General features: G+C 35.7%; 14 protein-coding genes, 3 long non-coding RNA genes and 2 pseudogenes across 54 annotated transcripts; 13 read left to right on the top strand and 6 right to left on the bottom strand.

The window, feature by feature from the left end:
• Positions 1 to 17,094: 17,094 nt before the first annotated feature.
• LOC122295474 (ethylene-responsive transcription factor ERF003-like) lies at positions 17,095 to 18,281 on the top strand. Its single transcript, XM_043104512.1, has 2 exons — positions 17,095 to 17,267; positions 17,544 to 18,281. The coding sequence occupies exons 1-2, from the start codon at positions 17,185 to 17,187 to the stop codon at positions 17,965 to 17,967; spliced, it is 507 nt and encodes a 168-aa protein (XP_042960446.1). The 5' UTR covers positions 17,095 to 17,184; the 3' UTR covers positions 17,968 to 18,281.
• A 15,848-nt stretch (positions 18,282 to 34,129) lies between these two features.
• LOC122301911 lies at positions 34,130 to 35,656 on the top strand. Its single transcript, XM_043113265.1, has 2 exons — positions 34,130 to 34,829; positions 35,226 to 35,656. The coding sequence occupies exons 1-2, from the start codon at positions 34,130 to 34,132 to the stop codon at positions 35,654 to 35,656; spliced, it is 1,131 nt and encodes a 376-aa protein (XP_042969199.1).
• Positions 35,657 to 50,353: 14,697 nt separating this feature from the next.
• On the top strand, positions 50,354 to 51,663 carry LOC122301166 (leucine-rich repeat extensin-like protein 3). Its single transcript, XM_043112322.1, has one exon. It carries the CDS (start codon positions 50,417 to 50,419, stop codon positions 51,461 to 51,463), a length of 1,047 nt encoding a protein of 348 aa, XP_042968256.1. The 5' UTR covers positions 50,354 to 50,416; the 3' UTR covers positions 51,464 to 51,663.
• Positions 51,664 to 52,947: 1,284 nt separating this feature from the next.
• Positions 52,948 to 54,403, bottom strand: LOC122301168. Its single transcript, XR_006240145.1, has 2 exons — positions 53,385 to 54,403; positions 52,948 to 53,292 (listed from the first exon to the last, which is right to left on the bottom strand). It is a non-coding gene; the product is annotated as an uncharacterized LOC122301168 (long non-coding RNA).
• A 384-nt stretch (positions 54,404 to 54,787) lies between these two features.
• Positions 54,788 to 64,544, bottom strand: LOC122301167. The gene is made up of 2 exons (XM_043112323.1): positions 63,411 to 64,544; positions 54,788 to 55,002 (listed from the first exon to the last, which is right to left on the bottom strand). The coding sequence occupies exons 1-2, from the start codon at positions 64,390 to 64,392 to the stop codon at positions 54,971 to 54,973; spliced, it is 1,014 nt and encodes a 337-aa protein (XP_042968257.1). The 5' UTR covers positions 64,393 to 64,544; the 3' UTR covers positions 54,788 to 54,970.
• Positions 64,545 to 66,595: 2,051 nt separating this feature from the next.
• LOC122301165 lies at positions 66,596 to 72,926 on the top strand. Of its 2 annotated transcripts, XM_043112321.1 has the most exons (6): positions 66,596 to 67,171; positions 68,890 to 68,940; positions 69,254 to 69,316; positions 70,054 to 70,122; positions 71,174 to 71,300; positions 71,956 to 72,926. In XM_043112321.1, exons 1-6 carry the CDS (start codon positions 66,845 to 66,847, stop codon positions 72,081 to 72,083), a joined length of 765 nt encoding a protein of 254 aa, XP_042968255.1. In that variant the 5' UTR covers positions 66,596 to 66,844; the 3' UTR covers positions 72,084 to 72,926. The 2 variants fall into 2 exon arrangements, with proteins under 2 accessions (XP_042968255.1, XP_042968253.1); XM_043112319.1 differs by lacking the exon at positions 71,956 to 72,926 and having other exon boundaries at positions 66,603 to 67,171; positions 71,174 to 71,816.
• LOC122301164 (acetylornithine aminotransferase, mitochondrial-like) lies at positions 72,446 to 75,012 on the bottom strand. The gene is made up of 3 exons (XM_043112318.1): positions 74,548 to 75,012; positions 74,019 to 74,453; positions 72,446 to 73,178 (listed from the first exon to the last, which is right to left on the bottom strand). The coding sequence occupies exons 1-3, from the start codon at positions 74,935 to 74,937 to the stop codon at positions 72,645 to 72,647; spliced, it is 1,359 nt and encodes a 452-aa protein (XP_042968252.1). The 5' UTR covers positions 74,938 to 75,012; the 3' UTR covers positions 72,446 to 72,644.
• A 2,933-nt stretch (positions 75,013 to 77,945) lies between these two features.
• On the top strand, positions 77,946 to 80,636 carry LOC122301163 (acetylornithine aminotransferase, mitochondrial-like). The gene is made up of 3 exons (XM_043112317.1): positions 77,946 to 78,535; positions 78,630 to 79,064; positions 79,908 to 80,636. Exons 1-3 carry the CDS (start codon positions 78,146 to 78,148, stop codon positions 80,439 to 80,441), a joined length of 1,359 nt encoding a protein of 452 aa, XP_042968251.1. The 5' UTR covers positions 77,946 to 78,145; the 3' UTR covers positions 80,442 to 80,636.
• Positions 80,637 to 87,020: 6,384 nt separating this feature from the next.
• On the top strand, positions 87,021 to 88,987 carry LOC122301161 (annotated as a pseudogene).
• A 2,061-nt stretch (positions 88,988 to 91,048) lies between these two features.
• Positions 91,049 to 179,834, top strand: LOC122301154 (mediator of RNA polymerase II transcription subunit 15a-like). Of its 37 annotated transcripts, XM_043112280.1 has the most exons (21): positions 91,053 to 91,627; positions 93,101 to 93,212; positions 93,360 to 93,480; positions 128,724 to 128,841; positions 130,379 to 130,490; positions 130,621 to 130,741; positions 131,958 to 132,075; positions 133,528 to 133,639; positions 133,781 to 133,901; positions 166,977 to 167,094; positions 168,295 to 168,406; positions 168,561 to 168,681; positions 169,207 to 169,646; positions 169,764 to 170,523; positions 171,995 to 172,062; positions 175,355 to 175,429; positions 175,734 to 177,179; positions 177,557 to 177,901; positions 178,385 to 178,585; positions 178,670 to 178,758; positions 179,267 to 179,834. In XM_043112280.1, the coding sequence occupies exons 1-21, from the start codon at positions 91,476 to 91,478 to the stop codon at positions 179,472 to 179,474; spliced, it is 5,070 nt and encodes a 1,689-aa protein (XP_042968214.1). In that variant the 5' UTR covers positions 91,053 to 91,475; the 3' UTR covers positions 179,475 to 179,834. The 37 variants fall into 37 exon arrangements, with proteins under 37 accessions (XP_042968212.1, XP_042968219.1, XP_042968218.1 ...); XM_043112278.1 differs by lacking the exons at positions 93,101 to 93,212; positions 93,360 to 93,480 and adding exons at positions 116,210 to 116,321; positions 116,469 to 116,589 and having other exon boundaries at positions 91,049 to 91,627; positions 169,207 to 170,523; XM_043112277.1 differs by having other exon boundaries at positions 169,207 to 170,523.
• LOC122301159 lies at positions 96,936 to 98,851 on the top strand. The gene is made up of 2 exons (XR_006240143.1): positions 96,936 to 97,082; positions 98,553 to 98,851. It is a non-coding gene; the product is annotated as an uncharacterized LOC122301159 (long non-coding RNA).
• Positions 99,025 to 100,867, bottom strand: LOC122301160. Its single transcript, XR_006240144.1, has 2 exons — positions 100,357 to 100,867; positions 99,025 to 99,370 (listed from the first exon to the last, which is right to left on the bottom strand). It is a non-coding gene; the product is annotated as an uncharacterized LOC122301160 (long non-coding RNA).
• On the top strand, positions 110,638 to 112,555 carry LOC122301158 (annotated as a pseudogene).
• Positions 140,196 to 142,147, top strand: LOC122301157 (putative UPF0481 protein At3g02645). Its single transcript, XM_043112316.1, has one exon. The coding sequence runs from the start codon at positions 140,205 to 140,207 to the stop codon at positions 141,978 to 141,980; it is 1,776 nt and encodes a 591-aa protein (XP_042968250.1). The 5' UTR covers positions 140,196 to 140,204; the 3' UTR covers positions 141,981 to 142,147.
• A 991-nt stretch (positions 179,835 to 180,825) lies between the features above and the next one.
• LOC122295465 lies at positions 180,826 to 181,796 on the top strand. The gene has a single exon (XM_043104502.1). It carries the CDS (start codon positions 181,018 to 181,020, stop codon positions 181,621 to 181,623), a length of 606 nt encoding a protein of 201 aa, XP_042960436.1. The 5' UTR covers positions 180,826 to 181,017; the 3' UTR covers positions 181,624 to 181,796.
• Positions 181,797 to 186,000: 4,204 nt separating this feature from the next.
• LOC122301150 (protein NUCLEAR FUSION DEFECTIVE 4-like) lies at positions 186,001 to 190,336 on the top strand. The gene is made up of 3 exons (XM_043112275.1): positions 186,001 to 186,578; positions 188,373 to 189,256; positions 189,506 to 190,336. The coding sequence occupies exons 1-3, from the start codon at positions 186,249 to 186,251 to the stop codon at positions 189,972 to 189,974; spliced, it is 1,683 nt and encodes a 560-aa protein (XP_042968209.1). The 5' UTR covers positions 186,001 to 186,248; the 3' UTR covers positions 189,975 to 190,336.
• A 268-nt stretch (positions 190,337 to 190,604) lies between these two features.
• On the bottom strand, positions 190,605 to 191,733 carry LOC122301153. Its single transcript, XM_043112276.1, has one exon. The coding sequence runs from the start codon at positions 191,533 to 191,535 to the stop codon at positions 190,954 to 190,956; it is 582 nt and encodes a 193-aa protein (XP_042968210.1). The 5' UTR covers positions 191,536 to 191,733; the 3' UTR covers positions 190,605 to 190,953.
• Positions 191,734 to 194,374: 2,641 nt separating this feature from the next.
• LOC122301148 (pentatricopeptide repeat-containing protein At4g02750-like) lies at positions 194,375 to 197,743 on the top strand. The gene has a single exon (XM_043112273.1). It carries the CDS (start codon positions 194,661 to 194,663, stop codon positions 197,391 to 197,393), a length of 2,733 nt encoding a protein of 910 aa, XP_042968207.1. The 5' UTR covers positions 194,375 to 194,660; the 3' UTR covers positions 197,394 to 197,743.
• A 1,838-nt stretch (positions 197,744 to 199,581) lies between these two features.
• Positions 199,582 to 201,769, bottom strand: LOC122301149 (amino acid transporter AVT6E-like). The gene has a single exon (XM_043112274.1). The coding sequence runs from the start codon at positions 201,572 to 201,574 to the stop codon at positions 200,090 to 200,092; it is 1,485 nt and encodes a 494-aa protein (XP_042968208.1). The 5' UTR covers positions 201,575 to 201,769; the 3' UTR covers positions 199,582 to 200,089.
• Between the last annotated feature and the right edge of the window lie 18,495 nt (positions 201,770 to 220,264).

Below are 220,264 nucleotides of genomic sequence, written 5' to 3'. Positions count from 1 at the left end.
ATTATACCCAATGGAATCAAACCAAAGATATGGTTCTTACCTGGCTTCTAAATTCCATTAGTCCCTCAATTGCTAATTCTCTTGAATTCCATACTGACCCCCGAGAAGTATGGCTTGATCTCCAGTCACGTTTTTGCCATGGCAACAACGCCCGTATTTATCATCTCAAACGAGAATTAGCTTCCCTGCAACAACAAACCCACTCTATCCATAACTATTACAACCAAATAAAACAACTTTGGGATGAACTCAGTCATCTACAGAAAAGCAACGATCTCAAAGAGTTGCAAAAACAAGCTGAAGATGAAAGAGTTTACCAATTTTTGCTTAGCCTCAATGATTCTTTTTCCCAACTCAGAACCCAAATCCTAGCCATGGAAACTCTACCCCCCATCACCAAAATTTTTTCTATTCTTTTTCAGGAAAAGCAACAACGCCTTCTCCATGCTCGGCCACCACCATCGGAAGCTCCAATCCTTGCTGCCCAGTCCGCTGGATCCACCAAAAATCCTTTGAGATGCACCGAGTGTGGCAAAAATGGACATTCCCGCAACCGATGTTGGCGCATCATCGGCTACCCTGTAGGCCGTGATCCTCGCAATCGCCCACAGCCCTCTCTTCTTGGCAAACCTCCCACTGGGTTGCCACCGATGGCTCACCAAGCCTCCTCATCCGATCTCTCGTCCCCTGTCCTTAGCCTCTCACCCGATCTCTATCAAAAGTTGCTTGATCTGCTCAATCCGAAAACCCCTTCAGCTAACTTTGTGGGTAATGTTTCTTCACCTTTTTCCTCTGCAAGTTGCCGAGTATGGGTAGTTGACAGTGGGGCCAGTCATCACATGTGTTATAATCAGACTTTGTTTACCCAGCTCATCTCACCCTCTCATCCACAGCATGTTACTTTACCCACCGATCAGACCCTCCAAATAGAAGGAATCGACACTTGTCATTTGACCGAATCCTTAATTTTACACAATGTCTATTTTGTCCCTGAATTTACTTTTAATCTCATTTCTGTCCCTCAACTTACCACTAACAATTCTTGTCTTGTTTCTTTTTCCTCTACTAAATGTATTTTTCAGGACCCACACTCGAAGAGGATGATTGGAGCGGGTGAGCTTTGCAATGGACTTTATGTGTACCAGACCGACCCCATTACAGCTCTTTCTACACAAACCACTGCCAATAAGATCCTATGGCACCAACGCCTAGGTCATCCTTCCCGTCTAAATATTCCTATTATTTTTAATAATAATTCTTGTATTATTTCTAATTGTGATGTCTGTGCTCGTTCTAAACACACTCGACTTCCTTTTCCTTCACATGCTAATAAAAGTACTTTTGTTTTTAATCGCATTTTTTGTGATATATGGGGTGGTTATCATATTGCATCAATTTGTGGTGCTCATTATTTTCTTACCATCATTGATGATTTTTCTCCTATCACTTGGATCTATCTCATGCGACATAAATCTGAAACTTATACTCATCTCATGCATTTTTTTGCACTTATCCAAAATCAGTTCAACACCATGATTAAAATAATCAGAACTGATAATAGACAAGAATTTCTTTCTCATAAATTTCAAAATTATCTTCATGATCACGGTATCATTTATGAACGTACTTGTGTTGAAACTCCACAACAAAATGGTGTTGCGGAGCGTAAACATCGGCACCTCTTGAATGTCACTAGTAGCCTCTGATTTCAACCACACTTACCTCTAAAATTTTGGGGTGATTGTATTCTCACTGTTGCTTATCTCATTAATCGTACCCCGAGTTGCATTCTCCAAAATAAATCTCCTTTTGAATTTTTTTTTAACACTCCACCACACTACGCTCACTTACGTGTATTTGGGTGTCTTTGTTATACTCAAACTCTCCATGCTTACCGCGACAAATTTTCTCCATGTGCCTCTAAATGTGTCTTTCTTAATTATCCCGCTACTCGTAAGGCATACAAGCTCTACAATCTTGACACCCAAGTCGTCTTCTATTCTCGTGATGTCACATTTCATGAACACATATTTTCTTTCCAGGATACCCTTGATCTCACCGATACCTCTCTTCCTATTATTCCTCTTCCCGTCCCTGAACCCATATTTCCATCATCTCCTCCTCCTATCTCCACCACAATTGCCAACCCCACCCCTCCACCATCTCCTCCCTCTATTCGTCCTCGTCGCACCACTACTCGCCCTGCATATATTTAGGATTATGTTTGCTCGACCATGCACATGGAGCCCAATGCATCCTCACCAGCTGCTTCAACCTCAGGTACTGCTCACCCTTTATCTGATTTTCTCTCTTATTCTTGTTTTTCACCCTCTCATCTTGCTTTTTTAACTGCCCTCACCACTTCTATTGAACCCTCATGTTATTTCACTGATGTTCGCCATCCTCATTGGCGTGAAGCTATGTCTGCTGAACTTCGTGCCCTTGAAGAAAATTCTACTTGGACACTTGAGTCTCTTCCTCCTGGTAAGACACCTATCGGTTGTAAATGGATTTTCAAAACTAAATTCCAAGCCGATGGTTCTATCGCGAGGTACAAAGCTCGGCTAGTTGCCAAGGGCTACACTCAGGTTGAAGGCTTGGATTATCATGAGACTTTTTCTCCTGTTGCCAAAATAACCACAGTCCGCTGCTTATTGGCTGTTGCTGCTACCAAAAATTGGTTTATTCACCAACTCGACTTCAACAATGCTTTCTTGCATGGTGACCTTGACGAAGAAGTCTACATGACTCCACCACTCGGATACTGTCCTAAAGGGGAGACTCGTGTCTGTCGGCTCCGAAAATCCCTCTATGGCCTTAAACAAGCCTCCCGCAACTGGTTTTTCAAACTAACCACTGTACTTCTTGATGCAGGTTTCTATCAATCTTAGGCAGATCATTCTTTATTTACTCTTGTTACCCAGACCAGCATTACCATTGTTCTTGTTTATGTTGATGACATCTTAGTTGCTGGCAATGATATCTCTCAGATTGACATTTTCAAAAGCATTCTATCCACCCATTTCAAAACAAAAGATCTCGATCCTCTCAAATATTTCCTTGGCCTCGAAGTTGCTCGTTCCCAGACAGGCATCTTTCTCAATCACCACAAAATATACCCTTGATATTCTCTCTAATAGTGGCCAACTTGGTGCTCAGATTGCTCGTTTTCCGATGGAACAAAATTTGAAGCTCACTGATCGTGACGGCACTTTTCTCACTGATCCTTGCGCCTATCGTTGACTCGTTGGGCGCCTCATTTATCTGACTATCACTCGTCTTGATATCGTCTTCGCAGTGAATATTCTCAGTCAGTTCATGCATGCTCCTCGTGTTCCTCACAGGCAAGCCACCACCCGTGTTCTTCGCTACATCAAAGGCAGCCTAGGACAAGGCATCTTTTTCTCTTCATCTAGCAATTTGCATGTTACTACTTACACGGATTCAGATTGGGCCAGTTGCCCCACCACTCGTCGATCCACTACAGGCTACTTCATTCAGCTCGGTACCAGTCCTATCTCTTGGCGCACAAATAAATAAACCACAGTGACTCGTTCTTCTGCTGAAGCTGAATATTGCGCCATGGCTGTCACCACTTGTGAACTCACATGGTTAAAACAACTCCTCACTGATCTTCAGGTTCCCCATTCTGAGCCCATTAGCCTATATTGTGACAATCAATCTGCACTCCACATCACTCACAATCCTGTATTTCATGAGCGTACCAAACACATTGAGATTGACTGTCACATTGTTCATGATAAAATTCGTTCAGGGCTCCTTACAGCCGTGCACACTCCGTCACATGAGCAAATTGCCGACATTTTCACTAAAGCATTAGGACATGAGCTCTTTCATCATTTTCTGCACAAGTTGGGCATTACAGATCTCCACACACCAACTTGAGGGGGAGTATTGACAGAATCACCATTGCACAAAATCAGAACAATCATCAATTACTTCCAAATCAGCATTATCTTGATTTTAGGAAATTAGTCAATTAGTCATAAAATTGTATTTGTAATTTATTTCCATATTTGATTAGTTTCCATAGATAGCCCAAACTTTGTATCTATTTATTTGATTATTCTTCCATTGTAAAATCTAAATTCGGAGAAATACAAACAGATTGATTTCTTAACATAGATCAAGTAGGCATTAATCTGTGATAATTTTCTAGCATCTACTGCAGATTAAGACCTAAATTAAGGCCCAAATAACCGAGCGCTAGTGCTCTCACATATCACCTGCAAATTCGAAATCCATTAAAATAAGCTATATCAGTCATTTGTCTGTCTGTATGGAGAACAAAATTAAGTTTAGGGTGCTTGCATATAACATTATGTTTTTTTGGTCTTGTTTTACCACTTCTAATACTTTGGTCAACTGTTTTTATTATAGTTTCCAGGTCACTCCATGTTTTTTATTTTTGACATTAATGGATTGTTTTGATTGTTGATATTTTTTTTTTTTTCTAATTTTAGTCCAAGTTGGCTCGATGGAGGTAGGGTTGGTATACACCACCATAATGATTCAGACAAAGTAAAAGCTCTACTTTTAAATGCCACAGGGACGACAATGAGATATACTCTTATCAATTCTCTAAATTTTCATTCTGCAAGATTCTGTATTGTCATTAGATTTCTCTGTAAGTAATTTAATTGATAGCTTATTCTTTTACTGAAAACTCGCATCTTCACAAGTGGAACTCATTTTGAACCAATTGGTAGTTTCTATCAATAAATCTCTTGCTGCTTAGGATCTTAGAGCATTCACATTCCATTCCCCATCCTCATCCCTATAATTTAACTTAAAATCACATTTCCTCAAATTTTTCCCTAAATTTTATTCATCTTCTAAAAACCTCCCACATCTCATTCCCCATCCATATCTCTATTCTATTAAATAATATTTCTCTATTCTTTTTTTTATCACTTTTTTTTCTCTCTTCCATTTACAATCTTAACTACTAACTCTTTTGTCTTATTATTATTATTTTTTTCAAATATCAATTTCTATTAAATTTTTTTACGGTTTTGACTATCAAGTATAATATTTTTTTAACCGAAATTCGTATTATAAAAATAGTAATTTTTTTATTTAATTAGTGCATTTTCTAACGTGATGTCCATATTTTATTATTTAGTATTCTTTATCCGTTTTTTTTCTCGGTAACAGTGACCTCGTATTTCTTTCATGTAATATGGATTAAATTTGGCATAATTTATAATTGTTTCTGAAATTATGGCATCCAATTTACTTGCACAAAAGTATAACAGGAAACTATCATCAAAAGTACAATAAAAAAATTACATTACAATCAATCCAAATCTCGGGCATTACTGCCTCTCATCATGATTTCCATCTGGAGTTGCTGGAAATATAGCCGCTGCATTTCTGGCATGACACTTACATCCATCATCATAATGCGCTGATCTGATTCTTTCTTCGCAAGCTCCACTTTCTCAGTTTCCAACCTCAGTCTTTCGTCCTCTTGACGGATTTTACTTTGCTCTTTTTCAACTTCAATCCTCATCTTCTCTGCCTCCAACCTCAGTCTTTCATCTTCAAGATGTAATTCTTTTTCCACTTTCTCCTTGTCATACTCCATCTTTTCGGCCTTAAGGTGATAAAACTCTTTCTCCTGAGCACGTGACTCCTCTAAAAGAGTATACTTCATCTTTCTAAGTTGGAAATTTTCCTCTGCTTGCTTGCCTTGGGCCTTTCGTTTCCCTTTTTCAGCTTTCCTACCCATTGGTCGGTCCAATTCAGCAACTTCATTTTCTATCACATTCTCCGACTCGAGATCAAAAACCGAATCCTCCATAGCGGCGGAACATCGAGTTGAGGTCGGGGTCAAGGACGGGGACATCGTCTTCCTTCGCGGCGGAACATCCTTTGTGGCGCACCAAATCCACTTAGCTTAGTCCTTCAATAGGTGCCAACAATGCTCAAACTAGAAATTGCATTTTTCTAGCGATTGATACACAATCTTCGCCTTCTCAAACTTGTATTTAAACAAATAAAATCCATGTTAAACCACTGAAAATGAAAAAATATTTTACTTGTAAAATAAGTAAGCGTATGGTATTTTTACCTTATCTTGCTCGGTCATGCCACTTTGATTTAACCCTTCAACTTGAACTAGTTTCGCACAAAATTTATTTGTGGCCTTTTGAATAACCGACCACCGATGTATTAAAGACTTTATTGTCCGCTCATTTGTGGTTTCTTTATATTGCTGAAAGTACTCAAATTTTTTTTTCCAAAGTTAGGAGTGTTTCTGATCTGTTCCCTGAACGGCATCAAGGCTACAATTTAGTCATGCAGAGACAAGTAACTTGTCTTTTTCGGGGGTGAAGTTTGCACCCCTCACTGATTTTCTAACACCGTTAGGCTCGTTAGGGGGTAAGGGTGGAGAGGCATCGATGATCATAGGAGAGTTCCCACTTTGCCCACCGTAAGTGGGATCGAGTTGAGGATCTTGGTTAAGAAGATTGGTGAAGTACATATGTCCAGAGTGTTGAGAATCCATCTCTAAAAAAATATAGAAAAGGTGGATCAAATTCATCTTACTTTGAAGTTTGGGTTTCAGTCGGGGCTCAAGAACCAAATGGTGACATTATGGAAATTTGGCCACCCACTCATGGCTGCAACGACCGGTTGCCAGGACTTGTTGGCCGTCTGGGTTACCTAACCATTGAGGAGATGGCCATAAATCTTCCTAATCCTAACATGCGGTTGTCATCATCACAACTGAGGGGGTTTAATTTACACATTACACATCTATCGCAACAGAATACAAATAACAACAAACAGCATGCAAATCACAAAACACAAAATAAGAGCATTCTCATCCGGTTCCCCATATTGAATAAGACAATAAATGTGGCTCAGAATGGTGTAAATATGGACAACATGCGTAATCAAGGAGTCCAACATCAAATGGCTGCAAAATCTCACCCGAATCCCGATTGCAGTTTATGGAGAGTACCACAAACTGCAACTTGGCCTATTCGAGTAATGATTATCCCGCCATATCGATGGGGCCCCAATTACACTTCTGAATTAACCCCATCATCACAGCCTAATTATATTCCCCCTCCCCCGAATGACACGAAACACTGCAAATGACCAAACAATAACGAAGAAATTACTCAATGACCAACAAAAAAATATATTCATAGTCTGTGTTCCACATGAAAGAGATAAAAACAAAAAAAAAATATACATATAAAAATAAAATAAAAAATAAAATAACAACCACTAATAAACGAATGTAAAAAATTTTAGATAGAACTATTTGTTAATATTTGAGGAAAAAAGAGAAAAATGAAGAACCAGAACATATTTAGAAAAGAACATATAGATATATATATATATATAATATCATCTAAATTAACAGCATAAAAGAGATGTGTGTAAGACCTGATTCATACCATTTTCCCCCCTCCATACCTCATAAATGTAATTCATTAATGTTAAGGCCAATGTATTTTCTATATGTGTGTGTACATATTTATATATATGTCCGTGTGCATGTGTATAAAGATATAGATGAACTCAAATATATTCATCCACAAAAATATAAAATGGTATCTGGCCAGTACAGCCACGGTCAAAGGTCTATCCACTCATATTCACATAATATTATGTACTGAGGCATATAAAAATGTAACAACCTATCAAGATCAATATGACATGATAATTAGCAGTATTTCATCCCTTATGACAAATGCCAAGCTGAGATATCATTAGACAGCCATATTCATACCAAAACCTCATCACAGAGCTACCATGATTGTAAACTTGAATAAAAATAAACTGCTGCCATATAGGAACGTATCACCAGTGATAAAACAACATGTTATAGCATCACTATAACTCATAACACATGCATGAAATCTAGAAAAAAATATATTACTTGAGAAATACAAATTGTTCAACTGCAAACCAAAATGGGTTGCATAAAAACTTAAAATAGAAAATAGAGAGAGAGAGAGAGAGAGAGAGAGAGAGAGAGAGAGAGAGAGAGAGAGAGAGAGAGAGAGAGAGAGAGAGAGAGAGAGAGAGAGAGAGAGAGAGAGTCATGCTGACAATAGAGAAGTGATAGTCACAAGTACCTTAAAGATGAAACTAAAAAAAAAAGAAACAAATTCAATAGCATAAGCATAGTTTGTAGTAGCATAAGCATAGTTTGCATTATCTCCTCAAAGCCACAAAGTGGCAGATTGATACCACTGTTGAAAATTGTCTACAATGGAGAAATCCCCAAATCCCCAAATCGGCAGTTACCCAAAATGACAGTTTATAGCATCCTCAAATCCACACATCCCAACATCAGCACAGACCCAAAATCACAGCAATAATATGATAAATTTATAGCAATAAAACTCACAGCAAAATCACAGCATTTTGCCCCCAAAATGCTCGGTTACAAAGACAAGAAACACTCACATGGTATGCCGATAGAAACATTCCCATCAGAAAACCACAACATTCCCTCACCGATAGAAACACAGGAGGCACAAAACCATAACCAACGTTGAAATCAACACAAGAACCAGCCGAGAGGCAAGAAAAAATTTCCTTCACATGCAACAATGGGAAACCAAAGATCCAAATGCAAAAACCATGCCGACCCAAAATTACAGCAATAATATGATAAATTCACAGCAAAATCACAGCATTTTGCCCCCAAAATGCTCGGTTACAGAGACAGGAAACACTCACATGGTATGCCGATAGAAACATTCCCATCAGAAAACCACAACATTCCCTCGCCGATAGAAACATAGGAGGCACAAAACCATAACCAATGCCGAAATCAACACAGGAACAAACCGAGAGGCAAGAAAAAATTTCCTTCACATGCAACAATGGGAAACCAAAGATCCAAATGCAAAAACCACAAATCGGGGCAATATAATCGAAGATTCACCTTCGATTGGACCAAGGAGGGGTGCAGGTGCTGCGTTCCGGGGACGGGAGGGAGAAGAAGTCGCGGGTCGAGCTCTAAAACCGTTGGGGCGAATATGGGATGCGGATGTACAGTGAATCCCCATATATGGGGATTTACTGTAGTGCCCCTTAAATTGGACGCCATTTTGGGGATCCGGATGGAGATGGGTTTTATGTAAAAACCCTAAAAATTATCTCAAAATATAGAGATGCGGGAGGGATGCGGGGCCGGATGGGGATGCTCTTACCTGCCTATGCTTTGTTTTAGGTGCATCACACTTTTCCAATTGTGGGGTAAGATGGTGCTTTTAATTTCTAGGACAAAGACAGTAAACAGAGACTCCAGGTGTGTACAGATCTCTCATAAAAGTTCAAAACATATTTCAACCATTTTTGTTACTTTTACTGCATATCAATGAAGTATAGGTTTTATTTAAGTGACTAATTCAATACAAGCTTGTTTTGTTGATGCTCGGCAATAAAATGTCATGGTTTGGAACAGATGCACCTACCCATTCTTGCCAACCTATAATATAATCCTCCTGCATCTATTGTGCAATTTCAGGCCAAAAAATGGAACTCTAATGCACGGGATATCTTTTCTATAGTTGTTAGCGATCTTTTCTAGCTGAAGTATTTATGTAACAAAAGCTTTTAGTCAGGCCATGGTTGGGTGCGGTCAGCCCATACCCTGCAGTACCTTCAACAACGATCGTACAATATTTGCATACTCGGTATGACTTGCTCCATTTTTCTTACCACCGTTGATTATTCATTTCTTATATCCAATATTTGTTCAACAAAAGGATGTAACATTTTCATTGTCGTAAAACCTGTTTCATTTGGAATTGGATTGCACCCACATGATATTTTTGTTCCTTTTATTGTTTTTTCACGAGAGCACTGAAATCTGTACTTTTAACTGGCTGTACGTAGCCCGTAGGTGTGCCATGACTGGAGTAATCAAGCGACTGCAAAGACATATATTTTCCTGCATTCGCCACGGGTACATTCATGTGTATGGTTTAGAGTACAGGAAAATTATGAAATATATTACCCTTTGGAACACCTGGTGAAAAGTGATACATTTTTTTTAATCCTGGATTCAGAAGTCTGAGGTCAAAAGCAAGCTGCGAGTCGGAACTGGTAGAAAGTGAATTGAAGGTGCTCGTTACTTGAATTACTACAGATAACAAGAGATTTGGTCTTCATCTTTTTCTGGGTTAGTACAATTGACCGGATCTTTTTGTTGGCCACAATTAATTATTGCTGTATCAAGGCACCTTGGAGCACTTGTTCTTTGAGTCGCATAGGTTGGAAATGAGGTTCCCCAGCTGGTGCTTTTCTGTATCATGAAATGAGCGGATGCAATGCTTTCCGCACAGTTTTTCTGTTTCCTTGCTGGTCGTGTGAGTAGAGAATCCTTTCCTAAATGTTATTTAAATAGTAGTTCAGCGATTCAGAATCTTCTTCCTGTTGATCCGAGTAGTATTTTGTTGACTAACCTTAGCGTTCCAGATCCTCGTGAGATCGCTTTTGGATGGTAATGATTATCTGAGTCTAACCACAAGATCAGTGTGATACTGATTCAATACTTCAGATGATATTTGCTAGCATTCCGTGAACTGATCTTGGTCAGCAGTTTGCTATGAATTAAGACCTTGGACCCATTCATTATTTTTGGGAATTTAGATCACTTGCAACTCTGACGGTATTATCTTGTCTAAAGCTAAATAAGGCAATGGGATTTTGGATCGAGCTCAACTGCAAGATTGTAAACCTATGGATACCTGCGTGATGGCCAAAACCAAAGATCTCACTAGTGATGTCCCACTAGTCCCTTTTTTTTATCCGGCCCACTATTGCAGTATTGTTGGTGCACTTCAATATATCTCACCTTTACTTATCCTGATTTAATCTAAAATGTTGATTTTGTGTCTCAATTTATGCATTGCACTACTCTGGCTCAATACAAAATGGTGAAACATATTTTTCATTATTTATGTGATACAATTGATACTAATATATATATATTTTTTAATTCTCGCTCTACACTTGATTTTTATTTGCGTTTTTTTTTATTTTTATGTAAATTGATGTTCTACCCCGGATACTGCATTTTCTTGGAAAGCAATGGCATTTTGTGGTCCGCGAAGAAGCAAAATAATATTTCTCAATCTAGCTCTGAAGCAAATTAAATATCATGCCATGGCACGTACTATTGCAAAAAACACCTGGATTTCGTTTCTTTTATGTGAACTTGGTGTTATCCTTCCCTTGGTTCAAATTCCCTTTTGTGACAATCTCGCAAAATAATATATCTCAATCTAGCTCTGAAGCAAATTAAATATCATGCCATGGCACGTACTATTGCAGAAAACACCTGGATTTCGTTTCTTTTATGTGAACTTGGTGTTATCCTTCCCTTGGTTCAAATTCCCTTTTGTGACAATCTCGCAAAATAATATATCTCAATCTAGCTCTGAAGCAAATTAAATATCATGCCATGGCACGTACTATTGCAGAAAACACCTGGATTTCGTTTCTTTTATGTGAACTTGGTGTTATCCTTCCCTTGGTTCAAATTCCCTTTTGTGACAATCTCAGTGCTTTGCATATGACTGCCAATCCGGTTTTTTATGTGTTGAAAAATAAATCTTACATTATCTGTGGACATATTTATTAGTAATGAATAATCATCTCTTGTTGAATCAGTTTTATGAAATAAGTTGGCCCATGAATAGCCCATAAATCTTACATTATCTATGGATATATTTTTTGTGTATGTTTATCAGGAGGAAAATTCTTCTTGTCATCCTCACACTTCACACACCACACTTATTTTAATTTTTTTTCATTTTTTCTATAATAAATATGTAGTGTGTAGATGATAAATAGAATAATTCAATTAGTTTAATAAGAATAAAATGAAACAAAAAAAATAAAAAATAATATTTTAATATATAAAGTGTGTGATGTGGGATGATGTGTAGCATTTCTCTTATCAGGAATGAACAATCCTATTTTATTGAACCGATTTTATGAGATGAGTTAAACCCATAAATTTCTTCTTCATGCACGTAACAACAAGCACATTAAAATTGATTAACACAACTTGCGTGAATGTGTTGATATCGGCCTACTCCATACCCTGCAAATTCTTGCATCTTTCCAACTTCTAACATTTTCACAAGACTTCTTGGACTTTCCACACATCAATAATCATTACACACCGAAACTGGACCTTCGATGTCGGCACAGCTTGTGGGAGACCATTGAAAATACCCATACACTCAACAAAGAGCCAAACCCAATGGCTACAAGCACAAAAATGGAAACTACATAATCAAGCACAAATATGACCAGCACACAAATCAAGCACCGAATCCTCTTCCTATTACCAAAAAAAAGGGCGCAGAATCCTCTTAATATATTTCTCAATAATTTGTAACGTTATTCTGCAATCTGTACAATACACATCCTCTGTAAACATTTATAGAATACAAGGCTATATATATATATATATGCTCTTGTGGTGTGTGAGATTTTTTCGCAAACACGTGCTTTACAATTCTCTTTAGCAATGACTAGAATAAACTTCACGTAAAAAGGAAAAAGAAGACACATAATAAGATCATTAAATCATGATTTTTTAGGTTTTTAAAATGCCCAAGACGTTATGATTATTGGGGTTTTCTGTTCTTCACCATCGTGATATATATTTTAATATAACGAAAAAATGGTGTTGATTTTACTCTCTCTTTTTCAGAAGGCTAAGGTTTTTAATTCCGCAACATAAAAACAAATTAGTGGCTGCGAAACGTAGAAAACCAACTCTGCTGGTTCGAGTCATGATCTGCATGAGTAAACACGTAAGAAATTAAGAGATCATTATCACGAAGAAGATCAAGCAGTGCCGGCGCCGCGAATGCATGCAAGAACAATTTGCCAGTCATATTGCAGTAAGCAAGCTTAGACATGATGTGATTTGAAAATGGATCTTCCCCAGTACTTCAATTGACATATTTTGGACTCTAACGAGATTTTCAGCTTTGTAGGTGTCTTGTCAAATTACCATGCTCATCATGGTACTACTATTATTCCTACTCATATTTCACCCTAAGAGTGTTAGGAGTTTAGTCGCAGACATGAGATGTATCAAGTTTTTATCTTCTTCTTCTTCTTCCTTTTTTTTTTTTTTCCTCATATCGAAATATTTAAAAAGTCTCTAGTATTAGCGACAAAGAGAGCTAAAAACAAGAAATGAGGTAGAACCGAGACTAATCCAATAAGGATTACAACTCAAGAAGATCAAAACCAATCTCATGTAGAGGACCACGCGTGGCCTTTGACTAATTCACAGAATTAACAAATCAAGAAATTATGAAATATTTGAAGCCCAAACTAAAGTTTTCCATGATTTATAGATCGTGATCAGGATCTACTACTTATCTCACATTGAAGTCAAGCATCATGCATGCCTGCATGGCTGATCTCTGATGGAAAATGTAGAAGCTAAAGTTAGTACTAGACATGATATATATAAAATAAATAAGTCTGTGATTCTTGAGTAAATGTCAAAAAAACGAACGTGTAATCGACACAAGATTAACTTGGGAATTCGATGAAGAAATAAAGAGACAAATAGCCTTTTTGTTTTGTTGACTTGAATGGGGTTCGGCAAAGCACGCGTAATCTTGGCTAGCTAGCTTTATTTATTTTCCAAGTCGCTGAAGTGTGAATCCCTAGCTATCTTTTTCCAGTCTGGCTTATAGCGGCCTTCATGTAAATATATATTGTACGTTGTCTTTGTCTAATATATATCATGTCCATATCCACTTTCGGAACGAACGATCGAGTTGAACAAAAATGTTTGGGACCATCGATGTTTTTGGCAATTCAGCCGTCCATATGGAATCTCCTTCCCTTTTTTTAATTTTTCCAAGTACAGGAAGTCATGCAGAAATTTACCTTGTGGGCCAGCCAATGGACAAGTGACAAGTCGTCGATTGTCAACAGTACTTTTCTTAACTGGCAACATGAATTATTCCCGTGTGGTCTTAAATAAGACAATTGTTTTACTTAGAAAAAAACAAAGACAAAAACTCGTAAAAGAAAATTTATAAATTAGTATGATTTAATATAGTAGGTAAAATTATTTTTATTATAAAATAAATTTAAGGTGAAATTATATTAATTTATAAATTTACTTGATAAACTTCATTAAAACTACAACAAAAATTAATTTTTTTTATCAATTTATTGTAATAAAAAGACTATTCGTAATTAAAATTAGTTGTAAATAATATTTTCGTTGTAATAAATTAATCACAATAACTCATTTTTCTTGTAGTATATATTGAAATTACGATATATATGAATTGAATTACAATTACAAACTTTGTTTCAATCCGTAAATAGGATACCTACGATTAAATTAGTTATATTTGCATGTCTTTATTCTTTTGGCTTATCTGCCACGTCCCAGCTTCACTCTTCTAAAAAACCACTCGTACGTCTTTTGTCTAAAGAGGCTGATCTACCGATTACGATAATTTGAACCGTCCCTTCGCAACAATTTCTTTAAAATTCTTTTGGAAAACGATTGATGATCTCATGGCCTCCACGCTGCCTTGAAGAGACATATGTACTTAGTCCTAAAAAGTATAATGAGTGAATGCTGCTCCAGGATATAGCTAGCGAAGGGGCGCCTATATATATGACTAATATTTGTCAGGATTCCAATCGAGTTTGCAAAACCTGATCATGATCGGCACTGAGATTCACATATGAATTACATGATGTATGCATTCTTAGATAAGCATATATATATATGCATTAGATTCATGACTTGAAGCGCTAGTTACAGTACTATGTACCAAAATGCAGGAAAAGCAATGTTAGGTGACCTAAACGTAGGCTGAATGGAGGAAACAAACATGCCGTGGTGTGGATGTCACTACAAGAAAAATGATCTTTTGCGACCAATTAATAGCAACGAAAAGACTATTAGCAACTAAAAATTTTTGGTTGCTAATAGTCTTTTTGTTGCTATTAATTGATCGCAAAATGTCATATTTCTTATAGTGTGTATAGTCATGATCTATTTATTTTGCACGTATCATGTATAAACGAATTCCCCGATCGATATTGCAACAAAGACATATGTGCACGGTCAAATATGGCAGCTCCTACCATAATACAAACCCACGAGAGATAGGGCTAGCGTGAAGATTACATGATGAAAGTTGAAACGTGGCCCACGTGGGTGTGTCCTCAGATTGCGCGCAGTGTGGCATATGTTTAGAGAGTTTTTCTACGTACGAGCACAGTCGCATATTAATCTGTACATCAATATTAATTTATTCATACTTAAAATTTAAATTAACATTATTTTTAATAAAATCTACTTTTTAACCAATCACATCACATTAATGCATAAATTAATGCATAATTATACTTGTAACTATATTTTTTCATGTTTAAAAACAGTATGATGTGACCCACGACGTACCGTTGTCAGCTAATTACTTATACGAACTATACCTACAACAAATTAATACCAACGTCACTTATTTCTGTCGACGTGCACGATCATACATAGAATAATAATAATAAAAAACCTACCACTTCAAAATTTTCTTTATCCACATGATATAAAATATATAATTAATTAATATAGATCGAAGAAGTAGTTTGTCATATTCCATACCATATAAAAAGAATTCATTAGTATTTTGAAACTGCTTTTATTACTACGTATTTTTTATCACAAAGTAATTAGTAATGTGATTGCAATATATATATATATATGTTCCAATCGATCCGACCCAATCCACGTATATAGAAAAATAAAAATAAATACTAGCACATTTTGATCATATGATAGAATCTTTGTGCTTATAAATAAATTCTTGCACTTGACATGCATGTCTTTTAATTAACAATTAATACTTGTGGTATTAGATCAAGATCAATCTATTAGATATAACTCACCTCACTAGCTATGCATGCATCAACAGAGCCATACGTACGTGAGTGAGTATTTTTGGCCGCAGCTGATGACTCAAACCGCCACCCGCCACTAATAGTCTAGATCATCAATAAATGTTTTTCGATCCTCACATGTAAGATCAGAAACGAGTATCTCATTTGACGCTTTTCAACTTGCAGTTGCATGCGAGGTGCAACGATTTTCATTAATCGTGACACCAGCCCACATGGAGTCCAGTCTAGACTTTGGACTTTACCAAAATGATCGACGGAATTAGTGGTTCTTAGCATAACCAGACTGCCACACTCATTTTTATAAAATTTTTCATCTTATCTCATTTTATTTCATCTAATTATTTCAAATTTTTTTAATTTTTACTTAAAATAAACACTTTAACCTTTTCAAATCTCAAAATAAAAATAATATTAAAAAAATATATTCTAATTCTAATATTTTATTTAATTTTTTACTTTTATTTTAACTTATCTCATTTCATCTACAAATACAAACGAGGCATTTATTAGTTTTGGATCCTATTTTTTTATTTATATATATTGCGTATTTTTAAATTAATTAAGGTCTCACTTGAAATGACCTAATTTTAAATTGAATCTAACGTCCAAACATTCAATTATCAAATCACTAAATTCATTTCAACTCAAAATCTCTTTACACCTGAGACTCATATTATTTTTAAATTTTCTATAAATATATCTAAACTCATCTTAACATTCAAATACATCTAAACTCATTTTAGATAGCCCTATAAAATTCATTCTATCATCTTAATTCATTACTATTCTCAACTTTTTGGCAACTTTCAATTTAGTTTGTGAGAAAAAAAGGAAAAAAGAAAAATATTTACAATTATAAATTATGCAATTGTCTCTTAATTATTTTGAAAAAAATAAATAAAATATGAAACCTATATATAAAAGATTAATTTTTTAATAATAAATTTCATTTTTTTGTCAAAACCATTACATTGAGTTTATATAATTTACAGCTATATGTAAAATTATTTCAAAAAAATAAAAAGGGGCTAGAATTCTTTGTGGACCCCCCTGTCCAATTTATTGATAGAAGGCCGCAAAAGAGGCGTGTATATAAGCCCGCTTTGCTCCACTACTTCACTCGACTCTTTCTTGTGGCCTCTAGCATCGCTTTTAAGAAGAAACAAAACCGATTCAGCTCTCGCAGCCTTTTGAAACGTTTTTCTACTAATCGCCATGGCTAGGCCTCAAAAACGATATCGAGGTGTCCGCCAGAGGCATTGGGGTTCTTGGGTCTCGGAAATTCGCCACCCTCTACTGTAATTCCCTTTCCTAAGCATCTCTCATACATGCACATTTCTATCTTTTTCTTAGACCTCAAATGAAACGTTTCTATGCTTTCAGCTTTCCTCTGTACTAAAATAGACGTCCTGATTTTTCTAGAAAAGACTTTTTTTGGGGTGTCGTTTGTACGAGATACATTTGCAACCATTCCCACTGTTGAATCTTGTGGAGTTACTCTGTCAGTGTTTTTCTTTTTCTTTTCTTTTTTTTCACTGAAGAAACGTTCTGATGTATGTAATTGTAAAGCGCAGGAAGACCAGAATATGGCTAGGCACATTTGAAACTGCAGAGGATGCAGCTCGAGCATATGATGAAGCAGCAAGACTCATGTGCGGGCCAAAAGCACGAACCAATTTCTCTTACAATCCCAATGAGTCTCAATCCAATTCCTCCAAGCTTCTATCTGAAACTTTGACAGCCAAGCTAAACAAATGTCACCTGGCATCCCTCCAAATGGCCAAGAATTCTGCAGAAAAAGAGCCCCAAGCTCCACAGCACACCCATTTCTCCCCAAGTAATGGCATTGCAGGAAAAAGTGGCGAGAAGGGCCAAGCGGAGAGTGCTGATCATCATCAACAGTTTAAACCTCTTGAAGATGACCATATAGAGCAAATGATTGAGGAGTTGCTGTATTATGGATCCATTGAGCTCTGCAACATTGTTGTTCCACCGTAGGATATAAAATGTAGCATCATCTTCGATTCGCCAAGGCAATTTTTGCTTTTAGATACGATATCATAACTATGTAATAATGCTATATGATTTTCTCTAACAAGTATTTGATCGAGCACGCCAACCAAGCAGCAATGAAATCTAAGATGCACATGTATCTCATGAAACATGATTTTGTTAGAATGTCATATTAAGCAGCCGACATTTAAAGCATTGTATCATTAAAGACACATTTCCATATTTTCTTTTGCTTTTGTTTTTTTCTTTCCTTTCTTTTTGTTAGCAAGCGAAATGAAATTGGCCAGACTTTGAAGGTACGGACATGGGGGAATCAGAAGGTTCAATACTTAGGACCCAGATGTACAGTGACCCCCCCCCCCCCCCCTTTTTTTGGTGTGTGAAATAAGATATACAGAAACTTGGATGTGGATCTTTTTGTCGAAATGAAATGACAACTGCTGCTTTTACCAACTGTTAATCCTCACTGGTGCAAAATAACTCTGCACTACTCCTTCCGATTCGAGTAAGTACTACTCGTTATTTGGAAGTTACAAAAAAAGAAAAACACAGGACCTCCAATTTTGGAGTATACCGAGATAAAGGTGAAAGAGTGGGAGAAGAAAAGAGATCGGAAAATGATTATGTCGGTGGTTTTCTACAGTAAATCTTGTTCAAAACTGTTAACGTGCATGCATCCAGATCCAGCCCCCCGGCCCTGTGATGTCGCTGTTTTTAGACAAGGATCACATTGAGGTAGATTGATACAAAAGAAACATCTGGTACGAATTAAGCCTACAACTCGAGCAATTATAGCACCCATTTTGGCAATGTTTCGAAGTCACTTTAATGGTTCAAAAGTCCTCTGTATTTTTATGACCCCATTATTAATTGTAGCAGAGGCAATTTGGCTATGAACGCAATATTGGTGCTTTTGTTTGAATGGAATTTCTTGGACAATTGAATGGGAGCACACGAATTCTTGGTTTAGCTGGATAATTGGGCTGTTGATGCCACTCCCTTTCAGTTTGCGGTATATGGAATGTTCGGAATTTGTGTTATTAACTCACCGAGCCTTTTGTCATTCCTTCGTTAGAGCAGCACTTGATCATAATTTTAAGTATGAGAGAGATAGACACGCGACATGAACCCGACAATATTTATTGTTACCCAAATAACAATAAGAGGCGCGTTAATTTGGACTTGGAATACAAGGAGCTAGTCAAATATTGCATTCAGATGCAGATGCTGCCAAATACGTGGTTAACGTTTGCACAGTATGGAGCTCATGATGGTCCATTTTCTTCTCTAAATAGACATTTCTTATTGTTTTCCCACTTGCTTTTTCCGGCTGATAATAGACTAGACACCTTTGTTATCCTTCCAGCTTAGATCCGTTGATTTCTTGAACAGCATCAGAACTTTTGACCCACACACTCTTTTTAATCCCCTTTCTTTTAACAACCTAATCTCTTAGTAATCTAATTAATGAGTCTCAAATCCACCCTAAGTGAGTGTTCTTAGCTCTCTAAGGTGGTTAAGATTCTTAAAAAATTATATATATCATCCAACTCCATATAAAACACGGTCCTCAAGTCTAAAGATCTTCAGTGTGCATAGTCCAAACTCAAAAGAAACGCTATTAATTAATTCTTAGGTAGATTTCAAGAACTAAAAAGCAATTTCTCATTTACTAATCCCAAACTTACTAAAAGACATGTTCTGAGTATATATCAGCAACTTATCTTATTGTTTTCTTGTCCCCTTCTTTTTTGAACACAGAGTAGAGCCAAATATGACTAAAATCCTGTTTATATTTTTATATAAAATATAAAAATGTATATAATTTAATGTGAAACTTATTGATACCACGCCATTAGCCAGAGCAATTGTTTAACATTTATTTATAGCCGAAATTTTCACTCCGATTACAAACTTCAACACTTGTCCTCGAGTTCATGACAAGTAATTTGAAAAAGATTTTTTTTTGATACATGGGAAGGGAGATTTGGATTCTTGGTTCTCTTGGTGAGAAAGCAAGGTGTTATCAATTGATCTAAAGGATCTTTACACCACACACGGAATTGTTGCTATCCTAAGAATTCTTCTGATATATTGGGAGTATAATTCTTTCGTAAGTAAAGCATTTTGCTTTCTGGAGGCTACACTACTATTCATATGATATAGAAATGCACTTTCGTTGTCACTTTTGTTGAAGTGTGAAGGCTGATCTGCTACTTTAGTTTTTTGTATGGTAGATATGTTCCCATGCTTACATAAAGCCCTAGTAGGACCCAACACTTTGGACCCACATGTTTATGTGTTGGAACTTTTATCTTGTCAAAGTCACACAAATTAAATAGATCCGCTTACTGCATCAACGTACGTGAATAAGGTTTTTTTATTACAAAGATCCATTCTCTCAAACCTTGGAACTGCTGAGTATATATCATTATCAATCAAGCTGATCTAATTGGGGGGAAAAAAGAGAGAGAAAAAACAGCACATACCATTAAATTTTGATGGTCTCCATCTAACACATAAACATGATCGTGTTGATAAAAGATGTCAAGTGGGTGATGCAATACTACTTGGCTAGAAGAGTGATACAGCTTATTGCTTTCTTTTCTCACTTCTTATTGATCAGAAAAAAACTGCTGCTGCATATTATATATGCCCTTTTGGTGTTGTGGCCTAGCTTTTGGGCATGCCTGCCAAGTATTTGGATATATGCGGGGAAAAGAATGATTACTCCTGAGAGACCAGAAGTTCTACCTCTTGTTTTTCTTGTACCCCTTGAATTATTTAAGTACTATATATTAGTAATACTTGAAAAGATGGTGGGGGTACATTCCTCTATTCTAAAACCATGCCTCATGATTATTTATCTGAATGGGAATTGATTGATATTGTCCCCCATGACCGTTCAAGATTAAAATTCATAAGCTTATGACATGTATTGCTGTTAAACATAATTCAAATGTGCATAGATGGGAAAAAGTTATTGCTGTTGAATGAGGGATTTAGCCTTAAATGATCATAATACAAGGAATGTTATATATGTCCAAATCATGGAGAGGGGGGCCGTCATATATATGGCATTTAGCATTATGTTGGCCTTTAATGAAAATTAAGCATTTCAATCTAATATATACAAATCAATGGATATTTCAGATGCAAGCTAGTCAAGAATTCTGGTTTTGAAACACTCGTGACATATATACTTGTGGGCATGTGGCTGGCATTTCTGTCCGTAGAATGAGCTTCTAGAAAAGACTTGAATCTCTCTCTCTCTCTCTCTCTCTCTCTCTCTCTCTCTCTCTCTCTCTCTCTCACACACACACATACTTATAGAGAGACATATTACATGTACGTACGCACGCACACATGCACAGACATGTACGCGCAAGACATGGGTTTGTAACCTAATTATGTTTTCCTTTTTGTTCTTCTCCTTGCCCATCCCTTCGTGACATGGACAACGATGTTACCCCCAAATAGAGTAGCCGAGGCCCCACATATGTGTGTGTGTTCGCCGCATGCATGCACATGGTTAGCTAGCTATTGCTATATACCTTCTAGCACGTACCTGATCATCATGTATATAATGAAAACAAGAGGGGGTTCCTGCTCTTTTGGCTACACCTTTTCGCTCCTTCATATGCGCTCTTGTTCTATTCCCCTCCTCCATTAATATTCCTTCACGTGGACATCCACCATTACCATGTGACTCCTACCTAGCATGCACAATTCAGCAAGACAGTATCGGCCCCTTATGAGAATAATTATTAGAAGATGAGACAATCATCTCTTGATATCTTCTGTATTTGTGGCATTAACAGTAAAAAGTTCTATTCAAGTCGATGTAGAGAACACACCTACATTGCTAACATATCAAATTGAAAAACAAAAGAAAAAACGAAAATTTATAGTTTTAAACTCCTCTTACAAATCAACGAATACTTTCCTTGCTTATATAGATTCTAATCCATACAAATACAATTATGAGTTTGAGTTTCATCAGCACTGCTACTATGTTTACAAGGCTCCTGCTTAATTTATAATGTCGAGCATAAATTACAATGCATCTTGTTTGTCTTTTAAGTTCTCTAATTGTACTCTCTCTCTCTCTCTTCCTTCTTGGGTAGTTGGGTCGAAGAACACGCCCGCCCAAGAAAGGAAAAGGTGTAGTTCATGACTTGGATCTTGGATGTGTAGGGACGAACTGCGTACACGGCCCGACCCACAGAAGAACGATTGAATTCAGTGAAGAGGGACTAGATATCAGCCCATCATCTCAACGTTTTAAGCACAAACTTGAAGAGATCCTGTTGGACTCGATCGGCCTAGGTTTTGTTTGGCAGAAATTAGGAAAGTGATAAACTTTTTTACTTTAAAAATGATCAATAGAGCAAGATTATAACTTGTTGGATAGGTTGATATCCAATTACTATTTTCACTACAAGAGTTTAGTCCTGACTATAGTTTGTGTTTCAACTAATTACGACCCATTATGATTATCAAATCCAGCCATCGAAAATTGTTTTTAAATGAATAATAATTTATGAGAAATGATATTAGTTACAGTCTTGAGTGTTTAAGTGTCGCGTAATCATTTTTAAAAAAATAAATAAATATGAAATCTACATAATTTTTTTTTAAATGGACTTCACTCACTACAACAAATATGGCTTTTAGTGACAGATTATAAATAGTGACGGTTTCTAAACTGTGACTAAAAGGTATTTATTGTGACGGTTTGTGAGAACTGTCACTAAATGTTGGGCAAGAATTTCAAAACGTTCGGACGTTTTACATAATACGTTCGCACGTCACAGTAACGTTCGAATGTTATGTATATTTACGTGCGAACGTAAAAAAATTTAGCGCGAACGTTCGAACGTTTTAACTTATTACGTGCGAACGTGAATATATTAGCGCTAATGTTCGAACGTTAATGTGATAAAGTTCGAACGTTATATGTTAAATTACATAAATTAACCATAATATATATTTTTTTAATAGTAAGGTTGAGTAACGTTATATTAAAAAAAATTAAGAGTAGAAATTAAGCTACACAATACATACATTAAATATTTGTGTCCATTACATATGTCGAAAATAAAAAACGTTCGAATGATAAATTTTTACAAATCACTTTCAGAACTGCTGGTTTACAAAAGATCGAAACTCCTCAGTCAATGTCTCAACCTTATTGTTTAGCACATCTACATGATGTGCAAGATGTGCGACAGCCTGATCTATATGTGCAATCTGTCTATCGATCTGTCGGTCTATATGCGCCTTCATATCTGTCATCATTGTATCAACCCAAGCAGGTCGCACATCCCCAGCAGATGTAACTCCCGGCTGCTGACTAGTACTCGCCGACGGGCGAGCAACATCGGCCCCAGACTCAGTCGGGGGAACAAGATCTGGCGTAGGACCAGACTGACGCCGAGCTGAGCCTCTCCCCTGTGCAATGCTCCGGCGGTGTGTGGTTATGTCGATAGGGCTCATCTGGTTTATCACCATCTCCTCCGCCTGGAGTGGCACTCCCCGGGCTAGTAATAAGCGGCTGATGATGACTCCGTACGGGAGATTATCCGTGGTAACGATGCTGGCCTCGTAACGGATCCGCTCAAATATAACAAGGGGCAAGTCAATGGGCTCACCACGTGCCAAGCCAATCAGGAACTGTGCACGAGCCCGACTGAATGTGCTCTTATGTGCCACCGGGTCTACATTTGTTGCAACAAAAATGTGCAACATGCGAAAGAAAGGCAGCAGCTGATTCTGGCTGAAGGAGTTCGGCCTATCGAGCTTTGTGCGGTCCGTGCCAGTGAGGATGTAGAAATCCTGGTCCCGCTCATCGTCACCAACCTCAGCAGCAATAGGATCGCCCTCGGGTCGATCTTCTTCATGACTGGGCATAAACTCAACAGGGCCCGAAGATGAAGCAGAAGCGGCTGGATCTGCCTCGAATATGCCCGGGGAAAATGCAGCTGCTATGTCATCAGCCTGAGCAGCTGTCGACTCAGGTAGTATACGCGGAATCTGGAGTAAGTCAGCGAGAACATCTGCCGAGAACTGAAACTGTACACCGCGTACACTGAGAGTATGGGATGATGCATCGTTAGGCATGGTGGCCATCCCAATGTAAAACTCTCGAACCATTGTGGGGTAAATCTTTCCCCTCAATGTGCATATGGGGCCCCAGCCTCTGGTGACGAAGACGTCTCTCAGCGTCTTCTGCTCCCAGCTGAGCTCATCAAACTCATTAATGAGAATTTCTCGTTCCCCCATAACAGTTCGTGCCCCCAGTCGAGCAATGTCCGGATTGCCTCCATCCCTCCCTCGCTTCCTTGTCGTCATATACTGAGCCATATCCTGAAAATTAAAAAAAATATATAAATTGTAACATTTAAAAAAAATGATTATAATCACAGATACATACGTATTATGACATATATGGATTATACAGAAAATTAAAATATCATCTATTATAAATTTATATAATTTCGCCAGTAAAACTTTGAAATAATTTCACTTTTTCAATATATAAAATAATAATACTTAAAAGGAACAATATAAAAATATTTTAACAGGAAACGTTCGAACGTTATTGAAGGAACGTTCGCACGTTAGTCAGGATACGTTCGACAAAAAGATGATACGTACAGGACGTTTTTATCGAACGTTTCATTCAAACGTTCGATAAAAACGTGCGAATGAGTTCATTACGTCCGGACGTATTATCTAAACGTTCGGACGTAATGAATTTGAACCGTCATACGTTCGGACATTCTTACTAGCCGAAGAATACCAACGGTTTACGTTCGAACGTTTTTATCCAACGTTCTGTTAAAGCGTTGGATAAAAACGTTCGCACGTGAAACTAATACGTTCGCACGTTACAATATAACGTGCGAACGTAAAGAATACCAAAGGTCGCACGTTCGGACGTTGTGTCGTGACGTCCGAACGTTACGACACGTAATCGCTGAGTCGACTCAGCCATTACCGAAAGCTTCGAAACGCATGTTTCGAAGCCACAAACAACCAAAATAAGCATTTATATACAGTGGGGAATGTTTCTACGGTCCTATTTTATCAATTTACTGCGAATGGTGGCCGAAAATGCAAGTTTTATAACCGGGTACGGTGGGTTTCGAATTTTTGAAACCCACCGATTAAAAGCAAGGAAATAGAAGAGGGAGAGGGCACATTACCTTTTAGTGACGGTTGCGGTGGAGGATGGCGACGGTTGCGGCGGCTTGCGTGGCGGAGAGGAAGAGAGAGTTTGAGTTCGGTGGCCGGTTTCGTACAAGTTACGGCCTGGAAACCGTCGTGCCTGGCCTTATATACAGTTAACGTTCGAACGTTAATTAATTAACGTTCGAACGTTAAATGTACATGCGAACGTTATGTAGATTACGTTCGGACGTTGAATCAAACGTGCGAACGTATAACTTTTACGTTCGGACGTTGTGTTAACATGCGAACGTATAACGTATATGTTCGGACGTCAATCGAAACGTCCGAACGTTTTAGTTATAACATTCGAACGTTTTTATACTATATATTATATTATATATATTATATAATATATTATTATAATATATATTATATTACCTATATATTACTATATAATATGATAGGTAATATTATATATCATATAATGTATAATATTATATACGTATAATATACGTATATTATATAGTATATAGTGTTAATAGTGTATATAGCGTATACTATATACTGTTGTACGTGTATATAGTGTATACTATATAGTATATAGTATATTACACTATATACTATATAGTGTATACTATATACTGTTATATAGTATGTAGTTTTAATACGTATATAGTGTTATATACGTATTATTGAAACCTATATTATATAGTATATAGTAATATAGTATACTATATTATATACGTATATAGATATAGTATATATACGTATGTTATGATATATTATATTATATATACTAATATATTATATTATATATACTAATATATTATATTATATCTAGTGTATACTTATATAATATTATTGTATATATTATTGTAATAATATTAATATATATATATTTAATACTATTTAATATGTTTATATATATAGTATATATTATATAGTAGTATATAATGTTAATATTATATAGTATATATTATATAGTAGTATTATATAGTTATTTATTTATCCAATACTATAGTTAATATACTATAGTATCTATATAATAACTATAGTATGTACTATATATATTAACATTATATACTACTATATAATATATAGTAATATATTAACTATAGTAATATATAGTATATAATATATATAGTATATATATATGTATAGTAATGTATAGTATACTATATATTACGATATTTGTAGTATATATACTATATTATATACAAGTAGTATATATAACATAGTACTAGTACTATATTATATCTATTATATATTTACTATATATAATATTATACGATATTATATAGTTATTACGTATGTTTAACATACTATATACTACTTATACTATATTATAGACTACAATATAGATAATATATTATATAAATAATAATACTATATTATAGACTATAATATAGATAATATATTATATAATATTTATACTATATTATCTAATAACTATATTACTTTAATATAGTTATTAGATATACTATATTAAAGTATACTATACTAATTACTAGGATAATATACAATTTTTGTACTATATAATATATTATAATATACTTGTTATAACTATAATATATAATATACTTATTATATTATAGTTATAATATAATATATATTTTATATTATTAGTTAATATAAGGTTATAATATATATGTAGTACGTTCTTATATTATACTTATGTTATATATATTATAATTGGTACAAATTATTTATTAATTAATATTTTATAATTTATAATTTAATATATAAATATATTATGAGGAATATACTAAATTTTAATATGTAAATAATAATTTTTACGTTCGAACGTTCATGTGAAACGTTCGGACGTTATAATAAATTCGGAGGGAAATTTCCCGCTTAAACCAAATTTCCACAGTACGTTCGAACGTACTATATAAACGTTCGAATGTTACTGACGAATACGTAGGAATGACAATAATACGTGCGAACGTATTATATATTTTGTGGGCGGGACTATTGTACGTTCGGACGTTTATGCTTAAACGTTCGCACGTAAAATGAAACGTTCGAACGTACTTTAATGAACGTCCGAACGTTAATTGCATAACAAGCAGAAAATAAAACTTTCACGCACGGGAAAGCAGATTCATTTCTGCTTTCCTCCGTGCGTGTTAGAGTGAGAGACTGAGAGAGTTTTAGAGAGAGGGAGCTGGGAAGAGAAGAGAAGAAGTGAAGAAGAAGTGGAGGGTTATAGTGAGAGAGAGTTTTCTAGAAATATTGTTTTAAGCATTAAGGTAAATAATATTTCTCATTTTTTATTTGTAATATACATGATAATTTCAATGTTTTATTTCATATATATTTAACTAACTAGTATTGTGTATTTTTTGAAGGATCATTTGTTGTGAATTGTTGAGAAGTTGTGATTTTTGAAGAAGAATTTATTTAAAGCACAAGGTATATATACTAAACTATATTGTTACATTTTATTGTGGATTTAATTTGTGATATAGATTGTGTTGTTTGGATGAATTAAAAAGAAAAATTATTGTTATTGAATATGTTTATTCTTAATGTGATAATGTTTTAGTATAGTGTATGTTTTTGAATAATAATTATTTGTTAGTTTATGTGTCTATTTTAGTAATTTGTTGTGATAAAAGAATATATATAACAATTTATTTGTTAGATAAATAGTGTGATTATTTGTGTAAGAATAAAAATTATGGAGATGAATTATTAATAACCATAATTATAAATTATAATATTACAATTAAAACTATTATATATATAATTAGTTAAATAACTAATATAATAAATTATCATATATTACTAAGTGTCAATTATAAGGCATAACTATATAGTATATAGCAGAAAAATCGAATTACTAAAATTATAATATAAATAAGTATTATAAAATAATAATTCCTAAAAATCTAATAGCTTGATGATCCTAAATATTTTATCTAATAATATATAGTATAGGGTATATTAGTATTAATCCATAATAATAATTATCATGTAATGTATAGTATTAAAAAATGATTACTAAGAAATAGATAAGTAATTATAATAATAATTACTTATTTAATTATAAAAATTATTATAAAAATTATAATAATTTTGGCAATAATTGGTACATATTATATAATAACTTATAACAATTAAGTGTTATCAATATATAGTATAACTAGTAATTATAATCTAATTTGCTATATATTATATTAAATATGAAATAAATAAGTAAAATTTGTTATTTTATGCTATATAATAACAAATAAAATATAAGTGTTATCAGTAACTTATAATAGTAATTATAAGATATTTTATAGTAGTGTTATATATTATATAGCTGATAAATGACATATAATATAATAACTTAGGAATTACATAAGTTTATAAATAATTTCTAAGTGTTATCAATCAAATCTATTACTTGATTGATCCAATGAAAAGTGCTGATGAAGATAGTGGAGAGATAACTTGGCGAGTTGTACAAAAATTTGTCCCTCGAAATATATATGAAGTAGGAACGAGTGCAGATTACGATAATAGTGGAGATGAAGATGACACTCTAAATGTAGAGGCCTACCAGGAAGATGGAGGAGGGGGTATTAACTTATTTGTTGACCTCGGTGCACTCGAGTTGCTCCCCTTATGTAGAGATGACGTCCCACTCATCCATCTCGACCCGTCTTCATTAAATTATCACTCAATTGAAGAAAGTGAGAAAAGTACAGAAGAAGAGTCAGAAGAAGAAGACGAACAAGAATCCGGGGGGGAAGTGGATAAGGATGACGAACAAGAGCTTGATGATGATGACGAAGATGTTATACAAAGAGATTCTGAAACAAACATGGAAAATACATCCGAAGATGAAGACTAAAAGTACTAAAAAGTTTATTCATATACAGCCATTATAGAATTTTATAATAAATATAAATTTATTCTAATAATATTTTTTTGTTATATATAATCATTTCCAAGTATGCCGCCAAAAAGACAAAGGAGAAATGTGCCTCCTCCACCGAGTCCAAGTCCTGAACCCATTGAGGACTCCCCACCTGAGGAGTCCGTTCCCGAAGATGAAGTTAACATTACAGAGAACGATGCACAATCGACACCTACCGGTAAGGAATGTTTACGTTAATACTATATATAATCAAGATGTTTGTTTCAATAAATAATATATATAACCTTCAAAATTATACTATTATCTATTAGTTGATGAACAATTGGCTCGTCGTGGTCGTGGCTATACACGCGGCATCTCACTTGAGAAAAATCGAAGGCATGGTAAACTGAAAATCACAATTCCTGATAATTCCACTGGAGGAGTGAATGATAGTGCAGCAGCGCTTTCCTCCTATATTGGCACAGTAATTCGAGCTTACGCTCCATTTTATGTGCGCTCCTGGAGAGATGTGCCGAATGAGATTAAGGAACACATTCGAAGTCGTGTGCTGGTGAGTTTACTTATTATATCATTTTTTTCACCTACATTAGTTTATTTTATTTTTAACGTAATTAATTTATAATTAGGATGAATTTGACCTCGACTTTGGTCGTAGCGAGGATTTGAGAACTGTGAATGAGTTAATGGCTACACTATTCCGACGTCACAAGGGACGATGTCACGACCATTTCAAGAAATTTGAGACGTTTGAAGAGGCTGCACAGTCCCCTTTCCAGCAGATGAAATTAGACGACTGGATAAAGTGTTGTGATCTTTTTGCCTCTCCAGAATATCAGGTATTCTAGATTTATTTTCTATAATTATTTACATTTATATTTGTTGTTTATATTATATGTATGTACATATATTACAATTAACGGTGAGAATTATTTTTGTAGCACTTAAGTTCTACAAATGCAAATAATAGATCTGCTCTGACTATTCACCATCGTGCTGGTTCAAGATCATTCCATCGTCTTGCTGAAAAAATGGTAATTAATAAACACAATAATTCATATTTTTTCTTATTATTCTTTTATATAAGTACTAATACTGTCTTTTTCAAATTGCTAATGATGTCGTTTTCTTAGAAACGTGATGATCCTGAAAACTTTTCCCTCATTCATGTCTATGCTGCTGCTCACACTAATGAGCATAGTGAGTGGATGGATCCTGCAGCTGCAATTAATTATGTAAGCGGTATTCCTTTTGTTGAATTATATTATGTAACATGTGATTAAATTATTTTTTATTTGTATTTCTTTTAATATGTTACTTATTGTGTGTTTTGATCTTTCAAACTGCAGGGGAAAATGATGGAGATGCAGTCAGTTTCTGGGGATTCCTCTCCTAGTGATTTGGACATTTTTTCACAGGTGCTTGGGCCCAACTCTAGTATGGCAAGAGGTTTGGGACGATCTTTCAAGCATTCCGGTTCATCTTCCTCAACCTCATCGACATCACAAATTAATAATCTTACCAAAGATTTAGAAGCTGCACGACGCGAGAATGAGTATATGAGGTCTAGACAGCAAGAGTTGGAGTCCCTCTTAGAGCGACAGTCTCATTTAGAGACGCGTTTGCAGGACCAACAAAGAGACCAGGAGGAAAGAATCCGTAGTGAGGTCCAACAGCAAGTGCAGCGGGAGATGATGCTGCAAATGGAGCGTGTTATGTCATTGCAACAGAATCGTGCTGGGCGAGGAAAGAAAAAGAAATGAATTTTATTTCTGTATTACGTTTTTAACATCTAATTTGAAAACAGTTTCAAACAATATTGGTTGTGAAATATGTACTGTAATATGAAACAATTGGTTTGTTTATTAAGTGGATGAGTTTAGCATTTCTGATATGTACGTTCGAATGTAAATAAAATACGTTTCAACAGTATTAAACGTTCGAAAATACGTTCGAACGTAACCATACAAAATAGTAACAAAACGTTCGAACGTTTAAAAAAAACGTTCGAATGTAAAAAAAGTTTAACGTTCCAAACATCCGAACGTACATTTTACGTTCGAACACTACTCTCTTAACATTCGAATTAACGTCCGAACGTCATGATACAAACGTTCGGACATTATTTCATTTTCGTTGGAATCGAGATTCGAACGTAACGTTCGCACGTATAAACGTTCGAACGTTTACATTATACGTCCGAACTATAATCAACAAACGTTACCTTTTCTCGTTCGGATGTCAGCTCGTCTTTTTTACGTTCGAACGTGTAATTTTAAGTTCGAACGTTATATTCTGTGACAGATTCTAACCGTCACAGAAAATAATACGTTCGAACGTTACTTCAAACGGCACATCCCCAACCGTCACTAAAAATATTTTTAGTGACGCTTGTACAGTAAACTGTCACCAAATGTAATCCGTGACGCACATTACGTGACAGTGGTGGTGACGGTCTAAAACCGTCACCAAATATATTTCGTGACGTTTTTTCCATTTCTTGTGACAGTTTCATCTGTCACTAAAACCTATTTTTGTTGTAGTGACTATTTTTTAAAGCGACTGTACGGCGTTTGCAAATTTCACGGCCATATATAGTATTACTCATAATAAATTATAAGAGTTTTGTTCTTCATTATCCTCACACAACACACACCATATTTTTTTTTTTATTTTTTTTTTGTTTTATTCTTCTTAGACTAATTAAATTATTCTATTTATCATCCATACACTACATATTTAATAAGAAAAAAAATAAAAAATAAAAATAAGTAATGTGTGAAAATGATAAATATAATTTTTCTTTATATAAATTCCAACTACACAAGTAGTCTAGTAAGCTTTTTATAAAAAGAATAAAAATAGATCTCATTCTAAAAAAATAATAATAATAATAATATTTTTTTTTTTGTGGGATTCGCTATTTTTTTACGAACCTACCTAAAACTTGTACCTCGCATTAAATTTTCCATTAAAATTAAATATACACGCTTACTTAATTATATTTTGCTTGCTTCCCATATTCGTAAGTGCAGGAACGTCGTCGTTCCTTTTTTTAAAAAAAATACATTTTGCATTTCAAATTATCATCACTTCACATATTCATACTCTCAAGTTGCGTACGTACTAACAATTTATATATTTTATTAACACGTGGCCATCGAGATCGATCCAAAGTGCAAAATTATTATATATAAATTGTATTTTTCTTCCTTTTTTTTCAATATTTTTTTTTCTGCTCTAAGAATTATCTTATAGGAAAATTTTTTATGTTCCGACAAAGCATCTTGGTCTCCGGTACATCTTTTTTTTTTTTTTTTTTTTTTTTTTTTTTTTATAACTTAATGATTAAGTAAATATATTTTTAATAAATGATAGTGTGAATTTTCTTTTAATTAATATTTAAGGGGACTAAAAAAATGTGCGCATCAAAACAAAAAATAAATGACGGCCTTCTCAGTGATTTCTCTCGGGCTACACCCTCTCACGTGGTTGTAGCAATGTCTATCTTATATGAAAAATTTTAGTTGTAAATATAATTATGTATTAATATGTGTACTAATTTAATATGATTATTTAAAAAGTAAATTTTATTAAAAATAATATTAATTTAAATTTTAAATATGAAGGAATCAGTATTAGTATGTAGATTAGTACATAATTTTATTTATATATAGCAAAAGTCATATTTGATGTATTAAATTATTAATGGGTATTATATATTAACTATTAATGACAAGTAACACGCAGTTAATCGAAAACAATTTTCGATTTGTACAACCTCGAGTAGAAGTACTTACATCACAAATGAAAATTTGCACTAATAATTAACATACAAGTTGTAATATTTGTTTGCCCAATCATACATATATATATATATATATATATATATATATCCTACTTATCATGGAAGTAATACCCTGACATCCTGTCATCTCTGATTCTCAAAGTGCATTTGTTCTTGGTAGACAGATTTTAGATAATGTGCTTATTGCTTATGAGTTGCTACATTTTCTTCGTACTAAGCGAAATGGTCGGAAGGGGTTTATGTCCCTCAAACTTGATATGAGTAAAACATATGATAGGGTAGAATGGATGTTTTTAGAAAAAATTATGGAGTCCCTTGGCGTTGATAAGAAACTGATTTCTTTAGTTACGCACTGTGTTAGAACAGTTTCTTTTTCTATTTTAGTCAATGGAAATCCTAAAGGCTCTATTATTCCTTCTCGGGGTCTTAGGCAAGGGGATCCGTTATCACCATATTTGTTTCTCTTGTGCACGAAAGGTCTTGTTTCATTGCTGAAAAGGAATGTGGGTAGGGAAAGGGTGGATGGGATAAGGATTTGTAGAGGTGCTCCTAGAATTAATCACTTGTTGTTTGCGGATGATAGTGTCATTTTTTTTAAAGCCGATGTGAGTACAAATATGAAGATCCAATGTTTGTTGAATAAGTACGAGAGAGCTTCGAGTCAATGTATCAATAAGGAAAAAACTTCTATGGTCTTCAGCAAAAATGTGAAAGATGATCTGAAAAGAGATATTATGCAGTTGTGGGGAGGTAGTTTTACATAGCAATATGAGAAGTACTTAGGGCTGCCACCAATGGTTAGGAGGTCAAAAAAACAAGCTTTTTCCGATATAAAAAAGAGAGTGTGGCAGAAGTTACAGGTATGGAAGGGGAATTTGTTATCTCAAGGGGGTAGGGAGGTGCTTATAAAAGCTGTAGCTATGTCTATCCCTACTTATGCCATGAGTTGCTTTTTGTTTCCTAAAACGTTGTGTCATGAGTTAGAGATGATGATGGCAAAATTTTGGTGGAGTAATCAATCTCTTTTTTCCGATATAAAAAAGAGAGTGTGGCAGAAGTTACAGGTATGGAAGGGGAATTTGTTATCTCAAGGGGGTAGGGAGGTGCTTATAAAAGCTGTAGCTATGTCTATCCCTACTTATGCCATGAGTTGCTTTTTGTTTCCTAAAACGTTGTGTCATGAGTTAGAGATGATGATGGCAAAATTTTGGTGGAGTAATCAATCTCAGGAAAACAAAATACATTGGTGTAGTTGGGAGAAGTTGTGTGTTTCAAAATTCCAATGAGGGATGGGTTTTCAAGACCTTCATCTTTTTAATTTAGCCCTTTTGGCAAAGCAAGGGTGGAGGCTTTTAAGAAATGATGATTCTCTTCTTTACAAAGTTTATAAAGCCAAGTATTTTCCGAATTCAAGCTTGTTTGAAGCCAAAGCTGGAGCTAGTTCATCTTATGTTTGGAACGGAATTTGGGAAGCTCTTGATTGTTTGAGAAAAGTGTGTAGGTGGCGTGTGGGGAATGGGCAAACTATTCGTATCTTTAAGGATCCATGGTTACCGGATGGTGTAAGTGTTTCATCTTTGATTGAGGTTGATGAGAACCTAAAAGTTCATTCTTTGATAGATGCAAGTACAGGTTGGTGGAATGTTCATATGATGAGAGCTCTATTCAATCCAAATCTAATTCAACAGATTTTAAAACTACAAATTTCTGTAAATTCTGAAGACTCTTTGTATTGGAGTCATGAGAAGACTGGTAGTTTTTCTGTCAAGAGTGCTTATTGTTTTCTTCAACAGAATCAACATCTTTCATATTGGCAGTCTTCTAGTGGCAATTCTGAAGCTGTGTTTTGGAAATCTTTATGGCATCTGAAACTTCCTAAAAAGATGAAGATTTTTGCATGGAAGGCGTGTCAGGAGAAGCTTCCAACCTATCTGAATCTGAAAAAGAAATATGTATTGGATGATGCAGCCTGTGTATTATGCAATCAAGGTATGGAAGATGCTGCTCATGCTTTGTATTTTTGTTCGGAAGTAAGAAATGTGTGGGGGGTTTTTTGTACTCAAATGGATAACTTGCAATCTGAGTTGTCTTTTTGGGATCTGGCACATTTGGCCCAAGTTAGAGGTTCCGATTCTTTGCTGGCCAGATTTGTGGCTATAACGTGGGGCCTTTGGTATAGAAGGAACAAAAGGTTTTATGAGAATATTTCTATGCATTTTAATGTGACTGTCAATAATGCACTTGCTTTACAACAAGAATATGAACAGGTGCACCTGTTTGATGTTTCAAATCCGAAGATTAGCAAGGTGGTAAGATGGCATCCTCCTCCGTCTGATTTTCTGAAATTGAACATTGATGGGGCCACTTTTCCTTAACATTTTGTAGCTGGGGTTGGAGTGGTCTTGAGGAATCATAATGGGGAGGTTGTCGTGGCTTGTTCTAAGGTAGAGAAAGAGGTCTCCTTTGCTGAGTTCATTGAGGCAATTGCGCTTCTTAGAGGTTTACAGTTGTGTGTTCAATGGGGTGTACCAAAGCTTATGCTTAAAACCGACTGTTTGATTTTGGTTAATGCTTTGAATGAAAATTCTGAATGTTTAACAGATTTTGCTTTTATTCTTCAAGACATAAGAAGACTAATGGCGGCCTTCCAAGAAGTTAAAGTGGTGCATGTCAACCGTTTAGGCAATTTGGTGGCTCATCTGCTAGCAAGACATGTTTGGTTGATTAATGATATTTGTATGTGGTGGGATTTTTGTCCTTCTTTTATTAGTCAAGCTATATGGCTTGATCAACTTGCTATTTGTAAGGATCTTTGAGTTTATGAAAGGAAAGTCTGATTATCAAAAAAACAAAAAAAATACCCTGACATCCTCCATAAAAATGATCGTTGTTCCTGTACTATTTCCAAAAATATCTTAAGAGCGGGGTAGCATCCCTCCATTTGACAGTTAATATATTTTAAGATTTTTATTTTTTGAGTTTTTAAATATTTTTTTAATATATTTAAATATTTTTAAAAAATAAAAAAATATATCAATGCACTAAAAATCATTTCTTTAATGATTAAGGAAAAAAAAAAATATGATCAGCAGTTGCATGAAACGGTCACAGCGGCACGGTAGGTTTATTTATATCTTATTCATCATGATATATATTATGAAAAATGCTATGGACAACCGAGGCGAGTCCCCGTTGTGGCCTCGCGTCCGATGTGGCAAAAATTAAAAATGGCATCGTTTCTAACATTGCATTTCTCTTCAGGTTCTCTCCTCTCCCCATTTTGCCTTACATTTTCTCTCTCTTTCTTCCATCTTCTTCTTCTTCTCCCTTCTGTCACGAGAAAGCCGCAGATCCAACCCCAACCCAAAGCAGTCCATCTTCATCTTCGAGAAAGCCGCAGTGATACCCACAATGACTTGGCATCTTCTTCTTCTCCCTTCGTCTTCAAAAGCCATAGATCCACCCACGAACTCGACCTTCGTCTTCGAGAAAGCCACAAATCCACCCAAGAACACATGACACTTTCATCGCTTTGTCTTCGAGAATGTTGCAGACCCAGTGCTTTGAATGGAAGCAAATGTGTATTTGGTTTGGTTTCATAGATATCAAAGAGTAAGCAGCCCAGATGGCGTTGCTTTGAGCAATGGAAAGATGCCCAACATCAATGGCTGAATTCTCAACCAGACTACCAATACCACCAGAACAAATGTGAATGGCACTAGCTGTTCTACTTTGGAAGCCAAAGGCTTCAGGTTCAAATCCCCATCTAGAACAACCCAAGACCCATATCAACACTTTTGAAGCTACACCCACTTCTCCGCAGTCTGATAACCACCACCCCCATCAGCAACTCCATGATCCCTCATCAGCAGCGAAGAACCACTAGACCTAGAACCCGAAGTGTGACAGGAGTCCAAGTCCCTGCCTGGGCTTGTGCGCGTCCTTGCCTAAACCAGATTCACCCATGAACTTTGCAGTGCTTGTGTCAAAGTACCCACCAACCTGTTCAATACAAAAGCCACTCATTGACAAAAATTTTAAAATGAAATTTGATCAATGTCTGAAGAAATTTTTGCTGAAGAAATTCAACTCTCAGTTTTGATCTCGCTCTCCGGTTTTCCTCTCTAGTTTCGCTTTACAACATCCAACCCAAAATAGCTCTTGATTTGATTTCCATCCAACGCACGACGGCGACGAGAGATGCATCCAACTTCTCCCTCTCTGGTTTCGAACTAAGATGAATTTTTCATTTTTCATTTTTTGTTGATCTCCAACAACCTGCATACAGTTTTCATTTTTCATTGATCTCGAACAACCTACATTCGATTACCCAACAACCTGCATATAGCTTTTATTTTTCATTGATCTCCCTCTCTACTCTCTGCTATTGGCACAAACGAAAAATGCTATGTAATTTCCCTCCTTTCTCTCTCTCTCTCTCTCTCTCTCTCTCTCTCTCTCTCTCTCTCTCTCTCTCTCTCTCTCTCTCTCTCTCTCTCTCTCTCTCTCTCTCTCTCTCTCTCTCTCTCTCTCTAAATATTAACAGCTGACATGGCAGCTGCGAGGCCGCAACGGGGATCTGGGATGGTTGTCCCTAGCAGCTCTGATATATTACTGCATGCGCGTACTGTACTTTCGACCCATTATTTGCAAATTTTCATGTCACGCGCTAGCTGAATAATGATGTGGTTAGATCAGAAATAGCCTCATCTTAACAAGTTTCCGAAGCCTTTTAATTGCATGCAGAATTGAAATATTGTGGAGATGATCTATGAATAATTGTGCCACTTTGACCATCTTTACATCATGTTAAAATTAAAAATGGTTGCTAATTATAATGATTCTTCCATGATGCTTTCCAGACTTGGTTGCCAAGGATCAAGAGATGCCCTTAGCAAGCAGATAAAGCAATTACCATCAGAAAAGCAACCCCGCTTGGCTGTATTAGGTTTCATATTGCTAGCAGCAGCATGTGTTGGTTTTGGACGAGTAGAACCCACACTGCTATTATCTTGATCTTCCTCTCCTTTGCTAGATTGAGTGCTTGGGGTTTGCAGACCTAAAGAGGAGGAATTTTTCAAAGCGTTCAGCTGCTGAAGCTTCCGTATGGTTTTAAGGGGTACGACGTAGAAATTCTTCCTAGGCATTAGAGTTGTCTCTGTTGAGGATTCTCCATAATCACCTCCAGATTCTTAGCCATCCTCCCTTACTTGTAGTAGTTGACCCTTAATCATAGCAATGTAATCTTTTACATTTATGTTGTGATTCTTTCCTTTTTATATGTACAGCTATACTAGTATACGATTTCTATATAAATGAAATATGGTATCCACCTCAAATGTGGTGGTTTTGCATAACGTTCACATGGTATCAGTAGACCAATAGGTTGAATTCTGAATTTTTTTCTTCTATCTTTCTCATGGCCGAGCCTCTTTCCTTCAATACCATGGTTCACATGGTCACCATTAAGCTCTCAGCCACAAACTTCTTGCTATGGAAAAGCCAGCTCGTGCCTCTTTTTGAATGCCAAGGCTGTCTTGGTTTCGTTGATGGTTCCCTTTAAAAGCCATCTGAAACTTTACCCAACCCGAGCAACGGCACTTCCACTCCCAACCCAAAATTCCTTGAATGGAAACTCAAAGATCAAAAGATCCTGAGCCTGTTATTGTCGTCCCTTTCGGAAAAAGCTATGGTTGCTGCTGTTGGCCATTTAACATCTCGGGCTGTCTGGGTTGCACTTGAACGTGCGTTCAGCCACAGTTCAAAAACTCAGGAGCTACATCTAAAGGACGAACTGCAACTCATGAAGAAAGGCAACCGTTCAATTGCTGGCTTTGCCCGTGCATTCAAAGGCCTCTGTGATCAGTTAATGGCCATCGGACGACCCGTTGATGAAGTTGACAAATCTCACTGGTTTCTCCGTGCACTCGGCATTGAGTTTGCTGGGTTCTCCTCAACGCAGATGGCTCTTACACCCCTGCCATCCTTTCACGATCTGGTCCCTCTGGCCGAAAGTTTTGATTTGTTTCAGAAATCACTTGAAACTCACACTCTCTCTTATGCAGCTTTTACAGCAACTAGAGCTCCTGGTCGTGGTGGACAATCACGTTTTGCAAGAAATCGTCGCTCCAGGGGAGGTTCCAATGGCAGCACAGATGGCTCTTCTTCTAGCCACTCAGGTGGTCATTCCTCTGGGAATAATTGCTCTCGTCGTCCATACAACCCCCGCTGTCAAATCTATAAAACAAAGGGACACACTACCGATCGATGCAGGAGCCGATATGATCGTGCGGAGCCATCGGTGCAACTCGCTGAAGCCTTTGAGATTTTACATGGTAAAGCTCCTCTTTATACCAATTTTCATCCCTTTGGCTGTAGAGTTTATCCATGTTTACGTGATTATGCCGCTAACAAATTTTCTCCACACAACATTCCTTGCATATTCTTGGGCTACAATCCTTCTTATAAAGGCTTTCGCTGTCTGGACCCTCTCACCTCCAAGATCTATATCACGCACCATGCCAAATTTGATGAACACAATTTTCCCTTAATACCCACCTCTACCGCACAGCCTCCCGCATCCTTAGATTTCTCCCGTTTCACTGAATCCATGCCCACCCATGACCCACCATTGCCTAAAGTTCCACTGCCTTCAATTCCACTATCTAAGACTCATTCTCGGTCTGGGTCGCATGCATGTCGTCTTTGTCCTGACTCTTTACTTGAGCCTATGCAAGTCACTCCCGAGCATCTTCCTGCCTCTCTTGTACCGACTCAGTTACCTTCCGAAGCTCTAGCTCCTCCTGCTCAGCCTATTGTTTCATCCTCTCACCCAATGGTTACTCGGGCTAAAGCGGGCATTTTTCAGCCAGTACCCTGCTTATCTCAGCCATCATGTCTCGAGTCTCTTATATGCTCTTATCACTACATTTGAGCCTCGCGGTTTCAAGTCCACTGCCAAAAATCATGCATGGCTCGCTGCTATGGATGATGAAATTAAAGCTCTTCATGACAACTGCACCTGGGATCTTGTTCCTCGGCCTCCCAACACAAACATGTGGGTTCCAAATGGATTTTTCGCACAAAGTATCTATCCGACGGATCCATTGACTGACTCAAAACCCGTCTTGTTGCCAAGGGATACACTAACTACACTACCACTTTCAGTCCAGTCGTCAAAGCCTCCACTGTTCGTGTGGTGCTCTTTCTGGCAGTCACTCATGGTTGGCCTCTTCGCCAACTTGATGTTAAAAATGCTTTTCTTAATTGCATTTTGTAGGAACAAGTCTATATGGAGCAACCTCCTGGTTAGATCGATCCTCGCTTTCCTCATCATGTCTGCAAACTCAAAAAGGCTCTTTATGGTCTAAAGTAGGCCCTGCGTGCTTGGTTCCAGCGGTTCAGCTCATTTCTTTTCAAACTTGGTTTTACTTGCAATCGTGCTGACACCTCCTTATTTGTTCTTCATCGCCAGCAGCACATCATTTATCTCTTACTCTATGTTGATGATATTATACTCACCGGCAACAATACCTCTCTTCTCAACAGCTTCATTCGACAGCTTAACTCAGAATTTGCCACCAATGATTTAGGCTCTCTCAGCTACTTTCTTGGTCTTGAAGTCACCTCTACCCCGATAGGTCTCTTTCTCAGTCAAACCAAGTATGCTCGTGACATTCTTGCGTGCGCCCAGCTTCTTGATTGCAAACCAGTATCCACTCCTATGGTTGTTGCCCAATGCCTTTCCTCTGATGGTTCCTCATTTGCGGATGTCACCCTTTACCGCTCTCTTGTTGGTGCCTTGCAATATTTGACTATCACTCGTCTTGACCTTGCTCATTCAATCAACTCTGTCAGTCAATATTTGCATGCTCCCATTGATGCCCATTTTCAAGCTGTGAAGCGCATTCTTTGGTATGTTAAGGGTACTCTTCACTTTGGCTTATCCTTCACTGCCTTCTCTTCCGTTGGCATTACTGCCTACTCTGATGCTGATTGGGCCAGTTGCCCTGATACTCGACGTTTCACTTTAGGCTATTTCATCTATCTCGGTGACAATCTTGTCTCCTGGAGTGCCAAAAAGCAACCCACAATCTCATGTTCTAGCAGTGAATCTGAGTATCGCGCTCTTGCTTCCACTACTGCTGAGGTTTTATGGTTAGAACATCTCTTGCGTGATCTGTACATTCCTACTACTGTTCGACCTCTACTTCTATGTGACAACAAGAGTGCTATCTTTTTAAGCTCTAATCCTGTCTCTCATAAGCGCTCCAAGCACATTGACCTTGATTATCATTTTCTTCGCAAACTTGTGGTCGCTGGTCGTATTCGCATTCAGCATGTTGATTATGCGCTTCAAGTTGCTGATGTCTTTACCAAGAGTGTTTCCAGGCCCCTCTTCACATTCTTTCGATCCAAGCTACGCGTGTGCTCTAATCCCACGCTTAGCTTGCAGGGGGTTGTTGAGGATTCTCCAAAATCACCTCCAGATTCTTAGCCATCCTCCCTTACTTGTAGTAGTTGACCCTTAATCGTAGTAATGTAATCTTTTACATTTATGTTGTGATTCTTTTCTTTTTATATGTATAGCTATACGTGTATACGATTTCTATATAAATGAAATACGATATCCACCTCAAGTGTGGTGGTTTTGCATAACGTTCACAGTCTCAGGTTCGACAATTACCCATGGCTGCCAGAAGACATTTGGATGGGTGACGCAACATCTTGGGTTCCGATGCATGACCTCTGTTGCAAGGATGGGCCTATCATGGAGCTCAACATGGCCACCAGGATGAACAATCTTAACTAGCATGTTCCACTACAAGAATCTGGACTTTTCATAGCAATTTTAGTGCTGCTGCAAAAAAATTCGCCGTAATATAGATCATATAGCGGCGACTTATTAATCGCTGGGTAAAATCCACTGAATAGTGGCGATAAGTGTCATTCTGCTTATCCCAGCAATTATAATTCTTTTCGCGGCGACAATTTTCGCTGCAATACCATGAATAAAATCCAGGCGCCAAAACACCAATTTTATTTTCTATTTCCCTCCCCGCGGCCTCGAGTTAGTCACAGTGCCTCTCCTCCCTCCGTTTGTGTTTCAGTCGATTTCTTACTAAATCCCTTCCGGCGAATCGATACGACGGCGGTGACGATAATCCCCCTTTCCCAATCGCTCCCAAAGCTCCCTCTCTGGCCTCCACTACATTTTCGCTGTCAAATAGAAGCTTGGTCATCGTTTCCAACCAAAACCAAAGCTGTGCCGGGGACTCTCGGCTTACCCATTAGGTTGTATGTTACCCCCTTCAAATCTTAAACTTTCTAAACCTTGCACTGCGTCTACCAAAAATTAAATCCCCCTTCTATTGAATGCATATGTACAAACGGCGATCAAAGCCAAAATCGACCTCTGTCCTGATCTAGAGCGGGGTAATTTCTTCCATTTTGCTGTTAGCCAGAAACAAAGGCCGAGAGAGTCTCAGTTCTTACTGTGTGCGAGGCTTGCCAGTCCATGGAAAGGGGTAATTTCTTCCATATGTTAATTTTTTTTTTCCAAACATGCATGAACATAGCGCCATGGAAATGGGTGACTTGGATTGTTGGATTACATGCACAAATTGGATTTTTTTGGCTTTGTGCATGTTTTTTAATTTTTAATTTTATTTTTTTGATATATGTCGATGCTTTGCATGTTCAATTCATTGGTTGATTATCATATAATGGTAGTTGGTATTTTCTTATGTTCAACCTCAAATATATTTAAGTCTGATCTCTAGTACTTGTTGCTGCAAACCCCATTCATAGAATCTGTGCATTTGAGGTTAGTTTTAGGGCTAGATTCGAAGGAAATAATTTTGGGAAAAACAAACCTGCGATTCCAACATTGTCCATGCAAGCTTTAAACAATGGCATATCCTACCAACACTTTGTTTTTGTTCTTTCCAAAAATCTGGATGCTTGTTAATATCTGTGTTAGTATGGTTGGTTGCTTGAAACTAGGTGTTCTTTTCAATGACATCATGCTTATGTTTATTTATTCAAAAGGCTGTCTTTCTAAGCTTGCTTATATTCATTCAGTTTTGATAAATATGCTAATATGTATCAACACCCACTATTAGTTTTGCATCTACAACTTGATCCCATGTTGTTACTTAGCATGACAAAACCGGGACAAATCAATGCTATGTAATTTATTATGTTATAAATAGAACAGGTTAAGATGTAAATTTTTCCATTAATTAATCTAAACAATAAAATTTAGGCTGAGTTGAAAATTAAACTGTAGGCAATAAGTTAAACACTGTGAATAGACCAATAGGAGCAAATAAGAGAGTAATGAAATGAGGTTTCTGCAAAGTTCTAGCAGACTAGCACTAAATCATATGGAGGGTGCTCATAAATAATATCATCAGATGTCACTAATAAAATCTTCATGATAGTCAAGAGCTGTTCCTTTCTAGTTTCTTCAAAGTGTGTTGGATGTGAAGTGTTCAAGAGGTTCACAGTACAGCTAGAGAAGTCAAACATGATTCTATAGGCCGATTCTTACTTGTTTTCTAATAACAAGTAAGACTGGAATGTGGATTTCTCTAGAGACTTACAGGACTGGGAAGTGAGTGAAGCTGCTGATTTCAATACTATCATTTATGCTTCTAAGATTGATCAGACCAGGGATGATATGTTGCATTGGACTCATGATTCTAAAAGCAGATTTTCTTTGGAGTTTTCTTACAAGATCTTAACTAGTCTTGGTAATATAACATTTCCCTAGAAATGTATTTGGAAAGCTAAAGTGCCCAGTAAAGTTACTTTTTTTGGCTGGTTGGTGTCGCTTGAGAAAGTTTTAACTACCGATAATGGAAGGAAAATGGGCTTTTATGTGATGGACTGGTGCACCATGTGTAAAAATGATGGTGAATCTGTCAACCATTTGTTTCTTCATTGTGAAATGGCAACGGCTTTGTGGAAAGAGTTATTCGACAAGGTAGGTATCGTTTGGGTCATGCCTTTTCAAGTGGTGGATTTTTTGGTTTGCTGGCAAGGAGCAGCTGGAAGTAGGCAAAGTATAGAGGAGTGGAGAATGATCCCCCTATGCTTATTCTGGTGTCAATGGCTTGAGAGAAATGGGAGGTATTTTGAAGATCGTGAACGCACAAGGATGGAACTTAGGGACTTTTCCCTCAACACTTTAAACTTTTGGGTGAATTATCTTTTAAGGGATATCAACATTTGTAATGTTTTTCTTTAGTTCTGTTTCTGCTTTAGATTGTACTTAGGTTTATTCTCTTGTATACTACCCGTGTACTTGGGCTATGCCTATTTACTATAAATAAACATCCATATTATCTATCAAAAAAAAAAAAAGAAATTAGTTAGTTAGCTGGAAAATGTTCAATAGAGTTTTTTCCAGCTTGTTGAACATTTTCCAGCTAGACATTTTTGGATGCCATATGAGTTTTGGAAAAGGGATGACAAATTACCCTTTTGATTGCTCTATGTTCATGATCACTAATATGATGTAGAAGAGTCTTTGAATCATTTATAAGAACTTAGATCAGCAAAAGAGTATTCACTTTTGCATCATGCATTTAGAAGCCGACAGTTTAGTTTTTATCAAATAGGCGAATATAGCATAGCATTTTTTGAGTTTTTTTTTTTAAGAGTAGGTTACACATTTATTACTTGCAAATATTGCATGCTTTAAGTACTCTATGGCAGTTTCTAATACTGTAAATAGTTACATTGGCAACATTTCACGAGTTTTGAGTAAAAAACTACCTGGCTAAAGTAAATCTCTTTGCTAAAATTTAATGCACATGTATTAAATATGTATTAACTATAAATAAAAAAAAGTAAATTTTTATTCTCTTATATAATTATTATAAACTAAAGTAAAGTGCAAAACTGACAACTCCATTTTTGGATCAAGATGTATGGGGGTTCTTCCTTTAACTTGTTTAATTGAGCATCCGACTGATTGTTAAATCTATTCTTCCCAAACATTTTTAACCCACACCAAAAGAATAGATCATACATCAAAGCTATTTATGTCGAGCAACTTTGTCTCAAACTTTATATAGCAAAGATGTGATGCATATCGCTAACATATGATTTGGCCCTAATAAAGGAACTTCCTTGATTTGCAGTTCCACTAAGATAGGTCTCCACAAGCAACCATTGCCTGCAAAGTCAAGAAAACTAGTTCTGTTGCATTAGGAAGGATGATATTGATTGAAGATCACAAAAAGATTCTTTCAGATCAATAATATGTTTCCTCCTATCAAAATTAAAAAAAAAAAAAAAAAAGATTTGTCAAAAAGATTGCTAATTTACAAACAGTGAGTACAAGCATGTTATTTTTATGGTTTCTTTTTTTTTTTTGCTGGGGGGGGGGGGGGGTGTGATGACCATATAAATGATATTGCTATCTATGCTATTATAAAAAATTCTGGCCATAAATTATGTCCTGATTTTTTTTGTACTTATATAATCATTAGTTTGATATGTTCGAGATCAACATTTCTCACCTCTAATATGGCATGATATATGCAGATCAGAGCCATAAGGGCATGCCCCTTGGGTAGCAATATACCAAGCATGCATGCTACTCATGTCAGCCTTTGAGCCTAAAAAACATCCTGTCCTGAATCGCATCGATCCTACTAGAAATTATTATGGCATGAACTTAAAAAATAATTGGCTAAGGTACATAACTAATTTTAATTTTTTGCTTTCTGTTAATGTGATCCAAAACAAAAACTAGAGAAACTTGTAGGGGTACATGCAGAATTACGACCAATACAGCCGAGTAAATATATATATTAGCATTCAATAGAAACCCCCATATCAATTAGTAATTGCATGCTACAGCTAGCTATCGGAAAGAACAACATGAAAATAGGGTTTTTTTTGGTCATCCAAATGCTAGGATCATTTACTTTTTTGGCCGAGATTCTTCCTCAAACCGCTTATTATAGGATGAGATGAAGGGCACTCACTGGCTTCTGACTTTTTAGCCACTTTCTGTCCAAGTCTTGAATCACCCAAAGTATCATTTATATGTACAAATGTTAGTAAGTTATTAGTCTCACCATTAACAACAAATAAATCTCATCTCTGCAAGACTTAATATACTTTCAACAGCATGCCATAATTGAGAATATTTACCTTGTGCCTCTATGATTAATACTGGAACACTGCTCGTTACAAATCCACTGCATTTATATTTTCTTAAACTAAGTGGGGTGAAGTTTTGAAAAAAAAAAAAAAAAACAACTGTGGACTCAATTTCTGAACCCTTGTGGATATCTCATGTTATTTTCAGGTGATATGGCCAACCACCGATTGGGCTGACAGTTGTGGGAGCGGCGTTATCTTTGTGTTCACCACCTTTCTTTGTAAAAGTCATATGTAGAACTATTGGATGGGACTGTTGGTGAAAAGTCCTAAACTAATATGAGATGTTTTACTAGTAGTTGTTGGTTTTAGTGAGAGTAGAGTCATCTAGAAATAACTTATACTAGTGATATTTATCTTTTATATAATTAGTAGCTCAGTTTGTAATGGAAAATGATTCGTATAATGCACCACCCAATGTAAAAAGATATTATATGATTGTTGGTCAATTCATTTGATGCATACAAGAAAATTTTGAATTGAATAGAAATGGTTAGCGATATTTTTGTTGAAGTATGGAAAATTAAATGATCATGTCTATCAGGTGCATTTGGATGAATGGAGAAAGTATAAATGAGACCTAGTAACCCATTAAGAATATTGGGTTACTAGGTTATATAAAATTCGATTTTCAGGTTTCTCCAGTGATTTTTTAATCACCGTCAATAATTTTAAAAAACCATTTACAATACAAGAAAATCCTATTGCATCGATTAGTTACTCGCTGCCATATCATTTTTTAACAGTAAATTATTTGGCAGCGATTTTTAGTCGCTGCCAAATCATATAGCAGCGAGTTTTATATCGCTGCCATATGATTTTGATACAGAAAATGATATCTCGGCGATTATAAAGTCACTGCTAATTCCTATGGCAGCGATCTTAGTATCGCTGCCATATGCTTTTGAAATAGCTATATCATATGGCAGCGATACTAAAATCGCTGCCATATAATTTTGTAAAATAAAAACTATATGGCAGCGATTAAGAAACCGCTGCCAAATAATATCGCAGCGACTTTTGTATCGCTGCCATATAGTTTCGCAACAGGAAAACTATATGACAGCAATTAAGAAACCGCTGCCAAATCATATGGCAGCGAGTTTAGTATCGCTGCCATATAGTTTCCATATTACAAAATCATATGGTAGCGATTTTTGTATCGCTGCCATATGATATTCCTATTTCAAAAGCATAGGGCAGCGATAGAAAAACCGTTGCCAAATAATATGGCAGCGATTAGAAAAGCGCTGCAAAATCATTTGCCAGCGATTTCTGCATTGCTGCCATATGTTTTGGAACCATTGACAGTATATCGCAACGACTTTTGTATCGCTGCCATATAGTTTCGCAACAGGAAAACTATATGACAGCGATTAAGAAACCGCTGCCAAATCATATGGCAGCGAGTTTAGTATCGCTGCCATATAGTTTCCGTATTACAAAATCATATGGTAGCGATTTTTGTATCGCTACCATATGATATTCCTATTTCAAAAGCATATGTCAGCAATAGAAAAACCGCTGCCAAATAATATGACAGCGATTAGAAAAGCGCTGCAAAATCATTTGTCAGCGATTTCTGCATCGCTGCCATATGTTTTGGAACCATTGACAGTATATGGCAGTGACTACTGAATCGCTGGCAAATCATTTTGCAGCGATTTTGTAATCGCTGCTATATCATTTGGACATCAGGCCTTGATATTCCAGTGATTACAAAACCGATTTTTTAATCGCTGGAATAGAACGTTACGGTTTTTAAACTATATGGCAGCGATACAAAAATCACTACAAAATATTGACTTTTTCACAGCGATTTTTTTGTTTCGCCGTGATATATCTAAAGTGGAAGAATAGTACCGGCAAAGCTCCGGTGATTAGATAATCGCTAGCATAGGTATATAGCGGGGATTTATATGGTTTTTGCAGCGATTTTACGTTGCGGGAAAAAGCTCAATCTGTTGTAGTGTTCTGCGTGCTGCTAGTCATGCATAGCCAGCTGCTTGAAATGGCCATCGATTCTTTGTCATAGATAAAGAGAGAGATCGAATAATTGGCATTTGTAGTTGTGGTGATCGTTATTATAAGTAGTATTTCTTTTATTGGAATGATCGACAGAATATCCTTAATTAAAAAAGTGTAGCACTGCCGCTAATGATCAGGAATTTGGAGTTGTAGCCTCCTTCATGGCTTCTTTATTAATTTGTTTGATGCATTGATGTTATCGATCGTCTCGACAAGGTCACCTGAAATTATTATATATGTAACTCAGTTAGCCGAACATCTAACATCAAGTTTTCGTGTCGTGTTCCATTTTCAAAGTGGGAAACATTTTGTACGTATTACCTTGCACGTTTCGTGATTAATATACTTCTATGGCTATGATTCGGCAGTACTGGGTCCTAGAATCAGCCACAACCGAAGATCAAACATTGGTCCAAGCTGAACTGGCCTAAGCTGATATCCTATATATATATATATATATTTACTATTATATATGTTGATTATATATAGGGTTGTGACACGCAAAGAAGGATGTAGGACCTAGGGCTATTGCATGCATGCATTCAAGGGCGCTCTACTTTGTCCAAAGCGGCACGTAGAACAAGGCTAAACCATAAATACCCATTCTAGCTTGCACAAAGCATGAGGACCGTTGCAGAAAAAAGCTGTGAGTGAGGGAGAAAGCCAGGCTGCAGGGTAAAGTTCCCCATTCCACGTACCAATCCATATATTGGAAGGCGTAAACATTAGCTGGCCGAAGTTAATTAAGTCTTATCGTTTTAGTATTTACTGCATGCATTTATTAACATCAACTGTACGTGCATTTAAGCATTATTATACATGTGGGAAGTGTATTCTTTCTGCGTCAGGGTATTCCTTGCACGTTATTCTGAACCTTTTTTTTTTGGTTCTTTTCTATCAATGGAGGTCAATAACTTCTCCTTCCATTATGAACGTTTAGTCTTTCATCGGAGGTTAGGTACGGTCAAAGGTCCACGATCAGGTCCGGCACCGTGAAATTAAGCACCTCTGATCAACATATTAAAGCCTAATTGATAAGATATTTTCCATTTTTTTTTTTTACTTCCTATTTTTATAATTAAGTATTATTTTAGTTTAAAGTCCATGATACTCATTAGAAGAGCTAGAAATAGGAGAACCATGTGTAAATAACATGTTCTATAATTAAAAAGTTCTAATATTGCTAATTTATTTCAAGAAACAGCTATAAAATGATACGTGAAAAGTGCATGGGATTCCCATGATGGGAAGGATGAAACTCTTGTTCAAAATTTTCTTGGTAAGAACTAAATCTTTATGGTTCAAGTAGGAAAAAATAAAATTAGATATATATTTTTAAAGTAATATTTAAGAAATTACAATTTATCTTAAAAACTTAAGTTAGTAAGAAGAGATATATTTTATTATTTATTTTATAACTTAAACTCTCGTCTAAATGAGATAAAGTTATGATATTATATTAATATAAGATATCGTTATAATTTTTATCACTTAATTTCTAAGAATCTTAATAAAAAAAAAAATTTATATGCAGTTATTTTTACGTATTTCTTACTTATTTCATTAATGTGATTGACTACATTCAATTTATTTTAATATAAAATAACTATTTTAATCAATTACATCAATAGAATGTATAAAAAGTATACAAAAATATTGATTGTATGTAACAAAACTAAAAAAAAAAAAAACAATATTAAATTAGAGAAATGATATGTAACAAAACTAAATTAGAGATAAAGTTATGATATTATATTAATATAAGATATCGTTATAATTTTTATCACTTAATTTCTAAGAATCTTAATAAAAAAAAAAATTTATATGCAGTTATTTTTACGTATTTCTTACGCATTCCATTAATGTAATTGGCTACATTTAATTTATTTTAATATAAAATAATTATTTTAATCAATTACATCAATAGAATGTATAAAAAGTATACAAAAATATTGATTGTATGTAACAAAACTAAAAAAAAAAAACAATATTAAATTAGAGAAATGATACTTACAGTCGTAAATGTATAAAAACCGTACAGTTATTTTAAAAAAAGTGAATAAATACAAGACCTACATAAAAAAAATTAATTTTTTAATAATAAATCATATCTTTTTTTTAATATTTTATTTTTTTTAAGTGATTATATAACATTTTCATATTTTATAATTATACGTAACATTTTTTATTAAATTAATACCACAAGCTATTTTACGTACTAATTATACAGTCACATATATATATATAACTGTGCACACCTGTCAGGGGCTTCCTTTACTCACATATATAATCCATTCAATCTGTCCGCGTTGTGAGTGCAGATGCATATGTTATAACCAAGAGAAAGGTAATTCCGTGCAGTCGAGATGAAAGCAAACCTGGTAGGCCTGACTCTAGTGGCTCTTCTTCTGCTAAACCACTCCATCGCAGAAGACAGATCACATCCCAAACACAAGCACCAAATTAGCAAAGAAGAAGAAGAAAAGAGAACCAGAAATAAAAGCAGAACACGAAGAAGTAGCCGAAGCAGAAGCAGCAGTAGTACTGGAAGGAGAACAAGATCAGGAAGCTGTGATCCTTTATACGAATATCTCTTTGGAACTTGTGGCCAATGGCCTTTTCCAACCTCTCCTTCCCCAGACAACCCCTTCCGACCGACTCCCCGTCGTAATCCGCCGCCACTTCCGCCATTTGTGTCTTCTCCTCCCCCAATTCCCCTCCCACCTCCGCCACCAATAGCGCAACCGCCTCCTTTCCTACCTTCCCCACCACCCTTACAATCTTCTCCACCACCACCAATTATAATTCCTTCTCCTTCACCTCCACCACCGCCAATTATAATTCCTTCTCCTTCACCTCCACCGCCTTCTCCGCCACCGCGACCACCGCTGCTCCTGCCCCCACCCATACCTATTATGTTTCCACCACCACTTGTTCCTTCCCCTCCACCTCCTGATTCAGATATACAACCACCAGCATTTCCATGGCTATCACCTCCAGATATAGTAACTGAAAATCCTCCCCTTCCAATACTTTCCCCACCATCACCAGCGTTACTTCTTCCACCTCCCTTTCCGGATTTGCCACCAGACGAATTCACACCAGCTCCACCACTTGGCCCGCTTTTTTCCTCACCGCCTGAGTTTCCACTGTTCCCACCACAGGAGCCAATTTCGTTTTATCCACCTTTCATATCGGCCCCAACTGCACCAGACGCCGATGTGATTCAGCCACCAGCTTTTCCTATTCCACAGACGCCGGACACCTTACTATTGCCGCCTCCATTTCCTGAAGTTCCCGATATTCCGCAAGACCCACTTCTGTTTTCGTCAACACCATCAGCACCAGATACGGTTTTTGATGAGCCAGTGCAGCCATTGTCACCACCACTTCCTTTGTTGCCCCCTTTTTAGTTTCCACGACCATCTGATTCGCCGTGATCGAAGAACTAAATTCCGGTCTGTGTGTCATTGAGCTTAAGCCTACTTGATCAATGGTGTTAGCATATATGCCGAAAGCTATGTTTTGTGGGTTGTGTTTGTTCTGTGAAGTGTTGTTACTGTCTGTTTTCGTCGTTGAGGATGACATCAGAACAAAGTTTTTTTTGGTTCAATAGTGATATCATCTCCGCCATATAATATGCCCAAACGAGTTCGTATGGAATGTAAGTCCCCAAACTAGTATCTAACCTAAACACTCGTGATCTGTTGTTTTATCTGTTTGGACGTCTACTTGGAATTCGGTTACTGTAAGGTAGCATAATGCTCTTTTTTTTGTTTTTTTTTTTAGGAAGAACTCCCACCGCCGAGCCCATCGTGGCGGGAGATTAGCACAGCAATCCACCCCCATACCTCTTTAAATTGCAGTATATAAGGTAGCATAATGTAAGGGTGCTGGACTAAAAGACACGAGAATAGCTGGTTAATGACTCGATCTAGGAATCCAATATCTTTGAATGGGACTTTAGCAAGGATTTGATAATAAAGAGTTAGAGAGTTCTATTGAGCTGAAGCAGTCTCTCTTTATTATTACTAGGAAATTCACCTGTTGGAATTTGACCTGTGAATTTTACTAAAAATGATTTCTTTTTTTGGAGTATCAAATTTTAGAAAACCGTGGCTTTTAAGCTATAAACAAAAGTTACTGACACATTGATCTTCTTGTAGATTCTGATGAAGAAGATATCGCAAAAGAGGCATCATGCATGAAATCATTTTGAGAGAGTTTATTCTAACTATATATGAACAGAACTACATCAATGTATGCTTGAGTGTTCTCAACACTTCTCACTACCCAAACTCAACTACCTAATGACAAGCCTAGGATTGTACCGGAGACCAAGTTTAGAGAGAACAAAGCAGTAGGAATCCCATTCGGTTCTTCGGAGATACTTCAATAATCTCTTCCTTCTTTGCACCATTCCTAAAAGACCATTTCGAGAATGTTTATTCTACAGGCTACATCCTTACGATAAAACAAACATAATTAGGAATAAATATCGTAGTAATAACACCTCTTCAACTAGTAAGCAGACTTGTTCCCACTTCAGTCTTTACATTAAAGTAGCGGGCACCAGAAGAAAGCTAACCCAACGATCAGATTACAATTTGATATCGAGAGGTGCTACTAGCCGGACGGGTGAGAGATCTTGTTTTACACCAGCAAATAAGGAGCTGACACATATGATTTGTAGCAAATTAAACAATAGACTAAATGCAGGGAATCATTTTTTTTCTTGAAAATACGTCCCAGCCCCCCCCCCCCCCCCCCCCCTCTCTCTCTCTCTCTCTCTCTCTCTCTCCTCACACCCCCCGTCGGCCTACTCCCCCCACCCCTCTCTCCGCAAAATCTATCATTCACAACGCAATATCACACCTCCAAAAATTTACAACAGAGATCGGAAATTAATAACTGAAAATTTACAACCGAAAATCCAATATTGCAACTCTAAAATTCATCCTCTGCAGCATCCTTATGAGATTAAAACAATGTTTAAATGAACTCAGATTTCATAACTTTTCTAGACAAATACATTTCAATTTCCAGTCCAATAATATTCAACTTGGTTAATCTGAATGACTCTTTGTACTTGTTTCCAATTTCTTCATTTTTAAGTGAAAGGATATGCGCCCATCTCTTCATATAGATCTCTTGCTGGTGACCAATTACTTTTTCACTCCTATTTGCAAATCACTCTTCATTCGCTCCCATTTCAAGCATCAGAGTTATTGTCCTATTTCAACTTCACGTTCATTGGGACAGATTTCAGTGCCACTCAAAATAACAACCACAACCCAGTTTAATATATATAATAAATGAATATAAAAAACTTACAGTTGTTTTGTTAAAATTGAGCGGAATCGATCGAGTTGAGGGAGGGAAATCAGTTCATTCTAAATCACCCTCCACAGAATCTCTGAGATGGGACGAAAGGAGAAAGGGAAAAGGGAATGGGAAATAGAAGAGAGGGAGAAGAGGAGAAAGAGGAGAAAAAAGCTAGGTTGTGGAGAGGAAAGGAGAGGAGACAAAGGGAAGAGGAGATGGTACAAAGGGAGAAATAAAAAATCCACTGAACTCGCACGCACTGTAACACACATAAGTCCTATATATGTTAAAGTTCTATTGGCCGGTGTAAAAGGAAAACAAACACCCGTCCTGTTTGAAGTATTTCTCTTTGATGTTAACAAAGGTATTTGACGTGCATGGTGGCCAGGCACTGTTCAGACATCATGTCACAAGTGAAAATTCCACTTGAAGATGCCTAGATGTACATTTCATGGAGCTTCCGAACACAGGTGACAAACACTGACATGTTGAAACAACAATGGCCTTCATTAAGTGACAAATGCTATGAACCGGTTTTAAGAGAAGTGACAATTGCTATCTATATTGTGTATCGGTATAGATTTAACAACATAACGAACACTTAAAACAGAGTGCAACTGTCAAAAGTCCCGTAGCCTGATGGGCATAACCCCCAAGCTTTCAAAATGGAGGTCTTGGGTTTGAAAACAGCCTCCCCAAATGTATCCCAAATAAATAAATAAAATAATTTAAAAAAAAAAAAAAAAAGAAGAAGAAGAAGAAGAGTAAAAACAGAGTGCAACTAGACGTGCCCAGAATTTCTAGGCCTCAATGTTAAAAAATACGGCTAGAATCAAGAACGAAACCAGGATTATAACTTTGGAGGGGTCAAATATTTTAGATTGGAATAAATAGTTCAATTAGAATTTCTTAGAAACACCACTAAAAAAATGATAATAAACAAACAAAAGTGATTAAAATGTAAAAAATAAAAAATATATTCAAAACCTAAAGAAAATAGGCATTTCACAAAAATCATAACAGCAAAAAAGTTTATCTAATGTTTTAATTAAAAAGTGTATACATAAAGTTTAAGCAAAATTAAAAATTAAAATTATGATTTAAAATCTTCACAAAGTTTTTAGAGAATATTAATGACTACAAATAAAAATACTTTATTTATCTTCTCCTATGTTTTAAATGTGTTATTTTCTAATAAATCTCCCTAAGAATTTAAATTTTCTCTATCAAAATATTATATGAAATAAAATTAAATTGGAAATAATATACTTAAAATTACAATTGATATTAAAGTAACTTGTAGAGATTGACCTCTTTATAAGGAGAAGTCAATCTCTCGTTCAAGTAACAGGATTAGTATTTTTTTTTTTTTTTCCTGTTACATCACTTATTAAAAGAACCACTCCTGCGAATTGATCAAGGAATTGACATATTGGTAATTGGTATAACTCCAAGTAAAACCATAAAATTCACAACTGTATTCTAAACTTAAAAGTGGAGAATTGAGCAGTAACACAACAAACACCATGTGACATAATAGATTAAATTAAAGAGATTATTGGTTTGATCGTCACCATCTTGTGTAACACTGAAGATCAATGCTTGAACATGGTTTTGAGTTGTGCCACTGCAGAGAAATCAGAGAAAAGACGTGAGCAATCCATGGCCGGGAAAAGACAAAAAAAAAATCCACCACCGGTTGCAAACATGACTTATGGAAAGAGTTTAAAGTGTAACCATCATACGATCAAAAAGATTAGTACCACACACACAAACAAAGGTATAGAACAACAACTTTTTTTTATCAGAAAAATATATATATATATATATATCATTTTCTAATAATCTAAAAACCTCTCCTTCCCTTTCTCAACTCAGCCATTAACACCATGCAAGGGCAAACCCTGAAAAGATCTAATTAGATTAAGTTTTTATTCACAAGATATGAGATATCCTTGCATGTATCTAAATAATAAAGAAAAAACACAAAAAGGGGAACTAGCAGCTAGCCAATATTCCACACCATAGGGATTTTGATAAAATTAAAAATTGTGAGGAGCCTCCAACAATTGTACAAAAATAACACATTTGGCCCACCACATACCAATTAGATATATAATATAAATAAAAGAAAAGAAGGAAAAGTCTTCAAAAGTAGCCTTCTCGCTTTATGAGACGACCCAAGGAAAAGGCCAAGTCACATTTAGGCTTCTAATTTAAAAGAAATACTCAATGTAACAATTGGAACTCTTTAGAATATATATATAGATCTTTTACAAGTAAGAAAGCCAATTTTATTAAAATAAGTGAAATAGGAGAAGCCCGTCTACACAGGACGTATCCAAAATAAAACACCTAAATACATTCTAGGAGGTAGAAAACGACAACAAAAAGTCATAGCTGAAGCTCCATTAATCACTAAAACAAAAAACCATTGCAATAAATAAAGAGTACACATAAAAATTCCGAATTTCCTCCAAGGTGCGCTCCTTTCCAACCAAATGCACCACATTAGACACAAAGGAACCATCTTCCACACCGCAGCCACTTGAGAGCAACCATATAACCCGTTCCAACACACAAGAAGATCCACCACTCTCAGAGGTATCACCCAAGCCAACTCATTTCTATTAAAAACTCCATCCCACAAAGTCTGCCACCTCACAATGCAAAAGTGAATGATCCACAGATTCCCCATGCTTCTTGCACATGAAACACCATTCCATAACAAATTATTCGTCAAAGGCAATGTGAGATCTCATTTACCACTATTCCTATAATCAGTCCAAGGAATTACAATCTCACCCACTCAAACTCCAGACATCCTCGTTAGGTCATTCCTATCTCGTCTCTACACTCTTCAGATTTAATACCTTTTTTTTTTTATAAGTAAAAGGGTAGTATTAATTATAATAGGCATAGTCCAAGTACACAAGATGGTATACAAGAGATAAGACCTATCTAGGTCGCTATAGAAGATGCAAGGAACTCATGTACATTTAGTCCATTAAAGTCTATAGCTAGAGTCCACAGGAACAAAGTACTGAAAAAAATAGAACGAAGCTCCTCGTTTGTCCGCTCCTTATCTTCGAATGTTCTCTCATTGCACTCTTGCCAAATACACCACATAATACAAATATGGATCATCTTCCACACCGCTTTGATTCATGAATTTCCACCCGGCATCGCCCAACTGGCCAATAATTCTACCACTGACTCCGGCATTACCCAACTTAACCCTACTCGACTGAAAACCTCACACCACAAAGCTCTAGCTATCTCACAATGTAGCAAGAGATGGTTCACTGTCTCGCCAGTTTTCTTACACATACAACACCAATCTGTGATGATGATCCGACGCTTTCGCAAATTATTGGTAGTCAAGATCTTTCCCAACATTGTTGTCCAGTTGAAGAAAAGTGACTTGGAAGGTGCCTTATTCCTCCACAAGCTTTTCCATGGGAAAGGAGGATTTGGAAAAGTTGTAAGGGCCTTATAAAAAGAGCGGACCGAGAAAATACCCTTACCCACCGGTTTCCACCACAGCTTATCTTCATGTCTTCCATTCATCTTCATAGAGTACACTAGGCTGAAAAACTCCGTGAAGCTATTTCCTTCCCAATCCTGTGTTGTTCTACAAAAAGTGATGTTCCAATGGACTTGGTCCCTTGAACGAACCAGAAGATCCGCCACCGAAGCTTCTGGATCACAAGCCACTCGAAAAACCGACGGGAAGGAATCCTTCAAAGCCTCCTCCCCACACCAGATATCTCCCCAAAATTTTATGCGTGTGCCCTCCCCCACCAAAAGTTTCGTATGGTTGGCAAACACCCCCCACCCTCTTCTTATATGCTTCCAAATCCCCATCCCATAAGGCTCAGGCCCCTCTCTAGTACATCATCCCCCCCCCATAAGCTGCCATGTTTGCTCTCAACTACTATTTTCCATATTGCTTCCGGTTCCCTATTGTATCTCCATAACCACTTCCCGAGCAGTGCCCGATTGAATTTTCTTAAGTTCTTTATCCCCAACCCACCTGAAGAAATTGGTCTGCATACTTTATCCCAACTGATTAAGTGAAACTTGAATTCATATCCCATCCCGCTCCAAAGGAAATCACGGTACAATCTTTCTATCCGTGCTGCCACTGAAACTGGAATAGGGAATAGAGATAGAAAGTAAGTAGGTAAGTTCAAAAGAGTACTCTTTATCAGGGTCACATGGCCTCCTTTCGACAAATACAATCTCTTCCACCCAACCAATCTTCGCTTTATCTGCTCAATCACTGGATCCCAGATAGAAACAGCTCGTGAAGCAGCCCCCAACGGTAGTCCCAGATAGGTCATAGGGAGAGCAACGACCTTACAACCCAAAATACTAGCCAACTGACTCGTGCTACTGACATTCCCAACAAGAACTAACTCTGATTTATCAAAGTACACTCTCAAACCTGATGCTTCGAAGCATAACAGAAGTGCTTTCAGTGTCCTAAGTTGTTCTTGTTCAGCCTCACAGAAGATTAAAGTGTCATCTGCAAAAAGTAAGTGGGATATCGAGATTTGGCCCCTGTTCAGATCACCCACTGAAAATCCAGCCCGCAGCCAATTGGTAACTAACGCCATTAGCATCCTACTCAAAGCCTCCTTGATGATGACAAAGAGAAATGAGGATAGTGAATCTCCCTGTCTTAAACCCCTCGAACTGTTAAAGAAACCTTCTGGACTGCCATTGATCAATACTGAAAATCTTGCCGTTGAGATACACCATCTAATCCACCTACACCAACGTTCCCCAAAGCCACACCTCTTCATTAAATAAATGAGGAAGTCCCAATTTACGTGGTCATATGCCTTTTCCATATATAGTTTACAAATGATCCCTGCAATACCAAACTTTAATCTACTATCTAGGCATTCATTGGCTATTAAGACCGAATCTAGAATTTGACGACCCCTAACAAAGGCATTTTGTGGCTTTGAAATTATCTTGCCGATGGCTACACCCAACCTGTTTGCTAGCACCTTTGAGATAATTTTATAAATCCCATTAGTGAGACTAACAGGCCTAAAGTCCTTCACTTCCGAAGCCTCGGTCTTCTTCAGAATTAAGGCGATAAAAGTCACATTCAGGCTTTTCTTAAATTTTCCAAACAAGAATAGTTCCTGAAAGACATTCAAAATATCCCTTTTTACCACCTCCCAACAAGTTTGGAAGAAACCCATCGAAAATCCGTCTGGTCCTAGTGTTTTATCTTTCCCCATTCGTCTGATCACTTCATACACCTCTTCCTCAAAAGCTCTTTCCAACCATGATGCAATCTGTGGCTCAATCGAATCAAATTTAAGTCCATCCACTTTTGGCCTCCATCCCTCTCTTTCTGTAAAAAGCTGTTCAAAAAAATTTAGCACGTGTTCCCGGATCACAGGAAGCTCCATACATTCACTACCATTGATTTTCAGCATTTCAATGGTATTAATCCTCCTATGAGAATTTGCCACTCTATGGAAGAATTTTGTATTTCGGTCCCCTTCTTTCAGCCACAAATCTCTTGATTTCTGTCTCCAAGAGATCTGATGGGCCCCAAGGTGGACCAAGTTGTACAGATCCTTTACAAGTTTTAGAATGGGCAATTACAAGATCAAGAGCTAGGAAGATGAAGAAAGCTATGCAAGGATGGGTGAAATCCACTTGAGACGTGTTTAGCAAGAGCCCAACATTCAAGATGGGCTTGAAAGGAGGAGATCTAGTTTTCATCCACGTGATACACTACAAAAGACACAACTTGGGCTTATTGTTATTGAAGGCTTTGGACTTATTTATTTCATTAAAAGAGTCTATTTTATTAGTTTAGAATAAGTGGGCTTGAGGATGTCAGCCCACACATGTCTTATTTCTAATGAACTATGGCTTTTGGGAAGGCCTTGTATTTTAGCCAAGGGCATATTTGGAAAGTTATTATTTAAAGTAAACTAGGATTTTAGAAGTATTGTAGCCCGGGTACTGTTCACGCTACAGTACCCGCGGCTCACTTAGGGTTTTGGGGATTGTTATTTAAACCACTTGTAACCTCATTTGAGAGGGTAAGACATTTTTTATTGAATATTCATTGTGAGTGAGTTTTCTCCTCTTGTTCTTAATTGAACTCTTGAACTTATCAAAGGTAAATCACAACCTTTGTGGCGTTCCTCCTTGTAATTTGGGTTCTTGAGACGGGATTTCATTAGGTCTAGATTTTAATATAATCTAGGTTCTTGAAACAAGATCTCAACGGGTTTAAATTCTCCATCCATAGACTTGAGTTTGGCGTTCTTGGGTTTGTTTTTCCAATATTGTTGTTAGGTCTCAAAGCAAATCGATTAGGGTTCACATCAACATCTCTTCAAGTGATAATACCCTTTCCAGTTCGGCAATCAACATTGCCTTTCTAGAAACTTCCTCTGCGGTAAGCAATCTATCTTCATTAAGCCTTTCTAGAACCTGTAACTCCTCCATCTTATTTTTCTTTTGTTCCCCTACATCTCCAAAACTTTGTGTTACAAAGTTTTAAATCCTCCTTAAGCGCCTTAAGTTTGCCTGCAAGAATATGAGAGGGAGTACCGTTAAACTGATAAGAAGACCACCAATTCCTTACCCTGTCCACAAAGCCCCCACTTTTCAGCCACATGCTTTCAAACTTGAAATAACTACGCCCACTATGAATGCCTCCTCCATCCAACAAAATTGGAAAATGATCTGAGCATAGGCGCGGTAATATCCTCTGACATACCTCCTGATAATGGCATTCCCAATACGGCGATATTAAAAATCTATCTAGCCTGGACCACATCTGACTATTAGACCAAGTAAAACGACCCCCCATGAGTGGGAGATCCACCATATTCAAGTCAAAAATGCAGTCGGAAAACTTTGTCATGGCTGGTCGTAGGAGACTATACCCAGATCTTTCACTAGGGAACCTTATAATGTTAAAATCCCCTCCTATGCACATAGGAAGGTCCCACCAGCTATGTACACCAGCAAGTTCTTCCCATAAAAGATGTCTGCTGTTGTCTACATTCGGTCCATAAATTCCTGCAAAAGCCTACAAAAAATTATCTTCTACCATCTTAAGAGAACATGCCACCGTGTAATCCCCAACGAACTCCTCCATCTTCACCACTACCCTTTTGTCCCACATCACAAGAATACCACCCGAAGCCCCATTCGAGGCCAGATACACCCAATCTACATAAGGACAATGCCAAACACTTCTCACTATTTTTCTAGTCACCAATTTCAACTTGGTTTCTTGTAAACAAACAATATCCGCCCGCCAATCTCAAAGCAAGTTTTTTATTCTCACTCGCTTATTACTCTCGTTCAGCCCCCCGAACATTCCAAGACACAATTTTTGGCTTCATAAAGAAATACACGTACCCTTCCCTTTGGCCCTTTCACGGCTTGAACTTCCCTCTTTCAATGACCAATCCAGTCTCTTGAGCTCCCTGCATTTCTTAGCACCCTTATTCTTAGAATGCGAGTGACCCACCTCAATGGCTGTGAGGAGAGCCATAAACTGTTCTTCATACCCACAATATGTTGAATATCCTTAACCTTTTTAAACACCCAGTCCGACATCTCACATTCATTGGGTAACAAACAGTCTAGAGGAAACGGATTCCTTTCACCATACCCCTCCAACTGATTTGTACCTTCCCATTCCAGCACTGTCTCCATTATCTCCATCCCATTCGAGAGGTGATTTTCTTCTTGAGAGTCAGGGACCATCACCAGATCAATGCTACCAGACCCCAATACCTCTACTTGTCTGGTTGATGGGTTCTGTGTGTATACAACAGGTAAGGATGCTCCCGAAACAATGTTTTCTTCATTAAGCATCACGGGCTCCTGAAACCTTTCCGTCCCAAACTCTGAAAATGAATCCAAATGTTCATTAACTACACCAGGGACCTCGACTTGGGATGATAACATCTCCCCATATATTTTCGGTTGGTTCTGTGCGACAAAATCTGGAAAAAAAAGCCATCGGAGGCTGTAACTCGATGTTTTCCTCCATCCGCGACGGCAAAATCTGCTCCTCTGCCGTCGCCGGCGTAGTCTGTGCCACCGGGGAAGGCTTCGCCATCGATATCTGCTCAACCTGGACCTGGGTCATCGTCAGCTTCTTGGGTTCCGACGTCGCAGGGTCAACATGCTTACTTCGGATCCTCCAAGCCTTTGGATTCGGCCCATGGGAAGGCCCCGGTTCCTTCTCTTTGTTGGATAAGGCCTCAACAACAGGCCTCTCTTTGCAAGCCCCCTCTTTCCCCCCTTCCAGGCCCACTCCCGATCCATTATAGGCCCGCCCCCATTCCTTCCTTATTAAATGCTCTATTTTCAATTGCAGTTCACTTATCTGCGTCTTAGCTTCCCAAAGGAGTTTCAGCGTCTCCCCGTCAGTCACGTCTCCTACTTGTCTGTTGCCCAACTGCCCCTAAACAGGGCATGCTTCTCTGACAGGGACCTGTCCCGTAGCCTCACCAACTTGTATGAGCCTACCCTCACCTTCAGACCGAGCCACCTGCGGCTGTACCACCATCAAAGCCTCCCTGTAAGACTGTGGGTTTGCATTGGATAACTTCCCCATCAGCCTACCATCCTTCCTCTTTTCATCGCAGAGTTCCCACAGTGCCTCCCCCATCTTACTCCAACCATAACCCACTTCCTCAGGGACGAAGATGAACTTCCTCTTCCCTCCAGCTCCATATTCCACCACTGCCAGATATCGGCCTCTCGCATTTGAACACCGTTGAGCAATAAAGCTATTGTTGCCTTCCCTTATGGTGGTGTAAAAATTGTTTTTATCTTTTTTTGTGCACCCATCCATGGCCTTAGCCAGCCATTTTACTGCTGAAGGTCCCAGGACTACCTTATCCATCATCTTCCATGTCCTTTCTGTGATCACCACTCTGCCCCCCTCCTTAACTAGAGTGAAACATTTAGAATCTATAACTAACTCCTTACACGAATACATAATGTTCACAGAAAACCAATACAACCGTCGTGAGGACCGTCGCTAACCACCCAAACTAACGCAAGCAAACTGACTACAAACTAACCATCATCAAGAGAAAAGTGTACGGAGAGAAAAGAGTACGAGAGAGAGAAAAAAACGAGCAAGGGTTCCTCAACTGAAATAATATATAGGAAGCAACTAATTAATGTTAATCTACAGAATAAGCATTTCATAGAGAAGCCAAATATAGATTTAATACCTAATGCATCTCAATCTCATACTTTTCGGCCCCACATTCTATAATATACCATGGCTAACCCAATAGCTTGTATTTACTTCATCATTTGCAGTGTATTTATATCAACAATTCTCTCAAGTCAAAGCCATTTATGGATATGCCAGAACTAAGGTGTCTCTTGTTGGAAGAAAGAGGGAAAGAAAGGAAATGACACAACAAATAACAGAGGGAGAAGCACCATTATGTTTGACTTCTATTCATTATGGACTCACCGTTACATAATGATAGAAGTGGGAAAAACCTAGTCTACATTTTAGTGGAATTAGTTCTTCAATAGGTAAAATAGGTTTTATCAAAAAGAATGAGGGTGTTAACCCAGTACACAGGAAGTAGTTATGCGTGTGCATCTAAGGTTAAACATGTATCATAAACCAGAAAATCAGAAGCAAGAAATCTTAGTGTATGACTACTTTGTACATGTATCATAAACATGTATCACCATGGAACAAAAATCTTGACTTAATCAAGCAAAGTCCCAAATTGTCACCTAAGTAAGGCTGTGACTACTTTGGAAAAACAGAACAGCACGATAGTGTAAACTCAAAGTATCTAAAGATCCGTTGTAGTTCTTTTATCAGTATATATCCGTTGTACTTTCTAGGAACTTACAGCAATCAGAGTTCATTTTTTCCAGCAACCGGGGCAACAGATTGTACATTGTTGTCATAAAGCCAAAAATGGAGCCTAATGTACCATCTATCAATTAAATTCAACAAATATCACACGGAACCACATTACTTACTCGCGCTTTTCTCAGCCTTCATATTGTCTGACGCCCTCAAACTCAACCTCAACCACAACATCAACAAGCTCTCCCTCAAATTCTTAAACGAGACCCTGCCAATCCTCGACTCAGTCTCCTTCTCCTCCATCTCTCTCAGTGTCACCAACCTCTCTTTCAACTCCGCGAATGAAAACAACGCCTTCCCTTCCTTATTTCCCTCCGGCCTCAGCCTCTCCCTTAACTCCCCAAAGTTATACATCTTCGCAAACTCCGTCTTCATTGTCAGTGTCTCCCTCTCCGTTTCCTTCCGCTCCATCTCCTTCCCAAACACCGAAACCGGCAGGATACCACTCCCGCCAATCACTGGACCTGAATCCGTCGATGGCTTCAATTTCAAGCTATTCTTAAAATCCGATAACGACACAGGGTCCGCACCCCTCCTCTCATTCTGTACCATCCCGGACGAGGATCGTAGCTGCCGCAAACGCTCGCGAATTACTTCGAAAGTAGGCTTGCCACTACCGCCGATTTTTCCAGGTCCTGATGCCGTATTGGTGCCGTTCTCATGGGCCTTGTCAATCACATACCGTTTGTAAAGCTCTTGAAAAGGGATGTGCTGTGATGATGATGAGAGATGAGGTGAGGTTGAGTTGGGTCCAGTGGGGGTCGGCACAGAGGATCGAAGGCGGAACTCGGAGTCGTTCTTGCGGATTTCTTTGAGGGAAGCAACTTGGGAAGGCTTAGAGAAAGATGGGTTGAAAGGTTTTGATGGGCTTGTGGGGTTCCTAGGTGAAAATGGGGAGGTGGGTCTTTGATGCGGCTGTTGTTTGAGGCTGCCTTTGACATCAGAGAAACAGGATGATTGGGATTGGGATGAGGTGGAGGACGGGGACTTGTCGGCAGTGGTGGGATCCGGACGGGTTGAAAAGGTGGAGAAGAGGTTGACGAGGGCGGTATTGTGGAGGGTCCTGTGTTTGGGTCTGAGTTGGAGAGTAGCCATGGGAGCTGAGAAGGAAGAGGAATGAGATGGCTTGGTCCAGTCGAAGAAGACGACGAGGAGCAGGGATGGTTGGGGTCAGGCTTGGGTCTGGGGCTAGGTTAGGGTTGGACCACCCCACCAACCATCGGCATCAGAAAATTTCTCCCACATTTTTTTCGTGTCACAAGTAGGTTATACCATGGTGGTGAATTTCGGAAATTATTTTTTATTTTTATTATTTTTTATTTTATTTTATTTTTATTAAACTAATTAAATTATTTTATTTATAATCCTTACATTACATATTTATTATATTTATTATAAAATAAATAAATATGAGATACCACATACTTGTTATATAAAAAATAAATAATATAAATATGATATATAGTGTTACTTGCGTGTGTGATGGTGATAAATATAATTATTTATTTGATAATATGTGTTGAATATGTGAAATAAGTTTAAGGTTCAGTACGGCATTTCAAATTTTTATTTTAAATTTAAAATTTTCATCTTATCATTATAACTTTTTCAAATTTTTATATAAAATATAATAAATAATTCAACTTTTTCTTAACTTTTTTAAATTTTAAAATAATAATAATAATATTAAAATATAATATAATATTTTAATATTTCATCTTAAAACTCAAAATTCTCATCTTACTACCAAACCGAACCAAGGAAAAGGAAAATTCTTTTTGTAAGCACACTTTGTGTACCAATTGGCGCACCGATATTGATATGTAAGGCATATGTTTAACAAAATAATGTGAATTAAAAACGAAAATAATTTTCATAAGGTAAAAGATTTTATTCTTCTTTCAAAAAAATTTTTATATATTTTTTTAAATAAAAAAGGTCATCAATACACGAATTGGTACACTAAATATTTTTGTACCTAAAATTGAATGAGTTAAGATAAACATTAAAAATTAAATAAAATATTATTTATTAATAATCTTATTATTTTAGAAATTAAAATGAATAAATTATTTATTATATTTATATAATAAAATTTAAAAAATTATGATAATGAGTTAAAATAAAATAAAATGAGATTAAACCTTTACCTAAACAAGAAAATCAATAGGGGATGTTTGGAGCATGGGGATGTGACATAAAATTCTTATCTCATTATTTCAATTTTTTCAAACTCTCATGCAAAATATCATAAACAATTTAATTTTTTTAAATTCTAATTCATTTTTTTAAAATCTCAAAACAGTAAAAATATTAAAAAATAATATTTTAAACTTTTATTTAAAATTAAAAATTCTCATTATAGCAAGCCATAAAAGACGGCCTATGTCATGCGCGTTTAATATGCGTAGCAGCATTTTGGAGTGGCTTTTGAGGCCACACGCGGTCTCTATGACTTCACCAACCATAGATCCATCGGATCAGCTCATCCGCTCTCCTCTTAAGGTGGCGTGTGTTCTACACGGGCCGCCGCAGACAATGTTGTTCCGTCGGCAACTCAGCCTTGACTTAGGTTGCTATCCTATGTTAGCGTTTTTCCTAACTCGTGATCAGGACAATGTGATCGTGATAGTCTTTTACGATTGGATTAGATCAATAAAATGCAGCGCATCATTCTCAACTGCGACTTTTAGTTATAGGTTTATAGTTTGTTTATCAGACTATGTAAAAATCGTTTTAAAGCGACATCCCCACGTGGGATTGGATTGGAGCCAATCTTTTGGCGAGATAACCCGTTTTTATTCTTATTTTAGTGCTACTTTTATTTGTTTTGAGAAGAATGTTGGAGACTTCCACCTAAAAAATTTTGTAACATTGTAACCCTTAAGTTTCTCCGCGAAATTTTTGCTTGTTGAGGAAAAAAAAAGCCATAAAAGAGAGAGAACTGCCAACTTTCGAGTGTGATAAGAAGCATCAAAATGGCGAAGATTGCAGCTGCACAGAATTTTTGTACACCGCACCGTACATAACCACAGCTTCTACCCTACTTCCTCAACCCACAGCTTGGCACTGTCTCAGTCAAACTAATAACCGCATCATGATCCATCACAATACGTGTATACATACATGCATGCATATGCCTCCAACTTCACATCCCGAACGTTTCCACTCAATCCCTATCAAGGCGAACAAGACGGAGAGCACAGCACAGGGATATGGGAGGATCATCGCCACGTGTACTAATGGTGGACCCGGACACGATCAACAAAAGATAAAGAGAGTCAGAGAGAGACCGAAGAAAAAGGAAACAGAGGTTGAAAACAACAAAACTACGACCACAACAAGTAGAAAAGGGTTTGTCCACAAAGCTAAACTCTCCTACAAAAAACTAAAAGCCTCCATAGTCCATAGTCTTTTTCAAAGTTCAACCTCTGTTATTAACGCGTACACACTGATAACCAGAAAACACCGAGAAGATTTTCCTCCACGACCGCCTGCTCGACATCCTTTTTTCTTTCTTTAAGAGGAACCACGCAGTGACGGGAATATGAGCGACGACGAAGACGAGTGGGTTGAGAACGCCATGACCAACGACTCGTTGGTGGCACACTTGTTGCTACGGCTGAAGCTTCCGCGACGTCCGCCGCGGGTTCCAGACAGGCCACCTCTCAATATTGACTGGATGGTACGCCAGCGGCGTTCGAAATCGGTACCGACTCAAGAAGAAGACTGCAATAACAAGACCGCGACGGAGAGGGCTAGTCCGACCACTCCACTCTCCTGGAGCGGCGCCACCTGCGCCAGTGGCGGCGCACCCGATGGCTTCGAGGAGTCCAGCCGGCCCGCCAAAACGACGAACGGTTCGAGATCTAAGGTTTGTTGCTCTTCACTTTTCTCTTTTCCATCTTCCGAGTCTGACTGGGGGTGGGCTGGTGTCAGTTCGGTGCGGCGAAGAATGACTAGATTTAAAGTCTGGCATGATATAAAAGCTTTATTGAATTGACGGTAATATTCATTATCAAAGCCGGATGTTAACTCGGATTGGTTTAGCACAATAGCGTATGGAATTTAGCATCATCAATATCATCTGTCAGATTTTCCTTCATATTCAGCTCTTTAGGAGCTTCCATTATTCCTTTTATACCCGGTGTTTTTGCCGGTCCGTGGTCGGACCGGTCACTTTTCAAATTCCCTTGACCAAACTGCCCTCCTTATTTAAGAGTAAGGACTTTCTATTTCTATATTTGCACCTGGTGACTTTCATTCAACGCATTGGAGTCTGATAGACATTTGACTCTCCTTATCATATTTTTTTGCCTTTCCGTCGAATGGACCGAAAACCCCCTTTCCCTGCCACGGCCCCAAAAATTCCATGTCGGAGTCAATACTCCATTGGCTTTTTCCCAACATGACGAAATTCTCCTCACTCAGCCAAAGAGTGAAAAACGCACCTCCCTTGTCAACTTGCAAGGGGATTTTGGTAAATACGCGGCAGTGTGTTCATGATTTTGTATTGAATTTGAAATCGGGGTGGCGTGTTATCGTGGCGAAATAGGTCCGCGGATAGTTTGGCGCAGCTAGTGTTGGGACTTTATGTTTGTTGCGAGGGGCAATGATTCCCTGCGGTCGCCACAGTTTGATCAAACTAGAATCTTGATCCATGACCCTATCACATCCATCTTTTTATTCCCCGCTCTAGTCTTTTTACGGGACAAAACCTCTCAAGGCAATCTGCGTGACAGCTGGGTCCAAAAAGTTGGTTCTGATCGCTACAGTGAAAAAGCAGGCGGGAAGGTTTTTCGGTTGGGTAGTTCTGGTGGGGTCCGCAAAGAATATAGTTCGAATAGTTGTTACATAACTTCTGTGGGTAATAAAATAAGATTTTCCGTAATTATCAAAAAAAATAGTTTTGCTGTAATTATAATTTCTTTAATAGATTTTATAATTAAAATATTAATTAATATATAGTGTGGGGTCTACACATTCTGAACAGGTCAGCGTGTTATTAATATGCGCGCGTTCATTCACGAGCAAGTTATGTGACCCTCCTCCTCCTTCTTCTTTGTTAAGTAATGAAATATACAGTTGTATATTATAATTGAGTGTAAATATCGTATAATTAATTTTAAAAAGAAGAAAACATTATTATTAAAAATTAAATTTTAATATAAACATTATATATATATCTGATTATAATTTTTTTAATTTTATTTTTTATATCCTTTGGGTCTTTTGAATAGTAAAATGATGAGTTTAAAAATGGCCTTTGCTTCTGGCCAACTGAAAAATAGTAAGATAAAAGATAAAAAATGACGGACCATGCAGATTATATTTTGTCATTCTGGATGACATATACTACGAATAATGACAATTCTGACCAAAATGTGTGAGAAATTTGATGATAATTAGATGGGTATTTCGCTATTAGCAGAAAAGGTTACTAAAAGCGGTCTAGCATTTTTGTACGCACAAGAAAATTTTCAACTATATCAAAATCATGTAAATTCATAACCCTTGTTTTTTCTCTTAGTTATTGGAGTGTGATGTATATTTTCTGATTAAATGATTGTGTTTAATGTTGGGCGTGTACAGGTAGCTGCTGGGGGTGAAACTACCAACACCAAGAGGCCAAGGAAGAAAAAGGTTACCCTAACTTTTATCATCCCATCATTGAAGATTTTCCTGGAACAATTTTAGGTGCCAATGTTAAAATCATTATGGCATCGCGAATGAATCGTTGATAAAAGAAAAATCTTTGAGATATTTAAATCATTGGGTATTAATTACTCTTCCAATGGATCATTCGCATGACCATGTGTCGCAAGTATATATAGTTGACTTTATTTTAGCAATCGTATTGCTGCCTCCTTGATTTAGCCCTTTATTTATTAAGCTTTTGGTGATTGGTAGAATAATAGTTGCCCTCAAATCTCAAATATTTCCTCTTTTTTGGCAGTCGATAGCTGAACTTAGAGAGGAGGAAAGTTCTCTCATGAAGGAAAGGATAAATTTGAAAAATGTAGGTTTCATTGATTTCTTTTGTTGCTTTGTTCACGCATCATTTTCTCTAAGGGGATGTTTAGGGAATTAATGAGATGAGATGAGAAATTTATAAATAGTAGTTAAATGATTTGTGAATTGTAGTAGTGAAATGGTTTGAATTAAAATATTTTATTAGATTTTGAAAAATGAGAGATAGAAAATTAAACAAAAGTATTATAAAGTTAAAATATTGTTATAAAATAATTTTTTAATATTATTTTTGTTTTGAAATTTTAAAAAAGTTGTATTGTTTTTATGTTTTGTCTGAAAGTTTAGAAAAATTGTAATGATTAGGTAGATTAGATAAAAAAAGTTAAAAATCTCAAAGTGAAAAGTATTTGTATTTGAGTGATGTTTGAAAAAGATATTATAAGAAATTTTGAGATAAAATGAGATAGCTTGTGTTCTCAAACAATTCTTAAATCAAAATGTCTTATTGGTGATATCTAAATTGAGAAATATCAAACCCACCAAATGTGTGTGCCGATTCTCTCTCTTTTTTTTTATTATTTTTTTTAATTTAGTGATTAAGGAAGTGTTTTTTTTTTTAGTGATGTTGTGAATTTTTTTTATTTTAAAAAAAATATTTAAGAATATAAAAAAATAAAAATAAAAAATATTCTTCTCGGGACCGAGCTCGAGCTACATCCTCAGTGGATGTAGCACTGCTCATCTAAATTTGAAAATTAATGTATTAGCTGATTGATTTTGCAGCAACTGGCAGCCATGCGCCTCACTTTTGAGAAACAAAGAGCTGCAAACAAAAGCTTGAAGAAAATAAAGGTTAGTTTGCTTTTCTATTTTGTCTCATTATTTTCTTTTGCGCCTAAATCTTTTATCAAATCTCGAGTACTTGAGTTAAATCATGGCAGTTAACAATTGAATCATTTTACTAATGCTAAATTATAATATGTGGCTATGTATATATAGGCATGCACATATTTACTGCATAAAATGGGTTTTTACCTATGCTGATCTCTGTCTTTTTCCATTAGCCTGCTGATTCTAGGACAACAATCTTTGATTTTCTGGATATTTGTAGACACTAATTATGGAAGATTAAGGCCTGGTTTGGTTAGCCTTTTATCTCATCTGGAGCTGTACGGTACAGAGGTTTTGCCTATCCAAATGGTGTATTTCATCTTTAAGTTTTGAAAACATTCACTGAAATAAACAGTAAGTAAAACAGTGCTAAACAGTGCAAAATTGACAGTGAACAGTGTAAAACATATAATGAACAGTGCAAAATCTCAATTGAACGGGTACTCTCCAAACCGTGGGATCCACACATTTTTCAAATTCTAAAAAGTAAAATCCATTTCATCTCATTTCACTATCTAAACATACTTTTTTTACAAATTATTTCATCTCATCTTAGCTAAAAAATCTCATTACTATTCAAAATATATCATCTCATCTCATCTGAACTACGTAACCAAACCTCACTATCCAAACACATACTTTTTTTACAAACTATTTCATCTCATCTTAACTCAAAAATCTTATTATTATTCAAAATATTCCATATCATCTTATCTGAACTGCATAACCAAACGAGGTCTAAAGTATTGTACTAAGTTTATATCTGGTTTGAAATTCTAAAAACTATGTTAAACATCATTAAGCTCATAACAGTTTGCATGAAAATATGTCTTTGATGCAATCTAGCATACAACTATTTTTTTTCCTATCGGTTTACTGAATTGTTGACCTGATAATTAAGCAACGAGTAGTCAATGATGTCTCGAGCTTTGCAAGTTTCAGCACCATCATGAGTTAAATATATCTGCCTCGCAAGATGGCAACCTAAATATATCTGTACTTTTTGTTTCAGGGTGATTTGCAGTCGTCGCCCGAGACAATAAAAGCTATAACCACTATGGCATCCTCGGAAGCTGTCACTGACCGACCCCAGAAAATGGAAGAAGATTGTGGTGAGCCTGCTGCAATTTCTCCATCAGGTTTGGCACTCACTGATCTTGATGCTTTACGACACCCAAGTCAACCAAATAGTGCTTCAACAATACAGGAGGGCAGAGAGCGTGATACTTCATTCGTGTTGCCTGATCTAAATTTGACATTTGAGGAGGCTTCCGGCTCTTAGGTTTTATGTGGAATGAGCTAAGGAGAACCATTATATTTCTGCTGATTCACGTTTCCTAATTAGGCGGGATGAAGATGCAGCAACTACAGAAGTCTAACCATAATGTAGGGTACAAAACCAATTATCTTCACTGAAGGGTGCGGATTCGGCATGTTCATCACGAGATAGGGAGAGTAGTTTAGAGATCCTAACTCATTAGTTAAGATTACATTCTTTCATGGCAGTTTTTTATATATAATGGTACAAAATCATTTGGGGCCAAGCCTCATTCCTTCTAGTTTCTTTTTTAGGAGACAAGGTGTAATTACTCTTCAGACATTAAATGTTTGTGTTCCCTTGGTAGAACGATCAATGTGGCTCTGTTTTGATAGTATTTGTCCTTGCATTTTTCTTCTAACCTGCAAATTTTGGAGCTTGGTGCGTACCACCGCCTCTATCTTGAGGTCTAGTTCCCTGAAAAAGGCGTTATGATTCTTGCGTCCTGGTCTTGACTCTTGTTTACATTTGTGCAGGTTTCGATCACTCGCTGGCTCGTTGCAAGTTCCATTGCTTTGTGGGACACGTGAAATTGCCCAAATACTCGAAGAACAGGAAAGAAAACTCTCATATGTGTCCATGCGTGTCAAAGTCAGGCTTTTAGTTTGGAGTTGTCGTCGGTGCATGATAGAATTAAAATTTTCCAATATATTATGGCATCACTTAAACTCAACATGAATTACTAGCAGAATTTCTAACGTGGATGAACTCAAATACCTTAGCTTGAGCAACAGTCGACTTGGTGCTGTAAGGCTCATCAAATAGTTTAGGCCGGCATGCAGGCTGCAACTGTAACAGATTTTTTGAAGAAAACTGAAGCAAAAGGGGAATTCATAGGCCAGGCTTGCCCAAAGTTGTTTGAACATACATAATTAATCCACTAAGCTTAGTTCATTCCTCAAGATATATTTGTGATACCCCATATAATAAGGATAATGATAGGTGGTATATAAAATCCCACATCACTTAGAAAAGAGAAGTTCCTATCGCTTTATAAGGTTCCAATGAAGCTTCAATTGTATCATTGACTAGTCTTTTTTAGAGTATAGGTCACATAGTTTGGATCTTTCATTGGAGCGTTATAACATTATTCAAAGGATTGATAATATATGTTCATATTACAAATCTCACTTCCAACTAGACAACTGATATTAATTTTCTAATTTCAGTTATCCTTATCAAGTGCTGGCAAACATCCAAGTAGAATCTCAGCAGCATGCTCCAATTCCTGCTCTGAGATGATCAATGGTGGCAGAAGCCTAATAACATTTCCTTTTCCCGCAGTTAGTATTAGAAGGCCTGAGTTTCGAGAAGCATCTACAATCGGTGAAGCAGATACATCCAGTTCTATCCCAATGATAAGACCTAGACCTCGTACATCTCTCACATGAGAGTTCCCTCCTAGCTTTTTAATCAGCAGTTCTTTAAAATGGTGACCTTTCTTTGAGACGCTTGCCAAAAAATCAGGTCTTGATATTTTCTCCAAAACAGTAAGGGCAGCTTTGCAGACAAGTGGTCCACCTGCAAAAGTACTTCCATGATCTCCAAAACTTATGGCAGAGGCAACTCTTTCAGTCATTAGAGCAGCTCCTATCGGAAGGCCGCCAGCAAGAGGCTTGGCAAGTGTCATTATATCTGGGACTATACCATATGCTTCATGTGCCCAAAGATAACCAGTACGACCCAAGCCACATTGGACCTGTGATATAAACATTTAATAAAATTCAGAAGAACAGTGGCCTAGCTAAAAACGAACCCCAAGGAAAAAATTGGTCAGAGAAAAATCTATCAACATCTATGTCCCAATATGCATATAGGATTGATCGATTAAACAAAGCTATACTACTGTTTCTCCAATCGACAAGATGTATGGATCACAGGGATGAGGAAAACAAAGCAAAACTCTCCATCCCCTCAGAAAAATCTGTCGCTCATAGTCGCATAAGAATCTGCTTTCATCTATCTTTGGGTTTCTGGCCCTTCATAAGAAAAATCTTTTATTTGAAAACAACAGAAAGTAACTTCAGTGATGATGATAACCCAAGAACATAAGTTTCACACACGTGGACACTGACAACAGATCACCCAAACAGCCGACTATGCAAGAGTTTTACACAGAATATATTCTCTCTTCACAGCTAGCCCATCAACATCAAATTTACTTTCTAAGGAATGCTATTGAAGTTTGAATTTCACAAAAAGGTAAACATTTAATCTCAAATAAAAAGACAGACATGCAAAGAAATGCATCCACATAAAGCTTATTTTACAGTCTGGTGGCTGTCCGATGTTTCATAAATTCAAATAAAGGATATCAGCTAATTGTACTTCACAAAAATGAAAGGAAGATAAAATCGATGACAAAGCACATATCCAATATTTTCTCTTTAATAAGATTTTTTCTTCAAGACACTATGCTAAACAGAAGAATTAACTAATTTCAATACGAGCATGATAGTAACATCCAGGCTACAGATTTTGACCACATAAACGAGAACTCTGTAGAGTATCCATCCGAAATGAACAGCTGCCTACATACCTCGTCAAAAATCAGTAGAGAACCGGAATCATCACAAGCTCTACGCAAGGAATACAAAAATTCCTTTGTCGCACTATATATGCCACCTTCACCCTGGATAGGTTCCACAAAAACAGCAGCAATGTTTCTGCCCTGAATCAGTTGTGTTGCAGATTCTATATTCCCGTACTCCAAGAAAGTAACTCCGGGCATGACGGGCTCAAAGGGTGATCGGTAATTCTCTTTGCTTGTCAATGCAAGGGCCCCCATAGTTCTCCCATGGAAGCAGTTACTGAAAGAAATGAACTCTGCTGCCGGCTGATTCTCATCTGGGTGCGTAAATCTTTGAAACTTTCTCGCGAATTTTATAGCAGCTTCGTTAGCTTCGGTTCCAGAGTTGGTGAAGAAGACACGATCGGCAAACGAAGAAGCCACGAGGCTTTTCGCAAGCTCCACCTTCAGCAACAGCAACAATATTTGCCTATAAAGTTAGCAAATTTTTGCAAATCAGGAAAGAAGAAAGACCAAACATTAGCCATATAGCTTTTACCTGAGGGATTGAGTAGTAGACATTGCTGACATGGGTGAGCATATTAGCCTGCTCTGTGACGGCGCGCACCCAATCGGGGTCGCCGTGCCCTAGCGCGTTGACGGCGATCCCAGACGACAAGTCCAGATACTCTCTCCCATCGGGATCGTACAGTTTACAACCTTTGCCTCTGGAGAACACCACGGGCGCTCTGGCATAGGTGCCCACCAGAAACCTCCCCTCGGCCTCCATCACCTCCTTGCTCACCCCTGTCTGCAGAGTACCCGGCGCTTGGACCTGCACGTTTGCGCATGCGGTCACTCGCAGGCGTCGGATATCGGTACCGAAAGAGCGGCGGAGGTTAATCGCCGGGGGAGTGGGGCGATTGATAGAAAACTGAAGGGAACTCATTGTAGTGCGCGGTAGGTGGGTGTTGAAAATGAAGCGAAAGTGTTGGGTCGAATATCAATTTTTGATTGATAATAGTGTTTATAATACAAACTAACTGTATTTAATAAAGGAGGAATGGACTGATCCAACGATTTGGGTTGAAAGTTGCAAAATGATCGAATGGATTTGCACATCAGTTAAATAATATTGAATATCATGTTAGGATCAATTAAATCTGTTATATTGAAGGAAATAATTTGTGTAGTATTTTCGTATTCTATTTAAAATATGATTTTTTTAATAATAGACTTTAACTGAAGTGAGTATGTAAAACTTTAACATGAAAAAACCTTACTTGGCCTTACTTTTAAATTTATTTATTTTTAAATTATAAAAAAATAGCTAAGGCTCGTTTTAATATTAAATTGAGTTGAAATGAGTTGAATTTTTTATGAATAATAATGAGTTGAAATGGTTAAGTGAGTTTTGCAAAAAATACTTAAGATGAGTTTAGATATATTTATAAAAAATTAAAAAAAGTTGTGAGTCTCGTATATAAAGAGATGTTAAGTTACAAAAAGATTGTGGGTCTCCCGTGTAAAGAGATTTTCATTTTTTTTTTCTATAGATAAGATGAGATGAGATAAGGTGAGATTAAAGTTAAAAGTTAAATAAAATTTTGTTAAAATATATATTTTTTAATATTATTTTTATTTTAATATTTTAAAAAGTTGAATTATTTAATTTATTTTGTGAATAAATTTTAAAAAATTGTAATGATTAAATAAGATAAGTTGAGATGAGTTATAAAAATAAACGAGATTAATTAAGATAAATTTAATAAAAATAAATTCATGATCTGAATTTAGTCTAAGTTGTAACCTAAATCACAAAACTGTTGAATATTGAGTCCTTAATTTAATCACTCATGAGCGAAATATTTTGTTAAATAAATTAACGGATAACGTACCCTATCATGGGATCTGACACGGTAACTTTACACAACACAATTCCTTGTCTTTTTTTTGTTCTTTATGTTATGTTACGGGGCAATATGTCAGAAATCCCACTAAGCTTTCTGCAGTTCGTTTTGTTTGTGTTATTTCAATTCTTCGAAAAAACAAATGATGTGGCCTTTCCGGTCGATTGGTTCAATGTAATGCCGTCAAGCTTCCTTTCCTTTTATTTTATTTTATTAAAAAATAATATTTATAATCGTAATTGTGCAAGACATGCAGTCACTTTGAAAAAAATAAATTAATATGAGATCCACATAAAAAAAATTAACTTTTTAATTATAGACCATACTCTTTTCTAAAATAATTATACAGCGTTTATAATTTTACGACTGTATGTATCATTACTTATTATTTATTATTTTTATTTATCAATCAATCACTTAATGTCATGTTCGTAAATGACAAAAATATTATAATCGTAAAAACTTATTTGTAAATCTTTTAATCATTATCAGCACTATACAAACGAAAAATTATCGGAATGGTAAAAAGATTAGGAGAATGCTTCTTGAACCGAAAAAATGGATCACAATTTTGTTTGATTGTATTATTTATTTATTTTTATTTAATAATTAAAAAATGATTATTAGTGAATTAATATTTTTCTTAATTTTTAAAAATATTTAAAAATGAATAAAAAATGATTGAAAATAAAATTAAAAAAAAAAAGATTTACATGATTCGGTCTACTCTACCGTCCATTTCTTCGGTCCCAGTAGCACTACTCAAAAAATTATCGTTGAGATGTTTACAAATATCAAATTTGAATAAAGACCCCCCCAAATAAAATTGCCTTCCACGATATATTTCAAAAAATTATGATTGAGATGTTTACAAATATCATATTTGAATAAAGACCCCCCCAAATAAAATTGTCTTCCACGATATATTTCTTTAACAACATGTCTCGAATACCTAATCGTTCTAGCAAAGAACAATTGACATAATTCTTTGGCTATAGAGAGCTGTAGACTGTAGTGAATGGCCAGGCCATACTAGTGTCCGTTTCTATCTACAATAGGATTGAAGAGGATAAAATATCTTAAATCTAAAGTGGCTTTACAAGTCATCCTAAAGTTAGGATCTCATCAAGAGGAAAGAAAAATATAAGAAATTAGGGTACAAAAGGCCTTTCAGCATGCCAGGAGGGAAAAAAAATAATAAGATATAAAGAAGAGAAGATATGACATAAATAAAGGATGGACAGAGGATAAAAGAAAGGGACCGGATGACTTCTTAGGACTTCCAGGATTCGACTTCTCTTCCAGCTTCTTTATCTAACAAAGAAAGCTTTAGAGAGAAGATCTCCACTAAAAAATATATCTTTGATCTTGATTATACATAGAAGATGAGAGATTATGAGAAATTATAAAACAATTATTTTATGGTAAATTTTTTTCTAATGACTATTAGACGTAGGCATTATGTTGAACCACGTAAATTTATGTGTCTCAATCTTTTATTTTTCTTGCATTTATTTCATATTTACTATCACAAATATACTTACAAACGCCATATAGCCGCATTAGACCACCATCAGGAATCCCAAACCACACTAATTGAAACTCGAATCGTCACACAGGTTGAAATTAATTTTTTTTCTCCTTCCGATTTGTTATGCGATCTTTTGACATTAACAAGAATATTGATATATATTTTTTTTAATAAGAAAAAAGAATATACAATTAATTTGTACAGCAGATATGAGAAAACGTAACACTCCATGTAAACTCATCCATTCATCTTTGTGATCGGATCAACCCAAACCACGCTTCCTCTTTTTTCTGACCAAAATTTAAGCAAAGATACGTAATCCTAGTGGTTAACAAAAGGAAAAAATTTAGTTGTAAGTATAACTGTATATTATTATGTATATTAATTTAATATAATTGATTAAAAAGTAGATTTTATTAAAAATAATATTAATTTAAATTTTAAATATAAATAAATTAATATTAATATACAAATGAGTAGGCTAGTTTATTTATACGTACCAACTTGCCAACACAATAAATCATACGGCAAACATAAGCTGATTGGCACCAACCTGAAACGGAACGATCAGAACACAGCCTGCATGTAGTTTCCATACAAGAGGAACCATCCTCAGCTCTGTCCACTGTTAGTAACCTTGTTTCCCTCGTATCCGCTGCTGGAAGGAGAGACTATTGTTATTGGCAAAACCGTTCCATCCTTTATTTCATTTGGCAATGAGTTTCCTTCAGTTTTCTAGCAGCCTCCACAGTCCTCCGGCGATTCACCTCCGCCGCTCTTTCGGTACGGATATCCGACACCTTCGAGTGACCGCGTGCGCAAACTTGGGGGTTCAAGCGCCGGGTAATCTGCAGACAGGGGTGAGCAAGGAGGTGATGGAGGCCGAGGGGAGGGTTCTGGTGGGCACCTATGCCAGAGCGCCCGTGGTGTTCTCCAGAGGCAAAGGTTGTAAACTGTACGATCCCGATGGGAGAGAGTATCTGGACTTGTCGTCTGGGATCGGCGTCAACGCCCTAGGGCACGGAGACCCCGATTGGGTGCGCGCCGTCACAGAGCAGGCTGGTACGCTCACCCATGTCAGCCATTTCTACTACTCAATCCCTGAGGTAAAAGCTATGTGGCAAATGTATGGTCTTTCTTCTTTCCTGATTTGCGAAAATTTTCTAGCTTTATAGGCAAATATTGTTGCTGTTGCTGAAGGTGGAGCTTGCGAAAAGACTCGTGGCTTCTTCGTTTGCCGATCGTGTCTTCTTCACCAACTCTGGAACCGAAGCTAACGAAGCTGCTATAAAATTCGCGAGAAAGTTTCAAAGATTTACGCACCCAGATGAGAATCAGCCGGCAGCAGAGTTCATTTCATTCAGTAACTGCTTCCATGGGAGAACTATGGGGGCCCTTGCATTGACAAGCAAAGAGAATTACCGATCACCCTTTGAGCCCGTCATGCCCGGAGTTACTTTCTTGGAGTACGGAAATATAGAATCTGCAACACAACTGATTCAGGGCAGAAACATTGCTGCTGTTTTTGTGGAACCTATCCAGGGTGAAGGTGGCATATATAGTGCGACAAAGGAATTTTTGTATTCCTTGCGTAGAGCTTGTGATGATTCCGGTTCTCTACTGATTTTTGACGAGGTATGTAGGCAGCTGTTCATTTCGGATGGATACTCGACAGAGTTCTTGTTTATGTGGTCAAAATCTGTAGCCTGGATGTTACTATCATGCTCGTATTGAAATTAGTTAATTCTTCTGTTTAGCATAGTGCCTTGAAGAAAAAATCTTATTAACGAGAAAATATTGGATACGTGCTTTAGACGTCATCGATTTTATCTTCCTTTCATTTTTGTGAAGTACAATTAGCTGATATCCTTTATTTGAATTTATGAAACATCGGACAGCCACCAGACTGTAAAATAAGCTTTATGTGGATGCATTTCTTTGCATGTCTGTCTCTTTATTTGAGATTAAATGTTTACCTTTCTGTGAAATTCAAACTTCAATAGCATTCCTTAGAAAGTAAATTTGATGTTGATGGGCTAGCCGTGAAGAGAGAATATATTCTGTGTAAAACTCTTGCATAGTCGGCTGTTTGGGTGATCTGTTGTCAGTGTCCACGTGTGTGAAACTTATGTTCTTGGGTTATCATCATCACTGAAGTTACTTTCTGTTGTTTTCAAATAAAAGATTTTTCTTATGAAGGGCCAGAAACCCAAAGATAGATGAAAGCAGATTCTTATGCGACTATGAGCGACAGATTTTTCTGAGGGGATGGAGAGTTTTGCTTTGTTTTCCTCATCCCTGTGATCCATACATCTTGTCGATTGGAGAAACAGTAGTATAGCTTTGTTTAATCGATCAATCCTATATGCATATTGGGACATAGATGTTGATAGATTTTTATCTGACCAATTTTTTCCTTGGGTTCGTTTTTAGCTAGGCCACAGTTCTTCTGAATTTTATTAAATGTTTATATCACAGGTCCAATGTGGCTTGGGTCGTACTGGTTATCTTTGGGCACATGAAGCATATGGTATAGTCCCGGATATAATGACACTTGCCAAGCCTCTTGCTGGCGGCCTTCCGATAGGAGCTGCTCTAATGACTGAAAGAGTTGCCTCTGCCATAAGTTATGGAGATCATGGAAGCACTTTTGCAGGTGGACTACTTGTCTGCAAAGCTGCCCTTACTGTTTTGGAGAAAATATCAAGACCTGATTTTTTGGCAAGCGTCTCAAAGAAAGGTCAGCATTTTAAAGAACTGCTGATTAAAAAGCTAGGAGGGAACTCTCATGTGCGAGATGTACGAGGTCTAGGTCTTATCATTGGGATAGAACTGGATGTATCTGCTTCACCGATTGTAGATGCTTCTCGAAACTCAGGCCTTCTAGTATTAACTGCGGGAAAAGGAAATGTTATTAGGCTTCTCCCACCATTGATCATCTCAGAGGAGGAATTGGAGCATGCAGCTGAGATTCTGCTTGGATGTTTGCCAGCACTTGATAAGGATAACTGAAATTAGAAAATGAATATCAGTTGCCTAGTTGGAAGTGAGATTTGTAATATGAACATATATTATCGATCCTTTGAATAATGTTATAACGCTCCAATGGAAGACCCAAACCATGTGACCTATATTTCAAAAAAGACTAGTCAATAATATAATTGAAGCTTCATTGGAACCTTATAAAGCGATAAGAACTTCTCTTTTCCAAGTGATGTGGAATTCCATATACCACCTATCATTATCCTTATTATATGGGGTATCACAAATATATTTTGAGGAATGAAGCTTAGTTGATTAATTATGTATGTTCAAACAACTTTGGGCAAGCCTGGCCTATGAATTCCCCTTTTGCTTCAGTTTTCTTCAAAAATTTGTTACAGCTGCAGCCTGCATGCCGGCCTAAACTATTTGATGAGCCTTACAGCCCCAAGTCGGCTGCTGCTCAAGCTAAGGTATTTGAGTTCATCCACATCAGAAGTTCTGCCAGTAATTCTGGTTGAATTTAAGTGATGCCATGATATATGGGAAAATTTTATTCTGTTATGCACCGACGACAACTTCAAAGTAAAAGCCTGACTTTGACACGCATAGATACATATGAGAGTTTTCTTTCTTGTTCTTCGAGTATTTGGGCAATTTCACGTTTCCCACAAAGCAATGGAACTTGGAACGAGCCAACGAGTGATAGAAACCTGCACAAATGTAAACAAGAGTCAAGAACAAGAGTCAAGACCAGGACTCAAGAATCATAACGCCTTTTTCAGGGAACTATACCTCAGGATAGAGGCGGAGGTACGGACCAAGCTCCAAAATTTTCAGGTTAGAAGAAAAATGCAAGAACAAATACTATCAAAACAGAGCCCATTGATAGTTCTACCAAGGGAATGCAAACATTTAATGTCTGAAGAGTAATTACACCTTGTCTCCTAAAAAAGTAACTAGAAGGAATGAGGCTTGGCCCCAAAGAATTTTTTACCATTATATATAAAAACCTGCCATGAAAGAATGTAATCTTAACTAATGAGTTAGGATCTCTAAACTACTCTCCCTATGTCGTGATGAACATGCGGATTCTTCAGTGAAGATAATTGGTTTTGTACCCTACATTATGGTTAGACTTCTGTAGTTGCTGCATCTTCATCCCGCTTAATTAGGAAACGTGAATTAACAGAAATATAATGGTTCTCCTTTGCTCATTCCACATAAAACTTAAGAGCCGGAAGCCTCCTCAAATGTCAAATTTAGATCAGGCAACATGAATGAAGTATCACGCTCTTCGACCTCTTGTATCGTTGGAGGCTTGAAGCACCATTTGGTTGACTTGGGTGTTGTGAAGCATCAAGATCAGTGAGTGCCAAATCTGATGGAGAAATTGCAGCCGAGGAAGATAAAAGTAGTCCTTATTTTACCGTGCTATGTAATGGATAAAATGACCCTCATCATTTTAACATAACGACAACTTTTCTCATTAATATTTTTAATTCTTCTCGAATCATCTTCTCTTCAGTACTGTGAGAAGTCCTTTTCTTTTCACTTGTGTGTTATTGAAGAGATTTTCTTTTTTATTATAATTATTGAAAAATTTATTAGACTATTATCGTTATTATTTTATTATAATATTTGATTTCTATTAAGAATATATCTTTTTATGTTATTTTTATCTCAAAAAGTATTTTTTTAATTTATTTTTAAATAAATCTAATATATTTAAAAGAATTTTAGATATACATATTCTAAATAATAAATAACTTTTTTTTTTTTTTTAACAGTGGAACCTATTCCTTTAAGCTCTACTATTCGAGGATTGTTTGGCAGGGACCACTCACACCCACTACACCTAAAACTCTTGGAGGATTGCCCATGTCGTATCACTTTGATACTTCACAATCTTGGCCCTAGCTCCATCTTCCAATAATGGCTATTATCTTCACATTATCGTGGCTATTAGTGTGGATTTTATTTATTGCAAAAGAGAAAGGGATCACCTTGTTTATAGACTTTGTTGATATAAAATTGATTTATGATATTTTAACAATATTATATAAAAGCTGTCACAACAACTTTTATCTTCCTCGACTTTACGTGTTTTAGCTCATGATGATGCTGAAACTTGCAGAGCTCGAGACCTCATTGACTAGTCGTTGCTTAATTATCAGGTCAACAATTCAGTAAACCGATAGGGAAATAAAAAGGTTGTACGCTAGATTGCATCAAAGACATATATTTGCATGCAAACTGTCATGAGCTTAATGATGTTTAACAATTAACAGTAAATTTCATTTACTGTGAGGACTTGTTTAAGTATGGGAAGTTCCCATTTCTTATCCATTTCATTAATATCTTTCATTTCATCTATAATGAAATGGGAATTGCTAGCTCAGGATAGTGGCCTATTTTTTTTTGTTTACATCTGCATTTGTGAGTGGATTCCTCTTGTTTGTGTATCATTTTGCAGAGAGATTAGACCCAGGCAAAAGCGGCATTCTCACAACTCTCTGCAATCATTCTTTTCATTGCTCTTGTATCTCACTGTGGACAGATTCTTCTTGTCCAGTAAATTTCTCATTTGTTGTTGCACATTCTCAGGGTGTGGGTGTTGTATATATATATCCTAGCACAATCTCTGGAATTACAAGAACAGGAAGGTTATTTCGCTCTTAATTTATTGAAGTTTAGGGCTTATATGTTGATCTTGCTAGTGAAATTCAGATTAGGGAAGGTTAATTTCCTCCCTCTCAGCAAGTAATTAGTTTAGTTTCAAGGGAAAATGTTTAGGCTTCTTCTATAATTTTGCAACTGGAGAAAGGAGCCCTGCAAGCTTTCCATTGGCACAATCATCATCTAACTTTGTCCAAACTAGTGGCGGCGGCGTTGAGGAGAAGATGGGTTTCGTGCGATATATCATTCAGGCTAAATTGTTTTGAAACGTCTCTTTTCTATAAAAATGGCATCTAAGGGGGGCCATGGCTCCCCCAAATTTAAAAAAAAAAAAAAATTATTAATATAAAAATGGCACCCCTAAAAAAATTTATAATTTCTATATATTTTATAAAATTTTAATATGCTGAGAAATGTCTTTTCAATTTTTTTCTATAGTTTTAAAATTTTGTTTAATTCCTATATATTATTTATTTTCAAGAGTGTAATCTCACCAAAATTAAATCAAAACTGAGTTTAGGAGAAATAATAAACTTATTAATATAGATTCCAAAATTTTTTGTTATATAATATTAGGCTTCTTAATTTACAATCTAAAGTAAAAATATAAGAAAAATTATTTAAATTGATAATCTATATGAAAAATAGTTGAGAGATTTTATCATTTAGACTTCATTGTGCAAGAAAAATCTTATTTAAGGTCTCTATTATAGTATTATATACTTAATGTGACATGAAAATATCTAAAATTTATATAAAACTTAATAAACTAGCTTACATATATACAAGAATGAAAAATGACATTCGAAAAATCACTTGATAATTTATACGAAATAAATAAATTCTAAATATTTTATTATAAAAATAATAATAGATGAATATTATTTCATAAAACATTATCGTCAAAACTCTAAAACATATATTAAAATATTTTATGTTTAGAATCTTATTTTTACGTATATATTGTAAATTATCAAGATCTAATTTTATATATATTTATATTTTTATAATTTTTAAATTTCAATATGTCATACTATAAAATTTGGCTCTTTAAAAAAATTCCTGATTGTGGTGGTCCCAACAACGCGTGTTCGACCACGCCACCTTGGTTACGTAAATGTCACAAAACGAAGTCCATTCTATTGACTCATAGTATATAATCGAAATGCATTGCACGTTTATTCCATTAATAAATCCATCCCCATCCTTGGTTTTAGAGATAGAGATCAACCCGAGAAAAACGAAAAAAGGAATAAGATATCTATTCGGGAATGTAAAGGTAATATAAAAGTGTTAATGATACAAATAAATTTATTAAAAATAAATTTACAAATTAACATAATTTCATATGATAATTTAAATATATATTATAATAAAAATATCTTTATAATATAATATATTATATCAAATTATGTTGATTTATAAATTTATTTTTATAAAATTTATTTATAGTTCAAATATTTTTCAAAATAATATAAAGCGTATTTATATAAAAATAATAATACAAAGCGTTAGAAACTCAGTTGATTTGTTTATAGCAAAGCATTTTCATTAAAAACTCATTAAAATATATTAATGCATGTGGATTTATGCGACTAAAAAATATGCATCCTTCTTCCGACTCCTATCATCTTCACTAAATGCATCAAAAACTGCCTCCACACCAAACCAAAACCTTCGTCGATCTCTTCGAGAAATACAAACATGTCTTTTCCCAAATCCAACATGCCATCACAATTGATTCAAATTCATTAGTCTGTTTATTTGACTAGCTTAATTCGGAACTCAGATAATAAGGTTTTAGTTATAGATTTTGATCCAAAATAAATCTAAGCCGATAACTATATGATAAAACCCGGTTGTACCAAGTCTCAAGTTTAAAACTCGATACCCGAATTTTTTAAAAAAAATTCTTTAGTATCAAAATGATGCCATTTTAATAATTGCATCATTTTTACAATGAGACTCAAAACCATGGAAACCCTTCCTTTCTTGAATCACTATTCACTCATATAGATCATGAGCTCTCTCGTTGCACTAAAGTGTTCTCTCTCTGTTGCGTTTTTATAACTCTCGATAAATCATTAAAATGGTATGCATCTTCGTATTTTTGTCTGTGTTATGAGTTTTTAAATGGGGTTATGAGGGTTATTTGACTTCTTTCACTTCCTAACTTTACTGATATGTATGTGAAATAAATGTAGATATAGAAAAATAATTAGTAACACAATCAGTTCTTGTTATTATCCAATTATTTTAAAATGATTCTTAGGTTTTTAATTTGTGAAAATCTACAAATAGATTTTGCAATTAACCCAATTAAAAAAAAATGATAAATAGCATCACATTTAACAACCAATGGATAAATATTAAAAACTTGGTTTATAACTTAATTAACTTGGAACACAAAGTTCTGAAATTAACTTGTTCCCCTTTTTACATTTTCACAATTTACCAAAAGCAGAAGCTTCTGTTCCCCTTTTTACAGTGTAGAGTAAAAAAAAAAAAAACAAATTAAATCAAGGAAAGGTTAGAAATTAGAACCACCACTCCCTTAAGAAAAGTTTTAACTTTTATAAGCATAATGCGTTTTAAAAAATAATACGACCATAGAAAAGGATATGTAGTGGAGTTCAGGTTTGTAAAGATACTTAAAAAAAAAAACTTAGCCAATCAGATTTTTTTTATACATTTTTTTTTTTACTTTTAAATATTTTTTAAAAAATAGAAATTTATTTAAAAACATTTATTTTAAAAATTAAGTAAAAAAATATAATAAAAATAAATAAAACATCAATAGGTAACTTTTGTAATACCTCAGCATTTTCCCCAATATAAAAGTTTCTCTCTTTGTATTTTTTTAATGTATGCCCAAAACCACTTAAACTCTTTATCCACAGCAACAAAATCAACAACAGAACAATAATAGTAATACAAACAAAAATCATATCTTCATGAATTACAAATAAATTAAGCAGTTTTGCCGCCAATAATACATGTCGAACCAAACCTCCAAAAAGTCAAAACTGTAGATATTAATACTCGATTTCTTAAATTAATTACATTCTCTGAGTCCAAATTAATGAACCGTTGGAAAGAATTATTTAAATTTAAGAAATTATGAAATTTTCTGATAATCATATTTTATAAGAATAATATTACTTATCATTTTAATTATCATCATTTTATCATCTTTTTATTATGTGTTATTAGCTAATTATAGACTATTTATTATATTTATTTATAAATATATTATCTAATGTCACGTTATAAAATAATGAAAAGATTACGAAAATTGAGATGATGAATAGATTTTTTGATTTTATAAAAATTCCTGACTTGTTGCAAAACGCGTCTTTGGACCACGCCATTTTGGTTAGATAAATGTCACAAAACGATGTCCATTCTTTTGACTCCTCAGTATATGATCGAAATGCAATGCACGTTTATTCCGTTAATAAATCTATCCCCATCCTTGGTTTTAGAGATAGTGATCATCAACCCGAGAAAAAGGTAAAAAATGAAAAAGATATATATTCGGAAACGTAAAAGTATATATAAGTAGTGTTTGGATATAAAGAAATTTATTAAATTTATGAACTAACATAATTTTATATAATAATTTTAGATGTATTTTATTATAAAAATAACTCTACATTATAACTTATTAAATAAATAAAAAATATATATAACTTATAACTTATTAAATAAATAAAAATATATGTATAACTTATTAAATTGAACTATGTAAATTTATAAATTTAAAATATATATATATATATATGTATACACACACGTGAGAAACGCATTTCATTTGTTTCTACCCAAAGATGCACTTTCATTAAAAACTCATTAAAATATAATATATTAATGCGTGTGGATTTATGCAACTTTAAAAGCTGCCTCCTTCTCCCAACCCCCCATATTCACTAAATGCATGATCAAAAACTGCCCTCGCACCAAACCAAAACCTTCTTCGATCTCTCCGAGAAAAACAAACATGTATTCTCCCAAATCCAACATTCCATCACAATCTGATTCCAAATTCGATGAGCTTCGATGGGTTATTCAGATCCGTCGAAGCCTCGAAGAAGAGCTTGATCAGGATGATGCTGAAGTTCCCGTATGCATTTTCAATGTCCCCAAAGCTCTTCTGGTTAGCTCTCCAGATTCTTTTTTTCCACAGCAAGTTGCTCTCGGTCCTTACCATTATTGGCGTCCGGAGCTCTATGAAATGCAGAGATATAAGCTAGCGGCAGCTAGAAGAATTCAAAAGCAGCTCCAAAGTCGCAAGTACCAAAATCTTGTCGACCAACTTACACAGCTTGATCAGACGATCCGAGCATGCTATCACCAGTACTTGGATTTCAATGGAGAGACTTTGGCGTGGATGATGGCCGTTGACGCTTCATTCCTGCTTGAGTTCCTTCAAACTTACGCCATCCAAGAAGGAAAGGTGCTGACAAGAGTTTCCTCTAGCATGTCACACTTGGTGGACTATGCAGGAAGGAAATCAGCGCATAACGTAATTCTTAGAGATGTTGTAATGCTTGAGAATCAGATTCCTTTGTTAGTGCTGAGGAAGATGTTGGAATTCCAGTTATTATCCCTCGATTCTTCTGATGATATGTTGTTTTCAATGCTAATGGGGTTCTGCAAAGAACTTTCACCTTTTAAACGGATGGAAGATTTGCCAAAGATTCAGGTCTCACAGGCCTCACACCTGTTAGACTTTTTGTACCAAATGATCGTGCCCAAAGTGGAAGAACCATCCGAAATCACCGAAGCTGGGGATCGTGATGAAGGCATCGAAGGGAAGGAAAACTCTCCTGCAGATTCAAGTTACGTGAAACAAGCCCTCAATGAGATTTGGAAGCTGCTATCGAAAATAATTGGCGGCCCAATACGCCATATCAAGAAGTTGCTGCTGTCTAGAGCCGTAAAGGTCATCATAAAATTGCCTTTGACAATCCTCTCTAACTTTCCTGTATTCAAGATCATAAAACAACCTGTGGAGTCCTTCTTTTCGAAAGGAGTCAAGCCAGAAGACGAAACTTTAAGCTCAAACAACAACATTAGCAAACCACCATCGGTAGAGGAAATCTCAATCCCATCTGTGACTGAACTTTCAGCATCCGGGATCCGTTTCTTATCCACAAAAGGTAACATCTCAACCATTGCTTTTTGACGCAAAGGCGAGCACGTTTTACCTCCCCACCATTAGTTTAGATGTCAACACGGAGGTGGTTTTGAGGAACTTAGTAGCATATGAAGCTTCGAATGCATCAGGGCCATTGGTATTTACGCGATACACTGAATTAATGAATGGAATTATTGACACTGAGGAGGATGTGAAAGCACTCAGAGAAAGAGGGATCCTCCTGAACTGTTTGAAGAGCGATGTAGAGGCGGCAAACCTATGGAATGGAATGAGCAAGTCTATCAGGTTGACAAAAGTACCATTTTTAGACAAGGTGATTGAAGATGTGAACAAGCATTACAGTGGCAGATGGAGTGTTAGAGTTGGCAATGCCTTCAAGCGTTACGTTGTTGGTTCTTGGCAGTTTCTCGCATTGCTGGCTGCAATTTTCCTCTTGGTCTTGATGATATTGCAAGCGTTTTGCTCGGTTTATGGCTGCAATCGCATTAAACTTCCAGTCAATACCAATACAATATAGTGGCTTACCTCAATCTGCGCCTCTGTATACTCCATCATAAGAATCGATATGGATTACTGTTTTTTTCCAATTTTGTTCTTTCTTCTTTTCTGGGTTTAGATATCTAAGTCTCATACGAAAGATCAGTTTCTATGATCTGATCTCTAGGACCAAAAGAATAGAATTTTTTTAAAAGCAAAGTTGGCTTTAATTTTTTTTGGGTACGAGAATGTCATGATGATCATGACAAGATTGTATTGGTAGCAAAGTTTTAAAATCCATTCTGGAGATCATTCCGGTTAAGATACTGGAATAGAATATTTTGATACCGGTACATTTTGGTGTACCGTTTCAGGATTAATTATATATTATATATAAATATTTATATATATAAACTAACAATTAATAAAATAAATATATATATATATATGTAAGTGTATATTATGTATATATATATCGAATAATTAAAGATTTATAAAATGAATATATATTAAAAAAAATCACAAATTTGAGTTAAAACACAAAAATAAAGAAAAAAATTAAAGAATAGACAAATTATTAAAAGTAACAATATTTCTAGTGTACGGAAGTGGGTATTTGAATTCTAAAAGTATAATTTTATCAATTATTTTTCAACTTATTTATAAGAAAGTTATTTTTTATTTTTTTAATTTGAATTTTAATTTAGGACTGGAATTACTATTCCGGCCGAAATTGATCGGAACGGTCGGAATTTAACCTGAAACGGAATAGATACCTATCCCATTCAGGTCACTGTTCCAACACGAAAAATTCCGATCATTACGTTCAGAACGGAACGATTTTTAAAATATTGATTGGTAGTTTGTAGTTTACACTTCATTTATTAGTATTTTACTATCTAATTATTTTTTTCTTTTTTGTTATTTAAATCTGAATTAAAAATTTGAAAATATGAATTTTTTTATATAATTTTAGAAAAAATAAATTTAATCAATTAACATAATCATATCAATTTAAATAATGAAAAAAAGTTAAAACCTCTTAACTTAGTGAATATCTGATAGGGCTGTACACCGATGGGTTCGGCGTCAGTTTCAGCGCCGAACCGAGACACCACCGAACTCTTCAATGTCCCTATTAAATCGGCCGAAACTGAGTGTTTGGGGAGGGAGAACCGATCATATCGGTCTCGATTAGCATCAGCGCGGTGATCGGTCTACTGTCGACGTCTTATGTGAAGGAGGAGGAGCTGAGGAAGAAGAATAAACACTGGTGCCATCGTCTGCCATGGGTGATGAACGAGTTGCAGACTCGCAGAGAGGAAAAATAGGTGCGGGGAAGAAGAAGAGGGGTTGGGGGGGTTATGAAATCATTTTGAAACGGCGCCATTTGGATTAAAAGCCAAACGGTGCCGTTCTATTATATTTTTTTTTAAAACATATATACTCTAAACGACGTCGTTTCATTACTTAAGTGAAACGGTGCCGTTTTATATCCATATATTTGACAAAAAAAATAAATAGACTGGATTGGTCGGCTCAACAGTTTTCCAGGGGGCCAAACCAGTGCCAAACCGTCGATGTCAGTTTTTCTTCAATTTATCTCGCCCGCCAACCGGTTCTTTGCCGGTTCCGTACTCCAGCCGTCGGTCTGATCGGTTCATGGCCGGTTTAGTCGGTTCCTGTACAACCCTACTAGCTTATATGTGAGCTGAGAACTTCTTTCTCTTTTTTAAAGGGAAAAATATAGTTGCAAGCATAGTTGTGCATTAATCTGTGCACCAATGTGATGTGATTGGTCAAAAAGTAAATTTTATTGAAAACAATGTTAATTTAAATTTTAAGTATGAATAAATCAGTATTAATACACAGATTAGTACATAACTATACTTGTATGTAGTAAAAGTAACGAGACCCTCCCCTTATTTTTTGTCTTTGTCGGTTCATACCCTTTATTTCCAGATTCCCCCGAAAGCCTATGACATAGTTGGTCGGATTTTCCAATGCCTCTTTACTTTTAAGAGAAGCCATTGAAATGTTCAATCTTATTAATGACTGTCGTTGCTATAATATATTATTATTATTATTGCAAGAGTGACGAGAGGAATAAAAGAAGGGTCGTTCGATTATCTTCAAAATGTTTTTTTTCCTTAAATAATAAGAAAAATATTTCTTAACAGTTAAGAAAAAAATAAAAATAAAAAAAATCATTTAATATATATCTTAACAATTAAGGAAAAAAAAAAAAAAAATATATATATATATAAAATAAAAAAGAACCCCTCGGTGCAAATGCCTAGTCTACCTAGCATTTCTCGTAAAAAAAGCATCGCCCTGTCACTTTCTCCCAAGCCAAACAGGCTCTTAGACTCTTAAGAGCATAATTTGTAGAAACAAAAAACCAACCATTAAGAAAACCTCTTTTTAAGCAATCCAATAGATAATTGATAGGTTATAGATACATAAGTATTCGGTCAAGCCAAATATATTCCTGTTCCAATTTACCACAGCCCTAGTCCGTCTTCCTCTCATCCTTCCTCCCTCGTGTACCTTTACCTCCTCCTCAGCTGCAATCAGCCGCTTCTCCCACAAAGCTACATCGTCGCATCTCTCTCTCTCGCTCTCTCTCTCAGCAAATCGGTGTTCATTTTCTATAACATCTTTCTAATTGAGCGATTTGAATATGAACAATTAAATCGTTGAAAAAGTTGGTGTTCGATTTGGTTGTAAACTATTAGAGAAGTTTGATGGATACCAATAATTGGAGGCCCACCACAGGCCAAGGCCCTGTAGGAGGAGGGATAGGAGGTGGAAGAGGAGCAGGAGAACCCACCATGGACACCGGCGATTGGAGGACCGGATTGCCGCCCGATTCTCGGCAAAGAATTGTCAGCAAAATGTATATCTCTATATCCTTTTTCTTTTTAAAAAAAATAGATGAATAAATTGCTGATCTTTTCTATTCTCTCTCTCTTTTTTTTTTCTTCATTTTTTTGACGGGTGTGTTTCATTTGAAAGTTCCATTTTTTTTCTTCGATCCATTTTCGGTTTTAAATATTACTGCAAATTAAAAGAAAAAGTGAAGGGTATCACTGAAAACAAATAAACAATGATAGGGTCAAAAGACGCGTGGGGAGGTTGAGATTAATAATTACAACCCAAAATGCAGAACCAAGGTTGTTTGATTTACAAATATTGGAACGTGCTTAAAATACAAAAGTGTAGATTTCACTATTGTCCTGCAAATAAAGGAAAATTCTACTGATAACACCTAAGGCTCCGTTTGGCAACACGATTGTTCTCAAGTATTTTAAGATATTTTCTTTTAAAATATCACTCAAATGCAAAATAATTTCAGTTTCAAATCTTCAATCTTCTTATCTAATAATTATCTAATTATTACAATTTTTCTAAACTCTCAAGGAAGACATAACAAACAATACTAATTTTTCAAATATTTTTTAAAAAATTATATTCAAATAATTTTTAATTTTATAATATTTTTATTCAAATTTTTATATAATGTTCTAAAACCCAATAAAGCATTTTAAGTCAAATCATTTTATTACTATTTACAGATAGAGTAAGATATTCTAAATAGAAAAATACTTCTCATCAGTCACTATTCACTATTCCACATCACACATCTTATAAAAAATACCTTTAGTCACTATTTATCACTCTACACCACACACCCTAAGCTATATGTGTGTGGTGTGAAAATGAACAGTAGCTGATGCATAGTAAATCCCTTCTAAATATCCAAATGGGCCTAAGTGTAACCCTGTTTATGGGGTAGATAGCCAGGGCAATCAATTTTTTATGATTGATGTGATGGCATCAATGGTGTAAGCAGGGTTACAATTGAAGTCTATAAATAGCAGGGCTCAAATAAATGCACAAATACACATGCTTCACAATGCGTGTGCATATGTAAAGCTTGATTTATGTATCACCATTACAACTGTGAAATGTATTTATGACTGACCTTACGTGTGTTCTTTTACATGGGTATATATTTTCTTAGCTTTGGTTTATAGGAGTTGGATTACCATGGCAAATACTATATTATAAGTTAGAAATGAAGACTTTTAACACGACTTCCTAATAAGCTATTGGGAATAGAATCTGCTCAGGAACACTTGGTGGTCTATCATGTGAAAGAAAGGTGTGCTATCATGTGTCTAATGAGTGGTTCACTGTACTCTTCGTAATATTGGTTGGAACATTATGTGTATTATCTCTTGGACATTTTTCTGGCTTTTGTTCTGCCTTATCAGCATGGTATACTAAATTGGAATTCTGTTCTGTTAATAGCTTCCTTGTGCCTGTATGGCTGGTTACTTATTAAGGATATCTCTTATGTTGGTAGACTGGATGCATTGAAGAGGCATCTACCAGTTTCTGGTCAAGAAGGTTTACATGAACTCAGGAAGATAGCTGTCAGGTTTGAGGAAAAGATTTTTACTGCTGCCACAAGTCAGGTATATCCATCATGCTGGGTCGCTTCATTTCATGATTAATGTACATGTAGAGTATCTATACATGTAGAATACAAAATACCTCCAAAGATAGTTTTCTATTTGCATTATGCAGTGCCGTGCTATTTATCTTTTTAGTAATTTCTTCAGGGAGACTACCTACGAAAAATATCTCTAAGGATGCCTACAATGGAAACGAAGTCTCAGAATCCTCTAGCCAATTCTTTGCCGTCCAACTCTGCTGGCAATGGCAATAGGCCCCCAGATCTGGGTAAAACCATTAAAGATGATTTCCATGATTTTAGTTACACACACACACACATATATATATATATATATAAGTCCATCCAATTGGTCTCTAGTTTGATATGCATACATACCTTTCTTCTATGTGTTCACGTGTGTTTTGTATTTAGGTATACTTGCCTTTCTAATTGTGGACATAATGTTTGATATACATACATACCTTACTTCTATGTGTACGTGTGTGTTTTGTATTTAGGTTTGTTGACTTGCCTTTCTCATTGTGGACATGGATGTGTAGTCCTGTTGAATGGTCTACGGATGGTCCCTTTTAATATCCTCAAATGTAGCGTTGCCAACATTTTATTTGTGGTGGTTTGGGAGAAGTTGGATACCATATGGAATTGTCGCATCTTTCAGAATACTTTACCTTTTAAACAGCTCACAAAAAATAAATGAGTTGTTGAATATGAAGGATATAAATGATATCTCTTTCTGTTCATTTTAAACAGTTCATCAACAAGAAATGATTTGTTGAATGCCTTTGTCCATTAGGTTAGAAATTGCTGGTGTGCATTCTCTGCTACTTGTTTTCTTTCTTCTTTCATTTTTCTTCCACACTTCCTATAACTTTGTGTTTTTGTTCTTTCACAAATTGGGATTGTCTACATCTTCTTCTCACCGTTAACATTCACATGAAGAAGGGCATCATCCCAGTGATGAAGACAATGACTCTGAGGATGACCAGTTTTATTACCACTCACAAGATGAAGTTTCAGAAGCAGATGGTCCTCCACCAACATCATCACCTGACAACTCAACCGGAAACTATGGACAATAGTCCTTTGGGTAAGTTTAAGAATTGAAATTGTTTAATCCATTATTATTATTATTATTATTTTATAAGTAAGGGATAAATTATATTAATGGAAATGAAATAGGCAAAGCCTATGTACACGGGAAGTATACAGAAGAAAAGCCTAAATATATTCTAGAGGCACTGAATAAAAGAAAAGAAGTCATGGACATTGGTTCCATTAAGCACAATGGCTGAAAACCATATCAATAACGTGTGTAAAAAGAGATTCTGAAACTCCGCCACAGTGCACGCCCTATCTTCAAAGCACTGTACATTCCTTTCCGACCAAGTACACCACATAATGCATAAGGGTATGCACCATTATTAAAGGGGAGGCCGATGTGATACCCAAAAGAATATTTAGATCAAAATGATTCTTAATAATCTTGGACCATTGATCTAATAAGAAACATAAGAATGTTATGGATTAAACTAGTCAAAATTTTCCAGGGAACCAGGAGGCACCATAAGCAAGACCAAAAGATTATGCATGATGTTTTATAAAAGAAAGTATGTCACGATGATTTATGAAAGATGATGAGGAATCTAGATAGGAGAAAAATACAATTTTGTAAAGTGAACTAATGTTTATACATGCATATGCATGTTGATGATTAGACATGTTTATATTATTTATGTGTATGTTTGTGGCATAACTTATTGAGATTTCAATAAATCTTACCATGGAATGATAGATGCGTAGCAGGTTGTGTTGAAGCAAGTTCCGAGAGTGGTGAAGAGATTGGACTTGACGAAGTGGACTGATGCTACCATATTGATGAAGATGTTATGGTTATGCTTTGTTATATGATTATTCTGTTTAGGTTTGAAGTATGGAGACTATTTGAAGGACAAGTTTGTAATTTCAGGACTATGATACTCCAATACAATATGTTATGTTTTTGGTTTTGTTTTTATTTATAGACCACGAACGATAATGTTATGCTTGAAGATTATGATGAAATTGGGATATTAGTTTATTTTGGTACAAATTATTAATTTAATTGTTTTACGTTATGATTTATTCATACTGTTAGAATCATGCAACGTGCATTGCACGTTATTTCTCATGTACTGAGATATGTAAGTCAGTGTTGAATGTCCCATGATTCGATTTCTGTCAAAATCCCAAACGGGTTTGGGTTTGGGTTTGTGGGCCGTCAAGGTTCACGAAATAGGGATGCCTGGTATGTAATGCCAACTACTTCCTATCCCACTGTCAGCCAATCCGTCACGATCACGGCAACTGTTGTCCCTGAACATTCAGAATAATGTTTCATTTGCTGGAGTTCAAGCCACTCCAACTTTACCATCTGCATTGCTTCCAATAACAGTGCAGTTGGCTCAATTTTTTCGTTTGATTTCTAGCCTCCTTGAATTACTTTATAAAATCAATTTAACAGATTATATAAATATATATAACTTTATAAATTCATTTTTATATAATATTTTTCACGACTCTGTCACTAGAGTTCACTGGAATTGTTGACAATTGCATAACAAGGAGGTTGTACCTCTAATTTTCCATTTGGTTAGCGAGCATCTTTTCGTACCACGATTTCGGATAATAATGATAAACACAAAATGATAATTGAAAAACAACACAAATTCAAAATCGAAGCCCGAATATAACTACAAAAATAATCAAACCAAACATGACAGGAGTACTGTATTAGAATTTATTCAGGCCACGCCCAGTTATGATTTGAAGACTGTAATATAAGTATAGATAATTTTATTTTTTAAAATTATTAAAATATTTATTTTTAAATAATTTTTTTCTCTTTTAATAAAAAGTCTATACATACAATCTTTACTTGATATTGTAAATAGAATTCCTTATTAAAATTTGAAGGCCGCTGTTACGTAATTCAATGGGAACATATCCATGGATGAGCTGTGCCAGTTTGGTCACTTCTCTTTCATTTAGGAAACTTGCATTTCAAAAGAGCCAATCATGATCAATATAATAGGCTAGAAAAGAAAAGATATTTATAACAATAAATTATGCAACTATCATATAATTATTTTAAAAAGTAAATAAAACATAAAATTTACATTAAAAAATTATTTTTTTTATAATAGATCTTGTTTTTTTTATAAGCGATTACACGATATTTACGTACTTCACAATTATAGATAAAATTACTCAAGCCAAAAACTCTCTCTGTTTTTTTTTTTTTTAAATGCATGCCCAAAACCAATTAAACTCTTTATCCACAACAACACAATAATAATAATAATACAAATAAAAATCATATCTTCATGAATCATAAATAAATTAAGCAGTTTTGTCACCAAAATTACAAGTTGAACCAAAACCTCCCAAAAGTCAAAAACTGTAGACATTAATACTCACGTAGGATTTCTTAAATTAATTACATTCTCTGAGACCAAATTAATGAACCGTTGGAAATAATTATTTAAATTTAAGACTTTATGTAATTTTCTAATAATCATATTTTATAAAAGTCATTTTTTAAATGAGTTATACTACACAATCACTTACTGTTTACTCAACTTCCGCACTCCAGCATACGTGGCTTTTTTTTTTTTTTTTTTGGTTTTTAAACCGCTCGTTTCATTTCGTTAGCCCAGGACCCATTTTTGAAATCAAACCCCCCCCCCCCCCCCCCCCCCGCGTTGTTCTCCCCCCTATTTTCTCTTCAGCATTTTCTCCCCTCACCGCCCAACTCATTGTCTCTTTTGTCCAGCTGGTTGATCTTGCTGCCGATACCCACCATCTGTCGCCTGGTGCTCTGCCGACAAGGGTAAAAAATGAAAGAAAGGATTTTTATTTTTCTATTTGAAATGAGATCTCTCCATTTCTTGTATATTGAGTGTTTATGTATTTAATGGATCTATGAGTTTGTTTTTGTTTTTTGATTTGTGTTTTGTGTGGTACTAAAGTGTGTTGTGGGATTTTTGGTTGATCTGTGAGTTAGCATAAATAACCGAAAAGCTTGCAGATTTTTCCGCACTTTTTGTGAGGTTTTTTGTTGATCTGTGATTTGTGTTTATTATATATTTGTCTATAACGTTAAAGATTGCAACTAGACATAGCATTGTTGTGCCAGTCTAGAAATCATGGCATTGGTTGATCTGTGAATTTGTGGGGTTTTGTGTTCTGTTTTGTGGAGGCTTTTGTGAGTTTGTGGAGTTTTGGTGGCCTCAGTGTTGCTTCAAAACCTTAACAATTCACTTCAAACTTGGCCCATTTATTTTTATTTTTGTCAATTTAATTAGCAGAAGCAGCCCCCCCTCCCCCCCACACACACACAAGGAAAAGAGAGAAGGGACTGTGGTAAATGATATGCTGGATGCCACTATATTAGCCTTTGCTTAGGCACAAAAGGAAGTCTCTATTATTTCTGTCTTGTGGGGTTTGGTTTCCCGAGCTTGCTGCTACATCAATATGCAAACTCTAAATTATAGGTTTGTCTTTTGTAATGAAAAAGACTTTTTCGTCTTATTTGTAGTATACTTTGCAATTGATCTAACAATGTTTCTAGTAACTAAATTCAAGATGTATCAAAAACTTTAGAATGTGGGTGACTTTTGAATTGTAAAATCTGCATGAAAATTCTTTGGACTGTTTGATGGGCAATTGGCAAATTTTGGACAAGTTCAGATGCGAGGGATCCATGCCATGGGAAAAAATAAATAAAAATAAAAAAACAATGTTTATGGTAACTAAGTTCAGATGTAATGAATCCATATCGTCATGATGAAAAATTATCAAAACAGGACTGGACCTACTTTGGAATCAAAGCTAATCATCTTTGAATATTTATCGTTGGACTGTTTAAGAAGAGTGTAGTTGAAGTGAAGTCTTCAACTCCAAATGAGCTGAATGATATACTAGTTAATTTCTAAATCATCAGTTGGACTAGTTGCTGATTTTGTTTTCATTCATTTTTTTTATACACTGTGATTGAGATCTAATTTGAGCCTTTTGTTGAATGCGACATTAACTATATACTCCTGCATGTATGAGTTGGTTTGGTTGTTGATATTAATTGTTGTTCTCAAAGAAATGGTTAGTTAGTTTTATGTATTAAATGATTCAAATATTAAAGCAACATGCATTTACATAGCTGTTAGTTAGTTAGACTTATGTTCAGTTAGCATTTTATTTTTAATTTGTTTGTACAGTTATAAATACCAACATTTTATTTGATTTTTTCAAGCTGTTAGTTAGTGCTATGTTTAGTTATTTGAAGTTTGAATTGTTGGTGCAGGTATAAACCACATAATGGGCATGCATTATGCGTATGCTTCTGTTAAATTAGATATTGGCGTGCTGAAGATTGGTGCTTTCAGCATACAGAAAGGAAGATTGAGCATGCTTTATGTGTATATGTGTTTGTGAAATCAGCTGACTTGGTGTTCCTGTGACTTATGTTTGTTTTTTAATGTAATTTCAGCATTGAGTTTGTAAAGGGGAGATAAACCAGATAATAGAATGGATGTGTAATATTTTCTTCAAGTGTAATACATTCAAGAAGTGTAAGATGATATGTAAAGGGGTTAATATTTTCTTGATGTGTAAAAGGGGTAATATTTTCTTAAAGGTGGTCTGTTTCTGTACAGCCAACTCGCATGTATAGCCCCAAACAAATAATTGATATTGTCACGCGGGGTTGAAATTGTATTTGTGTAAAGAGGTTTGGATTGAAAATTTTAAAAAACCAACGCATTCAGAATTTAGACTTGTGGGTTTTATCACATGAGGACTTTATCATTTTATTAACATAGATGAATAATCCATCTAATTACAACATGCACCATAATTGCATTAAACACAGAGTGATAAAATCTGTTTGGAGTTTAAAAAACATGAAGGGATACAAAACAACGGATCTTTTGCAGTCCATAAAATCTCAAGTTTGTGTCACGCTCAATGCTTCTTCCTTCCGGTCACTCCTCATTTTTCCATTTAACAACCCGCAGTTGTAACTTCAAGATTTGCAGAAGTAGCATGAAGTTGGGGTAGTTGTTTAGACTGTTCAATCACCGGATACACTTTGCCCCCTACTTCTAACTCATCCAGCATCATCTGTAAAAGCAAAAGTAATTAACAGAAGCATAACACTGCTGCACATGTTCAAGTAGAATCCATTAAAAACTGACCTTCATTCCAGAATAATAAACCTTTAAAATCTGAGACACGTATATATCGAAATACTTGAAAAAAAATAAACACAAAAACATATATATCAAGTATTTTACTATTATTCCCTCAACAACTACAATTTAAGTCCAATACAAAATACCTTCTTGTTTGTATTCGTGGCTTTCTCATGTTTCAAAATAAACAATCACTCTTAAACAAAAAACTACTACAGGTCAGAGAAATGATATTACAGAGAATAGCAGGTTGTTTACAACAAGAAATACAATTACCTGCAAGAAAAATCACCAATCCAACAATTTACTAGTGAGGAGTTCCTGCAAGTGCAAGTCACTGTAATCTGATGCTCACGATCCAAACAGAGAGGATGTAACAATTTAACACATCCATTACCATTCTCACAAACACGAAATTTAACATCCATAATAGGTTGTTTGGTTCAGTCTTTCGGCAAGAACAAAGATCAAAAATAAATAAAAAACTACGGAAAACAACCTCCAAACAGTGTTCAAATTGAAGCTATTTCTGGACACAAGGGGATTTGAAATCAAAAACTTATTTCTCTTCTGTTTTCACCGTTATTCTTCTTCCACTCTCTTTTTCTGCTTTTTAAACACTACAATAAGAAAGCACAAGAACTTCATTGTAGCTGTATTTTTCGTAGTATTGCTTCTGAATAGTGGAGCTAAAGTAGAGAGACGCATTGTATATGAGATATGAAGAGTGCTTCGTCAAATCCAGCACCACGAAATCGAAGCTCAACCCCACCACAGTAGGTTCACACCCACCAAAAGAAAAAAGAAAGAAAGCAACAAGAAGATTGAAAAACCATGGAAATGATATCCGTACTGATTGAGGAAAAAAAAAAAAGAGGGGTTCATGTTATATATTTTTTACAGTACTACTACTACCTCTTCCGATGGAAATTGGAGATGACTTGAGGATAGGCAGCCGTAGTCCATGATAGGCAAGCGGTCCATCCTAGAACCTGGTACATCACTTCGGAATCGAATTCCACGAAGCCATTTCTCTCTCTATCTGTGACCATCCAAGAACCTCGTACATAATTTTCAACGGCATTCAATTCCACGTTTATTTTTCTAGGGTTCGGGATTGAAGGGGGTGAGGGCGTCGGGGTGAGAAAGAAGACGTCAGAGAGATAGGTCTAAGGCTTATAGTCATATCAGAAGCTTTGAGTGAGAGGTTCAAGAGGGAGGAGGGAGAGTCGAGAGGTCTGAGGGGGAGAATGAAGATTGGCGTCGAGTTTGAGGGAGAGAATAGGTCTGAGGGAGAAGAGGGAGAATGAAGCAGTAGCTCGGGATGAATGACTCAATCGTGATGTGACGACTAACCGGGTTCTCCACGTCAGGAGTGTGGCATGCGGTTAGAGAACCGGGGGCTGAGTAGATTTATTCTTTTCAAATTTATCTTACTACTGACTCGTCGCAACAATGCGTGTTCGGACCACGCCACCTTGGTTAGGTAAATGTCACAAAACGATGTCCATTCTATTGACTCATAGTATATAATCGAAATGCATTGTAAGTTTTTACCGTTAATAAATCCATCCCCATCCTTGGTTTTAGAGACACAGATCAACCCGAGAAAATTGAAAAAATGAATAAAATATCAATTCGGGAAATGTAAAGATAATATAGAACTATTACGGAGACAGAAATTTATTAAAAGTAAATTTAAGAATAGATATGATTTCATATAATAATTTAGATATATTTTACGAGAAAAATATTTTTATAATCTAACGTATTATATTAAATTACGTTAATCTATAAATTTATTTTTATAGAATCTATTTATAGTTTAAGTATTTTTCAAAATAATATAAAGTGTATTTATATAAAAATAATAATATAAAGCGTTAGAAACTCATTTCAATTGTTTATAGCAAAGCACTTTCATTAAAAACTCATTAAAGTATATTAATGCATGTGGATTTGTGCGACTTAAAAATATGCCTCCTTCTTCCAACTTCCATCTTCACTAAATGCATCAAAAACTGCCTCCACACCAAACCAAAATCTTCTTCGATCACTCCGAAAAAAAGAAACATATATTTTCCCAAATCCAACATGCCATCACAATCTGATTCCAAATTTGTAGGTCTATTTATCTAACCGACCCAATTGGAAATCCAGATAATCGAATTCTAGTTACAGGTTCTGACATGGAATAAATCTAAGCTGGTAACTGTATGACAAAGCCCGATTATACCCAATCTCAAGTTTATAACCCGATACCTGAGTAAAAATTCTTCAGTATCAAAACGATACCGTTTTAATAATTACATTGTCTTTATGTTGAGACTCATAAATCCTTCTTTTCTTGAATCACTATTCACTCATTTAGATCATGAGCTCTTTTGTTGCGCTAAAGTATTCTCTCTTTGTTGAGCTTTTATAACTCTCGATGAATCATTAAAGCGGTATGCATCCTCATGTTTTTGTTTGTGTTATGAATTTTTAGATTGGGCTAAGAGGGTCACTTGACTTCTTTCACTAGTTAACTTTACTGATAAGTATGTGAAATATACGTAGATATAGGAATGAAAAAATCTAGTTACAAGCACAATTGTTCACTAATATGTGTACCAATCTATTGTGATTGGTCAAAAAGTAGATTTTATTGAAAACAATACTAATTTAAATTTTAAGTACGAAAGAATCAGTATTGGTACACAGATTAGTACGCGACTTTATTTGTATGTAGCAAAATTCTAGAAAAATAATTAGTAACACAATCAGTTTGTATTATTATCCGATTATTTTAAAAAGACTTTTAGGTTTTTAATTTGTGAAAATCTACAAATAGATTTTACAAAATGATAAATGTTGAAACTTTGAAGGAAAATAAAATGAGATTCACAACAGTTTGCTGAAGTAAGTGAAAACTGCTTTTCATTCAAATTGTGATACGGATTAGTGTCTTTACATGAGCTCCTTCTATATACAACTTAACAAAGTACAAAAGCTAGAGAGTAAGGAAAAGACAAGTGCTTTTTTGTTATTGCTATACAAGGTTGCTTTTACACTTTACACTAATGCACTGAAACACATAATCATCTTCACACTAAGGAGAAGTTAAAGGTGCCTGCTGCCTTGCTATGCTTTCTGCTATGCAAACATTGCAGTGTGCATGCTACAGTATCTTTTGCTTTGATGCTGCAACTGTGCTTCATCAAAGTTGTAACAGCCCGCTAGAAATTCAATTGTGGAATTTCTATTGACTTTAGGAACCTCGTGAATAGTCTATAAGTTTTCACGAATCCATTAATCATATAGGTTTTAGGCTAACTACATAGTTAGTGTTATTACTCATTATGATATCAGAAGTGTTTTTGATTATTTGAGATAGTTAGAAGTGTCAAAATGTATTATGGTTTGTGCCATTAGACTCGGAGGGTTATTTAAGGTCTTATGGCGCAATAACATTTTTTCATAATTTCGGGCGAAACGTCTGTTCAAAATTGTAGATATTAATGGATAAAAATATCTTAAGATAATTTTGTAGATATTATTGGATAAAAATATTTTAAGCTAATTTCGTGGATATTATTGGGTAAAAATATCTTGAGTTGATTTTTGTAGATATTATTAGGTAAGAGAGTCCTACACTTAACTCTCACTTCGGGTAAGAGAGTCCTACACTTAACTCTCACTCCAGCCTCATCTCTTCCATATCTTATCCACAAGTATCTCCAGCCACCCCTCCCCACGAAATTATCTTCATTTATGCTTTCCATTGAAAGAATACCAAACACTCTCTCTCGGACAGCTTTTAGGAGGTATTTTGCACGCCAATTTCGAAGCTGTTGTAAGTGTTTTATCATAAAGTTTCCTTCATATAAGTTGTTCCTTTTTGAGTCTAGTTTACATGGATATCTTATTTGCCCCATTTGAAGATCATTTGGTCAGTAAAATATTGTATAAACTATAGAAAGGTCATTCTGGGAGGTAAACTGGAGAATATGTTATAGTTTGGAGTTTTTGACCAAGCTAATGGATAGATATTGGTCCGAAATTTTTATGGAGTATTGTTAACATGTATATATGACTATTGGTTGAGGATTTTTGCATGATTAAAGGTTTTGATGAAAGATTTTCTTAGATTTAGAAACTTAGAAACTGGAAGAGGAAAAACAGTTTCTGTTTTGAGAAAGTTTAACTCTTTGGTGGTCTAAACCTATTCTAATGACTTTAATAATTTTATTGGAGGATCCTAAACATCTTATATACATGTTATATTATTATTTTGAAGATATTTGATGTTAGTTTCAAAGATATGAAATTTTATGCAAAGAGATATTCAGATAAGCCAAAGTGTGGATATTCTTGGCTAAATTTATGTTTTGGTTAATTTCTAACCATGTGATCTTGAATTAGAAGCTTGTATATGTTTTAGGACATCTTTTTAAACCATGTAATGGTTTGGTTTGAAGATCATATATTTATAAGTCATAGATCAAGAGATTTATCAAAACTAGTTGAGGAAAAAGTTTCTGTTTTTGGACTAAGTGTAAAACCAAAAACTCCAAATTTTATTTTGTGATTTTGGTGACTTTAGTTTGATGATTTAAAGCATGGTTGATGTTAGGATGATATTATGAATATGTTAGAAGTAAGATTTGATTTTTGAAATTCTTGGAGATGTTTTGATTTAAGGTCAAAACTTGTGATTCAAGTGCTTGGATCTTTTTACAAAAAAGTTTGGTGTTGATTATTAGCTTTTTCTAAATGGATGTTTTAAATATGGTTTTGAACTTAGGATTGGAAGATGTTTGTTGCAAAATTTTGGTTTAAGCATGAGTTTTGAAGTTGGAAGGAATTGCAACAAAAATAAAGGGAAATGGCCTATGGATGTTTCGACCATAGTGTGTTCTTCATAGTTGTGTTTTGTTTTAAATTTTTCTGAGTTGATATTTAAATTTAGGACAAAATTTACATGAGAAATGTAAATTTTGGAAACTTTTGGAGTTAGTATGCAAAATCCTTAAGTTATGGGTAAAACGGTCATTTTCCCACATGTAGAGAGTAAAATAAAAATTTTACTCTTTAAGTTAGTATTTTTCATATTTCAAATTTTTAGTGATTTAGTTCTAACTTTTAGAATCACTAATTACAGTTCCTCGTGATCGCACTTGAAGTTTTATAAGAAACGCGGAGATCGAGGTAAGTTAGCTTTTAACTTACTAGCAGTCTACTGTGTATGTGTGCTAAGTAAAAGAACTACAGTGTATGTATGTATGTTATCATATGTGTCATGCCATGTCAAGTTATCATGTAATTGTCTATTATACAGAATTTATTCTGTCATCAATTTTTATCTGTTACATAATATATTCTGTTATATATTACTGTACATTACAAGTACGTCATGCTAAGTATGTCATCCATTACATGTAAGTCAAGTCATGTAATATTCACTGTTGCAAGTATGTCATGTTAAATATGTTGTCTATTATATGTTATGCCATGTTACGAAATGTTTCTATCTCAAGTTGGTCATGTATTCTAAGTTATGTTCAAGTCACGTTATGTTACGTCAGGACTTCAGTCCTTTCGTATTCCAGTCACATTTCATCTTGAGTACATTATGATGTGTAGAATACATGGGGCCACAACAACTGTGGAGTATGTATTTTTAATGTTAAGTCAAGTTTGTGTAGAATACATGGGGCCACAACAACTGTGGAGTATGTATTTTTAATGTTAAGTAAAGTTTGTGTAGAATACATGGGGCCACAACAACTGTGGAGTATGTATTTAACTACAATTGTGATGCGTAAAATACATAGGGCCACAACAACTGTGGAGTATGTATTTTTCATGTTAAGTCAAGTTTGTGTAGAATACATGGGGCCACAACAACTGTGGAGTATGTATTTTTAATGTTAAGTCAAGTTTGTGTAGAATACATGGGGCCACAACAACTGTGGAGTATGTATTTACACGTAGAATACATAGGGCCAGAACAACTGTGGAGTATGTATTTTTCATGTTAATTCAAGTTTCAGAGCAAGTTCATGCTAAGTCAAGTTCAGTTCATGTTTCAATTTAAGTTATGTCAATTATGCTATGTTGTACGCTAAGTTATTCTTTAATTACTTATGAATTTGATTATGCATTTATGCTTTTACTGTCATCCATGCATCATTAGTTTGTGTGGAAGTTTTTTTGTTAACTTGCTGAGATTTGTAATCAAATCTCACTGTGGTAGTCCCAACTACCATTCCTCCCGAATGGTAGATCTTGTTACAGGACCTGAAGGAGGACCAGGAGCTGACCAACTAGACACAGTCGACTGAACGACGGTGTGTCGTTAATGTTAATATAGTAGTTAAATTACTACTTGTACGATGGAGTTGCATCTCTAGTACTTTTGGATCATAACTATTTTGGAATAGTGCTGTGATCTTAGTTATTCAATGGATCTTTATGTATGAAGTATGTTTTAAGTATTGGGATATTTTCAGTTTGGTGCATAGTATTGCTAAAGAAAAAAATTATCCGCTGCGAATATTGCATAATGTTAGATGCATGTTAGGATTATTGTATCTTATATGTCATGAACAGGGGCAGGTAACCTTGTGTTGCATGTCTCGACGCTTCAAATGTCCGTCCGATCCCAAACGGAATTTGGTGGCGTCACAAAAGTGGTTGCAGGATCTTCAGTGTGCTTTCTTAACTTTGAGACACCCCCTCAAGATGGGCATAGATGTTTAAAATGCTTATCTTAGACAGTAAAAATTTGAATGGTGCACTTCCTAATATCTTAGCTTTATGTCTCTCTATGGATCCATCAGATTTAAGCTTGATTTTATACACATATTTGCACCCCACTGCCTTCTTTCCTTCAGGCAGCCTAGTCAAAGTCCAAGTTCCATTGTCCTCTAAGGCTTTCTACTCAGCATTCATGGCATCTTGCCAATACTTTGACTTGACAGCTTCTTGATAGGATTGAGGTTCTTGAAGAAGAGAGATTGAGAAAGCAAAGGATTTGTATTTGGGAGATAGATTGGAATAGGTGAGATATTTGTATAAAGGGTGTGAGATGGACTTGGTATGAGCTAATTGGCAGTGATAGTCATGAAGGTAAGCAGGTGGGTTTCGTGATCTGTTAGATCTTCTAAGGTGTACAGGTAAGGTGCTTGGAGAGGAAGGTGAGGAAGGTATATCTAGGTGCTATTCAATGTTTGGTAAATTGGGATCAGTGTTGAGAGTTAGAGTTGAGGGATCAAGGCTTTGGTGTGTGAAGGTTGAGTGTGTTGGTTCTGGTATGGGAACTGAGAGGACCAGATTTTGGGTTGGAGCTATGGGTTCAGCAACTTGTTTTTGAAATGGAAAAACTGATTCATAGAAGACTACATCCCTTGAGACAAGGCATGTATGATCCTGAAGGTCATAGACTTTATAGCCTTTAATTCCAGGAGGGTAGCCTATGAATATACATTTTCTGGCTCAAAGGTCTAGTTTTCCTCTGTTGTTCTTCACAGTAGAGACAAAGCATAGGCATCCAAGGACTTTTAGGTGGGAATATGATGGAATGGATGAGAAAAAGGTCTCACATGGGGATTTGTTGTTAAGTACAGGGGTTGGGATTCTATTAATGACATGTGCTGCTGTTAATACAGCATCTCCCCAAAACTTTAATGGAAGGGATGATTGAAAAAGAAGGGATCTAGCAGTAGAGAGAAGGTGTTGATGCTTTCTTTCTACCACCCCATTCTGTTAAGGGGTGTATATGCAAGTCTTTTGGTGTATGATGCCATGTGAGTTATAAAAATCTATCATTTGAAATTCAAACCCGTTATCAGATCTCACTTGTTTGATTTTAACATTAAATTGAGTTTCACACATGTGAATGAAGTTTTGTAGAATGGTTCTGGTTTCTGATTTGAACTTCATTAGGTAGATCCAAGTTACTCGAGTTTTGTCATCCACTATGGTTAGAAAATATTGATGACCTTGAATGGATGGTTGGGAATAGGGTCCCCGTATGTCACAATGAATTAACTCAAGAGGAAAAAAATGTAGAAATGGTGCTCAATGGGAATGACTTTCTTTTCTGTTTTGCTAAATAACAGATTGTGCATTGTATGTTGCCATTGCATTTTACATTTGAGTCATGAGAGTGAATGATATTCATCCTCTGGTGAGATACATGTCCTAATCTAAAATGCCACAAATCAAATTCTGGTAATTGGCTACAGCTCAAGTTTTCATTGTGAGGGGGTTGGATGTCTTATCTGGAATTGCTTTGGTTTGTTGAGGTGCTTTGAACAACATGGCATGAAGGGGTTTGAGGCTTGAGAAAATAGAGGTCGTTTGAGACTTCAGCAAGACCAATCGTCATCCATGAAGATAGGCCCTGCATGAAGCAAAATTTTTGAAGAAAAATGAGACATATATGGGAATCCTAGGTCAGCTTGCTAGCAGATATGAGGCTAAATCTAAAACTAGGCACATACAGAACATCATTCAAAATGAGTTTGTTTAAGACTTTGCAGGTACCAATGTGTGTGACTTCAGCATAGGTTTTGTTTGGGAGGTGAACTCGAGTTGGTTTTTTAGAGGTGATATTAGTGAGTAATGAAATGGAGCAAACCATGTGGTCTGTAGCCCCAGTGTCCAGGATCCAATGTGTGTGTGAATTTTGATTGTGATTTGTAGAAGAATCAAGACATGTTTGTGTAGAAATTTCATTACTAGTTTGAGGGATTGTACCTGCCATGTTGGAAGAGTGGTGAGTGTGAGTCTAGTCATTTGTGGAGGTTGAAAAGTCATTGCTGGGTGGATTGATTGGTGAGTTCCTTTCCTTCAAGTTGAGCTGAGAAGTTTGAGCATTGGCAAGAGTTGCAATTTGCTAAATCTGTGCTTCAGTCAGGGGAAGCTGTGGAGTCATTGAGGTGCTGCTCTCATGTTCCTGAGCAGTAACTTGATTTACTGAGTGACTTCCAGGTGTATATCCTTGCTGAGACTTGGTGAACTTGAAGTTAGGTGGGAATCCAACTAGTCGATAACATTTCTCCTTTGTGTGGCCCATCTTTCCACAATCGTAACAAGTGACTTCTAACCTTTCTTTCTTCTTGTTCTGGCCATGATAAATAGCCAATATAGAGGACTCATTTAGAGGTAATACAAAAGTCCTAACTTGCCTTTGCCTTTCTTCCTGCAAAACCAACGAAAAAACTCTGTCTAGTGAGGGTATAGGACTCATGAGGATGATTTGTCCTCGGATGGCATCATAGGTATCATTGAGTCCCATTAGGAACTTGAAAACTGAGTCTGTTTGTTGAATTTCACCAACGGTATCCAATGTTTTGCAGGTGCACAGACCACATGAGCAGTGTGGCAAGGGCCTGTAGTTGTGTAGTTCTTCCCACATTGCATTGAGTTGTGTGAAATAGTCACTTACAGGCTGTGTTACTTGAGTAATGGATCCCAGTTGCTGCTGTAGCTGTTATATGCACACATTATCAGGTTGTGTAAATCTAGCCTTAAGTTTTTCCCAAACTTCTTTGGCTGAGCTGACATAAAGTACATTTGATACAATCTCTTTTGAGATGGAATTCAAAATCCATGAAAGGATCAAGTTATTACATCGAAGCCATGGCACATAAAGGGTGCTGTTGAGTTAAGGGGTCTCAATGGTCCCATCTAGAAAATCGAGTTTATTTTTGATTGAAATAGTTAGGGTGAAAGATCGGTTCTAAGAAAGATAATTCAGTCCTGTGAGATGAGGTGTGACCACCACAGTGTTTGCATTGTCACTGTGGTGTAAGAAAAATGGGCTATTGGGATCTTCTGATGGAGAATTGTGATGTGGTGTTGCCTCATCCATAGAAGTAATGAATTACAGATGAAGTGAACAAAAAAAAAGAAAGGGAAGATGCGTGAATGATAGGATGATGAGGGTAGTAGGTTTAGACCTGCTCTGATACCATGTTGAAACTTTGAAGGAAAAGAAAATGAGATTCACAACAATTTGCTTAAGCAAGTGAAAACTGCTTTCATTCAAATTGTGATACGGATTAGTGTGTTTACATGAGCTCCTTTTATATATAACTTAACAAATTACAAAAGCTAGAAAGTAAGGAAAAGATAAGTGCTTTTCTGTTACTACTATACAAGGTTGCTTTTACACTTTACACTAATGCACTGAAACACATAATCATCTTCACACTAAGGAGAAGTTAAAGGTGCCTACTGCCTTGGTGTGCTTTCTGCTATGCAGACATTGCAGTGTGCATGCTGCAGTATCTTTTGCCGCCAAAATTACAAGTCGAACCAAAACCTCCAAAAAGTCAAAACTGTAGATATTAATACTCGATTTCTTATATTAATTACATTCTGAGTCCAAATTAATGAACTGTTGGAAAGAATTATTTAAATTTAAGAAATTATGAAAATTTTCTAATAGTCATATTTTATAAGAGTAATATTATTTATTATCTCAATTTTTATTATTTTTTTATCATCTTATGATATATTATTAAATGATTATAGATTATTTATTATATTTTATTTAAAAATATATTATTTGATATAGAAATTATGAAAATTAAGATGATGAATAGATTTTTTAATTTTATAAAAACCACTTTTCAAATTTCCAAGTCAGCAAAACGCGTGTTTGGACCACGCCATTTTAGCTAGGTAAATGTCACGGAACGATGTCCATTCTATTGACTCCTCGGTATAAAATCGAAATGCAATGCACGTTTATTCCGTTAATAAATCTATCCCTATCCTTGGTTTTAGAGATAGTGATCATCAACCCGAGAAAAATGTAAAAAATGAAAAAGATATATATTCGGAAACGTAAAAGTATATATAAGTACTGTTTGGATATAAAGAAATTTATTAAATTTACGAACTAACATAATTTTATATAATAATTTTAGATGTATTTTACTATAAAAATAACTCTACACTATAACTTATTAAATGAATAAAAATATATATAACTTATTAAATTGAACTATGTAAATTTATAAATTTAAAAAATATATATATATATGTATACACACGTGAGAAACGCATTTCATTTGTTTCTACCCAAAGACGCACTTTCATTAAAAACTCATTAAAATATAATATATTAATGCCTGTGGATTTATGCAACTTTAAAAGCTGCCTCCTTCTCCCAACCCCCCCATATTCACTCAATGCATGATCAAAAACTGCCCTCGCACCAAACCAAAACCTTCTTCGATCTCTCCGAGAAAAACAAACATGTATTCTCCCAAATCCAACATTCCATCACAATCTGATTCCAAATTCGATGAGCTTCGATGGGTTATTCAGATCCGTCGAAGCCTCGAAGAAGAGCTTGATCAGGATGATGCTGAAGTTCCCGTATGCATTTTCAATGTCCCCAAAGCTCTTCTGGTTAGCTCTCCAGATTCTTTTTTTCCACAGCAAGTTGCTCTCGGTCCTTACCATTATTGGCGTCCGGAGCTCTATGAAATGCAGAGATATAAGCTAGCGGCAGCTAGAAGAATTCAAAAGCAGCTCCAAAGTCGCAAGTACCAAAATCTTGTCGACCAACTTACACAGCTTGATCAGACGATCCGAGCATGCTATCACCAGTACTTGGATTTCAATGGAGAGACTTTGGCGTGGATGATGGCCGTTGACGCTTCATTCCTGCTTGAGTTCCTTCAAACTTACGCCATCCAAGAAGGAAAGGTGCTGACAAGAGTTTCCTCTAGCATGTCACACTTGGTGGACTATGCAGGAAGGAAATCAGCGCATAACGTAATTCTTAGAGATGTTGTAATGCTTGAGAATCAGATTCCTTTGTTAGTGCTGAGGAAGATGTTGGAATTCCAGTTATTATCCCTCGATTCTTCCGATGATATGTTGTTTTCAATGCTAATGGGGTTCTGCAAAGAACTTTCACCTTTTAAACGGATGGAAGATCTGCCAAAGATTCAGGTCTCACAGGCCTCACACCTGTTAGACTTTTTGTACCAAATGATCGTGCCCAAAGTGGAAGAACCATCCTAAATCACCGAAGCTGGGGATCGTGATGAAGGCATCGAAGGGAAGGAAAACTCTCCTGCAGATTCAAGTTACGTGAAACAAGCCCTCAATGAGATTTGGAAGCTGCTATCGAAACTAATTGGTGGCCCAATACGCCATATCAAGAAGTTGCTGCTGTCTAGAGCCGTAAAAGTCATCATAAAATTGCCTTTGACAATCCTCTCTAACTTTCCTGTATTCAAGATCATAAAACAACCTGTGGAGTCCTTCTTTTCGAAAGGAGTCAAGCCAGAAGACGAGACTTTAAGCTCAAACAACAACATTAGCAAGCCACCATCGTTAGAGGAAATCTCAATCCCATCTGTGACTGAGCTTTCAGCATCCGGGATCCGTTTCTTATCCACAAATGGTAACATCTCAACCATTGCTTTTGACGCAAAGACGAGCACGTTTTACCTCCCCACCATTAGTTTAGATGTCAACACGGAGGTGGTTTTGAGGAACTTAGTAGCATATGAAGCTTCGAATGCATCAAGGCCATTGGTATTTACGCGATACACTGAATTAATGAATGAAATTCTTGACACTGAGGAGGATGTGAAAGCACTCAGAGAAAGAGGGATCCTCCTGAACTGTTTGAAGAGCGATGCAGAGGTGGCAAACTTATGGAATGGAATGAGCAAGTCTATCAGGTTGACAAAAGTACCATTTTTAGACACGGTGATTGAAGATGTGAACAAGCATTACAGTGGCAGATGGAGTGTTAAAGTTGGCAATGCTTCAAGCTTTACGTTATTGGTTCATGGCAGTTTCTTGCATTGCTGGCTGCAATTTTCTTCTTGGTCTTGATGATATTGCAAGCGTTTTGCTCGGTTTATGGCTGCAATCGCATTAAACTTCCAGTCAATACCAATACAATATAGTGGCTTACAACCTCGATCTGCGCCTCTGTATACTCCATCATAAGAATCGATATGGATTACTGTTTTTTTCTAATTTTGTTATTTCTTCTTTTCTGGGTTTAGATATATAATTCTCATACGAAAGATCAGTTTCTATGATCTGATCTCTCGGACCAAAAAAATAGAATTTTTTTAAAAGCAAAGTTGGCTTTAATTTTTTTTGGGTACGAGAATATATGCCATGATGATCATGACAAGATTGTATTTGGAGTTTGTAGTTTACACTGCATTTATTAGTATTTTACTATCTAATTATTTTTTCCTTTTTTGTTATTTAAATCTGAATTAAAAATTTTAAAATATAAATTTTTTATATAATTTTAAAAAAAAACTTAATCAATTAACACAATCATATCAATTTAAATAATGAAGAAAGTTAGAACCTCGTAACTCAGCTGATCTGTGAGCTGCGAACTTTAGAGTACTAGCATTGAACTTATTAAATTTATCTTCAAATTTGATAAAAAGTATATATTTTTTATAAATCCAAATCCTTCATATCTATAATTTCACATTGGATTAGTCATTAGATTCATTAAAATAATAATATAATATTAGTTTTTTAATAAGAATATTTTTAATTTTTTTTTTCATATTTTGTAATTATACTAACCATATACACATTAATAATTTAATTTAGTACTTAAATAATTGATTCTCATCTAATTTAGAATAAAATAAAATAAAATTATTGTTGATTAAAATTAAAATAAAATATTAATTTGAATGTAAAATAAGAGATCTTTAAATTTGAAAAAAGAATAATAATTACTATAACTCAAAATTTTATAAATATTTTTTTAATAAATTTAATATAAATTTATTTTAAATAAATTTATTAAAATTTAAAAATATATTAATTTTTGATGAAACTAATACAAGTGCTCTGAAAAATAACTAAGTAAGAGAATGCGATTGCATACGGCCCACCCCCTTTCTTTTGCTTTTTTTAAAGTAATGGGACCCTAATTTTTTGTCTTTGTTGGTTCATATCCTTTATTCCCAGATTCCCCCCGAAAGCCTATGACATAGCTGGTCGGATTTTCCAATGTCTCTTTTTTTTTTGAAAAGAAGAATTTGTATTTATACTCATCTCAAAGCATTGAAACTTGGATACAAGAAGGGATTCCTTCCATCACAAATTTACAATGCTCTCTTAAGAGAGTTTGAGTGCATCCTTAACTAGTAAATGAACTATTGTGTTAATGTTCTTTGGTATATACTGCACAGACCACTCCTCCATCAAGTTGAGCTTGTGCTTGATGTCTTGGATGATCATACCACCCGAGTTCCACTTGACTACATCACAGTTTACATCATCTACCACTACTTTAGCATTCCCTCTAGAATGACTTTATCTAGAAGTAATTGTTGGCACAAAGAAACTGCTTTTAAAGCCCCTAACGCCTCTGCCATAACCGGGTTTGGTTGTTCAATCTTATTAATTAATGTCGTTGCTATAATATATTATTATTATTATTATTATTGCAAGAGTGAAAAGAGGTATAAAAGAAGGGTCGTTCGATTGTCTTCAAAATGTTTTTTTTTTCCTTAAAAATATTAAGAAATGTTCGATTGTCTTCAAAATGTTTTTTTTTTCCTTAAAAATATTAAGAAAAATATTTCTTAACAGTTAAGAAAAAAAAATCATTTAATATATATCTTAACAATTAAGGAAAAAAAAAACAAAAAATATAAAAAATAAAAAAGAACCCCTCGGTGCAAATAGATAATTGATAGATTATAGATATGCAAGTATTTGATCAAGCCAAATATATTCCTTTTCCAATTTACCACAGCCCTAGTCCGTCTTCCCCTCATCCTTCCTCCCTCGTGTACCTTTACCTCCTCCTGAGCTGGAATCAGCCGCTTCTCCCACAAAGCTACATCGTCGCATCTCTCTCTCTCTCTCTCTCTCTCTCTCTCTCTCTCTCTCTCTCTCTCAGCAAATCGGTGTTCATTTTCTATAACATCTTTCTAGTTGAGCGATTTGAATATGAACGATTAAATCGTTGTAAAAGTTGGTGTTCGATTTGGTTGTTAACTATTAGAGAAGTTTGGTGGATACCAATAATTGGAGGCCCACCACAGGCCAAGGCCTTGTAGGAGGAGGGATAGGAGGTGGAAGAAGAGCAGGAGAACCCACCATGGACGCCGGCGATTGGAGGACCGAATTGCAGCCCGATTCTCGGCAAAGAATTGTCAGCAAAATGTATATCTCTATATCCTTTTTTTGTTTTTTAAATAGATGAATAAATTGCTGATCTTTTCTATTCTTTCTTTTCTTTTTCGTTTTTTAATTTTTTTTGACGGGTGTGTTTGATTTGAAAGTTCCATTTTTTTTTTCATTTTTTTTTCAAGTTGGCATTTTTTTCCCTAATAGAGTCTAATGGTTGGTTTCTCATTTTCTTTCTTTTGACTTATTCTACATGCATCGATTTCAATACTGTGTGACCGAATAAGATCCATTTTCGGTTTTAAATATGACTGCAAATTAAAAGAAAAAGTGAAGGGTATCACTGAAAACAAATAAACAACGATAGGGTCAAAAGACGTGCGGGGAGGTTGAGATTAATAATTACAACCCAAAATGCAGAACCAAGGTTGTTTGATTTACAAATATTGGAAGATGCTTAAAATACAAAAGTGTAGATTTCACTATTGTCCTTCAAAAAAAGGAAAATTCTACTGATAACACCCTAAGGCTCCGTTTGGCAACACGATTGTTCTCAAGTATTTTAAGATATTTTCTTTCAAAATATCACTCAAATACAAAATAGTTTCAGTTTCAAATCTTCAATTTTTTTATTTAATAATTACTTAATTATTACAACTTTTCTAAACTCTCAAGGAAGACAAAAAACAACACTAATTTTTCAAATTTTTTTAAAAAATTATATTCAAATAATTTTTAATTTTATAATATTTTTATTCAAATTTTTCTATAATATTCTAAAACCCAATAAAACATTTTAAGTCAAACTATTTTATTACTATTTACAGATAGACTGAGAAATTCTAAATTGAAAAATTCTTCTAATCAGTCACTATTCATCACTTCACACCACACATTCTATAAAAAATATCTATAGCCACTATTCACCACCCTACACCACACACCCTAAGCTATATGTGTGTGGTGTGAAAATGAACAGTGGCTGATACATAGTAAATCCCTTCTAAATATCCAAATGGGCGCAAGTGTAACCCTGTTTATGCGGTAGATAGCCAAGGCAATCAATTTTTTATGATTGATGTGATGGCATCAATGGTGTAAGCCGGGTTACAATTGAAGTCTATAAATAGCAGGGCTCAAATAAATGCACAAATACACATGCTTCACAATGCATGTGCATATGTGAAGCTTGATTTATGTATCACCATTACAACTGTGAAATGTATTTATGACTGACCTTACGTGTGTTCTTTAACATGGGTATATATTTTCTTAGCTTTGGTTTATAGGAGTTGGATTACCATGGCAAATACTATATTATAAATTAGAAATGAAGACTTTTAACACATCTTCCTAATAAGCTATTGGGAATAGAATCTGCTCAGGAACACTTGGTGGTCTATCATGTGAAAGAAAGGTGTGCTATCATGTGTCTAATGAGTGGTTCACTGTACTCTTCGTAATATTGGTTGGAACATTATGTGTATTATCTCTTGGACATTTTTCTGGCTTTAGTTCTGCCTTATCAGCATGGTATACTAAATTGGAATTCTGTTCTGTTAATAGCTTCCTTGTGCCTGTATGGCTGGTTACTTATTAAGGATATCTCTTATGTTGGTAGAATGGATACATTGAAGAGGCATATACCCGTTTCTAGTCAAGAAGGTTTACAGGAACTCAGGGAAATGACTATCAGGTTTGAGGAAAAGATTTTTACTGCTGCCACAAGTCAGGTATATCCATCATGCTGGGTCCCTTCATTTCATGATTAATGTATATGTAGAGTATCTATACATGTAGAATACAAAATACCTCCAAAGATAGTTTTCTATTTGCATTATGCAGTGCCGTGCTATTTATCTTTTTAGTAATTTCTTCAGGGAGACTACGTACGAAAAATATCTCTAAAGATGCTTTCAATGGAAACGAAGTCTTGGAATCCTCCAGCCAATTCTTTGCCATCCAACACTGCTGTCAATGGCAATAGGCCCCCAGATCTGGGTAAAACCATTAAAGATTGATTTGCATGATGTTAGTTACATATATATATAAGTCCATCCAATTGGTCTCTCTAGTTTGATATGCATACATACCTTTCTTCTATGTGTTCGCGTGTGTTTTGTATTTAGGTATACTTGCCTTTCTCATTGTGGACATGATGTTTGATATACATACATACCTTACTTCTATGTGTACGTGTGTGTTTTGTATTTAGGTTTTGTTGACTTGCCTTTCTCATTGTGGACATGGATGTGTAGTCCTGTTGAATGGTCTACAGATAATCCCTTTTAATATCCTCAAATGTAGCGTCGCCAACATTTTATTGGTGGTGGTTTGGGAGAAGGTGGATACCATATGGAATTGTTGCATCTTTCAGAATACTTTACCTTTTAAACAGTTTACAAAAAATAAATGAGTTGTTGAATATGAAGGATATAAATGATATCTCTTTCTGTTCATTTTAAACAGTTCTTCAACAAGAAATGATTTGTTGAATGCCTTTGTCCATTAGGTTAGAAATTGCTTGTGTGCATTCTCTGCTACTTGTTTTCTTTCTTCTTTCATTTTTCTTCCGCACTTCCTATAACTTTGTGTTTTTGTTCTTTCACAAATTGGGATTGTCTACATCTTCTTCTCAACGTTAACATTCAGATGAAGAAGGGCATCATGCCAGTGATGAAGACAATGACTCTGAGGATGACGAGTTTTATTACCACTCACAAGACGAAGTTTCAGAAGAAGCAGATGGTCCTCCACCAACTTCATCACCTGACAACTCAACCGGAAACTATGGACAATAGTCCTTATGGTAAGTTTAAGAATTGAAATTGTTTAATCCATTATTATTATTATTATTATTATTTTATAAGTAAGAGATAAATTATATTAATGGGTATGAAATAGGCAAAGTCTATGTACACGGGAAGTGTACAAAAGAAAAGCCTAAATATATTTTAAAGGCACTGGATAAAAGAAAAGAAGTCATGGACATTGGTTCCATTAAGCACAATGGCTGAAAACCATATCAATAACTTGTGTAAAAAGAGATTCTGCAACTCCGCCAGAGTGCGCTCACTATCTTCAAAGTACTGTGCATTCCTTTCTGTCCAAGTACACCACATAATGCACAAGGGTATGCACCATTATTAAAGGGAGGAGGCCGATGTGATATCCCAAAAGAATATTTAGATCAAAATGATTCTTAATAATCTTGGACCAGTGATCTAATAAGAAACATAAGAATGTTACGGATTAAACTAGTCAAAATTTTTTAGGGAACCGTGAGGCACCATAAGCAAGACCAAAAGATGATGCATGATGTTTTATAAAAGAAAGCATGTCACGATGATTTATGTAAGATGATGAGGAATCTAGATAGGAGAAAAATACAATTTTGTAAAGTGAACTAATGTTTATACATGCATATGCATGTTGATGATTAGTCATGTTTATATTATTTATGTGTATGTTTGTGGCATAACTTATTGAGATTTCAATAAATCTTACCATGGAATGATAGATGCGCAGCAGGTTTGTTGAAGCAAGTTCCGAGAGTGGTGAAGAGACTGGACTTGACGAAGTGGACTGATGCTACCATATTGATGAAGATGTTAAGGTTGTGCTTTGTTATATGATTATTCTGTTTAGGTTTGAAGTATGGAGACTATTTGAAGGACAAGTTTGTAATTTCAGGACTATGATACTCCAATACAATATGTTATGTTTTTGGTTTTGTTTTTATTTATAGACCACGAACGATAATGTTATGCTTGAAGATTATGATGAAATTGGGATATTAGTTTATTTTGGTACAAATTATTAATTTAATTGTTTTACGTTGGGATTTATTCATACTGTCAGAATCATGCAATGTGCATTGCACGTTATTTCTCATGTACTGAGATATGTAACCCAGTGTTGTGTTATGAGAGGAGACAAAACGGTGAACAGTGAGTCATGCACCGTTTCTTTCATTGGCATGTTAGGCGTCACTTACAGACACGCACAGTGTTTGCAACAAGTGACACCTCAGTTTCTTCCGTAAATCACTGCACCGAAAAAAATTGTAGGCTGCTCTCTTCTATAAATAGGAGAGAGTTTAGTTGAGGTGTGTGCAGACCAATGTAGAGAGAAAAAGATAGTGTGTGCTGCGTGTAGCACTGTGCAGAGAAGATAGAAAGAGAGTGGGTGAGCAGAGAGAGTTTACAAGAGAGTTTTTTTGTAAAAATTATTTCATAATAAAATTACAGCAGCTGTGGACATAGACAATTGTTGAACTACGTTAAATTTTGTCTCTCCTTTATTTAGAATCATTTCTGTCTCTGACCAGCTCACAACAACTGGTATCAGAGCTCTGGTTCGAGTTTCCTGAAAATTCAAGTTGGTCAAAATTAATTTTTGATAACTCCAGAGTGTTCCTCGCGTCGAGGCGAATCCATTGCCGCAAATGGAATCGAAAACGAAGGTTGGATGAGCCCACATGCGCCCCGAGAAGATCAGCGCGTGCATCTACTGCAACTCACGTGCCCCACACGCACCCGAGGTTGAAGACGACTAAACCTCACACGCTCACACGCTCCCACGCGCCCTAGAGGAGGAAGACGTGTGAAATCCACGCTCCCACACGCCCTAGAGGAACCCGCGCGTGTACTGCACTCTCTGAGCCGAGCCGCGTTCTTGAGCCGAGCCGTGTTCCTGAGCTGAGTCGTGCTTCTGAGCCGAGTCGAGTCGTGTTCCTGGGCCGAGCCGTGACTGAGCCGTGCCGACGTCATCCTGCCATTTGTCGCACTCTGGTTGGCCGAAACTATTTTGGCCTGTTTAAACTCAATTTTGATCCAATTTTGACGATTCTGGACTTGTTTCCAGCTAATTTGAGTGTTTCGGACGCAACGGTGATCTTTGTTTGTTCAAATTTGAACTCATTTGTAAAGTTATGGCTGGAGAAGAAGCTAAAGGTGCTGGTATCGAGAAATTTGACGATACAGACTTTGCCTACTGGAGAATGCAGATAGAGGATTATCTCTATGGGAAGAAACTACATCTTCCACTCCTAAGAAAAAAGTCAGATGACATGAACAATGAAGATTGGAGTTTCCTTGATAGACAAGTGTTGGGAGTCATTCGACTAACACTGTCAAGATCAGTTGCACACAATGTGGGAAATGAGAAGACCACAGCAGATTTGATGAAGGCTCTATCAGACATGTACGAGCAACCATCAGCCAATAACAAAGTGCATTTGATGTACAAGCTATTCTACTTGAAAATGGCAGAAGGAACTCCAGTTATTCAGCATCTAAATGAGTTCAACACCATCATCAATCAATTAGCTTCAGTAGGGATTGAATTTGATGATGAAGTACGTGCACTAATTGCTCTGGCTCAATTGCCAAAAAGCTGGGAGGCCATGAGAACAGCTGTTAACAATTCTTATGGAAAAACAAAGATAAAATATCAAGATATCCGAGACCATATTCTCATCAAGGAAGTTCGTAGAAGAGATACAGACCATTAACTTCCAGTTCTGCCTTAAACCTCGAGACGAGAGGTAGAGGAGCTAGTAAAAGTTCAAATCGAGGCAGGTCAAAGTCCCGAAAAGGCATAAGTAAATCTAGGTCTGGAAAACAAGTACAGTACTGAAATTTGTGGCAAGATTAGCCACTTCAGAAATAATTGCAAGTAAGCAAAGAAGAAAAATGAGCATGACTCTGCTAATGCCACAACAGAAGATCTCCAAGATGCCTTACTCCTTTCAGTCGACAACCAAATTGAATCTTAGGTGTTAGATTCAGGATCTTCATTCCACACTACAGCACACCAAGAAATCATGCAGAATTATGTCACTGGTGATTTCGGGAAGGTGTACTTAGCAAATGGTGAAGCGTTAGAAATCGAAGACATGGGAGATGTACGAATCAATCTGCCCAATGGAAGTGCATGTTTGCTACAGAAAGTACAACATGTTCCCAAACTCATGAGGAACCTGATTTTTGTAGGACAACTTGATGCTGATGGGCATTCGGTACTATTTACCGGTGGCACATGGAAGATAACAAGAGGAGCTATGGTAGTAGCTCGAGGCACAAAAATAGGTACTTTATACATGACTTCAAGCATTAGAGATACTGTTGCAATTGCTGACACAAATGCCAACCTATGGCATCAAAGGCTTGGTCACATGAGTGAGAAAGGAATGAAAGTACTATTATCCAATGAGAAGTTACCAAAGTTGGAATCAACTGATTTCGACATGTGTGAAGGTTGCATTTTTGGGAAGCAGAAAAATGTTAGTTTCTTAAAAAATGTCAGAACTTCAAAGTCTACAAAGTTGGAGTTGGTACACACAGATTTGTGGGGGCCATCCCCAGTCGCTTCTCTTGGAGGATCGTTGTACTATGTTTCCTTTATTGATGACTCAAGCAGGAAAGTATGAGTTTATTTTTTGAAAAATAAATCTAACACATTTGACACTTTCAAGAAGTGGAGAGCCATAGTTGAAAATGAAACAGATTTGAAGTTGAAATGTCTGAGATCAAACAATGCCGGAGAGTACAATGACGGAGGGTTCAAAGAATTCTATGCTGCAAATGAGATTAGATTTCAGAAGACTATTCCCAGGACACCACAGCAGAATGGCGTAGCTGAACGCATGAACAGAACTCTCAACGAACGTGCCAGAAGCATGAGGCTGAATTCAGGATTGCTTGAATGTTTTTGGACTGATGCAGTTAACACTGCAGCCTATTTGATTAATCGGGGACCTTCAGTTCCCTTAAAGTTTGATCTACCAGAGGAAGTCTGGAGCGGAAAGAAGGTAAATATTTCCCATTTGAAAGTTTTTTGCTGTGTATTATATGTTCACATAGATTCTACTGATCGTAACAAGTTAGAAGCCAAATCTAGAAAATGTTTTTTCATTAGTTATGGTGATGAAGAATTTGGCTATCGATTTTGGGATGATAAAAATCACAAAATCATCAGAAGTATAAATGTGATATTCAATGAGCAAATTTTGTACAAAGCTAAGTCATAATCTGAATCTGAAAAGCAGCCAAAGAAACCTGAGGTCGTTGACTTTGATGTTACTCGAGTCAACACTAATCAGAACGAGGATCAAGAGAATGTTAATACACAGATCGAACAAAGTACACCATTCACTGTTATTCGAAGATCTTCAAGGACGATCAGGCCATCACAGCGGTTCTCACCATCTCTACACTACATTCTGCTAACAGATAGTGGTGAACCAGAAAGTTATGATGAACCTCTACGAATTGAAGATTCGATCAAGTGGGAGAAAATCATGCAAGATGAGATAGAGTCATTGATGTCAAATCATACATGGGAGCTAACTAAGCTTCCAAAAGGTAAGAAGGCTTTGCATAACAAATGGATGTACAGAATTAAGGAAGAGCACAATGGTAGCAAGCGCTACAAAGCCAGAATGGTCGTGAAAGGGTTTCAACAAAAGGAAGGTGTCGACTACACAGACATTTTCTCCCCAGTTGTAAAGTTGACCACGATCAGGCCAGTGTTGGCAATTGTGGCTACAAAGAATCTACATCTTGAGCAGTTAGATGTGAAGACTGCATTCCTTCATGGTGATTTGGAGGAAAACATCTATATGCACCAACCACAAGGATTCTCAGTGATGGGAAAAGAAAATCTAGTTTGCAAACTGAAGAAGAGCTTGTATGGCCTAAAATAAGCTCCACAACAATGGTACCGAAAGTTTGACAACTTCATATGCAGTAATAGATTTACAAGATTACAGGCTGACATTGTTGCTATATGAAGAACTTTGACAACTTTTATATTATCCTACTGTTGTATGTGGATGATATGCTCGTTGCAGGGTCAAGTATCGAGGAGATCAATAAATTGAAAAAGCAGTTGTCAAAGCGGTTTGAGATGAAGGATTTGGGTGCTGCAAAACAAATCCTTGGTATGAGAATTATTAGAGACAGGACTAATGATTCTTTTAAGCTCTCGCAGGAGGAGTATGTAAGGAAAGTGCTCAGAAGGTTTAACATGGACAAGACAAAACCAGTGAGCACACCCTTAGCTAGTCACTTTCGACTAACTAAGGATCAGTCGCCAAAGACAGAGGAAGAGCAAGAATGCATGAACAGAATACCCTATTCATCTGCTATTGATAGTCTTATGTACGCCATAGTCTGTACAAGGCCAGATATTGCACAAGCAGTGGGAGCTGTGAGCAAGTACATGAGTAATATAGGAAAGCAGCATTGGGAAGCAATCAAGTGGATTTTAAGATATCTACAAGGCTCTTTAGATACGTCACTATGCTTTACAAAAGCAAGTTTAAAGCTACAGGGATATGTAGATGCTGATTTAGCAAGTGATGTTGACAGCAGAAAAAGTACTACTAGATTTGTGTATACGTTGGGTGGTACATCTGTGTCGTGGGCTTCTAAGTTACAGAAGATTGTTGCTCTCTCAACTACAGAAGCGGAATACGTTGCTATAACTGAAGCGGGGAAGGAAATTGTTTGGTTGCAGTCATTTTTGGAAGAATTGGGAAAGAAAAATGAAAAATGTATTCTGCACAATGATAGTCAGAGTGCTATTTTTCTTGTAAAGAATCCAGCCTTTCATTCCAAAACAAAACATATACAGTTGCGATACTATTTTATCCGATCTCTTCTCTATAGTGGACAACTGATACTTGAGAAGATTCGAGAAACAGAGAACTCAGCAGACATGTTCACAAAAGTAGTTACTGCTGACAAATTGAAGCTGTGTATAGCTTCAGTTGGCCTCCGTACTTAAAGGCATGACTTGAAGTTGCTGTAATGGTCGCTATGAAGATATGTAAACTCATTTGTCTCCAAGTAAGAGATTGTTATGAGTGGAGATAAAACCGTGAACAGTGAGTCATGCACCGTTTCTTTCCTTGGCATGGTAGGCGCTACTCACAGACATGCACAGTGTCTGCAACAAGTGACGCCTCAGTTTCTTCTGTAAATCACTGCACCGGAAAAAATTGTAGGCAGCTCTAGGAGAGAGCTTAGTTGAGGTGTGTGCAGACAAGTGTAGAGAGAAAACGGATAGTATGTGCTGCGTGTAGCACTGTGCAGAAAAGATAGAAAGAGAGTGGGTGAGCAGAGAGAGTTTACAAGAGAGGTTTTTTGTAAAAATTATTTCATAGTGAAATTACAGCAGCTGTGGACGTAAGCAATTGTCGAACTACGTTAAATTTTGTCTCTCCTTTATTTAGAATCATCTCTGTCTCCGACCAGCTCACAACATGTTGAATGTCCCATGATTCGATTTCTGTCAAAATCCTAAACAAGTTTGGGTTTGGGGGCTGTCCAGGGGTGGCATCATCAAATAGGGATGCCTGGTATGTAATGCCAACTAGTGCCTAACTTCCTATCCCACTGTCTGCCAATCTATCACGATCACGGCGACTGTTGTTCCTGAACATTCAGAATGATGTTTCATTTGTTGGAGTTCAAGCCACTCCAACTTTTCCATCTGCATTGCCTCCTGCCTCTAGTTTAAACCAGACTTCTATCTCAAGTGTTGTCGGCCAGAATACCAATGTGCAGTTGAGTGATTTGAGTTTCATATTTAACTACAAAAATAATATGTGTACAGAACCATACGAGACATGATCGAGTAGATTAGAATTATCTGAATAACAAGTTCCTGGAAGCTACGTAATTCAATGGGAACATATTCTTAGGATGAGCTGTATGTGCCAATTTGGTCTACTTCTCTTCTATTTAGGAAACTTGCATTTCTAAAGAGAGATATTCAACATCTATTAATACAAAGCTGGACCCATTTTACTTTGAATGGTTAATCTGTGAGCTGAGAACGTAAAAGAAGAGAATGGGATTGCCCATGATAGGACCCTCCCCTTATATGTTTTTTGTGTTTGTTGGTTTCTGATCCTTTATTCTCATATAGATTCTCCCGAAAACTTATGACATAGGTGGTCGGATTTTCGAATGCCTCTTTACTTTTCTGAGAAGCCATGTTGACCCTCCCCTTATTTTTTTGTTTTTGTTGGTTTCTAATCCTTTCTTCTCAAATAGATTCCCCCGAAAACCTATGACATAGGTGGCCGGATTTTCGAATGCCTCTTTACTTTTCTGAGAGGCCATGTTCAATCTTATTAATTAATGTCGTTGATATATTTTAATAAAAAAAATTTAGTTATAAGTATAATTAATATTAATCTAATATGATTAGTTAAAAATTAAATTTTATAAAAAATAATATTAATTTAAATTTTAAATATAAAAAAATTAATATTAATACATAAATTAATACAATTTTATTTATATATAATTAGTATTAATTATAATTGATTAAAAAATAAATTTTATAAAAAATAATATTAATTTAAATTTTAAATATAAAAAAATTAATATTAATATATAAATTAATATACGATTTTATTTATATATAAAAAGACTCATTTTATTATTATTATTATTATTATTGCAAGAGTCACACGAGGAATGCCACTTTGGAAAAGTAAGCATCTGCCTTTCACTTTCTCCCAAGCCAAACAGGCCCTTAAGAGCATAATTTAAAGAAAATGTTGGTGGTAACGGAGGTCTAAAATTACTAGCCAACGGCATCTCAAGTCATTTTAGAGTGAACCTGACGAGTAGAATTTCTCTCTCCACCTGTCTGTGTGTGTACTCAGAAGACAGAAACCTCAATTGATCGATCAGATCCGTCATGGATTTTTCAAATCTGTATTCGCTGAAGACCCACCAAATCTCAAGGTCCCTTGCAGAATGTCGGGCAAGTCATTGACGAGGTCGGCAGCACTGTACTGAAAGGAACCGCCCAGATCATCTCCCAAGTTAAGAACGCGATCCTTTCCGTTGATCTCTAATCCGATTCTGATAACAACAGTGGTAGCAATCCTAATTATTATAGTACCCTACAGAGCTTAAATTCTAAGCCGTACAGTAGGTTTGGGACTCTTTCCTAAGGCTGAGCAGAAATCCAAAAATCTGACTTCGACTTCGACTCCGCTCCGGCTCCGCTCCGACTCCGCTCCGACTCCGACAGTCGGAGTCGGAGTCGGAGGTAGAGGTGTCCCGACTCCGATCCGATCCGACTCCGACACACCAACTCCGACTCCGACTCCGACTCCGACTTACAATCCGACTCCGACTCCGACTTCCAATCCGACTCCGACTCCGACTCCGACTTCTACTCCAACTCCGACTCCGATATTGTGCATATTTTATAAAAATATTTGTTATCAATATATTAACATCTAATAAATAATAATCTATAAACATTATAATGAATAATATAAGTTAATATAGTTACTATAAGTTAATTTACATTACTAATTTACTATAAGTTAATAAGTTACTATAAGTTAATATAGTTATTAGTTACACTATAAGTTACTAATTACTATACCTTATATAGTTAATTTACATTACTAATTTACTATAAGTTACTATAAGTTAATATAGTTATTATATAAGTTACCATACCTTATATAGTTAATTTACATTACTAATTTACTATAAGTTACTATATAAGTTACTATACCTTAACTATACTTATATAATATATATAGTTATACTTATATAATATAATATATATAGTTATATATTAACTTACTAATTAACTATATTTATATAATATATATAGTTATACTTATATACTATAATATATATAGTTATATATTAACTTACTAATTAACTATACTTATATAATATATATAGTTATACTTATATAATATAATATATATAGTTATATATTAACTTAGTAATTAACTATACTTATATAATATATTGGAGGAGTACTTATATACTATAATATATATAGTTATATATTAACTTAGTAATTAACTATATTTATATAATATATTGGAGGAGTACTTATATAATATAATATATATAGTTATATATTAACTTACTAATTAACTATATTTATATAATATATATAGTTATACTTATATACTATAATATATATAGTTATATATTAACTTACTAATTAACTATACTTATATAATATATATAGTTATACTTATATACTATAATATATATAGTTATATATTAACTTACTAATTAACTATATTTATATAATATATAATAGTATACTATTAGTTAATATATATTAAATTAATATCACAATATAATTACATAATTATTAAATATATTCCCTTGGATATAACAACAATAAAAAAAAATTTGTCAAATTTCTAATATATAACTCTCTAAGTTAGTAATAATTAATAAAGTAATAATTAACTAGTGATTTTTTTAGTGAGTTAATTAAATAATACACATTAAATTGTTACTTAATTTTATTTTTACTAACTTAAAATATATTTTTACTCACTTATTATTTATTAATTTATTTTTATTGTTTAGAAGTAGAATTTAAAAGTAGAAAGTCTTAAACGGCGCCGTTATTGGAAACTGGGTTGCGTGAAACGGCGCCGTTTCACGCAACCCTTTATTTTTTTCAGATTTCTGTCACTGAAACGGCGCCGTTTGGGGTGAAAATAGCCCCAAACGGAGCCGTTTCAGTGTTTGTTATTAGGTCTTTTTGCCCCCCCTTTCTCTTCTTCCCCCCTGATTCCCTCCCGAAGGCTTCGAGTCCCCCTGCGCCGAATGCGAATCCCTCTCTGCCTCTCTCACCTCTCATCTCAGATTCTCTCTCCCCCCCGATTCCCTCCCCTCCCCGATTCTCTGCCTCTCTCACCACTCACCTCTCATCCCGATCTCTCTCACCTCTCATCTCAAAACCTTATTATTAGGTTTCCCGGCCCCCCCCCTCTTCCCCCCCCCCCCCCGATTCCCTCCCCTCCCCCTGCGCCGAATCACTCTCTCTCATTCTTTGATTTCTCTTTTCTGTTATGGATTTGGTTTTGGTTTTGATTTGTTTTTTCATTTTTTGGTTTTGATTCCCTCCCCTCCCCCTGCGCCGAATCCGTCGTTTGGGGTTTTTTGAGGATTTCTCACCGACTCCGTCCCGACTCCGCTCCGACAAGTCGGAGCCGGAGCCGGAGCGGAGCATATACCCTTCAGAGCCGGAGTCGGAGGTCGGACTCGGCCTCCGACAAAGTCGGAGTCGGAGTCGGACGACCCAGATACCGACTCCGGTTGTGTCGGTGCTCAGCCAGTCTTTCCTGTGAAATCTCTCTCTTTTCTCGCCCTTTCTCATCTGCATTCTTTGACTTGTTTGGGGCTTTTTCCTTCATCAAATCAAGACCACATCTTCCAATTTCCACCATTTTTGGCGTCTCTCAATCTCATCGGGAGGAACTTTCATGTGCTGCTATTTTCCAGGTTTCCACCATTTTCTCTTCGGATTGAGTTTCTTTCTAAAGTTTTTGGGCTCGGATTTTTTTAGAATTTTCTTTCTGGAACAAGCCTTTCCGAGGGTTTTGTGGCTACGATGATTGTGAAAAGTGTAATATTATATTCATTTACGTTTACGTATTTTTTATACATTTTATTAATATAATTTGTTGAATTAATTATTTTTAACGCATAATTTTTTATTACTGAAATGTACAGAGAAATCTATAAAAATAACTGGATAAAGGATTTTTGTTGGGGAAAAGCAGAACCATAATATGTTTTTCGTTTTCATTAAAATGACTTGAGATGCCCTTGACTACATTTTTGACATCCGTAACCACCACCATTAAATGGCGTCTTTCTGCAGGTAAAGAAAAATAAAAAAGAATAAAAGAAACACATGTAGGCTGACGAGTAGAATTTCTCCACAAAAACAAAATACCAGCCACGGGAAATTTGAGTCAAGAAAACCTCTTTCGAAGCAATCCAATAGATTATAGATACATAAGTATTTGATCAAGTCAAATATATTTCTGTTCCAATTTACCACAGCCATAGTCCGTCTTCCTCTCAGCCTTCCTCCCTCGTGTACCTTTACCTCCTCCTGAGCTGCAATCAGCCGCTCCTCCCACAAAGCTTCATCGTTGCCTCTCTTTCTCTCTCAACAAATCGGTGTACATTTTTTATAACCTCTTTCTAGTTGAGCGATTTGAATATGAACATGATTAAATCGTTGTAAAAGTTGGTGTTAGATTTGGTTGTAAACTATTAAAAGAATTTTGATGGATACCAATAATTGGAGGCCCACCTCAGGCCAAGGCCCTGTAGGAGGGATAGGAGGTGGAGGAGGAGTAGGAGAACCCACCATGGACGCCGGCGATTGGAGGACCGAATTGCAGCCCGATGCTCGGCAAAGAATTGTCAGCAAAATGTATATATCTGTCCTTTTTTTTTTTTTAATAGATGAATAAATTGGTGATCTTTTCTATTTTCTCTTTTTTTTTTCTTCATTTTTTTTGACGGGTGTGTTTGATTTGAAGGTTCCGTTTTTTTTTTTCAATTTATCGTTAAAGTTGGCATTTTTTTCTTATCAAATCAAATAAAGAACGAGAAAAAAAAAAGAAAAAAAAAAAACTGGCAATGGTTAATAATTATTCTCAGGTGTCGTAAATGACGACAAAAATCAGCTTAAGGAACAGAGTATCCTAAATTCATGGTTACCACTCTTGGGAATGTGATAACCTCATTAGCCTAACCCACGAATTACTCTGTCCCCTTGAGGTAATACCGACTCCTAGACACGACTAATGGGTCGTACCACCCTTGCTTTATGTGAAAATAGGGAATGTTACTTCCATGATCGGAATTGTTGTTAAATTGACTATATGTCTTCTTTAGTTTGTGGTATCAGAAGTGAAGGGTGTGGTGCACACACCAGTGGCCATTAGACCGTGCACGTGTTGTTACAAATACAGAACTTCAGCTCCCGAAACTAATTGGAGGTGGTTCTAATGGTTGGTTTCTCATTTTCTTTCTTTTGACTTACTCTTCATGCATCGATTTCAATACTGTGTGACTTAGTAAGATCCATTTTTGGTTTTAAATATTACTGCAAATTAAAAGAAAAGTGAAGGGCATCACTGAAAACAAATAAACAATGCTGGAAAGAAATGTGGGGAGCTTGAGATTAATAGTTTACAACCCAAAGTGCAGAACCAAGGTTCTTTGATTTACAAATATTGGAAGATGTTTAAAATGAAAAAAAAAAAAAGTGTAGATTTCACTATTGTAGTTCAAATAAAAGGAAAATTCTTCCCATACCACCCTAACTGCAACCCTGTTGATGTGGTAGACAGCCAAGGCAATCAATTTTTTATGGTTGATATGATGGCATCAATGGATGGTGTAAGTGAGGTTACACTTGAAGTGTCATAAATCGCAGGGCTCAAATAAATGCACAAATACACATGCTTCACAGTGCGTGTGCATATTTAAAGCTTGATTTATGTATCACCATTTTACAACTGTGAAATGAATTTATGGCAGACATTACGTGTGTTCTTTTACATGGGTATATATTTTCTTAGCTTTGGTTTATAGGAGTTGGATTACAATGGCAAATACTACTTATAAAAAAAAAAAAAAAACAATGGCAAATACTATATTATAAGTTAGAAATGAAGACTTTTAACACATCTTCCTAATAAGCTATTGGGAATAGAATCTGCTCAGGAACACTTGGTGGTCTATCATGTGAAAGAAAGGTGTGCCATAATGTGTCTAATGAGTGCTTCACTGTACTCTTCGTAATATTGGTTGGAACATTATGTGTATTATCTATTGGACATTTTTCTGGCTTTAGTTCTGCATTACCAGCATGGTATACTAAATTGGAATTCTGTTCTGTTAATAGCTTCCTTGTGCCTGTATGCCTGGTTACTTATTAAGGATATCTCTTATGTTGGTAGAATGGAGACATTGAAGAGGAATCTACCCGTTTCTAGTCAAGAAGGTTTACAGGAACTCAGGAAAATGGCTATCAGGTTTGAGGAAAAGACTTTTACTGCTGCCACAAGTCAGGTATATCCATCATGCTGGGTCCCTTCATTTCATGATTAATGTACATGTAGAATACAAAATACCTCCAAAGATAGTTTTCTATTTGCATTATGCAGTGCCGTGCTATTTATCTTTTTAGTAATTTCTTCAGGGAGACTACCTACGAAAAATATCTCTAAAGCTGCTTCCAATGGAAACGAAGTCTCAGAATCCTCCAGCCAATTCTTTGCCGTCCAACTCTGCTGGCAATGGCAATAGGCCCCCAGATCTGGGTAAAACCATTAAAGATTGATTTGCATGATATTAGTTACACATATATATATAAGTCCATCCAATTGCCTCTCTAGATCAATGCATACATACCTTTCTTCTGTGTTTGGGTGTGTTTTGCATTTAGGTATAGTTGCCTTTCTCATTGTGGACATTATGTTTGATATACATACATACCTTACTTCCGTCGTGGATTTTCTCAAATCTGTATTCACTGAAGACCCACCAAATCTCAAGGCTCCTTGCAGAATGTCGGGCAAGTCATTGATGAGTTCGGCAGCACATGTACTGAAAGGAACCACCCAGATCATCTCCCTAGTTAAGAATGCGATCCTTTCCGTTGATCTCTAATCCGATTCTGATAAAAACAGTGGCAGCAGTCCTAATTATTATAGTACCCTACAGAGCTTAAATTCTAAGCCGTAGATTAGGTTTGGGACCCTTTCCTGTGAAATCTCTCTCTTTTCTCGCCCTTTCTCATCTGCATTCTTTGACTTGTTTGGGGCTTTTTCCTTCATCAAATCAAGACCACAGCTTCCAATTTCCACCATTTTTGGCATCTCTCAATCTTGTCGGGAGGAACTTTCATGTGCTGCTATTTTCCAGGTTTCCACCATTTTCTCTTTGGATTGAGTTTCTTTCTAAAGTTTTTGGGCGCTCGGATTTTTTTAGAATTTTCTTTCTGGTACAAGTCTTTCCGAGGGGTTTGTGGCCATGATGATTGCGCAAAAGCAGAGCCATACTATGTTTTTCGTTTTCATTAAAATGACTTGAGATGCCCTTGACTACTTAATTTTTGACATCCGTAACCACCACCATTAAATGGCGTCTTTCTGCAGGTAAATAAAAAGAATAAAAGAATAAAAGAAAGACATGTAAGGTGTGCAGTGTCAGCATGAACAGTAGGCTGACGAGTAGAATTTCTCATATATTTCTGTTCCAATTTAGCACAGCCCTAGTCCGTCTTCCTCTCATCCTTCCTCCCTTGTGTACCTTTACCTCCTCCTGAGCTTCAATCAGCCGCTTCTCCCACAAAGCTTCATCGTCACCCCTCTCTCTCTCTCTCTCAACAAATCGGTGTTCATTTTCTATAACCTCTTTCTAGTTGAGCGATTTGAATATGAACATGATTAAATCGTTGTAAAAGTTGGTGTTCGATTTGCTTGTAAACTATTAAGAGAATTTTGATGGATTCCAATAATTGGAGGCCCACCTCAGGCCAAGGCCCTGTAGGAGCGATAGGAGGTGGAGGAGGAGTAGGAGAACCCACCATGGACGCCCGCGATTGGAGGACCGAATTGCAGCCCGATGCTCGGCAAAGAATTGTCAGCAAAATGTATATCTCTATCCTTTTTTTTTTTTTTTTAAATAGATGAATAAATTGCTGATCTTTTCTATTCTCTCTTTTTTTTTCTTCATTTTTTTTGACGGGTGTGTTTGATTTGAAGGTTCCTTTTTTTTTTTTTTTTTTTTTTTGTTTATTGTTAAAGTTAGCATTTTTTTTCTTATCAAATCAAATAAAGAACGTGAAAAAAAAAAAAAAAATCAGCTTAAGGAACAGAGTATCCTAAATTCATGGTTACCACTCTTGGGAATGTGATAGCCTCATTAGCCTAACCCACGAATTACTCTATCCCCTGGAGGTAATATCCACTCCTAGAAACATGACTAATGGGTCGTACCACCCTTGCTTTATGTGAAAATAGGGAACGTTACTTCCATGATCGGAATTGTTGTTAGATTGACTATATGTCTTCTTTAGTTTGTGGTATCAGAAGTGAAGAGTGTGGTGCACACACCAGTGGCTATAAGACTGTGCATGTGTTGTTACAAATACAGAACTTCAGCTCCCGAAACTAATTGGAGGTGGTTCTAATGGTTGGTTTCTCATTTTCTTTCTTTTGACTTACTCTTCATGCATCGATTTCAATACTGTGTGACTTAGTAAGATCCATTTTTGGTTTTTAATATTACTGCAAATTAAAAGAAAAGTGAAGGGCATCACTGAAAACAAATAAACAATGCTGGAAAGACGTGGGGAGCTTGAGATTAATAATTTACAACCCAAAATGCAGAACCAAGGTTGTTTGATTTGCAAATATTGGAAGATGTTTAAGATGAAAAAAAAGTGTAGATTTCACTATTGTAGTTCAAATAAAGGAAAATTCTACCCATAACACCCTAACTGCAACCCTGTTGATGTGGTAGACAGCCAAGGCAATCAATTTTTTATGGTTGATATGAGGGCATCAATGGATGGTGTAAGTGAGGTTACACTTGAAGTGTCATAAATCGCAGGGCTCAAATAAATGCACAAATACACATGCTTCACAGTGCGTGTGCATAGTGGAAGCTTGATTTATTTATCACCATTTTACAACTGTGAAATGAATTTATGGCTGACATTACGTGTGTTCTTTTACATGGGTATATATTTTCTTAGCTTTGGTTTATAGGAGTTGGATTACAATGGCAAACACTATATTATAAGTTAGAAATGAAGACTTTTAACACATCTTCGTAATAAGCTATTGGGAATAGAATCTGCTTAGGAACACTTGGTGGTCTATCATGTGAAAGAAAGGTTTGCTATCATGTGTCTAATGAGTGGTTCACTGTACTCTTCGAAATATTGGTTGGAACATTATGTGTATTATCTCTTGTACATTTTTCTGGCTTTAGTTCTGCCTTATCAGCATGGTATACTAAATTGGAATTCTGTTCTGTTAATAGTTTCCTTGTGCCTGTATGGCTGGTTACTTATTAAGGATATCTCTTATGTTGGTAGAATGGATACACTGAAGAGGCATCTACCCTTTTCTACTCAAGAAGGTTTACAGGAACTCAGGGAAATGGCTATCAGTTTTGAGGAAAAGACTTTTACTGCTGCCACAAGTCAGGTATATCCATCATGCTGGTCCCTTCATTTCATGATTAATGTACATGTAGAGTATCATGTAGAATACAAAATACCTCCAAAGATAGTTTTCTATTTGCATTATGCAGTCCCGTGCTATTTATCTTTTTAGTAATTTCTTCAGGGAGACTACCTACGAAAAATATCTCTAAAGATGCTTCCAATGGAAACGAAGTCTCAGAATCCTCCAGCCAATTCTTTGCCGTCCAACTCTGCTGGCAATGGCAATAGGCCCCCAGATCTGGGTAAAACCATTAAAGATTGATTTGCATGATGTTAGTTACATATATATATAAGTCCATCCACTTGGTCTCTCTAGATCAATGCACACATACGTTTCTTCTATGTGTTCGCGTGTGTTTTGTATTTACGTATACTTGCCTTTCTCATTGTGGACATGATTTTTGATATACATACATACCTTACTTCCGTCATGGATTTTTTCAAATCTGTATTCGCTGAAGACCCACCAAATCTCGAGGCTCCTTGCAGAATGTCGGGCAAGTCATTGAGGAGTTCGGCAGCGCATGGACTGAGATATGTAACCCAGTGGTGAATGTCCCATGATTCGATTTCTGTCAAAATCCCAAACGGGTTTGGGTTTGGGGGCCGTCGAGGGTCATGAAATAGGGATGCCTGGTATGTAATGCCAACTACTTCCTGTCCCACTGTCAGCCAATCCGTCACGATCACGGCAACTGTTGTCTCTGAACATTCAGAATAATGTTTCATTTGCTGGAGTTCAAGCCACTCCAACTTTACCATCTGCATTGCCTCCTGCCTCTAGTTTAAACCAGACTTCTATCTAAGTGTTGTCGGCCAGAATACCAATGTGCAGTCGAGTGATTTGAGTTTCATATTTAACTACAAAAATAATATGTGTGCAGAACCATACGAGACATGATCGAGTAGATTAGAATTATCTGAATAACAAGTTCCCGGAAGCTACGTAATTCAATGGGAACATATTCTTAGGATGAGCTGTATGTGCCAATTTGGTCTACTTCTCTTCTATTTAGGAAACTTGCATTTCTAAAGAGAGATATTCAACATCTATTAATACAGCTTGCAAGTATCAATATGATACAAAGAAAAAATCATCTCTTCATGAATTATATATGAATGAAAAAGTATACTTGTAGTTGCGAGGTATGTAAGTACTATGTAATCATTTAGAAAAAAGTGAATAAATATGAGATTCATATGAAAAAAATATATTAATTTTTTAATAATAGACTCTATATTTTTTTTAAAAATTTATGCGGTGATTACAACTCCACAACAATAAATGGCATTACTCTATATAAATTAAGCATGTTTGTGAACAAAATCACAAGTTGAACCAAAAGTACCTCCCAAAGTCAAAACTGTAAACTTATACAGTTATACTCGTCAGGTAGGATTTCTTAAATTAATTACATTGTCTGAGACCAAATTAATGAACTGTTGGAAAGAATTATTTAAGTTTAAAACTTGTTCAACCTTTATGTGATTTTCCAAGCATCATATTTTCATAAAAATAAATATTTTAATCATAAAAGATTTTATAAAAATAAATTTATAAATTAACATAATTTGATGTAATAAGTTATATTGTAAATCTATTTTTATTATAAAATAAATTAATATATCATATTAAATCACGTCAATTTATAAATTTATATTTATAAAATTTTTTTACGACGATAGCACTTCTTTATTATAAAAGCTATTTTTCAAAATTATCTTAGTTTTGTTGAGCCTCTAACCTGTCCGAAAATCACACAAAACAATTTTAAAGTGGTTCAGCAAATTGCTTACGTCCACTGGAGCCTCTTTTATAGAATTTGTACAAGATTTTCAGAAAATCTACAAAATTCTATTTCTCTCTCTCACGTCCCTCTTCCTTTCCTCACCCACTGCCCTTGATCTCTCACCGCAGTGAGGATAGGTTTCTCTTCAGAATTCATCTCCTTTTATAGGAGAAATTATGGGGGACAAAGCTCCCACGTTTCTTGACCAAGAGGGAGGTGTATTTCGGTGCAGCTTGATCAAGAGCTCTCTTGGTCCACATTTGCTGCAGAATTACGGTGCCTAATACAACAAAGGAAGAAACGGTGCACATGTGCAGCCCTTCATACTTGGGTTGATTCAACAATCACCCCCTCCACCCAAGTATGCCATACCAGGCTGCTTGTAAACTGATTCATTCTTCAAATGAATTCACCTCTTTCTTTGAATGCTTGTCAGCCATGAGAGATCCGCTATCACATGCATCTTCAGGTACGTCTTCAAATGGATATCCAGATGCCTCTCCAAATGCATCTTCAAATGCATCAGCATAGTCTACATCCACGGAGCTTACAAGAGATTTTCTTCAGAGGAGATTTACCAGTGCTCAATTGCACAATCTCAACTTTCTAGGATTCTTCTTTTGCTTGAGTCCATGAGTCCGCACTCATGTACACCTTGAGCAAACTGAGCTTCGCTCTAGGCTCATCCGAGCGAACAATCTGCTTCGCTCTAGCCACATCCGAGCAAATAATCTGCTTGGTGCCTTTACAGCTTTCAAACCAGGCTCCATAATCCTACAATCACACCAATCTCCAACTTGGAGACTGGTTCTCAACATGCCGAGTTCTATCTCCAGCATGATCCCTTATACAATTTTACAGCTCATGTCTTCAACTTAGAAGACTAACTAAAGTGATGCATAACTTTAGTTCATCACGTACAATGCCCTTAATCAACACATCTACATAGGGCAACACATCTCCCACTGCACTGGGAATCAATGGTCTCGCACAGACCTTGACACATATCAGAGAACCTGTTGCTGAGGTCTCATCTCTGATCTGGGTGACTGACCCTTCATCCTGCTGCTATCTTTAGTCGCATGTGTCCATCTTGTGTGCAGTCTCCGACTTACATAATCTCCCTTCTTGCAAGATTTTTCTTCATACCGTAGTTCACTACCTTCATTCAGCAGGATACATTTTAAGGTAGTAACCATCATGGAGGTCTGATCGTCTTGGCAATTCTTTAGGTGTAGATATCCCTGGAACATCTGACGTTTTGTTCCCATCTCTCACACCTGTACTTCATGTCGTGGTCTAGGGAGATTTCTTTAGAAAAGTAAAACTGGGTTCCTTTTACTTTCTCTAATTCACACGACAATTAACCCGAGCCAAGACCAATTAATCCTTCGTGACCTTCCAACACCAAATGCTATTGGCAACAAGAGCAACAATCTCCACCTTGTGACTTTGACTGGTCCCACAGCCAAGCTCCACCTCAATGAAGATCTTCATAGCTCCCGCTATCATGCTTCACCATAAAAGCATATCCACTCAGAATAAACTAATTCCAAGCATTTCACTTCGGCCCATGTCGAAAATAATCTTGCTGAAAACTATGGTGTAACTTTCACGTTTGGCTCTCCTGGAAGTTCATCAGCTATCGACATGAATTTCCACCACACACCCTGCATTAATGCCAAACCAATGCCTGTGTGTAAACTTGTGGATCTGCTAACATTAACACATCCTCTATCATGGCAACTCATGCCATGAGGATATACATGTCTCTTTTTTCATGGAGAGAGACACAACATTAGCATCAATACCAGTATCTCCATTTACTGACTTGGAGCCACTTGCCGAAACTGCTCCTTGTACTAGCCGTTTCACCAGTCGCTAGTATCACTGTTGACTTCAGGGATTGATTTGCCCTTCAACGCCTTTGAGAAAACACTACTGAATGACTGCTGCCTTCAGGCTGTCTTTAACAGCATTGTGCACTGCAAGAAATGCAACGCCATGTATTTCTTCAGTCACCATATTCACAGCATCATTCTCAATTTTCTCCTGATTTTAGCAGTCTCTTGTGGCCTGACTTGCCACAATTTCTAGCGAGTCATCTGTTGTCAGATCTTGACTTGCCTCTGTCCTTACAATCAACATTCAGGACCAACAACTCGAAATCTTGCCAGAATCTCTTCTGCGCACTTCCTCATCCAGGATAAGATCTCTTACATTGAGAAACTTCAATTTTGACTTCTTTGCAGAATTACTCATAGCCATTCTCATGACCTCCCAACCTTTTGACCACAACACCAAATGCTATTGGGCAACAATAGTACCTTCTGCCTTATCTGAAATTGAACCGTTTCTCCACCTCAAATCTGACAAGATTTGAAACCTTACTTCCTGACATTGCTTTAATGAATTTACCGTAGAAATGAATAGTACCTCACTAAGTCAGTTCCCAGGAAAGATTGGAGGGTCACAATGGACACACTTAAAATTTCCAATCTCCTAGACAGAACCTCCTTAGACTGTACGTATCCACACTACCACATCAAAGCTTCATCTGCACTTTGTTATTTGTAACTGACTTTTCAAAGAAAGCCACAACAAGATCCGATGCGGTTCTCCTCTTAATAACAATATGCTCCATGAGTTGTATGACTGCCAAAACCTGCTGATATAACAAGTTAATCAGCATTATCCAATGATCTGAAATTTGCTCCATCAAATTTCACGATCCCAACTGGCTTAAATTAAGCCCAAAACCAATGAGTCCATCATGACTCCAACTGGCTACGATCAAGCCCACAACTGATCTGCAACACGTGGACGGTTCAGATCAAATGTACCGATGGCGAATCTCAACATTTCCACCGTACCGATGAGTCCGGAATGATCCAAATAGTTTGCCACCACTATTTGATCATCGCGATGGAATTCCAACTGGCTACGATCAAGCCCACAAATGATCTGCAACACCTCGACAGTTCAGATCGACAGTACCGATGGCGAATCTCCACATTCCCACCGTACGGATGAGTCCGGAATGATCCAAATAGTTTGCCACCACTATTTGATCATCGCGATGGAACTCCAACTGGCTATGATCAAGCCCAAAATGATCTGCAACACCTCGACAGTTCAGATCGACTGTACCGATGGCGAATCTCAACATTCCCACCGTACAGATGAGTCCGGAATGATCCAAATTGTTTGCCACCACTATTTGATCATCGCAATTGAACTCCAACCGGCGTAGATCTAGCCCAAAATGATCTGCAACACATCGACAGTTCAGATCGACAGTACCGATGGCGAATCTCCACATTCCCACCGTACAAATGAGTTCGGAATGATCCAAATAGTTTGTCAACACTATTTGATCATCACAATTGAACTCCAACCGGCGTAGATCTAGCCCAAAATGATCTGCAACACATCGACAGTTCAGATCAACATTACTGATGGCGAATCTCGACATTCCTACCGTACGGATGAGTCCGGAATGATCCAAATAGTTGGAAAGCACTATTTGATCGTTGAAATCGGACTCCGGATGGCTTAGATCTAGCCCAACAAAGATCTGAAAATCGGACGGTCCAGATCTCTCTGGCGCGTGTACACACGCGCCGCAGTAGGGCGTCTGAGGTGCGTCTTAATCATCTGCCGCGCGTGGGGGCGCGTGAGGCAGTGTCTTCCACGCGTCTTCTTCCTCCAGCCGCGCGTGGGGGCGCGTGGCGCGTGTATCCCACTTCGTCTTCTTCCTCCAGTGCGACTGAGGCGCGTGCATCGCACTCTCCGACTTCCAGGGGCGCGTACGGGCACCTCCGACATCCGTTTTCGACGCCGTTTGCGGCTACGGATTCGTCTTGATGAGAGGAACATTGTGGTATGATCAAAAATTGATTTTGAGCAACTTGAATTTTCGGACAGATCGAACCAGAGCTCTGATACCACTTGTTGAGCCTCTAACCTGTCCGAAAATCACACAAAACAATTTTAAAGTGGTTCAGCAAATTGCTTACGTCCACTGGAGCCTCTTTTATAGAATTTGTACAAGATTTTCAGAAAATCTACAAAATTCTATTTCTCTCTCTCACGTCCCTCTTCCTTTCCTCACCCACTGCCCTTGATCTCTCACCGCAGTGAGGATAGGTTTCTCTTCAGAATTCATCTCCTTTTATAGGAGAAATTATGGGGGACAAAGCTCCCACGTTTCTTGACCAAGAGGGAGGTGTATTTCGGTGCAGCTTGATCAAGAGCTCTCTTGGTCCACATTTGCTGCAGAATTACGGTGCCTAATACAACAAAGGAAGAAACGGTGCACATGTGCAGCCCTTCATACTTGGGTTGATTCAACAAGTTTGACTTGCAACAACGCGTGTTCAGATCACACCATCTTGATTAGGTACAATGTCACAAAATGATGCCCAATTCTATTGATTCATAGTTGTATTTATGTAATAAGGTGGTATCAGATATTCTATCAATAATAATGAAAAAATAATAATAAAAAATAGTAACAAAATAATGTTAAAATAATAAATAATGACGAAGGTTCTCACAACACCCTACTGTCCAAACGAGTATGTACTCGAAATGCATTAATGCACGTTGATTCCATTAATAAATCTATCCCCATCGATAAAGTTGAGAAAAAGTAAAAATAATATAAAGCGTGAGAAACGCATTTCATTTGTTTATAACAAAGCAGTTTCATTAAAATATATTAATGCATGTGGATTTATGCGACTTAAAAATATGCATCCTTCCTCCAACTCCCCCATCTTCACTAAATGCATCAAAAACTGCTCCCACACCGTACCAAAACCTTCGTCGATCTCTCCGAGAAAAACAAACATGTTTTTTCCCAAACCCAACATGCCTTCACAATCTGATTCCAAATTCGATGAGCTTCGATGGGTTATTCAGATCCGTCGAACCCTCGAAGAAGAGCTTGATCAGGATGATGCTGAAGTTCCCGTATGCATTTTCAATGTCCCCAAAGCTCTTTTGGCTAGCGCTCCAGATTCTTATATTCCACAGCAAGTTGCTCTCGGTCCTTACCATTATTGGCGTCCGGAGCTCTATGAAATGCAGAGATATAAGCTAGCGGCAGCCAGAAGAATTCAAAAGCAGCTCCTAAGCCGCAAGTACCAAAATCTTGTCGACCAACTTACACAACTTGATCAGAGGATCCGAGCATGCTATCACAAGTACTTGGATTTCAATGGAGAGACTTTGGCGTGGATGATGGCCATTGACGCTTCATTCCTGCTTGAGTTCCTTCAAACTTACGCCATCCAAGAAGGAAAGGTGCTGACAAGAGTCTCCTCTAGCATGTCACACTTGGTGGACTATGCAGGAAGGAAATCAGCGCATAACGTTATTCTTAGAGATGTGGTAATGCTTGAGAATCAGATTCCTTTGTTAGTGCTGAGGAAGATTTTGGAATTCCAGTTATCATCCGTGGATTCTTCCAATGATATGTTGTTTTCAATGCTAATGGGGTTCTGCAAAGAAATTTCACCTTTTAAGCGGATGGAAGATCTGCCAAAGATTCAGGTCTCCCAGGGCTCACACCTGCTAGACTTTCTGTACCAAATGATCGTGCCCAAAGTGAAGGAACCATCCGAAATCACCGAAGCTGGGGATCGTGATAAAGGCATCGAAGGGAAGGAAAACTCTCATACAGATTCAAGTTACGTGAAACAAGCCCTCGATGGGATTTGGAAGCTACTATCGAAAATAAATGGCGGCCCAATACGTCTTATCAAGATGGTGCTGCAGTCTAGAGCCGTAAAAGTCATCCTAAGATTGCCTTGGACAATCCTCTCTAACCTTCCTGTATTCAAGATTATAAAACAACCTGTGGAGTACTTCTTTTCGAATAAAGAAGTCAAGCCAAAAGACGAGGCTTCAAGCTCAAACGACAGCATTAGCAAACCACCATCAGTAGAGGAAATCTCAATCCCATCTGTGATTGAGCTTTCAACATCTGGGATCCGTTTCTTGCCCACAAATGGCAGCATCTCTACCATTGCTTTTGACGCAAAGACAGGCACGTTTTACCTCCCCACCATTAGTTTAGATGTCAACACGGAGGTGGTTTTGAGGAACTTAGTAGCATATGAAGCTTCGAATGCATCTGGGCCATTGGTTTTTACGCGATACACTGAATTAATGAATGGAATTATTGACACTGAGGAGGATGTGAAAGCACTTAGAGAAAGCGGGATCCTCCTTAATTGTTTGAAGAGCGATGCAGAGGTGACAAACCTATGGAATGGAATGAGCAAGTCTATCAGGTTAACAAAAGTACCATTTTTAGACAAGGTGATTGAAGATGTGAACAAGCATCACAGTGGCAGATGGAGTGTTAAAGTCGGCGATGCCTTCAAGCTTTACGTTGTTGGTTCTTGGCAGTTTCTCGCATTGCTAGCTGTAATTTTCCTCTTGCTCTTGATGATATTGCAAGCGTTTTGCTCGGTTTATAGCTGCACTCGCAATAATCTTCCAATCAATACCACTACATAGTGGCTAATTACCTCGATCTATGCCTCTCATGTATACTCCAAGCATCATCATAAGAATCGATATTGATTACTGTTTTTTCAATTTTTTTCTTTTTTCTTTTCTGGGTTTAGATTTCTCACATGAAAGATCAGTTTCTGTGACCTTTCTAGGATAAGAAAATACAATTTTTTAAAAGCAAAGTTGGCTTTATTTTTATTTTTTCTGGAGTATGAAATTGCCATGGCGACAAGATTGTATTGGTAGTTTGTAGTTCCCGATTGTAATGATGCGGGCCCCCAAATTCTTTTGCACCCTCTCTCTCTCTCTCTCTCTCTCTCTCTCTCTTAAATGATGTATTTTTGGCTATTAATTTTTTTAATTATGAATATGTAACGCTCTTTTTCTTTATACATACACCTGATCAATTAAGAGAATGTTTCATAGCTTTAGAGCACTAGTAGTACCGGGCTAAGTAAAGTTTAGTAAAAGTTTAATTAGAAAATTTATTTCTATAAATTTAGCTAGTCAATTCTTAATAACAGACTTAACAAATTTATTATCATTATATTAAAATATTGATTTTGATATTTTTATTTATTTTAATTCTAATTATAATTCAGATATTTATTTATTATTAAATAAATTACACATTAATTTTTTAACGTTCATATTATTCTAACTGATAAAATCTTCTAACGTCTCTTTTTATAACGATCATATTTTTTCTACTGATATATTTTTTTAACAGTCATTTTTTTCAAATATAATATAGATGCAAATTAAAGTAAAAAGCTGCGTAAATGATTAAATATGTTTAATAAACAAAAAATAGGAAATACAGTAGGTAAGAATCAAAAAGTAAGAGGGAGAGAGAATTTTTTATGCACAAATAATATTTGGCAAGCAGATAGGACTCAACAGATTTGGCTAATAAAATTGATGAAAGCTAAAATTACTGTAACTTTATTGAGTCCACTGCAGTTCTTCTTTTTGCTTTCTAGTTAAATATTGACCAAATTTTAATTTTGTTGAGCCCATTACCAATGTTCTAACATTGTGTAACTTCTTCATGATGGCTGGCTATTGCGCGCTTGCAAGATCAATAACCTAAGATATACTGTTATATGGCAAAGCAACTAAGAATAATGGTAGGGAGAGCATGCAGTGACTTAAAAAGGAAAATGGGTAAATGGCATAGAGAGGCCAGGGAAGGGAGGCAAAACTCGAAATTAAGCGTTAATTCTCCTGAATGTTAAAGAGAGTAAAATATTCCAAATGACTAGATAGATTTAGATAGTGAGATAAGAATTTTTTATTTTTGATAAAAATATTATTTTTTAATATTATTATTATTTTGAGATTTAAAAAAGTTAAATTGTTTATTATATTTTATGTAAAAATTTTAAAAAATTATAATGATAAGATAAGATGAGATGTAAATTTTATATCTCATTCCACTTGTCTAACCTGCCCTAAGCTCGGTCATAGCTGAGGTTGTATGCATGCCAGTGCTCCAGCTTCCTTTGCCAAACTCTTAATACATGAACATTGTTTTAAAAAACCTTGATCAGCATGATGATTATGAAAAAACAAGAACTAATTAAAGGTGCTAGTATTCGGCTATTCGCCGTAAAAAGCATATAAAAAACTTCTAATATACGTACTATCATTAATGCATTCTAAATTATTTATTTTGATGATCACTGGCATTTTTTTATGGTAAATGGGATGGTTGAATATGGGCTAGTTAGCTAGCATGTTCATCATGTTGAATCTAACACAATTTTATCTCCTTCTTCTTTGTTTTTTGAAAAAAAAAAAAAAAAAAGAAATTTCTATTATATTTTTTTTAGAAATGTTTTAGCCATAAAAAAGATTTTATAAAAATAAACTTACAAATCAATATGACTTGATTGTATGATACATTAGATTGTAAAATTATTTTTATTGTAAAATAGATCTAATGTATCATATAAAATTATATCAATTTATATATTTACTTTTATAAAATTTCTTTATATATAACGGTAACAGTTGTCTTTTATTTTTTTAACGTTGGGCAATACAAAGAAGAGTATAAGATGAAGAGAACTTAACGTTGGCTTGTGAGACCAATAGGACTATGATATCGTTGAGGAGGAAGAAAATGTAGAGAATGGGCATCAAAGTTGGTCATGTTTTGAAGGATCTTCTTTGCCGACCAACGTACCCTGAATTTTTGCAAAGAGATTGCTGGCATTGGTCGGGATTTTGAAGTGCATTAGATATAAAATTGTGGAAGATTCTCCGGCCATGCATCCACAAAGGGCTTTCTTTCTTGAATCCTCAGAGAGAGAGAGAGAGAGAGAGAGAGAGAGAGAGAGAGTGGGGGGGGGGGGGGGGGGGGGGGGGGGGGAGCATATGTAATACATCGTTTGTGACTGACCGCGAGGTTGAGGTCGTAACATTTGAATAATGATAGTCTTATTATTCTATTACTATACTATTTTATTACTTTTTTTAATTTTTTAAATTTTAAATTTTTACTTAATAATTAAGGAAGTGACTATTAATGAACTTGTATATTTTTTTAATTTTTTCTTAAAAATTAAGAATGTTAAAAAAATATTTAAAATAAAATGATAAAAAAATAAAAATTTCAAATAGACTAAAGAGTAGTAAAAATGTAGTAAGAGAATAGTAAGTCTTTCACCATCCATAACATTTATGGATATCTTTGACTTTGTTTAAGAATTTTTATTCGAAAGCTGGAATTTTTTTAACAGTTTTGCTACAAGTACACGCAATTAGGTACCTTTGGAAAAATTGAGTGCCTTTGCAATATATTAAATAAATAAATAAAAATAAAATGAGAGGGAAACGAAATGAAACCCATCAATTTCCCATCACTCTCTCAAATAGTACTCAGCTAGCAACCTATAAACTTCTCCTCCACCCCATACGATTTCTCACCAACACTTTCATTTTGATTTTTAGTTTTGCCTACACCCAAGAACCTCTCTTCCACGATCCAGTGGTTTTTCTCTCTACATTGCAATTTATTTATTTTTTCTCTTACTATCTTTCAAACTCACAGTAGACGCCACTTACCCTCTCTCTTGTTCTTCCTACGATTTTTGGCCAAACCCGTGAGTCCTCACTGGTGCTGTCTTCAAGCTCGACGATGAGCACTACCCCATGCCGTCCCATTCTCCCTGCCCAGCAACCACAACCACATGCTCCTCCCTTATTCACCAACCCAACGATGAAGCCATTGCACCCCCCCACGACCCAGCTCCTTTGTGTCCTCAAACGATGAGTATCCCCACGTACACGTCAACCTTCGTTGGAGGAGAACCAGACAAGACCACCCAGTACTGCCCAAGCTCCTCCTTGCTGTTACCACCCTCCACCAAGAACCACCAATTAACGCCTAAGGCCTCCCCTTCACGCCATTACTCTACACCGCAGTCAAGTGAAACATACTTTGTTTTTCTACTTTGAAACAGAGCACTCCACCAACCACCACGGAAGCCCAGTACTCCACCACCCTCTCAGCTGCTCCATGTCGTGTTGTGCCACCGCGTATCCTCCATCCTGCAATCTCTATCCCTGACGACTTCTACTCTAACCATTGGCTCTTTGCCTAGAGAAAGACTCCCGAATTGCCACCTATCCTCATTTTCTCTCCACCGTTAGTCAATATCACGAAACCTAACCTTTCCCCCCACTATACAAAATTCGTGCCTATGTGAGACACCATCACAGGGTATCTCCATCCTTCTAAGCAGTTCTTTTGGTAAAACTCTCCCTCTCTTTCTCTAAGTCTCGATCCTTCCCTTAAGTTAGCTTTCTCTCACCGTTTTGGGGCTGTTTCGTCTCTGGGGGTATTTGTTTCGTATTTCGTCTATAAGGTGTTTCAACGCACCATTTTATTATTGTACATGTTGAGGGATGGGTACACGGGGGTTCCCAACCCAGGGTGCAAGTAGAGTTTTTCTTTTTTTAATACGGGATAGACCCTACGTACATGCACTCACTCATGTCTCTTCAAGTGAAAGAGGTTTGCCGCAAAAGTAACAGTTTTTTGTCATTGCAAATTTTATTCGAAGTGCATATATAGGTATAGAATAAGAGTAATGATATACATCATATTTTTATCTTACTTTTATCCCACTATATAAGATGTAACACATTTGTTATCATTTGAGAGTAATACTATACACCACACCATCATTCTACTTGCATCATACTATATATGATGTAGTGCATTTATCACTATTTAATGATAAATAAACATGAAATAAATTATCATTCAATGGTTGTAAATGTACCACATCTTCTTTAGTGGGATGCATGTAGGATGGTAGTATGGTTAATAAAAGTTTTCTATTGATAAAAAATCATCTAATAAATAATCATCTAATGGTGATAAATATGTCACATATTACATAATATGATGAAAATAAGATAATAATAAGGTGTGTAGAATTTTTCATAGAATAATAATAGGCTTACTACCCTTCTACCACTATTTTACTACTTTTTATTTATTTATTTTTTAATGATTAAGGATGTTAAAATTTAAACTTAAAAGAAAATAAAAATAAAAATAAAAATTTTAAATATACTAGAGTAATAAATGAGTGATAAGTGTATAATAAGTATATCATCGTCCATAATAACCATATCTCACAAAGGGTCGAGTGCCGTTTTCTCATTATGGAATGATTTAAATTTTTTTCTTTTCTAGTTCATCAATTCGAGGGTGCATTTTGAAAATCAATGCGTTAAGTAAGAAAAATGCTTTAGTTATTAAAAAAAAAATTATATATAAATAAACTTACAAATAACTTAAGGTAATATTTTAAATTATAAAATTATTTTTATTATAAATTAAAATTAAAATATAAAATTACGTCAATCTATAAATTGATTATTGTAAAATTTATTTGTATATATAACACTTATAGTAAAAAAATAGAAACGTGTTTTTTTTAGAACGTCGAAAATCCAACGACATAAGGGTGGGATTCTCCGAAATCCAACACTCGAGTAATAACTGATTCTTCCAAGAATAGATATCGTTATTAATCATGGATTCTAATTAATATCATATTAATATGCTTTCCATGGAAAAAATCATTGAAGAAATCCCAAGATAGACTCTACAACCGCACCGATAAGTTCAATTCCCTTAATTAGTTGTTTTCATGGTTCTAGAGAACATGGACTTCTATTAAAATATGAGAAAATAATATTTACAGTTCTAAAAAATTATGTAAATTCTACGGATTTTCTTTAAAAATAAAAAATAAATATAAAATTTATATGAAAAAATTAATTTTATAATAATAAATCTTATTTTAAAAAAAATATATATAAAACTTACATAAAATAAGACTATATATAATATTACCATAGAAAAATTTCCAAACTTATATTTTGAATATCTATAAATCATGGAAAAAGTTAAATCCTTTTGAGTTTTGATTTATCGAAATCCTGTTTGGTTACATAAATGAGATGAGATGTTTTAAATAATAATTAATAAAATATTATTATAATATAATTTTTTAATATTAATTTTATATTAAGAATTGAAAAAATTAAATTATTATTATATTTTGTATAAAGATTTTAAAATATAATAATAATAAATTAAAATAAAATAAAATTTTTGACTTTATATAACCTACCCAAGCCTCAATGGCTGATCTGTGAGCTGAGAACATGGCTCACATAAAATAAGAGGATGGGATTGCTCATGATAGGACCTCCCCTTATTTTTTTGTTTTTGTTGGTTTCTGATCCTTTATTCTCAGATAGATGCCCCCGAAAAACAATGACATGGGTGGTCGGATTTTTCATAAAAAAAAAAGTGGTCGGATTTTCGAATGCCTCTTTACTTTTCTGAGAAGCCATGTTCAATCTTATTCATTAATGTCGTCGATATATTTCATTATTATTATTGTTATCATTGCAAGAGTCACACGAGGAATGCCACTAGGTAGAAGAAAGCATCGGCCTTTCACTTTCTCCCAAGCCAAGCAGGCTCTTAAGAGCATAATTTAAAGAAAATGGTGGTGGTTACGGATGTCTAAAATTAATAGCCAAGGGCATCTCAAGTCATTTTAGAGTGAACCTGACGTGTAGAATTTCTCTCTCCACCTCTGTGTGTGTGTACTCAGAAGACAGAAACCTCAATTGATCGATCAGATCCGTCATGCATTTTTTCAAATCTGTATTCGCTGACAACCCACCAAATCTCAAGGCTCCTTGCAGAAGGTCGGGCAAGTCATTGACGAGTTCGGCAGCACTGTACTGAAAGGAACCGCCCAGATCATCTCCCAAGGTAAGAACGCGATCCTTTCCGTTGATCTCGAATCCGATTCCGATAACAACAGTGGTAGCAATCCTAATTGTTATAGTACCCAACAGAGCTTAAATTCTAAGCCGTACAGTAGGTTTGGGACTCTTCCCTGTGAAATCTCTCTTTTCTCGCCTTTTCCCATCTGCTTTCTTTGACTTGTTTGGGGCTTTTTCCTTCATTAAATCAAGACCACAGCTTCCAATTTCCACCATTTTTGGCGTCTCTCAATCTCGTCGGGAGGAAATTTCATCTGCTGCTATTTTCCAGGTTTCCACCATTTTCTCTTCGGATTGGGTTTCTTTCTAAAGTTTTTGGGCGCTCGGATTTTTTCAGAATTTTCTTTCTGGTACAAGACTTTCCGAGGGGTTTGTGGCCATGATGATGGTGCAAAAGCAGAGCCATACTTTGTTTTTCGTTTTCATAAAAATGACTACTTAATTTTAGACATCCGTAACCACCACCATTAAATGGCGTCTTTCTGCAGGTAAAGAAAAAAAGAAACACACGTAAGGTGTGCGGTGTCAGCATGAACAGTAGGCTGACGAGTAGAATTTCTCCAAAAGAAAATACCAACCACGGGAAATTTGAGTCAAGAAAACCTCTTTCGAAGCAATCCAATAGATTATAGATACATAAGTGTAACATAACTATTTGATCAAGTCGAATATATTTCTGTTCCAATTTACCACAGCCCTAGTCCGTCTTCCTCTCATCCTACCTCCCTCGTGTACCTTTACCTCCTCCTGACCTGCAATCAGCCGCTTCTCCCACAAAGCTTCATCGTCGCATCTCTCTCTCTCTCCAATTCGGTGTTCAATTTCTATAACTTCTTCTAGTTGAGCGATTTGAATATGAACATGATTAAATCGTTGTAAAAGTTGGTGTTCGATTTGCTTGTAAACTATTAAGAGAATTTTGATGGATACCAATAATTGAAGGCCCACCTCAGGCCAAGGCCCTGTAGGTGGGATAGGAGGTGGAGGAGGAGTAGGAGAACCCACCATGGACGCCGGCGATTGGAGGACCGAATTGCAGCCCGAAGCTCGGCAAAGAATTGTCAGCAAAATGTATATCTCTATCCTTTTTTTTTTTTTTAATAGATGAATAAATTGCTGATCTTTTCTATTCTCTCTCTTTTTTTTTTCCTTCTTTTTTTTTCGACGGGTGTGTTTGATTTGAAAGTTCCGTTTTTTTTTTTTTCATTTATTGTTAAAGTTGGCATTTTTTTCTTACGAATCAAATGAAGAACGCGCAAAAAAAAAAAAAAACTGGCAATGGTTAATAATTATTCTCAGGTGTCGTAAATGACGACAAAAATCAGCTTAAGGAACAGAGTATCCTAAGTTCATGGTTACCACTCTTGGGAATGTTACTTCCATGATCGGAATTGTTGTTAGATTGACTATATGTCTTCCTTAGTTTGTGGTATCAGAAGAGAAGGGTGTGGTGCACACACCAGTGGCTATAAGACCGTGCATGTGTTGTTACATATACAGAACTTCAGCTCCCGAACTAATTGGAGGTGGTTCTAATGCTTGGTTTCTCATTTTCTTTTTTACTTACTCTTCATGCATCGATCTCAATACTGTGTGACTTAGTAAGATCCATTTTTGGTTTTAAAGATTACTGCAAATTAAAAGAAAAGTGAAGGACATCACTGGAAACAAATAAACAACCCAAAATGCAGAACCAAGGTTGTTTGATTTACAAATATTGGAAGATGTTTAAAATGAAAAAAAAAGTGTAGATTTCACTATTGTAGTTCAAATAAAGGAAAATTCTACCCATAACACCCTAACTGCAACCCTGTTGATGTGGTAGACAGCCAAGGCAATCAATTTTTTATGGATGATATGATGGCATCAATGGATGGCGTAAGTGAGGTTACACTTGAAGTGTCATAAATCGCAGGGCTCAAATAAATGCACAAATATACATGCTTCACAGTGCGTGTGCATATGTGAAGCTTGATTTATGTATCACCATTTTACAACTGTGAAATGAATTTATGGCTGACATTACGTGTGTTCTTTTACATGGGTATATATTTTCTTAGCTTTGGTTTATAGGAGTTGGATTACAATGGCAAATACAATATTATAAGTTAGAAACGAAGACTTCTAACACACCTTTCAAATAAGCTATTGGGAATAGAATCTTCTCAGGAACACTTGGTAGTCTATCCCACTATCATGTGACTATTGAGTGGGACACTCTGCTCTTCGTAATATTGGTTGGAACATTATGTATATCATCTCTTGGACATTTTTGTGCTATCATGGTTTACCAATTTGGAATTCTGTTCTGTTAATAGCTTCTTTGTGCCTGTATGGCTGGTAACTTATTAAGGATATCCTTATGTTGGTAGAAGGGATACATTGAAGAGGCATCTACCCGTTTCTGGTCAAGAAGGTTTACAGGAACTCAGGAAAATAGCTATCAGGTTTGAGGAAAAGATTTTTACTGCTGCCACAAGTCAGGTACATCCATCAAGCTGGGTCCCTTCATTTCATGACTAATGTACATGTAGAGAGTATCTACACATGCAGAATACAAAATACCTCGGAAGATATTTTTCTATTTGCATTAAGCAGTGCCGTGCGATTTTTTTTTTTTTTTTTTTTTTTTGTAATTGCTTTTTTCAGGGAGACTACCTACGGAAAATATCTCTAAAGATGCTTACAATGGAAACAAAGTCTCAGAATCCTCCAGTCAATTCTTTGCCGCCCAACTCTACTGGCAATGGCAATAAGCCCCCAGATCCGGGTAAAACCATTAAAGATTCATTTGCATGATTTAGTTACATATAAGTCCATCAAGTTGGTCTCTCTAGTTTGATATACATATATACCTTCCTTCTCTGCGTATATGTGTATTTTGTATTTAGGTATGTTGACTTGCCTTTCTCATTGTGGACATGGATGTATAGTCCTGTTGAATGGTCTGAAGATGGTCCCTTTTAATATCTCAAATGTAGCATTGCCAACATTTTATTGATGGTGGTATTGGAGAAGTTGGATACTATATGGAATTGTTTCATCTTTCAATATTTTACCCTTTAAATAGGTTACAAGAAATAAATGAGTTGTTGAATATGATGGATATAAATGATATCTCCTTCTGTTCATTTTAAACAGTTCATAAAAAAGAAATGAGTTATTGAATGCCTTTGTCCATTAGGTTAGAAATTGCTTGTGTGTATTCTCTACTACTTGTTTTCTTTCTCCTTTCATTTTTCTTCCACACTTGTTCCTATAACTTTGTGTTTTTGTCCTTTCACATCGAATAGGGATGTCTGGTATGCAATCCCAACTTCACAATCAAGGGCAACCACTTCCTATCCCACTTTCAGCTAATCCGTCACAATCACAGCAACTGCTATCGCAGAACATTCAGAATAGTGTTTCGTCTGCTGGAGTTCAAGCCACTCCAACTTTACCATCTGCGCTGACTCCTGCCTCTAGTATAAACCAGACTTCTATCCCAAATGCTGTCGGCCAGAATACCAATGTGCAGAATATATCTGGAACTTCACAGAACTCAGTGGGAAATTCAATGGGTCAGGGGATTCCCTCCAACATGTTTGCAAATAATCCGCGGCAAATGCAAGGAAGACAACAAGTTGTTTCCCAGCAGCAGCAGCAGCAACAGCAACAGTCACAGAATCCGCAGCAGTATATGTACCAGCAGCAGTTACAACAACATTTCTTGAAGCAGAAGTTCCAGCAGGTAAACATCCCACATTCACTTGTGCAATCTCACATTCAGCAACAGCAAAATCTATTGCAAACCAATCAGATGCAATCTCCTCAGCAATCGGTCATGCAAACATCATCTGTCATGCAGCCTTCTCTCTCTGGTCTTCAGCAGAATCAGCAGCCATCTATTCAACAGGCGACACATTCCATGCTTCAGCAACATCCGCCTTCAGTTCTTAGGCAGCAGCCGCAACAGGCAGCTGTTATTCATCCACAGCAAGCACCAATGCAGCATCGGTCAATATTGCCTCCACAGCAGCCAAATGCTGCAATTATGCAACAGAACCAATTAATTGCACAACAGAGTGTGGTTGGGGACATGCAACAGCAACAGAGGCTGCTTGGCCAGGAGAATAATCTTCAGACTATGCAGCAGCAACAGCACCAACAACAATTAATGGCTCAGAAAAACAACTTCTCTAGTATGAATCAGCAACAGTTGGGCTCTCAAAGTAATGTTTCTGGATTACAACAGCAGTTGCTTGGAGCTCAGTCTGTTAACTCAAGTATGCAAACTACTCAGCACGCAGTACACATGCTACAACAGTCCAAAATTCCAGTGCAGCAACCACCGCATCAAAGCACATCTAGTTTGTTAGCAACTCAAGTACAGCCATCGCAATCACAACCACAGCCTCCACAGCAACAATTGATGTCTCAGATTCAGTCACAACCTTCACAGTTGCAACAACAGTTGGGTATGCAACAGCAGTCAAATTCATTACAAAGGGATATGCAGCAAAGGCTTCAAGCATCAGGTCAACCATCGAGTACCTTACTTCAACCACAGAATGCACTTGATCAGCAGAAGCAGTTATATGAAAGAGCTGTTCCAGATACATCGTCGAGTAAGCCATTGAATTTCTTCATTTTTTTTTGTTGTTCTTTAATCCCTTTTGATGGTGCTTTCATTTTATTAGATTGTCTTCATTCATCTTTCTAGTCTATCAGCCTCGATTTTGCAAGTCTTTCTTCCTCTCTCTGTTCTCTTTTGTTTCTGTACAAGTTCGAACCATGGGTACATTCTCAAGATGCATTGTGGTCGATAATGCCTTTCTATTTGTTTTATTTTTTCATATGTAAATCTGTTTTACTTGTAAAAAAAAAAACGGTTTTACTTATCAAAAAAAATTTCTTGTTTTCTAGTACATTTGAAGATTATTAATATTAGCCGAGGATTCTTTTCCCATGAAAAACGTATGTGTAACAGACATTGTCTTTTTCCCTACATTCATTCCAATATTGAGCAATTGATTAACATTGGCACATATATATTTGATCCTCATCAGGCCATCAATTTTATGATTCTAGTGTATACACTGGCTCCATATATGACCATCTTGTTTTGAAATTTTATCTGGGCCTAATGGCTCCATAGATTCTGGAAGCCAAATTAGATTATTAGAGTGTGTTCCCCCCTTTTTGGAGGTTTTGGTATAACTGATGTTTATTGAAAAACAAAAAAAAAATGGAACTACTCTGGAAAATAAACTTTGCCCACACTTATTAAGGGTGCCTCAGTTCTCTGACAGCACAACCCTCCAACTACCTTGATGCTTGCTTGTTTTGGTCCATCTAGGTTGTGTTGGGAAATGCCGATTATGCATATCCATGCTTGTTCCAACCTGGTTTCCTCACTTTAGTTTGGTATATAGGTGAAATTGAGAGGTCAAATCTCTAGTTTTGTAAATTGTACTGTGGCCAAAACTGGTTCTGGCACCATGCCTAATACTGTTGAATCTCATTTTTTTTAAAGGATTTACTGGTATCCCACGAACTCTGAAATATTTAGCAATCTCATATGGAATCCTCAAAGAAATTTTATGGTGGATGAGGGATGCACAGTCAATCAATGCAGAGGGGTTGAAAATAATTCACTTTTAGTGTGAGGATGTCCTATATGTTTATGCTAGAGTTAGTTGTATGGGAAACAAGTGGCTGGAGTTTGGTGTATTTTGGGTAGTTTTCAAGGGCTTTTGGGTCATTCGGAGCTCTCTAGTATGTGCTAGGTGTTTTCTTGTATATGTGCAGTGTACTTGGTTACTCCTATTGATATATATATATATAATATTTTCACTTATAAATATATATATGTTTATGCTAGATTTCTTTACGTAGACATTTTATGTCATTTGGAATGAAGACTCTTTGACATCAATGATATTTCTTGTCACGGATAATTTCTGTGCCATTGATATTATCTTGATTATTTCCCTATAAACAGATATTTATTTGACTTCCATGTGCTCACATTTAGATATGTTTATATTTTTGTAGCATCTCTTGATTCGACGTCTCAGACAGGGAATGCAAATGGGGGTGATTGGCAAGAGGTCTATCAAAAGGTAACTTGCCATGACCTATAATTGCTCACTGGATAGAGTACACTTATGATATATGTTTTAAGGAAAAATTCCCTGTAGGGGTCTTTGAATTTGGTTGGAGCCTTGGAGGTGAAATTGTGGCTTAATTGCAATAACCATAGTTGCTGAAACAACGGGAAATAACAATTGTAGGCTACATACATATTGGAAAGAGAACAAAGCATTATCCTTGCACTGGAGAATATGGTCTTCATTTTTTCCCCTGGAAAGAAAGATTGGTTCCCCCATATGGAGCCACTGTTGCAGCATAGTGTGGCGTGCTGTTCTGAGCTTAGTGTTGCTGTCAGACCTACACAACAGTCTCTTTCCTGCAGGAACTTCATTATGATGTTTGGATGGGATATTTGAGTTGTTGCAACAAATTTATTTTGTAGATATGGAACCTGAAGAAATTAGGTAGAAATGTCTGGCATGCTGTACTTGAGTCGAAATGAAGAGTTTGTTGCAACAAATGTTTTTTATCCGCTTCACAAAAAAGTATAGTATCATCTGCAAATAAAAGATGAGAGATTATAGTTGAGCCACCAGTGCCATTACCTACCTGGAAACCAGATAAGAAACCTCCACCAATAGCGGCCTACACCATCCGGCTAAGAGCCTCCATAACTATAACAAACAATAGGGGAGATAGAGGATCTCCTTGCCGCAAACCCCGAGAACTATTGAAAAAAAACAGCAGGTGTACCATTAACTAGAACTGAAAACCGGGCGGTAGAAATACACTGACGTATCCAGGCAATCCACCTACCACCAAAACCACACCTCCTAAGCAGGTATAAGAGGAATTCCCAATTCACGTGATCATAGGCCTTCTCCATATCAAGCTTACACAGAATACATGATCCTCCCTCCCTCAGTCTATGGTCCAAGCAGTCATTTGCAATGAGCACCGAGTCAAGAATTTGTCTCCCACGAATAAATGCATTCTAAGGCTTGGAAATAATATGTTCCAACACCGGGCTTAACCGGTTAGCAAGTACCTTCAAAATGATCTTATATACACCACTAACCAGGCTTATAGGACGAAAATCCTCAATAATCGAAGCCCCATGTTTCTTTGGAATGAGAGCAATGAACGTCGCATTGAAAGATTTTTCAAACTTTTGAAAAGAATGAAATTCACTAAAGACCTGCAAAACATCACATTTTACAATGTCCCAACAAGTTTAAAAGAAACCCATTGAAAAACCATCCGGCCCCGGTGCTTTATCCTTAGCCATACTAGTGATAACCTTGTAGATCTCATCTTCATCAAAAGGTCTCTCCAAAAAACTCACGCTCTGAGAGTCAATTGCCTCATAGGATAAGGCATCAAGCTTCAGCCTCCAATAAGCTGGTTCTGATAGAAGGGTCTCATAATAATCCATAATATGGTTTTCTAGATCGAGAGGGGAAGATAGCACCTGAATACCTGAATGTAGCGACTCAATAGTGTTACTGCACCGATGTGAATTAGCCACTTTGTCAAAGTACTTTGTACACTTATCACATTCTTTCAACCAAAGGGCCCTAAATTTTTTACGCCAAGAAATCTCCACAACAAAACCCTTTCTAGATTTGCAAAAACCGTGCTCTTCCTCAAAAGCAACTCCTCTGAGGTATCTCCCAATAATTCATTTTCCTCTAACTCCTGCAATTCCTCCAAAAGGGTAGTCTTCTGATTGTCAATGTAGTCAAAAACTTCCAAATTCCACTTATTCAAGTCTTGTTTCAAAGCCTTCAGTTTGCCTGCAAGAATAAAACTTGGGGTGCTAGTAAATTGATACGAAAACCACCAAGCACGCACCATCTCTACAAACCCATCCACTGAAAGCCACATGTTTTCAAACTTAAAATACCGGCGCCCACTGTGAATGCCCCTACAATCTAGTAGAATAGGATAATGATTTGAGCTAACTCGAGCTAGCCGTTTCTGGCATACCTCTAGATAGTGGGCTTCCCACAAAGGAGATACGGGGAATCTATCCAATTTCGACCAAACCCTACCATAGACCAAGTGTACTCGCCCCCTACCAGGGGGAGATCCATGAGGTCTAGATAAAAAAAGAACTCGAAGAACTCCTCCATGGCCACATAATTCTGATAATGCCTTGAACGCTCACTAGGAAAACGAGTAATGCCCTGGAGCTGGTTGGGGTGGTTGGTGCTCCAATGAAGTGAGAGGGGGGTATGGTGTGGGTTTATGGAAGTTTATAAGGAGGGGGTGCTCATGTTTTGAAAACCATATTCGATTTGTAGTTGGAGAAGGCAATCAAATTAGTTTCTGGCGGGACGTGGTGTGGAGATCATGCATTAGAAAGAGCTTTTCCGGCTCTTTATCGTATTGCTGTTAATAGGGAGGCTTCAGTGACGGATATGCGGTTATTCTTTCATGGTTCTTATCAATGGAATATTCTTTTTAATAGGGATTTTCAAGATTGGGAATGATCTATTGTATCAGATTTTCTCAACCTCCTATACTCCATGGGAACTCCTATGGCACAATGTGATCGTTTGAAGTGGAGGGCTAATAATCACAAGAAATGTATTGTTAAGGCATACTATAAAATTTTGTCAACACAAGATCATCCTCCGTTTCCTTGGAAGAACATTTGAAGGTCTCGTGTGCCTTCCAAAGTAGCCTTCTTTGTATGGAACGCCGCCCTTGGGAAGATCTTGACCACGGATAATCTGAGAAAGATGGGGTGTATAGTGATGTATTGGTGTTATATGTGTAAAAAGAATGGAAAATCTATGGATCACCTCCTACTACACTGTGAGGTTACAAGGGAGTTGTGAGATGAGATTTTTCAAAGGGTTGATGTTGCTTGGGTTATGCCTTCGAGAGTGGTGGAATTGTTTGGTTGTTGGAGGAAGATGCAAGGCTGTCATCAAGTGGCAGCAGTGTGGAAGATGATCCTGCTGTGTATAATGTGGTGTATTTGGTCGGAAAGGAATGCGCGCTGCTTTGAAGACCAGGAATGTACTTTGACGGAGTTGAATAACTTTTTTCTTCACACTTTACTGCTTTGGTTTTCCGCTATTGTACTAAACGGGGACAATGTTCATGATTTCCTGTCTTTAATCTATCGCTCCTAGAATGTGTTTAGGTCTTCTTATGTATACTTCATGTGTACACGGGTTATGTCTATTGCATTCAAATCAATAATATTTATCTCTTACTTATCAATAAATAAATAAAAGTGTTTTTTATAACATGGAACCTGAAGTACTGGAGTTTGATAATCTGTCTTGTTATTATTATGTTGCAGATCAAAGCTTTGAAGGAGACGTACCTGCCTGAATTAAATGAAATGTACCAGAAAATCGCTACAAAATTGCAGCAGGTATGTTTATCTTCAAAATGTTCCTTGTGCAATTCATTGACTGAGCTTACTCATGATTCAGCCTTGCCAATTATACTTAAAGGTCGAAATGGTACCCAACAAGTATGTTAATATTAATAACCAGTTTGGAGTGGACGAGTGCTTAAATTAAAAAGCAGTTGGTTAATCAGCTCAGAACCTCCCCCTCCCCCTAAAGCAAAGAAGAAAAAGGAAATCGGAAATCACTTTGTTATGATTCTAACTTGATCTGTGTACATTGCTAGTGTTTGTCTTTATTGTGTTTAGTATTCTTTTGTTCTCCAGCATGATTCTCTCCCACAACAACCAAAGTCAGAGCAGCTTGAGCGGTTTAAAATGTTTAAGGCTATGTTGGAGCGTATTATTGCATTCTTACAGGTTTCCCAAAGCAATACATTACCCAATTGTAAGGAGAAGTTGGCATTCTATGAGAAGCAGATATTAAATGTTGTAAACACAAACAGGCCCAGGAAGCCTGTTTCCTCACTGCAGCAAGGACAGCTTCCCCCGTCTCACATGCACTCCATGCAGCAATCACAACCTCAAATTACTCAAATTCAGCCCCATGAAAGTCAAATGAACCCTCAGTTGCAATCAATGAGCTTACAAGGTTCTGTGGCGACAATGCAGCAGAACAATATGACAAGCTTGCAGCATAATTCTCTGTCTTCTTTATCTGGGGTTTCGACCACACAGCAAAACATGATGAACTCATTGCAGCCTGGTACCAATTTGGACTCAGGACAGGGCAATACAATGAGCCAAGTACAGCCGGTGGCTATGGGGTCTCTACAACAAAACCCTGTGACTTCTTCCCAACAGGCAAACGTCAGCACCTTGTCCTCGCAGAGTGGATTAAAAGGGCTACAACCAAACATCAATCCTCTTCAGTCAAATTCCAATATCCTTCAACAACAGCATCTGAAACAACAGCAGGAACAGCAAATGCTGCAGACACAACAATTCAAACAACAAATTCATCAGCGTCAGATGCAGCATCAATTGATGCAGAAGCAGCAAATAATGCAACACCAACAACAGCAACAGCAGCAGCAGCATCAGCAGCAGCATCAGCAGCAGCAGCAGCAGCAGCAACAGTTACACCAACAACCAAAGCAGCAGCTGTCAGCACAGTTGCATACACACCAGATTTCCCAGATTCATCAAATCAATGATGTAAGTGACCTTAAAATGAGACAGGGGTTGGGTGTTAAGCCAGGGGTCTTTCAGCAACATCTATCTGCAGGCCAGCGTGCTGCTTATTCCCACCAACAGTTAAAATTAGGAGGTTCATTTCCTATATCTTCACCTCAACTCCAGGTTGCGTCCCCACAGATTCTGCAACACTCTTCTCCACAGATTGATCAGCAAAATGTCTTATCATCCCTCACTAAAGTTGGAACACCTCTGCAATCAGCAAGCTCACCTTTTGTTGTCCCATCTCCTTCTACTCCTTTGGCTCCTTCTCCTATGCCTGGGGATGCTGAGAAACCTATTTCAAGTGTTTCTTCACACTCAAATGCTGGAAATATTGGGCATCAACAGACAAGTGGTGTGGGAGCACCAGTTCCATCCCTTGCCATTGGCACCCCTGGGATATCGGCCTCACCTTTGCTCGCTGAGTTTACTGGTCAAGATGGCACTCTGGGCAATGCTTTGATGAATGTTTCTGGAAAGTCAAGCATTACAGAACAACCTCTTGAACGTTTAATTAAAGCGGTTAGTTAATATTTGTTTCTCCCACCATGATCTTTTATGGCAGTTGATGATATTTCTAGCACAAAACTTGAAAATTTTATCTGCTGTTTTTCTTTGCTCATTAATTACATTTTTCTAACTACCACCTTTTTGCAATACGAAGCATAAACTACAAAAAACTGCATTGCGCACCCTAAACTATCAATATTTTCAAGGTGCTCCATCCATTAGGGATTGTTAAAATTATACCTTGTGATCTATTTATTGTTCATCTTAAGGATCAGATCTTAACTCAAGTGCATGTTGAAGCCTATTTGGTGGTTTGGGGTGCACATCCCTTTCTCTTTTCTTATTCTATTCTCATTGATTATAAACGATATAATTCTATTTGTAATTGTAATTCAGGTAAAATCAATGTCACCTAAAGCATTGAGTGCCTCTGTTAGTGACATTGGTTCAGATGTGAGCATGATTGATAGGATAGCAAGTTCAGCACCAGGTAATGGATCCAGGGCTACTGTTGGTGAGGATTTGGTTGCCATGACAAAGTGCCGCCTCCAAGCAAGAAATTTCATCACACAAGATGGAACCAATGGGCCATTGGTTTTTACGCAATACACTGAATTAATGAATGGAATTATTGACACTGAGGAGGATGTGAAAGCACTTAGAGAAAGCGGGATCCTCCTTAACTGTTTGAAGAGCGATGCAGAGGTGACAAACCTATGGAATGGAATGAGCGAGTCTATCAGGTTGACGAAAGTGCCATTTTTAGACAAGGTGATTGAAGATGTGAACAAGCATCACAGTGGCAGATGGAGTGTTAAAGTTGGCAATGCCTTCAAGCTTTACGTTGTTGGTTCTTGGCAGTTTCTCGCATTGCTAGCTGTAATTTTCCTCTTGCTCTTGATGATATTGCAGGCGTTTTGATCGGTTTATAGCTGCACTCGCATTAATCTTCCAATCAATACCACTACATAGTGGCTAATTTCCTCGATATGTGCCTCTCATGTATGCTCCAAGCATCATTATAAGAATCGATATTGATTACTGTTTTTTCAATTTTGTTCTTTTTCTTTTTTGGGTTTAGATTTCTGACATCAAAGATTAGTTTCTATGATCTTTCTAGGATAAGAAAATACAATTTTTTAAAAGCAAAGTTGGCTTTATTTTTATTTCTTTTTGGAGTATGAGAATGCCATGATGACAAGATCGTATTGGTAGTTTAATTTGTAGTTCACGATTGTAATGATGCGAGCCCCCCAAATTTTTTTGCTCTCTCTCTCTTAAATGATGTATTTTTGGCTATTAATTTTTTTAATTATGAATATGTAACGCTCTTTTTCTTTCTTTTTATACATACACCTGATCAATTAAGAGAATGTTTCATAGCTTTAGAGCACTAGTAGTACTGGACTCAATAAAGTTGAGTCAAAGTTTGATTAGAAAATTCACTTTTATAAATTTAGTTAATTATTTTTTAACAACACCAAACAACAGACTTAACAAATTTATCATCATTCTATTAAAATATTAATTTTGACATTTTTCATTTATTTTAATTCTAATTATAATTTGAATCTTTATTTGTTATTAAAAAAATTACATATTAATTTGTTAACGTTCATATTATTTTAATGAATAAAATTTTTTAACGGTCTTTTTTTATAACAGTCATATTCTACTGATATATTTTTTTAACGGTCATATTATTTCAAGTATAGTTAAATGCAAAATAAAGTTAAAAGCTACGGAACGATAAAATATGTTTAACAAACAAAAATTAGGAAATGCAGCAGGTAATAATTGAAAAGCAAGAGGGAGAGTGAATTTTTTATGTAAAAATAATATTTGGCTAGCAGGTAGGACCCAACAGATTTGGCTAGTAGAACTGTAGTTTTGTTGAATCCACTACAACCATTTTTATGCTTTTCTAGTCAAATGTTGGCTAAATTTTAACTTTATTGAACTCACTACTAATGCTCTTACATTGTGTAACTTCTTCATGATGGCTGACTATTGCGAGCTTGCAAGATCAATAACCTAAGATATATATATACTGTTATATGGCAAACAGTGACAGAGCCAAAAATTTATTTTAGGGAGGCCAAATAAAACTAGAACAATATATGTAAAAAAAAATTTGTTCTACTTTTATACAATTTTTTTTTACGATATATAATAATCTGATATGAAGATTTACAATTAAAAAAATGTTTAATGCAACTTATATATTAAAAAAATATTTAATATGTCAAGAACAATATATTATTGAAAATAAAGACATTGATACAAATATATTAAACAAAAAAATATAGAGTGTCTAAAATTGTAACTTGTATTCTTTTAAACAAACAAAATTAAGTATTGAATTTAAATCAAAATTCTTAACTATTTCTCTTTTAATATAGACAATGAAAAGATATTAGAAATACTACTAGTTATAGTTAGAATTTTTTTTATTTATAATAAAAATTATATATTTTATTTCATATGAGATGTGTTTTATTTATTTCATTTTTATATCAGATTAAATTTTATGGAGGGTTAAAATAATCTTTAGAGGAGTGCCAATACATGATAAATTAATATTATTTTATTAAATCAAAAAAATTAACACTTATATATTTTTTTTTCAAATTTGCAGGCTCTGTCCCAACGTGGCTCCGCCACTGATGGCAAAGCAACTAAGAATAATGGTTGGAAGAGCATACAGTGACTAAAAAACGAAAATGGGTCAATGGCATAGAGCTACCTAGGCCAGCGGAGGGAGGCAAAACTCGAAATTAAGCGTTTCTACTGCATGTTAAAGAAAGTAAAATATTCCAAATGACTAGATAGGTTTAGACAGTGGGATAAGAATTTTTTATTTTTTATAAAAGTTTAAAATATTATTTTTTAATATTATTCTTATTTTGAGATTTAAAAAGGTTAAATTATTTATTATATTTTATGTAAAAATTTAAAATAAGTATAATGATGAGATGAGACGTAAGTTTTGTATCTCATCCCACTTACCAAACTTGCCCTAACGTCGCTCACAGCTGAGGTTGCATGCATGCCAGTGCTCCAGCTTCCTTTGCCAACCTCTTATATTAATATATTAATACATTAACCTTGTTTTAAAAAACCTTGATCAGTATGATGAGTATGAAAAAACAATAATTAATTAAAGGTGCTAGTATTCGGCTATTCGCCATAAAAAGCATATAAAAAACTTCTAATATACGAGCGTACTATCATTAATGCATTCTAAATTATTTATTTTGATCACTGGCATTTTTTGCTGGTAAATGGGATGGTTGAATATGGGCTAGCTAGCTAGCATGTTCATCATGTTGAAACTAACACAATTTTATCTTCTTCTTCTTCTTTAAAAAAAAAAAAAAAAATTCCATTATGTTTTTTTTTATAAATATTTTAGGCATAAAAAGATTTTATAAAAATATACCCTCAAACCAACGTGACTTGATCATGTGATACGTTTGATTATAAAATTAATTTTATTGTAAAAAAGATCTAACGTATCATATAAAATTATATTAATTTATAAATTTAACACTTGTCTTTTATTTTTTTAACGTTGGACAATACAAAGAATAGGGTAAGATGAAGAGAACTTAACGTTGGCTTGTGAGACCAATAGGACTATGATATCGTTGAGAAGGAAGAAAATGAGGAGAATGGGCATCAAAGTTGGTCACATGTTTTGAAGGATCTTATTTGCCGACCAACGTACCCTGAATTTTTGCTAAGAGATTGCTAGCATTGGTCTGGATTTTGAAGTGAATTAGACATAAAACTGTGGAAGATTCTCCGGCCATGCATCCACAAGGGCCTTTCTTTCTTGAATCCTCAGCGGGGTGAGCATATGTCATACACTGTTTGTGACTGACCGCGAGGTCCTAATAATGATAGCCTTATTATTCTATTATTATTATTTTATTATTTTTTTAAAATTTTTAAATTTTATATTTTTACTTAATGATTAAGAAAATAACTATTAGTGAACTTGTTTAATAGTTAAAAATGTTAAAAAAATATTTAAAAGAAAACGATAAAAAAATAAAAATTTCAAATACAGTAAAAAGTAGAAAAATAATAGTAAGAAAATAGTAAACCTTTCACTATCCATAACATTTATGGATATCTTTGACTTTGTTTAAGAGTTTTTTATTCGAATGTTGAAATTTTTTTTGTCTATGAGGTGTTTTAACGCACCGTTTTATTATTGTATACGTGGAGGGACAGGTACGCGGGGGTTCCCAACCTCAGGTGCAAGTAAGGTTTTTCTTTTTTTAATATGGCACAGACCCTACGTGCATGCATTCACTCGTGTCTCTTCAAGTGAAAAAGGTTTGCCACAAAAGTAGCAGCTTTTTCAATGTAAATTTTATTCAAAGTGAGTATATAGGTATGGAATAAGAGTAATGTTATACATCATATTTTTATCTTATTTTTATTCCATTATATAAGATGTGACACATTTATTATCATTTGAGAGTAATACTATACATCACATCATCATTCTACTTGCATTATACTATATATGATGTGGCGTATTTATCACAATTTAATGATAAATAAACACGAAATAAATTATCATTCAATAGTTATAAATATGCCACATTTTTTTTAATAGGATGTAAGTAGGATAGTAGTATGGTTAATAGAATTTTCTTATAATTGGATGATAAACAATCATCTAATAGTGATAAATGTACCATATATTACATAGTATGATGAAAATAAGATAATAATAAGGTGTATAGAGTTTTTCATAGAATAATAATAGGCTTACTACCACCCTCTACCACTATTTTATTATTTTTTAATGATTAAGGATGTTAAAAAAAACTTAAAATAAAATAAAAATAAAAATAAAAATTTTAAATATACTAGAATAATAAATAAGTGATAAGTGTATCATCATTCATAGGCATGACATATCTCACAATGGGTCGACTGCCATTTTCTCATTATGGAATGATTTAAATTTTTTTCTTTTCGAGTTCACCAATTCGAGGGTCCATTTTGAAAATCAATGCGTTTTTGAAAATCAATGCGTTAAGTAAGAAAAATGTTTTAGTTAAAAAAAAAAATTATATAAAAATAAACTTACAAATAACTTGATATAATATTTTAAATTATAAAATTATTTTTGTTATAAAACAGATTTAAAATATAAAATTACGTCAATTTATGAATTGATTATTGTAAAATTTATTTGTTTATGTAATATTACTTCTAATTAAAAAAATAGAAACGTGTTTTTTTAGAACGGCAAAAATCCAACGACATAAGGGTAGGATTCTCCGGAATCCAACACTCGAGTAATAGCTGATTCTTCCAAGAATAGATATCGTTATTAATCATGGATTCTAATTAGTATCATATTAATATGCTTTCTATGGAAAAAATCATTGAAGAAATCCCAAGATAGACTTTACAACCGTACCGATAAGTTTTTTTTTTTTTGATAATAACCGTACCGATAAGTTCAATTCCCTTAATTAGTTGTTTTCATGGTTCTAGAGAACGTGGACTTCCATTAAAATATGAGAAAATAATATTTACATTCTTAAATTATGTAAACTCTACGAATTTTCTTTAATAATAAAAAATAAATATAAAATTTATAAGAAAAAAATTAATTTTTTAATAATAAATCTTATTTTTTTTAAAAAAAATATACAAAATTTATATATCATAAGACTGTGTATAATATTACCATAGAAAAATTTCCAAACTTATATTTTGAACATCTATAAATCATGAAAAAAGTTAGACCCTTTTGAATTTTGACTTACTAAGACTCCGTTTGATTATATAAATGAAATGAGATGTTTTAAATAATAATTAATAAAATATTATTGTAATAAAATTTTTAATATTAATTTCATATTAAAAATTAAAAAATTAAATTATTATTATATTTTATATAAAAATTTAAAAAAATTATAATAATAAAATAAAATAAAATTTTTGATTTTATATAACCAGTGACATAAAAGAAGAGAGTGGGATTGCCTATGATAGGACCCGCCCCTTATTTTTTTGTATTTGTTGGTTTCTGATTTTTGAATGCCTCTTTACTTTTCTGAGAAGCCATCTTCAATCTTATTAATTAATGTCGTCATTACATTTCATTATTATTATTATTATTATTATTATTATTATTGCAAGAGTCACACGAGGAATGCCACTAGGTAGAAGGAAGCATCGGCCTTACTTTCTCCCAAGCCAAACAGGCTCTTAAGAGCATAATTTAAAGAAAGAAAATGGTGGTGGTTACGGGTGTCTAAAATTAATAGCCAAGGGCATCTCAAGTCATTTTGGAGTGAACCTGACGTGTAGAATTTCTCTCTCCACCTCTATGTGTGTGTACTCAGAAGACAGAAAACCTCAATTGATCGATCAGATCCGTCATGGATTTTTTCAAATCTGTATTCGCTGACGGCCCACCAAATCTCGAGGCTCCTTGCAGAATGTCGGGCAAGTCATTGACGAGTTCGGCAGCACTGTACTGAAAGGAACCGCCCAGATCATCTCCCAAGGTAAGAACGCGACCCTTTCCGTTGATCTCGAATCCGATTCCGATAACAACAGTGGTAGCAATCCTAATTATTATAGTACCCAACAGAGCTTAAATTCAAAGCCGTACAGTAGGTTTGGGACTCTTCCCTGTGAAATCTCTTTTCTCTCCTTTTCCCATCTGCTTTCTTTGACTTGTTTGGGGCTTTTTCCTTCATTAAATCAAGACCACAGCTTCCAATTTCCACCATTTTTGGCGTCTCTCAATCTCGTCGGGAGGAAATTTCATGTGCTGCTATTTTCCAGGTTTCCACCATTTTCTCTTCGGATTGGGTTTCTTTCTAAAGTTTTTGGGCGCTCGGATTTTTTTAGAATTTTCTTTCTGGTACAAGTCTTTCCGAGGGGTTTGTGGCCATGATGATGGTGCAAAAGCAGAGCCATACTATGTTTTTCGTTTTCATAAATATGACTAATTTTAGACATCCGTAACCACCACGATTAAATGGCGTCTTTCTGCAGGTAAAGAAAAAAAGAAACACACGTAAGGTGTGCGGTGTCAGCATGAACAGTAGGCTGACGAGTAGAATTTCTCATAAGTATTTGATCAAGTCGAATATATTTCTGTTCCAATTTACCACAGCCCTAGTCCGTCTTCCTCTCATCCTACCTCCCTCGTGTACCTTTACCTCCTCCTGACCTGCAATCAGCCGCTTCTCCCACAAAGCTTTATCGTCGCATCTCTCTCTCTCTCTCTCTCTCTCTCTCTCTCTCTCTCTCTCTCTCTCTCTCTCTCTCTCTCCAAATCGGTGTTCATTTTCTATAACCTCTTTCTAGTTGAGCGATTTGAATATGAACATGATTAAATCGTTGTAAAAGTTGGTGTTCGATTTGGTTGTAAACTATTAACAGAATTTTGATGGATACCAATAATTGGAGGCCCACCTCAGGCCAAGGCCCTGTAGGAGGGATAGGAGGTGGAGGAGGAGTAGGAGAACCCACCATGGACGCCGGCGATTGGAGGACCGAATTGCAGCCCGAAGCTCGGCAAAGAATTGTCAGCAAAATGTATATCTCTATCCTTTTTTTTTTTAATAGATGAATAAATTGCTGATCTTTCCTATTCTCTCTTTTTTTTTTTTCTTCATTTTTTTTCGACGGGTGTGTTTGATTTGAAAGTTCCGTTTTTTTTTTTTTTTTTTTTTCATTTATTGTTAAAGTTGGCATTTTTTTCTTATCGAATCAAATGAAGAACGCGCAAAAAAAAAAAAAAAACTGGCAATGGTTAATAATTATTCTCAGGTGTCGTAAATGACGACAAAAATCAGCTTAAGGAACAGAGTATCCTAAGTTCATGGTTACCACTCTTGTGAATGTTACTTCCATGATCGGAATTGTTGTTAGATTGACTATATGTCTTCCTTAGTTTGTGGTATCAGAAGAGAAGGGTGTGGTGCACACACCAGTGGCTATAAGACCGTGCATGTGTTGTTACATATACAGAACTTCAGCTCCCGAACTAATTGGAGGTGGTTCTAATGCTTGGTATCTCATTTTCTTTTTGACTTACTCTTCATGCATCGATCTCAATACTGTGTGACTTAGTAAGATCCATTTTTGGTTTTAAATATTACTGCAAATTAAAAGAAAAGTGGAGGGCATCACTGGAAACAAATAAATCTACCCATAACACCCTAACTGCAACCCTGTTGATGTGGTGGACAGCCAAGGCAATCAATTTTTTATGGATGATATGATGGCATCAATGGATGGTGTAAGTGAGGTTACACTTGAAGTGTCATAAATCGCAGGGCTCAAATAAATGCACAAATATACATGCTTCACAGTGCGTGTGCATATGTGAAGCTTGATTTATGATCACCATTTTACAACTGTGAAATGAATTTATGGCTGACATTACGTGTGTTCTTTTACATGGGTATATATTTTCTTAGCTTTGGTTTATAGGAGTTGGATTACAATGGCAAATACAATATTATAAGTTAGAAACGAAGACTTCTAACACATCTTCCAAATAAGCTATTGGGAATAGAATCTTCTCAGGAACACTTGGTAGTCTATCCCGCTATCATGTGACTATTGAGTGGGACACTGTGCTCTTCGTAATATTGGTTGGAACATTATGTATATCATCTCTTGGACATTTTTGTGCTATCATGGTTTACCAATTTGGAATTCTGTTCTGTTAATAGCTTCTTTGTGCCTGTGTGGCTGGTAACTTATTAAGGATGTCTCTTATGTTGGTAGAATGGATACATTGAAGAGGCATCTACCCGTTTCTGGTCAAGAAGGTTTACAGGAACTCAGGAAAATAGCTATCAGGTTTGAGGAAAAGATTTTTACTGCTGCCACAAGTCAGGTACATCCATCAAGCTGGGTCCCTTCATTTCATGACTAATGTACATGTAGAGAGTATCTACACATGCAGAATACAAAATACCTCGGAAGATATTTTTCTATTTGCATTAAGCAGTGCCGTGCGATTTATTTTTTTCTGTAATTGCTTTTTTCAGGGAGACTACCTACGGAAAATATCTCTAAAGATGCTTACAATGGAAACAAAGTCTCAGAATCCTCCAGCCAATTCTTTGCCGCCCAACTCTACTGGCAATGGCAATAAGCCCCCAGATCCGGGTAAAACCATTAAAGATTCATTTGCATGATTTAGTTACATATAAGTCCATCAAGTTGGTCTCTCTAGTTTGATATACATATATACCTTACTTCTCCGCGTATATGTGTATTTTGTATTTAGGTATGTTGACTTGCCTTTCTCATTGTGAAGATGGATGTATAGTCCTGTTGAATGGTCTGAAGATGGTCCCTTTTAATATCTCAAATGTAGCATTGCCAACATTTTATTGATGGTGGTATTGGAGAAGTTGGATACTATATGGAATTGTTTCATCTTTCAGAATGTTTTACCCTTTAAGCAGGTTACAAGAAATAAATGAGTTGTTGAATATGATGGATATAAATGATATCTCCTTCTGTTCATTTTAAACAGTTCATCAAAAAGAAATGAGTTATCGAATGCCTTTGTCCATTAGGTTAGAAATTGCTTGTGTGTATTCTCTACGACTTGTTTTCTTTCTCCTTTCATTTTTCTTCCACACTTGTTCCTATAACTTTGTGTTTTTGTCCTTTCACATTGGATAGGGATGTCTGGTATGCAATCCCAACTTCACAATCAAGGGCAACCACTTCCTATCCCACTTTCAGCTAATCCGTCACAATCACGGCAACTGTTATCGCAGAACATTCAGAATAGCGTTTCGTCTGCTGGAGTTCAAGCCACTCCAACTTTACCATCTGCACTGCCTCCTGCCTCTAGCATAAACCAGACTTCTATCCCAAATGCTGTCAGCCAGAATACCAATGTGCAGAATATATCTGGAACTTCACAGAACTCAGTGGGGAATTCAATGGGTCAGGGGATTCCCTCCAACATGTTTGCAAATAATCCGCGGCAAATGCAAGGAAGACAACAAGTTGTTTCCCAGCAGCAGCAGCAGCAACAGCAACAGTCACAGAATCCACAGCAGTATATGTACCAACAGCAGTTACAACAACATTTCTTGAAGCAGAAGTTCCAGCAGGCAAACATCCCACATTCACTTGTGCAATCTCACATTCAGCAACAGCAAAATCTATTGCAAACCAATCAGATGCAATCTCCTCAGCAATCGGTCATGCAAACATCATCTGTCATGCAGCCTTCTCTCTCTGGTCTTCAGCAGAATCAGCAGCCATCTATTCAACAGGCGACACATTCCATGCTTCAGCAACATCCGCCTTCAGTTCTTAGGCAGCAGCCGCAACAGGCAGCTGTTATTCATCCACAGCAAGCACCAATGCAGCATCAGTCAATATTGCCTCCACAGCAGCCAAATGCTGCAAATATGCAACAGAACCAATTAATTGCACAACAGAGTGTGGTTGGGGACATGCAACAGCAACAGAGGTTGCTTGGCCAGCAGAATAATCTTCAGACTATGCAGCAGCAACAGCACCAACAACAATTAATGGCTCAGCAAAACAACTTCTCTAGTATGAATCAGCAACAGTTGGGCTCTCAAAGTACTGTTTCTGGATTACAACAGCAGTTACTTGGAGCTCAGTCTGTTAACTCAAGTATGCAAACTACTCAGCATGCAGTACACATGCTACCGCAGTCCAAAATTCCAGTGCAGCAACCACCACAACAAAGCACATCTAGTTTGTTAGCAACTCAAGTACAGCCATCGCAATCACAACCACAGCCTCCACAGCAGCAATTGATGTCTCAGATTCAGTCACAACCTTCACAATTGCAACAACAGTTGGGTATGCAACAGCAGTCAAATTCATTACAAAGGGATATGCAGCAAAGGCTTCAAGCATCAGGTCAACCATCGAGTACCTTACTTCAACCACAGAATGCACTTGATCAGCAGAAGCAGTTATATCAAAGAGCCGTTCCAGATACATCGTCGAGTAAGCCATTGCATTTCTGCATTTTTTTTTCTTGTTCTTTAATCCCTTTTGATGGTGCTTTCATTTTATTAGATTGTCTTAATTCATCTTTCTAGTCTATCAGCCTCGATTTTGCAAGTCTTTCTTTCTCTCTCTGTTCTCTTTTGTTTCTGTACAAGTTTGAACCATGGGTACATTCTCGAGATGCATTGTGGTTGATAATGCCTTTCTATTTGTTTTATTTTTTCATATGTAAATCTGTTTTACTTATAAAAAAAAAAGGGGGTTTTACTTATAAAAAAAAAAAATTATTGTTTTCTAGTACATTTGAAGATTATTAATATTAGCTGAGGATTCTTTTCCATGAAAAACGTATGTGTAACAGACATTGTCTTTTTCCCAACATTGATTCCAATATTGAGCAATTGATTAACATTGGCACATATATATTTGATCCTCATCAGGCCATCAATTTTATGATTCTAGTGTACACACTGGCTCCATATATGACCATCTTGTTTTGAAATTTTATCTGGGCCTAATGGCTCCAGAGATTCTGGAAGGCAAATTAGATTATTAGAGTGTTTTCCCCCCTTTTTGGAGGTTTTGGTATAACTGATGTTTATTTAAAAACAAAAGGCAGATTGACGGTACAGCAAAAATAAAAAATAAAAAAAAATGGAACTACTCTGGAAAATAAACTTTGCCCACAGTTATTAAGGGTGCCTCAGTTCTCTGACGGCACAACCCTCCAACTACCTTGATACTTGCTTGTTTTGGTCCATCTAGGTTGTGTTGGGAAATGCCAATTATGCATATCCATTCTTGTTCCACCCTGGTTTCCTCACTTTAGTTCGGTATATAGGTGAAAGTGAGAGGTCAAATCTCTAGTTTTGTAAATTGTACTGTGGCCAAAACTGGTTCTGGCACCATGCCTAATACTGTTGAATCTCATTTTTTTTTAAAGGATTTACTGGTATCCCACGAACTCTGAAATATTTAGCAATCTCATATGGAATCCTCAAAGAAATTTTATGGTGGATGAGGGATGCACAGTCAATCAATGCAGAGGGGTTGAAAATAATTCACTTTTAGTGCGAGGATGTCCTATATGTTTATGCTAGAGTTAGTTGTACGGGAAACAAGGGGCTGGGGTTTGGTGTATTTTGGGTAGTTTTCAAGGGGTTTTGGGTCATTCGGAGCTCTCTAGTATGGGCTAGGTGTTTTCTTATATATGTCCAGTGTACTTGGTTACTCCTATTGATATATATATATAATATTTTTACTTATAAAAATATATATATATATGTTTATGCTAGAGTTGTTTACGTAGACATTTTATGTCATTTGGAATGAAGAGTCTTTGACATCAATGATATTTCTTGTCACAGATAATTTCTGTGCCATTGATATTATCTTGATTATTTCCCTATAAGCAGATATTTATTTGACTTCCATGTGCTCATATTTAGATATGTTTATATTTTTGTAGCATCTCTTGATTCGACATCTCAGACAGGGAATGCAAATGGGGGTGATTGGCAAGAGGTCTATCAAAAGGTAACTTGCCATGACCTATAATTGCTTACTGGATAGAGTACACTTATGATTATATGTTTTAAGGAAAAAATCCCTGTAGGGGTCTTTGAATTTGGTTGGAGCCTTGGAGGTGAAATTGTGGCTTAATTGCAATAACCATAGTTGCTGAAACAACAGGAAATAACAATTGTAGGCTACATACATATTGGAAAGAGAACAAAGCATTATCCTTGCACTGGAGAACATGCTCTTTATTTTTTCCCCTGGAAAGAAAGATTGGTTCCCCCATATGGAGCCACTGTTGCAGCATAGTGTGGCGTGCTGTTCTGAGCTTAGTGTTGCTGTCAGACCTACACAACAGTCTCTTTCCTGCAGGAACTTCATTATGATGTTTGGATGGGATATTTGAGTTGTTGCAACAAATTTATTTTGTAGATATGGAACCTGAAGAAATTAGGTAGAAATGTCTGGCATGCTGTACCTGAGTCAAAATGAAGAGTTTGTTGCAACAAATGTTTTTTATCCGCTTCACAAAAAAGTAAAGTATCATCTGCAAATAAAAGATGAGAGATTATAGTTGAGCCACTAGTGCCATTACCCACCTGGAAACCAGATAAGAAACCTCCACCAATAGCGGCCTACACCATCCGGCTAAGAGCCTCCATAACTATAACAAACAATAGGGGAGATAGAGGACCTCCTTGCCGCAAACCCCAAGAACTATTAAAAAAAAAAGTAGGTGTACCATTAACTAGAACTGAAAACCGGGCGGTAGAAATACATTGACGTATCCAGGCAATCCACCTGCCACCAAAACCACACCTCCTAAGCAAGTATAAGAGGAATTCTCAATTCACGTGATCATAGGCCTTCTCCCTATCAAGCTTACACAGAATACATGATCCTCCCTCCCTCAGTCTATAGTCCAAGCAGTCATTTGCAATGAGCACTGAGTCAAGAATTTGTCACCTATGAATAAATGCATTCTAAGGCTTGGAAATAATATGTTCCAAAACCGGGCTTAACCGGTTAGCAAGTACCTTCAAAATGATCTTAAATACACCACTAACTAGGCTTATAGGGCGAAAATCCTCAATAATTGAAGCCCCATGTTTCTTAGGAATGAGAGCAATGAACGTCGCATTGAGAGATTTTTCAAACTTTTGAAAAGAATGAAATTCACTAAAGACCTGCAAAACATCACCTTTTACAATGTCCCAACAAGTTTAAAAGAAACCCATTGAAAAACCATCCGGCCTCGATGCTTTATCCTTAGCCATACCAGTGATGACCTTGTAGATCTCATCTTCATCAAAAGGTCTCTCCAAAACACGCACGCTCTGAGAGTCAATTGCCTCAAAGGCTAAGGCATCAAGCTTCAGCCTCCAATAAGTTCTGATAGAAGGGTCTCATAATAATCCATAATATGGTTTTCTAGATCGAGAGGGAAAGATAGCACCTGAATACCTGAATGTGGCGACTCAATAGCGTTATTGCACCGATGTGAATTAGCCACTTTGTGAAAGTACTTCGTACACTTATCACATTCTTTCAACCAAAGGACCCTAAATTTTTTATGCCAAGAAATCTCCTCCAACAACAAAACTCTTTCTAGATTTGCAAAAACCGTGCTCTTCCTCAAAAGCAACTCCTCTGAGGTATCTCCCAATAATTCATTTCCCTCTAACTCCTGCAATTCCTCCAAAAGGGTAGTCTTTTGATCGTCAATGTAGTAAAAAACTTCCAAGTTTCACTTCTTCAAGTCTTGTTTCAAAACCTTCAGTTTGCCTACAAGAATAAAACTTGGGGTGCCAGTGAACTGATACGAAGACCACCAAGCACGCACCATCTCTACAAACCCATCCATTGAAAGCCACATGTTTTCAAACTTAAAGTACTGGCGACAGCTGTGAATGCCCCTACAATCTAGTAGAATAGGATAATGATTTGAGCTAACTCGAGCTAGCCGTTTCTGGCATACCTCTAGATAGTGGGCTTCCCACAAAGGAGATACGAGGAATCTATCCAATTTCGACCAAACCCTACCATTAGACCAAGTGTACTCACCCCCTACCAGGGGGAGATCCACGAGGTCTAGATAAAAAATGAACTCGAAGAACTCCTCCATGGCCACATAATTATGATAATGCCCTGAACGCTCACTAGGAAAACAGGTAATGCCCTGGGGCTGGTTGGGGTGGTTGGTGCTCCAACGAAGTGAGAGGGGGGTATGGTGTGGGTTTATGGAAGTTTATAAGGAGGGGGTGGTCATGTTTGAAAACCATATTCGATTTGTAGTTGGGGAAGGCAATCGAATCAGTTTTTGGCGGGAGATGTGGTGTGGAGATCATGCATTGGAAAAAGCTTTTCCGGCTCTTTATCGTACTGCTATTAATAGGGAGGCTTCAGTGTCGGATATGCGGTTATTCTTTCATGGTTCTCATCAGTGGAATATTCTTTTTAATAGGGATTTTCAAGATTGGGAATTATCTGTTTTATCAGATTTTCTCAACCTCCTATACTCCATGGGGACTCCTATGGCACAGTGTGATCGTTTGAAGTGGAGGGCTAATAATCACAAGAAATGTACTGTTGAGACATACTATAAAATTTTGCCAATACAAGATCATCCTCTGTTTCCTTGGAAGAACATTTGAAGGTCTCGTATGCCTTCCAAAGTAGCCTTCTTTGTATGGAATGCCGCCCTTGAGAAGATCTTGACCACGGATAATCTGAGAAAGATGGGGTGTGTAGTGATGGATTGGTGTTATATGTGTAAAAAGAATGAAAAATCTGTGGATCACCTCCTACTACATTGTGAGGTTACAAGGGAGTTGTGAGATGAGATTTTTCAAAGGGTTGATGTTGCTTGGGTTATGCCTTCGAGAGTGGTGGAATTGTTTGGTTGTTGGACGAAGATGCAAGGCTGTCATCAAGTGGCAGCAGTGTGGAAGATGATCCTACTATGTATCATGTGGTGTATTTGGTCGGAAAGGAATGCGCGCTGCTTTGAAGACCAGGAACGTACTTTGACGGTGTTGAAGAACTTTTTTCTCCACACTTCACTGCTTTGGTTTTCCGCTATTGTACTAAACGGGGACAGTGTTCATGATTTCCTGTCTTTAATCTATCACTTCTAGAATGTGTTTAGGTGTTCTTATGTATACTTCATGTGTACACGGGATATGTCTATTGCATTCAAATCAATAATATTTATCTCTTACTTATCAATAAATAAATAAAAGTGTTTTTTATAATATGGAACCTGAAGGACTGGAGTTTGATAATCTGTCTTGTTATTATTATGTTGCAGATCAAAGCTTTGAAGGAGACGTACTTGCCTGAATTAAATGAAATGTACCAGAAAATCGCTATAAAATTGCAGCAGGTATGTTTATCTTCAAAATGTTCCTTGTGCAATTCATTGACTGAGCTTACTCATGATTCAGCCTTGCCGATTATACTTAAAGGTCGCAATGGTACCCAACAAGTATGTTAATATTAATAACCACTTTGGAGTGGACGAGTGCTTGAAATTAAAAAGCAGTTGGTTAATCAGCTCAGAACTTCCCCCTCCCCCTAAAGCAAAGAAGAAAAAGGAAATCGGAAATCACTTTGTTATGATTCTAACTTGATCTGTGTACATTGCTAGTGTTTGTCTTTATTATGTTTAGTATTCTTTTGTTCTCCAGCATGATTCTCTCCCACAACAACCAAAGTCAGAGCAGCTTGAGCGGTTTAAAATGTTTAAGGCTATGTTGGAGCGTATTATTGCATTCTTACAGGTTTCCCAAAGCAATACATTACCCAATTGTAAGGAGAAGTTGGTATTCTATGAGAAGCAGATATTAAATGTTGTAAACACAAACAGGCCCAGGAAGCCTGTTTCCTCACTGCAGCAAGGACAGCTTCCCCCGTCTCACATGCACTCCATGCAGCAATCACAATCTCAAATTACTCAAATTCAGCCCCATGAAAGTCAAATGAACCCTCAGTTGCAATCAATGAGCTTACAAGGTTCTGTGGCGACAATGCAGCAGAACAGTATGACAAGCTTGCAGCATAATTCTATGTCTTCTTTATCTGGGGTTTCGACCACACAGCAAAACATGATGAACTCATTGCAGCCTGGTACCAATTTGGACTCAGGACAGGGCAATACAATGAGCCAAGTACAGCCGGTGGCTATGGGGTCTCTACAACAAAACCCTGTGACTTCTTCCCAACAGGCAAACGTCAGCACCTTGTCCTCGCAGAGTGGATTAAAAGGGCTACAGCCAAACATCAATCCTCTTCAGTCAAATTCCAATATCCTTCAACAACAGCATCTGAAACAACAGCAGGAACAGCAAATGCTGCAGGCACAACAAATTCATCAGCGTCAGATGCAGCATCAATTGATGCAGAAGCAGCAAATAATGCAACACCAACAACAGCAGCAGCATCAACAGCAGCAGCAGCAGCAGCAGCATCAACAGCAGCAGCAGCAGCATCAGCAACAGCAGCATCAGCAACAGTTACACCAACAACCAAAGCAGCAGCTGGCAGCACAGTTGCATACACACCAAATTTCCCAGATTCATCAAATCAATGATGTAAGTGACCTTAAAATGAGACAGGGGTTGGGTGTTAAGCCAGGGGTCTTTCAGCAACATCTATCTGCAGGCCAGCGTGCTGCTTATTCCCACCAACAGTTAAAATCAGGAGGTTCATTTCCTATATCTTCACCCCAACTCCAGGTTGCGTCCCCACAGATACTGCAACACTCTTCTCCACAGATTGATCAGCAAAATGTCTTATCATCCCTCACTAAAGTTGGAACACCTCTGCAATCAGCAAGCTCACCTTTTGTTGTCCCATCTCCTTCTACTCCTTTGGCTCCTTCTCCTATGCCTGGGGATGCTGAGAAACCTATTTCTGGTGTTTCTTCACACTCAAATGCTGGAAATATTGGGCACCAACAGACAAGTGGTGTGGGAGCACCAGTTCCATCCCTTGCCATTGGCACCCCTGGGATATCGGCCTCACCTTTGCTCGCTGAGTTTACTGGTCAAGATGGCACTCTGGGCAATGCTTTGATGAATGTTTCTGGAAAGTCAAGCATTACAGAACAACCTCTTGAACGTTTAATTAAAGCGGTTAGTTAATATTTGTTTCTCCCACCATGATCTTTTATGGCAGTTGATGATATTTCTAGCACAAAACTTGAAAATTTTATCTGCTGTTTTTCTTTGCTCATTAATTACAATTTTCTAACTACCGCCTTTTTGCAATGCGAACCATAAACTACAAAAAACTGCATTGCGCACCCTAAACTATCAATATTTTCAAGGTGCTCCATCCATTAGGGATTGTTAAAATTATACCTTGTGATCTATTCATCTTAAGGATCAGATCTTAACTCAAGTGCATATTGAAGCCTATTTGGTAGTTTAGGGTGCACATCCCTTTCTCTTTTCTTATTCTATTCTCATTGATTATAAACGATATAATTCTATTTGTAATTGTAATTCAGGTAAAATCAATGTCACCTAAAGCATTGAGTGCCTCTGTTAGTGACATTGGTTCAGTTGTGAGCATGATTGATAGGATAGCAAGTTCAGCACCAGGTAATGGATCCAGGGCTGCTGTTGGTGAGGATTTGGTTGCCATGACAAAGTGCCGCCTCCAAGCAAGAAATTTCATCACACAAGATGGAACCAATGGGACAAGGAAAATGAGGCGCTACACAAGTGCCATGCCCTTAAGTGTTGTTTCGTCAGCTGGCAGTATGAATGATAATTTCAAGCAGCTGATGGGTTCAGAGACGTCTGACCTGGAGTCAACTGCAACTTCTAGTGTCAAGAGGCCTAGGATCGAGGTATAAAACTCAGCTTGTTTCACACAATTCTAAAAGAATGGTAGAATTTTTTTATTAGAGACTTAAAAAGGCGCACCTTGAATGCCAATGTAGTAATTTCTCAGGCTGTAGAAAAATATGGCATGAGTCTCATGGTCCCTAATTTCCCATGCCTTGAACTCTTAACACAATAAAGGATGACGCACATGCACCTCCTTGGAGCCCTTGTGGGTACATGCAATACAGTTTTGTATTGATGAATGTTGACTAGATGCAGTTGTAGCATAGAATCTACAAACTTATGTTGTTTTGTGGCAATTTTTTTCTGCTTCAAATTTGCTGCTGCAAGTAAGTTCTGTTGTAACCGTCATGTTTCTCTCGGTTAGTTCTTCTCATCATGAGAAAAGAAACCAAGTCCCCCCATCTTGTTAAGTTTTTATTTTATGGTAATCATGCCCATATTGGCTTCTTCAGTATAAATAAATCATGTGGTACCTGTTACAGGCTAATCCCGCCCTTTTAGAAGAAATAAGGGAGATAAACCAGGGACTTATTGACACAGTTGTTGATATCAGTGATGAAGATGTCGATCTTACTGCCACAGCTGCTGCTGCTGACGAGGGTGAAGGAACCATTGTCAAGTGCTCTTTCATTGCCGTGGCTCTCAGTCCAAACTTGAAATCTCAGTACACTTCTGCACAAATGGTGGGCTTTCAGACCTTCAAACATGAAGTAAATTTGTTCATGTAAAGTATCTTCTGTGTTTATATGTACTTCACTGTTTTGCAGTCACCGATTCAGCCATTAAGATTGCTTGTTCCCTCAAATTATCCAAATTGCTCCCCGATTCTCTTGGACAAATTTCCAGTTGAAGTCAGGTAACGGAATTTCTTGCTATGCCTTTCTTTTATACGTTGCTTTTGGCATAAATTCAAGATATGAAGTTTATTTCCCCGGACTTAATGAGGATAACAATTTCTTTTGATCCTTGTAAGAAAATGAACATGATATGAAATAGAGCCTCTATATTTCATTTGTAGGTTCCTAAAAAGTTTTCAGAAAAAGAAAAAGGTCATTCATATTTTGTTGGTTTACCATGAAAGGAATAATTTCATCCATTTATCACCTAGTTTTGGTGGATTGGTTTCCTTGTCTCTTCTGTGGAAACACGGGCCTTGTGTTTCTGTACCTTTCTTTATGGCAGGATATCGTAATGCTGTAAGTGACTTCAAAGTTCAAACCTTTCCTCAATATGATTATTTATGAATTCCTCAACCCCAATTTTTGATCCGTACTTCCCGTCCTTATCCTCAAAGTCAAAGTATTTATCTGAGAAATCCTTCATCTCTAACATGCAAAATTGGGTTTGATATTCTGCTTTGACAGTAAGAAGTATGAAGATCTTTCGGTGAAGGCAAAGTCGAGGTTTAGCATATCTTTACGAACCCTTTCACAACCCATGTCGCTTGGCCAGATAGCAAGGACTTGGGATGTTTGTGCTCGAGCGGTTATTTCCGAGCATGCACAGCAGAGTGGCGGGGGTACTTTCAGCTCAAAATATGGGACTTGGGAGAACTGCTTGAGCGCTGCATGACCATCTTTGTGGGTTGTAGACCCACACAAAGTTACCATTGCTAGAGTTTGCTACAATCAACCTTTGATGCAGAGTTTGCTGCAGCTGCGACTGGCAAACAGTTTTTGAAAATAAGACTTACATTAGCTGCCATGCTTATCAAGGGATATAGACGTAGGTAGTTGTTTGTAGAGAAGTTTGTCAATTGTCAACTTCAATCTTCCTGGATTGAAGACGAGACTTGGTTTAATAATGTATATTGTAGAACACAGAATTAATACCGCATTATAGAAATGTATTCTGGCTTGTTTCGTGTTGTAAGCACGCAGCAGTCTGTAATTTTTGCCAGTTCTAAGGATATTTCAAGTATATTATATATTTTATATTTGTCCTAGCGAACAAATGCAGTTGAAGTGTCATATGAACGCAACTGGGATTATGAAAATTAAAGAAATATAAAAAAGAAATCTTAAGGATACATAAAAGGTTGTAAAGTTATTTTTATTGTAAAGTATATAAGACGTATTATGTGAAATCTTTTGTGGGTTTAATCTCTATATATATTCTTTCTAATTTATAAAGAATATATTCTATAACGTCATTTGTGGGTTTAATCATTTGGCTTGCCATCACGTGAGATTAGGAGAAGACAAAAATCAGGATGAAGAAAACCATTTACTCTTAAAATGATTGAAGACTACTTTTTACATTTTATTTTTAAGCTAATAATTAAATGTCAATATAAATGAGTAAGGATACCGACACAACATATTTCATAATATATATATATAATTTAAAATGAAAATATTTTCATAAAATAATATTAAAAAATAGAAGTTCTAGAATTCGAAACTCCCTCGTCTCAAAATAAAAATGAAATATCATTTTGAAACATGATTGTATAATGGAAAATGCTAGATCCCCCGCTAGGGGATCTCGCTCCCAGTTTTTTTTTTTTTTTTCTTAGTGATTAAGTAAAAATTGTTTAATATTATTGTGAATTTTTTATATTTTTTTTAATATTTAAAAACATTAAAAAAATGATGTGAAAAAAAAATACAAAAATAGAAAAAAAAAATTTGGCCTAACGGGAGCCCCAATAGCCGTAACACTATCCTTGTATAATATGCTGTAAAAAGCTAACATCTTTTTATTATTGAGAATTTGAGTGATGCGTTCCTAGGTAAAATTCTCTTTTATAATTTTTTTATTTATATTTTTTAATATTTTTAAAAAATAGGAAAATATATTAATAGTTATTTCTTTAATTATTAAATAAAATTAAAATTTTAAAAAATAAATATAGAACTGTCAAAATGAGAGTGCAAAATAGAGCCGCGTAGTACCACTATTCTTTTATCATTTTTCATCTGACTAAACCCCCTAAACCAACGGCATTCAACGAGGGATTCGGCAGCTTCAAATGTTAAAGAAATACCCTTCAATCAGCTCGTAAATTACAATTATACCGATCCCCCGTCCAAGTATTTCATTTGCACTGTCTCTCACCCTCGCTCGCTCGCTCGCTCGCTCGCTGACGCTAAGAGTGGCGTTAGAACTTAGAATGGCTTCATCTTCAAGAAACAAATCGAACGTTCAAGATTCTCATGCGTTTCAGAGATCGTTGCCGTCGAGGTGCCCATCCTCCTCGGCATTCGCTTCCTCGAGCTCGACCTTCGCCTCCCGATCTTCGACCATCTTCACGCGATCCCCCAAGCCCGCCGACATGTACGGACGCCGCTACTCCTTTGCCTCGTCGTCTTGTTCCGTACGTTTTTCCATCGAGCAGCCAACCTCTCCGGGACGTTCTTTGATCTTTATGAGGAAGCAAGCCAACACTGCGGTGTCGTTCAGCAAGAAGAACGCGTGCGCCTGTTCTCCTACGACGCACCCCGGCTCTTTTCGATGCTCTATGCACAAGGCTTCTGCTGCAAATGGCGTCAAGCATGGCCATCAACAGAGAACGGAGTCGCATCGACTGATTCTTCGGAGGTCGGCGATGAAGAATTCACTGGTGAGGTTCGGAGGAGTACTGGAGGGTGGCGACTTGATCATGAGGAGAGCCTTGTCGGCTCTGATTAGGCCCTCATCGCACCAGCAGCGGCGTAGAGCCGTGTTTAAGCCTATGCCGAGTCTTCTCTCGGTAATGTCCAAAGCCGATGACTCTTGAATTCACTCGGGAGCGGTTTAATTTGTTTTTCGGGTTTGGGAAGTGGCGGCTGGGTAGGATATATCGGTGATGAACTTTCTATAAAGAATTGCGAGTAGGTACATACGTAGTTGGTGCCATGAAAATCTTGCCAGAAAAGTTTTTTAAAGAAAGGCAAAAATTAGTCTGGTATTTACGAGAAGAGTAATGTTATACACTACACTATCATCTTACTTGCATCTCACTATATATAATATGACGCATTTATCATTATTTAATTATAAAGAAGCATATAATAAATGATCATTCAATAGTAACAAATGCGTCAGATCTTATTTAATAGAATATAAGTAGGATGTGTAGTATGCTATATAGAATTTTCTTTATGAGAATGTAATTCTTCTGTGAAGTGTAATTCTGAACCTTATAACGTGAATGGATTTGGAATTTTCTCTTGCAAAATTAATATTAAAAAATTATATTATAATAATAATATTTTATTTAATTTTTAATAAAATATCTTTTAATACAAAATATTGTATTATGCATATCGGTAGAAGTGAAACATGTTACCTTATTACTTAATTATATTTCACAACCCAGAATAAGAAAACGGGAAAAAAAAATTTATTCTAATTTTTCTTCTTTTCCTATATATAAATGGAAAATATAGTGATTGGAGTTACTATTCATAATATAATTTTTGCATTATTAAGGTGCATAAGTCTTAGTATATTTTAATTATTCATATAAAAAAAACTCGCTTTCCCTTTATAATAAACTTTAGACTACTATATTTGGATTACAACAATGCTACGGACAGTCGGGTAAAGCAGTTGCCCCGCAGTCGCCAACTCAGCAATCACGTGTTTAGATTGCTCCGAAATTGAAAACCCTATATTGCCCCCGAAATAGAAACAATATCCCGAATTAGACAACACCACCTGAAATAGAAAGAAAAGCTAAAAAAAAAAAGGTTCCGCTTCGCCTTTTCGTTCTGCAACTGAGCTCGTCACGCTCACAGAAATTATGCTACGGACGTGTGTGCTGGAGACGATCTGTGTGAGAAAGATTTCGTGTAGTTTGGTCTGATAGTTGGAAGTGGTCTGAGATCTGAAAAATTCGTGCTCGTGGTCTGAAGCTTGGGTTTCGTGGTGCTCTGGTGTGGGTGTCGTGTGGGTCATCTTTTGAAAAGGTAAGTTTTGGTCTGTGATTGTTATACTCGTTTACTAAATATAAACATGCATTTTTTATAAGTTTGTGATTTTTATTACGGCCTTTTAGACAAAGCATTGTTACTGGTTTCAGTTTTGCTGTGTTGGAAATTAAACAACACAGGTTTCACCATTACAAGGGATACTATTAATGGAGAAAGGATGTGTACCCAACATATTTTTTGTTTTAAAATGTTCTGCCCATCACTGGTCAGTAATTCAGATTAAATACTGCATATTTATTATATTAAAATGTTCTGGCCATCCTATGTAATTATTTCAGATCAAATACATCTCAATCCAATGGGGAATAAGACCTTGTCAAGAGAGCAATAACAACAGACCCAAAATGCATAATATGAAAATTGGATAGGTAATAACAGAAAATTAGTAGCCCCTGCTGCAATCTCTTACATTAACCTCATAGCTTTTACAAGAACAAGATCTTGCATGAAATAAGACCATTTACATGTTTTCTGGAGCTTCCCCAGATTTCAAAATAAAGTTCCACAAGGGGCAGTTTCCCTAGAACTAAAAAAATAAATAAAAAATAAGGGAAGTGCTGAAAGAAACCAAGGCTTCGGGCTGCTGAGGAGATTCAGTCTCCAATGGAGATGGATGGACAGAGGCACAAGAGAATGCGAAGAGATATGGGTGGGAAATCTATAACCTAAGGATATGCGAAGGGATATGGGTGGGAGCTCTGTAACGTTTCTCCTATTAATGAAACGATGCCGTGTTGTTTAAAGGGTACCATGTCAGCGGCTTGACTGAGCCTACTGTGCGCCGTTTGAGATCCCCGACTGCATTTAGACTTATTCTTTGGATTATATATATCGACTAGTATTTTGGGGGATTGGGCTCAAGAGGTCGTGTGACGTGGAGAGGTTGGAAAGCACAAAGTTTTTGTCTGTTTTTATTTTTATTTTTTTTTTGAACTTGAAGAATCAAGACTGCAAGAAATGATGCAAAAAAAAAAAAAGACTGCAAGAAAGTGGTGTTTTGAAGACCGTTTCTTTAGGCATGAATTTACAGCATCCCTATTTTTTTAATCCAAAATTCCTTGTTATATCTTTTCCAAAAAAAATAATTATAATGTCACCAAAAAAATAACAGTATCCCAATAATAATGATATTCTTGTTCCCTGCGCCCCGAAAAAGGTGGGGGAGTGCATGAACAAAAATGATGGCCAATAACTAACATGATTGCATGCATGTTTTTGGGAGAGGAGACATCCATGTCCACATGGATACGTTGAAATTGTCTTGGCTTTCTGGGACTTACTGGTAGTGTCCTGCTTTGCTGTCAGTCGACATGTGATGTAGCTTCCCATGTGTAATTTACTGTACAAATTATTTAAATATAATAACGGAAATTTCTTTTTGAACGTATAACAAAAAACTAAAAAATTGATTACTCCCCATATAGAGCTAGTATTGCCTTTAACAAAACAGTAATAAAACTTGTTTCGGGCTATAATAGCATTGGGCTTGGGCCTAAAGAACAGTGAGAAACCCAACTATGGAACAAAAAACGCCCTTCACAATTGAAATGGGTCTGGGACCCCTTTTTCCATCGTAAATTGCATAGTTGGAATTACCCAAAATAAGAAATAAAAAAAAAAAGAAAAAAGATTGAAATACAAATTATGGTTATAATAATATATAGCATTACGCGATGCAAATATCGATAAAATTAAAGATGCTTTTTTAATCTTTTTGTGCAAATACGGCACGACCAACTGTATGACCCTTTTGTTGGAAGACATGTTTGTTTTTAGGATAATATATCTTTAGCTTATGGCCAAGTACTCAATTATGAGCTTTTTTTTTTTTTTTTTTTTTAAAATTTATTTTAACCGTTGAGTTGGCCTACGTCAAATCTAGTATCAACCTCAGACGACATAAAATCAATCTCATATCTTATTATAAAATAGTTAATTACATTGTCACATAATTTTAAACTTTTATTGTGTGGTGGCGCCAGACGATATTGTGATCAGATCTAACTATGGAAATGGCGGCCCACCCATGAGAATAAGATAGGTGTCTGCGGAGTGGCTGGGCGCCACACCACGACCAAAAACAATATTATAATTTATAACCCAATATTATAGAGAGCAATATGCAAAAACTAATGCATAGTCTAAGGCAATTTTGAAAAGCGTGTAATGTATGTAGATAATGTGTGGTGGAGTTTCAATGAATGAATTCGAATCAAGGTCTGCTTCACACCGTACTGAATGAATCGATGGCGGAAATGTGGGTGGCCTAGAGGACAAAGCTCTTCTTCTGTCTGTCGTTATCATTGTCGGCTTAGCACATCACAGCCCCCATGAAGGCCCTGTCCCTATTTAAATATACTAAACAAAAGCGTTATTAGGCACGACAAATATACTGGACAAAGTCGGAGTGGTTTACGTGTTCCAAGTTGATTGATAGTTCCACTGATTTTCAAATTAGGGTGCTGCTACTTCCAGATTGGGAGCCCACCGAAAGAGTCGTTAGGTAAAAAATGTCTTCTTAATTTTTTTAATATTTTTTAAACTCATTAAATATTTCTTTTAAAATATAAAAATTCCAAATTCATTAAGAAATATTTACATAACTATTAATTAAAAAATAAATATAAAAAACTCAACTGGTACATCGCCTTCTATGGGAGAAGCATTTCCGGCATTTGGCCCTCCCTCCTCTTTCACTTTTGAGTAACATATGCACGTAATATATTTTATGATATAATCATATTTTTATATAAAAATATCTATTCTTTTAAAATATTATTTTGTCAAATATTGTAAAGTGTGACGTATATTTATGGTTTTCTAAACATTGTACTTCCTCTACAGTTTGAGGAAAAACAAAGACTCGCAAGGAATGAATCTTCCGCTATATTTTATTAACATGTATATCACCGTAAAATATATAAATATTGTATAATTATTTTTAAAAAAAGTATAATTTATTATTAAAAAGTTAATTTTTTATATAAATTTTATATTTTATTTATTTTTTAAAAATAATTATGTAGTGATTTCACAATTCAGATATTTTTTTTTTCCATTTTATTATAATTGATGGTATCAAGTAACAGTAATACAGTTAGATGAGATGAAACCAGCGAGTCCAAAAATCCAAGACTACAATCACGAGGCAAATGAGAGGGTATTAAGATTCCCTTAACATTCCAATTTCTCGATGCGTCTATACTTATAATTTTTTTACGATTTTTTTTTAATTTATAATTAATCGATTGTAGCTTGAAGCCTTGACTAAACTTCATAGTTACCACGGTAATAACCTGTTCTCGCCACGTGATCTTTCCGATCCCGACCCTATAAAATTCTCTCCCTTTTCGTTGCGATTCATTTTGATGTGTTTCCTTTTCATAACCCATTAAGGTGTATAATAAATTGTGCTTCCGAATCTCCGATGCCAAAAATAGCTCTGAAAGCAGGAAGCAGACCGCCATGGGTGGGTTTGGCAGCCGCAGTTTGGGTCGAAATTGCTTCCGGCAATTCCTACAACTTCCCGCTCTATTCCGCAACACTCAAATCCGTACTGGGCTACAACCAGCAGCAGGTGACGATTCTTGGAGTGGCTAACGATATTGGAGAGAGCGTGGGTATTCTTCCTGGTATTGCCTGCAATAAGTTCCCTCCTTGGGCTGTGCTTTTGGTTGGCACCGTGCTGTGTTTCTTAGGATATGGTGTTCTCTGGCTTGCTGCTAGCCAGACTGTTCAGAACTTGCCTTACTGGCTGGTAAGCGAGCAATTGATCACCCTTTACCAATCCAGTTTATTCTTATTTTGTTTATAAAAAGAAGCAATTTTTTCTAAAAACTGTCTCGTAAATTATTTTAATTAAAAACCTTTATTAAAATTACTGCAGGAATACTTCAATTATTTACTGTTTAGGATTTGGTTTTTCTGCAATATCTATATTCTGGTTGAAAAAAAAAAAAAAAAACATAAATCTTTAAATGCCCATTTGGAGACTTTATTGTGCAATGGATTATAATTAATTTCTTGAACTGGGTGCGTCTGAGATAGAGTTTTGGTGGTTAATTATGAAATTTGGGTGAAGAATGCCTGCTCGTAGCAGTTCATGTGTCTGTGGCTCTAAGCAACTTTGGAAGCCTACTGTTGAATTTCCGCATGGTCAGATTTTCCCTTGTCGAGAGTATAGAACCAAATCTTAGCACCTTCTGTTTGATTCTTGGATATTACAAAACCTCAAGGTCGAGTTTGTGCATCAACGTTAGTTCTGTGCAGGTTGTGTTCGTGGATACACATATAATAAATGCAAGATGTTGATCCTGTAAGGGAAAGACGGTAGTAGTTTTAAAAGCTTCTTGTTGTATTAGAAATACATTAGTTTTCCTTTATATTACAATTCTGATGAACAAGCAGAGCTAGGATTTGAGAACAGAGAGAGAGATTTGGGCAAAATTCACTCGTATTGTATTATATTTTCGGTAATTCATTTACAATTAAAAAGAAGTATTTACATGTACTAAAATACAAGGGCAGAAATGTAATTGTACATATAAAGGAAAACTAATGTAGTTCTAATATGTTGTTTTTGCCAAGTACTAGTTAAATTTATTGCAGATGAATTCAAGGCTCCCTTAAAGAAACCAACTATGGACTATAGAGAATTTATTTATGCTTCCTTGATGGAGATAATCTCCGTAGGCAAGATATTTTAAATTTTCAGGCCTATATTCTTCCAAAATGCATCCTTTGAATTTGTTCATAGAATTTTACGTCCAAACATATGTGTACGGCCAGCCATCGCCATTACTGTACCCCTTATGATGCTCTTTTTTTTTTTTCATTCTATGAAGATGGCTATTTACTTATCCGTTAGACTGGATTTTGGAGAGTATAGACTATTGATAACTATTATATGAGATTTCGAGAATAGCCTTTTGAGCCAGCCTAGAGTTTGTAAGCTATGTAAGCTCATAGTCTCCAATCTGTCAAAAATTAACGAGTTGTCACTTTTACTCATGAAAAAAAGTGTCATTTTCCATTACGGAGTGAAAAATGTGTTGACAGAGCAACCTGAACATGGGAGCTAAAGTTTTCTGTTTAAAATCACTGTACTTAACATAAGGGCAACAGAGTGGGCATGCAGACTTGTTTTGCACACTAATACAAATCAACATTACACTGTTTAGCTTTCACGTTGTTGTACAAGGCTGTTTCCAATTGCACTCTAGGTTGCAGTTTTTGTAGCGTTATTAAAGGAGTTCGTGTGTTTCTCTTTAGACGAACTTTGTTTCTTCTTCCTCTTCATCATCTTCTCTTCCTTCTTTACCGTAAATAATGAATTCTGTGGCTTCCATCCACTGGCACAGATTGGATGGATTCAGATGCTTTTATGAAGTAAAGTCAAGTTGGTTTCTAACTTCATTTGATATGTTAAATCTTTTGTGGACTTGATACGTTCATTTTCAGCTTGATACTTTTGGTTGCTTCTTTTCAAATTTTCTATATATGTGGGTTTTAGTTGTTTTGTTAATTCTGTTTTCTGTATCTCCAACGGCAGTTATGGCTTGCACTATGCATCGGTAGCAATAGCTGTGCATGGTTTGGCACACCTGTGCTTGTAACCAACATGAGAAACTTCCCTCTCAGTAGGGGCACAGTTGCTGGAATTCTCAAAGGTTATATCGGGCTCAGTGCTGCAGTGTATACAGTAATATGTAGTCTGGTGCTTAATGATTCAGCTGCAGAACTATTGTTGTTCCTTGCAGTTGGGATTCCTGTTTTATGTTTAGCCATGATGTACTTTATTCGGGCTTGTACTCCAGCATCCGGTGAAGACTCTTCAGAGCATGTTCATTTTATTATCACGCAAGCTGCTAGCATTTTTCTTGCTATATATCTTCTCTCAATCACAGTGATAAGCACCACAGTTTCTCTAAGTGGCACTGTGTCCTGCATTTTAGTTGCCATAATGGTTATCCTTCTGATGTCCCCCCTTGCAATTCCTGTGAAAATGACACTTAATCCTTCTAAGAAACTTGGTCCCCCAGTTGGTTCTTCAGAAAATTTAGTTGGTTCAACCCAAATAGATCCTTTGTTAACACCATCTTCATCAGCTACATATCTTGGAAGTTTCCATGAGGGTGAGGATGCCTCGGATGTGGAAACACTTCTTGCTGTTGGTGAGGGGGCCGTGAAGAAGAGAAGGAGACCTCGTAGGGGGGAGGATTTCAAATTTCGTGAAGCTCTAATCAAGGCTGATTTCTGGCTTCTTTGGTTTTCATACTTTTTTGCAGCTGGTTCTGGAGTAACGGTGCTCAATAATCTGGCTCAGATTGGGGTTGCATTAGGCGTTGATAATACGACAATGCTGTTGGCTCTCTTCAGCTTTTTCAATTTTGTGGGTCGTCTTGGCTCGGGTGCTATTTCTGAACACTTTGTCAGGTGATTACTTGTTGCCTATGCTTTAACTGGTCATAGACTAGGTTGAATATCATCTCTCTCTCTCTCTCTGAAGAATGCTAAAAAGTTGTCTCAAATTTCTATTTTGAATTGGTTACTTATTTTTCTTGATAGAACTTATATTGCCCCTTGCACAAGTAAATTTTTAATTTTGTGTTTTCCTAGGTGTTATTTTCTTCCTACTTCATCAGGCCATAATTTTCACTCGATTTGATATTATGTTTATTGCAGGTCAAGAACAATTCCTCGCACTTTTTGGATGATATGTGCACATATATTAATGATTGTATCATTCCTCCTATATGCATCGTCCCTCAGTGGTTCTCTCTATATTGCTACTGCTCTGCTTGGAATCTGCTACGGTGTTCAGTATTCTACGATGGTCCCAACTGTCTCTGAAATTTTTGGCTTAAAGCATTTTGGTATTATTTACAACTCCATGGGATTGGGAAATCCTATTGGTGCAATCCTTTTCTCATCTCTGCTTGCTGGTTATGTATATGATGCTGAAGCGGCCATTCAAGGAGGGTCTACCTGCTTAGGTCCGAATTGCTACAGGCTCACTTTCCTGGTTCTTGCCGGCATTTGTGGGCTGGGCACCATTTTTAGCATAATTCTGACCATTAGAGTACGACCAGTTTACCAACTTCTTTATGCCGGCGGTTCTTTTCGACTTCCTCAAAGCTCAAACCACTCATAATTTGGGTTATTAATATCTGATTGGATGGAAGCATTCCAGTTTTATGGAGGTATGCTTCGATAAGTTAACTACCAAGAGTGTGCCTTTGCAACGTCATCCTCTGTCTGCAAATCTGCTAGGCTTAGTCACCCCAGGTTGAAGATTTGTTGCTAAAGGCAATTTGTTTGGGGAAGCTTCAATGAAAGTCGTTTTTAGTTATTATAAAATAAATATGGCGAGCTTAGAGTAAAGGTAGCATTCCTATTGTTATATTGGCCTTTGAGTAACTGTAGTAGTTTTGTATCGTCACAAATCAACCTGCTTTTATCTTTATTGGTGCCTATCAGCTCATTTTATGATACACATACCCCGTTTTTTACCAATCTTTTTTCAGAGTTCTGCTTCAAATGAAAGGCAGTTATGTAAAATCTGAATTCAAATAAAAAAATCCTATTAATCTTCATGAAGTGGCATTATCCCATTGGATGGTTGTAAAACGAGTTACTCCAATATTTATACAAAAACAAACTACATTTAAAGTTGTACAGAGTTTCCTTAATTTTTTTGCCTACTAATATGGATGATTTGTGTCTGCCATCATCACTGAAAATAAAAATTGATGCCGTAAACCATATTTGAATCTCAGCAGAATGGGGTGGAATTGGACATCGAATCTAACTTTTCATTGTGCTCACAAAGACATCAGCTTTCTTTTTCTATCTTCCATTAAAGTCATTCCAAAAACAGGCGGGGGAGGTTAGACAATCTCATTACTGAAGCAGACCTTTCGTGCTAAAGTCTTGTTGTCTGCAGCACCCACCGCTAATGAAAAATATAAAAAACAATTCTTATATGAAACACACCCAAAACCCTCTGGTGGAGAACCCAAAAAACCCTTCTCTCACCATTGAATTAACTCCACAAAAACCAAAAAATATGACAAAATGAGAGAGAGAGAGAGAGAGAGAGAGAGAGAGAGAGAGCAAAACAGAGGAAGAATTCATGTGGGTTTCAAATCCTGAAACATGGTATCCCACCTGATCTCTTCAACACCGGTCAACCAGTACCTGTCATCGCTGCCGTTCATCTTTTCCTCCTTGCGGAGATCACACACCAGAGGGCTCGAAAAACTGTCAACACGCGGAGGCCCGGAAGCCGCCATAGGACTCGGACTCCCATTTGTGAGCAGCAACCTCCCCTGCTTTGCCATCGTCAATCTTTTGTTCCTCTTCAACATGGCTCCCTTCCATCTTGTCCCATAACTAGGCCTCGGTACAATCGCCAGAGCTGACTCCTCGCGATGAATCCATGTATGGATGTATTTAGCTAAGCACCTCTTTGTCCTCCTCATGGCAACAAGAAGCCTTGATATGGGGCGTGGGCTTGCACCCTTTTCCTTTCTAGCAAGCTTGAGGATTTCTAGCCTATGTTTGGCTATGGAAATCCCCATGCTTTGCAAAAACTCGTGGTTGAAGTAAATTATATCTTCTTCTTCAAGCTCATTGTGAGCAAAAGCGAGGCCATACTCGTAAACTAGAGACGGCTCAAGGCCGGTTTTGGATAGCCATGAAAACCAATCCATAACTAACAAGGATTATATGGATATATCTGTTTTTCTGTGATAATTAGGGAGATGAGAGACATATATATATAAAGTTGGAGGATAGAGGTGGAGATATTGTAAAGAGAAGGCAATGGAAGTTGTAGGTGAGTTGGACATTTTTTTGGGGGAGGGGCGGTCTGGTTTTCTTTTGTAAATTGGATGTCAGTTGAAACTTGAGAGTGACTAAAGCAAAAAGAAAGTGGTGTGGGGTCTGCATGGCCATGTTCCCCCCATAAAACTGGGCAAAGTGTGATTGAGGAGTGAGACCTAAGGATTCCCTTGCGCGCGGAAATGCTTGCCATCAATCACGGTTTGCCTAAAGAGCAGTAAGTAGCGTGTGGGACACTCACTGCTTACTTGTTTTTGAGTGTGAAATTGGGAGGAAAGCGCACTCCACTTTCAAACTCGACAACCCTTTGCCAATTCCAGAGATTGTTTGGTTAAATAAAAACAATCATTACTTCTGTTCATCGCTACCAAACTCTATGAATTACACATGATTAATATTTAATGCAACTCCCTCCACCCAATTATTCTGCCTAATTCTAAATTACTAGGCCAGTAACCGATGCTAATGAACCTCTATGACTTCAGCATTGCTTGCATATATCGAATGATTGTTTATGGTAGCTTTTTTTTCAAGAGAAATGTTTTTTTCTGGACATTTATAAAATCAAATAGAATTTAAAAAGAGAAAAACTTTCACTTTCAAACAGATAAAAAGTGGTAACAATACAATGTAATCGATCATTGTTTATTGCTATTGTATTGATAATGTAGAAAGCCCTCCCTTGTTCGAGAATCAGCTGCCTCCTTTAGACTACTGAAAAAGTGAGAACCTTGAGGAATATATACCATATCCAAGAACATAAAGTTTTGTCTGCCATCACTAACTAATTCTGGGCATCTCGTGTCTAATAGACCAATTAGAACATAATATGCATGATCTCAGATTAAGTTGAACTTGTGGAACTCATCTGATTGTCATCCATGGCCTTAAAAATATAGTCTTGACACTGTTTATCCACAAGATGACGATTACAAATCACCCACCAAAATAACTATTTCAAACACATAATCCAATAAAATGTCGGCAGTCCTTATGAGGGAGTGATCAAGCACATGGTATCTTAAGTTGTTGCATGGATCAGAATCAGAAATTATCTAGCCATAATTTTGTATATCTATTGCGGGATCGAGCACTAGCAATTGTCCCCAAAGGCACTACTGCATGTCACTTTAGTTTGCGTCCCAGCTTTGCTTCCATTCACATGTCCCTATGGATTACATTTTGAAGTTAGAGAGGTTCAGGGGCCCAATTAAATTTAGACTATATACCATTCCTTGTGAATGCATGCATGAGACGTACTGCTCCCTTGTGCTTGTGGGTGGACTTTTTGGTATAAACAAAGAGTAGTAATACTAGAGTGCTTCATTTCATATCACGTGAATCAAGTCTAATATATACCGTATGATCTGGTCACGTTGCAAGTTTATGAAGGCACTTTCCGCACACATGATTTGAACATTTTTTTGTCTTTGCTGCCCGCGATTTACATTTTATTTTATATGTGTATATATATATAAGAGAAGTGATACAGTTGTCTATAGGTCTAATAAAAGTAAATATACAAAATGACATAATTTCATATGAAACGTTAAATCTACTTCACAATAAAATTAATTTACTAGTTTCCTATTTAACATACCACATCAAGTCACATCAGTTTATAGATTTACTTTTGATTAAATTTTTTTTGTGACTAAAACATTTCTTATATATAAATATATGGTAAGGTGTGGATGTAATCAATAATCCAACAAGCTAGCAACTACAACATGAAGGGTTCCAAAAACACACGGCAATAGACAGAAAACATGAGTAGCAAGACTAAGTTGACTAACATTGTTTAAAGTAATTTGTAAGAGTAAGAGAATTGATTAATTAGTGATGATCATCCTAACGGCATTAGGTTTGGTTGCTCCAAGTGAACATCATTATTGAATCCAAGGAGTTGACTAGTGCGAGGTTTCATCTTTTTTGTTAACACAAAACCAAATTAATTAATTAAGGTGGTTAAACGTAGTTATGATGTGACACATGCATTATTTCATGTATGCACATGCAAATTGTTGACAAAAATTTGAAATATAAAAGAAATTAAAATGAAAAAAGAGAAGAGGGAGAATGAGAGGAAGATAAATTTGAAGACTATGCCGTTTGTATAGTGAATTAAAATAAGATAAGTTTATATGAAAGTTGAAAGTTAAAAAAAATTATTTTTAGAGTATTATTTTTGTTTATTATTATTGTTTTATAATTTAAAATTTTTAAATTATTTATTATATTTTATGTGAAAATTTAAAAAACTTATAATGATGAAATGAGATGAAATGCTTCTTGTTTCCAAACGGGGCCTAAATTACATAAGTGTAAAAAAGAAATTATATTTGCAATCCATTTTTATGGTGTGTAAATTTTATATATTCACTTTAAAAAAGGTTAATATATATAAAACTCATATAAAAGAATTGTTTTTTTTTTAATGTAGTCTATTATTTTACAATTAAATTGCAGCAAACTTGCAGAGTCTAGGAATAAATCTATTCTCACCGATAGTTGGGTCTCGATAAATTTTTTTTTTTTAATGATTAAGAAAGTATATTTTAATGAAGTGTGATTTATTTATTTTTTAAATGATTAAGAATATAAAAAAATAAAAAAATATATTACCCTAGTCGGGACCCATCTCGTGCTCGTGGTGTATGTAACATTGCTTATGTGCCCAATCTACAGCCTACAGGATCCATTACTGCTTTATGGGCCTTAAAGGTTTATAGTAATAACTCGTAATGGGGAAGGTTTTGCCATGGCAAAAATACAAACCAGACAAATTTTGTAAACACCAAACAGTAGACATAGAATCAGAAAACCGAGCTCGCGGGCTCTCTCCGACCAGACCCCAGAAAGCATACTACCGAATCAAGTTTTGGGTTATACCGTTACCTATCCTCCATCTCTCTCTTCCCCTCGACTGTCTCGCCTGCAAACAACACCCTTTTCGCAAAGTGAGGTGTTGATTAAACGTCTCTCACTATGTTCAATGATAATGCATCGTCTCTTCCAGATCCGCTTCCTCTCCTCATACTGTCCTGTCCCACAGACCCATCTGTTCCGCTGCAACAAAACCATCCAGGACCTCTCCAAACTCGGCAGAGTCGTCGAGGCACGGGAGTTGTTCGACTCGATGTGTCGAAGAGACCCGGGATCTTGGAACTCCATGATTTCTGGTTACACCCAGAACGGTCTTTTACACGAAGCACAAACGCTCTTCAATGAGTTTCATGGAAAGAATGTCAGAACTTGGACAATTTTATTAACCGGGTATACGAAATTCGGGCGTGTCAATGAGGCTCGGGTTCTCTTTGATGCAATGCCGGAGCGTAATGTGATTTCTTGGAACGGTATCATAAGTGGATATGTGGACAACGGTGATTTGATTAGTGCCAGAGATTTGTTTGATGAAATGCCTGAGAGAAATGTCGTGTCATGGAACTCCATGATTACTGGGTATTGCCACTACGGTATGATGAGCCAGGCAGGTGAGTTATTTGAGAAAATGGGGGAGAGGAATTTGGTGTCTTGGCTGATTATGATATCCGGGTTTTCTAAGATAAGTAAGCATAGAGAAGCATGGTCTGTTTTTTTGATGATGGTGAGAAGTGGGGTGAGGCCAGACCAGGCAGTATTGGTCGTAGCGTTATCAGCTATAAATGGGCTGAATGATTTAGAAATGCTCGAGAGTTTGAGGACTGTGGCCATCAAGACGGGGTACGAGAGAGATGTGGTTGTGGGGACGTCAATTTTGGATGCCTATACCAGGAATGGGAGTTTGGATAATGCGCTTAAGTTTTTTGAGACGATGCCAAAACGAAATGAGTACTCATGGACCACGATGATTGCAGCATTTGCACACTGTCATAGATTTGAGAATGCGATTGCTTTTTATGAGAGGGATCCAATTAAGAGCGTTGCCACACGGGCGACAATTATAACTGCATATGCTCAAGAAGGAAGGATGTATGAAGCTAGACGTATATTTGATGAGATTTCTAACCCCAGTGTTGTCATGTGGAACGCTATGGTTGCTGGGTATGCCCAGAATGGAATGCTTGAAGAAGCTAAAGATGTATTTTTGCGTATTCCTGAGCGTAGTGCTGCTTCTTGGGCTGCCATGATTTCTGGGTTTGTACAGAATGGACAAAGCAGAGACGCTTTAGAGTTGTTTGCTGAGCTTCATAGGTCAGGAAATGTTCCAAATCATTCAAGCTTTACTACTGCTCTTTTTGCTTGCACTAACATTGGAGATTTTGAGATGGGAAAACAGATACACTCGCTTACCATTAAGACAAGGTGCCAATTCAATTCATTTGTTGGGAATGGGCTGATTTCCATGTATGGAAAGTACAAGAACATTGAGGATGTTTCTCAGGTTTTTAGCACGATGAGAGTAAGAGACATTGTATCTTGGAACTCCCTCATTTCTAGGCTTTCAGAGAATTTCATGTTGGATGATGCTCGCAAAACTTTCGAAAAGATGCCAAAACGTGATGTGGTGTCTTGGACTGCCATTATTTCAGCCTATGAGCAAGCAGGGCATGGGGATGTTGCCTTTGCATTGTTGCTTGACATGTTAACCAGAGGAATAAGTCCAAACCAATTAACCATTACAAGCCTCCTGAGTGCTTGTGCAAGCCTTGGTGTAATCAAGCCAGGGCAACAGATCCATGCTTTGACACAAAAACTTGGAATTAATTCTAGTTTGTCTGTTTCCAATGCTCTTATAACAATGTACTTTAAGTGTGGGAGTCTGGATGGCCTTTGCGTCTTTGAAGAGATGCCTGACCAAGACATAGTCACATGGAATTCGATTTTAGGAGGCAGTGCACAGATCGGACTCAGTACAGAAGTGGTCCAAATTTTTAAACAAATGGAAGCCACTGGGGTCTCCCCCAATGAAATCAGCTTTCTGGGGGTTTTATGCGCTTGTGGCAATGCTGGGCTAGTGGATAAAGGGTGGGCTTATTTTACTTCCATGAGCCAAGATTATGGGATTACCCCTTTGGTTTATCACTATACTTGTATGGTTGATCTCCTTGGGAGGGCTGGACAGCTCTCTGAAGCTGAAGCTCTCATCCAAAACATGCCTGCAAAACCAGATGTTGTGATTTGGGAAGTACTTCTCCATGCTTGCAGGATCCATGAAAACATGGAACTTGGCCAGAAAATTGCTGAAAGGCTTTTCCAGATGGGAACAAATAGATTAGGAACTTATATTTTATTATCTAATATATATGCGTCTCAAGGTTTGTGGGACAAAGTATGGGAAATAAGGCAATCAATGAAAGACGGGGGAGTGAGCAAAGAACAAGGAATCAGCTGGATTGAGATCAATAACAAGTTACACTACTTCCTTATGGGGGAAAAGACACACGATGAGATTGATGAGATTCACTTGACATTGAAGAACTTGTATGGACGGTTTAGAGAAGGAGATTATTTACTAGATACAAACTTTGTTCTACATGACATGGAAGAGGAGCAAAAACAGGATGAACTTCTCTACCATAGTGAAAAACTTGCCATTGCCTATGGGATCTTGCGCATGCCAAATGGATCACCAATTCAGATCATGAAAAATATCCGAATTTGTGGTGATTGTCACTCCTTTATGAAATTTGTTTCGAACGTTACGCAGCGTAAAGTTGTTATTCGAGATGCAAGTAGATTCCATCATTTTTGTGACGGCTTGTGTTCTTGTGGGGATTATTGGTGAGCTTGGATTAGGTGTCATTTAGATAGAAGCTCGATGGTCATGCATTTATGGATTCTAGATGGACTGAGGACTTCAAAGTTTTCATATTTGATACTTCATGACTTAACTAGGAAATGAAGGTTTTACTGCATTCCGTTGTTCAGAGGATGGTTCCACTAACTGTAGAAATAGAGTACACATACGAATTTTTACATTAAAATATAGAGTTTTTGAGAATCTGGCCTTCCCTTAGATGGAGAACAGTTTCTACTTACTGGGTTCCAAGTGTACCTCAATTCTTGCTTGTATAACTATTCATTAATCTTTATCACCGTGATATAATAAGATTGATTATTTTCCCTTCTTCTTTATTTTTTTGCAAAGAGGAGAACGGTACCTCTATTTAGTAATAAAAAACCCTCACTCCGGTGGAGGAATAATCATAATTACATCAAAAATTCCAAACTAAGTCTTACATCAAAAATTCCAAACTAAGTCTCATCATAAATTAACTTTTAACATAAGGAATATCCAACCTATCCATTCTAATAAGACCCCTAGGCCTTGATAGCCCACACTCACCCAAGAAATCCTAATTTCCACCTTTCGCACCATATTTTACCAAAAATCTACTATCATATTTGCTTCTCTAAACGCATATGCAAACTTAATGTTGAGAGTAGAAATAAAAGACTGAGCTTCTCCTCAAAAATCTCACAAATACCAATAATTACAAGACCCCGAAATAAACCAACCAATCACAATACTGGAATCCGACTCAATCACTAAATCCCTCGACCCCAAATGTTGACAAAGACGTAAACCATCTAAAAAGACACGGCATTCATCGCATTCATCAATGGTGTTGGTAGTGTGATCATAGCATTTCTACTGAGCTTCTTCTAAAAAATCTCACAAATACCAATAATTACAAGACCTCGAAATAAACCAACCAATCACAATACTGGAATCCGACTCAATCACTAAATCCCTCAACCCCAAATGTTGACAAAGACGTAAACCATCTAAAAAGACACGGCATTCATCGCATTCATCAATGGTGTTGGTAGTGTGATCATAGCAATGAGCAAATCCCCCAAGAACCTGACCATTTAGCATTTACATTCCAAACAATACCTCCACCACTAGACATACCCAGGTTCCCAAATGAACCCCCATCCACGTTACGCTTGGCCATACCCACTTCCAACGGAGACCAAGCAATCAGCCTTGGCCTACACTCAACAAACGGCACCAATGGACAATCAAGATCACAAAAAACCCGTCTGTCATATAAACCCAAAGTCTTGAATTTTCTCATCGACATAGACAAATCAATAACCAACCCTTTAACCGTCTGAATAATTCCCCTCCAATCATATTCCACATCCTCCATACGAGACGAGCTCTCCAAAGAGTCCAAGAAATAAGGATAGGAATAATACCACGAAGCCAGCCGACTTGTGAGCAATAAGAAGCACGACTCCACCAAATATTAACAACCCCAATGCAAACCCTGAGTAAAAGGTAAATGAGCACCAAAAGTAGCAGCAAAAAAAAATCCCAAACCTTCCTTGGAGCTTCCCCATCACAAAGAACATGATTGAAGGACTCAACCTTATCTGAAAAACAACGACATTTAGAGGCAAGAGAAATACCAAGCTGTTGAATAGAATCATCCACCAGGATGGCATTTTGACGTGCTCGCCAACATAAAAAAGACATCTTCTTTGGCACGTGATCTTGCCATAGCCACTTACGCCAATGAAAAACAGTACCATGAGACCTAATAAGGTTGATTCTTTTATGCTTGCGCACTTTTCTCTTTCGTTGAACATTATTAAATACCTTCTATGCCTTAGGGTTAAAAAATGGGCATTGCACCGTTTGAAAAGATGGAAAGGGATTTTAATATTTGGATTGATTTTTTTTTTTTTAATTAACCTTCTTATCTAGTAAAAGATTGTGAGTTTATTCGATGAACATAAATAGTAAAACTTGAACCAAGTAGAAAGATAGAAAAGAGAATAGAAGTAGTCCGGGCGTCATTTTTCAATTTCAGAAACAAGGAGTGCTGGATAATGTTCAAAACCAGGGAGAGATATTTTGCGCGCCCTCTCCATACACGGATGGTTCAACAGCATAGCAACGATGGAGAAGGATTACTATGGTTGATGACATGATAACTAAAACACTTGAAGAACAAACCTTTGCCCAAGAACGGAAAATCATGCTTGCTAATGTAAACGTGTTCATTAAAACGGCAGTATTGTTTCTGAACTATACAGTTACAAAACAACTTACAACGGGCTCTCCAGTTAAGAAATAAACGTGGGAGGGACTAAGGCAAAGCATGACATGTCAATCCATGTGAAAAGTTTACAACTCAACTTACATGTGGAGGTTACATCCAAGAAGATTCTCCTCGTAGCATTCCTGACATGTTATCTGAACCTGCACGGATCTTCGGCAGTGTCAAAATACATAGTATCTGGAATATAACGACCACTCTGATCTTTCAATCACCACGTGCTGAAGTAATGTACTTTGTTAAACCTCCCTGGTCAAAGATCCATCAGTCTCACAATTTCATTTAATTTCTCATATCAGATAGGAAATAAAGGAACGCTAAACAAAGAAGCCTTGCCCCATCAATGGGCAGAAAATTTCCAAATCAATACCCAGTAAAACTAATCCCAACATTCCTATCGAAAGAATCATTCGGAGTGGCTTTCCATGCTATAAATATTTCCTATCACTCCAACAATCCCAACTACTATGGCTAATATTAACATCAACCAGGACAAGAACTTTTCGCCCGAGCTCAAACCACCCCCTTGCTTACTTAACCTTAATGCTATAAGAGACGGAAATATAAAGCCTAATGATACTGCCGTTGTTGCACCCGTAAACTTGAAAGCTGTCCATATGTTGGGAATCATAGTGGAACCGAAGTAAACAATTACCAATGAAACTGCAGTCAAACCTAAAGATCTCTTCCTACTCTCTAACAGTGGAGCAGATCCTTCAAACACCAAGGCGTCTACTGTTTGTCGTAGGGAGAAATGAACAACTGGGAAAACAAGAATTAAATGAAGAATGTATCCCACCCGGACAATATAGTTCAATGCCGAACTGAAACGAATCCCAAGGTCCTTATCAAAATTGGTCAGCACATCAGACTCGGTACCCTGCCCAAATAAAAGGTAGCCTGATATGGCTGTAAAGGCGTAGACCACAATGCAAACTGCAGTAGTGATCCTCCCCACCCGGTTCATCTTCTGAGGAGACCGCCCTTCAAGTTCGTTATATATAGGCTGAACATTGAAATGACAAACATAAGCGTTTGTCATGATAGGAATCACCACAAGTAAATCCAGAATAGCCTTCTTTGACCCAAAATCCGGACCCAACCTCGGAGCCTCGATTTGCCCTTCAACAAGCTTAATAAATGCAATAACAAAGGCAACCACAACAAACACAATGGCTAGAGCCACAGAAGCAGCTGAAGTCAAGCTCAACGAATCAATCCTCTCTAAAACACAAAGTGGTGCAAGAAACACCACCACCACAACCAAAATCACCAGCTTCCTCTGATCCCAGATCCCATTCCCCAGCCACTGATCAAAAACTCCCACATGATGAACTGACCCCGACATCACATCCCCCATAATAATCAAATACACCACCAACACGCCCGCATTGTTCACAATTATACAAATCTCCAAGAATACCCTTGCCGGCCTCCCCATCGCGTATTGCACGACCTCACCGTAGGACGAGGCCTTACACAACACCGAAAACCTTACCAACAACTCGACGCTAATTTCCGATAAAATGCCCATCAGGATTATCAACACAAATCCAGGAATCAATCCAAGCACTTTCATTGCCGCCGGTAGGGCCATAATCCCAGCCCCAATAATTGAAGTAGTTAGATTGAAGACGGCCCCAGAAATTCCAGACCCAGATTGAGACCCGCCATCGATAAGAGGATAATTATCAAAATCAAGATCAGGATCATTATCAATACCATCATCACTATCATTCACATTCTTGGAAGAACGTAGAAAACCTCCTTCTTCATCAAAAGGGTGTAATTTGGCATGGGTTTTGGGAGGGGATCCAGGGCTGTGGGAATCATTGTGGGATTGTAATTCTACGTATGAGTTTTTGGGCACAGTGGAATAAGCGCTATCCATCTATATAATAACAAAACTAGTTCAATAAAAACTTGAAATCGTAGATCAAAGGGGAAGAGGAAGCTTACTAAAGAATGGAGATGGCGGAAAAGTTGCAGCTTGGGATTGGAAAATTGGTTGGTTGGAGAAATGCTAGATCCGAGGGTCAACCCGAAGGGAAAGAAACAGAGGCTTTGATTTCTTATTAGGAGGAGAAATAGGTTTTGCTAAAATATATATATATATATATATATATATATATATATTGTGATTAGTGCCACATCACGCATGATAATGCCATGTCAGCCAGCTGGGTCATGTTCTTCTTCCCCTTTTCCTAGAAGCAAGCTTGCATAATATAAAAAGGAATATTACAAACCTTTAAGGAGTTTCTTTTCCAGTGTATATATACAAAATACTAGTAAGAATAATATTTAACAGAATGCTACAAAACAAAAGATTTGTAGCTGTTAAATGTGCAACTAAATGTTAGAGTCAAGTTGATACACGGGTGGTGAGATAATTTTAAACAAATAATATTAGATATAGTTATGAGTTGTGTATATATCGTACATTTTTATTGAAAGAGAAAGAATTTACTATTTAAAAATTAATTTTTTATATAAATTATATATTTATTCATTTTTCTTACAAATAATGCATGACACACCAACTGTGAAATCAAGGATAAGATTATTTATTTGATAAATTAATGAGATTTTTAAAAGATCTTCAAAATTTTAGAAGATTTTAATTCATAACTAATCTATTTTAAATGAGTAATGCTGGATATAATTTTAGAATGTGTAAATTTCATGCACTCCTTTTAAAAAATTAGGATTCATGAATATCTTATTTATATATTTTTTAAAAAATAATTGCATAAAACTTACGCATCCTATAAATATAAATATCATTTTTCATTTTAAGTTAATTAATTTCTAATAGTCCCTTTTATTTGAAGTCAGAAGCGTCATTGACACTCGTTAGTGTTAAGACTCTATACTCTTTATTTAGACCTTATTTGGAGAGTGAGATGAGATGTGAATAGTAATAAAATAGTTTAAGTTAATATAATTTTAAGGAATTTTTGAAAAAGAGAGAAAAATTTTAATAAAAATATTATTATAATATAATTTTTTAATATTATTTTATTTTGAGATTTAAAAGAATTAAATTATTTTTTATATTTTGTTTGAAGTTTGAAAATATTGTAATGGTTAAGTATTGATTAGATTAAAAATTAAAAAATATATATATTTATGATATTTAAATATTAAAATGAAATGAGTCGAAAAAAATTTAATATCCAAACCGGTCTTAATCTCTTGTACACGAGTTTCTCACAAAATAAAGTCAATACGTTTTTTTTTTTTTTTTTTTATTTTATATAATCTAAATAATCCCACTGTAAAATAAATTTTTATTAGATACTGATATTGGCAATATTTGAATTTAAATTACAGCCCAAGAGATTTAGGGGTGGGTTGGGTCACTCGCACGTAAGCTGGCGGGCAGGGCTCTTGCTATAATAAATTTTTGGGTTAGTTTTGTAGCTTTAGTCCGGCCAGCCCATAACTTCAAAAAAGCCCATCAGCTAAAACTAATGGGCCATCGCGTTATAGTAGGAGCTTCCTTATTTTATGTTTGACCTCATAATTATCAAATCTCTATATAATTATTTTATGTCGCATATAATTATTTTTATATATTTATTATGCATTTTGTTAATATGATTAATTAAAATAATTATTTTATATTAAAAAAATGATACAATCAATTATATTAATAGAGTATGCAAAGAATACGTAAGAATGACTTCTCGTAAAGTTTTTGTAATATAGATAATAATAATAATAAAAGTTTTGCTACATATAAGTACAGTCACACACTAATCTGTGTACCAATACTGATTTATTCCTACTTAAAATTTAAATTAACATTGTTTTTAATAAAATCTACTTTTTAACTAATCACATCACATTAGTATATAGATTAGTGTACAATTATGCTTGCAATTATATTTTTCTTAATAATAAAGGGCAATTTTTCGTGGAGCACTTGATGTAACACGATAAACCGAAGCCTTAGGTGTGTACTTTTTTTTTTGTTGTTGGTCCAATAAATGACTAAAATTCGAGCACAAGCCATCTCATGTCTCTTTAATGATAATAACAAACATATATTAGTCATGAAAGTAGTTTTCCTTCTATCCAGGATAGTGACATTAACTCTCATTAAATTATTCAATTTTATCGTGATATTTCACGCATGCCGATATATATTGTTATCACGTCCACCTTAACCTTAATAATTTTAGTATTATGATCATATCCGTCCAGTTTGATTTTATAATGAGATTCATACGATTTTTTTTGTTTATTTTCTTGAAATGATTTATATGGGAGAACTTACACATTCTATAATGGGAAATACTCTAACTACAAAGTGATTACATAAAAATAATTTCACAAACTGATATAGTTTAATTTGATTTGTCAGATTGTAGAGTTATTTTTCTTATAAAATAGATTTAACAGATCATTTGTATGATTGTTTTTATATAATTCATTTATGGATGTAGTAGTTCTATTTTATAATTACATATAACACTATTCTTTCTTGAAATACTTTATTAAAATCTAAAACTATATATGAATAATTTAAAACTAAAAAAATATTTTAATTGTGATATTTAATTGGTGGATACAACTCTGTGAGTCAGAATGAATTATTCAATTTTTAAATTGGTGTGTAGAGAACACCATAAATATCACTAAAATAATAAGATTTAATTTGTAAGATTCAAAATTTAATATTTATATTTTAAATCAAATTATATAATAATATTTTTTTATAAATAAAAATTTTCTACACCGACGTATAAATATGATTTTTCTACGTAGAAATATATGTGAAGTAGCTCATGGATAAAAAATTAAGACTTATAAAATCACTTAAAAATATTACATTAGATATTAGTGTAATTAATGATGATAAAACTCAAGACAAAAAATAACGTCGTTGTTTAAATGGGTAGATAATTATTTTCTGCGTACAAACGCATCTATAAATAAGTAATTTAATTAGCGGACTTTGCTGTCAAATATCCTTACCTAATCTGAGTTAATTGACTATGATTGAAATTGTCTAACTAACATGACATGTCTCAAACAGCCAATATGCCTCTCTCAAGTTTGGTTAAATTACCCTAACCTTTCTTGAAAAAATCAAATTTAATTAATGGGTCATGGCGCGGCAGCATGAAATTAAAAAGGTTGGCCAACACTAAGACTAATTTGTTTTCTCGTGATATCTCATCTTATCCCGTGATCTAATTATTATAATTATTTTTAATTTTTAATTAAAATATAAAAAATAATAATAATATAATAATATTTTATTTTACTTTTAATTCTTATTTTATCTCATCTGTTTAATCAAACGAATCTTAAAAGACACTCGATATGGATGACCCGTCAAAGTTTATATTTTTATATTTATATTTATTGTTTGGAAGATATGGGCCTCATGTCAAAGTTGAATGCTGGGTGAAGGACCTGTTGAATATGCTAAGAAACATTAAAAGTTTGATAAAGACAATCACCCACCACAAGAGAGGAGATATATGTGTCCTGTCGGCAAATATCGTACGTTTTGTTTGATCATCTCTTGTATGCTTGTTATTTACAAAGAATATCATTAATATTTGATTTGGAGTTATCCATAATACAATTAAGCATCACATCCAACCAATTATTTATATTCGAATTCAACCTGTACATGAAACTTTGAATTCAATAATTCGTGAATAACAAATTTGGGAGTCTAGCCCAGAAAAAGACTGGGAATATCGTGCACAACAAGATCACGATCATGACGATCAGTAAATACCTTAGAGATAAAGCCAGAATATTCTTATACGTATTCAGAGTTACAATTAATATATATAATTTAGCCTTCTGTGTTGAATAATATATTTGAGACGTTGGGTTTTACCCATTCAAAAACAAAAATATTAGGTGATCTAATATTTGGACGGTCCCCCTTGACATATATATCTTTCATGCATAGTGGCCAACAATTCTCTCTCTCTCTCTCTCTCTCTCTCTCTCTCTCTCTCTCTCTCTCTCTCTCTCTCTCTCTCTCTCTCTCTCTCTCCATTGGAATCCTGATCTACTCACAATGTCAACATATATATGGTCACGTACGTCAATATTTCGCAAAACTAAATTTGAGAAAGAAAGAAAGAAACTTCGAATATATTAATGTAAGTTGAACATCTCGGGAAGAAAGGGCGAAAGTGGCCGGTTTTATTTGCAATATTCAAGTCATGCATGCCTTGCTGAAAGTTACACCAAAGTCCAAAAAAAATATTATTACAAGCCCTTATATGGCAAATGAATGGACGTACTTGGAAAAGAAAGGGACAGGAACGTTTAAGATAGAGATTGGGGGGTAATGGGGGTGGGGTTGGGGCTGGGGTGGGAGCATCAGATTCCAAAAAAAAAAAAGACCTCAGCTGCTGCATGGTATGGTCGACGCTATCAAACCCAGGATGGGTGACATTTTGTACACTTTTAGCCTGTGGTCCTAAAACCTCCAGAGACTTGAGGCCTTTTATTTATTATCTCTAGACTCTTTTTAACTCTGGATCGAATGCCATAGATTTCCGACTTAGTAGGCAGAATAATGCGTACGTCACCGACTGCATGCTTTTTATTAGATTAGAAAAAGTAAAGAATGAGGAATATCTGCTCACACTCCAAAACAGGATTAAACGTACGAGATTTATATATATCATCATGTACTGTAGCTAAAGCATATATATATATATGCAGCTTTATCTCGATCGTTTCTCATCCATTTGGTTTAATTAGTTTCCCTTCATTTTCCCTTTTAATTTTTCTCATCCTCAAACGTGGTCCCTGCATGAACAGTCTATAAATTGAATGGTATTGAGGGCTGTTTTAGGGTTTGGTTCACAACTGCAGCCCATCCTTCATCAAATAGGGTTAGTATATTTCCCTGAACCTTACGTGATCGGGACACTTAAGGCCTGGTTTAAATAGTGAGTTTTTATTATATAAATTAAGATAATTTATGAATAATAGTAAAATAATTTAAATTAAATTGTTTTATTGAATTTGAAAAAATGAGAGAGAAAAATTAAATAAAAATATTATAAAGTTTAAACATTGTTAGAATATAATTTTTATTTTGAAATTTGAAAATATTGAATTATTAAAATTAAAAATTTTTTGTGTTTATGATATTTATATATTGAAATGAGATGAAATTGACGTATTGCTCTATCCAAACCAAGCCTTTAAGCTCCGTTTAAATACTAAGAGTATATCTGATGATTTGTAAGTAATAGTGAAGTAACAAAAATATCTAAAAACAACTAATTTATTCCCAATCAGACCCTAAAACTATTACGGGATAGCCTTTGGATTTATGCATATTTGAGGCCTCCGGTACACGAACACAAAAAGTTCACATCACGGCCGGTCGGAACAAATGTTCAAACAACCAAAGCTAGCTGAAGTACTATCCAGTTAGGTAGGGTGTCTTGCATGCCCAAGACCAGCTTTGTTGTTGTTGTTGGAACACATGGTATCTGAAGCACTTATTGGTTTAACTAACTGGTGGGTTCCCATTTTGTTAGGTTTAAATTGTCACATATCAGCTGGCCTGTACGTCTTGGATAGGGCACTCTCACCATGATTCTGGAATGGAACACATGCACTCCGGCAGACTCACGTATTGTTTTAAAATAGATAAATGATATTTACAGTAATAAAGTGTACAAAAACTATATAGTTATTTTGAAAAAATAAATAAATACATTATCTATATAAAAATAATATTAATAATAATAATTTTTTAATAATAAACTATATTTCTTTTCAAAACGATTGCTCGACTCTTACACACTCCACAAATATTGTATGTAGCATTACTTTTCAAATATTCTAACTACTACGTACAAATATATAACTTATATTTTTTGGGGGACTTCGAACATATATAAGAATGAAGCGTATTATATATGATTAATCAAAGAGATGACCATGCAGGCAAGTAGTTATGACACAATTAGAAGTGATGGACTGAATGCACTCATTAAATGTGTTACTGGACCCAATTACAATGATCATGTGTAGATTTTTCCACAAGTAAAATTATACTGCAACGAAATATTTTTTTTTCTTACGAAATCTCAAAAAATTCATTTAATACGTAGCAAAAAATAATTTCGTCGGATATATAGTTTATTTTATTTTTGTGTCATTGATTTAGCAGATGGACCTGAAAGAAAATTCTAAGTTAATAAAAGCTCGTCATGTTGTAGGTAGGTCGAGGTTCAAGAGTGAACAGAGTTTCGCTAGGTATGAGACAACTCATTGGTGTCTGAGTTCATGAACCGTTAAGAGTCGGCATTGCATTTAAAATGGATATATAATATTGGCCCCATGCTGCTTGTAAAGGGTTTATTTTCTTCGAGTGCCTAAAAAAGGTCGATTTTGTCTAAGCCTTTTCACCTTCCTAGCTAGCTACTTGACATTAATCATGATTGTTTCATGTGAGATGGTTTTTCGTATGTTTGAACCTAGCTCGCTCCTTCATCAATATCTTAGAACAGTTGTGTAACAAACAGGACCTCATTAGAACGTAAAAGGTTGACATATATCACCGGTTGGATCACATCTTCAAACAAGCCAAGCTAGCTAGCTAGCTGACATATCCAGTTAGGTAAGGTGTCTTGCCCAAGACCAGCTTTTTGAAAGGCGCTTCTTCCTCTGCTGTTGTACGTTGTTGTTGGATCAACACAAGCATGGTATATGAATCAATTATTGGTTTAACAAACCGGTGAGTTCCCATTTTGTTAGATTTATGTGACAATTTTAATTCTCGGGTGCGGCTGCCCAGCTCTTACTCACTGTCTTTTTTTTAATTATTAAATAAAAAAATACACTAATATATTTAAAATTACTTCCTTAATTACTAAATAAAAAATAATAAAAAAAGAACAAGCGATCAAGTGGAGTGGCGTACTAGTGTTTTTTTTAACTACACAGTAGCCTCACACCCAATACACCAGTATAAAATAGAAGAAGGTAAAATAATAAATTTACATTTTTTAATAGTGTAAAAAAATGTGAGGCTGCTATGTAGATTTTTTATTTTCTTAATTGTCACATATCACCCAGCCCTCATGTACTGTTGGATAAGGTACTCTCATCGTGATCGATTCTGCATTAACGGAACACATGATGCACCTGGCAGCCTCACGTATTGCTTTAAAATATCCCAACTACGTACTACAAATATACTTATATTTTTTGGGGGACTTTCAAACATAAGAATGAGGCGTATTATGATTAATCAAGATCAGATCATGATCATGGCATGTTCGTAGTTATGCCACGATTAATGGAAGTGATCATGACTGCATTAAATGTGGTACTGGACCCAATTACATAAATGATGTGGACTTTTTTTAAAAAAATAAAATAAAAATCGTCTTAAGATCAAATTCATTGACGTAGCAAAAGATCATTTCTTCGGAGATATTATTTTATTTTTATATCATTAAGTTAGTAGATGGACCTGAAATAATTTCGTCGGCCATGTTGTAGGTAGGTCGAGGCACTTCAATAGTGAACAGATGTTTAGGTATGAGACAATTCATTGGTGTCTGAGTTCATCCGTAAGTCGGCATTGCATTAAAATGGTATATACATTGGCCCCATGCTGCTTGTAAAGGGTTTCTTTTCTTCGGGTGCCTACAAAAAATGTCATTCTTGGCTCCTTTTTTGGCTGTGCCCAATTCATATTATTGATCAGCCACAAAGTAGAAGAAACTAACTTATATATAATGTACAATGTTACGGTGATTGTCAAATGTGTACAGTACTACAAATGAGTTTTTTTTAATCATTTTTTAAATATTCTTAATTATTAAGAAAAAATTAAAACTATATATAATTTTACTAAATAAAATTCTATATATCATATTATCATTTTACTAAGTAAGATGTGACATATTTATCATAATTGAATAATTATTTATTGCATGATTATTTATCATCAAACGATAATAAATACACCACATCATATATAATAAAATGTAAGTGAAAGGATAATTTAGTGTATAGAATTACTCACTTTGTAAATAGAATAATATTGCAAAAGAGGAAACAATATATATTACTGAAAAGGCCAATTATAATGTCTTTAAATTTTAAATCTTTCGTACGTAGGCATTTTGAGAACTCGCACATGCATTTAGATTGTATTTAGATAGTGAGGTGATCACATATACTTTATAAATAATAGTGAAAATTTTTTAAATAGTAGTGAATAGCAATACAAAATAATAAGTGAAAATTTATTAAATAGTAGTGAATAGTAGTATAAAATAATAAAAAGTATATGAAAAGTAATGATAAAATAATGAATAGTAGTGAAGTACCAAACCAGCCTAATTGTCACGTAAAATGGAGATCTGCTACATTCAATCATTTTTGTATATTATTTATGCACTCTACTGATGTGATTGACCAAAACAGTTATTTTATATTAAAAAAAATCACACAGTCTACTACATTAATGGAGTGCACAAGAAAGTGCGCAAAAGTAACTACACATACAATTTTTGTTATATATACTAATTAATTTTGACAAGTGTACTATATATATATATATATATATATATCAGAACCGCTTTGGAGTGGTACCTTCTATTTTTATGGTGAAACCAGCCTCAAATTTGAAACTACCACGTCACTAATATGGTAAAAGCTTACGTGAGTACCACCCCATCAGAATTTTTCTCAAAAATCTCTAAACATTTTTTCCCTCAGAATTTCACCTCACCACATGTTCCCAACCCCATCCAGTCGTTGCTGCCACTAGATGCTACCACTAGCCAACCCGCAACCACCACCAGCCAAACGCAACCACCAACTCGAAGCAGCCACCAGGTTGATGCAGTCAACCATCAGACACCGACCACCAACGTTGTCCTCCATGGTTGAGCTTTTGAAACATACGTTTTCGATGAGTGAGAGAGAGAGAGAGAGAGAGGAAAAAAAAGAGCTTCGATGCCCCCACTCTTGGGCTAGTTAGCATTGATGAGAGAGAGAGACGACTAAGAGAGAGAACTCGGTGAGGTGGATTTGCGATAGGAGAGGTAGACGAGAAAGAGGTAGAGTTTGTAATGGGTATTTGATGAGATAAGAGACGAGTTATTCGGTGTGATTGGGAGAGACAGACGAGAGAGAGGCAAAGTTGAGCTTCGTGCTGGACGTTTTCGAAGAGAAAGAGAGCTTGGGTGCAGTGACAACCATTCCTTTTGTAATTGGTGTGCTACGTGGCTTTATTTTATTAGAAGTTGCTTTTAAGCCTACTTCAGATGTACTGACTAGATAGTTTTCTCTATATATATGCAGAGAAAACTCAAGGTAATTAAAGGGGTACGTACATGCAATTCTTGAATTGGAATATCATAAAGATCATCGAATACTGAACAAAGTGGCTTGGTTTGATTATATAAATGAAATAAGATAAGATAAAAAATAAAATTTGAATAAAATATTATTATAAGATTATTTTTAAGATTCTTTTTATTTTAAAATTTTAAAAAATAAATTTTTATTATATTTTATGTAAAAAATTTTTAAAAAATAATAATAATAATATAAAATGAGATGAAATAGTTTCGTCTCTATCACCAAACCAAACTTAATTACATTGAAAATCATGCACGTACATACTCATCTTTGTCTGCGACATAGAAACGGGGCGGCTTTGAATAGAGTTTTGTTATGTATAATTAAAGTCGCATATTAATCTGCATATCAATACCAATTCTTTCATATTCAAAATTTAAATTAGTACTATTTTGAAAAAAAATCTAAATTTTGATCAATTATATTAAATAGATACACATATTAGTACATAATTATACTTAAAACTATACTTTTTTTTTTTTTTTTTTTAATATTGGTAGGAATCTAACATAATGTGGATTGACTTTTGTGGCCTCGAGCACTAAAATTAAGGCTGCACAGAAAATTAACAACAAGCTGAGAAAATAAACCATTGATCATGTCACATGTTTATATATTATTTGTCTCGTAGTCATGTTTTTTCATAGAATCTTTTTATTTCCTGCCCCTCCCACTCCTGTTAAGGCGTCCTTAATTGACAACCTTTTTCTCTAATTGATTTGAAAAATATATTTTGGGTCAAATTTTGCATATAGGCATGGAGTTTACGTTCTTTGCAAGTTAAGTTTCTCAGAATTTTGATATTTTCATGGATTGATTAATTAAAAAAATATGCACCATTTCATGACTAGATCAAGGAAAACCTGATCTTTATCTTGAAGAAGTTATAAGCTGTCGTTTCCCGCATCCGTCCTCCCAATATAAATACCATTCTCTCTCTCTCTCTCTCTCTCTCTCTCTCTCTCTCTCTCAATCACTTGCTTGGAATATGCAAAATTAAAGATCCAAATTAAAACTCAAACCGATACGACACGGCAGCATCGAATTTTGTCTTAATCGATATCGATAAATTAAGACCGATTTAGTTGACCAAAGACAACAAAGAAGGTTCCTTGTGTTCATTCAGGCCGGTTCTCTTTTAAATAAAAAATAAAAAATAGTCATGGATATACATAATTATGGTACCGCCCGTATATATCATGATGTACAACCAATACCCATTTCATGCATTAAAGTTGCATTCATGGCAGTGTTGAATTACAAGTATAAGCTGATGGGCTTGGCTAATACATTAATCATATCACATGTAAATTATATAGGAAAATATTCCCTCCGCTTCAGCTCTCATTAGATCGAGGCTAGGGTCTCGTCTCGAGTGAAAGAGACGTAAACACGTAAAAGTAATCATCATCCTATAATATTTATCTCATTTTACGCTTTTATCTCTCTCAAACTTAAGATCGATCGTTAAGTTTTGATAAAAACTTAGAAAAATATTGTAAAAATCAATTTCATGTATGCTTTTGCGTTTACGTAAAATTTGCTTGAAATAATATTGATTAATAAACATGCGGAATATGACAGTTGGAAATTCATGTTTTTGTTTTTACTTTTCTTTTCTTCTATCAATATTAGATTATTCAAACCAAAATGATTTGGGTCCTGAAAAAGTGTCCCAAATTGATTTTTTTTTCTTAGTGATTAAGTAAATTTTTTTAATGATGTTGTGAATTTTTTTATTTTTAAAAAAATATAAAAAAATCAAAAATCACAAAAAATTATATATAAACTGATTCGGTGGGTATTCGGGAGAAAAGCTTTGGTAACTGTAGCAGCAGTCTCGTTCAAACCTTCGTTTTTCAATTTTGTTGGCTTGGACGGAAACTCACTCTCAAACATGAGTAGTCAAGAGGATGTCCCTCTCAAGCATCAAACTCGTCACCTACTATGTATATTAACCCATTAAATCCAGTCCCGTGGGAGTAACCCTTGAAAATCGATCATTGAACGTCCACACACGTGACCATGATCTCAAAAGATTTTCGTTCATCTTTATCTCAATAGCCTTTAATTAACTCACGTGGAGGCGGCTACAACCAATCAAACTGTATTATATATCTATCAAGAAATAATATTTATCGTCGTGGTTGTGTAAGCGGTGTACAGTTGTTTTAAAAAAAATAAATTAATATGAGAATCATATAAAAAAAACTAATTTTTTAATCGTGAACCCCACACTTTTTCAAAGCAATTACGTGACGTTTGCAATTTTACGACTGTATGTAGCATTACTCTACCTGGATGACCAGATGATCGTCATTTCTTGTACGGTCCGTTTATTAAATGACATAAAATATTTCGAATAATAATAAATAAAATATTGTAATAATTTAATTTTTTAATATTAATTTTATATTAAAATTTAAAAAGATTAAATTATTTATTATATTTTATATCAAAATTTGAAAATATTATAATAATAAATTGAAATGAGATGAAAATTTTAATTTTAGTTAATCCAACGGAACCTTATCTCTCTCATATATATTTTGAATTTTATAATTTATAAAGTTCTATAAAAATTTTGTTACATATAAGTCGTATATTAACATTGCTTAAAATACAAATCATTTTTAAACTTAATTGATGAAAAAAATTTCAATATCAGTAATGTGTTAAAATGTATAAAAAAATAAAACTTATAAATAGAATTTTTTTTTATATTTGCAAATATATTATTTTGTTATTTTGGTATAAGGAATGTATTAATTAAATATATCATATTTTTTAAATAAATTTTTTTAATTTCTTATTTTTCACATATTTTGACCTCTAGTTGGAATAAAAAAAAAAAACAAACCAAAACAAATATAGTTTTATGGAATACTGACATTTCATTAAAGTTGAATTGAAAATCTCGTGAAAGACAGTATGCAGAGGGGTCGCACGTACGCAATTAATCGTAATTTCAACGTGCTGAAGTCTGCACACAATTTTCTTAGAGCGTGCCGACACGCGTATACCAAGGGCGGAAAAAATTTAATTTTCACATGTATGCATTAATTAGGAGGCTAATTGGTAGAAGTGACATTTATTAATATTATGATGAAGGGCTTTGCTACACGCAGTCGGGAAACGCAGTCGGCGTGCAGTCGGCTGTACGGAATGAATAAAAAAAAATTATAAAAAAATTATTTTATATTCAGGGGAACCTGCATGAATTATAAAAAGCTATAAAAATAATTTTTTTTTTTCATATAGGTCCTGTATTAATTTTTTTTTTACAGCCGACTGCACGCCGACTGCATTTCCCGACTGCATAAATCATTTCTCTATGATGAATGGAGGCAGGCCATCTTCATTAATCATTCCTCTTTTTTTTTTTTTTTTTTTTTTTTTTTTTTTTTTTTTTTTCTTTAATCCCTACAAGCTTTTTCACGCCACACGGAACACCAGGATCCCACTTTAGTAACCACCAATTAAAATTTTTATTATTATTATTATTTTAATATAATTTTAATTATTTATATCAATAAAATACATAAAAATAATTATATATAAAATCGAGCATAACATTTAAATTATAAATTGTATTAATATGAAATCATGCAGTATAAAAATAATTATTTAACAAATACATTATAAGTTTGTCACTCATAAAGCGCATATTGATTGGTACCAAGCATTAAATTTGGTACTATTAAAAATAATCATAGAGTATAACTTTATAATACGGCACTAATAAAAACTATAGTATATTTAACATCACTTTAATTAACTTTAGTACTACTATACATGATTATGACTTCATTAGGATATATCCGGGACGTGCTATAAATTTTGATCCAGCTGTATCGTGAACTAACTTATACGGCTGTGCTTGTCACCAAATCCATCTTGATTGAGATTACTATGATGCCACTTGTCTACTACAACGCGATTAATTGTCAAATTTTAAAATTGGGAGTAAAAATAATAATAAATATTAAAAAATATTTTAATTTTAAATAAATTATATAAAAATAAATTCACAAATTAACGTGACTAAACACAGTACGTTAAATAATTTTTTTTTTAATTCAAGTATACCTATCTTAGTATATGCTTTTTATCACCGTATCATTTTCCTAAATATTATATGTATCATGCAACTATGTTTGAGAGTATAATTGTTCCAATGTATTATCAGATTATTCAATATTATTCATTATTATTTCACTATTATTCATAAACTTTTAATTACTATTAACAAATAATCTGAGATACTTTTAATTAAACTACATTTGAATACTGAGGTGATCTCAAATGATATATAAAAAATAGTAAAAAAATAATAAATAATAATTAACTGTTTGTAAATAGTAATAAAATAATTTGAGATAATTCCTGTTAGATACAATTTTTAAATAAACAAGTCAACCATTTGCAAAAGGGTTGATTCAACTTAAAAAATAATCATTTTTTTACACTTTTTTAAGGTAATATTTATTTTTTGAGCTACACATTTTTTTAAGTAAATATACTATATCTTACTTAATGAGATACAAATAAGATGAAAATATGACATACAAAATTTTTCTTACTTTTTTAATAAAAGCTTGTGCTTAATTTGTCTATTTAAGATATACATATGATTTATCTATGATAAAATATATTTATTATTTATTTCTTATTATTTTATAATATAGTATTAGATGATAAATTTATGAGTAAAGTATAATAAATAATATTTAATAATTTAATATTACGGCATAAAAAAATATTAAAAAAGAGATGATAAAGATCGTTACTCTTTCTCTATTTTTGAAGAAATATGGTAAAGAGACGTTACCTTTTACATAACAATATTTAAAAGGAATGATATTTTATATACTAACTTATAAAATTAACATCGTTTTATAAAAAATCCTTATTTATTACCTATGTTGCGTAAATTATTGTGAAATATGTTATCTATATATCATTTCTGATTTTTAAAACGTGGGCTCCACTTTAGTTGTCTGGTTTAAGTTTCACATCTGTCTGTCACTTCACCGCGAGTGATGGTACGGAGGATCCGTAATTTCAGTGAAAATATTGGTCCTTTTCATTTTTTTTTTTGAAAAAATAATATTAAACTTGAAACCGACTTTTCTGACGCGTGGAAAGATGACGTGTTTATCTGGTATTGGCTAGTTCAACATCTCGACGCATCGGAGGTGGAAGATAGATTAACTGTGGTAATAACTACTGTCTACTACTAGTAGCGGGGGTCAAGACTGGACCCCACCAAGATCACTACCTCTGATCCACCATCCCAACGAATATGTCAAGCTCATTCCTTCCCGTCCTTGTCTTTTTTTGGTTCTCCAGTTTCTTCTCACGAACCGTTCTTGTTTCATATATCTGATCTTTTTTATAACTGTTTAATCTGGTGAAAATTGAGTTGAGTTAAACTAAATTAAAAATTAAAAATTAAATAAAATATTATTAAAATATTATTTTTTAATATTATTATTATTTTAATATTTAAAAAGTTAAATTATTTATTATATTTTAAATTAAAAATTAATAAAATTATAATGATTAAATGAAAAGAATTGAATTGAGTTAAACTTAACCTGGTTACGATACAATGTTTAAAAATTTTTGGGTATAAATTCTCGTTTTTTTTTTTTTTAAAGAAAAATGAGGGTAATTTTTATAAAAAAAAAAATCTATATTTTCATATAAATAAGAGATTTTTTCATCTTTTATATATAAAAAAAATGCATAAAATTTACTCGTTTTACAAAATATTTTCTATATTATAAATTTAAAAATTGAATTCAAATAATTGTATGATATAAAGAAAAATAATGATGGGTTTGAACTTTTTTCTAAATGACTTTTTATACTACAATGGTGAATATATAAACTTATTGAAAAACACTTTATAAATTAAAAAAAATACAATTTGGTGGAAAATTTAAAATAATGTTTCTCGTATTAAATGGCCAAGAAAACACACAATGAATTTCAACCATACAACTTCACCTTTCACTTAGGTGAAAAGTTTCAAAAAATATGTTGTCTGCAATGAAGCCAATAAATTGGTCGCTCCAATTTATACTTGCACCTATTTTTTCTGCCATTAACAAAATCTCACGTTCATATATTATTTGTTTTTTTTTTTTTTTTTTTTTGCATCTCATAATGGGCCAAAAGATTCCTCGAAAGGAACATATATCTCATGACCATTCCTATCTATATAATAAAGACCTTAATACATTTAGTTTTCGATTCAACAATGAAGTTTATTTTTTGTTTTCTTAGTTTTTATCATTTATTTGTTTATTTAATTGATTTTGAGCAGCTATAATATTGATTTTTTACTTAAAAGTCTTTCGATAGATCTTTAATAATGCACGTATACTCAAATGAAATGAGACTATAACAACTTACATGCTTTTATATCTATGTCGGTTTGCCCCAATAAAAAATTCCTAGTTACACCCCTGATCAATGGGCAACACACAGTACTGATCGTGCCGTTGGTTTAGCATGACATGGTACTGTATAGGTGATTCAGCCACTGACCAACCCGATAAAAGCGCATCATATGTCGATTATAAGTGGACAAAGGGGAAACAAACATTCGAATATATGCTATTGACCAACCAAAACAAGGAAAAACCACAATAAGGAGGTGGAAAAAGTAAAGTGGATGAATGAGAAATTATAAGGCTAGAATAAGAAGATTTTATTATAAATTTTGATGGATAAAATTGTTTTCCGATTGAATATTTCAAAGAAATAAACAATTAAATCCAAATATTTGATTGATCCAACAACCACTTAGAGAATAATATAAACTAACTATATAGAATTCTGTTGCATATAGTTATTTTTATGTATTCTTTAAATATTAAATTAATATAATTATTTTATATTAAAAAAATAACGCAACTAATTATATTAATAAAAAATAAAAAAAAATAACTACACGTAAACTTTTTGAACTTTACAAGCCCATGTCGAAAGTATTGCTCTGAGAATCAAAGAATTCACCTCTTCATCATTGTTTTTGAGTTTTACGTTCAGTTGTTTCAAATTAAATGGCACGCAACATTAAATATATGCATAATATCTGAATTATTGAAAAATATTATACCAATAATATTAAACAGTATAGAATTTACATGACTGCTCTCTTCTTACAAAATTCAATCATACAATTTAATTTAAGTAGATAATCCAAGAATACATGTACGTGCGTACGTGTATACATTGATCATGACAAGGAGGATTGGATTATGTTTATGTGGCATTAATTTACAAGTCTTTAATCAGGGCAGTGAAGCCTTGATTGTTTTATTTGGAATGTGATTAGTAATATTAAATACAGTTTTAAAATATATAAGCATTTTTAAAAAATAAAATTTATCATTAAAAATTTAATATTTTAGTAGGTTGAAAATTTACATATTTTTTTACAAACTGAAAATATCATTTTTTAAAAGAAAATTGAAAGTATTATTTAATATTTTTTTATGAAAAATTAATTTCATTTATTTATAAGATAAAAGTTTCAATCAATAACAGAATACATAAAAGAAAATTTTAATTATTACGTTTATAATTCTATTAATATATAAATTTTTTTATGATTAATATGATCTTAATTATTATTATAATTCCCTATATATATATCGTTTTTATTTATATAAAACACTCTGCCTAAAATTTAATTTAATATTAAAAGTCAATACATACTTTTAATAGGCAGCTTCTGAAATATTTTTCTTTTAAAAAGAAAGAAAATAAACAAAAAATAAAAGCATAGAAAGAGGGCATCCACTACACTTTCCTAATAAATAAACAACGGAAAACCCACTGTCTGACAATTGACAGGTTTCTTTTTTGGCCGAATGACCACAAAGACAACTTTATTCAATGCCTCGAAAGTGCGATTGTTATGTCGTGGGAACCCTATTTTTGTCACCAACTTATTTATTCTCTTAAAAATCTTAAAAAAATCAACCCATCTTGTTTGTAGTCTTCGGTTATCTTCTCGCGATATTTTCATCCGTGATAAATGATATATTCAATGTCTCGGATCTGGTGATCCAACTCCCACCTCCCCCTTTTTTTTTTTGTCATTTAATATTTGTTTTTCCCAAAGTTAAAAAAAAAATAAAGTGGGAAAGCGACATATCATGAATATTATTTACGAAACCCTTTAGCAGAATGCTATGCTATGCACAACTCTACATTGAGGAGCGTTGCAGACACTCGCCGTACAAGTTTTATTTATTTATTATTTATTATTTTGCAGCCTGTAATTTCTTTTCCATTTTTGCTGAGTGTGCGTGGAAACTGGGAAGGCAGTGTCAGACTGTTTTGTTTCACACTTTTCAGGAGTAGCAGGGAAGGCTCTTTTTTCTTTTGTGGTACTGAAATATTGTACATGCTGTGAAAGTACAGATCCTAAATTCTAGGCTGAAAATTACTATATTTAACTTAAAAAAATATAATTACAAGTATAATTATGTATTAATTTATATATTAATGTAATGTGATTAATCAAAAAATAAATTTTATTAAAAACAGCGTTAATTTAAATTTTAAGTATGAATAAATCAGTATTGGTACACAGATTAGTGCGCGATTGTACTTGTATGTAGCAAAACTCATTTGCCTTTACCTGTTTCTCAATTTAAACATTTCATTAAACACGAGCGAAAATCTTGTCAATAAATTTGACATTTTTTTTAAAAATAAATTTATAATTTTACGTAATTTTATATAATATATTATATCTATTTTATAATTTAAAATATTACATTAAGATATTTAAATTTTTAAATTTATTTTTCAAACAAAATAAAAATACAAAAAAGTATCAAAACTTTCAAACAAAATATAAAAAATAAATTATTTTTTGATATTTTAAAATAAAAATAATATTTTAATTTTATAATATTTTTACTTAATTTGTTCTTTCTCAATTTTTAAAATTTCTTAAAAAATATAACTCAAATTATTTATAACTCATCACATCTTAATTTAAATATTTTATTATTATTTATAAATCATTTTAATTCATTTCATTTCAATTCACTCTCAGACACATGGCCTAAAACTTTTATGTGGTTTCAACAGGAGCTCTCTAGTGGACAAGTTGGGGTTTGATAAATGATAATGCCAAATAAAGCAATTCCTGGGTGAT

Source organism: Carya illinoinensis, chromosome 2 (assembly GCF_018687715.1).
Source record: "Carya illinoinensis cultivar Pawnee chromosome 2, C.illinoinensisPawnee_v1, whole genome shotgun sequence".
In the NCBI taxonomy this organism is placed as follows: Eukaryota; Viridiplantae; Streptophyta; class Magnoliopsida; order Fagales; family Juglandaceae; genus Carya; species Carya illinoinensis.
The sequence above is the reverse complement of the archived record's forward strand: the minus strand, read 5'-3'. Positions and strand labels throughout refer to the sequence as shown.

What these genes read in the sequence shown, in the direction of transcription:
- LOC122295474 (XM_043104512.1), top strand. Translation starts at nt 17,185, where the DNA reads ATGGCTAGGCCTCAAAAACGATATCGAGGTGTCCGCCAGAGGCATTGG. An exon ending in GAAATTCGCCACCCTCTACT is followed by an intron (nt 17,268 to 17,543) that starts GTAATTCCCTTT and finishes TGTAAAGCGCAG; the next exon opens with GAAGACCAGAATATGGCTAG.
- LOC122301911 (XM_043113265.1), top strand. Translation starts at nt 34,130, where the DNA reads ATGGGTTTTCAAGACCTTCATCTTTTTAATTTAGCCCTTTTGGCAAAG. An exon ending in CTGTGTATTATGCAATCAAG is followed by an intron (nt 34,830 to 35,225) that starts GTATGGAAGATG and finishes AACATTTTGTAG; the next exon opens with CTGGGGTTGGAGTGGTCTTG.
- LOC122301166 (XM_043112322.1), top strand. Translation starts at nt 50,417, where the DNA reads ATGAAAGCAAACCTGGTAGGCCTGACTCTAGTGGCTCTTCTTCTGCTA.
- LOC122301167 (XM_043112323.1), bottom strand. Translation starts at nt 64,392, where the DNA reads ATGGCTACTCTCCAACTCAGACCCAAACACAGGACCCTCCACAATACC. An exon ending in GAAGGCTGAGAAAAGCGCGA is followed by an intron (nt 55,003 to 63,410) that starts GTAAGTAATGTG and finishes ATTTCTCTGCAG; the next exon opens with TGGCACAACTCAAAACCATG.
- LOC122301165 (XM_043112319.1), top strand. Translation starts at nt 66,845, where the DNA reads ATGAGCGACGACGAAGACGAGTGGGTTGAGAACGCCATGACCAACGAC. An exon ending in CGAACGGTTCGAGATCTAAG is followed by an intron (nt 67,172 to 68,889) that starts GTTTGTTGCTCT and finishes GGGCGTGTACAG; the next exon opens with GTAGCTGCTGGGGGTGAAAC. An exon ending in AGAGGCCAAGGAAGAAAAAG is followed by an intron (nt 68,941 to 69,253) that starts GTTACCCTAACT and finishes CTTTTTTGGCAG; the next exon opens with TCGATAGCTGAACTTAGAGA.
- LOC122301164 (XM_043112318.1), bottom strand. Translation starts at nt 74,937, where the DNA reads ATGAGTTCCCTTCAGTTTTCTATCAATCGCCCCACTCCCCCGGCGATT. An exon ending in TCTACTACTCAATCCCTCAG is followed by an intron (nt 74,454 to 74,547) that starts GTAAAAGCTATA and finishes CTGTTGCTGAAG; the next exon opens with GTGGAGCTTGCGAAAAGCCT. An exon ending in CTCTACTGATTTTTGACGAG is followed by an intron (nt 73,179 to 74,018) that starts GTATGTAGGCAG and finishes TTTATATCACAG; the next exon opens with GTCCAATGTGGCTTGGGTCG.
- LOC122301163 (XM_043112317.1), top strand. Translation starts at nt 78,146, where the DNA reads ATGAGTTTCCTTCAGTTTTCTAGCAGCCTCCACAGTCCTCCGGCGATT. An exon ending in TCTACTACTCAATCCCTGAG is followed by an intron (nt 78,536 to 78,629) that starts GTAAAAGCTATG and finishes CTGTTGCTGAAG; the next exon opens with GTGGAGCTTGCGAAAAGACT. An exon ending in CTCTACTGATTTTTGACGAG is followed by an intron (nt 79,065 to 79,907) that starts GTATGTAGGCAG and finishes TTTATATCACAG; the next exon opens with GTCCAATGTGGCTTGGGTCG.
- LOC122301154 (XM_043112278.1), top strand. Translation starts at nt 91,476, where the DNA reads ATGGATACCAATAATTGGAGGCCCACCACAGGCCAAGGCCCTGTAGGA. An exon ending in CAATAGGCCCCCAGATCTGG is followed by an intron (nt 116,590 to 128,723) that starts GTAAAACCATTA and finishes GGCCCACCTCAG; the next exon opens with GCCAAGGCCCTGTAGGAGGG. An exon ending in TCGCTATAAAATTGCAGCAG is followed by an intron (nt 175,430 to 175,733) that starts GTATGTTTATCT and finishes TTTGTTCTCCAG; the next exon opens with CATGATTCTCTCCCACAACA.
- LOC122301157 (XM_043112316.1), top strand. Translation starts at nt 140,205, where the DNA reads ATGCATCCTTCCTCCAACTCCCCCATCTTCACTAAATGCATCAAAAAC.
- LOC122295465 (XM_043104502.1), top strand. Translation starts at nt 181,018, where the DNA reads ATGGCTTCATCTTCAAGAAACAAATCGAACGTTCAAGATTCTCATGCG.
- LOC122301150 (XM_043112275.1), top strand. Translation starts at nt 186,249, where the DNA reads ATGCCAAAAATAGCTCTGAAAGCAGGAAGCAGACCGCCATGGGTGGGT. An exon ending in AGAACTTGCCTTACTGGCTG is followed by an intron (nt 186,579 to 188,372) that starts GTAAGCGAGCAA and finishes CTCCAACGGCAG; the next exon opens with TTATGGCTTGCACTATGCAT. An exon ending in ATTTCTGAACACTTTGTCAG is followed by an intron (nt 189,257 to 189,505) that starts GTGATTACTTGT and finishes TGTTTATTGCAG; the next exon opens with GTCAAGAACAATTCCTCGCA.
- LOC122301153 (XM_043112276.1), bottom strand. Translation starts at nt 191,535, where the DNA reads ATGGATTGGTTTTCATGGCTATCCAAAACCGGCCTTGAGCCGTCTCTA.
- LOC122301148 (XM_043112273.1), top strand. Translation starts at nt 194,661, where the DNA reads ATGATAATGCATCGTCTCTTCCAGATCCGCTTCCTCTCCTCATACTGT.
- LOC122301149 (XM_043112274.1), bottom strand. Translation starts at nt 201,574, where the DNA reads ATGGATAGCGCTTATTCCACTGTGCCCAAAAACTCATACGTAGAATTA.